The 288,358-nt window shown below is 40.8% G+C and overlaps 1 protein-coding gene across 2 annotated transcripts; it reads right to left on the bottom strand.

The window, feature by feature from the left end:
- Positions 1 to 90,291: 90,291 nt before the first annotated feature.
- On the bottom strand, positions 90,292 to 209,289 carry CDH2 (cadherin 2). Of its 2 annotated transcripts, none has more exons than XM_064442814.1 (16): positions 208,586 to 209,289; positions 197,555 to 197,666; positions 128,461 to 128,687; positions 126,476 to 126,622; positions 125,223 to 125,378; positions 123,305 to 123,449; positions 122,090 to 122,262; positions 117,482 to 117,619; positions 116,936 to 117,121; positions 114,404 to 114,660; positions 112,922 to 113,064; positions 111,461 to 111,694; positions 110,904 to 111,137; positions 108,995 to 109,134; positions 98,927 to 99,091; positions 90,292 to 91,710 (listed from the first exon to the last, which is right to left on the bottom strand). In XM_064442814.1, exons 1-16 carry the CDS (start codon positions 208,658 to 208,660, stop codon positions 91,504 to 91,506), a joined length of 2,739 nt encoding a protein of 912 aa, XP_064298884.1. In that variant the 5' UTR covers positions 208,661 to 209,289; the 3' UTR covers positions 90,292 to 91,503. The 2 variants fall into 2 exon arrangements, with proteins under 2 accessions (XP_064298884.1, XP_064298885.1); XM_064442815.1 differs by lacking the exon at positions 208,586 to 209,289 and adding an exon at positions 207,323 to 207,342.
- Positions 209,290 to 288,358: the final 79,069 nt, after the last annotated feature.

Genomic DNA, 288,358 nt, shown 5'->3' with positions numbered 1-288,358 from the left:
AAACAAGTAAATACAGACAAGTAACTTTCTTTTGTAAGCTTCGATCTCTTCCCTCATTTCAGAGCTTTCTTCTCCATCAAGCCCTGATGTCTTGCTGTCTATTCCTCAAAAGCCAAGAGAGAGTAAATTTAGATTCTCTCAGGGACAGACAGAATGAGAACATGCACAGTACTTCAGAGGAAAAAAGAAAAGAAGCTTTTCCAGCTCACATAAAATCGGACTTTTTAGTTAAATACAAAACCTCTGCAATTATTATTGTCTAGCATTTCAGCTGACTCAGCTATTGCCTATAAGCACAACTGTTACCAAAGGGTAACAGTCTCCAGTCAGTTTAACAAAAAGCTGGAGTCTTGCAAAAGCATGATCAGAAATGTAGCAGCATTTAACAGAACTTAAGAGAGGAAATAAAGCAGTGACTTAGTGCTGAAAGACTTCACAGACAGACTGTAAGCTACCAAGCACCACTCCCTTTACTGAAAGAAGGAAATCTAATGTATATTACACAATTTGAAGAATGGGACAATATGCAGGAGTTCCTCAGCTAACAATGAGCAAGCTCCAAGGTGTCTCTTCAGGGTACAACCCAAGAGGGAAAGGGCATCAATCCATCTAGAGACCCAAAAGGCAGGATGCCCCTCCGCTTTTGCTTAGGCTTCTACTTGTGTCAGTGCTGTTTGATTGCTGTGACACCAGGCTAGAACAAGCAGGAGGAAACTAACAAATCTGTCCACATTCATTGAAGATGAGGTCAGGAGTCTTCCAGGGAAGGGGTACCATTTGGTTCATGCCAAAGCATGAGGTGCACGTGCCAGGAAAAATTAACTATTCCTCTCTTCTCTACCACTGCATGTCACCAGGATCTTTTTCAAGGTCATTTGAGACATGAGTCTGGCTTCTGAGGCACAATTTTTTTTCTCTTCTTCAGCTGTATAACAATATTGGACAGCTCAGTGACGTGACCAATATATTTCAGATGTTCCTTGAACTGGTTTCTTGCCAGTAAAGTTGAATCACCTGACTCATGTAGAAGGGCAGTATATAATGATGCTGTTTTGTGTTACAGCTAGAGCAGACAGGCAAGGATGATACAATGCCTTCAGGAATCTTGACATGATTGATATGTGCCCATATTCCCAAGTGTAATAGTGCAAAATAAAGCTACAAAGAAGTAAGCTCTGATCGGGGTGTACTGTAAGCACAGTAGTAGAACTGGTTGCATCCGTCCTTTGTGAAGGCAGGAAAGATTGGCTAATGCACTAGTGGGCACACTGCTACCTAGCTAGCACAACCAACCCTGCAAATACTGCCATTAAATAAAAGAAAAAAAACAAAACAGAACTAAACAGTCTGTCAAAGTACTGTCAAGAGAGGAGAAATACTGAGGCAATGTCAGTCTGGCTGCCACCAGGCATGGCTTGATGTTTGTGAAGAGTGACATTGTGAAATGCTCCTGAGAAATCTCCCTTTGGCATGGGGGAGAGTTTTCACATTTACCCTAGAACCACTTACTGAGCTATTTGCACTCACTGCCACAAGAGTTTCTGTCAAGAGGACAGCTGGGAGCTCTGGCACGAAAATGTTTCTTAGGGTGCCATTCACTAAGAAATACATGATACAAGCAATCCAACTTTTCTGGGTTGTTTCAACCATAATGTAAACACTACGCAGGTTGAAAACACAAAGATGGTCTGAATGGAAAATAGAATTTTGATGAAACCAAAGGGAAGTCAACACCAGTGAATGTCAGGAGAAACATGAGCTCCTTTTGTCCTGCACGGTAAGGATGAGTTACTGCTTCAAGAAGCTTTCTCCATTCTTCAGTTCTAAATATTAGTAAAAAGGGAGTTAGAAATATTTTGGTGAGGGTGAGGAGGAAAGAAGAGCCTTCGTTGCTTGCTCGCTGTTTTAGAAAAATAAAATAACTTTTCAACTAAAAGCTTGCAAACAAGGTGAAAGGCACATTTGCAGAAACATCAGCTTTTTAGAGACAAACAATCTACTGCTTGGTTTGCATAGATCCTAATACCTGGTCATTTTTCACTAGTGCTCATAATCTGGAACAACTTTATTAATAATAACAAGTAGTCAAGGTAACTACTGGATGGTGCTTGACAAGATGAACTGGTCAACCCTATCACACTGTTGAAAAGTTATCTGTGCCTTGATTTCCTAGACTTTTTAGGTAGCTCTTCTTTCAGAAATACACGCTTTTAAGTATTGTATGTTTAAAACATTGTAGCCCAGCTGATGCGCTTAGATGTTAAACACCTGCTTAAATGTTTCTGTTCCACTAGGTCATGCTGGATTGTTACCTGACTGCACAAAGTTTTATTGTGCAAGACACAAAACTTCCTATGCCTTTGGATGCAGAGTTGGGCTTTCAGATCAAATTGCCTGTCTTCTGCAAAATTATTCTGCAGAAGTGGGAGGAGCGTGGTTGGGCATGTTAGGCCAAGCCTTGCATTTTAATGCTCTCTCTCCTTCACAGTTCTTTTTCTCTAAGCAACAAAATCATCTATAAAACATGTTTTCTATTCATTAAGACAATGATTTTGGCCCTGCTGCCCTCCCTGCTTCATTTACATGATCTATTGAAAGTCGCTCTGCTAATGCTAATCACATACCGCCTTGTTGACAATCCAGCTAATCTGTTTCTGCTCAAGTAATGCACTCGGATTGTAAAAACTCTGCATTTCAGATGTCTAGCACAAAATTCAACACTACCTGCAAGTTATTAACTAACCAGGGTGCTTCATCGACACAAGGTATTAGTTAACTTCTTATTTATTTTCCTAGCAGAAGAGCATCAGGTGATTGCTCTTTTGAGGCACTCATCCCAAACCCTGGCTGCACAATTCACATGTCCACTGCATACACAGTCTGGATTTTAAAAGGTAAAAACAACAGGGTATATCTGCAGCTTTATAACAGCGGGAATTAAAAGCATAAATCCTATCACCGTGTGCAGGAGCTGTGTAACTGAGTCCCTGTTAAGTGTGTGGAAAATTTGAACTAATCAGGCCATCACTGAGAGGTACAATTTGCAGGGGAGCTACTCAGTATAAAATGTGTTAGGACTTTTCAGGTTCATTCTCTCTTCTATGCATTTTAGACTTTTTGCCTTACTTTGACCCTATCCAGCTATTTAAAGGATGTTAAGTGCTTTGTTCATTGCAATTTGCAGTCCATAGCTCCTATCCTTTCTTTCATCTCTGAAGAGAAAGACAAGAAAAAAGAAAAAAGGTGGGGGAAAAAACCTCTCTTTCCTCTTACAGTCATGTGGCCGATGCTAACGCTTTTTACAGAAATGTCTCACCTGGGATGTTTTACTTGTTCCCCTTCAACTGATGTTATTAAAGGTCTTTGGAAATATTTTTGTTTCATCCTTCTGTTCTAGTTTAGCAAGGGTGGTGACATACCAACTGAAATGTCTGGAGGCTTGTTAGCAAAAGCCCTGTCACTGGGAGGGATCAAAGTGTTTTTGTTCTCAGTCCCTAGGGCACTGATCCTGGCTATACAGCTGGACTCAGATGCAGCCTCCACATGGCCTAACATGACAAGCAGCTGGATCCTCAAGCCAACAGACAGAGAATTGTTTTCTCAGGATGAATAGAATTTCCCAAAACCAAGAGGTGAAATGACTATGATTGCCAGAAAACCTTAATTTATTTTGGGACGTTAGGGAAAAAAAATACTACTTCTTTCATTTTCCTGAGAAGAAGGAACTGATTCTTTTCTCTGCAAAAAAACCAGAATGAAGACCTGAGCAAACTCATCACTGCACATCAAATTTTTGAACAACAGGGGAGTTGGGAACAATTCTCTTCTATGAGGCCAGCCCTCTGTGTTGATAAGTAATGGTTTAAAGTTGAAAATCAGCCTGAGACTGACTGTCAAATGTATATGTAATCATTGCAGTCTAGCTAGAGGACGATCCACAAATGCAAGCTGGCTGTACATCAGTAATCAAATAATTGACTGGCTGACAACTGAGACCAGTATTTGGCTTGATGCCCCTGACTAGACGGGAAATGACATTTCCTGCGTCTTGATAAGGCAGATGTCACTTGGTCACTCCAGCAAAATACATGGCACCAGAGGCATCTTTAATAAAGGTTCCTTCCCACACATATAATATCGGTCAGTAAAAAATATCCCCCTCCTCCTGCGGTTTTACTAGGCAGTGGCTTTTAACAGGATAAATATTTAGGGGAAAAATTTATCCAGCAGATATATCTTCATAGCTGAATAAAGCCATTGCAGTGCTGCTTTCGCTAGCTGGTGCTCCTGCTCTCAGTTAGGTTGTGCCCTTCCCTGAGGACACACTCCCTCCTGCACAGGAACACAGCAGTTGCTCAAGAAAACAGGCACATGGCAGAGGCTCATGAGTTTAGAGTGACTTGTGAGTTAACTACATCTTGGGCACTCTGTAGTCCCGAGCAAGTTGTTTTGCTTTCTGTCTCCATTTCCATTAATTTAACCTACAAAGTTTCATTATTTTTTGTGGGTTTTGGGTACAGAAATAGTAACTGTTACTGCAGTTAGTAAATAACATGTGATTGACGGTTTCCAGTTTGACCCTGTGTTTGTGAATAATGTGTGCCTTTCTCTGGCTGTTTACTACTTAGACGTGGATTTAACTTAAATCCCTAAGCTGTCTTGCACATTGTTTACTTCGTTGCCCAGCACTCCTGAAAGTTGCATGGAAGGTAGAGCCAGCTTCTCTGGGGGTAGCCAGAAATGTGGAGGAAGCAACGTGCAATATGTGGAAGCACCAGGCTCTTCTGTTCCTATAATTACTTTTCAGTTGTTTTAATTCTCTGGACCAGCTCACCTTAAAATCACATGAACACCAGCAAGGAAGGAAAGAGCAAAGATGAAGAAGGGATGGGGGTCAACCGCAATCCCAGCTGGCATCTGCCTCTGTGAATGTGAGATCGGGCTCCCAGTAGACCTCTATTTATAGCCTTTCCCAGAGAAGGGGAGGTAGTTTAGTTCTGGCCCTCTGGGAGAAATAACAGTACTGCCATCTTGCCAGAGCTCAGCGCTCACAGTCTGTTTTGCCAAGAAGCATTTGGGACTGCAGAGTAGATGCTCCCTTGATTAAATATGAAGAATTTGCATTACCAGATTACTCCACTAATCCACCCTGCTCCATGTTCTGTCCCTGACAGCAGCCAGCACAGGTTCTTCAGAGACTGAAGTCCTCATTATAGACAATTTTACAGCTAATAAAATTCTAAAAGCCTGTATGCAGACAAATCCCTGCAGTTTTCACATTAGGAGTTTGCGCGAGTTAAAGCTGAAAGCTGACCATAGTATTTGGCCTAGCAGAAAATGTCAAGCCCCCATTACCCTCAGAGCTTATGCTACTAACAAACAATGAAAACACAGAAGCATAACTAGAGTTATCTGCACAGTAACAGAGGACTGTTCTTAAAGAACACAGGCTTTAGAATTACATTTAGAGGGAAGAAGGGTACATCTTCCCGTCGTTTCCTTTTCCTTCCTGCCCCAAAGTGCAGATGTCTGAAAGCATGTCTCCAGGACGAGTGCTGCGTGCAGGATTCCAGATGCAAAATATAACCCCTGTGTAATCCGTCAGGCTGGTTACAGCACTTGGTATGCTGCAAGGATAGCCAAGCTGAACTTAAGGAGGCAAAAATCGATTCATAAACAACGTTTAGATTTGATAACTGTCCAAACATTTACCGCTTGGGTGAAGATAATTGTACTTGCATGCATTTTGGAATCTATGGCCAGGGTGAAAATAGGTATCATTCAATAACTCATCTCTCAACAGTAGCTGTAAATATACTGGCTGATCTATAAATATGGCTAGGGTTATTTCTTTGTATTGCTTCCTCCACTAGTTCTTCGTTGCCTCCTTTTTTCTGTTACTCTTCCCACCTCCCTGGAAGTAGTTTTAGTTTGCACAATCCCTGTGGTACAGGCATGTCATACATTTATACCACAGCCTGTTACCACCTGACATGATGACTACAAAAGGCTCAAAGTTGTTATAAACATTAATGCATGCAAGCAACAATGTACACTGCAAAGCACTCCTTTGGAAGGTGGAGGCAAGTTCTAAGGGGCTTTTCATTCTGGATCAGTGGGAGTGATAAAGATTTCTAGGCATGTCTTTGGTCTAGACAATTGTTTAGGCATAGTCTGTAATCAAGGGCTGTATATATCTCACTTCTGCAGGGCCGGAAAGAACATGAAGCACTCAGAATATTTAATTAAGCCATGTTTCCTTAGCAGGTGAGGTTGATCCAAGTCAGCTGTGCCCCAGCCCAGCATTGCATCCAGTGGCTCTGCCCCCAGCTGTGCTTTTGTCCCCTCCCTTGCATCAGGATTGATACCCAGAAAGCTGCGTGAAGAGCTTGTTTGGGGAGCTGAGACTAACTCTATAAAACAAACAAAAAAACAAACCTTCAGGAGCATTCAGTTGGTTCAGATATCATGCCATGACCTTACAAGAAGCAGCAAAAAAAAAGAAGGGTTGGAAAATAAAACTGAGGTCACAAGGGACGGAGGAATCAGAGCAACCCTCTTTTAGACTAGCTCATCTTAGAATCATAGAATGTCCTGAGTTGGAAGAAATCCAAAAAGATCATTGAGTCCAATTCCTGTCCCTGCACAGGACAACCCCAAAATTCACACCATACCTTTGAGGGCATTGTCCAAGTGTTTCTTGGATATTGTCAGGCTTAGTGCCGTGACTGCCTCCCTGGGGAGCCTGTGCCAGTGCTCCACCACCCTCTGGGGGAGGAACCTTTTCCTAATATCCAACCTAAACCTTCCCTAGTACATCGTCCTGCCATTTCCTCAGGTTCTGTCATCAGCCACCAGAGAAAAGAGATCAGCACCTGCCCCTCCTCCTCCCCTTGTGAGGAAGCTGCAGACCACAGTGAGGTCTCCCCTCAGTCTCCTCTTCTCCAGGCTGAACAAACCAAGTGACTTTAGCCACTCCTTGTACAGTTTCTCCTCTAATCCCTTCATGAACCTCGTGGCCCTTCTCTGGACACTCTCTAGTAGCTTTATATCCTTAATGTCCTGTGGCACCCAACACTGCATACCGTACTCAAGGTGAAGCCGCACTGGCACAGAGTAGAGCGGGACAATCACCTCCATCGACTGGCTGCAATGCAGGGCTTGATGCACCCCAGGGCACGGTTGGCCCTCTTGGCTGTGAGGGCACACTGTTGGCTCATGTTCAATTTGCCATCAACCAGAACCCCCAGGTCCCTCTCTGCGAAGCTGCTCTCCAGCCTCTCGTTACCTAGTCTGTATGTACATCCAGGGTTGCCATGCCCCAGGTGCAAAATCTGGCACTTACCCTTGTTAAACTACATACAGCTGGTGATTGCCCAGCTCTCTAATTTGTCTAGCTCTCTCTGCAGGGCCTCTCTGCCCTGGAGAGTGTCAACAGCTCCTCCCAATTTTGTGTCATCAGCAAACTTAAGCAGTATTCCTTCCAGTCCTGTATCCAAGTCATTTATGAAGACATTAAAGAGTACTGGCCCCAAGATGCAGAACATCATTAGTGACTGGCCACCAGCCCAAAGTAACCCCATTTATTATGACTCTTTGAGCCTGCCCCATCAGCCAGGTGTTCACCCACTGCATTATGTGTTTATCCAGCTGTCTGCTGGACATTTTCTCCAGGAGGATACTGTGAGAGACAGTATCAATAGCTTTTCTGAAATCCAAAAAGATCATATCAACTGGCTTCCCGTGGTCAACTAGGTGGATGACCTTGTCATAGAAGGAAATCAAATTTGTTAGGCAGGACTTTCCCCTTGTGAACGCATGCTGACTGGGACCAATGACTGCATTGTCTTTCAGGTGTTTTTCAATAACTCCCAGAATAATCTCCATAATTTGCCAGGCACAGAAGTGAGACTGACAGGCCTGTAGTTACCAGGGTCATCCCTGCTGCCCTTCTTGAAGATTGGGTCAACATTTTCCAGATTCCAGTCAACTGAGACCTCTCGAGATTCCCAAAAACATTGAAAAATCATTGAAAGATGTCTCACTATGACATCAGCCAGCTCTTTAAGTACCCTAGGGTGAATCTCATCAGGCCCCATTGACTTATAGGGATCCAGCTGGAGCAGCAAGTCCTGCACAAGTTCAGGGTTGATTGGGAGTTTATCATTCCCACAGTCATTGTTCTCTATCCCAAGGCTCTGGGGGTCCCAGAACTCATCATCGGTGTTGAAGGCCGAGGTAAAGAAATCATTAAACATCTCTGCTTTGCCTATGTCCCTTTTGTGAGGTCACCAAGCTTATCGAGTAACGGGCCAATGTTATTTCTGCCTTGCCTTTCACCATCAACATATTTAAAAAAAGCTCTTTTTATTGTCCCTTACAGTATTGGCCAGCTGCAAGCCCAACTGAGCTTTGGCCACATGAATTTCCTCCCTACAGTGGCAAACAGCATCTCTGTAGTCCTCCTACATCATCTGACCTTGCTTCCACTGGCCAAATACTTTCTTTTTTCGCCTTATTTCAAGATCCCTGCTTAGCCAAGCTGGCCTTCTCCCTCACCTGCTTGACTTCCTACACTTTGGGATTGCCTGCTCCTGTGCTCTTAGGAGGCAGTACTTAAAAAGCAGCCAGCACTGATGGACCCCAGTACCTTCAAAAGATTTTCCCCAGGGACCTTACTAAGCAGTTCCGTGACCAACCTGAATTCTGCTCTCCTCACACCCAGAATTGAGGTCTTTCTGGCAGTTTCCTTCCTCTTACCATAGATTTTAAACTTGACTGCTTCATGTTTACTGTGGCCAAGGCAGCCACCAGTCACCTCTTCACCATGAGACCCTCTCTATTAATGAGCAACATATCGAGGAAGGCACCTTCCCTGGGGTCAGTTCCCTTAGTACCTGTACCGAGAATTTATCATCCAGATGGTTTACAAATCTTCTGGACCTGTTTGTCCCAGCTGTGTGGTATTCCCAGCTGACATCTGGCAAGTTGAAGTCTCCCCTAAGGACAAGGGCAGGTGACTTAGACGCATCCCTTAGTTCCTTAAAGAATAACTCCTCAGTGTTGTCATCCTGGCTGGGTGGCTTATAGTAGATTCCCACAACATCCACTTCATTTGTCTGTCCTTAATCCTTACCCAGAGGTTCTCAACTGTGCCATCGCCAACTGTGAGCTCCATGCATTCCAGCCCCTCTACTACATACAGTGCCATCCCTCCACCTTGCCTGCCCTGCCTATCCCTCCTGAAAAGCCTGTAACCATCCATCATGGCACACCAGTCACAGGACTGATCCCACCAGGTTTCACTTATGCCAGTGATGTCATATCTCTGGGACTGGGCCAAGGCTTCTAGCTCCTCTTGCTTGGTCCTCATGCTGCATGCATTTCTGTAGAAACACTTCAAGTGTGGTTCATTATGCCCATTGCCATGAGGAGCAGTCTGAAGAGTTTCACTAGCATGCAGGTCCTTGAACTTTGGCATGACATCCCATTGCTCATCACTGACTAGCCTGGTATTGACCCTTTCCCTCTTCAGATCTAGTTTAAAGCTCTATCAATCAGTCCTGTTAGCTCCTGAGCAGAAACCTTTTTCCCCTTCTGAGAAAGGTGCATCCCATAGGATGTCAGCAGACCTGGTGATGAATAGACCATCCCATGATCGAAACCTGGATGGCTGCACATTCCCTTGAAAGCTCTCTTTGGGTGGCTGCATTAGTTCTTGCAGCGCATGGCATTGCATTCTCATTCCAGGGCCTTCGCTTACACTGCTTTCAGAGGGCAAAGAGACTTCAGCATATATCCCTGAATCTCCAACCTCGTGACATTAGGATCACTCACACTTTAAAATGTAAACAAATGTGCACCCTTGAGGGAAGGGTCTGACTCGGACTGCAGAACCAGGCTTCTGGTAACACTGAAGAGAGTGAAGGATTTTGTGGTGGTGGGTGCCCCCAGTCCTGGAGGACAGATATAGTGGGGGATACAGAAAGGCATCTGCTCTGTTTTTGCCTGTGCACCCTTAGTCCTGCAGTTCTTCTTCCTTGCATATACCTACCACCCTGGGGATACTTAATTACTGTATAAATTTATTTACAGACGATCTCCATTACCTTTACTGACCCATCCATTAAAGCAATTTGCATCCCATGGTCTGAGAAACCTGGTGGTCTTTATCATTTCATGGTAGTCCACAAGGCAATTGTGGCTCTAGGGCTTAAGTCAGCATAAACTTGTCTTGTCACCAGGTAACTACAAGGGCAGCAGATCTGCCCACTTGGGCTTCTCATTCCCATCCCCACGTCGCTTCTTCTTTTGCATGGGGCACAAGATAGGAGGAGGTGCAGGGGCAGGACCAAGTGGCTGGACATGGCGCAGCTTCATCTGGCTGTGGTACTGGTTTTACACTCTCTGAAAGAAAACATGAAACAATAACCTAAGAAACTGGGCATATTGCTGTAGGCTTAAATTTGCTGTCTGAGGATCTGCTGTTCCTCTGAAAACATTGTCTGAGGGTTCACAGAATCGAGGAGGCTGTAACACCAGGGCATTACACTATCCTGTGTTTATCAGAGCTGCTTCAAAGAGGAGGGGAACAACTGCCATCTGACACAATGCAATCAGACCTCTGGCTTCTCCTCCATGCCTTTGGGACTTAAAGTCATCTCCTTTTTTTTAACCTTCAGTCCTGCAAACCTAATCTCTCTCTTATCCTACACAAGCATGTAAAGGTTAGACTTGAGTGACACAAAGTTCATAGAGAGGCAAGCATCTATTATTACTTCTAAGCACCAAAAGTCAACTTGCTTCTCTACTATCCTTGTGTTAGCGTTTCACCTTTGTTTAACACAAAAGAGTTCTACAAAGCAGCACAAAATACATGGTGGGAGCAAGGAGTATATGCTGAAGCAGGTGTATTCACTGCTTGCCTCTTGGACGGTGTGTGAGGTACAAGAAAAATGTTGCCTCTTTTCATGCACTAACCTGATTTGCAATGGTACAAGTGGCTACATGGGAAACAAAAAATTGGGGGGTGGGAGGGAATACAGAGACATGGCCCTTAGCTGCTCCTCTCCAACCTGCAGGCTGATGATCAGTGATTGCACAGTGCTGTATTACTGCCTGGAGATTGCCTAAATCCTGCATTAAACAATCATGGACTGGACTGCTGACTCCACTGCATTCCTGTGCAGCCCAGTGCCACAGATATCCATCCTGTTGTCACTTCTGTTTAACAATAAAAGCCCTTTCTGCTTTGTGTTGTGTTACGTGCAAAATAGGAACAACAGTAAAAGAACATCGTGGGTGCAAAGTCAACTGTTCAAAGGTTAGGAAATGGCAGGTTTAAGATTTTCTGCCCCCCTTCCATTTACAATACAGCCTTTAATTATACCACCACATGCTATTTTTTCTGATGAAATCCTGTGCGTCACTCAGTGCAATAGATGGTGCCAATGCACAGCTGTGCAATATATTGTTTCATTCCCTTCACCTACCATCTAGTTCCAGGCTCTGCTTAACTGTACACCAACTAAATCCCTTCCCTCTGTATAAAATAATTTATCTCTTCATGGACTCTCCTGTGGTGCTCCTCGATATGCCACTTGAATGCTTCAGAAGCAGAAGTTAATTTGTCTTTAAATTAGAGAGGAGTTTATATTCCCTCCATTTTAAAGATGGGAAGCTGATGAAGCGAGGCTGCACTTACAAAGCACAACAATGTGCCCTCACACCCCGTTTCCTCCAGTCGTCCATCCAGGCACCCAGGCTGGAGCACACGTCTGTCTCAAAGTCTGCACACAGGGTTGGGTGTCTACCCCCAGAAATGGGGCTGTGAGAGGGGAGGCAGGCACCTCCACTACGTCTCTCTGACATGGGGCCACGACATAGCACGTGAAACCACTGCTACCGTGCGCTCTTGGCTTATGCATTAACCAGTGAGATGAAATTAAAAAGCCAGCAAGATATTCCTCAAGAGTCACACAAATCGGTCACAGATTTTTAGAGGACTTTTACTTCAGCGCTGTCAAATATGGCCACCCTTGATCTTATGTACAACCATAGCTGCTTGGCATTTTGGCATGGGGCTGTAAAATCTCCGAGGTCTCCAGTCAGGGAACTAAGGATCACAGTCAAAGCCTGTACGACTAGATTTTGTCTGCTGCTATATTTAGTCCAGCATTTTTCCAAATGAAGGGGTATCCACACATAAAATACAGGATCTTTAGGATGGACCAGACACTTCTGTGAGACTTGGAGCTTACAGCACAGCCAGTAAGAGTAATAGGTCCATCATTCCCCGAAGAAGAGGGTTTGCATGCTTGCGCAGAAGGTCCCTGCAGCCATGTGCCATCAAGACGTAAATGCCTGCAAGCAGCTCCCTGGTTGCAGCAGCACAGGTTGTCAGGGCTTTGGAGTCCAGACAACCACCAACAGCACCTCAGTTCACAGCAAACATCTCTCAGTAATGACTTGGCCATTCAACTAGATCAGCCGCAGAAAACACCCACCTCCTCTGGAGGAGGATTTGTACGTTTGCTGGTGTCTGAGGCATGGCAAGGCTAGAACCGTGGGTCTGCTGCCAAGCAAGGCTCCCCTTCCCATGTGCCCTGATAGGCATGACGACTCCTCTTTGCCCTCTCAGGGCTCAGCCCTTTTGAAGCTATCCCCTCCAACCAAGCCTGACTCTGGCTCTTCCCCATGCTGTCTCTTTTTTCTAGCTGTAGCAGAAATAAAAAGCATTTCTTTAGTTACTCAGAGTGGAACTCTTTTTACAAGTTTCCCAGGTCTTTCATTAGTACTCCTGTCTCACAATGTTTATTTTGTTCACCCAAAAAGCCTTCTTCCCTTTCAGATCTTTGAATAACCTTTATTCATTTTTGTTGTGTCTGCATCTCCTCCCTCAAAGCACTGACCAGTCACTTTGTCAGTTTTCCTGGACCTGATGTTCTTCCAGTGCTGGACTTTTTTATTTTACTCTCAGATCTCAGAGCTGATTCTCGTAACTTCACTGACTCCTTTGTACCATCCAAATTTTTCATTTACAGTGAAACTGTCTTCCATGATACTGCAATTATTGTTGCATTTGTAATCTAACCAGCTTTCACCTTTCGAGGTAGCAGTCCAGGCGCTGTATTTGCTGCCCAAGGGGATTCACTCCCAAGGAGTCTGTGTTCATTGGAACATTTTGCTTCAGCCACCATATCACTTCCTTGCCACAGTCAGAGAGAGACTTTAGGGAGGACTCCTTGCGCTGAACAGCAGCCACCTTTCATTTTGAAGCCTCTGAGATTTCAGAGACTCCTGTACAGCCAGGAGGTATTGCTATACTTAAAGCGATCACCTCTTAAATAGCACCGAATTAGAACAGCTTGTGCTTGTTATACCCATAGTTCTCTCCACTCTCAATCAAAAAGCAAAAGGTACTTTTTTAAGCTCTCTTCCTTTTCCTGAGAGCCTGTCAGGTGATGTTTATGCTGGAGTGAGGACTCGCTGTAATAATCTTTCTTTGGCAGCATCTACTGCACAGCTCGACTGGTTCCTACCCCAGCAACGTGTGTGATCTGACAGCTCTTTCCTTTCTACCGTTCCTCTCCCATCTCTAATAAGTTTTGTCCTCTCAGTCGCTGTGAGCTAATCTCAAGCTTTCCACCTGTTTCCACCCACCCTGTTCCAGGTTTCATTGCCTGTTTGCAAGCAGCGGAGGGGCCGCTGCCTGCTCCCTCTCCACCGGGGTGCTCCCAAGGACATTCTGGCCAGCATGTAGTGAATTTGTCATTCAATGTTGCTTTCTTCCTCTTCCTTTTAACTTTCTGTACTCCTAACACAAATGTTTGGGCACCTTTTTGCATTTCTCAGTGTTGAATTTTTTTTCTTTTTCTAATGAAAAAAAAATATACTTAGCATACTGCTGAAGTGAGATGCCCCCCTGTGCTGCATCACTCAAAACCAAATCATGCAGCTATCGAGCTTCCCAAAATAAGCCAGAATGCCCAATGAGGGAATTACCTTCCCTTTACTCAGTTTCTTTTCAACCCATAAACCAGCCCATTCCCTCTCAGTCCCCAGCTGCTCCCAAGCCAGCTGCACCGGCAGCATGGCAAGACCCACGGCTCATTTCTGGGCACGTGGTTTGCCGTGCAGCCAGCAGCTGGGCATGCAGCCCGGCGCAGGTGGGACAACAGGGCTCTGCTTGCTTGTGGCAAAGGGAGAGGAGGACTAAGTTTTGCTGATAAGGGCATAAACAGAGAGGAGAAGAGAGGGAGGAGGCAACCTCTGCAGGGAGGAAGAGAGAGGAAGGATTTACGGGCAAGAGGCAGTTTTGGAAGGAAATAAAAAATAAAGCCCACTCCTAATTTCTAGACTGTGTCATTCCCATCCCCCTCTACCTATCACAGCAACTAATAATTTCATCGGATCACTCAGAAGGGGGAAAGGATGGAAAGCTAGAAAGGCAACAGCTTGAAACCTGAGAAGAAGTCTCTGTTTATAACCTGGTGCTTCTCTCACATCACTGCTGCCTGCTGTTAGTGCTCTAAGATAGTAATAACCTTCCCCACATCTGTTTCACGTGGAAAACGTCTAATCCAGTCACTTAATCATATGGAACAGGCTGTGGCAACCCCATCCGCTCCAGCACGAACCTTTTGCTTTCCTCCTTCACTCGGCAGCAGCAGGATCTCAAAGTATTCACTTAGTCCTCAATTCTCTACTCAGGTCTCAAAAGTCATATTTCACTGTATCAAATACTAAACGTGGGATGACATTTAATTTTCAGCACAGGTTATATATCATTCCAGTGCAGCGATCTATAGATCTAGCACTCTGATATATGCTTTATACCTGTTCAGCATATAACCATGCATTTAGAGAAATACCGTTGACTGGCCATCCCTCTATTTAAAATGAATTAAAAGCAGCCTCAATTTTCACATCTGCTCCCAAATCTCCTTGCGAATTTGCAACCTCAGTTTTCTTTAGACACTTCTTTTTTTCCCCTTCTCACACATATCACCTTTCTTGGAGTACAAGAGATGCAAGATAACAAATTAAAACTGACTATTCAGGGAGAAGCTGTGTGAGTGATTATGCTCACACATACCTCGCGCTGTCTGGCTTCCCTTTTAATGGGACAGAGCCCCCACAATATTGTTTGGGGATCACCTCACTCTGTGTGGTACAATTTAAACTTTCAGACTCCAAAGAGAAACCAAACCTCAACTTAGCTTAAAAAATGTAAGCCCACTCCAGGAGTGCAGTCCATCTACAGCTTCGAGTGTCTTAGTGCATATGCCCCCCCCTCCTTCCCCAAAGACTAATCCTAACTTTTCTGGCCTCAGACTCCTAAACTCTGTTGATTTACACAGAGACTTCTGAGGAACTTATGACAGTCAGTTTGTGCACGTTTTTTTTCTGCTCCTGAGCGGCTGCCCTTACAAAGAGCACCAGAGCAGCTGTACTTGGGTCACATCAAAGGTCCAGCAAGTCCAATACCTCATCTTTAACAGGAGGCAATAGCAGATGCTCATTATAAGCTGGTATCAGTTTACATTAATATGCCAGGCTGCACAAATCACAGCTGAAGCCTCTGACTCATCATCTGTCTCAGAGTTAGCTGCCCTTGTTACAACCCTCACTCCTGTTTCTGGGAGGTAGATGAGGAAAAGGTAATTGGTTTCACTGCAGCTACTACCTGAAAGGAGGTTGTGGTGAGGTGGGTGTCAGTTTCTTCTCCCAAGTAATAAGCGATAGGACAAGAGAAAATGGCCTGAAGTTGTTCCAGGGGAGGCTTAGATTGGATACTCAGAAAATTTTTTTCACCGAAAGGGTCGTCAAGCACTGGAACAGGCTGCCCAGGGAAGTGTTTGAGTCACCATCCCTAGAGGTATTTAAAAGACCTGTAGACATGGGACTTAGGGACATGGTTTAGTGGTGGACTTGGCAGTGCTAGGCTAACAGTTGGACTTGATCTTAAAGGCCTTTTCCAACCTAAATGATTCTATGATTCTATATATAAGGCAAAGTGAACCTCAGCCTATAGATTCTTCCACGTTTTAAGTGTGACCTCTTCCTTTTCAGTCAGAAATTGAGTTGAGCCTCCAAATTGCTAGAGCTATCTGCTTACCCTTATTCTCCTGCCCCTGATCCCAAAAATGAAAATATTTCTTCTAAAGCTTTTATGCATTGTAGATTCACCTGGAAAAAGAAAATGTGTCTGAATGTGTAAAATAAACAGTAGAATTAAAAAACAGGGGGTTTTTTGCCTTTGTCATTCTGAGCATGTAGGTACTACTTGTAGTAATAAAAGGTGGAAAATTTTTAGATCAAGGTGATATTTAAATTGGAAGGTGTCACTTAAAGTTATCCTCTTTTGAATACAGTTTTAGACATTTGAAGGGCTATTAAATCCCATAGAAATCCTCATGGATTGTTGACTGTGGGAAAGGCAGTGGATGTACATCTTCTTGTAGGACTGGGTATTTTTGTTTGGAAATGCAGCTGGACAGACAAAATTTGGATCAATGCTGCTTTGTATTAGATCACCTGGTAAATTTGCTTTGTTTAATGGGCTTGTATATGTTTAAATAATTTACAGACTACACCGTTGCTTGATGAAGCATTGGGAAGTACGGAGGCAATTAACAAGAGTTACTTCTTTCAGAAGGACGGTTATGTCGGAAGAGACAATAGACAAAATATGACCTTCATAATATTGGTATGGTGTAAAAATAGCTTGGTTACTAGCAGATGGCAGGACAGGTTAATATTTTTATTTTAAACAGATGAAATTTATGGAGAAGTAGTATATCTTTAGCACTGGGCCTGAAATCATCACTGCTTTACTCTTACTTAGTTTGGACTTTGGAAGACTATAGGGAAACAACAGTAGCCAAATTTTGAATGCAGTACTAGCTAGAAAAATGAGGTTTCAGTTAAAATTATATTTTCATAGAAAGTACCGAGACTCTTGCAATATTTTTTGTCATTGTCAAGATACCAAATGCTTGGACAGAACCAAAACTCTCTCAACTTATCTCTGTAAATTATTCCTTCCCCTTCCTTCTTCTCCTAGGCAGAAAAGCCCCATATTTTTCCTTGCCTGTAACCTAGTTTCCTAGCCAAGCCCACTAGTAAATCAAAAATTTTTACCACTTTTACATGTGTGTAAATATGCAAAGTAATGAAGATAGGGGCTGTGGGATTTCTGTGCGCTCTGTTTTTTTCAAACCCATTATCCTCCACGGTTACTGCATTTTTATTCTGTATACTCCTTATGCCTTCTTTTTGCTACATTCTAAACATAAAAAAAAATACTTGAAAGCAAAATTCATAACAACAGTGGGCTGGAACTACTGCCAAGTTTTAAAAACCATTGTTTAATTGAAAAGTTATAAAGTAAAAGCAAGTACATGAATTGTTGAAATTGTCTGCATGAAACATTTACAGTGAAAAACTGCATTCCATAAAGACAGATGGAAGGGCATCTTTTATGCAAAAATAAAACAATTTATTTGCCTGCAAACCTGACATCTTGTAAGCGTGCCTCTGGAGAGCAAACTGGAGCACAGAGCTGCAGAAAAATGCAAACCCTACTTGCTGAAGCGTTCCTGCAACCACATGAGTGACCTAAGGGAGGGGATGAGGAGCCAAAGGTGGCACTGAGATGTAATGAATTAACCTGCCTCCTCCCATGTGAAGAAGTGTAAATAAAAATCAAAGGGATCTTTATCCCACTGACAATATGGTATGCAAGGTCACATGGCCTAATATTTTAAGAGGATTAGAGCTAAATCTCTGCAAACTTTGAAATGGCCCAACCAAGCCTGTGAGCTTTTCAGTTTAAATGGGTGCACAGCATGACTTCTACGGTCAGCTGGAATCTGGCAGGAAGAGATGTAGTGAAGTGGACTCTGAAACAATTCAGTCCTGCAGTGACCGGTTTTACAGGGTATCTGTTAATTTGGAGCTGTGCAGGAGGTGGAAACAAAGCGGATCACCAAAAGAGCTCAACGCTTAATTATGAAGAAAGTTTGTGCAGAAAGGAAAAAATCCTTGATATTTATTATTCATCAAATTAGGAACACCATTTCTGTAGTTTTGCTTCATTTCCAGGAGAACTGCAACCACCAGGGTCTAACTGGAGCATCACGAGCCACTTAAACAGCACTTCCATCACTCTCAAAAGCCATAGTTCTCAGAAAACATGGAAGCATACAGGAGAAAGCCCTGCTCTGGACAGTGAAGAACAGCCTTTACCAAAACATCTCTGTTTGAACCTCAGATGTTATCACATGCAAGATGCATGTGGAGTAAATCTATTCACCAGATGGGGAAAATTACTAATTGACCAGCAGAATCTAGCCACCAGCTGGCAGGCAACTGCCATCATGCGAATAAAAAGCAATCCCAATAACCACACATAAAACCAGCATAACAACATGCATTCGAGCTGAACCATCAATTGTTGTTAAGGGCACAGCTGACACACACACACAAAAAAAAAAGCATCTGCTCTGAAAACAAAGTGTGTGAATTCATGTGCTTGTGTTTTAGGAGTATTGCAAAATGTTTCCACATTAAAGCAGCGATAGTAAAGCAGCTGTGGAGATACCTTCCCTCATCTAATTCTGATGGCTGCACTTTGGAGCTCAGACCTCATCGTCCACATATGGAGACATGTGGACATTTGCTTTCCAGAATAGTGTCCCAGAGAAGTACATTTCAAACACCTGTGCCAGCACGGTACCTGCAATTACCTAGGAAATGAAACTGCTGCTGATCTGCCAGAAAGTTTGGAAAGATTCAACAATTTTGGCATGAGTGCAGAACCCTTCTAGATCTTAAGAAATTTTTTATTTTCTGAAAAATGGGAAGAACTTTAATTATTTATAGAAAAGAAGCAGCTGATGAATTCTGGTTAGCTCTGTACCTTTTATCTTTTATGTGGAAGTGTTGATGTGGAGCCACAGCATTTCCTTTCCTTTGCCACAGCCAATGCTTTTTTTACAGCTCTGTCGTGTCCACTTTCTTCCAGCCTTCCTGTTGCTTCTACTAAATGAATTAATGACTTATCCAAGAGACCCTCGGGTGAAATGGAAAACTGCAGGAGAGCCAGTGAATTTTTCAGGAGAAAATGTAAAGGACTTTTTAACCAACCACAAGACGCACTCAGAAGGCAATGTTCAGTGTGTGTGGAATGAGACTCTCTCAGTAACCCTTAAGACAACAACAAAAAAAGGGCTGCTTCAAAATTTTTTTTTCTTTTCAATGTTATTCAGTGCAAGTGTGTTCCCAGAGGCTTCCCTGGCAAAACACATAGGAAGCACCAGGACTGAGAAACTGCCTGGTCGGCTCAGCGTTCTCCAGCTGCAGTTCATTAGGTTAGACTCTCCCCTGTACACCTGTGTGTCCCTGAGAGGTCAAAACAGAAGCAGGGGTGTAAAGTTTAAAAAAAAAAAAAAAGAAGAGAAACCCAAGAAAACAGCATTTTTAGAAGACGCAGTCAAGTAAGCAACATTCTACATAATAACCCAGTTTTAAGCACCTATCTGAAGATCTTAATTAGCCCATTCTGCTGTTAATTTCACATATCCCCTCTTTGCCTTCAGTATCTTTATAGAACAATTTGCAGGCAACTGCATCTATGTTTAAACCCTCATCCATCTAGGCAGGATATGATTATGATTATTTATGATTAGTCCTCCAAGCATTCCCACTTGATCAGTGTAAGAACACTGAGAAATTAACCCCCTGAACTCCTGTCCCTAAGTAACCCCCTGCACACCACTAAAATAATAAATGTTTTTTTCCCAACAAACCTTTCATGGGTTATTTTTCCTTTTCTGGTATACTCTTATTAGTTTTACAGAACATTCTCAACTATGTTTTTACCTGAAAGAAGATTATTAACTTCTTATTCTTGGGACAAAATGCCAGCCTGCAATTTGGGGCCACCAGTTTTATCTGTGCTCGTCTCAGGTAAGGTGCCCCAGGACTGTGCCTGTCAATGTTAGAAGTGGTGGCAGCTGCCAGCACCCTGGAGGCTGGAAAGGGCATGGACACAGTGACACCAGGATGTCCCATCAGTTCACCCAGACAACCCCTTGTGGACCCAGGAGAGCATCCAATCCCCCACCCCAGACCGACAAAACACAGCTTGGACCCCTGTGGTGTGGTCAAAAGAACAGGTTTGGTTTATTCAAGCAGGGCTGACCATCAGGTACCCCCCAGGCAGCATGCTCATAGGATTTGTGCACCTTATTATCCCCGTCCCATTTTTGATCCTCCTTTCTGCCACCCTCACACCTCCCTTTGCCTACAGCAGCCTCTTCCCAAACAAACAGCAGCCCTTTTTTTTCCCATGGGTGCCAGTTTTGCTACATCTATACCCAAATAAAGTATTACTGATATGGTTACCTTGGCACTGGTGGCCTTGCAGGACTATAGCCAAGCAGGTCCCCAGCACTCCCCAGCTCAGTTATCTGTGAAGCATGGCTGTTTCTCACATAACTCCCTCTTAGCCACCTGTGAAATCCAGCTGTCCCTCACGGAGCTATCTCTAACTTCTGTCAGCTCCTCATGCAGTTATCTGTCACATCCAGCAATTTCTCATGTTATGTCCTTTCTTTTTCCACTGAACATCCCACCCGGTTGGCTTAACGGCAGGGCAGGACCCAGCCAGAGGTGCAGGCGTTTGCCTGCAGCCCTAAAAATCAGGTGGGGAGACCCAACATCCGAGTCATTTCTCTCTTCCAAAGTGAAGTGTCCTCTTGTGCACAAAAGATACTGTAAACTCTTTTCCAACATTTCCCGACCAACCCTTCCCCAAAGGCCAATCTGAAGGCAAGCTGCAGTGCAGGGCAGTACATTCAACAGTCTATTTTCAAGCCTATTTTCCTATACCCAGTGTTTGAGTTTTTTCTGGCTTCTGATTCATTGTTCCTTCTTCTGTGCCATAACTGAGGCAGCGATACACTGCACTCTTCAAAAGAGATACTTTCTGCCAACTAGCCTAATAGAAATGTGCTTCTGTGTAATGGGACACATGAAGATAGGAGGCCCTTCAGATCTTGAACAAAACATACCTGTGGAGTGGCCTGGCTGAAGTTTAGCTGCTCAGTGAAATGAATGTATAATGAAGTTTCACGTCACAGATAGTGAAAATTCAATCCTTGGTTTTCCCAGCCATCTTGCAATCTCTCTCCCTTGCATCAGCTTTGGTTGTTGCTCTGACCCCACATCAGGCTGTCACAAGAAGGAAAATCTGTCAGGAAGCTCTTCAATAGTATAGACAGCAAATCACTCTTGCAAACTTAGTTTGCCTGCAGGCTCAATGTTTTCTTGACCTGAATCATAGTCAGAGACACCTCTTCAAAGTAAATGCAATCTGGAAGACTCAGACTTCTGCACCCACACTAACAGCCATGTGCAAAGCCAGTGGAGAAGCCAACTGTCCCAGACATGGAAGACCTCTTTCACCAAAAGGGACATTGGGGCGGCACTTCCATAAACTCCAGTTCTTCATGCATGGTCACTGCTGCTAGATGACTTCCTTTTGTTGAAAACAGCTGTAACATTATGTTTCCTGGCTTATTTTTGCTTTTCCAAGGACAAAAGTTCCAAATTTATAAAAAACCTATCTTCCAGATTTCTCTGGATCGTTACCTCAAAAATGAAAGCATTGGGGGTGGGAAAAACCAGACATTTTTGAAAGGTCCTGAGATATATATTTAGCTTAGAACTATAAATACCTTTGTTAGACAGCACAACAAAATAACATCTGAAGGAAGCCAATATATTTTCAATATTGAAGAGGCAGAATACTTTATACTAAAATTACAATATATTTACTTCTCTGCCATGGGCTCCTTTCATTCATAAGCATTTAAAGCCCTTGACTGTGCTGTGGATGTCCAGACAGTAGCTTTACAGAGCAGAAAATATTGTCTTTTGTAAACTTACATGATATCAACATAATGCCACCTAATAAAATGCAAGGGGAGGAAAATAAAGGCTATGAAATTAGCTTCTCTGGGGTTAGAAGGGCATTATGGGTAGCAATTAGAAAATGCCTGCACTGACCATCAACCAAGTGCACAGATTTAGCACATCACAGAAATTAATGAGTCTGCATGTAAAAGATGATAGCACTTCTTTCCTCAAAACTACCTCCTTGCTTGCAGCACAGCAAATGCAATTTAATTTCTTGAGGCAACAGAGATGGTTCTCAGTGACATGTAGAGAAGTGAATGCAGAGCCATGTTCCTTAATGCAAGGAATGCAAAGGGCCCTCTGCCCTAACTTGCTCTGCCTTCCTTCAGCTTGACCTCCCTGGGCAAGGGGGTCCTCCTGCATGTTTTATATGTTATGTTCCTAGCAAGACAGCTATTTGCTGAAATACTTGATCCTTTCATGATGTGGTTATCCCTCCTCATCCTCCTAGTGGCATTTCTAGGTAAGGTCATTTGTTACTAAAAATGAATGTTGGAGGAGAACTAGCAAAGAGAATGAAAAAAGAAAGCTCAAAAGTAAGACAAAGCACAGCCTGGCTTTGTATCATCGAGACTCCCATGTTGGTTTATTCCCAGCCAATATCAAGGTTCCCCAGGCCACATTCACATGCTAGAGATGGTCCTCCTGGAATAAACGGCTCACCTCCTCACTGAGAAGCCACCATAGGCCTAGAAAATGGCCAACCACAAGAAAGTGAAATAAGATGATGAGAAGAGGGTAGGGATCATAACATTAATAGAAACACTGAACCAAGCCAAAGCACAGGATTCTGGAACATTGTAACCTCTTTAGAGGAACCTGAAGGGAGACAGCTAACAACTTCCAAGGAAACAACCTCTGTTTGGATGCTTAACACAGGCTGGGACTTCAGGTAGGTCCCTGACAGAAAGCAACTGCATCTCAAGATGCATTGTTCTAATCAGGCAGTTGGCCATCTTTCTTGGTAGGAAGAAGCTGAGGAGTGGCAAAAAGGGCTGATACAGAGAAAATTAAAACAGAAAGGAAATAGCTGAAAGACTGTAACTTGCACTCTTGTTTCTACCTCCCATGAAAGAGACAAATGTCCAGGGAACAAAAGAATTTCATTATTTAGTGCACAGGTCTTGACTGAGGAGTTACAAGATCAAGAGTTTGCCTTAAGAGTGATGAGTGGAAAACTGACCTGAATAGTAATATTTAAGTATATTTAAGAATTAAGATTCATTAATGGAAATTCATCCTTTGCTCTCTCATTCTACTTTCTCCAATGTCATTGTACTTCTGTCACCAGAGGACATGTTTTTAAGGGTCTTTTTCCACAGGGACTCTCTTTCTTTCTCAAAGTGGTCTTTTCTCACCAACTACTCCTGCCTCTCCTCTCTGTCCTCTAAATATCTTGCTCCAATCCTTTGCTTTGCCCTTCCTGAACAGTGGCTCCCTCAGCACACTGCATTCACACCTTTCCCCACCTTCTACAGCCTGCACATCTATGCCCTGCCACTCCAATCACTCAAATACTTCACATGCACAGCAGCTGTCTTTCTGCAGAGCAACACCCAACCACGTCATGCAGAACCATGAAATCCAGGAACTAAACGTGATATTCTGCAAGAGAGTGATTAAAAGAGGACTGCATGTTCATCCGATATAGGACTGATCACAGTAACATACCATTCAAACACGGACAGCTGATGGCAGAGCTATGTGCACCAAACATATTGCCATGGGGATTGGAGTCCTAATATTCAGTTTAAGGACTCTGTTAGAGTCTGCTGGTTGTCTGCCAGCTGTCATATTGTTCCTGTCTGAGGGAGCTTTTATACTTGGAGCTCATAAAATATATTTCTGATGAGCTCTCTTTGCCGTTATAATGAGACAGATATTTTCAGATGTGTTCTCAAGGAAAAAATAAATCCTATATTCTAGAGAGAAGCTTCACCTTAAAACTGAAGCTGCATAAATGGTGCATATCTTTTCCCCAGAACTATATAGTACAGTTCTGCAGCAGAATTCATTGAGATCTTTTCCAGTGATTTTGCCTCCATAATTATGAGAGGGGCTGTGTTTCGCTTAAGAGAAGAAAAAAAAGTCAGCCCTTTCCCCCGTCTATAGTACATAAATGCTTTATGCACTACATGTACCCCTAAAGGAGTGGGAAAGGTTTGTGAGTCCTCAGTATACCAGAATCTCATCACCAAAATACACATTCCATGTGTCTTTATAAGCCATGAAACAAGTCATGTATTAAAACTGTGTGATTTTACCAAAACCAGTGGAGGGATGGTGCTATCAAATCATTTGTTACTCAGTAGTTATGGTGGGGCAACTATAGCTATTTTTCAACACCTCCACCCTTGGATGATACTCAAGGGGAAAAAAATCATATTCTAACATAAACAAGGTCTAAAAACTTGCACAAACAATAACACACACTTCAGCTGCATCTCACATAAAGGGGAAACTCATCCAAAAGTTGGTCCCAGGCTTGTAGAGTGCTCCATGCAGATGGCAAGATGCACCTACAGAGCTATTGAGGTCTACAGAGGAAGACTACATCAAATCATGCATCCATACCTTCCTCCAGACAGCTCCACAGGCAAAGCCCAAGTACTGCTGCATTAACTCACTCTCAGGCAAATCATGACAACTACAACCACATATCAGGAGAAGGGGAATACAAGTATCTTCTGCTTCCTCTTCCAACTGTATGGACTGGTCCATGCCAATCAGAGAACAAAAACAGAGCAAGGGGGTCTTCTTAGAAAGCACTCTCCAAACAAGGTTAAAGTTAGAAATGAAGAAAATAGCAAGATTATTATTATGTTGCAATTATTTATGACCATGCTGAGAAGAAAAACAGACTGACAGTGCTATTTGTACTTTTAAATTATTGCCTAAAGCATATCTATTTTATTCTTACAATCAGGAACCCAGTAAGCTCCTTTGCCAGTCATGTGCCTTGTTCTCTGGGTAAAGAGTCACACTTGCCCAAGAAATCTTATTTCTTTGTTCAACAGGAGACATAGAATATTAACCCCAAACAGTTTGTTTGTTGAGGTGTTCTTGCAAGCGGCAGGCATTTGAAGTCACTAACTCTTCAAAAATGCACCACACCCAGGCATCTGATTGCCTGGGTAGATACTTTCATAACACAGAATCACAGAATGACAGAACAGTAGGGGTTGGAAGGGACCTCTCGACATCATCTTGTCCAACCCCCCTGCTTGAACAGGCACACCTAGAGCAGGGGGCACAGGACTGCATCCAGGTGGGTTTTGAATGTCTCCAGGGAAGGAGACTCCACAACCTCTCTGGGCAGCCTGTGCCACTGCTCTGGCACCCTCACAGGAAAGAAGTTCTTTCTCATATTGCGGTGGAACTTCCTGTGTTCCACCTCATGCCCATTGCCCTTTGTCTTGTCATTGGGCACCACTGAAAAGAGCCTAGTCCCACCATCCTGACACCCACCCTTTGGATATTTATAGGTATTGATGAGATCCCTCCTCAGTCTTCTCTTCTCCAGGCTGAACAAACCCAAGTCTCTCAGCCTTTCCTCATAAGGGAGATGTTCCAGCCCCCTGATCATCTTCGTAGCTCTCCACTGGACTTGCTCAAGGGGTTCCACATCCTTCTTAAACTGGGGGGCCCAAAACTGGACACAGCACTCCAGATGTGGTCTCACTAGGGCAGAGTAGAGTGGGAGGATAAACTCTTTTGATCTGCTGGCCACACTCCTTTTAATGCAGCCCAGGATATTGTTGGCCTTCTTGGCCACAAGGGCACATTGCTGGCTCATAGTCAGCTTGTTGTCCACCAGCACTCCCAGGTTCTTCTCAACAGAGCTGCTTTCCAGTAGTTCAGCCCCCAGCCTGTACTGGTGCATGGGGTTGTTCCTCCCCAGGTGCAGGACCTTGCACTTGCTCCTGTTGAATTTGATGAGGTTCCACTCAGCCCAGGTCTCCAGCCTGTCCAGGTCTCTTTGGATGGCAGCACAGCCTTCTGGTGTATCAGGCACTCCTTTCAGTTTTGCATCATCAGCAAACTTACTGAGGTTACGCTCTATCCCATCATCTAGGTCACTGATGTATATATTGAACAGGACTGGACCGAGCACAGACCTGTGGGGAACACCACTAGTGACAGGCCTCCTTCCAGATTCTGCTCCATTGATCACAACCCTCTGAGTTCTGTTGTTGAGCCAGTTCTCTATCCACCTCACTGTCCACTCATCCAACCCACACTTCCTTAGCTTGCCTGTGAGGAGGCTATGGGAGACAGTGTCGAATGCCTTACTGAAGTCAAGATAGACGACATCCACTGCTCTCCCTTCATCTGCCCAGCCAGTCACGCCATCGTAGAAGGCTATCAGGCTTGTCAAGCATGATCTTCCCTTGGTGAATCCCACGCTGATTGTTTCTGATAACCTTCTTGTCCTCTACATGCCTGGAGATGACTTCGAGGATGAACTGCTCCGTCACCTTTCAGGGGGTGGAGGTGAGGCTGGCTGGCCTATAGTTCCCCAGGTCCTCCTTCCTGCCCTTTTTGAAGATTGGAGTGACATTTGCTGTCTTCCAGTCCTCAGGCACCTCTCCTGTCCTCCACAACCTTTCAAAGATGATGAAGAGTGGCTCAGCAAGGACATCCACCAGCTCCCTCAGCACTCATGTGTGCATCCCGTCAGGGCCCATGGATTTGCGAGGATGCAGTTTGCATAGGTGATCTCTGGCCCAGTCTTTCTCAACCAATGGTAAGTCTTCCTTTGTCCCAAATTGTCCTCTCCTCTCTGGGGGCTGAGATGCCTGAGGGCCAGCCTTAGCAGTAAAGACCGAGGCAAAGGTGGCATTCAGTAATTCTGCCTTCTCTGCATCCTGCATTACCAGGGCCCCTTCCTTGTTCAGCAGTGGGCCCACTGTATCCCTAGTCTTCCTCTTGCTGCTGATTTATTTAAAGAAGCCCTTCTTGTTATCTTTGACATGCCCTGCCAGATTTAATTCCAAGTGGGCCTTGGCCTTCCTTGTCGCATCTCTGCACACCCTGAAAACATTCCTATATTCCTCCTACGTGGCTGGTCCCTTTTTCCACATACTGTGAACCTCCTCCTTCCATTTGAGTTTCTCTAGAAACTCTTTGCTCATCCATGCAGGTCTCCTGGCTCCTCTGTCTGACTTCTTCCTCCTGGGGCTGCACCGATCTTGAGCCCGGAGGAAGTGGTCCTTGAATACTGTCCAGCTCTCTTGGATGCCCCTGCCTTCCAGAGCCCTAGCCCATGGGATTCCTTCTAGCAGGTCTTTGAAGAGGCCAAAGATGGCCCTCTTGAAGTCCAAGGTTGTAACCCGACTCACAGCCCTGCTTCTATCTCACAGTATCACTGCAGCCAAGGCTGCCCCTTAGTCTCACATCCTCAACCAGCCCTTCCTGGTTTGTTAGGATAAGGTCAAGCAGCACACCTCGCCTCGTTGGCTTCTCCACCACTTGCTTCAAAAAGTCATCCTCGATGCTCTGCAGGAACCTTCTGGATAATGCATGGCTTGCCATGTTGCTTTTCCAGCAAAAATCAGGGTGGGTGAAGTCCCCCATGAGGACCAGGGCCTGCAATTGTGAGGATACTTCCAGCTGTCTGTAGAAGGCTTCATCAACTTCCTCTTCTTGATCAGGTGGCCTGTAGCAAACGCCCACAACAGTGTCACCCATATTTGGCTGTCCCTTAATTTTTACCCACAAGCTCTCAACTTGTTCTCCTTCACTCCAAGGCAGAGCTCGATGCATTTCAGTTGCTCCCTCACATAAAGAGCAACTCCCCCACCTCGCCTTGCTGGTCTGTCTTTCCTGAAAAGCCTGTAGCCATCAATGACCACATTCCAGTCATACAAGCTATCCCGCCATGTCTCTGTGATTGCAGTGAGATCATGGCCCTGTGACCGCACACAAACCTCTAGTTCCTTCTGTTTGTCCCCCATGTTGCGTGCGTTGGTGTACGGGCATTTCACAAAGGTGCTTGAGCACACAGGTTTCCCCAGAGGGGTGTATGGGGACCCACTACAGCCATACAAGCCCTTGAGGTGGTTGGTCTCCTGGTTTCCATCACATGAGACCACCATGGCACCTTTATCACTGCTGAGGTTGTCCTGTCTTATTCCCCCATTGTGTGCGGTGGCATTAGCATTGCCGGTTTGTCCCCCCCCCGCCCAAGTTCCTCAGTTTAAAGCCGTCCTCACCAAGTTTGCTAGCCTGCTGCCAAAGATTCCCTTGCAATAACTATGCAATTGTGTCAAATTGAGGTGGCATTCAAAACATCAATGCTTTTAGAAAGGTTTGCCAGAGTACCTGTGTTTTACACAGAACACGACACTGCTGGCAAATATGAAGAGCGGGTATGTCAGGAAAGCTGGCCACAACTCTCACATTTTTAGCTCGAGATGAGATTTAGGTGGGAGGTAGCTGCTGAAGTACTTTGAACTGTTGGTATGGCAGAGGCTCTGGGAGTGTGCGGGGCAAGTTTCATCCCTGGAGCTGCATTTGACTTCTCAAATTCCCAGGTCAGGGTATAGGCCCGGAGTGCCTTCCAACCACAGAAACACGCTGGCAAACAGCTGCAAAAAGTGGTTTACCTGGATAATCAGGGATGTATCCTAAGGTCATGATGTTAAATTTGGATGCAGCACTGGGGAACTTTACACGAGAAAACATAATTGACTAAAATTTTTCAGGTGCAGGATAGGACAGGCTTTAAGCAGAACTTTTTTCTAATCTTAGGAGCAAAAGTCCTTCTGGTACTCCGATTCTCATCATTTAGTTATCTATCTGGTCCCATATAAGAGATGGTATGTCTGACATTCCTTCACCACTTCCAGTGCCTAGGAGAGGATCCACAGGCAGATCACACATCACAGATTACCTTGCATTTGCCCATCCAAGCCCTCCTGGAAGCATGATGCAGACAGAAGGACAGCTGGGTCTTTACTTTCTAAAAAGAAGCAGTAGACTTTTAATAGCTGACTAGACATTTGCTGGGGCTCACCTCTTTGCTTTGCTGTACTATTTTGTATTTTGAAGCTTTTTTAAAACCTAAATGAAAAGGAAAGTAAATTAAAATGCTGTAGTCCCACTGTTGTGTGCTGGAAATGGGTAATGTTCAGCAATCCAGTTGAGCAGGAAAAGCTGGCAGAGGGTCCACAGTCCTACCAAATAACAGTTGAAACTCCTGCTTTGATTTTTGTACACTTGATGGGTTGGGCTGAAGCTATCTGAAAAGTGGCCTGTGACACAGACCGATCTTCGGAATGTTGACTGACACCCATGGTTTGGGCTTAGCAAATGTTTAGATGACCTTGAAGGGTTTTGAGGATAATCGTTCCAGGCTGAGATTGGGAATAAGACACTTTGTGGCCCTGAACTTCTTCTTGCCACACCAGTTACTTGCTTTTGCCATAGGGCAGCCAGTGGAGGGTGGTTTTCTGAACCACCAGGGAACCTTACCTCCCTCATGGCTTTCGTTTAACCACTTGCTCTTGAAAGTCTTGTAGGGGACTGCAGGACTCCATAGAGAACCAAAATGAACAGCGCAGTGAGTGAAACAGAGAAGGGGGAGTGGAAATATCAAATAAGATATAGTGCTACTGTATTTTTGACTGAGAGTGAAGGAGCTTGTTACAGCCCATCATGACAGCAATTTCTTCTTTTGGGCCCAGCTGCCACTTTTTTCTTCCTTTCTCCTTTTTCTGTTGAAATTTCTTTTTTAGTTTTTCTCCCCTTAACAGTATATCTGCCTCTATTTCTGTGACTGTGGTTTGTATCTATACTCAAAACACCTTGAACCTGTGAACTTGCAGTAGCTCAAAGTAAAAAGCCAGCTAAGGAGATAGGTAAATATTTGGGCAGCTAGGCAGTTGCCAGTAGCTGGACTAGTTAGTTTAAGGCCCTCTTAGGTCTCCTTGCCCTCCTATCCTGTGCTGTCACTATAATTGCAGCAGCATCTCATGGTAATTGACATCAATGTTCAAGTTTTAGTTAGTTTTCTGTTAGTGTTTCCAAAAGCTTTAGCATGTTGGAGAAAGCCCTGTTCAACTGACAGTGATGATATTTCCTGTGAACCACTGATCTGTAGATGCAAGACAGTCAAATGAATAAGGGAAGTTCAGTCATATATATATATATATATAAATATAAATAAATATATACACACATACAGATATATATGATCCATATATGTATTTGGTTATATCCCAATTCCATGTAAGGTATTACCAGGCTGACACACTTCTTCCCCCTAGACAACCTGGTCTCCATATAAACAAAAAGAACATGCATGGGGCAAACAGGACCCAGGGCTTGCTCCAAGAGGCAATCAAGAAGCAACCATTGCATCTTTTTTTCTCCAAATCAAGTTTTAGAAGACTATTCATAACCGGTTTATTCACATAAGTGTCTATTTCCTCACTCAGATTCCAGTCATCTGTGGGACAATTAGAGAGAAATAAGAGAGTTTTCCCAGGACAATGACAAATTACTGTCCACTGGAAAAGGAAGTTATTTTGAAGAAATTCACGATAAAGGCAAGGCTGTTGATCTACATAGGCAGAAAGACATATCGTGCCAAGTTTTATTTATGTATGCTTTTGTTTTTTCACTGTTTTGTCAAGCACCCTGCAGCACAGTTCAGTGGTAGCGGGTAGTGTTTGAATGAGTGGGTAGAGGATGTCAAACTGAGTGTACAAGACTGAAAGCATTGGTCTTGACTATGGAAGGTCTGGTTGATTTAAAAGCTAATTCAATGATACAAACCTTCACTCAGCTGGTTTGCTGAAAGTACGCAAGCAGACTTTTTCTCTCTTCTTTTTTCTTTCCTGTCTTTTGAATGTGTGTTGCAGGCCTCAGGCATCTCTTCACAGGCTTTCTCTTTCTTACCACAGAGAAAAACCTTCTCACCTGCCTGAAAGATGGAGTTAGGACACCATGCCATTCTAATTAGTTGTGGAAGAGTTTTCTTGCTTCCCTTTCGTTCTGGGCATGCCTTTTTTGTGTTGCTCATGCCTCCTAAACCTCCCTCAGCTACATCGCCTCAGGACACTCACAGCCTGGTACAGCAAGTTGAGAGATGCTCTGCGTTTGCCTCTGATCAGTGCTGGTCCTCTGTGAGCTGGCTGCTGTGCTGTGGGGAGGATGGGGCGCACATGAGGCAGGGATGCTGCTCAGGAATGGAGCCAATCACCTCCTCATTAGCCTTGTTTCCAGCTCACTGGCCTGCAGAATGACAGTCTGGAGGTCACTTGCTGGTCTGGATCTCCAGCTGGGCTCGTCGTGACACCTAGTCAGGAGCTGGGGCTGTCTCATCCTGTTATAATTGGATCAGTCTTCTGGCTTGTCTGGGCAATGGAGGAATTCTGTAACGTTTTCATGTATATTCTGATACCATATGTACTTATCCTGTCACAACTGAAGTGACTTAGTCACATAAGAAGAAAAGAAAAGAATAAATCTTTCAGATCCTGCAGGATAAAAATGGCCTTCTTGAATCAATCTTCATCTGACGGTAGTGTAATTATGGATTATTTACCAAGATCCAGACTCCTACTCAGAGCACAAAAATTGCCAAGGTGCCTGGCGCTAGTAAATTAGATAACACAGAGGGTGATTTGTCATTATTACAGTTCATTAGTTCTTTTCATGTTTAAACTTGCCCTTTCCAAATACAGACTTTTTTTGGGTGTCTGGAAGATACAATATGCTTCAATCACGACTCAACTGGTTTGTTAATCGTTGCACTGAATTGATTCTGCCCTCTCCCAGAAAACAGCATTAAAAGGTTTATAAAGTAAGAGCAAAGAAAGCAAGCCACAAATGGACAAATAAGCTTTTGCCATTAGAGAGACTGCAAGGTCAGAAACCTTATCAGCAGCCACAATGTAAAAGTTACTGCTCATTCACCTATTCTTGTGGACAACTCTGTCCCCATCCTCCATTCCCAAGCATTTAAGATGAGAGATGTCTTGATGGGAGATATGTGAAATTCCTGGAGGTCTGACAGAACTGTCTGAACTGGACCTCTTGGAAGTGATGGCATCCTATAATCCTTTTCCTTGCAGGTGGGAAAGTGTTACTGTGCTGCCCTCTAATGCTCACAGCCTTGCATTCACTCACAAATGGGGAGGTTTAAGGTTAGTTCTGATGAATAGGCGAAACACTAGCTTTTTTTGTCTGCTCTCATCACATAAAATTGGAAAAGAAAAGCTGTATGCTAAATTCAGTGTCGCCTTTCCTATGCAAGCACACTTGTTATTACGCAGAGAAGGAAAGAATTACTGAGTGCTTTGGGGCTGTAATCTAATTTGTGGATATTTCATTTAAAGTGTGCTATGAGTGAATTGTCCCACAGTGATGTATTGATAAGCCCTAGGCTGATACTGTCACTGAGATGTAAAATAAGGCAACTCAGCACAACTGGAAAAAATGGGGAAACTTTTCTTGAACAAATTCATGATAGACATGTTATGTTCTTGTTCCTTTAAATCTTAAAGCATATAAAAATGATGCTTCCTGGTCTATTATATCTTGCAGAACCATTTCACAGGATCACTTAATCTTTTTCAGGAGCTTCGCTACCCTGAGTTTCTTATTGTTCTCCTTCTGCATTACCTAAAACCCTGTCAAAACTTAAAACCACTATCCTAATCCAAGATTGAACCTCTGAGCTTTGTGCTTTCATACACAGATCCCCCTCCTCTTCTTCCTTGCAAAGAGGTGCAGAAAAAGGGGTGTGGGGGTGGGCAAGAGCTCCAGTTTAAGGCTCAGCAGCATTCAGCCCCGTTCCAGCTTCAGAACTTGACCTTGGACTCTCAGAGCTATGGCAGCTGCAGCAGACACATGAATACTACCCGAGTGGGGGCAGGAGGTGGAAGATGATGCAGGCAGGGAAACACGTCCATAGAAACCCAGTGAGGACCAGGATCTAAACTAGCTTATCAAGCTGCATAAATATTAATCATATCGTTTAAGCTGACATTCTGCCCCATCTGCAGAGTTTCACTGTAAGAGGTTTCTCTAATAGGGCATGATGTCTCCAAGCGCCTTTTATTAATAATTAAAATGTTGTATCTCGAATTACCACCCAGTTCATGGAAGATACCGCTGTGTTGGCAGTGTCAGGCAGGGGAGATTCTAGCGCATAATGCTGAGGTGAAGGGGTTAGGTATGCAGCCTTCTGCCTTTCTCTTCATTATTTACATTTCAGTGCTTCCTAAAAGCAGTGAGATCATGCCCTTCTTGTGGTAGGCTCCTGCTCCACACCTCTTTTCCCCATCCGCAAAATGACAATGCTTTCATTTGTCAAGCACGTTGAGACCTACCGATAAAAAGTATCATGTATGAGCTGGCCTGAAAAAGGACTTGTGTGCCCAAGAGCTTGTTTGTTAGAATATACCAGTGGGGTTATTAAATGCTAGTACCAACAAATCTGGCCTTGACTGTGTCCTTAGGCTGTTGCGGGTAAGCTTTCTCCAGGCACATAGTAAGAGGTGGTTCTGGAAAAAGAAAGTACATGTTAAGGAAAGAAAATACAGGTTCAGGAATTCCTTTCTGCTGAGGAAGGGCAGAAGGCAAATGCAGCACAGTGATTCAGCAGCACTTCAGCTAGGCATGCTGAAGGGCACTAACAAGACCCAAGCAGTGAGGGTGGAGGAGTGTCAGTCCATTGAACTGGTCAGAAAGGCAGAAGGGTAAAGCACCAACTCATTGTATGCCTTGCAGCACAGGGGAATGCATGCATGACCAGCAACAACCCTCCTTCAGGGATCTTAGCCATAGGGAACAGGAGAAAAGTAGTTATTGAGGGAGAAGATGTAATCAATCCAGATACAAAAAATTTTAATTGCAAGTTTGGTTTTTTTTTCCTTTGGAGATGAATTTACATCTGGCATGAAAGTCTGTACAAAGACAGGTCAATGGCTGCTGGTGTGCTATGATGATGAAGTGCAGGGAATGAATTAGAAATGGCACAGACAAGACTGAGCCACTCAATGCAAAACAGACCCTGCCACAAAGATGCCTAAGAAAATGATGATCCAAGCATTATGGTTAACGTGGTGTAATCCAAATTGTATCAAGATTATATGTTCAGCTCTGGATGTGGAGAAACTGGACTTTACTGGGGTGTGGCATCAGAGTGCATCCAAGCTCGGAGTGACTTTTCTTTGGCCAGCTGGGATGCCCCTGGATCACCCTCTGCTCTGCTTTTGATCCAAAATGAATGGAGCAACAGAATTTGTGAGCACCTGCAACTGGGTCCGTACTTGGAGGTCTCAGTGCTTACATCAGTGCAAGCAGGTCTTGCATTGAGTTGTGTTTGAAATTCCGTGTGTCAGAAATTTCTTTTTTTGTCAGGAAAGGTGTAAAAGTGTTTCAGAACTGGCCCCACACAATTTTCAAAACAATGTCTTCCACATTTTTAATTACTATACAGATTTACTTTACATGGGGGGCGGGGAGGGGAGGGAGGGAATCACTGATGGAAGCTGAAGTTGAGTGAGCTACCAGATTTTTTCAGACATGGAAATCTACTTGTTCTCATCTGCTGTACCCATAAGATTACATTCATTCTAAAAGGAACCTGGATGCCTGGTTTATTAGTCAACAAATCTGGAAGAAGAAAAAGAAACCCCTAAAAAGTAGATGCTGATAAGATTGTTTAGAAAAAGATTTCTTTGGTATTAAAGAGCAGACTGTGCAACAAGGCACGGCACTCACACGAATGAAGATGAACACTTTTGTTTCCTTTTTGGTAACTATTTTAGCACTCATTACCTCCTTCACTTTCCTTTTGTGTTCCTTTTGTCATTGTTTTCTAATTCCGTGTTGTCAGGATAGCTGGTTCACAGGAGGCTCTTAATCTTTTGGCTAGGTGTTGTAATTGTTTGAAAACAAATTAGATAGCTAAACTGAGGGATGAGAGAATTAAGAGACATGTCTGAGGTCACACGATAGGTTAATGGCTAATCACAGTTTGAATCCAGGAACTTCTAGTTATTAGACTTCTGCTGCAATCGACTGTGTTGTCTCCTGCAACTCTGGAGTGCTATAATATCACTTGAAAATTCATGTAAGGGTTGCATAGGTGAAAATTAAAAATGTGGTCAGGAGGAAAAAAATGAGTTATCAGGAATCACTAACAAGCATCCAACACTGATCGCTTCTTAAGGAAACAGTCTGGACTCTGCTGAGATATATTTGATGCTCCCAGAAAAATTAATCAACGCTCAGAAGTGCGAGTGTCAGTAATAATATCTTACCTGTAGATCACTGAATAGCCACTGAAGATTTTGCTTGTGATAAAATCTTTCTTCCTTTTGTTTCCTTGGTGGAATATGCTGGCACTTACTGCTCTGCTGGGAATGTTATGTGGGACAAATTCTGGAAGAAGGCAGAGTACTGCTTTCTTCACCTGTCTCCTTCCAATTAAACCTCCATGGATTTATGTCTTAATAAAACACCAGTTATACTTTCCTTTTCCAATCCATCTTTGCTGTTAAAAACCACTACTCCAAACATAATAGGTACTGTCGGCAATTGCTTAAATTGGGCATAAACATGTATTACCTCCCTGGCTAACAAACGCAACCTGTTCATAGGAATGAGGAAAATTCTACTCAAGGTCAAGTGACCTGATGTTTTCAGGCAGCCTCATTACGCACATTAGCACAGTAGAAGATGAAGCAGAACATCTGGTAGTGCCATAAAAATGACAGAAATATATGTGTATTTCCTTTAGCTCTTCATGCCAACATTGAGCCCAAGCTCCCATTTCGGGTCGATGTTCTGAAGAACTGCTAGAGTCTCGGTGTTTAAGGTTTAGCTCAAAAGGTTTCTTGGTCTCTGCAATCCCCTATGTCTAAAACAAAATCATGGGGGTACCAAAACTGGCATGTCTTGCCACTTGCCAGCACTATCGGATTTCAGGCAGAGATGGTTTAGCCAATCTGATATGCATTTTGCCTCATGAGTCTGACATCTGGGAGATAGCTGTTTATTGGAGACTTATCAGTATTCTTGTGTCATCAAGTCTATCAGCGAAGTTTGCTCACCACAACAAAAAACTGAGTTACAAAACTGGAAGAAGAGAGGATGCTTGGCAGCATGACAATTTCTGTGCTCTTCTGTTGCTGCCCTCTGATGAGCTTCTGCCCCAGTGGCTTTGCAGTATGCCTTTCAGACTCTTTGGAGGGCACGGAAGGGCAGCAGCATCTCACCAACCCCTGCACTAACGCCTCTAGCTCAATCAAGGTGCACAAGTGGAGTTTACTCAGCTCCTTGGTTTTTTGCCTTATTCCAACCCTGGTAAGAGTAGTTCAGGGTCTATTTTGCATCAGTGTGTTCTGATCACCACACACTTACAGCTGAAAGACATTGCTTTCTGGCTTTGTGTTCCTCCTGAAGTCTGACACATCTGAGGTGTGGAAGGAGGGAAGTGCAAGATCTGGCTCTCTGGTTTCTTGTCATATGGAAATGCTGCTGTTCAGAGTATCGTTAGTACAGAAATTAGAGGAGCTTCCCCTCCCTTTGAGGCAGAGGAGCACTGCAGAAGAGTGGTGCTGGGCTGAAAAGCTGCCCGAAATACCTGTACAGCATGGTCCATCTACAAAGTATGACTGCAGTATATCCCATTAGCCCTCCTGTTCATTTCAGTACAGTGCAAATGTCTCTTTTCAGCATTCAAGAGCTCCTGCTCCAGGTGCTATGATCATCAAAAGCTGGACCTTTTGTGATCAAAAGATCCCAGAAACCCAGTCAGTCCTGGAAGCTCCAGAATTAAGGTAATGAAAACCAAAGGATAACTACCAAAAGGTTGCTGTGGTGTATGCTGTGTTGGTCCAGACCTGTGATGTAGAAGGTAGCCAGGAAAACAGGGAAGAACTTGGTGGGGAGGTGTGAGACTCCTCCACGAAACTGGTCCTCTGCCACTCCTCCCCATTCCTTCCTGACTTGCATGTTTTCAGCTAAGGTGTAGAAGGAATAACAAGAACAAGGTCCAGTGAAAATATTTCAGCCTCAGTCATCATATTGCTGTGGCCAGGGATAATAAACACAAGCTCTACACACTTCTGGTGACAGGCTGGAAACCACTGCAGACAGCAGTGCGTAGGAACAACACAGTGATTAACAGTGGGCAATGCTGCCCTTTCCAAGGTGGCCTTAGTGGAGTTCCATGCAGAGATGTAAAAGGGAGATAATCTAAACCCACCACTTCACTCTGTATGCTGTATTGCCTTAGCACACTTCCTTGCCTGTATTTTAAAGTGCTTGCAATTCAGAGTAATTTAAAACCTCATCACTACTCACTAGAGGGTTGGGGTTTAGAACCTCAGTCAATTAAGTCCATGTAGATGAGTAATAGGAGTAAAACTCACAGTTTTCAGTGCAGAAAAAGAAAGAAAAAAAAGAAGAAAAAAGATTCTATAGCCTAGCTATTCAAAAGCAATTATATTTTTAGTTACACGGAGAGACATTTTCAGACTTCTAATTGCTCCAAATCTATCTGCTAAAGAGTCATTACATTCCATTTTAACCCCTCTCTGACACCAGGAACTAATGCTGTAATTGAACTGTGTCACCAGTGATCTCAGTTCAAAATCATTAGTAGGGTTGTTCTTTTTCATATTTGCTCTAACATTACTGCTCATTGCCTACAGGCATGGGGCCAGATTTGCTGCCAGCATATGTGGGTACAACACCACTGAGATCGGTGCTGTTGTGTCCAATTAGGCCTGTGATGAGGCTGGCCCCATGTGCTTACAAGCCTTCATTAACCAATATATTCCCATTACAGACTGTGTTTTGTTCACCCAACTACATCCTCTTAAACATGTGGCAATGCAGTAGAATAAAACTCAGTAATGTCATGCTTTTGAATTCCCCCCAGTTTTTTTTTGCCATAACCCCCTTTTTGGGGCAATTTCATATCCCCACACATGATTCTGATTTCATGTGCAGATAATGAAGGAACAGTACCTTTAAACAATTTGGGCTGCAGTGTGCTCTCAGAATTGTGACATGTTGCTGGTATTACTGTGTGTAAATGTAAAATCCCATGGGATCATGTCCTCCCTCTCCACAGACCTTATTTGAAGAATGAAAGAAACTGAATCAGAATAATCATAGTAAACATGGTAATAAGGTTACACACAGTTTATGTATCAAATTAAAGTGCAGGTTTTGGTTACTTATAAAAAGAAACATTAAATGTCAGGAATATTACTAAATGCAGACCTAGAAAGTTATATTTAACCATACACAGTATCATAGTTATTGGCAACCAATAATGTGAGGCCTATAGCAATGCTTTAATTAAGATTCTACCCACATTTCTACTTTAAACCCTGTCATAAAAATACGCTCTCTACTATAATTTGGAATACAGATCTTAGCACAGCAGTGATTTTTTGGTTTGGTTTGTTTTTAATTCCAAAAAATCATTCAGCCATTTTATAGCAGAGAAAGATAAAGAGTAAGCTGGAAGTTTCCAAGCCCTCAGTTATGATCTTACACAACTCATCTGAGCCCAAGATTAATGCTCGCAAATGCAGTAACTCAATCTCATTCCCATGGCATTAGACAGCTTAGAGCCGAGCATTTAGTCAGCAGGTACTGGAAGAGTTTTCTTGTGCCAGTGCCTATCAAACCACGTGATTCATAACCTGCTTTACTACTCTGAGCACATGTTGACCATATAGAAGCAATTATTTATGGCCTATGGTCCCTCCTTGGTGGAGCATACACTGTTTAGCTGTGTTAGCACATACTGCAAAGCTTTTGTCAGTACAACTTACTGACTTCAAGTATTCATTGAAGCAGCACAACCATTCAACTCACCTTTGCAGGGCCAGAGCTGGCTCGTATCTCATTAGTTCACAGGGACAGGAGAAGGTGGTTTGTGACCATCGACATATGACTGCGTAGACAGTGCCCAAGGAGAACCGCTTTCTGGGCCAAACTGTGGCCCGTGACCTGTTAGAAGTGCTACATGAAGGCGAGCAACCCCATTTCCATTTTTACCTATGTCATATTGAAACCAGGCTCCCTAGGGACAGAAAACTGAGCTTGTATCTGGGCCAAGATCCTGGTTAACTAGGTCACCACTGTGAATGCACCTCCTGCCGTCAGCTCAGCTCTCAGGGGAAGAGAAAATGCCATGCGGTGGCAGCCGCAGTGTCACACCTGCTTCGAGCACTGCTGCCAAAGCAAACAGTCCTGCTCTCCCCCAGCTCCGGCTGGACAGCTCTCTCCTGTCTGTGGAGAGAGCACCAGTGCTAGTGAAGGCACACTGGGGTGTGGAGTGGGGAAGCGATCCTGGGTGAAACTAACCCAGGGGTAGGGGGGAGAGGGAGAGCAACTGGTTAGTTTTAGGTTGCTTGGGTTCCGAATTCCATTATTCCCCTCCAGCCACATGACAACTTTCAGTATCATCCACAAGCAAAAGCTGGTGCCAGCGCAACGGGAGAGTGACCAAAGCGTGAGGGCTGTGGAGAGCGCAGGGTAACCTGTAACAGCACTGCGGGCTGATGGCACCTTAGGGTGTATGGGGAACTACAGCTTGAAAATTCAGGCACAGCGGTTTGGTGACGACCAGCACCACTCCCTAATCTACTGTGTCTGTTCTGAGAACCCAGTTTTTGACTCAGATCAATACATAACAGCTTTCGTAATTTTGAGGAAGTAGCAGCATTAGAAGTTACTAACACCCTGAATCCTTGGACTAGCTGAATGTGTATACACATGCTTCTTTCTCCGAAGCTTGATAAGAGTTTTTACATCATTATTACACAATTTTATCTAAATTTACATCAGTTTTATTATGACATTACTGCCAAGTCAATAATATGATCTATTCAGAATATTAACTTAGCATAATAAAAACTAAGAAAATAACTAAAACCAAAATGAAACAAAAGATTCCCAAGCACAAATGGAATTAATAAAGACTCCATACTCCCAGCTCTTTTTCCTTTAGGTAGGCATTAACCTGAGCTTTTCTGAAGCACTCAGTACAACTTTAGCTTAGCTCCCAAAGCTCAGAACCCACCTACATAGACATCCCTGACCTTTTGATGGCAACTGGAGGAAGGCTGCATGAAACGCTCCTACCAGAGCTCTCTACAGCATGCCACAGACCTGCTCTTCCCCCACTTTCCTCATTCACCCAAAAGGTAGCTTCACTTCAGCGGTACCAAATGCACCCAGATCATTCATACAGGAGGCAAGACACTAGTATAAATGCCAATTATTCTGTTTATTAGCTGTTGGAGAATAATCATTATCATTACATTTCCAAAATTATGTTCCACATTAATGACTTCCTGTGGTGCCCTTTATATTAAACCATCGAGGTTTAATCTGCAACTACAGTTTTTCTTGCTCTGTGGGATTATTTTATCACCTTAATGTTCCTTTAATAGATGGTGTTTTTGGCATGTGAAATGATGAGTGTGTATTGTAAAGCATTTAGGTTTTATTTAAAAAAAAAATTGCGATAGGCAATGGAAAAGTATCATGAAGCACTGAGAAATGCTTGAATTTCTTGATAGTTCCTGCCTTCAGAAGCTGTGTTGTTTAGCCAATCTGCTAAACCATTAGAACAGTTTTATTTTTAGATTATATGGCTCCTGTGCTAACATTTTTCCTGCTCTGTAGAACTAATTACCATCCCAAACACTACTGTACATACCTTCAGCTTAAATCAAAAGTTAGATTTATTCAGTGATTCTTTCCAAAAGAACAGGAGACAAAGAGATGCATGCCCTCAGACTAATATTATCCTGTGGAAAATTTCATTTTACCTATCTTCATATTTTAAAGAGTTAATTTCCATTTTGACTGTGTTTTATTAATAGGCCACTGGAAGCTTATAAACACTTCAAGGCTTTTAAGACTGTGTTTTTGCAAAAATGATTAATTATGCAGTGTTATGGATTATGATGCCCTCTTTTCCATGGTTTCCGGACTTCTTGCTTGTTGTCATGGAGCTCCAAGAGTGTGATGAACACAAGAATATTTTTTTCCCCATTTGTTCTAAAAGAAAGTGTGATTCTTTATAAAGGACATATTGCAAATTGAAAATCTGCCACTCACACAGTCAGGTTGTCCTGTGATGTGTATCATATACAACTGCTCGACACTTTTTTAAAGACTAGTTTAGTACTTGTGCAAAACCTTCGACTATCAGCTGCAGAGATTGACAAGTTAAAGCCAGCAGGGACAGTGGCAATCATCGAGACTGATTTCCCACACAATACAGACCATATACGTTCCCTCACTAATTTTTCCAAAGGAGAGACTATTTCTTCCTGGAACATGAGAGCTATTTTATCCATGAGACAGCAAAAGGACAGTGTCACTTTCTACCATGTTGCCTCATTTTTTGCTGAAACAGTGTCTGAATAGTTTCTTTACAGAAGTAATTCTTAGGTTCTTTATGAGTCATGTGAACTGGAGCTGAGTAAATCTTGAAACAGGGATCCCTACTGGAAAGTATCAATTTCAATTCTTAATTAATATAGACAGTGCATCCCAGCCCTTCTAAGACATACCTTTTCCATTGTCTTCCTGAGAATATGACAGTGAGTGACTTTATTCCCAGGAATATTAGTGCTTTTCTCAATACACAGACGCTCAGAGAAATTGCACTTTTGACTTAATTGCAAATTCCCACATCGGAAACCTGATCTAACAGGCCTACTTTACTCTGCTTGGAGGACACCCCCACATTGCAATGAGACAGTTTTTCCAAATACAATCAGGGAACACCTGATATGCCAGGATTTGTGCACCGGTGTTGTTTGTCTGTAGGGTGCTCTGATGGCCAAGCGCATTCAGGAGCCCTGGGGCTGCTTTACTGATGAGGTGCCAACAGAAACATGTGCTGATCGTGAAGAATCAGATTCTGACCTGGCCAGTCCATCCACGTAGAGAAGCATGGTGGGGAGGAAGAGAAACATCTTGTTCCTTCTGGGATTTTTCTTATTACAGGAGACCAGCAATCTATATCTTGTGCAGTGAACAAGCAGACATGGGTGCCCATTCCTCTTGTCTGAACGGAGCTTGCAAAGACAAGAAAATAGATGAACCTAGAAGGCAAAAATTACCTATCTCCTCTCTAGTCTGGGTCTGGGGGTGGAAGGGGTTGCTGTGATCTACAGCCTGGCATGCACTTTGCAAGCAGAGCTGGACAGCCACGTGAGGCCTTTCCTCCAGGGACACTGGGGGATGCAATTCTTATCTGCCATGAACAGTTAGCATGGAAACAAACCATTCGCTTAATTTCATGGCTAAAATACGGTAGCTATGTCCACCATCATTCTCTGTTAGGATCTGACATGTCAATTCATAATCATGCTTTGACTTTTCTTTGTACTTTCCACCCTTATTCTTGGAGTAGTTTGTGTACGCTGATGAACTCTACCGTGCATGAAACACAGGGAACAATATCAACCCCGTGTTAGAGAAGGGAGATGCAAAGTGTGCTGATCAAAGGAGTGTGGACATGTGTCATCTTTTACCTACACCTAAGCTGACAGAAGGAGCTACTGCAGCTTACCCAGTGCATGAGGCTAATCACCACTCTCCCAGCAGAAGCTACAACTCCTCCAGGCTACCTCAGCTGCTCATGGCAAAGCTCCCCAACCCATTTCAGCCTAAACAAGTGGGCCTTGCTTAAGAGGGCAGTGAGTAAATCTCTGCTAACCCAGCTGGATTCAAGAACATTCCCGAAGGCAGCTCAGGCTGGATTGCCTCTGGCAAGGATGGGGAGCTAGGAGGCAGGGTCAGGCTGGTAACCTTTTCAGCTGGAGCTGCTGCAGCTGGAAAAAAGATGTGTGCTCACGCAGTGACTTACCCAGGGTCAGACTGTGGCGTAAACAGACTCACAGTTGCTTTAGTTAATAAGCAGAAGATAAGCGTGGGGAAGGCAGGAAAAAGTTCACAGCAGAAATTGTACAGTGCAGTAAAAAGAGAAGATATAAGAAAAGCCAAGGGGAATAAGGGTTTTATTTGTTAGAATAAAGTCCTTTATTCAATATTAGACGAAAGAACCTTTTTTGTGATTCTTCTTCTTTTTGCAACAAGGTCTTCACATAAACAACTCCTAGTTTTATGAGGCAGCAACCAAACAATCCTTCTCCAAATCTGCCAGACAGTGATAATTAAAGCTGCTATTGAGGAGACTGGATTTGAACCACTGCTTGACAGGGAGAGAGCATTATGCAGTACCCTGCACTCCCTCTGCATCATACAGCCTTTCCATTGCAATGAACTCACTAAAAATGAAAGTTAAATCACATCAGACAAACACATAATGAGCTTGTGCTGCAGTGTTTAATAAGTTAATCAAGTATGCTAATGATACATATTTACAAGAAAGGAATTTGACTCAAAATCAAGTCAGGAAACAACAAAGGATAGTAATAAGAACAGCTTTGCATTGACAAAGTCCAGATGAATACGAGATAATTTGGGCATCAAAAAGAGAACAGAGAAACTGGTAATAGATGTAGCTATGAAGAAGAACTGAATTTCACAGCATATCCAATTACAAAAGTCATTACTGATGGGAATGGCAAAACAACTTCTCTATACAGAATATGAGTAGAATTCAGTGAATTAAATTGTCTAAATCGGTACCACATTTCATATTTATTTTTAAAAGTGGCTTGATACTGTGGAATTTTAATCTGAATCCCAATGTCTTAGAACATCTGGAATGTCTCAGGTTTTTGGTTGGTTCATTAGAAATCGAGGCAGTTGTGAGTGTAGGGTTTCAAACTTTATTTCCCCTCTACAGCATAAAGCATGTTTGGAGTTGCTCGGGTTAAGGTTTCTCTTTTTCTCATCAATACTCATGTCTTCAAAAATAAATGACTGAAGCAGAATCATCATACTGTAAAAGCCCCAGTTTTAGATAAGAAATGGCACCCTCTTTTGATCTCCTCAACACTGTGAGGCTCATTTAGATGGCTGAAAATGACGGAAGACCAAAGTGCATCCCAGCTGGGACGTAGTGACATGACTTGCACTGAAAAGATTTTGTAATGAATAGAAAACCCATTTTATTTCTATTTTCTTTCCTTTAGAGAGGAAAATTACTGGTTGTCTCTGTGCTTAGAGTTCCTAATTTCCAAAGGCAGGGGAAAAGACCCACTAAGCCTCATTGCAATACTGCAATGTGTGAAAAAAAATTGTCTTTTTCAGTGACATCAGTGTGCTCGGCAGATGAAGGGTGAACCCAGGCGTGTTGCAAGGCACAGTGGCCTCCCTTGTTATTGTCCTTCTGTGCTGCACTCCTACCCCTTCAACTATTGTTGATTCAAGGTGGCATGTTCACAGGGTGCAGTGTCACGCCGTGTGAGGACACTAGCTGGGATTGGAAAGCTGTAAGGCTCTGTCAGTTCACAGCACCTATTTGTCTGCATTCAGTGACACACTGATGCAGGAATATTGCTTCAAGTTCTGGTGCTAGCTTGAACTAAGCCTGAATAAAATGTCTCTGAGCTCAGACATAGACTGTGTAACCCATTTGTTTGGGCGCATTATGTTCATCCTCCCCCCATGCCCAAATCCTTCGTAGTCCCTCAGCAATGTGTAATGTCTATTACTGTTTAATGTCTATTTGGCTGACTCTGGTTGCAAAGGCACAAAGACATGCTCCCTAGAGCCAGCTGGAACAGGGCTTTAAATGTTTATCTGAAGAATCTGCGCTCTCTTTCTTTAAAATCTTTTGCCTTCCTAAATTTTCTTAGATTGATTCTCAACGGTAGCAGTTCAAACTCAGAATTCAGTAGTTCTCAACCATTTTGAACTTTTGCATCTATGTATATTTTCTTACAGAAATACATGCTTTTCAATTTAATAACCTGGCTTTGTTTTGCAGCATTTGCTGTCCATAAATATCCATTGAGTATCTTGCAGGAGTAATTCCCAGAATGTGGGCTGTTCTCAAGCTCTCAGTTACTTGAGCTTTGTAACTGGTTAACTGAATGGCAGAGCCTGTTTCTGCTCCTTCCTTGGAAGGCAGCAATGTTGCAATCTGAACAGTAAAGAACAAAAAAGGTCTTTTGATACCCAAGATTATTTATGCTTGGTTCCTTAACACTCTGAAGGACTGATCTATTTTTCTAGGTTAACACTTTTTAACAAAGTGTGAGTGCTGCCTAATATATTATTTCTGAAATTCAACTTTACCTGTATTAGGGGCTGCTGCACTAACAGCTACTAACCCTTCATCAGAAGGCTAAACATCTAACTGAAGGACAAAAGACAGTGTGACAGTGCTTGAACGGTTAATAATGCTTTTCTCTAGTAAACTTCATAACCCAGGTGTTAAAACCACTTGGAGCTCTAAATGATGACTCTCTTTAACTCATCATGTCTCATCGTCAGTGGCTTTCAAATGACAGCTTCATAAAATCCCACCTAAGACCAGAAGCCAGCAGGGTAGATCATCTGATGTCTCTGAAAGGTTTTGGTTAGGCTGCTTTTGACGGCCAGAATTCAGTGTGCCTCAGACCCTGGCAGAGAGGGAGGCTGCAGGCGACTGTCTGCATAAAGGAACAGAAGGTTTCCTAGTGCTTCTTCTCTCTTGCTTTGTTTCTTTCCCATTCTCATCTCAAGGGCTACTTTCGCTTGGTCTTTCTGACAGTTTCACTTTCACCTCCCAGTTCCTCTCTCATCAGTTGTTCTGCTTTTTGGAGTAAAACACATAGACTAGGTGGCAAGAAGATGTTTCATGGACTTTGGGGAACATCTTTGTCCTTCGGGGTTAACCTTGTTGCACGCACTGAGGTTTTTGTGTACTGTCCTTGTCTCCTTTTATTTTATTTCCTCTACATTGAAAAACTTAGCCTCAAAGTGCGTTTTTTCTCTCAGCTCTTGCAGCAGGAAAAAAGCAGCTGTGCTATAGCTTTATTTTTTAAATTTCTTCTAATTTTTTGGAGAGCCTACTTCTTTGCCTGGCTGTCTATGTCTAGCTAAGAAATAACTAAAAATAGTAATAAAGCAGTTTTAACACATTAACAATATCTGTGTGAGGCCTGCACTTCATCCAGAGTCTTTTCTCTTCTTAATATGCTCCTGTTTAGTCCCTGTATTGTTCACTCAGCATTTTATGACAGGCGTATAAACATTATAGAACCGTGCAGCTGGAGCATGCCTGAATGCAAATTACCTCACAGAGGAAATTGTGCAATGCACTCAGTACCTGAAAATAAAGATCCAGATAATGAAAATGGAGAGAGTTCTCTGGATGTGAGTGGAATTACGCTAATTTACAGCAGCTAAGGATTTTCCTATGCATATGCCTCAACAAGCAGGTGAAAAACAGCTTGTCCCATTCATAATTGGCATCTTTCTTGGCACCGTTCCTCCCACTCCTCCCAAAATTAGATGTAAATTATCCCCCTTCCCTCAGGACTGAAATACTGGGGCTCAGGGGATTTGAATTGGACACAGTTTAGGTATAAAATGATTTTAAGAGCAGAGATGTGTCAATCCAGCACAAAGGTTAAATTTCTTCAGGGAGGGAAAGCTTTACAGTCCTGTCCCTTGCCTTGAACTGGTATGTCCTCCAGATAAAATGCTAAAGAGTTCAGGAGGTAAGGGACAGACTTAGAAAATTGTAATGAAGGGAAGACAGGCTGTTTGGCAAGCAGTTGATGCGGTGTAGCTACTGGAGGAAGCAAGTCAACTGAGCTACGATGACAGAAATTGAGACCTTCTGAGTAATTCCTTTCTCTGCCCATCCTTTACAAAATTTAAAAGGGATTATTAAGTCCCCTGAACAACTAATAAAAGCAGACCTAAAATGAATTAATTTTACAGTGTCCTTTTGCAGAGCAAATGAGTTTTCCACCAAAGACCCCCAACAGTTTCTCTTTTGGCTGTGGCAAATAGAAGTAACAAACACGATAGAAAGAATAGGTTGGGTTAAAGCTCCTGTATGGAGATTTTGCTTATACTGAGGATGTACTTTGTTTTAATTGCTACTTTATGAAAAAATCCAGTTGCCTCACATACCATACAAGCCTTAAGGAGGCATTTGTAGTAGCTTCTAGTGTTTCTAGACATTAGTTTGTAGTGGTTTTTGCCCTTCAGTTTCCCTCATGAAAAATGTTGATCCATCTGCCTGAAGAGTCATTGAGGTTCTGAATCGGTGTGGGGAAGGAATGGTGAATACCCCATGCTTTACATCTTGAGTGGCTATTTACACCTCAACAGAAGCAGACTAAAGCAAAATGACACTTTTTGATACTTTGCATTATGCAAATTGTTCCACAAGGGGAAACACCAGCACAGAATGAGGTCCAGAGACCCACAGGAAAAGACTTGCACAGTAATTAGATGTGAGCTGAGTGAAAGGCTGCTGGTAATTCATAGGGCAAAGGGCTAAACATCTTCATTTTGCAACATGTGGCGGAACACTCAGGAACAAGGCAGTTACTTAGAGCAAAACACAGCCTTCACATAAACCTTTAACGACATTGCACAGGTACTTGCAATGAAAGACCTATATGATAGCAGAAGATATCATTCTACCATCACACAAAAAAATTCTCATACCTTTAATATCACATATGAGTGGAGGTGTCTCACTCATGGCATGAATTCTTCTGTACCGATTTGCCTGGAGCATTATCACCCTTGGCTCATTGTGACAGCAATAAAAACCATACTGTACACAAACAAATGCACACAGCAAGTTCCACTGCATGTTGGGAAACATAATATCTGTCAGCATACCACCCCCCATGCACGTCCCCATTCTTGCTTTATTTTTATTAGTTCTGTCAAAAAACATTAATTCATCCACAGTGTAAGAAGGAGTTTGCCTGTAAAGAAAACAGAATTCAGTTCAGAAGCTACATGATACTACAGACAACCAGTATCCAAGTAATATTTCATCTATCCCAAAATGCGGTGGAAGACTAATTAGAAAAATACTTAAAATAGTGCACTTCAAAACTTAATCTTCAGCACAGTGTAAATAATATTCAATCACATCCTTCAATCTGACCTGAAAAATAACTGCCTGAAGGTTCAGCTGGATGTGTCTCTTCATTATTCAAGACCATTGCTATTCCTTCCCCAAACAGACCTGAGATAAAAGTGAGCTAGAGGAAAAAAAAGGAAAAAACTATGCAGTTGTGCTCTTGAATGTCTGTCTGGGTTTCTTGGTAACGTAACATCAGTGGTGTGAACATGTTGGCTTTAAATTCCTTCAGTGGTCATCGAGTGAAAAGTGCAGAAAGGTCAAGGTAGCACAAAGCAAATACTAGTTCTATTATTATTTTTGTCCTTATTAGCTCCCTAACAGGAAAAAACTGCTACCTTAGCCTCAATGAAGAGCAAGAGAGGAGCAGGCCATCTTCCTGAGCTTCTGCTCCCTGACACATTCATCATTTTGGTTTATTTCAGAAGGCTTCTTTAGTTATACTACACTAGACACCAAGACACTTCAGCTGGCTTTTGGGGTGAACTTTGTATTATATTATGCTGCATAGTAGTGTATTGAAAAGTGCATCTATTTCAAGTTCTATGGAGGTCAGCAGAGGAAGATGTTATTAAAAAGATTCGAAGACTGTTATGAAAAACATGGCATGTTTAAGAGTTCTGCTGCAGTCCTGAATCCTTTAACATTTATGCACAAATTGGGTAAGATAAGCAAAAGCAATCATATGGCTAAGATGAGGGGGCAATCACTGGGAAAGGCAGCAAGGCTCATTGCTAATGTCCCTCCATCCATGGGGAACTTTGAGGAATGTGAAGTCAGAAATTTGAATATGGGAATTTTCTCCTGGGTGCCATCAAATTCCTGTTTCATTTCACTTGATTGAATGGGATCTGCATCAGGGACTTCCTATATTCCTGCCTAATCAGGTGAAAACACAGTGAAAGATGTGACTAGCCATCTGTAGGGAACAATTTCTGGGCAACAGATCGGAGCACACATTTGCCTTGCTATAAGTTGCTTCAGCCCGGGATTCATCACCCATCCTGAGGTCCTGCTCCAAAATTCACTGTGATGGATTATACATGCCATTACCAGAAATATGTCTCTGTGGGCTACATTTATCAGCACAAATACAAATATCCTTTGTTACAATGGATCTCACACCTGGTCTAGGCTAGAAGTAAGTGTGATTGCAGCAACATCTTGGTTTTTCAGATGTTTTCATCTGAATGAAAGGAGGGGGGATGCAGAGAAGTTCAGGAATGAAAGTTTTACTGGGTTTTTTATTATTTTTTACTTGGTAAAGGAGGCATAGGCCAATGAAAATAGATGTCCCATCAGACCACATATGAAGTGAGCCCAACTCAATCAGTCACAGAATGGTTGTTCCAGTTGGTGGAAAGAACAGGAGGAAAGGATCTACCACCCACTGTGGAGCAATGCAAGAGGAGAAAAGAGAGGAAAGAAGCCCAATAGATGCAAAGAATAGGCTGATTTTGAGGGGAAGGAGGTCTGGCTGTGACTTAGCTGGGTAAAAGAAAAGGTTTTGATTGATTGGAAGATTAAGTGATGTGCAGAAGTTCTCAAGTAGCAGCTTTCCACATAAAGGATAGATTTTGTTTTCTCCTCTTCTTTGTGCTGGGGATACAGGTGACTCCTCTGCCAGCATGTGAAATAACACCGCAAGACAGCACACAATGTGACTGAACAAAACTTTCAAGACATGGGCCCAATAGTAAATAGCTACTTTTTTACCTTTTATTCAAAATAAGTGTCGTCTTTGCCATCAGCAACGGCTTATGATGTGGCACCTGTGAGCAATTTCCACAAAAGAAGACCGTACAGTCATCTCTTTTTGTTTTAAGTTTCTGCAATAGGACTGGGAGATGTAGTGACTTGTAGAATCCCAGCAGTGAGTTTATGAATGATGCATGAAACAAAATCTCTCTCTGCCTGGCGCACAAAGGGAATATCAGACGGGGCCATGAGACCACTGCTGGGCTGGGCTGCTTGATGTAACATTCAGCTCAGACACAGCCAGGAAAGTCCACCAAGCAAACTAGTTTCAAAGTAAATGCATAAAAACACAATGAGAAAAAAAAAAAAAAACAAAGAGACAATGATATTAAGTTATTTGGCACAGTGGTTTTTTCTTCCCTCTTCCTCCCTCTCCCTCCCTCTCCCTTGCTACCATTCCCTTTCCCAAAGCAGCTGCCTTCACAGATTGGGAAAGACTAAAGAGTGTTTTCATCACTCCTTAAATACATTCTTTAGAAACATATCTTAGTGAAATATGCCTACTACATTTCCAAGGGAGGTCCTTCACTTAAAAACAGTGATCTGTGACCTTTTTAAAAATGAAATCTCTTCCCATATTGCTTATACTAGTAGAGGCATCTAAGAAACACTGGAAGTTATTTCTATGGTGTAAAAGAAACCTATGTTTTTCCCAGTCCATTCTGCTTTTTCCAGTGAAAGGCCACAAAGCAGTGGCTATATAAGGACCCAGTTCATATGTGCATATATCTAAAAGGTGGGGGGGTTATTTCTTAAATGACCACCAAATGTTATCCAAAGCCTAGTGAGGTCAAAAGGCGTATTTCAACTTCAAGATATTCCGCATGAAAATTTTATTTACACTATTTTATACATCAATTGGAGTTTTAAATTCTAAGTCACAGAAACCTTATCTATAAAGTATAGCACAGGATGTGGAAACTACACTAGAAAATAATTTCTTTTTTGCTATATATTTCAGCATAGGCAATTATTAGTTACCAAAACCTGTTACTAGTTTACAGGTGTTTGTAATAGCCTTTAACTGAATTGTTTGTCCCAATGGAGATAAGCATATGAGAATCGATACACTTGGCAGTCCCAGCAAAGATGACAGATCAGCAGGCAGAATAAGTCATCTTCCTGCTCTTATGAAAAAGCCAAAGATGGAAATATATTTTCTTGATGCTGATGCACCATCAAAAATTCCACATCAATGTAATCTGAAAAAAACCCTGTTGCTCCTGGCACTTCAAAATGTAAGTGTTAAGATTGACTACCTTCTCCAGCACTGTGTTAAGATGTAGGGCTCCATGAACTTTTATCTTATATCTGATATTAGAGACAAAAAGTCAGTACAGACTTTGGAGTTCTTTTATGAGATCTCGTAAGAAGCATTGCTTCAAAAAGAAAGCTAAAAACAAGTTAAATCTATTTGCTCGTAGCTTAATCTAATTTTGCTAATTGGTTAGATCACTTGAGAGGAAAGCACTAACAGAGATGTGACACACATTAGCAGGGAGAGAGCTGACAGATCTTACGGAACAGGCACAAAAAGGAAACAATTCATGTCCATGCAAATAATGTCGGATGGCAAATTGTAATGGCACATAGTGTAATATCTTCATTATTTGCCTTTTTAGTATCCAGAGGAGTTACAAATTCTAATTCTAGACTTATTATTTGAAGGGATTTGTAGGTCTCCCTTGAGGTTTGTTACTGAGGAGTCAGAAAGGCTTTGTGAAAAATACTAGAGCTGAAGATTTCTACCCTTTATTGATTAAATGCAAAAGTTCTTGTTTCTGCACACTGATGATTCAGTTTCATAATCACGGCGCTGACTGCGTATGATATCAGTTTTCACAACAATGTATGCAAATTCAAAGTATTTTGATGGGTCTATTTATGGGGACATTCTAAACAAATACATTACATCACCCTGGAAGATTTGGGTCCATTTATTAAGTATTAATGTGTGAAATTTTTCATGAGTTTGGTGAGGATGGTATTGTTTGAGAAGCAGAAATTAATTCTGGAAATTGGTATTTACATGCATTATTTCTAACATTTTAATACATAATCTCTTTCAGTCCCTGGAGGTGCAACAAGTACACGGAGACTCTGCGACCCATTTTGCAGAAACTGAGGGAGTACTGCTCAGGCTGTACTTGTGGACACTCTTCCACCAATCTTTTAAGGATACTCTTATGTACTTAAGAAGTGAGACTGAGGAACTCAAGGTGGCAACCCAGATATATAGATCAGTTATATCAGTCAGGAGTGTTTATAGAGAGGAAAAAGTGGAAAAAGCCTGTGCTATCTCAGAAGATTAGAGGAACTTCAAAGCCAACCTAGAAGGGGGGGTAGGGGGGGTGGTGGAGTCAACCGTTCCCCTTAGATCTATCTGTCAGCAAAAAATCTAGTGTCAGTGTTGTTTAGGGAGAGCAACCAAGCCTGACCACTATCTGCAGTCCATTCTCTCCAATCCTACCCCTTAGCTCCAGAATTGTGGAACATGTCGGAGGGTGCATCCCTGTCCTCTTTGCATCCCAGTCCTCTTAGCATCTGCTTATAGACCTGTGGTTCATGAATCAGTCTCATCCCTTTTTAAACCCATTGAAAATACCTGCCGCTACAAACTCTGTGGCGACAAATCCCAGGTCATTAATGCCATATAAAAAGTACTTTCCTTCATCTGTCTTAAGCCCATCTCCTAGTAACATTTCATGAGTGCTCCGTAGTTCAAATATTGCAAGTTTTGTCAGTAACAGTTCTGCATTCATCTTATCCACAGCATCCACAGCATGATTTTGTAAACCTTCGTTTATCCATTCATTATCCCCCATCCCATTTCTGCTGTACAGCGCAGAATAAAATGAGTGTATCTAACAGTGGTCAGGTAGAGCTGTGGCTGGAAATAAATTATATTGGCAGATAAAGATGGTACATTCCTTGCTTTCATATGTCAGCGCACAATTATATTTGAAGGTCGGCCCTTCAGTGGGGGCTGGATACCTATTTGGTTTTTTTAAGTTTTTCCAGGGAACAGCTGCTCATTCCTTTGTCTGTGGAATGCCTATTGTATTTGAAGCACTGAAGCATCACAATTTTAATTCAGAGGTGTGAGTGAAGACTGAAATGCAATCTGAAGGCAAGAAACCTTGGGGCAGCGCCTATATCATAAAGTTCACAAGATGCCCCTCCAAGTCTGTTGTTAGTTGCATGGAGAAGTAAGGAAAAAAGCAAAGCTAGATACTACACAGCACAGAAGTCCAGGGGCCAAAACCAGTCCCCAGGTATTCAACATATTCCCCTGGAGTGACGGGAGCTGCTACCTTCAGCCACCCAGCATTTAACACATCTGACACAAGATAGCAAACTAGCCAGCTTTTTCCAACTGGTGTTGTCGCTGGCCAGGAGAGAAGAAGAAAGGAGATGGTGGTGCATAGGAGCACCTGCTGAGATGAAGACAAAAACGGCAAGAACAATTAACCTCTGACATACAAGATATCATATTATGGTCATCACCGGCTTAATCGACTATAGCCACTGCATCAGGAATATGCTTTTACATGTGCATAAGTCTTGCAAGGTTCATTTGCAAAACGCCATGTATTTGCATTGTATGGGAGTAATTTGCATTTCAGTTCCCCAATCATTTTCAGACAGGTGAATGTTAATGAAGCTCCCCAGGTAACAAAATATTAAGAAGATTTAGAATGAAAAAAAATAAAACAACCCAACCCCCAAAATTAAAGCTTCTTAACCGCATTAAAGTGCAAAGCATCTAAAAGTCTAAAGAAGGATGCAATTCTCATCAGGACTCAGGAAAACTTTACTCATGAGATATTCCAGTGAGCGACTGGCACAGGCCAGCACATAGCATGCTATCTTGGAGCCTGGAGACCCAAATACTGTTTATAGATCCATCAGTTATTTCATCTTCTTGGGCAGATTGTGTTGCCATTTATCCTGGGGATAGGGAGGAGGGCTGTACACAAACTGATTCTGCACCTCAGCACACCGAAGCTCTACAGAGAACCTTGCTGACAGACACAGGACATACTTCAGCCAGCAGGGAAGAATGGGTGGTTTGGTGCAAGTACATAGAAGCTGTCAGAAAATGGGTAGTAGCTGATCAGGCCTATCTTCAGATTCCTCATCCCTAAAATGGAGCCGTTGGCACTTCACCACATTCTAATACAGTTTCAGATCATGGGACTAAAAGCAGGACAAAATGTTTGGGATCACTTGAATTCTCCATATTAACAGAGAGACCTGCCATCTGCTTCTTTGCCCATGCTTATGGGCTGTTGCCCCATACTTAAGTGCCCATTCACATCAGAGGAATGTGCATGTGGCAGGCAGCTAGGAGTCTATTGCCCAGGTCTTCACAAACATTGCCGTGTGTTTCCCCAGGCATTTTTAAATCTGTCTCCAAACACATCAATTTGCCTGTGTGGTTTGGTTTTGTTTTGTTTTTATCAAGGAAAACGAATCTCACATCTTAATGAGACACTAACTTAATATTTTCCAAATGCAGACATAGACACACACACATATTATATTTTTATAAATTTATATACACAAGTATAAAAGTGCAAAGACAGAGAGATGGGATAAATATCAACTTTGGAATTAAATCCTGCTGTGACTCCAGAGAGAGACTTGTGGGGCAATTAAATGTTATTTTTGCTGACAAAACTGCCTTGGGAAGTTTCTCTGTGCTGCCCTGACCCAGCTGCTGCCCCTCCACAGCAGTTTGCTGTCTCCTTGACAGAGGCAATGCAATTGTTTGTGGAACACTCTGTGTCTCAGACCCTTGATACGGTCCAGGGCGAAAAGAAAACCTCCAGAAAAAAAACGGCTTTTGTCCTTGGTTTTGTTTGTTTGTTTGCTTTTCAATGCAGATCTCCCTAATCTGGTCCACAAAACGATCCCACAAGCAGTTGTGCTGGTACATCTGAATGAGTGTGGGAGCAGGCATACAGGGCTGAAGGGTAGTGGAGGAAGGGCAGCTCGTTTCACTACCGAGGAACACATATCATGTAACTAATACTAACATCTCTCTACAGCAATGAACCCAAGCTTCGAGTCTCCTAAACTATTTACTGTACTTGATTCATGTATTTCACTTTCTAAATATTCTAGGTGTGGGTGTATTTTTTAAAAAATGCTTCTCTTTTTTTTTTTTTCACTAAGGCATACTGACAAGAGACTATTCATTTCTTCCGAAATAGAGTGTCAGACAGTGAAATGCGGCTTTAAGCTAAAAGATCTTTTTTTATGTAACGTCTTTCTTGTCAGCGGAATAAACAACCAGCATGTATTTCCAGCTGGTGCTCAATTCTTCCTCATATCTAAGTCAGGCCTTGTACATTATTATATGAGTGCTATTGTTGCTGTTTAAAGTATGCAGATTGTTGGGTATTTGTTTGCTCAGTGAAGCAATTTTTTTCCCCTGGGATAAATAATTGTGGGCATTTTATTTATGGAAAAAAGCTCAATACTGAACATGCTTATACCAGTCCAGCAAAGAATGTAAGTGTGTGCTTAACTTCAGGAGTGTAATTTCTGCTGCACTCATCAGGGACACTATTTACCTGCTGAGAGCAAAGCATGTGTCTTGCTGGATTATAGGCAGCATGTTCAGAACCTCCCAAAACTGAGCTCGTCATAGCTAATTGAAATTACTATGTGCACTTCAGTAGGAGTTAGCCACCTAAATACCATTGGAGATCTGGTCTTAAGTCTTCCTTGGAATCCTATTAATCCCTTTTCTTCCATCATGTTTTACAGCAGTTCATACACAGCTGCATGCTAAATAGCATGCTTCCAAATACGTCCTTTTAACAGTTTTAAATTGGTTTTCTTTTCACCTTATGGTGCCTTTGTATTTTTCTATTACGGAAGCAAACAGGTGGCTCTGCCTGACCTCCTCTGTTCTAGTCAGTATTGGATATGTTTCTGCTATGTCATAATTTATTTGTTTGCCTCTAAAGCATTCACCTTTATAATCGCTATGCACACAGTAGACATCTTGCTATTCCTCTGATATTTTTTTGCTTGCCCTTCTCTGGACCCATTTGCTTTCTAGTATTACCCTTTTTGAAGTGTTGCGCCCAGAATTGTAAACAGCGTTCAAGGTGAAGGTACACTCTTAGTTTACATTATGATACGTTCTTAGTAGAATCCTTTTTCTTTAATACAGACTCTTGTTTATTTAACTTGAATCTCCGTTTCCATCAGCAGGTGGTTTTCATCAAGGAGACTAAGATGAAGGTTTCTTTTTTATTATTTTCCACAGGCACACCAACTTAGAACTGATCAGTCTATAGCCAAGTCAGTATTTTGTTGTCAGTTTGCTTCCCTTCAACTTTGACTACCAGCATTTTTTCTGGGTTCAAGTGTCTCCTTCTCAGGCCTTTCCCAACCCAAAGATTCAAATCTGGAGAAACACTGGTCCACACACCAAACCTTGGCCTAGTTACCATCTAATTTATCCTTCCTTCACCTGTTTCCTGGTACAACTTATGTCATTCTCCACACACACATCTGGCTGAGGTCACAGTGCCATTGAAAATATAGACAGCAACTCCCCTTCCCCTTTCATCCCCTACACAATGCATATGGATAAGCAAGAAAACAAACAAAAGTCCTATAGATACAGATTACACACATCCCCAGGATGCAACTTCTTGTTCCTCCAGCAGCAAGTTCTATTACCTAAGAGTAAGGCGCTCCCTTGACCAGACACGTAGCACAGTCTATATTCCTAAAACAGGTATTTCCTTTTTTTTGCTGTAACAATGCTATTTTGTACTGTTCACACGCTTTGCTGTACCCTCCTTCACTTCTTTACACAAACATTAATGAATATACTGGACTATTCCAGTCAAAGGTTTTTTTTAATTATTTATTTTGCAAGTCAAACCCTCCCCAGGCTGAAAAAAACCTGCTTACTATAGCCAATGCTGCTGACAACCTAGCAGTTTTTAATTAATTATACAACCCTTCTTTCTCATCCCACAACTGCATAGCTGCCTTTATGGTCTCCCAAGGGACATTGTCAGGAAATCTACAGCAGGTGGGAAAGCTCATGTGTCACCTCCTACAAATGAAGGCTGAGAGACTACTTACCCAAGCTCAAGCACAGATGAGTACCCTAAAATTAGCTGGGCATTTGGTGGCAGCAGCTGTATGTAGCAATGCACTGCAAGATGTAGAAACAGATGGCACAGCAGAAAATACGGGTGTTGTGTTTGCTGTCTGACTGGATGCCTCTCCGCTTCCTTCCTCTAACATCTTTGCAGGGTTCATTGTAGATAAAATGGGATTCCCTTTTTGCCCCCTTCTGACCTGCAGTCAGCTTTTTTGGAACTTCCCTCCATTCATAGTTGGTCATTCCTACTGCTTCTTCTCTGGTTTTGACTTCTTTCTACTAGTGCCGCATTCTTTTACCTGTACTCTTATATTTTTCACTCATCACCATGACACTCGCTTTGCATGGTAGCGATAAGCACAAAAGTATGTTTCCTATGGGGTTTTGACATTCATGAGGGAAGCAAATGTACATATTAGCACTTAGATCAAAGCAGTCATTGGAAAAATTTTAAACATTTACACCCAAGGATGTTCATGGATGTATGTTCTGCCACAAAAATGCCAGAACAGGCAGGATAAAGCTCTTTTATTTTTTTACAGAAGAGAACTGGCAGCCCCATGGGAGACAAGGAAAGTTTTGGCAAGGTTCTGGCAAAGTTTCAAATTACTTATTTCAAAATCAGGGAATTTTTTTTTGCATTTTAGTTGAACATTAGGACAATTCAGCTCAAAGACATTTCCCCAGCACGTGTCCCTGAGATCTTTCAGGCACAGATGGCTCTGACCTGGGATACCCAGTGACTTTCTGCAGCAGTAGTGTTATACAGCACTTCTTGGGGAGGCAGGAAGAAAATTAAAAGCAGAAAACTTGGCTAATTAAAACTACGAATTTAAGACCAGATTAAGTGGGAGTATCTAATGTCTCTTAAGATGTAAGGGGGTGTAGTGTACACTGAGGTAAGTGCTCTGTGGCCTGCAGGACACATGGGAACAGATTGCTTTTTCAAATGCCTCAGGATAGCTGAGCCATCCCCACAGGACACACCAGTGCAACCTGTAGGGAGACCAGTGCTATGTAGGCATTTCAGCCAAGGTCTAGCACAGCTCCACAAAAACAGAGTGAGACACCCATCACTTCCAAAGAACTGATTGTCTTCTTTCAGCAGGACTAAGACCAGCCCTCTCCTCAGGAAACACACTGGCGGTGCCACAGCTAAATCTTCCCCCAGGCCTTCTGCATCTCCACCCTACTGCTCTACACCATGCTTTGCTGGTCTTCACAGCTTGTCCTTCCACACGAATCTTCTCCTACCCTCCCAAAAAGTCCCTCTGTGGCATGGTTTTGTGAAGCCCCTCTGGCCTCTTGCCTTCCTTGGCCGGTGCTGATACAGCTCTCCTCATCTGCTGGTCACACTCTACTTCCACAGGAGCTGCTTCACAGCTCCTTTATCTACAGTCTTTCTTTTGAAGTCTTCCACTCTCTGAAGGGCAGAAGTTACTGAGTCCACCCATGGGGGACCCACGCTGTTTCAGAGACACTCAGAAGCAGTCTGGCAGGAAAATCAATGAGCAGCAACGTTCAGCAGAAGAGCATTACTCAAACCTCCCCATGTCCTGCTCTGCCCATCTCCTCACCTGGGGAAAGATAAAGTAAGATGAGACTGGGGATAGGTGTTTTACCTGTGTGTTTGTAAATACTTATTCTTTTTTTTTTTTTTCTCTGTGATCGTAAGTTTTTGTTTATCAGCAATGAATTATGTAAATGGCCTCCACTTGAGACTGCTTTGCCCAGGACACCTTCATGATTCACTCTGCCCATGGGACCTCCAGTTTACAAATGCAAGCATATATAGACAAAGACAGGGGATGGATTCTTATACTCCGTGCCCTAGCTTTCCCTAACTACTTTTAACCTATAATAGCTACAGATGTAAGCCCTGTGCACTTGTAAACTGGATGACAAACTGAACAGTAATTGTGTTCACATACTCCTGACAAACACAAGCCACAAAATCCCCAGGCATTCACCAGCCTGCTGAAAATTGTTATGACCTTCACTCTGACATGGGATAGAGTGTCTGGGGGCAGAAAGTAGTTGCTGATCTATGATTGTTTTTAAGGCAGTGAATCATAGTCATGTTATCCCAGAACAACAGGGTTGCATATCTTCCAAAGCACTGAAAATTTCCATCTCAGTGCATGAGGAAGACCCGGTTTGATAAGAGCTTCCACCTGTCTTTCATCTCTTGGAAATAACTGAGCTGCAATCTTTAGACCCTTTGCAGTCTTCCTTTACATTTGCTAAAATCTTATCTCATTAATTAAAATCTGGAAATGAGATTTATATTGCATTCCAGGATCTTCAGCATACAAACATGTACGAAGCTGTTTGTAATCCAATAGAGACATTAGGGACTGTAGCAGTGAGGTGCTGTTTTCTTGTGAAAAGCAACTCTGGCAAAGTTTAGGACACCAAGTGTTTTCTTTCTGTTTAATTTTGGAGAAAAATTGTGGACTGTTGCTTCACAGGAAGTATTAAGGATGACACTGTTTGCTCATGCTTTGGCATGTATAAAGCAAAAATTTACATATTTCCCAATTTCTGCCAGAGTACGCAATGAACAGCAAAGAAATATACTTAAAATTAGAAGTGTAGGCATACCTTAAGGACTTGGATATCAAGGTATAAATGCTTTCTGTTCCCTAGGAAAAAATATTATTGCAATCACAGGCTGTAGAAACCAACAGTTCTTCTGAAGCTTAAAAGAAACTCGCTTTTTGGCTATAAAATATGAATTATGCATTTTTCCCAGGTTAACTTTATTTTTCTTTTAAAGGAGCTTTGACACTTTAAACTGGCATTTGTGAATTTAGTGTAAATCTTTGCAATATTAACCAGGTGACAAGCTGGCTGCAGAAAATGAGAAATATGATCTGTGGAATAGCTCATTTAAACAGTAGCGTGCGGAGTTGGGGTTCAGCCTACTTGCAAGCACTAAACAAGGTGCTCAGACATCTTTGCACTGCCTGTATCCCACTATCACAGTAGTTCTTGAGTAGGTGTTAAAATATTTTCTGTATAAATTTCTTTCCTGTTTTTCCCCATCTCTTTCCTAACACATTAGATTTAAAATTAGTAGTACTAAGTAAAAATTTCCTGAGGATAGTCATTTAAATATAAATTTGAATTAGGTCTGGTCGTGTTCTAAGCCACTTTGTGTTTGTCTTTCACATGCCTCTAAGCAAGGAAATTTTACTAACATAGTGCTCAAGAAAAGTTTTGAAATTCACAGTAGAGCCAGTGTATTTTAGAACATTTGATATTGTTTATGCAGAAAGTGCCTGACCTTCCAAAATCCTTTCACATATCCTTAGCACAAAGACCAGGCAATGATTCAGGAAATGTTTTGGCCACACCTTCTGATAATTAGGAGTGCAGATGCAGCCATATTACCAGACTGGTAATATGTTCACTACAAACTTAATTTGGGGAATTAGCATCAGGAAGGATGAACAGAAAAAGCAGCCAGGTTGAAAAGCCAGATCACGTCACTGCCTCTATTGGTGATGCACATATATTATTGTTTCTGGATCATATATCATTGTTTCTGCAGAAAGTGGAGCTGCTCCAGCTGATTCCTTCTCCGTGAAATACTGGAGAACCTGTCTGGTTTTTTGGACAAGTTACTAGAATATCTTCCAGTAGTAAATCAGCAGTTTAGTGGTTTAGAGTCGGAACTGTAGATGTTTTCCAGTAAGGGCACTCTAGGTGCACCAACGGTATAGTCACAGGAATGGGAAAATATCACAGACACTGATGAATTAAGTTGTTGCTTTTCCTTTGTAGTAATAAAACCATACTTCTCCCAGTTAAACCACATCTTCCTTTCCAACCATAACATGGATATCTCTGCCTCCCCACAGAAATAGGAAGATGGACACAGAAATCTTATGTGGGTGAGTGTGGCTGGTTTTGAGTTGAGGTATCTGTGAAACAACACAAGAAGAAACATCCAACCACTTCTTTTTTTTTAACAGAAACACTGCCCTGGGAAAAATCAAGAGCTTGAAGCTGAATATTGACAGAAGCCCACTTTGAGCTGTGAGCAAATACATACCCTCCTAGTGTTTAATTCTTTCCACATTAAGGGCTACATGAGTAGAAAGGGATTGCCTCAAAGGTACCTAGCTCCATCATCCATTTTTAGTCCTAACATGGAGCTCTGAGGCCTATGAACTTTGGCAAACAGCAGAGGTCAAAAGGGTCTCTTCATATACCAGTTGCAAAGAGAATGTAAATGAGGATAGGCAAAGGACATCAGATTTCAAATGACAGGTGAGAGTAATAACTGTGAATGGGTGAAATTATCCACCCAAGCAGCTAAGATTTGAAGGACATCTAGGGAAATACTGAACAAGCCAGACAGAATATTTTAGTGTACATCAGCACAAGAGAAAAAAAGACTCCAGTGGAGAAAAGCTGAAAAGCTGAACTCGCACTGCGCAGAAGAATAGGATTAACATAATTCATTCACCTTTGAACTTGCAGGGAGTGAACAAAATGAATGTTCCAATCAAAATATTAGAAGATTGTTGCACCCATATGAAAACTCTGCATTTGGTCACCATGTGTTCCCAACAGTTGGTAAAAGAAGGCAAGGCATCTGATTGCTTTGTAATAGCCTTTCAAATATCTTTCATATCGATGTTGGAACATCCTGTAGAAGGAATAATTTCTAATGGAATTACAGATGGTTTTAAAAGTGAGGTGGATAAGGCAGTGGTAGCACAAACTAGAGCAGCTATAATCTCCATAAAGTGCGTGGAGGCACACCAGGCAAAGAAAAATCTGTGCATGGCAGAAGAACAAATGCAAAGGCTGACATAAGATTGCACAGTAAGCTCTGTTTAAAAAGAAATTGTGTGATAGCAGATCAAGGAAACAAATGCACTCTTGTGCTCAAGAAAGAGAATGAGCTTAGGCAAAAGTCCCCAACAAATCTCAGAGCTGTGAGCAGCTAACAAAATCCTCATAGATGATAGCTTTGAAGAAAAATAGTTTTACGGGAAAGGCACTGGGCTGAGCCTCAGGAGGTTGGTGTCCCTGTTGCTACACTCTGCACATGGTCTCTGGGAATCTGGAGGGGAAAAAAGATTCAGCAAAGCTTTAATTTATAAAACGGAGATAATATTTCCCTTCCCTGACATCCTTTGCCTTATCTATTTATGAAGCAAGAACATCTTTGCATTTACTCTCAGCTGAACCTGCCAGAAGTTACTGTGGAAAACAGCATTCCAGGGACATCTTACAGAAGCAAGTGTGTACCAAGAGAACTGTTTTGAAAACCTGCAGATTCAGAAGGAGAATATGAGGCCATGAATGCCACTTACACAGAGAATGTCTTTCATGGGATGGCTGGGAGGCTGAATCCACTTGCTTCCTTTCATGTCAGGCTAGGTACTTTTATGCTCTACAGATTGTCAGCAGGTAAATCTTACAACCGAAATGGGGTGTCTTGAAGTCCATTGGCACACATTCAACCAAAGGGATCCTTCATGGTCCCTTTGACCCTGCTCTGAGCAGACTGAAAGCCATCCTGAGGTCCATTCCAGCCCAACTGATTCAGTGATTCTATTGCTCTATGAAGTGCTCAGAATAAAGAATAAACAAAAGTAATGTCATGATTTCTGTCAGCGCATGGGCACAATGAGGGTCTGGCCTTATGATACGGCTTGAGACATGCTGAAGGAGCAGGTCCAGCTTGACTCCCGAATATCTCCATCACTCCTGCTCCTAGCCATGATCTCCCACTGCTCACTTTGAGGTAACTCATATTTAAGTCACACAGCAAGCCACACCAGCCCAATCAGGTGGCAAAAAGGGACAAGATGAACCCGTTCCATCTGAGATCAGACAAGCCATTGTAAAGGAGTCAGGAGGGAAAGCTGGTGGCTGAGGACAGAAATGGGGAGGGAAAAGGGGAGAAAGGACAGAGAAAGGACAAGTCTGAAGAAAGGTTACCACAGCTTCTCCTTTTTGTCAGTGGTGAACTTGTACACCAAACTTGGACATACTGTGAAAACATATCCTAAAAACAGGGTTAATTTAAATCTGCAATTGATCTCAAAATTATCCCACTCTACCCGTATCCTGTCAAGACACTGCATGATGTATGAGCACAGCAAGAAGGGGATTTTTGGACCTCAGCAGAGCTCTGAACTCAGGAATTATGTAGTGGTGATAATGCCTTCTGCAGCATAGAAAACGCAGACGCTCTTGTGCTCTGTATGCTGTCATGATGGCACTCTAACATGGTGAAGGAGAGGTTGGGAAAATGACAATGGTAGAGAAAATGTGGTCCGAGGTGCTTGATCCTTTACAACACAGACATAGAGAAACGAGTGAGGATGGAGGAGAACCGGGGCTTTACATTCAAGCAAAGGACAGCTCTGTGCCTGAGGGACAGAGCTGGCTCACAGCTTGTCAGCAGCAGAGGCAAACTTCAACAGCAGGGCAGCGCAGGACAGACGGGTGAGGCCGTATCGAACAGAGAGGTTTTGGCATGGAAAAAGCAAACGCAGTTGCCACCCTTACCTCTTCTCTGCCTTCTCCTATCTTGCCAGGCCCAGCTGGCAAAACCAGCCTGCCTGTCATTGCCTATGTCTTCTCATCAATGGTGCATTTACCTTCACATCCCCTAGCCCAGCCAGTGGTGTTTCTTTCACCCAACAGGGCAATGCTCAGCACCTTCTGAGGCTTGCTTTGCTGCCCTATATGTAGGCAGTTGCCCACTTTATTTTTGCCTGAAGCCAGCCCTGCTACCAAATCAATTCCTACCAAGTAAGAAGAGTATATCTGAAGAGAAGAGTACGCTCCTACTCACACTACAAATTCTGCAAGGCTTTCCAGCATCAATATCTATACACAGTCATCTGAATGTATGCAGGGCTCCTAATTATACGCTTTCCTCTCTGATTTATTCTGAATGGGGCAACATGATGACCGCAATGCAGTGCTCCATAACCTCATAACAGGATGTATCTCTCTTCAATGGCCTGCCTGTTGCAGGCAAACAACTTTGTGTATCTATGTGCCTTTGTTCCCAAGGCTATGCAGCAAAAAAAACCCAATCCCAAAATGCACTATAAGGGTCATAAATGGAAAAGAACAAGCCTTTTACGCAGGAAAATTATACACTCAGGCGAAAGCTCAGGATAATCTAGAGCTGCTGAAATCATGATGAGTGGTACAAAAATATCAGTGGTTATGGACACAGAGCTTGCTAGGCAGAAGAACACGTTATGTAGCAATGGCCTTGTGAGTGAATGGCATTTATGGCCAGTCAGACTAAAGATACAGAGACTGTAAGCCATAAGAAGTGATTGTATTGCAAAAAACCCCCATTGTCCCAGACAGAACAATCCCAGAGCTGTAAGTATACGTTTTGTATTAATGAAAATTTTATCTCAAGGATCTGAAAATTACCCATTACAAAATAAAAGGTATGGCTTTAGGCCACAGTGCTTTCTTCTAAATTTGAACTTCCTCACAACTTTGAAGTGTTTAAGAGCATGTTTTTAAATTGGTTCTCCTCTGCAATAAAATGGTTACGGTTATCACTATGCTAAAGTGGCAGCAGTGGTTGGCTCATCCCAGCTCTTGAATGGAGAAACACATGCAGCTTCTAGGGCTACCTAGAAGTGGAAGAGGCCTGCTGTTCACAAAGTCTGACCAAATGAAGTGTAGTCTGAATGATTTAGGAGCCTTAAAGAGAAAGAAGAGGAGCTTTGAGCATACATTTTGCTTATATCTGGTAGCTGTGGGGCCAATATAACTTAGCACTGGGAAGGGACCACCTTTTGGGGCAGTGAAAGCTGGCCTGGCAAGGGCAAAGAATATTCAAAACAGCCTGAATCACATTAGGGCTGTGCATGGGCTGGCTGCACTGATGACTGTGACATTGAGGGCAAAATTGCCTCCATTCTGGTTACTTCAGTGTTTTGTACTGCTGTAGTCTATTTCCATTATTTACTGATTTGCCTCAATTTCTTTTTCTCCCTACTCTGAACTTGTGGGATAACACTTCATAGGAGTACAAACCTTCTTTTGGTTCAGCAAACCTTATTGGTTCCTTAGCTTCCACAGCCTGATTTCTTTATTTTCTTCAGTTTCTGAATGGCACCAGCTGGTGTTCACACAAAAGAACAACCCCTACAAAAGAACAACTACGGCACCACTGTAGCCTCGCAAAGCTCCAGCAGATGAGCTGGGGCCAGTTTTGCCACAGGGGTGCAACCAGTGCCTCCAGTTGCCCACCCTGCCCTCCAGCTGTCCACCCCACTCCGAGGCCTCAGAGAACATCCTTGGCCTGAGAAGCACCCACTTCACAGTCCTACATGTTCATCTGATCCACCAGAGAGGAAGGGTGGGACTGCTGGAGAGATGTGGAGTGGCAACACATGGCCCTTTCTATTTTGAGGTGAAAGCCTCCAATGATGGGCCACAATAAACAGCTGGGGCAGTAACACCTTCAGTGGCCACAAGTGTTTTCTCACTGAATGAGTGAGCTAGATCTGTATGGGGTAAAAGGACAGGGCGGTTGCTTGAGCAAGTGATCTCTGCAGAACAGATCTGCAATTCATTCTTGCCAAGAAAAAGTACTAATGTGATTTTGCAAAGTTTTTCCTTCCTAAGGTCAACTCAGAGAAGAGTTCAGCAAGCCCAGAGCTGTATTTCTTTTCTCTGGATGAAAGGCTACCCAAAATTGTTAGTGAGGTGCAATTTAAAAGAGCTGGTAACAGATTTGCCAAAGTCTTCTCTGTAGAATCGATATTAGCTTGTACTCATAATAGCATTTCAAACCATCGTGTACTGAAGTCCTGACCATCTGGGCCAGGAAACGGCAATGGGAATTAGCATTTCTCCTCTGCTAGCCCCCAGTATGCTACCCTGTGGCTATTACAGCCATCTATTTTGCATTCTGGTTCCCCTGTGATATCGACAATAAACAGTAAACAGTGCACTTGGTAATAACTTCTCCAAAGGAAAAAAAATATACTCAGCAAAAAAGCATAATGTAGACATACTCTGTAGGAGTTTCCAAGATGGCTTGCAGCAGCTACTCAGGCATCAATGCCAAACGAAATTATCTGAGTGTTAGGAAAAAGTCCCCAAACAGCTGCCACCAGCTGTAGCAGGCCAAGATAGAAATAATGAAAGGAAGATTATTTTTTTCCTGAGCATTAAAAGGAATAGGATCAGAACTACATAGAATGTCTGCACCTTCTAAAGACTTTTTTGTTGCTCATAATCCTTATAGCAATTTACGTGTGTCACCATCTGCTGGTACCCTCCATTACTGCATTGCAATATTATGGTACTCTACAACTTCAACAAGATGATTCATAAAATTCCCATGACTGTGTTTAAAAAAGAGTGGATTGAAGATGTCAGTGTAATGGAAATGGCCAAACTGATGTGAAACCACCAGAGCTTGAGATAAGTTTGCAAGATTCAACCCATATTTTTGCCTGGAGAGCCACACAAGAGGTTTTAGACAGCCATGTCTGGGAATGGAGAAAGGGACTGCCAACCAGGGTAACTTGCTACAGAATGATAGAGAGATTTGTTTGATTGCTTGTTATGGATGAGAGAAAGGAAAAGGTCTACAGGCAGCCGGGGACAAAGTAGCACTTTAATCAGTTTGCTGTCCAGACCTTAGGAACCTAGCTTGTCCCTTCCCATCCTTTTTGCTTTGCATCTGCCTGAGTTCTTGTCCAAACTCCAGGCTGCAGTCACTAATTTAAATGTCTTTTTTTGCCATTTTCTTTACAGCTTTTTTGGGTGATCTTGAAGATGGAGCTGCCAACTCCACCTCATAACTCTTTTGGACTGTGAATCTGCCTAGTAATTCTTTGTCCAGAGATGAGAATGGTCCTTCGCCCAATTCTTCACCATGGATCAGTGGACTGCACACAGGCTAACATTGCATAATGCTGAATCTAGGTAGCTTTACAGATTTTACATAAAATAATCTTCCATAAATTAGTCTCTGTATGAAAATATCATGTAAAAAATATATGTAAAAATGCCTCATGGCAACTCTGTTCTCCTGCATACATAGGTTTGATATGTCCATCTACTTCAGGGTTTCTCTCCACAGCCAAAGAAGTTGCATTTCTAACTGCAGGGAAATAAATACAAACGGGCTACCCTAAGGTAAAAAAATACAGTGAGGACAAGTTGTGTTACATTTCCTCCAGGTAAATTTACTCCAGGCTTAACTTCAAGTGGGGAATGGGGTTGGTCTAGGTCAATTTACCTTGAAGTGAAACTTTGTTATGCTGTTTTCATTATACGTTTTCTTTGGGATAGACAATACTTCTTAGATCAAAGTAAAAACCACTGCTTGTTTCACAATGAAGCCCAGACCTCGGAGAAGCACTGAAAAAAAAATAATAGCAGAAGAGAAATTTCAGAGGACAAAAATGTCAAAAAAAATCACAAATGCTTGGTTTTATCACCTTACTCATCTTTTGCTGTCACCACCTCTTTTTTGTTCACAAAACTGGTAATTTCTTAGCTTCCTGGCAATATTTTCCAGGTTTTAGTTTCTGAAATATAACAGAACTAAGGAGCCACAGCTTCCGTGTTTCTAATAACAACATAAATAAGAATACTTTTTGGTAGTAGTGCCTGGAATGTGAACCTTTTCCCAGGAAAAAATGAATTGTTCTTTGGGGCAAGCCTAGACTATTGACTGCAGGTGCCGCTGTGCCTGGCATTAGCGTAGGCGCTTTCAGCGCTGCTGGGGGCTTACCACCACCTCCAAAATGCACAACAAGGAGCCTCTCAGTAATAAAAAAGGATTTGGGGGATTATTCTTTGGTGAGGGGTTATCTATCTGTGGATTTGGATGGAATACACAGCCTCGCACTCCAGACTTGGACTCAGCTGTTTAAAACTGCAACTTTGAATCATCTGTTTACTTTAATCATCAGTTTATAGACTTTAGATTGTCCTTGTCTAGGCCTTATTGTATGTATTTTAAATGAATAGTGTTACTTCGTCTTTTCGTAGTCTTTTGCATTCAGGAGACATGCTGCAAGGTTCGGGTAAGATCATAAGATAAGAATTAAATGCTGTTCTTTATTTTAAGTCACGTTTGAGAAACAGCTTTATCTAGAAAGGAATTTTTTCTTTTTTTTTTAGCTTATCATGTTTCTATTGTATTCAGGCTAAATGTCACACATTGGCATCTACAGGGGAGCTATTGTCAGTGACTTTACACTGCCTTGAAAAAACAATAGAAACTTCATTTTTTTCCCCCCTTTTGCTTAAAGAAAGAGGAGGGGAAACGACTCTGAACTCCTGAAATCTTCATTTACTATTTAACAATAGTCCTTGCCCAGAGCAGGTAACAAGGATCCCAGTCAATAGAAATAACCTAAATAAATCAAATAAATTCTGAGAAAACTTTAGAGTAAATGCATTGTTCGTGACATTAAAAGATTCATGTATTTGCAAGCTCAAATTTTTTTTTCTTTCACGAGACTATGGCTCTCCACGTAGGGAGACATAAACGTGAGTGCTCCACTGTTCAAAACAAAAATTAAGACCAGTTTGCACAGCGTTGTAGATTAAACAAGAGAAAATGTTAGGTAATTAAATGCTAATGATTCAAGCTGGGTGCTTATGTTTTGGATTACTTGCCTAATAAAGTTAGCATTTAAATGGTCAGCTTTGAAGTTAACAAACAGCCCATTAGGATGCAACCGGGGACTTGCGGGCTCTTTGGGTGCCATTGTTTCAGTCTGGCTGGCTGCAGACTCAACAAAACAGCAGTGATGGGATTTACATAGCGAAGACTATTTTTGCAATTGGAAGGGCTAGAAGTTTTTTTTTCTTTTAGTGAAAGCTCGTATTATTGAGAACACAGCATGTGGGAAAAGCCTAAGTCTACTCATTTCTTCTGAGTCCTAGGATTTCTATTGTCCCTGCTGACTGCTTAAATAAAAATCACTTGGTTCCCAAGCAGCGGCTCTGTACAATGATCATCCTATTGCAGCCATCAAAACTCTACCAGATTGTTGACTCCTAGGCGGTATTGCTGGGTGCTTGCAAGGGTTAATATAAAAATGCACTCCTGTCAGTGAAAGTTAAAGGTGCTTCGGTGATGAAAATTGCATCACATAATGAAAAATCCTCAAAGCAGTGGCTACTTAAAGGATAGAAATAATTAAGAGATAATTGTCAATGGAACAGAATATTCTCCAGGATAATGGGCTCCTGCAGATGCAAGAATAGCACAGGAAAGCCAAAGCATTTAAGGAAAATAAATGGCATGGCGCAGCTCAGGTTCTTTCTTCTTCAAAGCACACAACACTGATCCTGTGACAATGGTCTGTTATTCAAAATCATTGATGTAGACTTAATTATTTTATCTAATGGAGGTTGATGTGGGAGTTACTTACTGTGCCACTGTGGACCTATTGCATTTTGAGTGCCTCTGAAGAGAAAGGCACTGTGGATTTCCATGCCTGGATTTCATCAAATGTTTTGTTATCCCTACTGTGAGTGCTATTCCCTGTACTTACCATGTGGTGATAACCAGGGAGAGCTAGTTTTGCATTATCAAAAGGGGAATGCTGTGACAGTTTGATGTTTCTTGGTGGCAACTGTAAATATTGACATTTTAGTGACTACCACAGTGGGAACTTGATGCAACTCATTAAAGGTAATGGGGTTTTTTTACTGAATTTAAAGTGAATAATTTCAGGCCCTGTTTGGTACATTAGGAGGAGGAGAACTATTCTTAAATTGGCTTTGTTTTCTGATGTCTTCTACAGGATGTAAAAATGCCAGAACAGTCTCCTCGTAAAACTATCCTACTTCTTGGTTTTGATGTTTTGTGGTCTGCTAAAGGATTTGTTTAAAATGCCACAAAATATGTACTGCTAGATCTCAGATCTTAACTGAAGAAATAGGTGATCAGGATGTTTAACAAAGACTTCCTTGTGCCAAAAATGTGAAATAGTTCTTAGCAATATATATCACTTGCACTAAAACAATTTCTTTCTGTTATTCACTTGCTATCTTCATTTTTGTGATGTCATTTCTGTAATTTATTATAATTTTTTTTTTCTCAGAAATGTTAGTTAGAACTTATCTATTTATTTTGGTCTCCTGTTCTCTCCTGTGTTGACTTAGGGAGAATATCCTTTAAGGGATATTTCTACATCTTACCACCCACACATGACATGACCAGCAAAATGATGGCTGTTTTAATACTGCGTGGGCTGTCTGTAGCTGTACAAAAGGGCACAGACTTCGCCCTCTGTATTTCATGCAAAGGCTGAATGTAATAACTTAGCAGGTTTTGCAAAAAAAAAAAAAAACCCACAGAAAAAAGTGGATCCAAAATACAATAATGACATAGATAAAGGGAGATCAATAGTGTGATTAAAGTACTAGGATCACACTGACTTTTTTCCAAGTGTCTACAGCTGTTAGAGTGAACGTCTGATGCTTTTTAACTAGCCCAGTTTTAATTGGATAGGTGGTTGAGAAAGTCATGTGAAGCCTGCCTTTCCGTCTGACTCCATTTTTGTTACAGTTATGTTAACAGCATATGATAAGCTCTATGACCTGATGCATCTCTCTTGCTTTAAACTTAACAAAAGCAAGGACAGTCAGCAAAGTACCCCCCCCTCTGCCAAACCTTTCTAGCTGTCTAGTTCAAACGAATTATCTTCTTCACAGATATTCCCACCCTGACTGTCAGGTAATTAGCTAGGGGATCACTACAAATCATAGGCTATTTTTAAGCTAAAACACTTCTCTCTGTTACAGTTTGATCCTTCTGTTACTGTAATAACAACGCCTATAACATTAGTTAGGAGTCCACAGAAAAGTTCACTATACCTAGCCTATGTGAATTTGGCTATTGGCCTTACTGAAGGTTATGCCATCTGCACCTTGGATTTAGCCTAGCTTGCTCCTAGAGAGGCTGATGACCACTTTTTAGTGCAACATATCTATTTACTTTTTGCCATATATAACGCTTTTGTCTATGTCTGAGAGTTAAGAATATGTGGATGTTAATTCTGAAAAACTTGGCAAAACTGTTATCTTCACTACAATTTCTCTGGCCTTGTTAAGTGGCCATTGTATGGATGACACAAGTAACATGGATTACTGCATTTTTTCTGTGCTTAAGATTTATTATTATGTATTTCAGCATTTTAGAATAGCAGTCACAATCTGGGGTCTCTCTCTGAGTGCCAAGAAAGGCCAGTCAGATCAAAGATCTGTCAGGCCAGTACTCCAGAGATTTGTAGTGGAAATATGAAGGCTGGTATGAATGAAACACGTGTGGAAATGCATGTGTGTGAAGGCATAAAAAGAAACAGCAGAACAGGGTTTGAAAGAATAGTGTGTGTTAATGTGGAAAATCAGAGCACAAGCCTTATGAGGAGCAGCTGAGGGAGCTGGGGTTGTTTAGCCTGGAGAAGAGGAGGCTGAGGGGAGACCTTATCGCTCTCTACAACTACCTGAAAGGAGGTTGTAGTGAGGTGGGTGTTGGTCTCTTCTCCCAAGTAACAAGTGATAGGACGAAAGGAGATTGCCTCAAGTTCTGCCAGGGGAGGTTTAGGTTGGATGTTAGGAAAACTTTCAAACAGGTTGTCAAGCACTGGAACAGTCTGCCCAGGGATGTGGTTGAGTCACCATCCCTGGAGTTATTTAAAAGACATGCAGATGTAGTGCTTAGGGACATGGTTTAGTGCTGGATTTGGCAGTGCTGGGATAATTGTTGGACTTGATGATCTTAAAGGTTTTTCCAACCTAAATGATTCTATGATGCTGTTCTGTTCTAGCTCTGTCTGCCTGTCTGCTAAAACCAATGATGTATTTCATGCTGAGGCTGGAAACAACTTCATTGGCTTCTGTAACATTTTCTCCTGAGCATACTTTGTTCCAAAGTCTGCATCTCAAAGATGCAACTTTGCTTTACAGCACCTTGAGGAGGGAACTGAAGAGCTTTGTGAGGAGCTGCAGACAACCTGAGTAGCTCTAGTTTTTTTTAGGACTCTTCCCAGACAGATAATTTTCAGTGCACTCCACTACTGACACATTTATCCACTGAAAGACTAGTGTGCTCCACACCGCCTCTTCTTCTAGTCCATTCTCCTATGCTGGAACACCAGACTGTAGGATTTACACAGCTGCTGGGAGGAAGCGATAAAACAACACTCCAAAGAGCAGCTTTCAGGTGGGAAGGTATAAGCAGTCTGTAAGAGTGTGGCTGCATGGCATGCAGAAGCTTCTCTTGCTAAATTTGGTGTTGAACACACTCTTAGATGTACTTAGTTGACGATGATGCCACACTATGTCTAGAGAATTTAAAACATTTTTCAAAAAAGAGACCCTATTGTCCTTCCTGTGGCTGAACGTCCTGCTTTGAGCACATCCCACACTCTCTCCAAGGTTAGTCCTTGATTTCTGGCTTTATATGGTATGGAGCTGATTTGCACACAGCATCTGACAGTGCTTCAGATCTCCCTATCAGCTGACAGACTCTCTGTGCCAATATTTCTGCATGCTACACTTACTTGGTCACCTGAGGTTGCCACTCTCCACCACAAGTGACAGTGGTCCCTAACTCCTTCCTAGTGGAATTTTAGCAGTGCTCAAGAAAGGAAGGATCCTGCATTGTAAGGCTGCAATCTATCATCTCCAAGCCAAGAGAGAGTCAATCTAGGATAGTGTGGCTCTGCACCAATCCTATTACCAAGCTGTTAAATATTCAGACGTTGGAGAATGACCAGTACTGCTTACGGTGGATACTGAGAAATTGCTTCCAGGAGAACAGTTAACATTTGTCATATGAGTATAAACTATTTTCTATGGTGACTATTGACCGGCCACCATCACCAGCAATAGATAAAAGCTATATATAGCCATCTCTTCATCTGCCTTACACTACACAAGGAGGTGCAAAGCAATTCATATACAGTCAGAACTTGACAAAAATGTTGCCATCAAACCTGCAGTAGCCATTATTTTTAAATAAAAAAGGCATAGTCTAAAATATTCATTGCTATGTTTTCTGTTTTACTTAAGGCAGAAAAATGATAACAAAATCCTCATGATGTTTTACAGTTAACCTAAAATGCAGGTAATCGTGGATCTCTTATCAGAAAACTAACAGTGCTTCAGACACTTGCAACCCAAAGAGATGTAAAGACAGACTGTTAATCCATGAAATACACTTTTTAAAATAAAAATTAAGTGCTTCAAAATGTTCCTTTCTAGGGTAAGGGTACTTAATATCCACCCAGCTATATTCTCACTGGAGCCAATGGAATGGTTGGCATTGGTGTCAGTGGAAGTGGTTTTGCAAGTCTAACAGTTGCTGCACTGGATATAATAGGTTAAGATCACCTCAGAAAGCACAAGATTAGAATTTCCCATGCCTCTCCCACTGCTCTGCTTCTGCAGATGACTAATTCTGCAGCACTTCCCACCTGGATGCCATTCAGTGCCTTCGCCTCTTTGACCCGGTCTCTCCTGGTTCCACCACCACTCCTTACTTACCTGTACCATTACCATTAGTAGATTTGCACCATCTTTCTTCAAAAGGGCTAGTTCCCAAGGCATTGTTTGTTTGGAATCACCAGTTGCTGGAAGTTAGTCACTAAGTTTAAAAAAGAAACCTTAAGAACAGTTTATTTACCAGCCAAGTAAGACAGAAGTAAAATGGGAGAGGCCATGGGCCCACAGGAAAGCTGCGGCCTTTGGAAGACCTGCACTACTGATGGTAGAGGCACCTGCAGTGGAAGAGACCCCCCTCTGTTGTGTGTGATAGCTGAGTGGGAAACCAGCTGTGCCTGTGACATTAGGGGCCCTCTACAATTGAACAAACATATCAAAGGGCTGCATCAGATTCTGCAAAGTAGAACTACTTGAAGCAAATTCACTCTGCTGCTGCCACTCTGTTTTGATTGATATGAACAAGTCTTATCTTCAAAAATATGTGTAGCTAGCATGAGTATTTCTATAATCACTTCAGATTGCATCTTAGAAAGGAAGACAATTTTGCCTCCTCCCTGCCCCTCCTCCTCCTCTCTTGTTGCCTCCACCTCAAGAGTCTTATGCATGGTTAAAGCATATGCTAAATGTGGGAGGAAAAAAAGTACCTTCCAAATCTTCATGTCTTTGACAGCAAAGCAGCTGTATATATCCCTCTTCTTTAAAGGTAGAACTTGGAACTGAAGAACTACCACTCCAAAATCTCTTACCTTTCGACAGTTCTTTTTTGTGTGTGGTGGCTATGGTTGTCAGCAGCAGTTTGTTAAGAATCTCAGAATATTTGATATTGGAGGGAAATGCCATCTTTTTTCTGTTAAGGAGGGGGAAGTCCAGGAAAAGAATGACTGCTCTGGCCATGCACAGGTATGCCTACATTTTGAGTTTGATTCATGTGATCTTGTGATCCTTATTCAACAGTACAGATCTTGCAGCCTCTAAAAGGCAGAGCTGCGCATTCAAGGATGAAATCCCTTATCTCTATTGATCTTGGTACAGATACTCAACTCTTGGCCCAGATACAGTGGCAGTGCTAGGGGATGACATAGTATAAAAAAAAATTCCTCCCCCAAGATAAGTTGAATGTGACTGTGGCTATACAGGGAGTGAATCCAGGCCTGCATTTTTTAATAGGTATCAGACTGATTTTTAGGAAAGCCAGCAAAGATTTTGGCTTTAAAAGCTTATTCACACAATGAAAAAACCTCTAAATATCAGGAGCTGGCTACAAAAGCTTTGGGGAGAACAAAACAAGAGACCAGTAGCCACAGGAGGATAGAAAAATGCAGTAGATTTTGATGAAAGGGGGGGAAAAAACCTAAAAGGATAACTGTATTTAAAAATAAGGAGGAAGAAAGTAAGCAAAGAAATAAAGAGAACTGACTCTAGGTTAGAGCCAATTCACATAGGTGGACCAACCATAATCAATTGCCCTGTTGGTGGTCTTTAAATAAAGGTCAGACAAAATTGTACCAAAATCCACATGGGGATTATTTAAGTGCTTATTTAAGACAGTGGGTTGCCTGTGGGAGGCAGTGCACAGTGCTAGTTTCACTGTATTTCTAATAGTGCTTAATTAGTTTATTATTGCATTTGGAATTACTGCTTTCTTAGAGACTTTAAAGTCTTTTTGTACTGTTCAAAACTCTCTTCCATCCACATATCTCCCCAGAGCTGCAACAGAAACATAAGTTTTTGAGTTCAAATTCTATATCATTGTCTTTGGATCTTACCAAAGTTCTCAGGCCTCACCAATAGGCTCCTATGCAAACGATCAATCAAAACATCACCCTCTGCTCCATTTGTCAATGCTCATCTTCTGCCCCCATCATTGAAGCAGCATGCCGAGAGCTCCATGCACTTGAGAACCTTGTCATTCCAAGATTGATGATGAAATCATGGCTGTTTACCCTTTGGCAAGCTTAGTTATCACGCACAAGGTGACAAAAATATTTATCTAGAATGGTCTTCTGACCTTCTGTTCCCACAGAAGTTGGATAATTGGAAAACATGCGCAGTAACATAGTCTGTATGGCTGCACAGGCAACAGAAGTGTGTACAGCTTCAGAATGTAACCTGCATAGGTTGAAAAAAACTTTTGGAGCAGAGACAGCATTGCTGTATATTATCCTTGTTTCTGTAACACATGACAATGCTTTAAAGCAGGTATGAAAGCTTGTGGACAGTTTCCCAGTGGTTGAGAATGTATGGTATTTCTTTGCTAAAATACTTCATCTCCTTACCCACCCAAGTAAGAAGCCAAAACCTTCCATAAGATAGCCTTGCGTGTTACTTTAGCAGATCTAAAAGACTTTTTTTTCCCAATCTTGCAACTCAGGCCTGTCCAAGACTTTACAGCTGGGCTATTTGTAGCCTCTACATACAATATGTAAGCGTAATGGTCCCGTGAAAAATTTAGGTTGAAAATGCTGTATTCCTTAGAGCAAGCGGCTTAAGACAAATTGGTTTTGAGACCCAAAAGGGACCTGCGAGAAGCCAACACAGGTCCCTTTCAGAAACTCATTGGTCTCATTTTGTTAGTTAGCCTTCAGCTCAGCGCTCTTACCACCTAAGAGCACCTCATCCCCGGTACCCGGCACGGTCAGCCACCTCTATGCTGCAGGAACCAAGGGGGTTGGAAGGCACTATTGAGCAGCTGTTGTCACCACCAACAGAGGGAAGGAGACTACACGAGAAACATTGAGCTGGCTGCTGCTTGGCTGATGGCGACCCTGCTGACCCATCGTGGTGTCCAGCATCAGGTTTGTACAGGATCTGAGCTCACTGAATGAAGCATGTTGTTCTTGATGAATAATGAAGGTGAAGATGAATGAAGCATCTTTTTCTCTTGGCAGTAAAGTTGTCACTCCCTGATAGGCTTGCAAGCAGCAGGCTGAACTCTTCTTACAAGTGCCAAAGCTAAGCTTGCTGTCAGGAAAATCTGTGGTACTAAGGAGGAGAAGATATTTTTTAGGAGTATGGGTGTGGAAAGTGAGCCTTGGTTTGTGGAGCAGGAAAGCAGATTGACCAGCACTCTATAATGGAGCTGCAAATAGAGAGCACCTTCACCTACTGAAAGAGTTAGATGCTTGGCTTCAGCCAGTGCGTGTAATATAGGGTCTAACTGGAACTTTCAAGACAAAAATTCTCTGGATCTGAACAATTCACTCTCCATTATCATTACTGTGAGTTTAAGCCTAATTTTACACCAGGCCTGAAATGGGAGCACTGTTGGGTCCTTGTACTGCTTACTGCGAGATAAATATATAAGGAACACAGCAACATACAGACCTACTTTAGGATTGAAACTACTCTGAAAAGTGTCCTTTAAGGCAAAATTGATTTCACAATATGCGAGTACCATAGGGAACATTTTCCACTCTTTTTTACAGAGAGTGTGCAAGTTGGTCTCTGTCTTTCACAAAATGGTATTTGATATGAACTATTATTAGCTGAAAAAGATAATCTGTTCAGTGAAACACGTTCATTTTCTGCTTCTAAATTGTTTCTGCTCCCTAAAAGCACCAATCCCGCAGTAATTCAGAACACAGGCTCTGCTAATGTTATGCTTGTCGCACATATTTATCAATCTGATAATTATGCTTAAAATAAGGGAGGGAAACAAAAAAAGGCTGACTGAGCTAGAATTCTGATCAAATGCTGGAGGCAGACACAGTTCATGTCTGCTAGCACAGAGGTATACAACAAAACAGAAAGATAAAATGCAATTTTACATTTTATTCAGTGCTGTTTATTCAGCTCTTTTTCCCTAAGAATCATTATCAATATTCTGTAGTTATTTATGCTTCAATTTCTGATGGAGCTTCGGCTTGGTCAGCAAATCTTTTCTAGAATAAAGCATTCTTTCGTTTTTATATCTGCTCACAGATGTTTTAGGGTGAGATATTGATTATCCTGTAAATGGACAAGAAAGCAGTTGCTTTTGAACTGGAGGCTTGTTTTCCTCATTACAGCTCTAAACCACTGGCTGTTTTTTTAAACCTATTCAGTCCCCTGGTTCTGTTTCATCAGCTTCCCTTCAGTTTGGTTTTTGGTTTGTTGGGTTTTTTTGGGTTTTTTTTTTCTTTGGCCTTTCCTGTCTCAGATCCTTGAGGTTGCAAAATTCCTAGGGTATTTCACTATTCGTGCTGCATAGAGCTGAGAAGACTAAGGGGCGGTGTGTGTGTTTCTATATATGCTTTAAAAACTTAGTGATGCAGTGATATTGCCACTCAAATATTATTGGTTATACACTTTGGTGGTTGGTTGACCTTTGCTGGTCACCAGGTGTCTACCCAGCTGCTCTCTCACTCTCCCTTCTCAACAGATGGAGGAGAAAATAAGACAAAAATCTTGTGGGTCGAGATGCAGAGCGGGATATCACTCACCATTTACTGTCATGGGGAATACAGACTCATGTTTGGGAGAAATGATTTAATTCATTGCCAGTTAAAAACAGAGTAGGACAGTGAGAAACCAAGACAAAATTAAACCATCTTCCCCCACCACCCCTTCTTCCCAGGCTCATCTTCACTCCTTTACTCCTGACTCTTCTACTGAAGGAAGAGGGGAGAAAGGAATGGGGAATGGGAGTTGTGGTCAGTCCATAACACTTTGTCTCTGCTGCTCCTCACTCTGTTCTCTTGCTCCACAGTCCTTCTTATGGGCTGTGGTTCTTCAAGAACTACTCCAGCATGGGTGCCCCACAGGCCAAAAACCCTGCCAGAAAACCTGCTCCTGCGAGGGCTTCTCTCCACAGGCCTCAGCTTCCTTCAGGGCACTTTCACCTGCTCCAGCATGGTCCTCCATGGGCTGCAGGGGGACAATCTGCTTCACCATTGTCTTCTCCAGGGGCTTCAGGGCAATCTCTGCTCTGGCACTTGGAGTATCTCCCCTCCCTCCTTCCTCTCTCACCTTGGTGTCTGCAGTGCTCTTTCTCGTATTTTCTCACTCCTCTCTCACAGCTGCCCCCCAGTGTTTTTTACCTTTTCTTAAATATGTTACCACAGAGGTGCCAACAGCATCGCTGAGGGGCTCAGCTTTAGGCTGTCTGTTGTTTGGAGCCAGCTGGGACTGGCTCTGTCTGACATGGGGGCAGCTCCTGTTCTCTGTTCATGAGGCCACCCCTGCAGCCTGTCTACTACAAAGACCTTGTCATGTAAACCCAATACAAATTTTTTTTCAAACTACAAAAGAGTATTTGGCTTGGAATGTAGCGGCCATCAAGGACACCTTTGAAAGTCTTAGAAATCTGCTTTCTTATCATTGGTATCAAAACATGTGAGCTGAATCTTAAGAGAAAATCAGCAGGCTGAGAACAAAAGCCAATACATGAATGTCTTGTTTTCTTGTTAAACCAAGAAGGATTGGCCTCCTGAACAAGTAATTCACTGTCCTACCTGCTTCCTAAAGACCTGTTTGTACTGGATGCATCAGATAAAGCTGGAAGTTCATGAGTATAAAAACCAAAGAAATCATAGGAGATGGCGAAGTGAGGGCTGAAACATCAGAAGAGTAAATAGGTGTCAGAAGTGAATGTGTTTATTTGTGCATCTTTGGCCTTACAAGAAGATCTGGCTGGCCACACAGCACATATGAGGCAGCAGTAAATTTTTCAAGTTTCTAAACTAGAAAGTTCATCGTAAGCGTACTCTTCCTTGACTTATACAGTCAAACATTTTGTCTCCCGAGTGCTACAAACTTTTGCAATAGACACCCATATTTTTAAGTGAAAATGTGTGAATGAAAAAAATCTTAGTGCCTTCAAGCTGAAGGGCAGTTTGGAGGGTGAGGCAAGCATTGCTTTTAGCAGAAAAAATGCTTGAACTAGGAAGAAACTTACTATCCAGAAGCTAGTGTAATAATGACACACAAGTGCTGTAACACAATATCACATACCATTGAAGTCTCGGGTCACCGTCATTCTCGTACATGGACTGTCACGGGCTCAACTTTTGCCTCACAGTAATGAGCATGAATATCAAGGTCTGTGAAGTTACACCTGTCTAAAAACTGTGTGGCTAGAGGTTGTCATTTAGAAAAGTGATGAATGGAATCACAACGATCTTTAAAAGTATTCTTGAAGGGAGCTTGAGGCATAGCATCTCTAAGAGTCAGCGCTTCCTAAAATGACATTGTTAATGAATGCATGACAAAAGCATTTCATGACACCCACACATCTTCTTGCCTCTTGCTTGAGTTAGACTAATAGTTTTCTATCGCAATATCCTACCACGTACTTCCAGTCGGTGAGACTAAAGCACATTCTAACTCACTTGAAATAAAGCAGCTCACCAGGGTGCAGCATGGAGAGCTGCTTTCTCTCCTGGCAAGTGCTGCCTAAGAGGCAGCACCTTGACTTGCTATAGGCTCATCAGAGTGTATAGCTTTACACCTCTTCTTCCTTTTCTCTGTTTACAGTGGGGCTGTAATTGACCCCTACTATTTCACACCTCCTTTTCCTTCCCGAAAGCAGCTGAACAGCTTCCAGGCTATGGTGGGACCCAGATCCCCTGCCAGGCTGACACTCATGCATCAAATTCTTTGGCAGAACACTTCATACACACAACTGTTGGAAGAATTTGAAGAATTTGACCAGCAACAAATGATTGGTTTGGTTAAGCCAGGATTTATGGTCCACTAATGTGCATCTTGGGAGTTTTGGGGTTATTCCACACCCAGTGCAAGCCAGAAGAAAAAAAAAATATTCACATCCTCTTCCCTTTTGTTTCTTGAGGTATATTCCAGGCTGAGCTGTGAGTCTAAGTCAAAGACCTCTCGGTGAACATAATACAGGGCAGAAGGGATTACTTTGCTCTTTCAGGGAAGGACATCTCAGCTAAAGAAAAAGAGCCATCAGGTGAAAATTCTGTTTTGCCTGGAGTGTTTTGAAGGTCTGGAAAGCACTTTGTGATTTGGGGTGCCCATGAAAGCCTGGAGGGGCTGTCCACCCTGGGAACGCTGACTCCATGTGTACCCATTATTCTGGGGCTGGACTTGGTCATCATGATGTCCCTTCTACGTCCCACATCACTAAAACCACACAGTCAGAACTACTAATTGATTGATACCTGTAAATATGAAGTAAGTGAAATAAATCAAATTGTCAGCTAGTGTAAATTAGCCTAGCCTGGATGGTTTCTGTAGTTATGCAAAACTGAATCAAGAGACAGGGGAATCTGCCCCAATATATGAATTATTAAATAGTAAAATATATTACATATGTGTGTATGTGTTCACATCCATGTAACTAGAATACTGTCACAGCATTCTGTTCTAATCTTTTTTAAACTCAACCTCAAAATGGACCAAGGTGATGATATTTTGAGGATACCAGGTTTTATATTAAAAAAAAAAAATAGGGAAAAGCTTGCAATTAATGCGTGAAGCTGTATCTCAGCAATGCTGTTTCCTAATTACGGCCAGAAGTCCATGGGGCTGCTATTCAGAGCTGAACTGGAGCAGATCTGTGGTTGGGTGACACCAACATGCTCTGACAAGATGAGCCATTCAGAGGTGGTGTCATTACAAAGAATGTTCCATTTTCTGACACAACTGAATACAGTACTTTGCCTACCAAGAGACAGAAAAAATAGTGTTTTACCTAGAACTTTTCTCATTTCTCTCAGTAAGACCAATAAAAACCCCCATGATTTCTTCCAGCTACTGAATTATTCTTGCTTTTAAAACCTTCCTCTTCCCTTTAGCTTCTGATGATTGACTTTCCCAGTAAACTGCTTTGTAATACTCTGTATGGAGGACAGTATATAAAAATAAATTGCATTGAGTTTGATCCAAACATCATTTGACTCAAAATTACACTGAGGTTTTGGGTTGTTTTTTTCCCCCTCCCTATATCTAACTCTGACTGGCAAGCCAAATAATTTCTATTTGCTATCATAAAGGCTAAATAAAAGGGCAAACAACTCATTGCTGTTTCAATAAAATTCATGTTGTTATTTCAAAATGTAGTTCTCCTTTGTCGGTCCCCACCCCCATATACTCATTCGTACATGGTGCCACTTGGATCACTGATGTGTTCGCATATTACACAGTCTGCAGAAATTATGGGATCAGGTTATACCTCTTTTGGTAAACCTGATCACCAGAGAAAGAATGAGTCTGTTGGAAAATTAGCTTTTATTTACAACACTGACAACAGTGAAAAGATGTAGCTTCTTGCTACCATACTGAGGTTATTACCTTCCTTGTAGTAAATCTCAGGACACCCAATAAAAGTTAACGCACAGCCTGGAACAAGCAGCCTGTAAAGTTTGCTGGAAAGAGCTGCCATATTGTCATTCAAAGTACTTTATACTAAACAGTGCAAGACAGTGACAAAACATCTAATTATCTGATTATGCTGCGAGAATAGTTTCTTACATGTACTGAATTTTGCATACCATTGATGAATACAGACTGTGTTCATCACTGACTCACATAAACAAAAATAAAAAAAGAAAATAAGATGGAACAATGGGTTTCAGCTAGTATTGTTCCCAAACAGCAGAGATATTTTTGCTAGTACTTTGAAATAACAAACCTCTTCAGCAAAGTGAGAATTCTGGGGACGTCCAGCTCAGGAACAGAAGTTTTTTGTTTTGGTTCTGACCCTGCATGAGGTGTGTGATGGCCAGAGACTCGCCATCTGCGTGGCCAAAACCAGGGCACCAAAATGAGAGCTGTGCGCCGTCCATTTGGCAGAGGTGGTGCTTCTTGGAGTAAAAAGACTTTCTATGAGACAGGGAGAAAAAAAAAAATGTACTCTTAGGCTTATTATATCACATTTGCCTGCCCCTGGCACTGGGGGGCCAATACACAAATTCATGTGGTGTGAAGAAGGGTGGGGATTAGCAGCTGCTTCTTGAGAAGGGCTTGTGCATTTGCTCTTACCCTGGAGAGATCCCATCGTAACCTAACAGGAGCTGTGGTGGAAGCTCAGACCCAGACAGTTAAAGAAATGGACGCATTTCAGTTCTGTGCCCAGGTTTATCCCACAGTTGCTCATTTGTCTGAGCAATACAACCAGTGACAAAGGCAGAAGAGCCACGAGGCTGCAGTATTTTCCCATAAGCTTTTTTCCACTGATTAGGCTTACCGTGGCTGGCCTGCCAGCCGATTGCACAGACAATACATCTGGTACTCCACATGCAAAACTAAACATGGGTAAGGCGCTCTAATTTCTTTTACAACAGTCTGGGGCAAGATAGAGGGAGAAAAGGGGTTTTTTGATATCTTATGACAATAAAAATTTCCATGGAGGCAGTTTTTTTACTGTGCCGCTACCAGACTCTGAGTATCTTCACATCAGCCTTAACGTAGTCCTGCTTCTTCACAGTCCCAACTGTCACACCATTAAACATAAATCGCGTCCTCAAGGGACCCTCTTTTCCAGAAGGGAGAAGCAATTTAGCCTCCATAACATATCAGTCTCCAGCTTGTCCTGAAAATGCTGTCAATTGTGCTGAATTATGTATAAAATCAATGCGAGGTTCTGTCTGCCAGGTATGGGTTGACATTAGCAATTTCATTTTCACTGAGGGGGGTCCCAAGTCCCAAATCTTCCTGACTGCAGAGTGAGTGCCCATTCCTTCCCTACTTTTCTAGTTCCAATGTTATACCCATTTTGTTGCATTTTTAGAAATAAAAAAAGGTTTCACAACAACATGATGCTGTCATGAAACACCTCTTTAATTGTCTGCATTGAGCAAATTTATAGACCGTTCTCAGTGGGGTACTATTATAATCTGCCTTTTTCCACTCTAATTTCGTTATACTCTTTATTAAATGGACATTTGCAAACCTGTTTTTTTGGGGGGATCCCACACAGTGTTCTTTCAAGTAACAAAAAATAGCACTCTTAAGACTCACAAAGATTTTCAACGGTAGAGAAAAATCTCCCCTGCAATAAGATGTGCAAATATGCGTAAGTACTGCATATTCATGTGAGCTGAGAGGACAAATAAGTTTGTGATGATCTTCAGGGAAGCCTGATGTTTTATTTGACACTGATTATGAATCCTGTCCTTGTAAAATCATCATCACTGTGCATGTGTATTGAATGAACAGGGACTGTGGCCCACAGGCCTACGATAAATACCTATGCAGCATATAATTCATGACCCAGCACTTTACTATATGCTTTTTTACTACTGTATGCATGACTGGAGCAGTATTGAAATCCAATTTCATGAAGTGATCTTTTCATTCTCCTCTAGAATGGCAGCTGCTCTGGTATTCCTGTGGCAGCTACTAAAGGTCTGAGTGTCTAGTGTGTTTGAGACCATCAACCAACAATATCACCATCAAAATTCTCTTCCAAATACTCAGTTCTGAAATAGGTTCTGTAAAAGCTCATTTAAACAGGGTCAGCTGTCATCATAGCATGGTCCAGAGTTCAGCAAACATAGCGCCTTAGTAAACACAGTGAGTTGAAATAAACATAAAGTCATTAAGGGGCATTTTGCAAAAAGAAGTCAACTGACAGTTAATAACAACTTGGAATTGTTATGCCAGTCTCTATTTTCTGAAACAAATGTATTCATGCTTATAGTACTGGAGAGTCAAGGTTGTTTAGCTTCATATACTATAATATATGGCTACAGGAATATTACAGACGTAAATGTTTTCTCTGAGCTGAACGCTGCTTTGACGGTATCTACCACGGGAGCATCTCCATTGACTTGGGAACTTCGTATCTGAACCCATTTTGAAGGGCTGGGTTCTGCCTCTCTGACTTAAGTTCTGTAATTCCTTGCTTCAGCAGACATGTTGACACTACTGAGTTTCAAAGCGGCAAAATATTTCATGAGAATTTGACTTGATGGACTGCTATTGAGCAAAGGATTGCCTTCCAGTCTCTGAAGGACAAGTCTGAAGACTTGTGCTCAAAATGTTTATGGCCCTTGTCCCATAGGAAAACTTCATTGCCATTTGAGTGTTGCCTTCAAAGAGCTGCAGACTGAGTGGGAATGTCCAGAAAACAAATTATTTTGTGAATGCATGCAAAGGATTTGTGACCTGTTTACTTCAGGATAAAATCTAGAAATTTCCAGAGATTTTAATGGCAAAAGTCAAGAGGCTGTTTTCAAAATAATGCTTAGGGCATTCACTCAGCAGGTAAAATACCAAGGCACAATTCCTTTTTCCTGAGCGTGGACTGGGACTTTTTACACCCCAAACAGTAGTTTAGGCTTTAAAGTCTTTTCTCAGGAACACCAAATGTTTAATTAGTCATACCGACAGGGAACAACAGGAAACACAAAAGCAACTAACTCAAAGTTAGAGCTTGGACTTAGACGCTCTGCAGTCAGATTATTCGGGCTCTAGTCAGTGTGAATTCTTGCCACACAAAAAATGGGAAGATCAAAAAACTCAGCAATAGCCCGGAATTCTTCTGTTATGAGACTTGACAGGAGAGCAGGTCTTTGAAGTTGCCTCTCCCAGCCCATGAGGAGTTTTTAAGGGTTGGGTTTACTTTGTTTTTCTTGGTTGCCTTCATTCTGCTCAAATGAGGAAAAATCAGTTCTCAGAAAGATAAGGCACTGAATATTGCTTCCTGACTAGGTCAGGCTGAAAGATTCATTTTTTGTTTATTTCTCAGTTTATCTTAAAATAACCTTGCTGAGCAAAGTGCTTTTTATTAACTTCAAGTCAAAACATACCAGTAATGATTCTGCATTTTTAGAGTAATTCCCTCTAATCATCCTAGCATAAAAACTCTGCTTGTTTTTATATCTGCTTTATACAATGCCACCAGTAATGAATGTTCTAGAATTGGAACATAATTTTGATTATCTGGCCATTACTTTTGATTTATGGAGCACAGAGACAGCTGGGTTTTTATAAGCTTGCCCTGCAGTACTGCAGATAACAAATGTAATGTAATAATCAAACTTCTGTAACATGGAACACAGAAGGGGTGGGCCCACAGATCTGTCTATCTATATATACCCATACCACATCAACAAGTTTTATCTTCAGAAAGAGGAGTATGAAAACAATTTGCACAATGCTACTATTCAATATGTTGCTTTCAGAACCAGTATTTAGGCTCTGCGGGAGGGGGTGAATCACCTGAAGGTGGTTTCACAAAATTACATAAATGCGTACCACCACGAGGTCTACAAACGCTTTAGTGTTTAAAAAAAAAAAAGTCTCTCACAAGAAATATGTTTTAAGAAATAGTAATAAATATATGCCATTGTGAATGATGCAAAATCTATTTTTTTTCTGGGTGTCACACAGGAAATTATGAAGTCAACAAGAATGTTCCCCATTAGCAGGACAAAAAAAATCAGCCACTTCAAGGAGGAAAAGGTTGACCATTTAGTTCAGTTACAGGAGATTGATCAAAGGTCTGAAAACAACAGCAAAAGAGCTGGTTACAGAAACTGAAAACGGGGAAGGGGAAACCAGAAACATTCTTTTGGGCTTGCCAAGAGAACTAGGAAAGTGGAATTTGTTAATGCAAACCAAAGGGGTTTTCAAAAATATACTGGGAGTAGGAAATGCAGCAAGCAACAACAGCAATTCGTAAACCAGACAGCATTCCCTTCGTTAACGGGAGACAAATGGTCCTAAATGCTTTCTAAAAATTAGTCTCTCACAAGGTGGGGGGAGAAGAAGAGAGATGGAAGCAGTGAGAAAATGATGACCATCTCGTCCAGATAGTGGCTGACTGTAAAGGTGACAAGGGAACGCTGGGAAGGAATGAGATGAGATGCGTGGTTGCCCATGAGTTCCAGGTTTTGTGTTCCAGGGGTCACACCAGGGTGGCTTTCATGCCCTCAGGGAAGAGGGGCAAAAGAGCTGTGACTACATTTAACGCCAACAGTTCATTACACATAGATGCATTCTCTACAGGCAGAGCTACATGGAGAGCAGTTCAGAGAGCACATGCCCACCACCTCACCCTGATTGATCTTTCCAAAGAGCTCTACAGGGGTTGTAACTTCACATTGTCACCACATTAGTGTATGCTCTTCTGGGACAGAAAAATCAAAAGAGCATACAAATATGAAATCTGATTATAAGTAGCTACTGTATTAATGGCAACTGCTGCATTTTTAGATGTTCTAGAAATCTACAAAGGTTGCAGGGGAAAATACTGTTTGGGATGCTAAACTCTGGAAAGGAAGAGAAGTCTTCCCAGCTATAGCTGTGTTGAGAATACATCTTCAAGTCTACAGCAAAACAACCAAGCCAAAACAAAACTGAGACCTTGATTCTTGGAGGCTGTAAATTGAAGAATACACAGAGCCTGATATGAGATTCGGCACCGTTCAACTATCTAGGTAAATTGAGGGGGGAAGCTGGGAAAGCTCTGTGGTGGAATATACCCCAGCCGGAAAGGCAGCTGCATTTCACCAGGAGCTCCAGAGAAGAGGCATCTCCAAGCTCTCCATTACACCGAAAAGGCTGTTTGGCCAGTACAGAAGCAACAGGTTGGCTGGAGAGTGCCTTGCATTGATTGATCGAAGGGTCCCTAAAAAATGGGATGCCCTTTCCCTATCCAGACAATGGAAGGCACCTTGAGTCCCTGTGGGAAGCGCTTAGCCTTTTTCCCTTATCCATTCTTCTCCTCTTCCACCTCCCAGCTTGGCTTTGTTCTTAAAGGGAAAATTTTTCATTATTCCTGTAACATACATTATACCCTATGCTTTAGAGAAACTCCTTGGAAAGATCATTGCTTACAGTAAGAGTAAGAAGTAAAGCTTATGTGAAGAAATGTAAAGGAAATGAAAAAAGTAAGGACAGCATGCAAATCTAGATAATCTCTGCCTGAATGAGGAAAACTGGGTACAAAATACACCATTGTAGATTAGGTATTAAGGCATTTGAGTGACTTTTCCTGTATTTTATTTAAATAATTAATAATGACTGAGGTAAAAGCAGTGACTTTGCTTTTACATTGCTGATCCACAAAGGTAAATCTGCCCAACCAAACCACCCTAGTTGTGTTAAAAGGAAGGCTCCTTAGGAAGGCGGGAGCAGTTGTGGAAGGTAATCATCAGCAGCTTGATTGACTACAGACAGGTCTGAGAGACCCTTTTGGGGATGTGCGTCCCATCACCTGTCAGAAGACATTTTCCCTTGTGTGTTAAGGTGAACGGGACTATGGCAGAGTAGACATAAATGTTCTTCAGGGTAAGGAGTTTGGTAGAGTTCCAGAAAATACTATATACCAAGAAACAGAACTCCCAAGAAGCAGGCTTCAAGTGGCTTTCAGCATGAGAGCGACTTTGCTATTTTGGCACTACAAGAAAATAAGTGGCTATTTAAAATATTTTTGTTCACAACTAAGAAATATCTTCTGTCTGCAAACCAGTGCATGACAGACACAAACATCTTCCATTTAAAATTTACACGATTTCATAAACATTTTATAAAGCAGAGTCAAGCAAGACAGACTAACTTGGAGTACAGGGAAGAAGTCAGTGCTCAGTGTCTGCCCTATCAAACTGATTTGTGTGGGGTTTTTGTGTTCAGAAAGATCAGGGTGAGCTTTATAGCCAGCTTGTAACAGTGTTACAGCACAGCCAAGAATGCATCATCACCAGTCAAATCACCAGGCGAGAGCTCAAACGTCACTTGGTTCAGCATAAGGGAGCATAAGTATGCTTTAAACTGTTGTGGTATGAGTATTAACATCCTCCACCAGTACTTTGCAATCCCAGAGCAAACACAGGAAGCTAGATCCATCCACGTATAAGGTCTCAAGTATCCTTTAGGATGTTTATTCCCCCAAAACACTCTTCTCCTCATCTGTTTAGCCCCTGAAGTTCAGAAGGACATAGGCTATGAAGGACCAACACTGAAAGGAAATACAGATTGCAGAAAGCCTGAGATGGGAAAGGTCCTGTGGCCGTTATTTCTTGCCAGTGAATTCCCTTGGATACAGTGTCTGCAAGGCAGAGGTAATATATATCACTGCCAAAACTAATTTCCAAAACCGGCTGCCAGAATTTCCCAAGACAACTGTAGGGTCTAAAGGTCAGCCATCCCCTTCCTCTCAGTGCAGTCCTCTGACGGGGATTTAAGCATCTATCATGGGTACAAAACCTGGTTGCACATTTCTAGAATAAGAACCAACCCGGGGCTTGATGAAAGGATCAGTCCGAACACCTTTTTTTCTTCTAAAAGCATTTGAGATGCATAAAAACTGTTTACCCTTTGTTCTGTTCAGTAGACCCAATGCTGACCTCATAGTAGGTTTGAGAACCGTTGCTGCAATTTCAAAGCAGCTGTAGGCAGAGCTGGAAGACTGTCTGATCAAGATAAAGCTCCTATTGCTGTGCAAAAGAACTGAGCACTCATGAAAGATGAACTCTGCTCCATTCTAACAAAAAAATGCGCTACAGCCAAAACTGCAAGTCTTTCACAAATCTTTCCCCCCCTCCGTATCTTTTAGCATTCAATGTCAAGTAAAGAAAATCCATCTAGCATTTCCAGTATGTTGGTTCGAAATAACAGTAATAGAATTATTAAAATTGTTTTTGCATAAATTACAGAAGACAGAAAATCAATGTGCTAAAAGTGGCCTTTTGCTTATTTAACATGCATTTAGTTTAAATCCTGCCCTTTACAGAAGTTTTCCTTACTTAACTACGCATAGCCAGATTTTCATTTTTATATCCTGCTCTACATCGTTCCCCCCCGCTAGTTAATATGGAAATAGCTTAAAGGTGGTCATTGACAATTTTGATACATTACTGAAAAATCAAGGCTTTGGTACAGCATCAAGCTGTAGTTACGACAGCACAAGATACGTAACAGCCAGGTATGCAGACGCTGAAATGCTATATCCCAGTGTGAGAGGATTGCTACCTCTCAGCTTTCACAGGCATCATCAGGAACAAGAGGAAGAAAGGAGCCGTGCTTATCAAAAGCACAGTGAAGGGGAGATATCTCACACGCAGTGTTTAATGCTCTCCAACTCAAGATTTCAGGATTTACCTCTGGAAGCCACAGTCAAATTATGTAAATTACGGTTTGAGTGCTGACGAAGCACTGAAGTGGCACCACGCTGAACAGCATCACCCACAGACTAATTCCCTACCCACCGAGCCTTCCCAGTGCGGAAGGCTGCTATACCAGTCCCGGCGCCCATATCCCCTCCCCTACTGCTCCAATTCTCTCAACAGACTGCAGAAATGTGGCATTTCTGCCGAGTTTGAGCTTCACACTGTTCACAATTAGGTCCTTAATGAGTGCAAATGTAGACATTAAACCTGAGCAGATTGTTGCAAGTGAAAGAAGGCAGAACTGCTGTACCTACTATGTTTGCTCTGTTTGCAAATAAATCATTGTAACAGGTTAGAAACATGTTTTGTAATGACGAACCTCCTAATGGGACTTCTTGATGAAGCTCCATGACCGTAAGCACCTCCTTGAAGGACACAGTCTGATGTGCCCTGAAGTTAACAGGGGCTTGACTTTACTTCGGCGTAAGAAAGTCTATGCGGCAGATGACTGCAAGGATCTGCAGTTTATTTTATTTATGCAACCCGCAGCATAATCACACAATCATTAAACTGTCAGTCTAGAAATAAGCCAAAAATGATGCAAGCCCTGTTATTTAGATAATGTAGATCGAACTAAAGAGCAAGCCATCGACGTGGAATTGAAAATTTTGAATTACCAGAAACAGCACAGATCACTCTGCTCTCACCTAGGAACTCGCCTTCCAAATTTGTGCCAAATTCTATGTGCAGCTTATTTTCAGTCCAGCAGTATCGAGTGCTAAAGAAGTGCACATAACTTCTCACGGAACTCAAACGCGCTTTGTGTGCTTTTATTTACTATAGCCGGGGCTGCCCAGGTAGGACAAAAAAAAGCCAAACCAAGCACCAGATCCAAAATTAGCATTTTATTCAGAACGTTGGGGTCAGAGGTGTATCATTCATATTCTGGTACACAATACAGAGGCAAAGCTGTTCTCAGAAGTCTCTCCAGTTTGAAAGCTCCTTCCCCCTTCCCTCCCTGCCCCCAAAACATACCGCATATTTACTCGTGCCACCAGTATCAGGCCAACTCCCCTCCCTCCCCCTTTTTTTTTGGTACAAATTATGTAAAACTTTTGTGCTAAGAACTTTTCTCCCTCCCCAAACAAAAAAAAATAATAAAAATAAAAATAAAAAAAATATTGAGTACTCTAACTACAGTTCAACAATTGAATCAATGTCACTTGTTTGCAACCTGTTTTGTAAATACTTTATCCATAACGAAAGATATAAACATGCAAAAACCTGAATCCATAGTCCAAATAATACATACACGTGTTCTGAAGTTTCTGCACTTCTCCACAGACTATGCCAATAAAACATTATGTACACATACCATTTTTTACAGTGAAGTGGGAAAAAAATACTAGAAATTAAAAAAAAGAAAAAAAAAAGAAAAGTGTACATGGATTAAGACCAAAATGTGTCTAACATTCTAGCATAAGAAAAGAAAATCAGTCCTGCTACAAACTGGTGATATGAAAACTCCCTTTATTTGCAACCAGCTGCATAAGTTTTAGAATTTTAGTGAAAAAAATCCCCTAACATCTAAAACTAGAAGTAATGTACACTGTTCCACCTCATGGTCTTCTCTCCCAGATAATAAAATTGGTCCATGAGGGTTTTTTTTGTTTATTTTTAATCTCCTTATTTTAATAAAAGCAATGCGATGTAACAAAAGCATGTTGAAGCATATTGTGTTTCACCTTACTCCTCCCCACCCCAACATATTTTGTCTCTTTAATGCATCATTTCATAAATCAGTACCATTAAAGCCTTAAACATAAAACTAATTCCGATCTGAAAAAGGTACAAAAAGGCACATAAAATCCCAGTGCTTCTGTACTGTAAAATTCAAGTGTAACTGAGCTCAATATTTTTTTCCAAACAGCATTGGATCACTGATATTCCACGGAGCCCAAATTGGTTTGCAGCCTAAGCCAAAGCCTTCAGCAAGCACTTGTGCTAGTAGACTACAAAGTTAAAGCCTAGCTTCTGTATGCTTTTGGGGAATATCAGTTGAAATGTTTGTACTTGTCCAAAAACAAAGTTCACTTTGAAGTTCAGTCATCACCTCCACCGTACATATCAGCAAGTTTCTTGAAACGTGGGCCCCAGTCATTTAGGTAGTCATAGTCTTGCTCACCACCACTACTTGAGGAGTTAAGAGAGCTCAAGGATCCAGCAGTGGAGCCACTTCCTTCATAGTCAAAGACTAAGAGGGAGTCATATGGTGGGGCTGTAGGGTCATTGTCGGCTGCTTTAAGTCCCTGCAAGAAGGAGAGGGAGAAAAAAAAAGATATAGATCTGTATCTGAGAGAGAGGCAAAACATAACTGGAATATCACAGTGCACTTATCTATCAAGCACCACTTGAGAAAACCAAGTTCTTGTTCGTCTGCAATCCAGTTCAAAACAGGAGTCATGGTTTTGTAACTCCAGCAAGAACTTATTTCAACTCCTTTTACAATGACCAGGTTTCCAGCATTACAGCACCGGACATTTCGTATGTAGTTGCAAACACAGCTCTGACAAAACCTTAAAAGACCATCACGGCACTAGGACCGATGACAAATATACAGTTTCAGAGCTACACAGCTCACAACCTGCGGCATGAGCAATATGGGACTGGTTAAACAGACAGATGGGGAAGGAGAAGTAGGCATGTTTGCAAAGATTCACTTTAACAGCCATCTCACATGGCCAATAACATATCCACTGACATCGCTGGCCTGCAGTCCATCTGCGTGTGCCAAAAGCCATATTTAGTTCTGCAAAATTCATGTACCTCTGTAGGCTGTTGTGAGAAAAAGATACAGTATGTTGGCTTAAGCCTTATGTGCTTTGCCACAACCACACATAAGATTCCACCTGCTCTTCAGAAAACACTCACAATGACATAAAAAACTAAATACATGATTATAACCATTTTTGTTTCGTTTCTAAGTATTCAAGTTGTCAACACATGAATATTGAGTCTTCAGTAATTTGAAATTTCTGCTCTCTAGAGCTGAATAACCAAAACTAAAACAGATTGAACAAGAGGAAAGTAGGGAAAGGACCACACTTCTTCCATATAAAAGTCTCTTCCCTCATTTTCTTACACAGGTCCAAACCTAAACTGTAAGTTTAATTTTAGAACATGAGACAATTGCTCTGTGCTCACCATGGGAAGATTTACAAGCTGAATTTAAAAGGCTGAAGCCTGAAGTTAAAAGCCCTCTTGTGTTTTGGATTTTTCAATCTTGCAGTTTCTTCCATGGGATTAAGGAATGCTTTTTCAAGATCTTCCACTTTGAATAGGATCTACTCTGGCAGCCACTGACAAGGGATGATGTATCTTACAGAATTTTATAAGGCTGAGCTAAGATTTTAAATTGCTCACTGTTAATTTAAACTACCACTATTGTGCTATTTTTATTTTTACTTTTTAACATTTATTTAAATAATGGCTTTATTATACTCCCAATTATCTGAAGGCTTGAGTGTGCCTCCTTCCAACTATTTAACATACTCTCTTTCTAGAAAAGCCTGTTTTACTCCCAATTGTGTTTAATGGAAATGGATGTTGATTTTACTTTTAGAAATGCATATATAACTAAACCCATTAATTAAAGCATATGGCACTGATAAGGTAGAAGAGAATCCCGGTTCTTTATTGCCTATCTAAAAATCAGTCAGAAGTGTGCAAAATATACCTAAAATAATTTTGCAAATCAGCGGCAGAAAGGCCCAGCATTTTTATCAAGCTAATGACCTCTAATCAAGAACACATTTTGGACTTAAAAGGATCATTTCATGTACTACAACATCAAGCAGGTTATTAATAGCCTGCATTAGAAGCACAATTTCGAATTATCTGATAAGAATAATTGGTGATGCTTGTTATCTTTCTCTTTGGAGTTTTCCATCCTGATGGCCATAATAAGGACAAAGATTTGAGTTTCTGAAAAGGCAACAGCAAATGTTGGAAGACTTCCCTTATCCAGCTTCAAAGCTGGAAACACTTCTAAGGCTCACTCACTCTCACTTTCTGCTGCTGAAGCAGAAATGCAACTTTACTTCTTAGGCAGTAACTGGCCTTATAGTATTTACGTCTTCCCTTAACGCTGCTTGGGGTGACAGACACCCATGCTTTTCGAACACAGGTGACAAGGAAGGAGAATAAATACCACTTGAGCTTAGAGAGTGCTGAGGTATGAATCCCAGGTATCAGCGTGTAAAGGTCGTTTAGAAAGCCAGCTTGGAGAAGAAACGTTATTTCCCTGCAGTTCCGCCTAGTAACAGGCAGCCAACCATGGGGTACTAATTTATTAAAAATTAGCGATCAAAAGATTTGCCTCCATCACTGCAGAAATCCTGATACCTATCAGCCATCCACAGCAAGGCGCTGGGCAGCCTCTTTCCATCTTTTTTTTCCAAAGGGGAAGTTGGATTTTTTTGCAATTTGCTGCTGGTATATGATAGCACTTAAAAAGAAAACTGGTTTTGAGCTACTGACTTACAAGATAGCATCTAACAAATTCATTGTTTCAAAGGTTGTGCTTGCTGTGTAATCCTTTTCATTCAGAGAACGTAGCTACGGGCCATGCGATGGAGGTATTGACTCAGCTGCACAGCCCAAGTTATACTGACATTCGCACCTATTTTCTGGTTAAAATTTCCTCAGATTCATAGTATAATGACTGAACTTAGTCTCTAACTCCTCAAATGACAACCAAGTTTTCTGCTGTATTTGTATGGCAAGTTACATATTAAAATGACAAAGAAATGCTACCTTTTTTTCCACTTTCCCTCTGCTAAGCATATTCTCTGAACCTACCCAGTGCACTGCTGCACTTTCCTGTTAGGTTCTACAGCCTGTCTCTGAAGCTGGAATTATTGGTTGTCAGTTTGGCAGTGAAATTGGCTTATGAAGCTCCCTTTGGTTTCAGTATTGCCACCTCTTTTGCTTATTATGCCATACCCCTCAGTGGGTGGCACCACAACCTGTGTACTGGCACAACTGAAAAGACAACAAATGGCTGCCAAGAACTGCTTCTACTGATTTTGCTGCCATGGTATTGTCAACGCTCCTGAGGACATGTCAGTTTTTCCCCAGATGTGTTCAAGAACCCCAGAGCTGCAGAGTTATTATAGTTATTTGGTTTACGGTTTCTCAATCTGAAAACCCAAAGTTTTTACTAGATAGAGAAGCTTATTCAACAACAGAATTGCTGGGGCACACGCTTGGGACCAAGTGATCCTGCTGGGAGACAGTGAACGAAGTCACATTTCCCTGCATTTGCTATACCACCAATGCACAACAAGCAGTCACAGAAGAGCCATGGCAATACAAGGGTCAGCTTGAGACCTAGGACAGACTGAGTAGCAACCTCACTTTTTTCCTCTTTTTTGTGCATGTTGTGGCGACTTTCACTAAGGAGTAGATAAGGGACAGAAGAGACAGAAACTCCTGTGCCTTGACTGAGGAACAATGGTAACCTTAAGTTATAATTTCATTAGTATGTGTAACATTCTCAATTTGTCTCAAATCAAGGGAAAGCAAAACCCTCAAAATCTTGAGCTAACATGAAACGTTACAAAATTTAATGATTTTATTTCCATTAATCTTCCTATTTAATCAAATTCAGCACATTTTTGATGAGAAGGAAAGCAAGACCAGAACCCTACAGGGTAATATGAAAGTGTTTAAATCTGGAACTGTTTTTTTCTTATTTTACAAGAGGAAAGAAAAAACATCGAGGGACCCTATTCTGCTTAGAGGTACACTGTATTGATAACCATTTACTAAGAATGAATTGTGTGTCCTCCGTGTCCTCATGGGATGAGACCTTTAGTTTGTAATTGAAATTTAATTTACCTCAGGCTATGTCCCCTATTGATTAGAAAGATATTCTTAGCCACAAACTCTCCACCACAATATAATTTAAGATTTCTAGGGACAGCATAGGTGGTTCTTGAAAACAGGATTAACAAAGCTACTTCAAACAGGCCTAATTTATACTGTCCTGCAAGTCCTGACTATTCTAAGTGTCAATTATGCTCCACACTCTGCAGTTTATGTTTTAAAAGGCTCAAAATGGAAAACAAGGTCTACAGAGGATTCTTAATAACACATGACTTATTTCACTGGCTTGTTTGTACACTGGACTGGAAGAAAAGGAGTTTTTTTCCCTTCCCTCCTTAAATTAGAGATGCATCTATCCATTGAAACAGACAAAACAAGAGAGTCCCCGAGGTCATTTAGCTTATGCCTGCAAAACATATTTTGATTACAAGGCACCTCTGGAATGTTCTTATTTTAGAAAGTTCATAGCTCTGTATGTGTTGACTTTTTAAGTGTTATAAAAATATTTCCAGTTTTTATCATACTTGTAACTTCTTTTTCAACTGAGAAGTCATTAGAACACTACAAAATACTCATACACGTCTCATTGAGTTAAGTGGATGTAATACAACTGATGACAGCTATAAAATAATATACCAGAAGAAACAGAGTACTGCCAAAAGGAAGGAAACACAATGACCCGCTAGGTCTTTTCCACTTTTATTACACAGCCATAGAAACAAAAAGAAAGAATGAAAAACCACCCCACGCTTGCTCAGCGGTGGTAGCTAAATCCTCCAATATCTGAAATCAATGACCTATGGTTCATTTTGTCAAAAGTTGGAGTAATTCAGAGGCTAATCTGAACAATGCTGGCTGCGTGTCTGAAGTGCTAGTAAGCATTCAACAGACTAAATTAATTCCCACACAGAGGCCAGCATCCCAAAGGATCACGGTGATCAGCCTCTCTGGGAATAGGGCCAAGTCCTCCGAAAGACCAGACTGATTTCCAAAAGCGTTGCATTTTTTCAAATCAATGGGGTAATGCAGACTTTGCTACCAAGGTACTGACAACAAAAAGGCAGCCTCTCCCTGCTCAGCTAGCTACTGGGCTAGTTTTGCAAGTTTGGGTTAGGGCTGCCCAAGGGAAAAGTTATGACGTGACTTGTAGTTACAGTGGAACAGAGTTCTTTGCCTAATAATGTCGAAGCCGGACACAAAGAGATATGAACTTTTCCCTTTCTTATCTTGCTATGTTGCTTTCACAGCTCAGTGTATCTTCTGTATGAGCTGCCCTAAGAACCCTCTGGTATGGGTTTTACCCAAGGTATTTCTTCCATTTACCCCAAGTAAAACTGAGAGGAACTTACCAATTTGTCTGGGTATAATCTTGCCAGGACTGCAGGTGGAATTCTCTGAAGAGAGTCTGAAAACCTGTACAGCCTGAATGCTTATGCTCTAGATGCTGGTAATTTGGAAATTTAACTCTGAGTACTAATCTGAGAAATGGATTTTTTTTTTCCCTTCCCAATAGACTTTTTAGAATCAAATGTGGCATGGGAAATTTTAACATAAAACGCAAATTAAGATGAAACAGTTTGGGCAAATATAATCTCCATTTTGCTCAGACTTCTCGCAAAACAGACACAGCATAGACAATCTTTGGGTGGCTGCTGTCTGCTAGAGAGACGGTTAGGTGGACTGCCTTGTAGTAAAATGATATATTGCTGTGACATTCTAAGAAAGGAATACCTTATGAAAAAAAGAAGCTAAATATATGTAACGCTTGAAGCATAGAAACTACCTCATATAATTCCTTTCAATCAGAGGATATAATTAATTCTGAGCTAACTTGCAGACAAGAAAATTGCCATGTTTTCTTTAACATCAGAGTCAATGACATTATTGACATTATTTTACTGAGTAAGAATAGCTGGGAGAGGCTTTCTTTTTAGGTGGATGGCAAGGGGAAGCATAAAGGGAAGTATTGATCTAATACAACAGACGGCAGTAAGAAAATGACTCCACGCTTGTCTGTACTGCAATATAAACATTGGGTTAAATCAAGACAGCATGTACTGTTTCTGCAGCTCCATGTGTACACATTAATGCTCTAATCTTCAAGAGTGATAACCTACTGAAAAATAGTATTGCAAGAACAGCTTGCTAAGTAATTCAAAAATTGTAGAAGGCCGGACAAACTCTGGCCCCTTTCTGGCTTTCCAGGAGAATCACATTCCTTGCCTTGGCTCTATAAGAGAGCTTGATAGCTGCTTTGAGGACAAGAAAATTCAGGGTATTGAGGATCATGAGTTCTTCCCGACTGCCTGCCAGGTAGGTACTGTCTCGTCACAGCTGTGTGGGAATAAGATAGGAAGCTCTGATAGTCTGGAAGAAGATGAGGAAGCACAAGAAAGTTCTTGTGTCCATGCCGCCACGGCCAGCAATGTCGGCCTTTTATTGTCCCATGTGTCCACTAATTTCCAGAATTCAATTATAACTGTAATATTTATAAGTGCAATGCATTTAAAAATCCTCTTTGTAGAGACATCACTTTCTAATACAACTCTTCTGCGAACTTGAGTTTCTTAAAATACAAATATTCTTGTAAGACATTGTATGTTTCCTGCTAGCCATCTCCCTGTAGGGTTTTTTTTTTTAAATTGTGTCACTGTATAACTTAAAAGGAGCAAACTCAATTTTCTGCAGCTTGCTAACACAGAAGACTTTAGTACATTAGCCTGACTCTTCTTTAAAGCAAACAAGAATAAACACGTTTGCAAAAACAGTTCTGCAATACTTGTCCAGCTCTAGTTGCCAAAGATATGAGAAAATAATTAACCTCTACTATTCATCTACAGAACCTAGCTTATTTTTAGGTCATAATTTTTGCATTAGTTTTTATTTTCCTATAACCAGCAAGCACAAGAAATACATTCTATCTTAAGTACCACAAAACCAATCATTTAAGAATGACCAGTGATAGAAATAATGAAACAATTATTTGTAGGAGCATTTCTTTCAGAACTGTTGAGTAATCTGGTATAGTCTGAATCTTACTTACATGTATCTTTATTAGATTGAAGAATCAAAGATAATGCAAAGACTTTTAAAGCTCTATGACAAGACAAGTATTAAAAGCACTTACATAACATTTAATTTAGCTGCCCTGCTCACTAATCGTATTTGATGGAATTCTTTTGGTCTTATTGAAGGTACTGAATTCCCACTATTATCTGGATTCAAAGGGTAATGTATGAGGAAAATTAAAATGAACGTCTTCCATTATTAAATTACTGTGAATTAATAAATGAATTTAGGCTAAACTATAATTTTGTTAGTCTATTTATTACTTGGAACCCATAGAATAATCCTGCTTGGAGATACTGTGGTTGCAGCTGATAACACATTATGAATGTACTTAATACAAATGTAGAGAAGTTAATTGATATATCTTCCCTTTCTGTTTGAATGAGTTAATTAAATTTGTCTGCACTTTAAAAGAACATGTTTACTTCTATCTAGCAAGACAATTTTAATTGTCTAAGTTTTAAAAAGTTATTATGTTCAAACATAACAGCTACTCATGCAGAATACAATAAACAAAACATAAAAGCTTATCAGATCTTAGGAGAAAACTCTTTTTCTCTCTTTTACCTCATTAATGAAGTCCCCAATGTCCCCAGGATGAGGAGCAGCTGATCTGACTGGATACTGAGGTTCTGCATGGATCGGCCTTTCATCAAGACGTCTGATTCCAACAGGTTTGATGGCATCTGGTTCCACAGTGTCAGGCTGCTGGAGCTGGCTCAAGTCATAATCCTGTAAAATATGAAATGACGACAGTATGTTAGGAGAATTTCAAACAATATCTGTCAGGGGGAAACATGAGGATGAAAGAAGGGAAAATGCAAAGTATCATTTCACCAGAAGTCCTATATTCAGGATTGTAATGCTTACTGAGAATAAGTCAGTAACATCGTTATTTGCATACCTACAGGATGTTATTTGATTTATACTCCCTGAATCTACTGTTTTGATTCTATTCCTTCAGATTTGTAGAGATTCTCCTAAGTTTTCCATTGAGAAGGAAGGATTTGAGTAGTACTATTAAGAGACTAAACACTGCCTAGTAATAATGATTTACTGCATAGAGCAAAGATGCCAAATCCAACTCTCTATTTTTCTAAGCAAATAAATGCCAGACATTCTCATTCTGAGAAACAGGCAAGCACACTGCTCTGCAGCATTTTATAATACCTTCAAAGAATGAATTTAAGCCTCCTTGCTGATTTCATGTGGCTTCCATAATATGAAAGCCAAAGGGGGAAAAATGTCATAAGAAGTACAAAGCTCCTCAGATTTGGCCTTAATTCTAAGCACTTTCTAGAGATTACTTGTGGATCTGTTCATTAAGTACTTGAGGCCGCAGTTTCAAACTCTGGCAGACTGATGAAGCTAGCATAGTACTATGAATTCTAATAAGCAGTATGTATGTATATAAAAATTTTAATTAGATGAATGTTTATGCATTTAAGATAGATATGCCTGAACACTATTTGCACAGTGTGATGCATTTCAGCATTGACATTCACCTCACTGTTGTCATGTCTAGAAGGTAGTCATGCTCTAGGATGCCTTTGCACAAAGCACTGGTAAAAATGCAGAAGAAAGAACTGGGCTTAAAGGCTTAAACGAAAGCCATCCACGAACTACCAGTAGACTGGGGCTCACGCCAACTCTACCGTATGCCAGATAACCTGCACCACAAATAATCCAAGCAGTTGGGGTGCATCCTAAATAAGCTCCTGTATCATCAGTCTCTGTTTTTCAACACTAGTGTTCTGGTAAATATCTTATTTATAATCTCAACTTGCTGGAAGTCATCTGTGCAGACATTTACACTTTCATTTGTTCCTTACTGGCTCCTAAAGGAGCATTTACTTCTGCTGTCACCTCACGGGATGTAGGTCCTTTTTGAGAGTACGACCTCCTGTGACCCCAAAACCAGACTTTTCAACAGGAGGAGAGATCTGTTGACAGCAGTGAAGGTAGATTGCTGGGAGAACTGTTAACTGACTATCAAATCCACTACACCTTCTAATTTGTTACTCAGGTCCTCAGCTGACTGCACACAACTACATAGTCAAAAAAGGTGGTACAGCTCCACTGAGATCTGCAGTTTCATATGCTTTAATTAGATTACAAGTTCCTTGGGGCAGAGCTGTAACTTCTACCCTTCGGTTCTTCATGTACCGAACAGAATAATAAGTGATCTCCATGAAGTGGTATGAATTGGAGAAAAGTAAACATAACAGAACTTTTTATCCTTTCCCTTTTTGTTACATAAAATAAATCAAAATAGTTTAGAGACACGCTATCAGAAAATCCTATCAAACAGAGAAGAATGTACTTTTTAGAATTTATAAGTATGTAACACAAGACTGCTTTTCATACCCACCCAAGAGATAAAGGTGGAAAACACCAACAGAGCAAAATGAAAAATACTAGGTTTTTTTTATACTAAGAATTTCATTATGGAGGAATTCAAACAGGTATGGTTAAATAACAATGCATTAAAACCAGGAGAGCCTTTCTGGTCATTTCAGTTTTATAAAGATAAATTGTTTATTCAACCCACTCCCATATGCATACAATTCTTTTTGTGATTGGTGGTCATACAGAAATGCAATATGAATCAAGTCAGTCAGTCTAGTATCTTCATATCTAAGGCCACTCTCCTGTATGTAGGTATAGTTTGAGACATCTCCAGGTTGTATAGCTAAAAAGACAGCAAAAATTGCCATCCTCAAGGCAAGAGTAGTGCAGAATGTGTCCTTTCGTGGACTCCCACTTTGGTAATTCATGACACTTCCATCTAGCCTTGTACCAGAGGAAATTTATTTTGCAGGTCTGTTAGTGTCTGGACAGGAAGAGAATATCCATTGTACTTATTACCACAGACTCTCAAATCTCTCGTATCATTAAAATCAATACTAACTGTACATGAGTCAGGTATGGCAAGTCATCCACCATCTCCCCAAACTGGCTTAGCGCCATACAAGCACAGCATCACGCAATGCCTCCAGCTGTTACAACATTCTGTCCAAAGTCAACTCTACTCAGTTATTGCAAGTAAAAGGAAGAAAAATGTTTTAAAAAGCCAGGGTGTAAGCTGTTTAGGGCTGCTGAGGTTCCACCTCTTCACTCAACACTCCATTCACAGCTAGAAAAATGGGAAAACTTCTCATGTATTACCTAAAGCTCCTGAACAGACTTTAAGGTTAGTCTCAAGCAGAACCTGTTCAGATAGTTAACTGCAGAAGTGACAGCTAAATGGAAAACTGTGGCACATCAGAAAGAGAACATGCCATGCTGGGGTAGGTTGGGAAAGCCAGCTTTGAGCAACATTCTGGGTCATTATTTTTACTCTTAATTTCACGACCACAAGTCAACAATGTTGTGTCTTTGCTCTGGTCTTTTTCCATATAACCTGTTCATAATTACAATCTGCATCTGGACTAATGAGGAACAAGACTACACCCTCCACTGGAAACATACTTCAACAAAGGTTATGGCATCTAATTCATATGGCTGCCAACTTTTGAGAGAGGTATTTAATTGCTTATTTATGCTATTTAGCCCTAACTACAGCAATTTTAGAACAAATACCTCCTTCCCTTCCTTCAGTTTGGATTTAAGTAAATCCTGAGGGTTTATTCAAGTTTTTATCCTCAAACTTCCGTACAAGCTGAGATTGTTGATGGAAAGGAGAATTTAGTATCAGCTTTTCTCTGTTGAAAGGTCGCTAACACATATTAGTTTGCTCCCGTTTTGCATCTAGCAAAAACTCAGGCCTTTAGAAACCAGAAATTTAGGCTGTTACGATTGTCCAAGTCTACAGTCAACAGGGAAACAGAAACGTCCCATTCTATGACAGGGATCTAAGTGAAGCAAGCTGAATGATCCCTTTTCTTTCCCCTGGATTGGATATCCCTGGATGAGACAATACAGCTACCTTTTAGATAACTGGTGTTTAAAGAGATGCTTTATCACTGTAACTCTCTTTGCGTAACGATCAGCATTTCTGTCTCTTTGGTTAGCATCTCCGGCATCACTATTTGCTTTTGCTGAAAAAGCCCTGACATCTGTACTGAAGCAGAAAAAACTTCTGGTTTTGATTTGCTTTTGTTTTAAGAAAGAAAATAAAAATCATGATGTACTAAAAGGGTATCTTAGCAGAAGTTGCATCTTGTGAAATTAAACCATCTCAGAAAACCCCCTGCAAAACGCAACAATGCCCTCCCCTCCAAGCCGATGACAACCACTGACATTATTAGCTATTCACTTACTTCTAGACAGCTTTAAGCAAGGACTTAAACCGTTACTAGCTCCCACCTCACATTCCTGAAATGTGAGATCCCAGTGAGACAGTGCTAAATGTCAAAAACAGCTATCCAAGCCCCACAAATTAACCACCCTACCAGATGTGTAGGCAGAAGGATGCTAAACCCAAAAAAGCACTTCTTTAAGATCAACACAATAGTTCAAAGCACAGTCCAAGTATCTCAACTTGAATAGAAAAAATGTCCAGAATAGAAAAAAAGGCCATTTTACATTCCCCAGTAACCACTGATTTACAGAGAAACAAGATAATGCAGCCTTCAAAATCTCTTCCCTTAAACAACTTCCTCTTGTGTAAGGCAGCTATTCATTTAACAGCACTTGAGTAATAATCCCTCATACAGCAGTCATCTGTTACAGCAGGAGAGATTTTTTAAAAAGTATCTTGCTTTCTGACTCACAGTTACCAGATTCTACAATCCCTGAAAAAAAGAAAGAAAGAAAGAAAGGAAGAAAGAAAAAAAAAAAAAAAAAAAAAAAAAAAAAAGGGTCTATGCCAGGAAATAGAGTTCCTCAGAAGCTTCTAGTTTTATAAAGCTAACTTTTTTTCTCCTGGACTAGCTGTTCTGGCTGTGTTTGTATTTTAGAAGATTTACTTAAGTTCTTGGCAAAAACTTAACAAAGTAAAATTTTTTACAGTAACTGGACCTGCTTTATAGGAATGCATACTGGAACATGATAAAGCAGAACTGCAAACAAAAGAATTAAACCACAGCTTACTAAAACTACAAATTGCTATGCATAGATGGGACTGACTTTTTTCCAGATAGGAAAGCTCTTAAAATATTGGAATATATTACATCTATATTAAACTTCCCACTACTAAGAAGTTTTCTCTAACGCTAAGAGGGATACATCCTAGTACATACAACCTGACATCTTCATTAATGATTTATGAATCTGGCTTCTCTGTTATCTCAGAGTTCTCAGTTTATGTCCTGGCCATTCATTAGACTGCGTTATACACTTCTAAGGCTGACTTGGTTTTTTACCTTGTATAGAGCTGAACCTTTAGCTATGCATGAACACAGGCCTGGACATACAACTAATGCAACCAAAACACTACACCTCTTTGTCATTTTCAAAGGATGCAGCTTTTGAAAAGAATTATGAAAGTTGAGATCTATTCCCATGCAAGAAATAATCAGTTTAATTGTCACCAGATCACTTAGTTTGATAGTGAGAGCTGTAAGCATCATTCACTGAACAAAATCAGCTGCAGTGGTTTAAGTGCAGGTAAAGCAACACTGGCAGAAGTTTGCATTTCACCCACCCCTTTTACAGGATGGTGCCGTAGTGTAAACCCAATTTTATTGTTGGCCTAAGAGAATGCAGCAAACTATGACTTGAAGTACCTACGGATAAAGCATGTGTTCTGCTTTGCGTTTCTGTTCCACAGACAATTACTGTCTACTCCAATAGAGAAATGGGATGGGGAAGCAAAAGGAGGAGTATTTTACGCAGCTGAATATTCCTGTCTGTCAAGGTCTTTTAAAAACTAAGAAAAAGGAAGTGAAAACCAGTCCTGCTATACCTTACCTTTCTACTCCCAAAACTGACCAACCATCACCCTAAAAAATCTGAGAAATTTGCATGTAAAATATTGCCTGGTTTCTGCAAAAAGCTTACATCTGCTGAAATAATGGGACTCCAAAAAAAGCAAAGCACAGAAGACTGACTAGATGTAGGCTGCAGGTGGGAGGCTAGTAGTTAAAATGCCTGTGCTAACAGTTGCTCTTTATTTGCCACTCACTTTCTGATTACTTTCTTCCATATTGCTTTTCCCATTTGTTTTTATTATAGTTTCATCTGGAGTATTACCAGTTAATGATTTTTAAGATAACCACGAAGCTAGCTTATCTTTTTTTTAATAATAAAATAGATGAAAGTTAAACTCCAAGCAGCAAATAAAGCACAGTAACAGGCACAGGTTCTAGATAGGATAAAAAACCCCACAAAACAATTCTGTAATGGAATTATGGAAACATTACTTTTCATATTATGAGATAAAGATTCACCAAGGAATGACAGTAATTCCTCCACAGGAGCACTGCATGAGTCACTCATTCAAAAAAATGAAGTTAATGTCTTAGTAAGCAAACACAATCCCCAAAATAACTACCTTCTAATTATAATATTGTATATTCCTAGAGATGTCTTAGCAACAGTTATTTCATTATCATTAAAATTTCTAAACATAAAACATGTTCCAATCTTAATGCAATGCAAAATAAAGGTTAGAAAGTGAGTAAAAGATCTGTATAACATTCAGATAGGGTGGGGAAAATAATCAGAGGGATTATAAAGCTCATCACGTAGGTAAGGACCATTGTCATGTTTACAACAGAGGTTATGACAAGATCCAAGACAGAAAATTATGACAATAAAAATAGCCCTCAAAATCCAAAGCGTTACTCAATTCGTTTTTATCAATGACACACAAATGCTGGCACAAAGCTATCCTTTTTATAAAGGAGCAATTTACGTTTAGAATTTGGATCCTGCACATATAAAAGTAAACCATTATGTTTGTATTTTTAATGCTATTATCACCTTTAAAATAAAGGCTACTGTTTTCTTTCTCTACATAAACATGTAAGAGAACATGACAAAAAGCAAGCTATTGGCTAATGTCTGAATAGACTTGTAAGAAAAGGCTTCTGCGTGTTCCTTCCTACATCACCTTAGGAAGAAAGCTACTTTGAATAATAGAAAAATCATTGTGTTGGAGACTCTTGTGCCGAAGAGATCTGAGGGCTAGACTACAATACAGGTTCAAACCAGCTGATCTGCAATTATTTCAAAGCGTACCGCTCGCTTGGGCAACTTGCTTCAACAGGACCACCTGCATGAGCAAGTACTACTAAAATTCAGAATAAAAATTAAAAATCTTAGTACGAGTTTGAAAGGAACACGCCAAGGAGTTCCTAAACTCCTCCTAAAGGAGTTTCTGGGTCTGCCGTGATAGCTAAGAAACCCAACTGCATAGCTTCCAACTAACTAAATAAACCCTCTTTAATAAATAAATTACTCCAAGAGCAAAACCACAAGTATAAAAGTAGTTCGGTTCAGGATGCAGAGAGTCCTAAGTTCTATCACTTATCTTCAAGTCCTACCAGCCATATCTTCAAGCCACCTAAACATCTGGGATAAACAAGACAAGTATGAGGCCACACATGGTAAACCTTCAAGCATTCATCCAGAAAAGCAGGTGATTTAAAAAAGGCCTAAGTGATTTGCTTGCCATAAATATAAGTAAGGAATTTTAAAAGGTACAGATTATGAAAATTTCTGAAGCTTTTAAAATATTGCTTTCACTGCGATTCACATGAAGCTTTGAGCATTCTCTCCTATTTTGCTGCATGAGATGCACTCTGGGTTGGATGATTCCATGTTTCTGAGTCACCTTGTGCACTGCCTTCTACTGAAGCTGCTTGTTCAATTGATCCTGATGGTTTTGGGGAGAGTGCACCATAAAAAGTTAATATTGATGTAGAGCATCTTCCTCTGTCATTTGCTGATGACTTGCGGATGCAAGGGTGACGTGAAATAATTTTTCTTTACTTTAATAGAACAGTGGCAGTTTTACCCTGTGAGGCCTCATTCTGAAAATAGATTTTTGATGCCAAAGTGTTCTAAAAAAGCATGAGACTGCCATTTTAACACTTGCTTTATCTTTAACAAAAATGCAAAGATCTTTATGGCCAATGCCTTTTGCCCACAACGTTCTGCGCGCAGCTTTGCTTGTACAGTATTTTACTAAGCCATGGTTTGGAAAAACGAGACTACTACCTGTAGGGAACTTCTTGGGACATTTCAAAAGCTTAGCATTCCAAATTCTTAAATCTCACATAAAATGCATGCAAAACCAAATAAAGCCAAACCAAATACATTCCTCCCTCTTTCCCCTGGGCAGAGAAGGTGAGGGGGCAAGGAGGGAACCAAGAACAAATTCACCTATTATCATCTAGTTAAGCACAGGCAGAAATTAGATTTTACAAAACGTCAAACCAAAATAAAGTAAAATAATCTCCCTGAAAAACAAGACAGAGCTTATTTCCATCATCCATTGTAGATAGAAAATTAAGTGCCTGCATGAAAAGGTTGTGCTCTCCAGTCAGCTATTCTGGACAGGAACAAATTCCTAGCTTTGGAGCTGTGGGAAAACCTACCCACGTTTTGCCTACACAATGGCCTAAAACTCTTGCTACAGAAGTAGTTATAAAAGCTTGCTGTACTTTGTATGAGCTTATGTTTTCTCTTCCTGCAATGTTTGTTACATTTGGAGTATATTAAGTTCTTTTATATGCTCAGACACTATAGTCTGCTGCTCCGTGGATCAGGAAAGGGACCAGGGTACCTGAACAATGAGGCTGACAGCTAAGATAATTAATTTGCAACAGTGGCCTTAAAATTTGTCTTAGGAAAACAAGCAGGAGTTTTGTGGCTAAAAGAATAATTCAATTTTCTATAAAGCCCTTAAACCTCTCTGTGTCCAGGTGCTTCCTCTGCTCACTGTGAGAGGAAAGGATCCTAATTTCACATTTCTTACCATTTTACTGCTACTCCACCCACTGACAGTTTTTCCTTTCGTTGTGTGCTCATTCACTGCTGGCGAAAGGCTCCATTTATGGATGGTTTGCATCCTGCTCACCTCTACAGCATTCACACAACGTTACCTCCTGCCATGCTATCCCGACTACACCTCTCACAAAGACAGCCCTTTCACTGGAGAGGAGCACAGTACAAGACGGACAGAGGAGAGGCTTCAGCTCCATTTCTAAACTATTAAGTATTTTATTCTCATTGTATGCTGTTACAGTGATGCTTGAAGTTTCTGATCTGCAGCGCAACTTCTCCCAGCACTACTCCAGCATCACCTATGACCGCCCACTGAACGGTATACGCTCCGAGAACCTTCCTGACTGTCCTGAGGCTTTTGTGGACAATAATTAAAAATCAAAACCACATGAAAATTGCTGAACAGATCCTCCAGAGAATTGTGGGTGAACACGAGCTGGGGATATGTGAACTGGAAAATTAGTTTTCACAGGGCTGAGTTTTCTTGATGTTTTTCAGGCTTGCAACTCCTGTGCAATAACAGATGCACAAACAGGATGCAATTGTACTCAAACTATCTGTGTACAAACAACTAGAATACATACACAGACTCAAAGGGTTGTCTTCAATTTATTTAGTAACATAAGCAATTTTCCAAAACTGCATAAACTGAAGTTTCCTTTGCAAATTGCTTAAAAAGGAAGTTATGCAGAAAAGCCAGGAAGTAGGAACAGTACTTGGGGAAATGCAGGAAGCATGGAAATTAGTGAGGGGAACACAAATTTCAGACAAACAAACAAATGAGCAGAGGGAAGCTATAAATGTCTGTACCAGTGATGGGAGACATTTTTCAGATAACTCAAGTGCCAGATGACTGTGACTGGGGATGTGTGGAAGAATTGCACTTAATTTTTCAAGGCTTTTTACTGGAAAATTTCTTAGGCTCTATTATATGCACCGTTCCCTTTGTAATTATTACACTTACTTACACCACTAATAATGTGCAGAAATCTACTGTTTGTCATGTTCATAAAGCACTTAATAAACCTCCTCTGAAGGAAGGAAATCGCACTGCTCAGAAATTCACTAACTTGGAGAGAGAGTGAAAGAGAAGCTATTCTTAGCATATACACATCACTCCTAGTCCTCTGACATATCAGCAGTGGTTCAACCAGAGGTGACATGAGAGTAAATGCATATGGCACCTGCCTGGAAAGGTATTTGAATAAACACAGATGTGCCCTGACAGCTTCTTGAAACATAAATACTTTCCAAGCTGAAATCCCAGTAGTGGCCAATCTGCCAATAGCCAACATTACCATATATCTAGAAAGGCATTCACCCACCACTAAAGACAGGTCATATTTGGAACAGACTATATTAGGCACTCTGCAGTGGTGATTCTGTACAACAGGATCTCAGACAATGAGTGAAGAAGGTTTACAGACTGCAATGAGGGTGGGTTTTAATTTTCATTTTAATATAACAGCCTTAGTTGGAATATGGTCAGAATGCTGAGGCTGTAAGTGGACAAGATACTGGTTTTACAACTCATTCCCAGGCAAGCAATTGGTATTTCAGAACTGCAAAAAACAACATGCGAAAGCAATGTTATACTTCAAGCTTTTCAAACTTCACTTATTGCCTTCAGTATTTAATGCGAAAATTAGCTACCTGTCATTATGTGTCAACGGAAACAAAACATATAAAGTGCAGAGCAAAGTGCAAATCTATACCTAAAACCCATTAATCGTTCCTCACCTGATCTTCTTCTCCACCACCTTCTTCATCGTATTTCAAAATGTTGTCCCTCACATCATCTTCTGGGTCAATCAAGAGCTGCTTTGCCTGACGCTCTTTATCACGGCGTTTCATCCATACCACGAACATTAGAACTAAAACTACATTGCGAAAAGGGAAGACATGAAACCACATCTTGATTCTGAAGTACAGTCACAGAAAATTGTACAAATTTAACACCAAGGTTTTAATTAAAAAAAAACAAAACAAAACAAAAAAGTTGGTTTTGACTGTTCTGGATGAGGGGTTTTCAGGGTTTTGTGTTGTTTTTTTTGTGTGTTTGTTTTTTTTTTTAAGTAAAAAATTTCACAGAACTCAGCTTAAGCAAGAGATGGTTAAACTCAGGCTACTACAGGCAATTTGATTTGGAAATCAATCACATATTCAAGGTCGTAAGTCACAAATCCATTTCATATCTGCAAAAAAAACTTTGTCATGAAAAGCAGAAAGACCAGGCTTCATAAACTACTGAATTCAGATGGGAATCTCTCCAGTAGTCGCAAGAATTCTAAACGATTATATTACTTATAATTTTTTCTGCTATGTCCCAGGAACATACAGCAATGTATACACTTTCAGTAATTCTGATGTTTGAACACCACCAAGCTTAGGCCATTTTGGCATACAGCTCTGATGTCCATGAGAACAGACCATATTGTTGCCTAAGTTTAGATTTATGTTTAGAAGCAAGAGGAATCAAGGTTGAGGAAAACGCTGTGGCACATAGAGCTATATATTTCTCATCTTTAACCGCAATAATTTCAAGTTATACTGTTTATTAACAAACTAAAGCTTGTTAAAGAAAACTGAATGAGAAACAAAACAGAATAAATGTGAGTAGAAGAATTTCTAATTCAATAGGCATGTTTCCAATTACAAACATCTTCATGGAAAGAGATTCCAATGTATCTAGAATGTCAATATACGAAGAGTATCTTAAAGGATTTGATAGTTTCAGTAAGGCTCTGTTAATTCAATACCTAACATTTTAAGAGAGTACCTTATATCAGGAAAATAACTGTAATGTGCTTATGTACAGTCATGGGCTTAGCCAGGCTCAAATACTTTATTTTTTTATTTCATTTATTTATTTCTCTTAAAATTACCCCTTTCCCTCATTTTATATGTTCTGGACTAGTGCAGAGTATACTCTGAACAGATTAATCCCTTCCTTGTGTTCCACAACAATCAGATATCAGTTAATCATAATGTGTAGGAGAGCTAGCATTTAATTTACTACACTGGACAGACTTAAGTCATGATGTTTAGTCATTTCCCTTATTGAATGCACTTGCCACAAAAATAAAATACTAGCACAGCTTTATGTAATACTTAAACACACATACACATCTCTGTTCCTGCATGGTTGCCTGCTTGTTGGACCTTATAAGAAGGGCTGTGACATATTACTTTCCAAAATCAAATAGCCTACATACATTAATCTGAAGCACAAGAGCAGTAACACCAGAGCACTCCTTGAAGGCACTGCTACCAGCTGTGGGTGGCATCAAGTCACACAGTACCAGCAGCACAAGAGACTAGATGTCTGGGGGCTAATCACATCCTGAAACATGGTGACTTGCTAACGTAACATATCAAATGTGCACGGGCATAGATGGAAAACCTCTTTCACAAACCCACTGTGGGGCTTGACTGCCATGCCAGTGCTAGTTATGATCTCTCTCACAGAATCCCGATCTTTCACCATCAGAAAGTTTTCATACTTGTCCAAGACATTAAACTAAGGAGCAACAGTTCTTGGGCTTGAGTCTTTAATGACTCCCCTGCCTTTGTCAAGGTACATGGGACTAAAACAAAAGATGGTACTTGCAAAACGTAAGAGTTAACATCAAGAGATCTATCTACTCACTGAGCAAGATGATGATACAAAGCAGAATTGCAATGATGGCACCAGTTCCCAGCCCTGCGCCAACGATCCGGTCAACATCAGTACAGTCTCCATTTATGTCGCATTGGCAAACTTTCACCTTCAGCACAGAGGTGCTAGATGCATGTGGATTTCCAGAATCTGTAATTACTATGGGCACATCGTAGATACCGGCCTCCAGGAACCTGATCCTTAAAGACAGCTGGGCGTGATCACCTGCGTATGAAAATAAGGCACTTGTTGAAGAGTCACGTACTGCTCATGTGGGTTTCAAACAGCATTGGCAAAAATGGCTCATCTTTGAGCTCTGCCTTAACTTATTGTTCAACCTACTGCATGACACTCAGGATAACAAACAACTTCATTACTGCGAACTTCTTTCTTAAAATTTCTTGTTCTTTGGGGAACTTATGCTAAGGTGCTTTCCTATTCATATTAACCACATTCATGTCTGTTGTGAAATAACACCAAAGTAAAACACGGAAAAGCATATGCAATAGTTTCTTTAAAATTATTAACATTTCTCTAATGTTAATTACCACTAATTCGAACAATAGTCCAATTCCTCTTAATACTAGCAGGTGTGTCAGGCAGCTCAAAGGCAAATGGGCCTGCGTTTGGATCTATGTCAGGGTCTACAGCAGTGATGTTAATAGCGTTAGGCTGCAGTGTTTCACACGTCGTGGCTTCTTTCGGATTCACTTGGGGGGCATTATCATTGATGTCCAGCAGGTATATCTGAAGTGTGCCAGTTCCGCTCATCGGGGGGATTCCTTAAAGAGAATAAAATCATATTGAGCCTGTCTCCAATTGGAAAGTTACTTAACTGAAGCTATACCAACACTTTTCAATTACCACGTACATGTGTTTACCTCAGTTCTGGGATTGTGTCTTTACCAAGCCAATCTAACACTGTCACTGCTCCTACTAACACACAAATTCTTATGTAGTTTGTCCTCAGAAATACTGCCCTACTTGGCAAAAATCAGCAAATAACTGCAGATCCACAGATCTTAACTCTAAAACTACTTCACTGACTAGACAGCCAGTTCCCCTCCAGAGACAGACTGCATCAAATGCTTCAGAGAAAAAGATGCAAAACTGGAATAGTTTATCCTCTGGTTAAATTATTTTGTAACTTTAAACACTTAAGATCGCCCTTTACCACAAGTATGCTATTTAAATTCTTTCTAATACTGACTTACAGGATGTTGCTTCTAGACATTCTTGCTATCCATATAGAATATGCGATGCTTCCGTAAACCTTGTTAAAGTCACACATTTATGTGAACATGTGGCACTGAATTTCTCAGTATAATTAGCAATGGTTCTCATTCTACTCCCACCCCCCATAATCTTCCAGTTCCATTTAATTTTGTACTCCAGAACAGAGCCAAAAGGATGGAAATAGTTGATCTAGCTTTGTTATACTGTATCAGTTTGCAAAATTTTACCATTTCTCTTCTGTCCAATGTAAATTGCCCCAGTGTTTTAGTTTTCCCCTCTAATGCAAGAACATACCTAATTGTACCTGTTCATCTTTCTGCTATCAGCTATGAATGCTACAGCACTCCAGCCTAACTCAAAGGATTTGTTTCTGAGCAGAGACTGTTAATTATCATTAACAAACTGACAATCAAAATACACTTTTCCCTCTGCACTGCCTGAATATGGAAAAACACAATACTCCTCCCTCAGCACGTTACTCCCCACAAAGTCCACTCATGCTGTGCATTCACTCAGACCACTGCACTCCTGTGCAGGTTTTTTCAGTTTTCTGTAAACTTGACTAATGTAACTAAGCCAGTGCCTTTCTCATAGAATTATTTTTCAGCCCTTTTCCCAAGTAGCTGTGAAATTTTCAGAGTCTGATGTTAATACAGACTTCTGACTTGGATGTATGTATTCTAAGCATACGTTGTTCTCTGCCCTCGTAAAATTGAATGTCATTCAACCACACAGAAGAAAGCTTTTTGAAAACATACAATGTTGATACATACCATTATCAGAAGCAAGAAATGTTGCATTATACATATTGTTTTGCACATATATTGACTCTCTGTCCAAAACAGCTGTAGTAGTTATTTGTCCATTAACAGGGTCAATTTTCAGCCAGTTTGCAGGATCTGAAAGTTTTGAGTACCTGTATATTTGATCACAAGATGTGTTATTTATATGCCAATTTATTAAGACTTGTCACTAAAACTCTTGAAAACATTTATTAAAAACAGTCCTACACTTAGATTCTTTAAATGTCCTGCCATGTAAGTTATCATCTAACCAGAATAAATAATACCATAAACTATATAACATTCATATTCGGACTCAAAATATTTCATTAAGGGCCCCTCTTCTTGTTCTATACCTACCTGTTCATAGAAACTCTTATATTTTCTCTAACTTTATCTTATTAGAGCGCTGCGAGCAGGAGGTAATGATGGATAAAGAGTGTTAGAGTAGCACTAACTCACATTATTCTAGCACTTCCAGTATCACTTAAAGTTAATTTTTAGAGGCCTTGGTTTTAATGCATGCTTCTCTTCTTAATTTGAAAGAGGAGTGTCTTTCAAAATCATCCTTCTACCTGATAAATTTTCCCTTTGACATTAATCAAGTGCAAGCTATCTTAGGTCATTAAAATGCATATATTCTTAAGTCCTCATGCTATCATGTCTATGATGGTTATGCCCAGAAACGAGCAAACTATCAGCAACAGCTAACAAAAATTAAGAGAAAATAAATTTTTAAGAACCTTGTTTTTGAAAGGAACGACAGAAATTAACTTCTGGAGTTTCCTCCACATAAGCTAGAAAAGCTGTTGGATGAGCCAGGAACCCAAGTCCTGGCCCAAGGCTAGTGGCTGTGCCTTAGCCTTGCAGTCAATGACCATGTTTTAAATGAGGTACGTGAAAGTATGCGTTAAGATTTCCACATTCTATCCTCTTTATTTTTCTCATTTAGCACAGTTTTACACTTTAGATAAATTATGATCAAATTATGATCATAGCTATCAGAACAAGAGTTCACAGATGGACAACAGCAGCACTTCGTATCACTGGAGAATAAATGAGAAGAAAACCCTTAAGATTTGGTCAACAATCTGAGATGGTTTTGCTATTGTGTAAAAATTACTGGTTAATTTAAATTGCAAATTATCTTGGTTCACACAAGCATGTGCCTTCTCTGACTGGATTTGTTGGGATGCCACGTATACTTTAACACAGGTGCATAACTTCATTCTACCTTGATGAAGTGGGACTCAGCATTAGAAGATGACCAAGCCTACAGATCTATGAATGCTTGTCAGGTCACCTTCTCTACAGTCAAAAATCCCTTTGGAGAGCTGCACAAAAAGCTACAGGAGGTGTTGGTGTGTAGCCGTGTGCTATGGTAAATGCAGTCATTTCATATGCAGTCTCTTTGCTCCCCACCCATTCTGCAACATTCCAATTGTTAAACAACTGCAAAATATTTATATAGACCTTAAAGAGGTTTGCTGCATGTAACGATCTGGGTCCTGAGCAGTGAAAGTTGTCAACATGTTACCAGCAAGCAGCCCTTCTTCTTGACGTACAAGCTTAGGGTTTGGCACAAAATATGGGCTCTCATTCACATCAATGACCGTAATGGACACGGTTGCTGTTGACTGAGGAGGATGCTGAATCCCCTTAGCCAAAGGCACTTGATTTTCCGCAGCTACAGTAAGCACGAACATCCTGTTGGTCTCGAAGTCAATAGGCTGGGAAAAGCAAAGAGCAGGAAGTGTTAACATTTACTCACAGTAGTGATGGACAGACAGTATTTTTACTTTAAAGCTCCTTTTTAAACAGTGCTTGTATTGCTTTTCTCAAAAATGAGCACAGAGCCTAAAGAGAACACAATCAATGTAACATTTCAACATGAGACTGGGTTGGGTTTTTGCTTAGCAGCAGCAATTTTGAAGTCAGAGGCTAGAAACCTCGTCATTCTTGGATTTAACTTACTGTGATACTGCCATTAGTGGTAACTGAGGAAACAAGTAGTTTCATCAGAAGATGATGCAGAAACTCCCAGCTTTGTGCCAGGCACTCACACGAGCAGATATGCCTCCTGAGGCGCTATCATGGGGAGAGAAACCTGCCTCTATTAGGAGGACGAAGGTTTCCTTCAAACAAGATCATGACCATATCTAGCGCCATAGATCAGAGATCCTTATGCCCTTAATGTTTCATTAGAAAGACACTGTAATCCCAGATAATACACTGCTGGTATACCTACAGCTCCCATCTCTACAGCCTGGGCAACCTTCAGTTTGGGGACTTCCTCACTGAGCCAGAAGTCCAATTTAAGGAGGAGTAAAAAAAGTTTGAGGTTAGAGTTCCTCTGTCATGCTGCAGAGGGGTGAAGCATTTCCTGAGAACTGATTCACTTTAGTTCTATGCACTGTACTACGCGCACTGATTCTAGACTTGAAGGAACTCTGTACCTTACAGGGGCAGTTGGCACATTACAGTATGAAGTCAGTGATAAGAGAGAATCCAATCTTCATTACATGTTGACAGATCAACTCATTGCACTGCCAATAAAAACTGTAGGCAGGCTTCCAACTCTTCCCATGGCCAGGTGCTTAAAGGAGCGCTGCTGGCCAGATTGCAGAACTGCTATTTACCACCTCAGGCTGATTTTCCTGTGCTGTTTAAAAGCCTCTGATTTCAGACGGTATAGCTGGCCCCCTTCTGAACAGGCCCATCGTTCCCTTGCATTTGTAGGAAAAAAGTTCCTTTTCCAATGAGGCTCCCACATGCTGCTACTCTGTTGTTAAACCAGGTCAGATGTAGCAAAGCACTGAGGTATTCTGGCAGCAGAGGGGATAGAATATTTTAAAAGTAAATTCGTAAGTGAGCAAAGCTATATCAAATGTGTTAGATCTGGAATCTTAGGCTTGCTTTTGTTTCTGATACTTTCATTTAATCTGAGCATTTTCTAAATTCACTTTCCCAGACATTTCTAGTTTGATACCATTCCTAGATCTGAAAAAGATGCCAATGTGCCTAATTACAAAGCCCAGACACACAATTCTTGCTGGAAGACCGCAATAGAACAAGTAGCACCTCTGGGGAAGTGCAGTTATAAAACAGACAGTTCTTAAAAAACATACAACCTAGTGTGAATTACCTCTATAGCGGTACAAAAATTGTATCTTTTTCTCACCTAGATACTGAGAAGATAAAAAAAAAACCCAACAAAATCCAAAAAAGAGTGAAAAAAAAACCCACAAGCCAAAACCCGCAAAAAGGTGAACGTTTCAACTTCCAAATGGGAACAATGGCATCTCACACTTGACTTTGTAAGTGGATCAACCAAAACCAGAACAGGTCAACTCAGAGACGAGACGCTTATCAGAGGGCCATGAGGAAAGGTGGCTACTGCCTGGCAGTTTTAATTATAGAACCACATTGTTTTTATCACTTGAAATAAGTCACCCCTCAACATAGAGCTGTGCTGGCTAGAGAATGAAGATAGACAGATTATTCCATAAAAGGTATTTAAATAAGGTTTTAAAAATAGCCAGTCTTTAAAAGCCTCTTGTAGAAGTAGCCTCCCACCTATCACTTCTTCCTCTCTGATTGTGCCTTGACTACCTATATCTGTTCCTTAACGGGAACATGTTGACACAAAACCCGCAGACAACAAGTGTTGACTGCTAATGGAGGCCAGGAGATAGGAAGTTGTTCATTTACACTAGCAACAAATACTAAGCAGACGCTTTTGCACAGACTAATTCCTATCTCTTGGCAAATAAAGCTTCAAAATCTGACACTTTAAACTTTTAGAACTGATCAGTTGTAAAACTTGATAGTGTAAGGAAGGAAACACTCCAAGAGACGGATGGCTTGCTTCCACAAGACAGACGGTGCCCATCCATTTTACTTTCCAGACCCATGCTGGCCTCAGGAGTTCACAGTTTTCCCCCCTCAATGCTCTCCCACTTCTTCCATCCCTGCTTAGTTCTCTGAAGCAAAAGTATCTCTCACCTTCACAACAGTCACCAGCCCATCATTGCTATTGGGATCGGTCAGGATGGTAAATCGACCTGTCGGGTCTCCTCCGGTCATTCGGTACATCGCATTCCACGCAGGTGTGTGGGGCTGATCTTTATCCGTTACCGTCAGATTCGCCACGATCACATCCACCCTGTTTTCCGGCACTTCCCCATAGAACTGCATAGAACAAGAAGGCATTTTACCTCAGCTGCAAAAGCACACAAGAGCTACACCACTCTGAACATTCATCAATGTTAGGGAGCACGTCTCTCTTGACTGGAGCTCTGACAAGTTATCCAACAAAGTTTACCTGAGGCTACCCAGAAAACTGATGGTTTGATTCCCTTGTCGGCTTTTGCCTTTTGGCCTAAGCAGAATACCGTATCTAAGGGATATATATTCTGCATTTATTTCAATTCTGCCTGCCAGTACACTATTTAATAAGTAATAAATATTTACCGTCTGTGAATATAATGAGAAAAGCAGGGAAGGGTTATAAATATGCACATATTTCAGTTACTCCCACCCTGTACTCACAGTCATGGCGGTGAACTCTGGAGGATTGTCATTGACATCTGTCACAGTGATGACAGCAGTTGCTGTGTTTGAAAGACCGTATGTTGGGTTTCCTTCCATGTCCGTAGCTTGAATTATTAATGTATATTGTTGTACTTTCTAAAACACAAAATGACATCAACATAAGTTTTAGACAAAACTAACATTACCGTAGGACAGCAGGTGTTTCCAAAATTGCACTTCGCTAAGCAGTGGAGCCTATCACACTGTTTATTTTAGTTAGCATCACCTGAAATGACAGGAGTCAAATTTGTGCCACAGGAATACAGCACTGGGTTGCATCTCGCTACATTGAACTACTGCTTGATTTTCTTCAAATATCACTGAGACAAGAGCAGACTGCCTGTTTCCTACTCTCAAAATCAAAAACACTTTACACGGTTAATGCTACTATGACAGATTTAACAACGCTTTTCAAAGGGAGAAAAAAACAAGAGTGCAGTTTATACTAAAACAGGGCAAGTCCTCAGAAGCGTTTAAGAGAACTGAGCCAAGGTAGGTTTGTTGGCCAAACGGCCACAACTGCCAAGGTTTTGTTTCAGCTGAGCCCAAGTATAAAACTGCTGTTGCAACTTCTTGTGATCGCTATGGAAACCAAAGATGTCAAGGCTAACAGAGACTAGTAAGGGCACTGGGAGAAAGGGGGGAGGGAGCAGCCTCATGGGCTATTTCCATAAATGTTAAACAACCCAGCTGAAGATGGCCGCCGCTGCCTCCTCCTCCTCCTCCTCCCCCCCACAAGCCCCGCGCTGCCCTTGCCATCAGTAACGGCCCTCCGAGCCAGGCACTCCGCGCTCCTGCCACAGCTGGAGCGGGGCCAGGGCTCCCTCAAGCACAAGAAATGCCCAACTGAGACATCAAACCAGTTAGAAGTTTAAAACAAAGTTGACATGGTTGTGTTAAAAAAAAAAAATAAAGAAAAATTAGACAGATGTTCATTGTGTAGGGTTGCCGAGAAGTTGACTTTAGCTCCTCAACGGTTTGTGCCGTGAAATGCAAATATTGCATATGCTTTTTCATTTGCCAGTTCATTTTCCTAGTTCGGAGAGAACTAGGTGTTATCATTCAGTTCTTTCCAAAAGAAAGCACACAAACATAAGAAAATGTTATTACTTCGAAACATCACTTTCGTGAATGGTTTACTAACACTGGCAAAAAACCTTCTGGCAAAATAAAAATACTTAAAGAAAAACAGCTTTTTCACTCGGTACCTTATTTTCTCCCACTACTTAAAGACTGGGGTATATGACAGATGACTTTTCATGGAGACTGTTTACAGAAAAGGACTATGGATATGGATACAAAAATAAACAAGGGCAATTCCACTGAAAATGTCTAACTTTCTTGCAAAATTTTGGCCAAATATTATGAGAGACATTAGAGATTTAATGTTTATGCATACTTCCAAGCAGCAAATGTGAGCCATTGAATAAAAAAAAGTTTTTAAAATAAGCTGTATGAATCTATCTCCTACTGAAGATAATTTATGCTCACGTCCTCTTTCACAAAGGAACCCTTACACAACACACCTCAAATGTGTATTACTGCATATGCATTCTACAGTTCTTTAAAAAAAAGCAAGAGTAGTATTATCTAAACAGAAAGGCAATATATACATTTAGTAATGCATAAATATGTATACGAATTCTGGCTTGGAAAATATACTTGCAAAGTGACCTTCAAAAAGCTTAAACAAACATCCTAAAGGTTTCCTTCACGACACCAAGAGAAGCAGTCACAAGGGAATGAAAGAAATACTTTTACCACTCTCATCCAGGAAAAAAAAAACACACTTTACTTATTGTGAAGCAATAAAATCTAGAGCAGTATTGAAGCAGATCTTGCAGCCAGATGATTCTACGTTACTGAAACAGCAGGTGCTTCTGATTCATCTGGGTCTTAACACACTGATCCCAAGGAGCAAATTTCATTAAGGAAACTCCATTATTATTACACGGAGACTCAACTTCCGTACAATCTTCTTATTTAATTCCAACAGAAGCAGCACACTAGAAACTGCCCTCGAAAGCGCCCCAAATGACAGCGTATATGTGTTTTTGTTTGTTTTCCCCCTTCCAGCACTCACATACAGAAGATCAACTGCTGGGAATGAAATTTCAGAAATCGACAAGTGCACAACTTTTCAAGCGTGGGGAAGTTGGGGGAGGTGCCTCTCTGCTTTCAACTGCAGGTTGAGAAAGAGCCAGGAATAAGCCGTGGAGCATGTGTCAGCAGCCTGCATGGAGACTTTGCAGCAACACATCCGAAAATGAACTGGCAGCTTCAAGAAAGAACGCAGACCTCATCAGGTCACATCTTTCCACTTCAACACTGGCCAAATAAAAGAACACTTCACTGAATTAACCTCACGTGAGGCAGGAATGTCAGTGTGTAAATTTAAGTACCCTGCCTGAATTCTTTGGTACCTCCAGCAATAAGGCAGATGTTTTAATGCTGACGTGAATTCCACAGCAGTAGTGGAAGAAATAAGAACAGCTGGATCTCATGAAAGAGCATCTTTTGGGATAGCAAGTGAAAGACTTTCTTCTGCCTTTAGCTGAGTTCCCTACCTCAGCAACATTTCTCCTGTGCGTGTTAGCATAGATAATGCATTGTGCATGTTAACCTAAAATACTAGCAGATGAGGAATGCCATCAGAAGAACCACTCTTTTTTTTTTTTTTTACTTTTGTAATGCCTACAACACTTATGCTCCCATAAATAATGGGTCACGTAATTTAAGAATTTAAAATTGTGTGTAGTATTTAATGAGTCTAATTAGAGCTTTACAAAGACAGTCAAGACTTAAAGGGCAGAATTGCAGAAGTGGGTAGTGAAGCTGAAGTTCCTGGACAACAAGAAACCTTGTGCAACAAGGCACTCCCCCGCCTACCATCCGAAGACCTGCTTGATTCAGATCTGGCTTTCAAGGCTCCTGGTCGTTTTCATTTAATTGGCTTCCACAAAATGACTCAGGAAATGAAGGAAGCAGAGCAATGGCTTGGGAAGGAAACCATTTTATCTCATATTAGCCTAATTTAATATTTGCATGATTTAACATTGATCATTAATATTCAACATGTGCAAGAACTGTTTATAAATACTCATTTGGGTATCAGTACAGCGATCCATCATGAAAACTGATGGCAAATGACATCAGTTAATGCAAGGGCCTAAGCTCCACAGACAGCTGGTTTCTTCCAAGTTAAATCACTCTGGTACAGCTAGTCACTAAGTAATAAAGCTCAGAGTTATCGCTATGTCCTTCTGAAAGTTCACCTGTCAAAGATGACCAGGGGATTTTAGAAACAAGGGCAAAGCTGCCCATCATTCTTTTAATTTAATAGGGCAATACTGTAAAGTTCAGGGTTTTCCCTTCCTCAAATCCACCCTTTTCAAATCCAAGTTCAATAGAATGAATGTTAATAACTTTAAAAATTAATTGCAACATCTAACAGTCTGTTTAGCTTTTCAAATCTTCTGATTGCCCCTTTCAAACTCAGATGCATCAGAATATTAAAAGCCAGTCCAGAGCATCAGAAAGTATTTTCATTCTCCATTTTAATTAAGTATAAGCAAATAGCTAAAAGCCGAACAAGCAAATCCAGTTTAAAAAAAACCCTTCAGATTTAATGAGCTAAAATGAGGTTAGTAAGGCAAAAGTTGAAACAAGATGTGTTGAAATAAGATTTGTTTGGATTGCATAGTTTATTTATAAAATAATTCTTTTCTCTTGTGAAGTTTTCAAGCACTTCAAAAGCACAGTTAGTCCATGTGACAGATTGAGTTAGGAGGGAAAATATTTTTATTCCTATCTCACAGATGGATGAACTAGAGTAGAGGGTCTGGCACCCTCCTTCTCTGGTAGTAGGCACAGTGAAGAACTGTCTAGGCAGAATGGGACTTGCCCATCATGTAGAGCAGAGCATTACTGACAGTCAGATATTTTTATTATTTTTTTTAAAAAGGTTTTGAATGTGTGTCCAAGCTTCGAGACAAGTCTCTGTCTGGGCAGTTTTCAATACCAGCTAGTTCATTTCTTAGAAATGTGCTTTTCAAATTTTAAAAGCGACAACATTTTTCCTGGTTTATTTTAATATGCAAATTACTGCAAATTTAGCAACACAGTATCCAGAAGATTTCAAGTATTTACCACCTCTCTGTGAAGAGCAAGGAAGAGGACAGAAGCTCTCCTGAAGTTTCCAAAATAAATAAAACGTATAGCCGATTCCATTTTCCATCTACTCTTTGCCTGTGGAGCTCAGCAAAAGGAACAGGCTGAAGCTGAGAAACACCTCCCATCTCAGCACCCAGACCGAGCCTCTGAGGTCCTTATCTGCATCGCTCTGCTTAGTGTCTACCTTACAAACAGGCTTTCGAGACAAGATCCTTTCCATGACGTCATGGAACTAAGAGTGACTATATGTACAGAATGCGTGGGTCCAATTTTAATCCCCATCCTAATTCCCTCTTTTCCAGGGAGAAAGTTCAGACCGGGGAGGGAGACCAGTATTTGTAAATGCTTCTTCACAAAGTACAACCCAGCCTATGGGATTATGGCCTGCCATACCTCTCTGTCAAGCCCAGCTGCTACGGTGATAATGTCACCGGTCTCGTTGTTGATTGTAAACATGTTTGGAGAGGGGCTGCTCGGGGCCTGTGACAAGATTCTGTATCTCAGCATCCCATTCTGCGCATTGGGATCATCAGCATCGATGGCAGTAACAGTCATCACGTAGGTTCCTAGCAGCAGGATAAATAATTGATGTTATATAAACAGTTTACTCAGATCACACAAGATCACTTACAAGCAATGGTCAAAGCATGTATTTCTTTTGGTAAACTCTGCACATTCCTTCTCTTACTTAAAACAAACTTGTTAAACCCAAGGCTCACCAACAGGATAATTAAAATACACAGGAGGAGATAAAAATACTTTGTGTTTATAAAATATCAGATTTGCTTAGAACTGAAGAAGCTCCACAAACAATGAAATCCTACAATTGTGCCATAAATAACATTTCTGTAACAACAGAGCTCCTCACGTTTAGATAAAAATGTTATTAATTGGGCCAAAGGAAATATATTTAATTTTCAGAATTGGTGCGCACACTGATGATGATTGAAAATCAGTGTAAATAAAACTCTTTCAAAGGTCTGAGATGCATGTTCTTTTCATCTCAAATGCCAAGTCAACACTGCAAAGTGAGAAAATGCATTTCTTGTGCTAACCTTTCTAAAAAATTCATTTCACACTACTGACAAATTAAGAAAGTGGTTTCAGCCATAGTGCAAACTTCAGCCTGAGCCGATTAGAATTTTAATGAGATGTGAACAACATTTAGGGCTTTCTTGAGAATTCAAATGAAACTGATTTCAAATCCCAGTATTTGCAAAGCCTCTGAGATTCAGAACTAGAACAGGATCTGCTGATATTTCGCAGGTCTCTCATACCCTGAGCTGTCAACTAAATGAACGTCAATGGCTATCATGAACATAACTGCAAGAACTGTGACACTATAGATCGGATTTTCAAGAACAGGCACCTAAAAGTCATATTCTTAAAGACTTCTCTGTTTTAGTTTATGTACATAATACTTTCTTCTTTTGGGAATTAATCCTAGCATGCTAGCATGTGAATTAAAAACAAGGTGAAAAAATTAAGATGCTGAGATTTTGCTCATTACACTAATAAGACACCTGTGAAAACGTTACAAGGTCTGAATGCACCCCCTTCATCACCTTCAAAATGTTACTGCATACACTTTGAAAGCCCATATATTACCTGGCTTTGATCCTTCAGGGACTGTCCCATTCCAAACCTGGTGTAAGAATTCAGGTCTATTGTCATTCATATCAATGACATTAATAACAATGTCAATAGGATTTTCCACCTGGTTTCCGTTTACATCCACTGCGTGTGCTCTCAGCTGCAAACATCATTAACAGTATTAGAATTTGCACAACATACAGGCACAAATAGATACAGTAATGGTGGCAGGAAGTTTCAGGCCAGACATTTTTAACTGAATATATTTTGTTGTCTGCCACTGCTCCCTCATATCAACCATCCGAGTTTCCAAGTTGCTAACAGAACTGCTGTTCAGACTTCCAAACTATTCTAAGCTGCAGATTTACTTCTTTGATTTGCTGAAAATTATTTTGAATCATGTATTTTCGATTAATACCAAAGCCTACTGTCATATATAAATCTGTTTTTAATAATGACTGTTAGAAAACAGATTCTAAAAACATGGAGGTTTATATCAAACAGATAGCAACTTATTAACAATCCATAGGGAATGAACACTGGCACCACTTTCAAAAATTCTTTACTGATATTATGGATATTGAATAGACATGAACGCATAGGAGAAGCATACAGAATAGATTTGTGCTACCTGGAACACCAAGGCAAGGTTTGTAATAAATCACTGTCAGTAAACACACTGAAATTCCAGGCTAAAATTAAGCTAAAAGTTTATGGACTGAGTTTGAAAGATACTGAAACACCTAAATTTAATGCCCCGAATGTGAAAAAGGACTGAGTAACTACCTTTGACAGCCAGGTTTACCTAAATCATCTTAAATTGGACAGCCAAAAAAAAGGAACATGGTACTTTCTGCAAATTTAAACCTATGTATCCAGGCCAGAGCCTGGCAATCGCTACGCAAAACAGCGATTTCTCCTATGGCAGTCCTGCTGAAGGCCATTATATACACACATGCACACACGCACACACACACATATATATATATATGTAGGTGTCTTCTGGCTACAAACCTACTAGAAAGGAGCAAGAGGGCATTATTAACTCACCACTCTAGAAATGACTCATATAAATGTAAATTCCTAAGTCAGTAAAATCTTGAATTGCCAATGCCACATTCTCAGTAAAATTCTTGTGGGTGCCAGAGCTGCTGTAGTCTGGCGAAAGTCATTCCCCCCGCCTCCACCCAGATGCCTCCTGCCGCCTCCCCTGTTCAGGAGCAGCATTCGAAGGGCCTCCCAGAGCACGAGGCAAGGAGTGTTTTAACCCACGACATGCTGGAAACTCTCTCTAGGAGCTGAGCGACTTCTGTAATGATTTCAGTGTGGTCTCTCAAAAGCAGAGACAACTTTAGGTCACAGCCTGGTCTCCCCCCTTCCTTCAAACCTTTCTTTTCCTCTAATACTGGAATCCGTGGTCTACTTTGTCAATTTCTTTAGAGCAAAGAATATCATTTTCATAAGTTGACAGACCTAATTTACAATTCCATTAAAATGCTTAGATTTGCCCCTGAAAGTGAAAATTGGTAGGTTATTCTTCCCATCCATTTCTCAAATCACAGCTGCTGCAGTTCTAATAGCAGTCACATCCTAATTTAAGTTGCTGAATTAAAAGTAAACTTTTGAAAAAATATACAATACAGTGGAGACTGTGATCAGTGGTCTGTATTTGAAATATAAGCTACAGTATCCATATTTCAATCTTTTAAAATTACTTTATCTAAATACATTTAATCACTGTTTATGTATGTTAATGTATTTAAGCTGCTTAAACATAGTACGAGTTAGCCTTAGTAAGTACAATAAATACAAATCTGCTACAAACTCTTCAAATCATATCTCATAGAGAACTAAATGCTGGCTGCTCAAGTCATGTTTGAAGCAGATGTTAATCTTCAATTTGATAATCTGATTTATGGTGAATTAAACTTACATGAAAAGAAGCAATCTGCTCCCGGTCTAAAGGCTTTGTCACAGACAGCTGTCCTGAGATGGGGTTGATGATGAAGATGCCTGTTGGAGGCTGGTCAGCTCCTGGGCCAGTCACACTGTACCGTAGGGAGAGGCTTTTATCACGATCGGACCTAATCTACATGTCAAAAAAGAGAATGTTTGCATTAGCTACAAATCACCAGTGGATGGGACTGCTGATGAGACAAGCAGCAGCTCTTTTTTTTCCATCTTTAAACTAAACTTGTAAAAATAATTATCCTGGAAATGATATAAAGTTAGTATAAAGTTTGAGGTTTTCAAATGTACTGTGGCAGAAGGCTGGTCAATTCATTTTCAGGAACATAAAAATATCCCTGCTTATTTCTCATAACAGGATGGATTGTTCTACACCAACACAAATAAGTACTCTTACCTTATACAGAATTGTTCAGATCCTAGAAAAATCATAAAACTACATTAAAAAATTAAAAGTCGGTTTTGGTTTTTTTTTTCTTCCTCCTGTATCTTCCCAGACCAAAGCTACAGACTGTCTTCACTACTAGCAGCAGCCCTTTAGAAACTTACATTTTTTTGTTTAAAGACTGATTTTTGGTCTCGTCTTCCGAGGAAAAAAATTAAAGGTCAGTGGATCTGTGAGGAGCAGGTGAATCACCAGCATGCACATCAACAAAGCAGAGCAAAACTACAACCTATCAACTTGGGCTAATGCTCTACCAGGTTCCAAAAATCCTTGCAGAAGTTGATCATGACCAACCAGCACCATGGCTGGAAGTCCTCTCCTGTGCTGGGCTCCTGGACAATGGCCATGTCTGTGCCATGTCCTATGGAACAGCTAGTGTCCTAGCACCCTCATCCTGTTTCCTCCCGCCTCCTGGTGCACTCATCCTCCTGCTCACCCCCACACCCTTCCCCAGGTGGAAAAACTCCAGTGCAGAAGGCTGGAGAACTAAACAGGCAGAGATCCTCCCTAACCACTTAAGGAAGTTACCACAGCACTTACCACTCGAACCAAGGTCACCTTCCACCACTACAGGAGCATAGGGACAACTCAAAAAAAAAAACAAACCAAACCTCGTAAATGCAGCCTAGCCCAATATGTACAGAGGCAGCAACCTAAACCAACTCAAAAGACTCTGATAAACATTTAGACTACAAACAAGACATCATTCACACAAAATCTCTTCAAGAGCTCTCTGAGGGACACTGAAACCACATTGCTATTAACTTTCTTACCCTAACTAATTCCTGAGGAAAAGGTCCTCTGGAATTTTCTGGTAGGTTGATTGGAGGAATAACCCAGTCTCTCTTCTGCCTCTTCAGAGGGCTGCTGTGCTTGTATTGTTGCCATGGAAATACGATGTCTTCAATTTTCTTTTGGTCCTTTCCCAGGTACAAGATAAAATTAAGCACATGTTAGAAGAAGAATTACTAGCAGACATTATAAAATAACTCAGATACAATTAGATAATTGACTGAAAGGCTGTCTTTCCTTTGTGTTCATAGAACTGTTTCATTTACATTCACAGTGAGGTATGAAAATAACCAATATTATTTAGAACTACATTGCAAAATTTTAAGAACTCCTTTTTCCCCGTATTCAAGTTGGAGGAGAAATGGAATTATAAACCATTTATAACATGGCACTACTGTGTAAACTATTCTGCACTTCCTGAAAAGTAGTTAAAATTTTGCAGATTTAATATTATGCATTTATGTATTTCTCATTAGCCAGAGCTTCAGTTCAGGTAATGTGCTACTGTACATTAAATTTAGATCTGGGTGTGCTAAAATATAATTTGAGTTCCAAGAGAAGTTTAATACATACTGGTAAGGAACGTCTCAAATATTTATGACCCTATTAAATCCCATAGAATTAATGCTGTAATTATTTTAAACCTATGTCAGCCATGATGGATGCAGTAGATGACCCACTTTACACATTGGGCATTAATCTCTGCTGGGTGTCAACATTCCCTTCCTATTCCTTTCTATATCTGCACTCATTGAAGCCTTTGGATGCCAGCACACATACAGCCATGCTAGCTTGCTTAAGGGTGGAGACAGGGCAACAAAAACTTTTTCCAAATCTTTTAAGATAAAAAACTATGAAAAAAAAAAAAACTAATCAAGTATGCCACAGAGTACAAACAGATGCCCAGCTGAAGGCCGGATTCCACTACTCTACATTCTGCTGATGGCAAGGATGCCTGAACTGGATCTTTGGAAAGAACAGGGCACGCCCTGGCATACCTAAGTATCCGCTCTTTTACTAGATTTTTACAGACAAAAATGACATTTCCTTTGTTAAAAACATGCCTTAGAAGATTTAAAACAATCATCAAGCAAGCAAACAGAAAACTGAGGATTGCACAGCTATGGTCTCCAGTGTGTTCTTGGGTAAAATGTCTCACATAACCACAGTCTATTTTGACATTATGCTTAATCTTTAATGTGTACCTATTACAGGTATGTTAATCTATGAATAAATTTTGTGCTTTATTTCTAAACTAAGCATTTTATAATAGAAAGTAAGAAGCAGCAGGCAGCAAGTAATACAACAGAAAACAGTAGTAGATCTAATACTGTTTTCCTAAAGTAAATGCACTGTTCTTTGTATATTGCTAGGTTAGATTTTTGCTACAGTATGTGTTTTATCCCATGGCAGCTTCCAGCAGAGGGAGACTAGCTTCCTTCCTTACCAAGTAGTGCTGGAATCATGAATAATTTACAATCTCCATTTGATTATGAAGGGACAAGACAAAGCCAATATTCCCTGCCAGAAATGCTTTCCTACTACTGCTGTAAATCTACAGCTCCCATCTAATAAACCTGACTGATGCATTCTAGCACAAATTTGTTTATTTTGTGGTTATATTTAACCGCTTGCATAAATACTGGAATACTTTCAAGCAATTTAAAATAAAGAAATGACCACGTCTGACTTAAATTCAGGTATAAATCTCAAAACTATACAAACAAAAAGCTCGAACATAAACGAATCCTATATACTTAAACAGGCATGCCTTTCCATGCCTTAGCAAAGCTACAGAATAACAGGCTATAAAAACATTCTTCCTGAGGCTCCAGCTTTGCATGCACTAGTTGTCCATTAATAAAATGCCTCATGGAGAGGTACACGACAGACAGAATCAAATCCCTATTTTTAGGCCTGTTTGCAGAGATGCATTTATACAGGCCGCATTTAGTTGTTTTTTCACCTTTTCTGAAGCCCCTGTGAAGGCTGGTTGAGGGGTTAGCTTCACTCTCATTTGCCATTCTTCCTGGGTTTCCTTGTCTTGAGCAGACACAACGAACTCTGTGGGCTCTGCTGAAAGTTGAAAGCTTCGCTCTGCATAGACCACACCATCTTCGCCTACTCTGAAATCTTCTGGCTCACTGCTTCCAAAGTGTATTTTTTTGTTTTCATCACAGCTTCGAAACTTCACTGCAAAACAGACACAAAATGAAGAACAAAAAATGAAAAAGCAATCCACTTGAACTTAGTGTGACATAAAATGCATTAAAAATACTGAAAGGCAGAAAGACTGAACTTGTTGCTGTTATTACCACCACATTCAATTTTGAGTGAAGACTACAGTAGGGGCCAGTCCACATAACAGTGCTATCCTTCTGTTGAGTGCTAGGCAAAATTTTTAACCCTGGATAGAGTGCCTGCCTCCCAAAGACCTGTCCCCCACCACAAGAAAACCCTTTCCCTCCATGTCCTAAGCGATGTTTTGTTTGGTTTTCAGTGGAACGGCTGTAGGGATTTGCACCTCGAGCCTCACAAAGATCCAGTCAATTCATTAAACACACTTAACAAATTATACTGCAACCACAGTCACAAACACAACCGTGCTTCCAGTGCCTTCTCTGCCAACAGCGGCAAGGCAGAAACCCAGAAGTCCATTAAGAGATTAACTCCTGTGCCCAGCTCAGCCTGTGATTCAGCTGTATCATCTCACGTAGGTCATTTATGAGCTCTGGGCCCGAGTTTCCTCATCGCTCATCTACAAGATGAAGTCAGCAGTAAATACTTACCTCACAGAGAAAATCTAAGTTAAAGACTTAACTTCCCCCCACCCTTTAAAAAGCTATTTCACGTACCACACATGTCCATTCATCTACTTTGGAGTTACCCATTCTTGTTTAATTCTCCCCCTCCCTCCTTTTGTCCTGTCTGAAAGATGCACATTGGAACAAGAAGTCACTAAAACTCATTGTACAGATAATGATGGCAAGTGCACAAAACAGAACAGATAACAGGTTGCTGCTTTCTTTACCCAATTGCTTTCACTACCACTTATCTTCTGGGTTACTACAAATAATAGTAGGTAAAAAATGAAAGTCTGCTTTTATAACCAATGATCGTCCTTTAATGTTTCCAAAGCATTATGAAATATTTTGATTGTATGAGCAACAGAAGTGCAAAATATCATTACGAAGGTTGTGCTGAAATGCACATAGTGAAGATGAAGATGAAATGAGACTTTATGCTTCATTTCAGTTATTGGACTTTTTATACTGTGCTAAACCATGCACAAACTACTTAGCTTCAAAACCTAAAGGTCCCTCTCAAGAAGAATCACTACTAAGTGTCATGCATCATATGCTTTCTTCTGTAATGGACTTGTTTCAGGAAGGTACTGAGAACAAGAATCATACCTTTTTGTATTTGAACTTCAGGGGCCAAGCTGGTGTTCAGATGACACATAAAATTTGTTTCCTTACTGCACCCTTTCAGTTATCCAGAATCGCCCCTTTGCCCTCTCCTCACAGAAAAGACTGTACAAAATACTCCTTCGAAAGGGTCCATCGTGTACAAAAATGAGACAAAAGCACAGCACTCCTCAAAATAAATTATAAAACGTCAACCTTCTTAACATCCATCTTGCTGGGCTGGGCAGGGATACTGCTCTTTCCAGGCGGCTCGCAGAGCTTGAAAGTCTCCCTCTGTGTAACGCCAGGCTCACCTTGGGGAGAGGAGCATGCCATGTCCCACAAAGCACTGAACCCAGAAGAAGAGATCTGCCTGGGTAAAAGGCTGAAGGCTCACTGCTAGGGCTCCTCGCAGATGTTGCATCGGTTCTTCCTCATTAGCAGTGAGAGTGCTTCACTGAAATGCTAATACTCAGCCTCTCATACATACTACTCTATAGGCAAGCCCTACTACTCAAGTCTATCCTACCTGCTCCATGAAGTACAACTGACCTATTTTCCTATGGATCTACAGACTACAGGTCTCCAAGATCTGGAGGAGACAGAACCTCTGGTTTGCTGTTCACATGGGAGGAGAAAACAGACAGGCAGAAAGTCCAGCTCGCAGATGTTGACCATCCCAGTGGTCTCCTACTCTTTCCAACACTGAGCCTTGCTGCTCGAGTCAGTATGCTAAAACAAAACAGCCATCTGAGAAAACGCACGATTCTAAACCAAGGATATAAAACTACCAGTTAAAACAACTACACAAGTACCCAGGTATCATTACTACAGTCCTAATTCTGTAATTCTGATTAGCCAGCCTTCAGAGCTGGATATTCTGTATTGTTTAGCACAAAAATAAAAAGGTGTCCAAGAAGAATTTACTCAAAAGTCCCTACATATAATGATTTAAGAACTTAACGACTGGACTACCAAACAGTGCCGCTTGTACTGGCGTTCAGAGGCACAGACCACCCATACCCCAGGCATGAAGAAAGCTGGGCCTCCTCCAAGCGCCATCTCTGTTCACAAACAAAACTCTTGGAAACAGTTCACATTAAGAGACTAAGGAAAAAAACCATCAGCAATATATCCCATAGCTCCGTGCCTCTGCTGACCTCTCATCTCAGCTATAGCTGCTCTCTGAATCGGCTCTTCAAAAGAGAGGCTTGACCAAACGGACAAAGAACGAGCCAGATTCACTTCTGGCTCTTCTCAGACTTACTTCTGAAAAGTAGGGAGAGGGAAAGAAAATTAATATTAATCTAAACTTTGATCACTTTCTTTCAAAAGGTGAAATTTACAATGAGCATTACAGTCATTAAGGTCCAAAAGACTGAGATATCACAACAATATTTTGTAAAAAAATTATTTCTCAACTATTGCACAGTAACATTAATTTTTATATACTTAAATTCATAAAGAAGAGCATTTCTTTCCTCCCATCTTCTTACATATAGACTCCAGTAGCAAAAAAAAAAAAACCAAAAAAACCCCAAACAAAAAACCAACAAAAAACAAAACCAAGAAAGAACCACCCTCCTAGCCACTTCATTGATATTCCTCCTCCAGGCGACTGTGTATTATGAAATAAAATGAAAATCCCTTTCCTTTGACAGTATCCTGGTAAAAATGTATAAAGTTGTCAATGCTTTGTGAGAATTATTCTCCCTTTGCAAGGAGCACACATTAACAAATTATACTCAAGTACAGCCATCCATAATTAAATTACCTTGACAGAGTACAGGTTATGCAGTAGCTACTCTCCCCCCAGCTGCATGGTTATCAGTCTTGTAAATTCGATTTACATCACTTTGCTTCATTTTTCAGTGTTCAACTGGTATGAACAAAGAGTGATTTCTGACTGTAGGTTTTGAGGCAAAGATTTTTGCACAAATGCGACAGGAAATACTTTTTTCACTGAGAATAATGGTTGCTTATACCAACCATGTTCTTTCTAACAACCACATGGAAAGGAGGCATGCTTTCCAAAAGTTATTTTCTGTTGACAGATCAATCATATGGATTCTTTTAATTTTAAAAAGGGTTAACTAGATATAGTATATAGCATCATCACTTTACATGCAATAGAAAAAGTAATCAAGTATCATATTTTACTGCTTTTTAGTAACACTCTTCACATAAATGATCCGATACGAGTGTCTCAATCTGTAAAAACAATGCTGATTTTTAAAGATTTCTCTTTTGAATATCTTCTGCACCTTCTGAAAAGCATCTGTTTTTAAAAAGATTTCTAAGTATATTATTTGAAAGTGCTAGGAAGTATTCAATCATAGTCTGAAATAACTTTTCGTTTTAAAGAGAATACCTTTGGTCCTATCAGAACAATAATATGCACACCAGCTTTGACACATGGGAGGAAATGCAATTAGTTCACATGCTCAAAATAAGGCAAAAATGCACCAGGATTTACAAAAACAGGGTCTTTAAACAGAAGAAAAATTGTGTTTTGTATTAGCATGTGATTATTACTAAACATTGGACCCTAAGACTAAAGACCATTAGTATCCTAATTTAGGAGTCTTTTCTTGTCCTAAAACCAAGACAAGTATAATCTATTAAAAAAGAAAAAGAGAGAACCTCTGTGACGACATTTTAAAATGAAAATCTACAGCTCTGTGGTACTAAAGCAAGCTTTCAAGCTAATACTCTTGCACAGAAGTAATTACAATGTATGCATACATGTGTAGTGTACAAAATATTAAGAACTAAGCATGCAAATTCATTTAAAGTGCACTACAGAGCTACACCACTCATATTGAGGTCTCCCAAGATGAATGTATCTATGAAATACGTGCCTAACCTCATGTACCTTACTAGTAATCTTCAATTACCTAGAACCATTTCTCAGACAATAAAACCCCTTTTTCAGCTACTCATGTTGGTTTGCACTCTCTGACAACTTGCTTCTGCTCTTTTTATCTTAGGCAAATAACACCAGAATTACTTGACCCAAGGACTGAGCACAGAATGATATAATGGGCTATATTAGCAACATCATTTTTTGTGAAAATATTCATGTACAATATAGAATATTAATACAGAATTTTCATTACTTGCTTTGCTCCCAAGATGGTTGTGTTGAGTTTGCCATGTGGATTTCTGCACTTTGAAAATATCCAATTCACTTCTAGATAACATCCACACGCATGCAAACAAACAGAAAAGTGTATTTCCTTCTGTATATTTGCTGGAACAGTATTACTCCTCTTGAATGCCGTTCTCAAAGCCTAAGCATCAACCTCAAGGCTAAGACTCACTTAGAGGACATTATGGAAATTGCAACAAATTCGAAGTGCTAACGACATATCCACTCCAGCAATACCGTTAAGAGTGTGCATCTTACAAGGGAAAACCCAAGTATATTTAATCCACTCTGGATCACTCTGCAGCACATAAAATAAATAGAGTAAGAGAGTGGCTTACATATAACTACCTGCCAGATACCACTTTTACCTTTGACAGAATGAAAAATTATATGGAAACATTCTGCTTGAACTGTCTAGCTATCTGCATAGTTAATATCTGAATGCTACCTTCCTCTAAGAACACTCTGTGTTTAACAAGTCTTCCTACTTTTCAGAGAAAGAAACTGTTGAAAACTACACTAAAACCCATTAAAAAATTAACTACTTTCTAAATGAGTCATTTATTCAGGCTGGTTACTTCTGTAGCTGTAAGGTGACCTGTTAGTCCTACTAACACAAGCGCACATGCTCGTATTTCAGCTCATGGCTTGTTAGAGTGGCATGCAAAATGCCCATGAGACATCTTTTACTACCATTACAGATAACCTTCAAGAGAAGCACGGTTTTGACATCATGGTGGACCATCATAAACACAAAGAACTGAACTACATTCTAACTTGCCTTTTACACTACCAGCAGGACTTTTAAAGCAGGTCTGATTTTATAACTTCCTGAGACCAGCTTAAAAACATTATTTGATTTTTGATACATGGGTGGTCTACAGCGGCCAGAAAAATGTTGTCTTCTCACCTGTAAGCTGAGAAAATTAGCTACAGAAATCGCTGATGCAAAATAAACATGGAATATAATCAGGTTATCTTGGACAATGGCATTTCCCTACCTGTGTAATTCAATTTGTCATTACATCCTTCAGAGATACTTCAGTACACCAGTGCTGTTTCTAATGGGTTCTTCTAGTACTTTTTCTAATCCCCTTTTTCGCTACTTTCATATTCATGTACTGTATTTTATCCTGTACTCCAGAACGTCCAGAAAAATCTCAAAGCACTACTCATTTTGAGCCTTTTTGGAGTAACCAACCTGCAATACTTTAAAAGAAAGCCTGGCTGTCAAAAGGCAGCTGCTTACCACTTTCTGAAAAGCAAGCCTGCTAATTCAGTAATTGCTTTTCAAAACCTCCACCTCTGTGCTGAGCACTGCGTTCCACCACCCCAGCCCATGCCAAGTAAAAGGCTACTTCAATGGGTCACACGAAACCAACTGGAGTTTTGCCACTTACTAAGGGCCAAATATGTCCACTTGCTTCTAATTCCTATTTTCACTTGACCTCACAAGCTTTACAGCCTGGTGCCAAGTGAAAAACAGGCTATGACGCTCATGAGAGGGGGGAAAAAAAGAGTCACACCAAAAAGTGTCAACTGAGAGAAAACTGGGGATACACTCAAGCTATTTACCAACTTTGTGTTCTGTGATCTGACTCATAACAGCTTAACTGTCCACATTTCCACGCTGTCCTATTTGCTTAATCATTCATCTATTCAGTTAGGAAAACAATAATTAAAAGGAAAAGTGATTTGCAGGAGTTATGGGTTAATTCATACTGTACACTTATTTTATTAACTGAAAGCAGTTCCAGAGTGATCTGCAGCAGGCATTAGGTAAAACCTAGTACTTATATATATGTATGACTTTACCCTGTGGAATTAAGATGCTAAGTGAGTAGACTGCTGCAGAAAAACTATAAAAAGTTGTATGAAAAGTTGTATGACATGCTGGTAAAAATAATTTGTGCTAGTTACTGCAGCAAACGCTCATTCAATGCAATTCTCCTTCCTGCCTTACACCCCAGACTGCTAGTTCTAGACAGACAAATATGCACGTTTCTTAAAACAACGTACTTTCAGAGCAATCTGGTAGCCTACACAACAGCAGGTCAGTGGACACAGAGCCCCTTCTTCCCAGTTTCTGCAGCATAAATTTTTCACTCTTAATTTGTACAATTGCATTTTGAGATTTTTTTTTTTTTCAAGTATTTTGTTGCAGGTGCAAATGGGAAGTAGTAAAGCCCAGGACATACTCTGTCCTGCATTAGAGGACTCTGTCCTGCCTCCTCATAAACCCTACTAATTCAAACACTAAGGTCTGTTTTTAATGTCTTTTCTTTCACAGGTAGCTATCACCAGACTGTCCGATTCTTGCATTCACAGTGAAAGACTAGCACAGTTCTTTAATAAAATGCCATCTAGTTTCCAGTTCCCATAATCCTCTTTGTTTACAGAACAAAGTCGTAACAGGCATGCCAGAATGAAAATGGGGATAATGTTCTTTCTATTCGACAGAAATGCCTCTGCAGCTTTTCAGAACGGGAATACCAGCCATCAGCAAAACACAGGACTGGTATCTCAAACAGAGTCCAAATTATATCTGATTCACTGATCCTTTTCAGTCCTTGCCTCTACCACTCACTGACACAAAGATCTTCTCCGCTTTGACACCCCTTTTGTCTTTATTTTAGAAAAAATAAAATGCAGAAAAAGAGAACAAGCATCTTCGAGAGGGGGAAGTACTTATATTTCAACAACTGCTTTTGTTTTAAAAACACAAAAAGGTTTCTTTCCCTCTGCTCTGTATTGTTTAGGGCAGTTTCACTACAGATGAGCCTATAGGCCCCTGCAGAGTTCTGCGCCAGCTTTTTTTCTAAATGATGCTAGCTGAAAGAAAACTCCATAATAAACGTCATTTCTGTACTCTGGACTACGCAGTGCACCTTTAATACTTTCCCAAGTATTCCAATCTACACAGTAATAAAAAGAAGGATTAAACACTAATCTCTCATACCCATAATGCATCAACTGACTACACCTGCTAAAATCCAATTTGGTAATTAAAAAAATATATCTACTGAACAGTCAAACCAGGAGACTAAAGGGAAAGTACTGTCTCTGCAGATAGCTAGCAGAAAACAGTTTCAAAATTCAGGCACTTAAAACAAACCTATTTTTACCTCTATTCATTTTTATGTGACCTTAAGCTGTGTAAGAAACAAATACCTACAATTATGGTGCAGCAATTAAAGGGCAGTTTTATTGCTACAGTAATGACTTAAATATCTAGCAAAAACTAGATAAGCAGCTTTGCCTTTTAGTCTATCTCTAGAAAATGCAAGAAAAAAGTTAGCTTCTTCTCTCCCCCCCACCCCCAATCCCTCCCCTCCAGTTCCCCCCGCCCCCATTGGCAATAAGGTGAGAACAGAAAATGGATGCTTTTATATGTTGTTTGCTAACGGCTCCTGGCCCAAAGTCCTAGGCTTCAGGTTTCATGTTTTTTATCTTGCTCTTCTTTCTTTCTTCTTTATTCCTCCTCCACCGTCTGTCTCTAGGTGTTCTGTTCTGGTTTTTATATTTTTTTAAACTTGCTTTATTCCCTGATGTTGCCATTTTTCCTGCCCCCTCTTGCAACCCTGCTCCTGACAGAGGGGCAGAGGTGCTGAAGCGTTACTAATCTCAGGCTGACAACCCAGACTGAAGCTTAGGCTTCAAGCACACCTAGGGAGAAAGAGCCTGTCACTGGAGGGCTGTCTTTAAAAAAAAATAAACCAATTAACTAAATAAATAAAAATGCAGGCTCCTGAAGTTTCTGTAAAGAGATGGGACTTGCTGAAATACCAAATGGGTGCGTGCTTCCAAATGAGCTGATGATCTCTCTCACCAATTCAACTGGTCAGCAGTTTTCCATGGTGGCTTAAGCCCCCCCACTGAGAAGGGTTTAGGAACAACAACAGAACACAGGGGAGAAGCATGCACATATCACATTTAGGCTACATGTCACTCTTTACTATGAAAAGAAATAAAATAAAATTAGGGATTTTTCTCAAATTACAGGAGTGCTCAGGCAGAAGCAAGTGTTCTGTTTGCATTGCATTGCAACAATCAAAAATTCCCAGCTGTCACAAAATGGCAGTGATCCTACCAACACTCCTGCTTCCCATTTAGAAAAAAAGTGTCTTGAAACAGATGCAGGACCACTCAATATTCTGTATCCTGCTGCATACCCGTCACTTGGGAGCACATTTTGCAGTCCCTCCCGGGTGACTATGGATGCAACAAGGGGAAAGAGGACAGAGTTTCCCTAAAGTTGCTCCTCAACTTCACAAACCAGCACACATTTGAGTGTGATGACCCTCCACAAATATCAGCGCTGCTTTTCCTCTCTCCTCTCCTCCCTTCCTCTCTCTGGTCAGTCCAACACTGGTGGCTTTTGTCACTCCCTCAGGTCATTCCTCTGGGCACACTACCATCTAATTTTCCAAAGATGCAAATATTTTTTATGATTTTTTAAAAGGTCTTTAGTCATCCTCAAGTTAACATGGCATCTCTGCATGCCACTTCCTTCCGAAAACATGACTTCTGATATCTCCAGGGGGAACCTGGAAAACCTCGCAGCCAGCAGAGCTGGACACAGATACTTCGACACAACTGCAGCAGCATCCCCGTGGCAAACCGCGGGCACAGCCAATCTCAAAGCAGAACCACCATGTAATACAGGGGTGCTCATTACCTTCGCAAATGGATAATGGTGAAAAAAATATCCAATTTGCTTGAACACTGTGCTTTTGTATCAAAAAAGGACAAGAAACCTACCAGCTGCCAAACAAGGTGGAAGAAGAGCAGAGACAGCCTAGCAGTATTCACGCTGATGTGTTAGATAGCAATAAGGATCATAAATCCCAGGGATTATACTATCACTGGATCATGCCCAGTAGGCTTCAGGCAGAAAACTAGTTGCCATGGCAGCTTAATGTTATCTAGTCAGACCTCAGGTTTTTATTATTATTAAACACAGATATCTGACCTTAAAAATCAAAAAACCACTTGGTGACTGGTGCAGGATACGGTGTATGTCACAGCCAGGCCACAGTAGCACTTCCCATAACAAAGCAGAGGACTCAAAAAGCTAGGGCAATATGTCTACCTCATTATAAGGGAGCATCTGTGGGTGAAAGTAACCTCTAAATGGGTATATTCTTTCCCTCTGTGCATTGCTTTCACCATTTAAAATGGCAAAGGTGATGTGCTAATTAATCATTACTTAAGTAATCATAAAAGGGGGAAAATACCAAGAGAACTGGCAGGAAAATGCCTAATTTCATATATTGGAAGGTACCTTTATCACCTGGATTGTTCATTCAGTAGCTTGTTATAGCATCTCTGCAAACATTCCTCCTAGATGCAATAAATGTGTGTAGATACCTTAAAAATGAATGAAAGGCCACTAGTATTAGCCATCCTGCTTAAATGAATTAGAAATGTATAGGCAGTCATCTGACACTGGTGACCATGGAAGTTCATGTGAAACACTGCAACACCATAGTGAAACCTTAAAGTTGTATTCAGTCCTACACAGAGCAGCAGAGGGTAATTAGTACATATTTTATGTGTTTTTCCTCTTGAGCTAAAATACATTCAATGATCAGAAAAACAAAATGCAGTGCTGGAATACTTTTTAGTGACTGACACTCAGTGAATGCTCCCAGATGATTATTAATTACTTTTGTCTTCTTGGTTGATTGCGTAAACCACATTGTCAATGAGATGAAAACCGCCCATTGTTGCAATGTTGCCAAATCTCAACAGCACAAAAGGAAAAACAAAAGAGGAAGAGAAATTTGGCTTCTGTACGTCTAAGCTACAGACTCAGGACCTCAGACTTGAGTCTCTTCAAATTATTATTTTATTTCATGTAAGGTCCACGGGGCTCTAGGTAAATTAAGAGAAACACTAGCTGCAAGCAGAAGTAGTGTTGTTGCTTCATGTCTGACTGCACCATATAGCGCACTCTTTAAAATGACCCACATAAGGTCACTTGTGTACAGCTGACACGGTTTAAGTCAAAATTCAAGCGATGCTACTTTCCTTCAAGAAAACTTGCCATTCGTTGCATATCTTGTCTAGGGATTACAAAATTATGAGGCTGAAATAATCCACTTAAATTCAAATTGACAGTAATAAAATTGACAGGAGTAAAAAAGGTGTTATGCTAGGAAAAAACACTGATAAAAACTGTTTTCTTCACAAAACGCAGACAAGCGTGACAGCAGCACAACATGGTACCTGGGTTAACACAGGAAGGGGAAAAAAAAAGTAGTCCTCGGATACAACATGCAGACAAATGAGAGTGATACAGACAGATTTCATTCAAGAGGCAACTTTCAGTACAGCCACTGCAAAATTAAGACATACTTTAGGATCCTATGCCAAGACAATGCTATGCAAATTTATGCTACTTATTCCAGGTGGGAACAGACAGACCTGGCTGAACTGCCTCTCTTTTAACAATCGTGATTCAGTCCAGCCACAGAAGAACAGAAGAGCAAAAGAACAGACCTTCTGATATATTTGAAGATATGCTTCCTATGATAACAGCAACTTTTTTTGTCTAGACTTTCCTGTGGGCCTTGTGAGCGCAAAACACAAGACACTTGACATTCAAAATATGTTAGATTGGAATAATGCCCGAAAATGGCAGGGGCTTGACTGATTGAACTAGAAATTCTACTTTTAGCAAAGCCTAAGGACAGGAGCAGGATATTACCTTTCTGAACCCTTTTGCTGGGTCGAACAGTTACATGAGCTTTGAGACCAAAGATTACAGTTATAAATATCGCAAGGAAAACCCCACATGTGGTAATGGCTCCTAAAGGGAATTATTAAGAGTCATTTCTGGATGTGGCAATTAACCTATTACTGTCTAAGTCAAGACTAGTTTGCTGAGAAGCAGTGAGGTATTGTACTCTATGCAGTCTTGATTTTTCAATTATTAGTCACGACATCCTAAGTTTCTTAGTAAAGATTATACAGCATCACCCTCCAAATGCCTAGACTGCCAAGTGTCTGAGGATTATCCGTACAGCGATAAGTATAATGGGACTGATCCTTGACTGAGCACCTTAGATACTAGATGAAAATAGTAATAACTTCTAACATTTACATGAATCAAACACAGTCCAAGCGCCTGGACAATGGAAGCATTCAGTGGTAACTTGCAGAATCAATACATCACAAAAACAGAACTAAATTTGCCTTTAGAAACCCAGGTAATGTCTTATTCCAATAGGCATTCCTCACTTCGCTTACCAGAATTCTAAATACTCGTTTCCAAAAGGAATCTGAGTGGAAATGCCCCATTGTAATAAACATTTCAATGCCTATTTCAACTGCCATCTGTATTCCTCTTGGTTTTCCTCAAATGTCTGAATTCCCTAAAGACAACTGTGTTCACTCATGAGAGCAAACATCTTCACTTCCTCTCCCCAAAAACAATGCCAGTTTGCAAAGGGAATAAAGAAAGCCACGCTACACCTGCTCTGCACTTCAGAAAATACTATCCAGTGTGTCCTACAGTAATGACCACTGATGCAGAGATATTTTTCCTTAGGATAAGCATTATCTTGAACATCTTGTACAAAGATCACCAAAACGCTGCACTTTGATAGCTAATATAAGCAGATTCATGATCTATCTAAATGATTGTTAAAGTTACTCATGGCAAAATTTTTTCCTTTCCTGGTGCATGATGCGCGGTTCCTCTCCAATAAATCTCAGACATTTACTATAACCGAGACATGTCTTTGTATGCATATGAAAATGCTTTTGGTCCATAAATGCAATAGTTTCACATATTGGGAAAAGACAAATTCATTCAGCGAGACAACATACTGAATTTCTGTTGAAACAAAACTGTAGAGCGTGAAATAGCAACCTGTCATCAGATGCTGGGAGTCTACTGTTCACCAGCAGCTTCCACCTATGTCTGAGGGAACTGATAGCCATCTGCAACCAGGTCTGGCCCGTTTACAGCATGCAGGCAAGGACTGGAGTTAAACTCTGCAATGGTGTTTAGGATCTATTTCAATAGGGTTTAGGGCTGTGTTCTACACAGGTTTTTTTTCTAAAAAAATCCAAAACACCCCCCACAACAAACCAACCACTCAAAAAACCAAGCCAAGCAAAACCCCAGCCCCCCCAGCCCAAAACCCAAACCAGACAAAAAACCCACCCAAAGCCAAACCAACCCAACACAAAAAAAAAAAGAGCCACAAAAAAAAAACCCTCCTCCACACGCTCACACCCTGCAAATCAAACCAGAAGAAAACCAAGGTTCAGTGTTTTCTATTCATTGCAAGTAACTTCCGTGCAGGTGTTCTCTCCTACTGTCTACATTCTATTAAATTGTGCATACTGTAATTGGAGAATGGACCCCTATCAACATTGCCCTACCTTATTTTACATTTAAGGTGAGGAATTCAGTTACCCTCAGGAGGAGGCTCCCAATGAATACAGTCTGAGAGCCGGCTAACACAGGCTTGGTAGTTGTCAGAAAGGCACAATCCAGAACATGTGGCACCAGCGGTCTCCAGCTTTGTCTGGACAGGCTGTGCACAGGGCCAGAACTGCAGACCTTCCTGCCCATTGGGGAGAGTCCACATGGCTGGTGCATAACACTTTGACAAGGTAATTAGACAGGTTAGCAAGCAATATAACCAATTTCAGCAGCCGTCTCAAATGAGCGCTCCGAGTCCGGAAAAACTCTTTTAAGTTGGGCAATGCCTATGATAAATGAGTGATGCGTTATTTTGATTTGCCTCTCAGGGCTCAGATTGTGGTATCTAAAACTCACCTTCCCATGAGAAAGGGATTTCTACAAACTAAAAGCAGCCTCCCTGGCAGCAGGAGGAAGCAGCAAGTGAAATGGAACAGATCTGACCCTACACTAAACATCTCAGCTACATTTTAAAACGTTGGCACCGAGACGTTATTACTTTGCTTTGATATGCTGCCAAGGGAAAGCAAAGAGCCATTGAAAACTGAACTCCATCTAGGAGTCGTGTCCATTTTTCAATAATCCTTGTAATACTGTGTACATAACTTATGGATGTTACAAAAGACAACAGACTATGATGTAATAAAATAATACTACTCATGAAGGTCTTAACAGATTCATGCTTAGTAGTGTCATAAATCAGAAAAATTACCAAGGAACATGTAAGTGATACCACAAATGAATTACCTACAGTAACCGGGGTATGGAGAAAGGCATTTGGGTAAAATTAACAAAAAGACTTTTGGCTCACAAGCACACAACATGGCTGCTGTTCTTCATTAGAGGTTAGCATTTTGATAAGTTCCCTACAGTGCTTTTCTCTTTAAAAGGCAGAGATGCCATTTTTAATGTGCATTTTGCCCATTACAGACAACTTATCGATTTCCAAAAAACTTTTATCACCAATCTACATGCTTTTTCCTTAACTCCTTTGTTGCTGGATGTCTCCAATACTACCACTCAACTGTTTCTTTGAGGACCAAGGACACAGAATAACTTGAGATACTGATATTTTAGCCATGCAACATGGGATACTCAAAAAGCCCTCAGGATAAATATCAGTAACTACATTCAATCTGTTTACAAATCACATTTAACTGCCTCATGTATAGCTGCATAGCTTTGTTTTTATTTTCACTTACCTTTGTATCTGACAGATTTCTGCTCTTTTGCCCAGTATTGCAATATTAACTTGGTTTAGTATTAATTATCTCCCTTTCCTTAACACACCTTGTCTCCACCATGCCTTTTCTTAACCTGCCTTCTATATATGACACAACCTCATTCTCTGCCTTCACATTTTTCAACTAGATGACTCCAAGAGTTGTTTGCCATGTTGTTCAGGGCAATACTATTGCTACATGGGTCCTTGCCTCTTAGGTGCCAGTGAGATCTCTTTTGTTATTCTCCCAAATGGGAAAGATGGGGAAAGAATAAAGAACCCTCAGCTCCAAAGGTGGCAGACACAATGGTCTTCCCAAAATCTTGATGCTGGGTGAGAGAGCCAAGACAAACAGCAATGCCTTTGGAAATGGATCTCCCTCGCCTGGGACTGCTTACTGCATGGTATTTTAGGAGATAACAACATGGGACACATCAGTTCTTTCCACTGTTCATCAAACATGTTCTCCCTATCACAACTAGAGATGCTCTTATCTAATGATGGATGAAGAGCTAACGTTTGAAGAGGATGGTATCTTTACAAAAGATTCAGAAACAATTCCTAAAGCCATTCTAACAAACAGGCAAGACCTAAATTCAGACAACTTCCACAAAGAAATCGGAAATCAGCAAACGTCTGTAAAGAAAACCTGGGAAATAATACAGCGTAATCAAAAAACAAAACACCAATCAAAATACTGTCCTGAAAACCTGTCACCACTTAAAATACGTATAGAAATCGTTGCCTTATTTAAAAGAAATAAATTAGTATGATTTATGCAAATGTTTCCTCTCTTGTCAAATAGGACCATTCTCTCTTTGTAACCTCATCAGGTCAAAAGCATAGTCACAGAAATACAGAATGGCAGGGGTTGGAAGGGACCTCTCGAGATCATCTTGTCCAACCCCCCTGCTTGAGCAGGGACACCTAGAGCAGGGGGCACAGGAACACATCCAGGTGGGTTTTGAATGTCTCCAGGGAAAGGAGACTCCTGAAACTCCCCAGGCAGCCTGTGCCACTGCTCTGGCACCCTCACAGGAAAGAAGTTTTTTCTCATATTTAAGTGAAAATTCCTGTGTTCCAACTTGTGCCCATTGCCCCTTGTCCTGTCTTTGGGCACCACTGAAAAGGCCTAGTCCCATCATCCTGACACCCACCCTTTGGATATTTATAGGTATTGATGAGAACTCCCCTCAGTCGTCTTTTCTCCAGGCTGAACAAACCCAAGTCTCTCAGCCTTTCCTCATAAAGGAGATGCTCCAGTCCCCTGATCATCTTAGTAACTCTTTGCTGGACTTGCTCAAGCAGTTCCCTGTCCTTCTTAAACTGGGGGGCCCAAAACTGGACACAGTACTCCAGATGTGGTCTCACTAGGGCAGAGTAGAGTGGGAGGATAAACTATTTTGATGTGCTGGCTACGCTCCTTTTAATGAAACTCAGGATATTGTTCACCTTCTTGGCCACGAGGACACATCACTGGCTCAAAGTCAACTTGCTGCCCACCAGTACTCCCAGGTCCTTCTCAACAAGGCTGCTTTCCAGTAGTTAAGCTTCCAGCCTGTACCAGTGCATGGGATTGTTCCTCCCCAGGTGCAGGACCTATACTCACTCTTGTTGAACTTTATTTCAGGTCAAGCCTGTGGTACACATTGAGCTGATGGAAAAACTGAATGCTAAAGAGCAAAAATGCTACATTTCTTTTTATGAAAATGGCAAGGATTCATCTTTCTCTAAATGTCTTTCCAGTCAGGTAGCAGCTTTTATTTAAAAAAATATTTATTAATAGTATTTGATACTTTTCTTTGTTGTGGTCATCAACTGCAGAAGGCTGAGATGTGGGTCTTTTTTATTAAGAAAGGCTGCTTTGTCCTTTACTTCTTCCAACAAGCCTGAGATACACTTAGAATGGCCTACTCAACAAGTGTATATAACTTTGGATTAGGGGACTGGCTCATCAAAACTGAACGCAGTTTTGATGCTGTTTAATGCTGTGCTGTAAATATTGCTGCTTTCCAGTTAAATTTACCAAGTTTTTAAAAGGTGGATTTATGTTTCCTGACAGAGTACTTTATTACATTTACTGGACTAATAGCCATCTCATCTGCTCATAAACATCACTCACACGTAGTAATGATTTGACTATTTCCTTTCCTTACCATGGATGACAAATTCAAAGAAAAACAAACTTCTTGGGGACTTCAAATGCACCTACTACAGAACATGATCTAAGGTAAATAAAAACTTCCAGTAAAGGAGGCAGGGAACAGGGCATAATGTCTACCCCTGCCCCTGTTAAGGCTGCTTTACTGGGTGATCCCAAGGAACGTCCCTCCGTGGTCAAACAGGAGGAGGTTCCCTGCAGAAGCAAAACGGAGGTCGAGAGATGAGAGGTGAGGAGGATCCTCTACTACCGCTGCCAGGGCTGAGCTGGGCAATTTCACTCAGTGCAGAGCAAGCACCATCTGAGCCTGACCACAAGCAGTTTCTACTCCTCCTATAACCGCTACAGACCTCTGTCCTTTCAGACAAGAGAAGCCATCTCAGAGCACAAATTCGTCGTCCGAGGAGAGGCTGACGCACAGACACGCAGCTCGAGAATGCAACATCAAACGACACAGAAATGCTGTAGCCCTGAGTTTTCCAGCGACGCCGCTGCAGGGGCAGCTCTGCCGCGCAGGCAGGACAAGGGGTCACGCAGGTCAGCAAAATATCAAGGGCAGCAAATTGTTTAGTGACTATTTTGTTTACTGTGCAAGTGGCTTTTGACTAGGAGGGGCGGTAATTCTTTCCAGCTTGCCTTGGGCAGCGAAAGCTATAAAAGCATTTGTACTTGACTGGTGTCTGGGGAAATCAGACCAAGTCCTAGGTCTGTTCCTTTATAAAGTTTGCCAAGTGGTACGCTACATATAGCACACACTTCTGTATTTTTTTTCCTCTCTCCCTCCACCCCAATTATTCCACATAACATGTCCAGAAAGAGTATTAAGCATGCCAGTCCAAAAGCAAACAAAAAGCAGACAAATAAATCCCTCCAATACTGAGTATTTAGCAGGCTGCTTTTGCAAAGGTTTACAATTCAAGCAAGAATTTGCCCTCATTTTCATAGGAAAACACAATGCCATGCAGATTCCCGGCAAGAAAAATCTCTCACAGGCTAAAGATTTGTATGGCAAGTTGAAGGAAGCAATAAATGACAGAAAAAGAGTTTTATTTACAGTGTGGCAGAAGTTAAAGTGACAGTGCCCACTAGCAGGCATTACCAACGATAAAAACAGACATATGGATTTTTAAACTTTATTTACGGGCCATTATGTAGTTTATACTGCACCACTCTCACATGTTAAATGAGAAATTACAACACAGCTGGTGACAACAGGGAATTGCAGTAATAACCTTGAACAACCGTTTTATCTTCCCCACCCAACCTGTAACTAGGTGAAAGTGCAGTTTTTGTCAAAACTCCTAAAATGGAAGTCAACTGTAAAATATTACATTCTTTGAAGAGTAACAAGGTTATTTTGGTTAATACTGATCTATTTACAGAAGGGAACAATCCACCTTTCAAAACAAATGTGTTCATTTAACATGAAACACTGAAATGATTCAAAAACTTAACAGATTATAAATTGTGATTATTAAGTGCAACTACCAACAGTAACTCTGAGAAAAGTGCTTTGTGTTTTAAGTTATTTTGATAGCACAGAGCAGATTAAAACTAATGGTTTCAAGGTCTTCATCATTATGTAATTCATTGCCCACATCAGCCAATTTACTAAAAACGTTACATACAGATGAAACAAATGATTTATGGTGCAACTGAACAACTAAAGCAGGGCAGCCACAACATAAAGGTGAATTTAAGGAACAATTGAAAAGCCTGAACAAACCAGCCATAGCCTGTAAATGTAGTATATCTAATCAAATCAACCTTAAGTTCTTACAAGTCCATACAAAACTCTAATGCCTAAAAGAAAAAGACCCCTCCCACTTCGAGGCATTATTTATCACACTGCTCTGTTGAAAGTGTTGAATGGCATCTACTAGAAATTTTGAGTCCATGTTGTTTAAAAAAAAAAACCCCAAAGATTGAAAGTGTTGAAGTAATCTTGCTATTATTTATACTTGCTTTAAATGAGAGAAGAGAGGAGAAAATGAAGAGACTGCTACAGAAATGAGAAACATATGAGTTCTCACTTGTGATTTCATTTGAAAGTTAAACAAAAACCTTCCTGGACAGGCACCTCAAATTGAAAATAAATAAATACATAAATAATCAACAACCAAAGACCAGCTTTACCAGAGTAAAGCCACCAAGTTTGCAAAGAAAGCACTAAAGGGAACCACGTAGATACCAGAAGCCTCTCTGTACTACACGCTAGTATTGATTTGGAAGAGTTTAGTATGCTTAAGGACTGCAAGACTGCATCCTAGGGAAATGAAAAGGAACTGCAACACATTTTCTGCTTCCTGGAATCTTTCCACCGAGTGGAGGATTTGCTCCTGTGGCTTCTCCAAATATTTCTCATGGCTAAAAGAAAAAAAGAGGGGAAAAAATCAAGCCTGACAAAGCATGTAGCATGTCCCAGTCTCCTCCCTCCTTGATAGTGTATCCCCTTGCCCCTCAATTAGGCTGCTCTGCACAGACTCCGGTACAGTCAGCAGAAAACAAGAGGAAATGTTTCTGAACAGACAGTGCTAAGGGAATACATGACTGGTCTCAACAACCACATGCAGGCAAGGGGGAAATGCTTCTGCCAAGTTAGTTATGGCACTGATCATACCCAACATGGGTTGCTGTCCTTCATCCCACTGCAGACTACAGCTCCACTAATGCTGTCTTGTTCCCAGTCCTTTCTTACTGTCTACAGGCAAGTCCTTACTTGTCCTTTTGACTATACCAACATAATGCTTGCAGAAATCAATTTATCTTTAAGATGCTGGATTCTGACCTACAAATAAATTAATAGTCTACAACATACACTAAATGGATGCAGCATCTTCAGGATCTGAGATAGATTTGAAGGCATATATAATACGAGCAGAACTGACAAATGATCTTTATTAAGATTTCCCAACATACATAAATATGTTGTCAATCTATGTTTATCTAGATATTGTTGCAGTACATTGGGGTTACCAACAGAACAAAGTTGTAACCATTCAGGTTGGAATTTACCATGAGATAACTTTATTTCTTTTTCTTTTGCCTCAGCATATGGGTCTTGCCCATTTCTGAAAGCAACAGCAGAAAAAAGTTGCTTTACTCCTACAGATGCCCATGCTAACTATCTTGGCAAGGCCTATCACAGGGGTGTGGTGCTGTTCTTGACTGTTGCAGCTATAAAACACAAATAATTACATATCTTTAACTTCTCTTCACTTAGTTGGATCTTTATCCAGCTTCTCCTGAACAACCGTAAGGAAGCAGAACAACTGTAATTCGCAAAGTCCCTGATCTCATAGGAGACAACATGTGCTGCCCTTGAAACCAGTTTTTATCACCTCTTTTCTCTAAGCAAATGGCAGAGAAATAGCTTACAGAGAAGAGGCCACAGTTCTGGGGCGGATGAGCACTGGAAAAGCCTTGTGACGTTGCTGCTCAGGGAACACATACCATGAATGATTTTCCCCTGCCTCCAAATTCTTCAGATTTGCAAATCTGCAAACTGATAAGACAACTATACAGAAATCCCAGAACTATGTAAGTATTTTGACTACCAAAACTTAGATTTGAAACCAGCAATCATTCAAGAAGGCGGTACACATGGGCAACAAAGAGCATGCAGAACATAAGATTCAGTACATATCTATTCAGTGGCAGGAAGGCATCTATTATCAGATGCAGAATGGGCCTGAAATGCAAAGAAAGCCAGCATTGTTGCTGGCGTTCAGGGAACAACATTCTAACTGCTCATTACAGTTATTCAAAGAAAGATGAGCTGGGACAACCCCAAAATAATATCTTTAAAACTGATAAACCAAAGCTGAATTCTTGTAATAAAACTGAAACTGAAGCAAGCACGTAAAGTACTTAGGTATTACCCAGAAAACTCTGGATAAAAAACGGCTAGAGGTTGGCCTTCACAGCCCATCTCGGCAAGCTCACTATAGAGCAGCAGTGAAAGATGCAGTCAGCTTTTTAGACATGGTTGTCTTGGAGACACTAGAACACACTGTATTGATGACAAAGGAAACAAAAAGCTGGATGCACTTTCTAAGGCTTTTTAGTCTGCTCTCTTTCATGTGGAGTTTACGGAGGAGGGCCTCCCTGGGATGGGTATGCGGAGAATGCTGGCAGCAGGACCAGCTCATTGAGGTACAAATCCGCACTTGCTGCACTCGCTTTAGACAGCGTTTCATACAGCCCCACAGCACCCTTTATCCCAGAGAACGTGCCCCATGGCAGCTCCAGCAAACGAAACTCACATTTGCTCACTTTGAAGGTTTAACTCTGCACAAGCGTTAAACCCTTCCACCTAAGGGTCTTTAAGAGAAATAAAGTAAGCAGTGTCTCCTGGTTTGTGCAAGGGCCCTGGAGCTGCTCTGGTGACTCACTTCATTTATCCAAGCGGTCTTCTGCTAGGCTCCTTCCAAACTATAGGCAGAGATCTGGCAACATACTTTGAGGTAACAGAGCCACAGAGTTTCCAGCTGCCAGCAGAGGAATGGCACTTAGGCTGTAGCTATGAAAACAGCGACTTCTATCTCACTGCAATTTGAGACACGCACGGAAAAGAATTTCAATGGAAGTTTATTTTTCAAAGAGGCCATGAACAGTGAATCCTTCCTATTGCAATTACTAACTCTTGTAACTCTACAATGTGTAACTTCCATTCCAAACCCTGTCAGATCCTAGCTTTGTGAGGAGATAGGCCAAGGGTGCAATTTTTGTCCCCCTTTAAGCTGCTTGGAGAGGCAGGCTATTACCATGAAGCAGCATTCAGTTTGAACAGACCTCTTCTATCCTGCACTGTAATATGCGCATCGTGTACAAGGACCTTTCATTTTGCAGTACTTTTCATTGATAATGTAATCCAGGCCCACATCAGAGGGTGCCATGACAACAATAGTAACTACTGGCTTTAGACACACGCTGTGACATGCACCTATCGGTCCTTAAATTAAGTGCTAACACTTAGGTCTAGCTGGATAGCATGACAACACAGGACTAAATATATACATGCTGCAAGGGTTCTGGCTCCCTGTCTCCAGATCTAAACCTCTTGCAGGACAGGTGTGATACCAATTGGTACGTGCAAAGAGAGCACAAGGGTTGTAGCTATGCCTCACAGGAAAAAAAAGATGGAAGGTCTCACCCTGCCACAGGTTGTCTGCTTGCATGAATGTTTATAAATTTCCTGATTTCACAGGCTGCTGATTTTTATATGCCCACTTTCAAATTCTGCGAGTACGCCAGAAATTGTGCAGGATATATCAACATTTAGTTCTGACAGTAGGATGGGTGAAGAAGAGATGAACAGGGAAAAATTTATAATTTTTCCACATCATAACCTCCTCTTCCTTCATGCTGTTCCTTTCTTTCTTCCTATACAGTCAATTGAAAAGGAGGGAATGAGTGAGGCTACGCAAAGATAGGCGTTAACTCCTTGCCTTCCCAGTCTTTCTGAAAGGTTATAAAATGGAAGATAATAGGTACCTGACAGGGGGATATTGGAATAATCAGTACCACCATCATCACGCCTTCGAAGACCTCTCAACATCTTTACGTAAAAGTACGCATCTGTAGTAGATGATTGCTACCCTCTCAGAACTATGACTGGCAATAGCAGAAAAGCTGGGTCAAATGCTGCAAAAGACACTCAACCTGATGGGATGAACTGCTGCTGGTGTCTTTTCTGAATCAAATCCACCTACGCAATAAAGCAGCATTAAGATCACCATGTCTCTTAGTTTTGGCCCATTTGTCTTGCCACTAAATGCAAAACAGTATATTGTATTAACCGAATTGCTGACAGCAGCTGTGTTTTTTGGTACCGCTAAAAATCAAACTATTTATAGATACCACAATATGGATTTTGGAATCTTATTTCAGGCATGACATAGCTTAGGCATATCTAGACCAGGCCAAATGTCATCAAGGCAGATACTTCTCAGCTGGAGAGCCTGTGATTTCAGCAAGGTTAAAAAAATAATCCAGAAATCCTGTCATTCCCCACCCCCCTGTAAAATGTACCTCAAATAGTACCCAGGACCCCAGTTGACTGTACCCTTTCCAGGGCTCAGTCTGTGGTGCTTGTTTTTCTGCTAAGGCTTCGGTATCCTGCAGCAATGTCCTTTTGCAGAGGCATGCCACAAATAGGGCATTCTGCCGTCCATATTTGCTATATGACTTTACACTCACAGTGCAAAACTTGCTTAACTGGTTGATGCTGAAAAGTCCCTTTTTTGTGTAATGTTATGGGTCTGTACTTGAAACAAACAAGATCTACCCAGCATCCCAGGTTTTTCTTGGGTACAAGCCAAAATGCCAAGGCATTTGGATTGACTACTTATGGCTGCAGCATCCTAATGACCAGTTTCTTGGTCGGTCTTCCTGATGTGCAGTCTTTGACTTGTCAAACATCCAGAAGTCAAAGGGGTGCATACCGTATACACCTATTATGTATCATGCAAACGTGCCACTATTGCCTTAAAAAAAATTCAGCAGTGCAAGTACAAATCTGAAAATTGTGTTAGTTTTCCAGACTCTGCCAATCTGGCAGAATAACAATGCCTCTTTGACGCATCATTTAGAGTTTCTTTGGTGATGAATAAAACGATACACTCTGTGCACAGATGACCTATTCCTTAGTGGTAGCTACCTCATGTACCTGAAGCATCTGTGACAGTAAAATTCAGCAGGTTTTGTAAGGAAAAAATATTCTATTCCCTCAGTAAAATTAAAACCCAAACTATCCCGTATGATTAGGGAACACCAGTAGTACAGTGAAAGATCCTGCCTTCCACAAAGGGGTCCTCTAAGATGGATACAGGTGAATTCCACACTCGTGGTATCTTGATTCCTGCTGTGAAGCTTACAAGAATCAAGCTGTGCTCACCGTTTCTTCGTACATTGATCCCAACAGTAAAGACCAGGGTGAGAAACACAGGAGTATGTTTTGATGATGATGCATAAGGCAGAACACACTATACAACATTCTTTCTCGATGCACTTCAATTTTGTAAATAAATGAAAGAAATAGATTCATATAGACAGCAATTGAATCTATTTCACGATGTTGCACTAGAGACCCATTCTAACAGGCAGACAGAGCAACAGGAGGATAAACAAGCTAGACACCTGCATACACTTCTGCATCAAAGTGACTTTTCAGGTTTGATGCCCATCCACAGCCTACCTCATTCCTTCAGAGCATGCTCTCAAAAGACAGCTCATAATTGGGGCATCAGATGTTTTTGCACATCGAATCCATGGACATTTGGTAAAACAATTACATGACAAATTACATAAGGAAGCTTTTAGCAAGCCCTTTAATCTTTCCCTACATCCAATTCAAAAACAAAAAACCACACGCAAAAGTCTCCTTTTGACTCCCAGAAAAAAAAAAAAAAAACCTGAAAGCTCTAATCCTACTTTTAAGACAAACTATAATTAAGATCTTCTACCACATCTATTTATAGCCAGGTGCAGTTGAAAAGATAACATACTTTTACTGATAGCTGAATTGTTCCATTGTGCCCTTGGCATATCGGATGTCTATTAAAATTATTTCACCATAGGAAAGCTGGGAAACAGCAAATTAGAGGTTAGCTCCTTAGAGAGCATTCTGCTCTGCCCCAGCTCAAAATCTAGAGTATCATTGCAGATAGGCTTCCCAGACCTTTTGTAAGAGTCTGTGCTCCATGGGGCTGATGTACACAGGCTGCCAAATTTCAAAGTTACCACTGACCCACCTACTAGGTTGTGGAACAATAAAACCTAAAACCAACAAAAAGAGACATAACCGTAAAAATTAGAACCTGAATATTTTCTTCCTTCCTTTTCTCATAGGAGAGAGTGAAAAATCTGCACACCTATTACCACCTGGGTAATAAACCTGTATGTTTTCTGTATCATCAATAATCAGCCAATGGACTAAATTCTCACAAGATTGATGCCCAAAATAAATATTTGCAAACTAACATATTGAAACTTTTATCACTAAGTAGAACAGGTCTTCTCATTCTTTGCAGCAGGAGCCACTTGCTTTCGTTACTCAGTTTTACGGGAATTCTGTTCCTTATTTAGATTTCAGCATTAAGGGCTTGCATGGCTTATGGATACAGTTCTAAACCCAGATCTGTTTCCAATTTTCCAAAGCCAAACCCTCATCTTAACAGACACAGTCAGAATCATGGGAACAAAGGGTGATCGTGAAGGAATGACATGTTTGTAATGTAAACATACACAGTATTATACCACATAATCAAAAAAGCATATTTTGCAGCCCTAGCTAACACATAACACCATGAGGTCGTTTGTAGGATTTGCCTGATTGACTGGAAAGCAAAGCCTGAATCAGCAAAATAAATTTGTATCACTATAAATACTCTCAGTCAACTGGACTACTTACATGCTTCAAACTAGACATATGTAAATTCCTTGTGGAGATGCAGTCCTGGACTGTTAACACAACCCTGTGTTCATACAGGTCCTGAAGTATTGAAGTTTTACACTCCTGCTGCTAAGATCACTTTAACAGCTCCAGCTGGTGTTTACATCCATGCTGTTCCTGTGGTAGAAACTAGCAGGATAAAAAATTTGGTAGGACATGCAAATAAGAAAGTATCTATGACTGATTGCTTTGTTTAGTTACCTGCTTCCAAAATAGCAAAAAACCACTTCAAACCCATCAGAGCAGGGTCTTAATACTGTATTTTAACATTTTTTTTCCTCTAGCTCATTTTCCCCTTACTTTTTTAAATCTGGGCATTATATCCCTTCCCCATTTTCTCCAGCTAAATCCCTTGTCTATTTGCAGATGCCAACAAAAAAAAAAAAAAAACAAAAACCAGGGCAAAATGAGCTTCTATGCCTGCTGTGGGATTGTGGCACGGAAGCAGAGGGAAGTTCATTAGAATTATATACTGTCAGCTCTGCTCTACTCCCACCAACACTCAGAGAGTCTTACTGTACAGGAGGGAACGGAGATGCAAAGCTCTTAGCATACAGAAGATATGTATGGGGGGAGAAAAGCAAAATGGGAATCCTGGTGTACAATAAATATTAGACACCGACTGTGTGCATAACAGTGTGCTAAGCAGAAGCAACAGGAATTCTAGTTCTATAATTAATGGTCTTCCAATTTGCTTCCAAATTATAGGTGTGTGTAACTCATGGAGTTGGGGTAAATCATTGCTTAAACTCAGCAATGTCAAATGAACTATACATTAACAATTAAATGGTTTTCCCCTCTAATGCAATATTCATAACATCAAGTCTGACAAGTTCCTTTTCAGCTAAAGACACAACTAAATACACTTCACAGAAGAGATCTGGTTGCCTGTGAAGTTATATAGGCTCAGAACCACTTCAGTTCTCATAGGAGAGTCATTCAAGTTTCTTTCTCATAGCCGGAAATCTTAGTCTCAAAATCATTTCAACATTGACGACTTCAAAGTATATACGTTATTACTACACCTATTCCAAAGTGGTCACATTCCTCCACTAGAAATTCTCTGGTAAAGAGTCAAAGTTTGCTAATAACACTGCTGAAAAACTTTGATTTTTTTGAAGACTGTATCTATAATTGATATTACAAGCTCAATTTCCATTTTGAGAGTAGAACAAAAGAATGAAAGACCAACAGTGAGTTTAAACTTTTTGTATTAACTTGTTTCCATTTAAAAATACTTTATTTGGCCTTTATCCAAAGACAAATACTAGTTATGTAAGAGAACCTCACATACATTCAAAAAGGACCATCAACACACATATTATCAGAATTTCAGCTTATCCCTAACAAGACTGGTATTGTCAGTAGCTGGGGATACAGAAAAATGCAGAATGTACTCAGAATATAAAACAACAGGTTTTCTGTATCTTAGGACATTTACATTGTCTGTATATACACACATGCTGTAAGCACACATACTAATATGTGGGTGCATATCAATGCCCTAGGACACCAAGTGCTATTTATCTCAGCCCTAAGTGAACTACATATTTAAATCCTTGATATGTGGATGCTGTTGATGTTGTAGTATTCATGTAAAGGCTTGTGTCTTCAGCTGATCCTCCAAAGAACCAGATTTCCAGAAACTATCTGGCATATCTTTTACACCATTTTCTACTAAGTTTATCAAATAAATATAAATATTTCAAAGATGGCAATGACTGGCTGAAGATGGTGGAATTCATTTCAACCAACTGTAGTGAGTCCAAACATCTCATCATCTGGAAGCTTTCTGTACTCAACAGAAAGACAGATTGCTTTCCTAAAGGGTTAAGACAGACTGGGCAAACTGCCATCTAAAAACTTTCCACTGGAGAAGCCAGAAGCCCAGACAACATAAACTAGATGCTTAACAACGAAGGACGAGTTTTATATGAAGAAGTATCTTTCATTAGGCCGACTGGCACAGTTCAGAAAAAATGACACAAAATTTGGGGCGCACAAACCCTTTTTTGTTTTAAAGTCCTCTCAGTCTTATTCTCAGCTGGGCAAGTGTTCTTATTTTGGAGCTAAGGAAAGGCAAACGTGCAAAGTCAGAAGATTTGCCCAGGGCTACTGCACAAACCACCAGCAAGCTAAGATCAACGATCAAGTGGTTCTGGATGTACATTTAGGGGGGAGGCTCCTTCCCCAGCTACCATCTACTTCTCTGATACTTCTGAAGTGTTTGCACTGAACAGAGACTTGTGAAAATGCCTTAAGTTTTTGCAGGTCACATTCAAATCATGAAGGTACTTTGGTGTCATCCACCAAATGAATATATTGGCTACTGATACCTAAAGAAACCATTTCAAGTCACAGGAAAACCCTATGCCCCACTAATACAGTGTATGTTTTTAAAGTGGTCTCATCCACGTATGCAAGTATTTCCACAAAGTCAAAGAACAGGCATCTGCAAGGAGGATCAAGGAGGGTTTTTTGGTTTTGTGGTTTGGGGTTGGTTCGGGTTTTTTGTGCCTTTTTTTTTTTTTCTTGTAAATAACCACCTTACACTGAAACAGATTTGTTAATAAGATTAACTGGACTGAAACAAGAGCCTGTTTTTATGCAGTTTTCTGAAAAGGAGAGAGTGAGTCAGTACAGATCAGAAGTGGTTTATACATACAGATATCCAGAGGGAAAAATTCCTGAGAAATTTATTTACAGTTCTGAGGTTTAGATTGCCTACAGGTAAATAGTCTAAACGAAAATTACTGTCTGAGGGTGACTGGTCTTTCAAAAATCTCTGATCTGATATAACCCTTCCAGTGAGCTATAGTTAGCTGTCTGGGTACTCACCCCTCAGGGACTCGTACAGAGTCCTGACCTTGAATGGATACCAGCTGGCCTGGCAAAGGCTCCTACCACCGGATCTGAAATAGCCTTGATGATATAGCCACTGTGGGTTGCAATTAGTGCTGCCACTTGACAAGGAGTAATGACTTCTCCAGTTCACGTTGCAGCTGATGGGCACAAACAAAAAGCTTCCCATAAATTGTTGAGCAGTACCCATGTGAGCAGGAAGAATCCAGAGGGAAGCTTTAATAGGCTACTGAAGAAAACTGTGATGAGCTAAGTATGAAACAGCAATAGAAATAATAGTGGAAGGTTGCAAAACCAGGGCATAAGGCCTAATATATGAGAAGATGTGCCAGTTGGAAGCAGGAAGGAGCTAACGCTGGTGAGATCACAGCACAATTCTTAGAGCAATGAGTCAGATGAAAATACCAGGTTCCCATTGTGTTCAGCAGGCATTACATTTAGCTTCGTTGCTTATCTAGGGATGCTGCCCCACTGTGCTCCTTGCCTTGTTCTCAGCAGATGGCAACATGCTGCGCCACCAGCTCCCGCTCCCCTCCCAATGAAGGGGCTCCACAAACCCGTGCTCCAACTTGCAGAGGGTCACACAGAAACAGACTGCTCACTGCTTTACCTCTTCCCCTCCTCTTTCCTTAATATGTAAGATATACCTCTAAAATGTTTAAGTCTTAATTTTAAGGACTGGACATCATGCCACTAAGCACTGTGGACAGGCTGGGAAGTAACATCTCCCCAAAGAGCACTGACTTCACTTCATAGAGCCTCTGCTTCACTCTTGATACAACCTTGCAGTGCTATGGTGGCAGGGGAGTTATTAAGACTAAAGGGCATTGAACAAAGCTCAGTTAGAAGACAGTGCAAACTTTCAGATTCATACATTTACCATTTATAGAAAAAAGTGACTTGTGATTACAAAGGGAAATTGAGTACAATGTGGAAGAGATGCCATAAACTTTCTAGTTGTTTGAACCTTTGGATATATTTCTTCCCCGTGTTGTTAAGACCTTACATAACCATTGAAGCTACTTGAAAACACACAGTTTCTCTCAAAATGCTCAAGCAGCCAACCAAAACGTGAATTTGGACAACTGTGACAAGGCACTCCCCAATCAGGACCCATCCAGGTTTTAAAGAGTACCAGCTGCTGAACACTGGCTGATGAAGATGCACTGTCTGGCACTCCTAGTCTCAGAGAAGGCAGTCTTAGAGAAAGATATTTCCTTCTTTAGGGAAGGTGCCTTTATTCTCTCTGAAAAGTTCTGAGATTTGAGGTAAGAAATGCACACAGACAGAAGGGAACAAAATTAGCAGCTGGAAGCTGAGCCCTTCAGACAAGCTGGCAGAAGAGATCTCATACTTATTCTTAACAAATATCTAACTGCAGAAGATCCACTGCATGGAAGGAGGTCTGTGCAAGTTATGTATGAGAGGCGTCCCTGCTACTTGTGCTTTGAGATTAAGAAAGAAATCGTGTATGTTTGAATACTTCCTCATTTATTCTATGTATATTTTTAATTACTTTGACTCAACCTCTTCAAAAGTCATTCTTCTACTGACTAATAGGAGGGAGAGAAACACATGCCAAGACAGAGAAATAAGTACCAGGCTCGTCCTTCCACAGACACAACCCCGATAACTAGAGACTTAACTAGGCTCATGTTTTTTGTACTTCAGTGTATTAGATTAGCGCCAGATGATGCAGAAGGTGGGGCATGAGGGACATAGGCTGTTACAGCAAGGCCCCTAGGTCTGCTCCAGGATTTGCTTCTCAAATGATTTATATAGTCCGTAAGGGTTCTTATTTAATAAGCATTTCACTAAACGGCCTACATGGTAAATTGATTGACCAGAAAGAATATGCAGAATTCTGTACTGCATAAAACAAGAAACACATCAATAACATCTATAAGGCTATTCTCAGCTGGCAGCATTGCCATGCGAAAAAGACTGCACTTTGAATCTGTAGAAAACATTCTCACAATCTGGATACATGGAACATTTAACACTGTTCATGCAAAAATTATTTTAAAAATGCACTATTCCTTCTGCATTCAGAAACTACCTTTAGTGGTAACTGTTATGCCCTTCCAGCTCCTGTACAAACATGGTATCTTCCAACCCGTTGCTAACAGATGATCACTATGATGATGATTTAGAGTGACCACACTTAATTAATAAGATCACACAGTGAAGAATACAATGTTTCCCTACCAACTTGCTGAAGTAACTGATAAGGCTAGAATGAGATTTACAAGCCAAACAGTTTGAGATAAGAACAAAAGAATTCATTTTGTTCAAAGAAATCACTTTGCTTTTTCTAGGACACCTCAGAACAAAGTTATGGTTTTAAAGTGCTACAACAGCATAGATGGAAGACAGCTGCTTTCAGAGTCACCCCTAGCACTTCCAGTAGCAAATATGCCTGCAGATAAGTATGTGCCTGAGGGTTTGATTTGCCTCTCGAGTATGAAAGTTTGTGAAACTGTTTCTATCCTTTTTAGCTTGTTACTTCAAAGGTAGTTTAAGGGTTAGAAAATGAGTATCAATTAAAAATAAACCCAAAAGTAATTCTTATGAGCAGAGCAGATGACACTTTTGCTTCAACAACAGCCTTCAGAGACATGTAACATTTGTGTTTTCTGCGTTTCAAACAGTGGTATTCCAACCGGTAAACTCTTTTTATGTAATACATCAGGTGCCAGTTGTCCAAACTGACTATTTCATTACGGGTTTTAGACTCTGTCCCACTTTTTTCAAGGAAGCCTGAACTTTACATTTCTTTAATAATCATGTACAAGTCCTTCCGTGTCCTCCCCTTGCCTCCCCCCCCCCACTATCAGTATACTTCTGAATGGCACTGGGTAACCTGCTGTTTTGTTTCTTTGTTAATACTTCAGTGACTTTTTGCTGAACAGAGAAAGTCTAAAAATCAGGAGGCAAGACCACAAAAATCCGAGTCTCTCTGTGTATACCCAGGCTAGTCACTTACCTGTTGTTATCCTAAAAACAGACAACTATTCTTAAGAGAAACAGCATAAAAATTACAAAAAGATTTAGTGTTTGGCCCTAAAAAGTATTCGTTGATCAGTCGCACAGATAAAAACACAGGAACAGAAAAAATTCACCATGACCATCTCCTAGTGATAAACCTGCCCCATGATTTTGTATTACCTCTCTACAACTAGCTTCTCCTCATTACATATCAACCTTCCAAAACAAATCAAATGCTGCTTTAAGTAGTCCTATTTCTTCTAGTCTCTCAAAACTGACTAATTCATTGTCTTGCCTCTGATCATTTAAATGTTACACTAATATGTTACTTCTGAACTCAAAAGAGGGGGACAAAAACAACGAAGACTGCTTAGGGCACAAGGCAGAGGCTTTTCAGTGCTACCACTGGACAAAATCCTAGGAAGAAGGAAGATCGTGCCTATTGTTATTCATTATTAAGGTGGACAAGGAACATTGCCATGTTCACACTATGGAAAACAATTCTTTCAGCTCTGAATTTGAAGCAACCAACAAGCAAAACTGCAAAATTTTAGAAATCCTTTTTAGCGGGTTAAAGCATCTTTTAAGTCATACATTTTAGAGATGGTTAATTTTGCAAGCAATGGGAAAAAGACAGCATTTAATAAAGGTTTGTTAGTGTCAACTCAAGTTATTACCTCTTATTGAATAGAGATACAGGTATATTAATTTATTTCCTCAATGCTTTTACATTTCTGCTTCTAAAACAGAATGTTCAGGACAAGGTATGCTAGAGAATATGTAATAGCCATATTATATTTTTAGCCTATTCATGATAAAGACATGCTAAATAAATACTATGAGAAGCCCAGGCCTATCCCAGGACCATGAGAAGTCAGGAAATATTCTGGTTCTCTCTGTAAACTTTTAAGAATTAAAGGCTAATCTTGCTTAAAGCTTTCCCCGTAATAGATAAAATCTTTACTAGATGAACTACAGCTGTTCATCCCATCATTTAGAGTCAGCCACACCAATCATCTTGGAATAAAACATAACAAATCTGGGTGGAGGTTAAAACGTGATTATTCCGACTTCAGTCCTTGCACACGCACACTTCAGTGTGAGCTCCCCGAGTTCAATGGGGGCTTGTGCTCAGCCACCCTTTCCCAGCCCATGCCCTCATCTAATTACAGTTCCTGCATCCTCTGGTGCTGCACAAGACCCCTTACCTTCCTTTGTGTTAAGGCAGTAAGGACAGTAATTTACGTCTAATTAACGGAACTGAGTCATAACGAGCTTCTTTCTTCTACGTGACTTGAATGTTAAATGCCCAAAATAACCAGTGAAACCCGGCTTTCAGTCCTGCCCCATGTGTAAAGTTTCTGCAGCACAAAGCTGTTATTCAGGCCTCCTTGCTTTGCATACAGTCGGGGGGTCGGGGGTTAGTCACACTGACAAGTTCCTAAGATGGCATGTACAGAGGGGTTGTGCCGTCCGCCACCAGCTTTAATTTAGCTAAGCAGCCATGTTGAGTCAGGCTCATCCTTCGGGACCCCTCGATTTTCTCCTCCAGCTTTGAGATGGCATCCTTTTACAACTGGCTGAATTTGACGGTGCTCTTTATGAGAGATCAATTTCCATGCCAAAGAGACAAAAGGCAGGATGAAAGTTAGAAGTCAGGCGCACAAAGGGCTGCACATCTGCCCAAAGAAAAGCGAGATAAAGCAGTTCTGCTCCTTTTCTGAGATGAACCACCAAGGCATCAGGAGGTAAATCAAAGCTATCAAAGAAACCAACTAAAGCAGGAACAAAAGCATGTACAAAAACATAACAAGCAAAGAAACTGAGCTGCTCGCTCCAGGAAAGAGGAAACTGTTGCCAATTCAGTGAATCAAACCACAATAATATGAAACAAATAAACAAAATGTTTAAAGATACTGACCAATCATCCCAAAAGACAGGCCAAATTCTTCTTCTGAACTACCCTATTCCTATAATTGTATTTTAAGTTACATAAATGACAATGATGCTGCATATATTACACAAATACTAGTATGTTACTATAAGCATGAAGATGAAAACCAGCCTAAGCAGGACCAGGTAGACCACCAATCCACAACCTTGGACAACTTACTACTTCTATGTCTATGTAAGTTACCAGAACTTTTGGAAGAGAAGCCAAACAGGCCCTTCCACCTGCACAGCGCGGGTGCCCCCGCACATCCACTCAACTATGAATGGATGCATGAAGGAAGAGATCCCTATGCTACTTTGTAGGCTGGGCCCTCCCTGCTTAATTTGTAAAAATTGTAAAAATTTAAAAATTGTAAATACAGACTTTTGTGGGCTACTAAATGCAGTAGACTGAGAATCAGCTTTTTAATCATTCTGTATTATTCTATGTGTTGGTTGTAACACTAGATTTAAAAACTACTTTTCCCAAACTAACTGTAAGAACAGTATCTTCTTTCATGTTAAACTATCATGCCTGATGTCAAGTGACATGTAAATAGTTATACATCCACCTACTCATTTTCATCTGTAGTTCACTGAAAGTGCAAGGTTGTGACAGCAAAATAAAACCTCAGACTAAAATTATTAATATTGAAATAAAGTTGGTATGGAAACATTCAGATATTAGACTTTGTGTCAGTATGGTCACTCTACCTGCAGCAACCTGCATTTCCATAGGTATTGTTGCCGCTAACTTTGCAGCCGTCCTCTCCAAAAATGTCATGGAGAAAAGAACAGCTTAAACAGGCATGGTGTTTAGTTTTCAGCTGTTATGACTTACCTCCCCACTCCTTCAACATCATTCTTTTTATGCCAACTGTGCTAGTAAGACAAAATGATAGTTTCTATACCATGAAATTAATGCAATATGATTTACTGCATAAACGTTCAGGGGGTTTTGGTTACAACAGATTGAACATATTAAGTAAGAACTACACAGCTTTTTTTCTCCTCCATGTTGGTCAAAATAACTGATGCATATTAAGCTAATAATCTAGCTGCTTGGTGAAAATATTTAAATTGCTTAATAGAAAGAAAAAGTTATTATTTTTCAATTGGTTAAAAGCACCATTTGTTGAAACTGAATTACACTAAGAGCACTTTCAATTTTACAATCATATTAAAGAAAAAAAACAGTGTACGTTTAAAAAAACCCATGCTTGTCAAACATTCGTTTTGTTAATGTGCTATTCTAGCCTTCCATGTTAATGGCTTATTAAATGTAGTTTTCAAAGACATTTACCATATAAAGAAAACAATTTAAGTACATCACACTATATTAAAACTAATCCTCATTTGAAGAAATACTGGTAATGAAGTAAGTTAATAAGTGGAATTGCTTTCAGAAGCAATATGAGGTCTCAACTAATTAAAGAATTGGTTAATCAAATATTAATATTCTTAGTAAAATTACTCTAGTCTCTTTAAACCCAAGCACAGAAAGCAAGATATGTAGTTTTCCCTTTTCCCCCACATATTATTTTTCTTTATATGAAAAGACAGAAAAAAAAGATGCCATATCAAGAACTGCATATCACAAGTTTATCAAGGATCCTCTTTCTCTTTCTTCAATCAATCCAGTTCTGCTCCTTTAAAACCGAGTCAAACGGATTTGCAAAGGTTAATTAACATCATTCGCATGTAAAATGCATTTTTACTGGAGTAGTACACAGGGCAGATAAAAAGACAAGGACAACTGCTAATAAAAACATACTCCAAACATGAAAAACTATTTCCATAGTCACCTCCCCCCAATAATCCAGATGAGCACCCAACTAAAGCACAGAACTGGTGATCTGCTGCTGAGACCGCTTTGTTTGCTTAGAGCATAAGGTTCAGGCTGATGTGTACCATGTTTTCTCAGAAGTTCCCAGAAGTTGCCCGGAAAAGGTATTTTTGAAATAGTATACACAGTGTTTCTTTCTACCCACAGAGTACAATCCAAGGTGCATCACAGATTACATGCATCATTCCCTGATTTTTTTAACACCATTTATGCAGGTGAAGGTAATTATGAAGAAAACCTTGGTTAACTGATAGTATTATCAATGGATGACATTGTTGTGCTAAACTTGGATCACTTCAACATGTGCTGTATTAGATCTGAGAGCATCTTACCTTCTCCTCCACTATGAAAACTGAATGTAAAAGCCTAGGTTCCTCATGTGGATAAAAGTTTAAGTGGGTATAATAAGAATTTATTCCTAAAATTTAGCAGTGGTGGTCAATGAATTTTTAATGCTAGACAAAGACACCAGACAGGATTAATTTCTGCAATTTCAGTCTCAAATTTGTTTAATTTACGGGCAATGTAGTCATCCATTTAACAGCCTGCCAAAGCAAAACTTGCATATCTATAGGAAATTCAATTTCAAGACAGGGATAAAGATGGCTGGAACACTGCTAATAAACTTGTGTGCATCTGTGTCCATGCCTGTATTTTTATTTGTTTATAGATGTCTTCCCAAAGGGAAGCCCCCCCCTTCTTCTGGGGGCTTTTACAGAGCCAGGTTCTTAATTCTCAGTTATTGGTTCTACCTTGTTAGAAACTCTATTCTTTACTCAGATATAAAAGCCCCTTTGTTTCTATTCTTAGAGAATGACCAATAAGAACAATAACAGCACCATTCAGGCTGGAGAGAACTAGTTTTGGGCTTCGTCTCTATGGAGGGTCTTTTTAATTGCTCGGCCAGGTTTTTGTTTTCTTGTGTGTTCGTGCACCGATACAGCTGCGTCGATGCCAAGCTCACACAACGTAATGGATGCAACATTTTACAGCAGTGCAAACATGTGCATCAGTATTACCACAACATTGCAGGAAGACAGGATTTGCAATGAAAGTGGTGTTTCCCACACCCTGACGTTTTTGCCTTTTATGAGGCTTCTGTTTAGGAAATACAAATCATTTCTAGTAGATTAAATTAAGTGTCTGACAAAGGCTACCTGTTTGGTTTTTTTTTTTTAATGTTATTAGGAGTTTATTTTTGCATAATACGGTTTCAGCAGAAAATGTACAAGTGCTTTCAAGAGCAAAGCTGTGGCCGATGCCATTTTTCCATTTCAGGGAACAAGGAAATACACACTTTTCCTACATACAGCAAGATAATACCTTGCAGCTGTTTACAAAGTCATAATAAAGAGCCAAAATCCAAGAGCTGGATATTAGATACAACTTTAAAACATTACCTCTCAGTTCAAGGATAGTTAAACAGTAATAAATTTTGGTCAAAAGAAGCTCACCATCACAGTTACATTTTTAAAAAAATTAAATAAATATGGACTTTTGCCAATGTCAACTCCAAATATTGCTTTAAAGGCACTCATCTCGGGCTTTTGTTAAGGTCATAATGATGACCACTGAGCCATCCAATCTTCTCTACTTTGGAAGGGGCTCCAACTTAGAGTTGGAAAAGGTCTGAAACATAACACTAAAGGCATTTAAGAATACATTACTTCAACACCTTGGGATATGGTGAATCAAAGGGATGCCTTTTTGTTCTTTTTCGTATATCTGAATAATTATACGAACAGAGACAAGCAAAACCTCTTTTCAGAAAGGCAATGCATTGTTCATTTCAGAGCACATCCCAGCACACATTTCTCTGTGAGCATAGAACTCCACTGAATAATGTTTTCACAGTATTGCAGTCCACAGTATAAATTCTGGGTTGCAACTAAAGTGTCCCCTAGCTCCACTGCAACAGCTAAAATTCCTCATGTGACCTAGCACAGTACAGTGTTGGTATGTGCTGAAGGGACAGCTAGGGCAGAAACACTGTGTATGTGACGGAGGTGGAGAAATACACTGCATAATATATGGTTCTCTCCGGTGCTCATTTCAGAAGCAAAAATACAGACACAATAAGGAAGTATTTCATTTTGGCCGAAATTAAGCATGACTTCCACCAGCATGCAAAGAAGAACAGAATACAATAAACTACTTCTAAAACTGCACTGCTATTTTATAGAAGAAAAATGAGGATCCCAGGAAGATTCTTCTCTAGCTTACATTATTAATTGGTGGGGGTTTTTTGGGTTTGTTTTGGTGTGGGTTTTTTTTTAAAAAAAAACCACAAACAAAGCATCTCAGAGTGCTGATTTCATTAGGTAAGCGAGTTTGTCTTTCTGTTAGGTAGACCAGTTATGTGTACTACAATCTGGTCTTTGCAAGGCAGAGAACAGAAATCCCCAGCAGAAGTTTAGGCTATCTTTGTATTTCTTCAGTTTCCTATGTATGATACCACCTCTGTGCTGTTAGAGCACAGCAACAGTGATGCGCCCATGATTGTTATAAAAAGAGTAAAGAAAAACTGTTGTCTTGAAAATACTGAACTTAAAATACAGACTTTCAGAGAAACTGCACTGATTTATGTGGTCTGCCAGTTGCCCAGTTTTCCCCCCCTGAGTTAGGAATAACTGCTTTAGGGAAAAAATATTTCCCTAAATATTGAGTCTTTCAGGTGTGAACATATACACTCATACAGAAGCAAAGGTTTATGGCTGAAATAATTTTAAATCTAACCAGTCAGCTTCTTACTATAAGAGATCGTTTCACTCTATGTCTGGTAGTCAATAAAACATTGATGACTTCCAAAAGGAAATACTTAAGCTGGAGAAAGCCAAAACATGGCAAATAAGTTGTATACAAAAAATATTTCCCATGTAAAGAAAATGGGTATGCTTGCAAATAAGTCTTTGCTATCCTGAATACCCTTTGTTAAACAATATCTATAAGGATTATTTGAGTAATAAATAAATATCCAGCATCTACCAGCCAGGCAATTTGTTCCAAGCACAAGGGAAAATACTTCAGATAAAACTGTGGTATCTGGTGATTAAAAAAATCCCAACAATTCTTTAATGATGAACACAACACTTAAAACTGTACTACCAACACAGGACTGTAAAATATTACACAACCCACTGAAGACTACCCGTCAATGATTATACATTCTGAAATACCTCTTTTAAGTCACAAGAAGGGAAACACAGGATTTGGAAAGGGGCACTAATTTCAGGAAGGAAGTTAAAAATTCATAACAAATACCCAGAATGATGACTTTTTTTCCTTCTTCCCCCCCCCTCTCCCCAATCCAAGAGCAAGTTTCCACTGGGGGGGGGGGAGGGTGTGGCATGGGGGAGGGGATGGGCAGAGTCATCATATCTCTTTCCTCAGGACATCCAAAAAGATCTAGGAACACATGGAAACAAGCAGTTGTTGGGAATTTTTTCCCTTTTGTGAAAGCCTTTTGTGGTGTCCATTTTCCACTGGACATGTACATCTCCATCCAAAAAACTTAAGCCTACTGATTGCAAAACTCTTTAATAGAGCGCTACAAGGTCTACAAACAACAGACAGAAAACAGAGTGATTAAATAGCTATCTTCATTACAAGTGAGATCTACAGCTGACACAAGGCAGCTGGCTGTAGAGACAAGGAAGTAATGGTTGCTCAGTGCATTTCAGATCCTATGATATTTGTTGTTTCACCCTGCCATAAGAGGCTTCTGAAAAAAAAACCAACCCAAAAAACACCCCCAAAAAACCCTGCTATGCTGGAAAAAAATCTGAGAGATTTTACCTCTTAGATAACACTTCTGGAAGGCAATAATCCCTTTATTTGCTTCAGTTTGGAGATCTGTCTTTCCTCACTGGTGCTTACTTGCACCCAGTGGGGGCAATGAAACTCAAAACACGTATTTCTTAAAAGGCTGCTGTTAAATTTGGAAAAGCATATATTATTTGGGGGAAAGAAAAGATCATTCTTGCTTGCAGTGATCTCCTGCAGACAGCTGCCAGATGGGACAATTCCCCAGACTGATCTGCTTTCCGATTCTGTTTCGGATACCCAGCTTTCCTAAATAATTTTAATTGTCTGACATAAAATGTCTGGCAGTAAGTCATACATATTTCTTCTGTAACTGGCTGTAAAAATTCTACTAGTTCTCACTAGAATACAAGTTGTCATCATTTACACGTTTGTAACAACCCCCTCCTGTCAACTGCTCCTTGATCTTTGTTTTAAAAACACCATTCAAACATACAAAGTGACTAAGGGTTACCAGGGTCAAGAAAATATACCTATAAAAGGACTACAAATCTACAGCCTCTCTCATAAACAGAGTATGGCTGAATTGCTATACTTTAAATCATTTTCCCCTCCACCAAGAAAACCTTATCATTGCATCTACTCGATGCTGATGCGCCCTTTTAAGTCAATGCAATAATACTAGAAATTAGTTTGCTCTTCTAATGACGTACAGGAGGAAAAGAACATGCCATACGCTGTTTGTGGCTACATCATCCGGGAAGCCTAGAGGCAGGATAATTAGTGATAAAGGCTCAGTCTACTCTATTATCTTCTCTTACTAGTCCTCCAAATCCTTTCGTTGTCCAAATCTTCGAACGAGAAGAATAAAGACAAACCAAAGGAAGTTAAGCAACAAACCGAAGAAGGAGCCTGGCAAGAGCAATTCATATTGGAAGTGAACATATTGTGCATCTTGCCTAAGCGACAAAGGAGGGAATCATAATAATTATCTGCAAAGTACAGGAAGGACACAGAACAGGGAGGAGGAGGGGGAAGAGGTGAAGGAATTCTGTAAGGTTGCATAAGCCATGAGGGTACCACAAGAGCACCAGCCTCATAGGTAAGGACAGTGGAAGCAGAGAATCAGAAAAAGTCTTGAACAAGAATCACGTACCATGCAGTTGCATTTGAAGAAGTAACACTTCCCCTGACTCTCTTAACTTCCAAAACCCTGCACTGTCTCTGGAGATAAACAGCCTTTTGGGTGGGAACAGCTCTTATCCCTTTCCAAGCTACGTGACAGCAGCCGGTCTGTGTTGTTCACCTGCAGAATTTGTTTCCTTCTCTGCAATTTTGGTGTTTTCCCACGTGGGCCTTGCTGGTACAGCAGGAATTACAAAACATGGAACTAGAAGGCACTATCACTGGCCAGACGAATATATATATATTTTTTAAAATAAAAACCACAAATACAAATAGCAAAATAAGAAAGCCCTTTGAGAAGGGTTCTCTAACATGAAAAAAACCCACCAAACCCACAAAACAACACCACCACCCCCACCTACTTCCCCAGAAGAATGTGGAAGTAATACTCCGACATGCCCCAGGGATGAACACCTTACCACAGACAAAGGGGTGACAGAAGTAAGGAGCACGTCCCTTTTCACTTTTTCAGGTGTTGAGTAAGATTTAGTAAATCTTAGCCCATTTCTTCTTCAGTTACATCAACATCTGAAAGGCATCCATAAAACCTTTTTATGAACCACCTTCCAGGCACAGCACTGAACAGGGCAGAGGCAGAACAGTAGGGTTGCTGAACCTGCATATTTATGCATGTGTCAAACCAGTGTAAGATGGAGCAGATGACAGAAAGGTCTAAATCCCAGCCGTTCATGTACTACTTCTATGTAGGAATTTCCTCACATCCTCTTTCTAACTGGCATTGGTTTAGAAAAACTACCATGGGAAAATAAAGGGACAATGGTTTTGGCTATATGACTGTATACAACTCCACAAGATCAAGGAGGAGATGTCTGCTAAAGGTTCAAGCTTAGCAAGACCAACACTCCAGGACAGCAAATCTACATCTAGTCTTTGAAAGGGTCTGTGGTTCTCAGATTTACTAAACTAGAGGGGGAGATGCAAAAATAAATAGATCAAAAATATCTGGCAATAAGAAAAATTACCAAATTCTCCAGGAACAAAAACCCAACCCCAGACAACTAAACAAACAAATGCATCACTGGATACACACTTCATAGGGATGAAGGAGACACTTATAGATACACAAAAGGAAAGGCAAAGAATGGCATTATAGCATCCTTTCTAGAAAGATCTTTTCCTGAACAAAGAAACGTATTGATTATAAACTGTGAGCCAAATGCAAAAAGCTGATACACCTAGGCGAGCTCAAATAAAATTATTTTTGGAGGGTGATGGGGTGCTTTGACTAAGTACCAGAAGAAAGCAGTTTCTTTTATTTGTAAGTATACAAACAATATGGCTGCACCAGTTATCACTGGGCAGACTTGCCAGAACTAAAGCTATAAAAATAAAGGCTTAGCTGAACCCACATTTTTTTTAATATTGAAGATGATAAAGAAAAATGCACTTTAAACTTAGGTTCCAGACTGAAAATGCAAGGCTAGCAATTAGAGGGAACATAATTAAACTTGTACAGTAAGCATATTTGATGTAAATCTCACTGATGAACAACACACTGGGAAGTACAATGCCATTTTTACAGACACGCTTTCCAGAACACACACATTTTAGGGTGAGAAGAGAATACGGCATCCACTGGTGACTTTTTGTTAGTTTGCTGTCTGAATCCTGTACATACCACAGCTTTCTATTCAACTTCTAGAATGAGTCCCATTCTATGAAATGTTACTATGCTTGTGAGAGCCTCCAATTTTAGATGAAAGGCCATTACAATATGTTTTATAAGGTTTTCTTCCACCCTAAGGTGCTGTATTTAAAAACCCGCCCCTTAGGTATGGGATATAGCCTCCTAATTGGTAATAGCTTGTTCAAATACCCTAAAGAGTTCTCTGGCAACACTGACCTTTGATGTTTGCTGCTTACACTAATTATCTTTTAGGAGAAAAGCATTATTACTTTCCTCTAAATGTGATAGCTATCTGTTAATGCTGTAAATACAAATAGGGGGCCCAAATAACATCCTATTTATACGATGCTTTTTCCTCCAAAAGAAAAAAAAATTATTTATAAGGTCAATTTAATTTTCACAACATAATGTAATCATTTTGCCTACTGCTTTTATGACAGGGTGCTGTCCCAAAGGGCACCCCCGCAGCCCTGCTGTCAGCCTGCCCAGATTCTTTGTTCCCTCTGAATTTTGCCCATAACTTAGGCACAGTTCACAGAATTTACATTTCCTTTCTTGGAGTCTAATCTTAAATCTTTATGCAATATAGTGTCCCTTGGCTCCACACACCGGATAGCAATTAGATTTTACCCTGTTTGAGGGATGGTACTCAGACTACAATATGACTACTCCTTAATTTGACTGCTGCCCCCTTTGATAACCAAGTTCTAAGCAAAAACATTATTTTACTTTTCTTTCTGCTACTCAAGTAATGTTTGTTTGCGGTCTCCAAAACAAACACAAAACTAAGAGAAAGAACTGCACCAAACTTACCTGATTCCCAGATCCTGGACAGGCTGTCAAGTAAGATGCTTGCTTACAGCTTGTCCTTTTTGATGGTGCCAGGATTACATTTCATCCATTACTTGCCTCCCTCCTCTCGCAAAAGTACCTTTGGCAAAGGTTGTCAAGTAGAAGTGTCTTAAATGGGCTGTCTGCATGGAGTGAATTTCATCCACAAACCCCATTTACTGCTGCTCAGTATTTGTATATTTTGTGCATTAATCTTCTACTATATAATTTATGCAGTCAGTTCAAAAGTACACGGAAGTCATTAGATGAAGCTGAACATTTAGTCTACTCAGAATTATGTTACGGAACTCTAAGCAGCATCAGAAATTAGATTATCTGAGTTGCAACGGAAAAGGGAAGAAGGCATAGAGGGTCCTTGCTCAAATAGACCCATGTTTTCCTTAGCTAACATTATGCATTTCAAGTTTTCCCTTTGAAAAACAAATTTTAAAAAATATTAATTGTTGAAACCACATAGCACAGCATTTTGGCCACTTCCTTTTTGGTTTACTAAGATGCTGCCTCAAAATGATCAATATCTCAGAACTTTGTGGAAAGCCCTATGCCCAAATAGTTGATGTAGATGTTGGGAAAAATCATGGTTTGCTGTCAAAACAGTCATCACAGAATCAAAACAAACTTCAGATCAAAACACCTCTTGAACAGTTTTGTAAATACAAGCCATTAAAGAAATTATAACCTTTTACCTTTTTTCAAGTTAACAGACCTGTTAAAAATAATTTATAAATGAAACCCAACAAGAATGCTTATTTTAGGTAATTTTGTTTACAAGTGAGTATAAAGAATTAAGTTTTAAGAAAATAATCTTTTACTGCATTAGAAGTCATACTTCTTTGTAAATTTCTAGTTCTTGTATGCATATAAAAATGCCACAGACAACTATGTATGTACATTGGTTATTTTATTTTCCTAAAACTGCACACAACCTACAACTTTTTTCTTTAGCTCACCTGCACAAAGAAAAAAATTGTGTCTGCAAATGCCTCATTCTGAGGCAACACCTTCTTGAAAATGATAAGCAAAAACTTTCTTCATACATTTTGGTTAGCTAGCCTGCAAACCAGAAAGGAGATGAAGACAAACCATTAACATCTTTTGTAGCTCACCCTTTGCTGTCTACCAGAGGCAAACCCTCCCACATTGGGCCTTAGAAGGGTGGTTTTACGTTAGTAACATTCCTGTAGCTACTGACAAGCTTTATCCTGAAAGAACTCCTTTTTACAACACAGATATTATTCTTCCAGAATTAAATCCCACCACCCCACCCTTTTTTTTTTTTTTTTTTTTTTTTGTAAATTGAAACAGTTTAAAAATCCACTGGCACAGTTTTGGTCAACAAACAAAACAATAACCCACAACCGGTGGGGAGGGGAATGAGAAATGTGGGGCGAGAAGGGGCTTGCAAGGGAGTTAATTTAAAAAAAAAAAATAATCTAGATGTTCAGTGAGCATGACGAATGGTGAAGAGATAAACAGACTCATTTTCTAACACTTTAGTCTTGGCATTTGACCAAGAGGTCCCTTCCCAGCAAGGAAATAAAGCCCTGCAAGCTACCAACCACTCAAAACATCTCAAAGTATAAACTTCTTCTGGACATTTATTTATTCTTAACATATGCCCTCGTTAACTTTTTCTTCTAATTGCAATCTACGTCAGTGATTTCCCCCCCACCCCAGCCAGTGCTGAAGGACAGAGGGGAAGTACCCAGCTACACAGGCCCACCTGCTGCGATAGCGAGCAGCCGAAATCCAGTTGCCTGTACCTGGGGCTCTGCTGGTGCCAGCGCATCCCGAAGGGCTGCTGCTCGGGGTTTCATCACGTGGCTGCTGCCCGACTCTTTCCAGCCCACTAGGAGAGACCTCAGCAGGAAAACCAAACGCAGAGCTACTAAAGATTTGGTTTGGTCCGAGCAGAAAGGTGGTCGGACTTCTGCTCTTCATTTGTACTCTAAAAATGCGTGATGTTTATCTAAAAACACCTTTGTAGTAAAATCAACAAGTCACACTTTCCTCCCTCAGCAAATCACTAACTTAAAATGCAGGCTAACTTCCAAGTCTAGTTAGCCTTATCATTGCTACAAAGGAAGTTTAAAAGGAGAGTGAATTTCCTCCCTATTTTTAAGCTGACACCACCTCTCCCCACCCTGTAATCTGGCTTGGAGAACGAACACAGCCCTCCGAGTACGGCATCTTGTGGAAAGGCTTCCTACAAAGCAAAACCACAAACGTTTAAGTAGCTTGACAGATTATGGGTTTTATGACAAAGTAAGTTAACTTTGGTCTTGCACCACATCCCAAGAGAGCAGCAGACAACTGCAGCATAACTTCTCCCCATTCCTGCACAACTATTTATGCCTCCTTGTTGTGTAACCCCTGAACTTCTAGTCTCTCATTATACTCTCAACAATGCACATCATCTCTTAAGAATAAATCTACTATTTGGCATAGTATTTACATACTACTACTGAGAAAGAGCAAAAACCAATCCCTGCTCCACTGTGAGCCTTATGAGTTGATCAGTTCTTAGCACACAAACCTCATGTGGGCCTGATGTCTTAACTCCCAACAGCACAGACATCTCGCAGGGCTGCCTCATACAAGAGATGAGGAGGCTGTACAAGAGAGGAGAGGTACATTTGCAGCGTAAGCTAGTTAGAACCAATAGCATTAGAAATATCTACCTTATGCCTACAAAGTTTCTGGCATACACTAGAAATGGATGGTAGCTTTTGCTTTCCACCATCTGGATGCACCCCAACTTAAGCATATGCACGAGGAGGTTGCCAACTGCTGGGTGACAACCGTACAGGTGACGACGGTAACCTGTTTTGGTAGGAGACTACCACTCCTATAATGCTGAAGCAATGGTGATTTTGGCTCGAGGTACACACTGAAAAGCGAGGCCTTTCTGGTTTGGCAGGTTGAGATATGGAGGAGGAGGACGACAACAGCAGAAACAGTAGCAAGAGCAATGCTGGGGTCTGCATTTAGGAAAGCAGGATGAAAATGCGGAGGGGGAGGATTGTGTCCTGCTTTCAGGGAGGTAGGAATAAAGTGGGAGTATAGGGAAGACAGATTTGGTAGTCCTTCAAGTAACTCCAGAGCCTCTTGCAGCATGGCACAAACTCCAGTCAGAGAGGTCAATTTAGCCTATGTGCAACTACTCCGAAAACAAATGAAGAGTGGAGCAAGATGACTCAAAGAAGTCTGGGGCTATTTTTGTAACACTGTCATTAGTTCTTACATAAAGAAAACCCTAGAAATGTCTTCCAAGGTTTGCCACGAAGCAAAACCAGCTTTTTGAAGATAATTTAGCTAACTAGTAAAAAGGATGGAATGAACTTTACGTGGCATTTCAACAGTCCTGTCCTGCAAGAAGATTATAGACATCACAAAATATGCATACTGTGCAATGGTTAGACCACGGATAGCAATAATGACGGCCTGTGCTACACAGGGCTTTTCATTGTCAGTGAGCTTTGCAAACAAAAAAAAAAAAGCGTCACCAGAAGGGTCCTTCCTAACAAAATTTTGCCTGGAAAAATATGAAAGCTCTTTAAAACCCCTGATATCTTCCTCCAAACTTTCCTTCTTGACCACATTCCTCTTTAGACTTCAGCTGGCAAGTAAGTATGCCAACTGGAGTCTCTTTACTCTTAGGGAGTGTAAAAGATGACAGAAAACCATCTTTACTTAATGCAATGGCATATTAAGTCTCTCATATTAATTCTGTATCAAACCTCTGAACCACACTTGGCAGAGGTTCACAAGTCTAACACAGGGAAATGGAGGGTTTGAGCCTTCTTTTAGGGCAAGGAACATCAAGGCAGGTTCTACAGAATTAGCAGTGTACAGCTGATATAAGAAGCAACTTGATAAAGCCCATCCCCACCAAGTCAATATATTTCAGCAGTAACCTGGACCTGTAAAAACAATAAAGCAAAAAACCCTGCACCCACAAGAACTTCAGTTGTCACCAACTGCTAAAAAGTTCAATCCCCCTAACAGAACTGTCATAATTTCTATTTCACATTCTTTCCACATCAAAAATAACTTCCAGGGTGCTGTACCTCAGTGTAGCACTCTCCTCTGCTTCAATGTTTTATTTGGGCATTCTAAAAGCTGGGTTAATTTACTAGGCAAGGAGTACAGGTGGCTGGGTTGTATGACAGGTCTAACCACCTAAGGACCAAAGATTCCCCGTATTACTGTCTAGTAACTTTAAATTGCTAGATCTACTTGATTTTACATAGCCAGACAGACAAACAAATGGGAAACACAAGACTTTTGCTCATATTGTTATGAGGTTTTTTTCCCACCTTGAGGTTATTTCTTGTAACAGTATTTTTTGTCTCACCTTTGCATGTTTGATTGTCATACCTTACAGACTGTGCCAGCGGAGAAACAAATTACTTCTCCATCCAGCATGGCAGGATTTGACCCCAATTATTCCTCTTTTAGCTGTAAAAGATGCCCACAGAAAAATGCTTGGCTACTCACTGTGCTATTAAAAGCACTGAGCATTTAAACCTGCACTGCTTGTTTCCCTTGATGTCTTAACTTTTGCTTCACTTTTGACTGAAAATTTAACTTTTACATTTTAACTTTTCCTAATCCATGAAACAATAATAACTACCAACTAATAACAGATCTAGCAGAAAGGACAGCCAACATTCATACGCTGAAGTTTATGGAAAACCTTGCCACCTGCAGATAACTTCCTAAATCACACCCACTACAGGCTCCTGGAAGTGTGCAGTCCTTTTTATTTCATATATCAGCTCTGTGGCCATCAACTCACTGCCACACCTCTTAAGTCATTTGCTTTAAATAGCCTTGGTATCTGTAACGTTCAAAGAGAAGTTTGATGCATGTGCACTTTCTGGTCTCACTCTGAACTCACTCACTCGATACTTTTTTGTCTTTATTTTCTGTGACTTAAAAAAAACAGTGAGTACTGTATTAAAGAACAGACCCTACCTGGTAGCAATAAAAAACCTTCTCCAATACATAACACTAGACTGACAGAGGCTAAAAAACTAGAGGGGGGAAAAAAAGGAAAAAGTTTAACCCATCATCCTCAGCTTTTCCCATGCTAAAAATACTGACAGCAAAAGGTCAACAGTTATTGAAATCTGTCTTCTATGAGAAGTTCAACTCTGAGCCTCCGTTGAAGCAAGGGAGGTTCCCCCATTTTTCTAACTTTTCTTTACAAAAGACTATTTCAGCCAAACATGTAAAAAGACTTTATGTTAGGGTTTCTTACATTGTCTCTTATACTGCAACAAGTGAAACAGAGAGTTGCTCTTTGAGAAGACTTATTTTTCTCTCTAAAGGCTATTCTACTCAATACAGCCTCTGGGAGCTTATTCTATACCTAGACCCTTCTAAATAGGAAGATTATCTTCTTTGAGACTTTGCCTTTTTCTCTGTTTTTAAATGCACTTTTAAGAAATGCACCTCGGGTCACCCAAGATTGAAGACTGTGACTGAGCCTTCATTCCCAGTGCAAGGGTGGAGCACAGGTCTGATCTCCTTAGAGATTAGCCTTGCTTGGTAGAACTGGTGGCATGCTGTGCCTCAGTGAACACAGCTGCCCACTGCCCTCCCTCCCATGGCACACAAATACCACCATGCCTGGGGGCTGCTTGTGCCTCTCCCTCTAGTATCACACCTCTCAGTGGGCAGCAAGACCTCACTAGTACGCATGGCTCCGTTCAGAGAGATCTAATCCCAGAGCTTTCCTTCCCAGGTGCACAATACAAAAGGTTTCTAAATCAGCCCATCAGACTCAGAGTAAACTCAGAGCACCGCTGAAATAAATCTTGCTATAAGCTACAGTAGTGCAGTGCTGATAGAAAACCAGTATGGTACAGAAGCAGAGATAGGACACAAGCTACCTTGACCAATAATACACACAAAGCCAAGCAGTATGACAGACTGTGACAAGTTACAACATTTAAGGAGACAATGTTTTGTTTCAGTAGAGGCAACCAAATGACTTCCAACTACCCTGACACCTACCTTGAGCTAGGTCCTTTTCATCCACGTGGTAGTCCTCTCTATGCATGAGAGGACCTTTTAAGAGCAAAGAGGATCTTTTAAGAGAGAGCCTTTTAAGAGCAAAGGCTGCAGTATGGAAGACGGCAAACTGGATAGGTGTCAAAAATTGGTATGACATACTGTGCTGTCCCATGAGGAACAGCATACATCAAAAGACAATGGCTGCACAGCAGATTATATAAAACCGGGGGGGGTGGGTTTTTTTTCTTTTTTTTTTTTTCTTTTTTTTAAATCAAAGTCTTTAGTACACAGCACATTTACCGCATTATTGAAAAGTCCATTCGTGTCTCAACATTTTTAATAGGAAGTTTTCAGGCATAACTGCTCTGAACTGTGAACGCTGCTCTGCGTTTTTGAAACCACTCTTAGTATTTTGTGCTAGAAACCCTCTTCCTCAGACTTTTCCAAAGTTGTGCTTATCTTCTAAGTCAAAGTCATACAGCTATAAAGGTGCTCCCAAATACCAAACACCATTGTTTTTGAAATTTAGGTAATGATCAATTTAAGCCCACACCCAAGAATAAAGAGACAGCACTAAAATCTGTGCTGAATTTGTGACAGGGAAAAAAATTTTGAATACTTGCAGTAGTTTATCTTTTTTTGTCACACAATTATGAATGGCGTACATCTTGACAGTCAACTGAACTCTGAAAAGGAAAGCGTCAGTAGCAGCACTGCATACGTGCTCTGCAAAACCCACAGACCATTTGTAAACTCGGTGAGATGGTTAAATTGTCAGGGCCTGGCCTTCCAGTGCTGCTCGCTCCTACAAGGCTTTACCGGGCTAAGCAGGAAGCAATAGGGGGGGAGGAGGAAGGGAAGGCTGGTTTTGGCCCTTCTCTTTGGGGAGATGGAGAAAACAGGCAGGAAATACTCCCAAGAGAGCAGGGTGCTGAACAAAGGAGGAGACCTTTTTGGCAGCTGGCACCCCCCAGCCAGCCTCTCCTACAGCAAGCACTCCAGCTCCAACCCTCTGACATTCCCTCTAACACACCAAAGGACATGGGCCCCAGTTCCCCAACAGCGACTGTGTTTTTCTGGAAAGCGAAGGGATTCCCAAAAAGTAACTTAATGTTCCCTGTAGAGTTCCCTGCAGCTCCTACGCTAGATAAGCTCACATGATCTTCTGCTCTTCAGCACTGTGTGGCAAGATTAATCTTCAGTGTTAACCATGAACTTCTACAAACTAAAACTCATTTTAAGCTTTGAATGCAACTTCTATGCTGACTGTAAATGATGAAATTTTACTATTTTCTTTTGCTTTGACAACGTAAATGAGAAAAAACAATACCGTTCATTTAATGAAAGCTGAGCATATATGACTTAATTGTCATTGACATACTGCATTTATTGAGAAAAACAGACCTCCCTGGTTTTCAGATCTATCGCAGTTCAACAGAAATATGAGAAAAAATTACAAAATTAAAGTGTAGCTATCAGTCTTAAATTGTAATGGCAAGTACACATGAAGCTACGTATTTCCATATTTTGTCTCACTGTGAATTTCCCAACTTCTGACTTGGAATAGAGAAAAACCTATGGTAAAGTTAAATCATTGAGACTTGTCTCCCTACTCTTTTTCTCCCTCGTGCTTTCCTCCTTCATCTCCCAGAATACTTGCAATAAGACTGAGATACACATTAACTATCATGAGTTATTCAGCAGAGATCGATAAATAGGTGCACAGATCCAAGTATATCAAAATTCCTTCTTTTAAAATGTAAGCTTTGATTTTTGTCATCTTGGAATATTCACATTCAGTGTTGTACAGGATTCCAGAAAACCTGAACATTATCAAGTTTCTAGTAGCCCCTGAAATTGCTCTACTTTTTTTCCAGTATTACAGTCTACTTCTGAAGTTTTGGACCATGACAAGTATTCAGCCATGCAAGGCAGGCAGTCACTGAATTCAGATGAGGAAATCATTCTCTAATGCTTCTGTCTAAATAGTGAAGATTTATTTTCACAATGTTCTCATAAAAGCACAAAATATTTCAAATGAAAAGGAAAAATAATAAAAAAGAACTGTCTCATTAATTTTTTAACTAAACAATGAAAGAACACACACACATATCCCCGTTTAAAGTCTGCTTAGGAAATTAAAATTATTGGCAAAGCCACACTGTATCGCATTGAAAAGCCCCCTCTGGCCACAGCTGTCAGCTTTTACTTTTAGAATCAGGATCTGCCCATAGGCACAGAGATAGCTTGTAGCTAACAGGCTCATTACAAGTCAAGGGCAAATTAAAAAAAAATAATAATCCATGTAAACCAGCATGAAATGCTAATGTAACTTCGGATATTTAGATTATGCAGTTGCACATCAATATTCTAATTAAAAAGAAAAGGTACTATCAAACATCCAACTTCAAGTGAATACCCATACTAGGAAAACACTTAAGTAATAAGAAAAAGCAAATGACAAAACTCCTGACTACTGGTTCAGATGAAAATAAAATCAGATATCAAAAACCCTGTATCCGAAGAAACACACCTATGCCATCAGATACATTCTGTTCTTTATCATACACAAAAGTGCACTATTAGTCTCTGGAGACATCCTTATTCCCACTCATCCCTGAACAGGAAACCAGCATCACTGTCATTCCCTGTAACATTCACATATTGTACATAAAAGTAACTTTCAAATCTTTTCCAAAATATAAGATCTATAGAAGATTCTACAGAATCTCCCTTTTCCATTTGAGATACTCCAAAAGAGGCAAAAATCTAATACTAGAAACTTACTAAGTTTGTGGTTGGTTTTAGACTAGCCAGATGTGCCTTGAATTCCAAGTATTCCCAGAAATTCTGGAACTAATTTTCCTCTTTCTTATACCACATTTATACTTATGTAAATCCACCAGTTTTGATGAATTGCTTTTATGTTGACCTCTAATTTAAGAGCAGATTGTGCTATATAAAGATCTTTGGAGTAGATAGTTTAAAAAGCTGCTTCTTGGGGTGGTTTTTTTGTTTGTTTGTTTGGGGGTTTCCCCCCTTAAAGGGAAGCTTTAAAAATGCTGTTCAAAACAAATCAGTGTCTTCAGTTTAAAAGGAAGCATTCCTGTTGTTCCAAACTTAATCAAACTGATTATTACAAGTCATGGGGAATTCTTCTTTTTTTTAACCCCAACTGCCACAGTAGAAATACCTGGAACAAGACTTCAGCCTTAGCTTTTGCTGTTTTGTGCCTGAAGAGCAGCAAGCCCTGCCACCACAGGAACTTACTGCAGGAAAGACCTGTAGACCACTTCTGAAGGCTGCTTTCAAAAGTCCCTGTGACCAAATGGAAAGCCCTGGGGTTCTTCTGCCTTCCCCCACAAAATGCTACCAACCCCAGTCACCTATCTTGCCTGTCTGCTGAGGACAGTGACTAGTGAGACCCAACAGAAAGGCACATGCATCCCCGTCTTGCTGCTCTAGTTCTTCTGCTGATGCTAAGGCAGCACCACATCTTTACTGATAATTTAGAGGAGGTTTTTACCCTCAGAGGCAAAGCCCAGGCAGGCAGCCTGCATAATTAGCCTTGCTGCCGGCTGGTAGCCCCCAGCTGAGAGCCAGCATGGATACATGGAAGCAGTGAGAGGCAGCAGCATCTTCAGCTACCGCAGGAGGCTCCCAGCACTGCTGTCCCTCAAAGCTCTTCATGCAGAACAGTTTGAGGAATGAGCAGGCCAGTGAAGCTCTGGGAGCAGCCTGGGTAGACTACCATGCTTTACATGAACACAGTTGACTAAAGAAACAGTTCAAGAGGGGGTGCATGCAAAAATGGCTTCCAACTATGGTAGTCAGCTTTGCTTACTTCGCTTTGTCTTGCTGACCTGCAGTAAAGACATACGACTTGCCTTGCCTGAACAGACTCCCGCTTGTTTCATTCAGGGTTTACTGCTGTGTTGTCACAGTGGAGGGAGAGAGACTGGGCGGACTGGGGAAGACATTAGCATGCTGCACATCATTCTCGTGTTTCAAAGAAGCGTTTGAGTTAATGGTGAAATATCCATGATTTATACATTCATTTTAAAAATGTAATCAAGGCAAAAAGGTCACCTCAGTTGCATACTATATGTTCCAATCAAACACTCTCATTCTGCAGATCTAAAATGACGATAAAGCAATACTGTTGGCCAGTGAGAGACAGATGATGAAGACCTCGGTAGAGGATGAGCGATATTAATAGACACAGCTAGGATGCACTTCTGGTATGACAATTAAAGTGATTGAGGCAGAAGATGCTGCCAAAGGAGGTGGTCTTGCAGTCCACAGTCCTGTTTCCCTCTTCTCCCAGAAGCTGCTGCAGCGCAGCCATGGGACAAGTTGATTCGTCTGACTGATCCAAGGGATATCATTCCTCTTTCACTCCAGGGTAAGCTTGCCATCTGATCATCCCGATGCATTGCTTCACACTGAGGCTGCACAACTGCTATATCCAATGCACAAGAAGCATTTGGACCTCCAGGTAGGACTAGGAAGAGATGTGGGACTGCCCTCTCCAATGGTAATTTACCCTTAGATCACTTCAGTTGTAATATAGAACTTCAGCCTTAGACATGACAAGGTAAATCTGCCCAAGATCCTCTATGACCAGTGAAGATGCACCGGGGTTGTTGTCTTCTCGCATCAGGAAAGTACTACTATTCAGTCCCTCATCAAAACAGCTCTTCCCCCTGCCCCTCAGTCCATGACCCTTTGCTCCTGCTACCTTCTACAGTACCAAAAAAGCTTTAATTTAGCGACCTCATCTACAGCAATGAGAGTGCCTCTGCACCAAACCTCCCAATGCATTTGGGTCTGGGAGAGTGAGGCACAAGTAGGAACAGTATCAGCGAACCTTATTTTACTGCACATCTGTTTTATGTTTGTCTCTCACTGGAAAGATATGCTTCTCTATTTGGGAGCTGCTGCTGCTCTGCAATTCTTACATGCTCTAAATTGGGGGAACTGTACTCTTACTGTGAGGGAGCTTGGGGCAATCAATCTCTTAAATTGGCCTCGTAATCTTCCCAGCCGTTGACATGCCCCACATGACAGCATCTTTTAAGTCTTTCAATCACAAACAAGTTAACTGCCTTTTTTTAAAAGCGCTGATACTGCTTGGAACCTGCAACATCCATCTCGGAGGGCTTTGGACACCTGATGATTCAAGTCATGGAACAGCTAAAAATTCTGCGGCCTGTGGTAAAAACATTTTACAAGCTAACCTTTAATTTTCATATTCACTATAGTGAAGATAATTTATTTTGAACATTTTATAGGAGCATAAGTTCAAAGATGGGAAATACCACATTCGTCTGCATGCACATCAGTTCGGAAAGGCAGTAGAGAGACTGTGTATAAATTAGTATTAACACCCTAATCATTTCAGCAGAATTAAGTGGTTACTTTCTGAAACAACCCAAAACCACTTGCCTGTCCCTTACGGAGTATGACGGACCTGACTGTCCTCTTGGCATCTCTAGCTCTTCCTAAAGACTCATCTAATATTACCATTTGTTAATAAAACATTTTCCCTTTTTGTTACTGGCAAAACTAACAAAGTTAACAAAAAGTATGTGATATGAAATGAGTAGCAGTATCAACACAGTTTGCATTTATTGCACAAAGGTGACCTTTTTCCCTCAGTTTATGGCACAGTACAGTCAGAATTCAATTTATCCTGTGGCAGATCAGTGCACGGCTAGCAAAACTTTTAGAATGAAAGAGATAAGGATTCTTACTAAAGCAATAATACAAACAAAGACTTGAGAAGTCTAGCCCAAAATAAAAACAAAGACCTCTAAGCAAACAAACCATGTTTTGACCTTCAGTGACATTTGACACTATGTATGGCCTGGAAAATTATCTGCATCATAAATACATGTGGCTGACAGAACTATTAAAACACTTGTGTAACAGCTTATCAAACCGTTTATCTACCTCTACACCTTCTACAAAACTATGCCTTACAAGAAGGTATCGCAATCAAAAAATACGTACGGGAAACTACATAAAACCCGTATGAGACTGCTCATCTGCTAGGCTAACATTCACAGTATTTTAATTGTTTGCCACTCTGACCCAGATGAATAAACACAGACCACCTCCAACAACAACAATCAAGAAACAAATCAACAACAAAGTATTCCAAAACTCTTAGATTTCTTTCTAACTAAAGCAGTTATGGGTTTATTTCATGGTATTTTAAAAAAAAGAATTCATCACGAAAAACACATAGCATCGAGTCACCAATAACCTAGGAGCTTGTATTACAGCATTTTCAGAGTTTGTGGAAGAAACTAAGAAAGGTTATTCACTCCCTACCTCAGAGGAAAAAAAAAAATCTTCAAACAAAATTTTCATTTTGATTCATTCCAGAAAAACAGGCACCTTCCTATCCCCCCAGTGATCCTTACCAGGGAACTGGAGCACCGAGTTCATTACAGCATATTGATCTACCAAACAAAGGGGCCTGCATCCATCGATCGGCTCCAGCTAAGCCCTGCGCTGCTTGCACGGCCACGCGTGGCACGCAGCTGCAGATCGCTCAACAGGATAAGCAACACAACACGTTTTCCTCCCCAAGTGGACCCAGGCAGACCGTTCTTCTATGGAATGCAACAGAAGTCACCCAGCCACCTTCGAGCAGACAGCAGGCAGCCTTCAAAAACAGCTTTTTCTAAGATCTTATTTGGTTGCCCTACAAAAAGTTTCAGAGTCACAAAGTTGATAACCACTTAGATGAACAAACATTCAGAGGTTACTTCTTCAGTCTATTATTAATGTCCTGCGTGATAAAAGGGACTTCAAAAATTATGACGCAAAGGGATACTTTTATTGTTGCTTGAGAGGAACACTCAACTCAATACTGTTATGACTCAATAACTTTCATTTTCATTTGAAATCAGCTGGAATACAAAACCCATACACTCAGAAATGGTCGTCACTTTAAGCCAGGCTTAATCGCTGCACTATGACCTGCCCAACAGACCAGAGCAGCCACACGAAGCTTCGCTGGTGTCACAACACACATTTTTCCCTTGCAAAATTAAGTCCCAAAGCAAGGTGCACCTGTGGTTTTGCAGGCTTTGCTTCCTTTAAATAACAAACCCACTGGAGGCTAACAAAATCTTTCATTTTAGTGACTACTTTGGCTTTTTGGGTTTTTTTTGTTGTTGTTGTTGTTCAGCATCTGTAAATTACAGAGCCTTTGTTGCAAAAAACAGGAGGAGGAAATAACAAACAGATCATTTGCAGTTCTAACAACTGATAAAATCACCTCCTCCGAGGATAAAATGATCCATTTTTAGAAATAATGACATATCATTCTCAAATATTTAACTTGCACAGAAGCATGACGACAAGATTTTAATTAAATAAGACTTGACACAGTCAGAAGCACAGATAGTGACATGCAGGGTAAGAATGAGAGGGGTTTCTTTTGTTGTTTGTTTTTTAAATTTCAGTGCAATATGGACTTCATTTCAGTTCTGGGAAACACGCTGAATCAGTTACGGGTAGGCAAAACCACCTCCCACACCTGAAATGCTAGGTGTGCTTTCTGCTCCAAGCTGTTAAAACTCCGACCCTAATATATCTCAGCTCTGCATAAATGCACTCCAAGTGGTTAAAATTTTACTCCATTTCACTGCTTCTCTCTTGCAGACAGTCTGAAAAGCAGTGTGATATTGACCTTCTCCAGCTACCTTCATACACACAAACGCTCCCTGCTCGCATGAGCTGCCCCAGTTTCCACTAATTTCAGCAGCATTTCTGCTCTTATTACATAAGTACCTTTTCAACATAAACGCCTTCAGAAGAAACCAAACCAACCGAGGCTCTTTTTGCATAACCTACCAAGCAGCTATCAGTTAATGGCTACTGGATGCAGGTGACAGGCTGGATCTGAACCTGTGACCTCCAAGGGGCCTACATTCCCCCCATCAGCCATCCCCCGATACCGAATTAATCAATTTTTTATAAAAGCAGAAACATGCACTAAAGCACTGTAAAGGGAAAACTGAGGTTATTTTAACAGAAAAGCACATCCTGAAACAGAATGCCAAAGACTTGCACTGACATATTATCTCTATGGTGTAAAAAACATACTAGCTACTTTATAGAAAACTCTTAACACAAGTTTTTTGTTTGGGTTTTTTCCCTTGAAGAACTCAGACGATAACCAGCACTGAAAGCTAAATCTATGCAAACAATAACCGGATTTAATGAATGCACAGTGGTAAGAATTTGATTTAGGGAAGTATGTTCCAAAGAACTTTTAGCATGAAAGATGATGCCGAACAAGGAACACCATGTACAGTTGATGGAAGGAGTATGTGGGGACGATAAAACCTCATAGCTGACCCATTGATATAGTCGCACTTCCATCTGTCTGTCAACAAACTATGCACTTAAAGGGTAGTTAGCAAGTTATCAGGGTGTCAATGACCGAGAAATGTTTTGTAGATTAGAGAATAAAGAGTTTAAAAATACCCTGAAATCCAGATTTTTAAATGGATGGTCTTTTATTTACCTTCTCCCACAACAGCTCTTAGCAACAGCTTTGCTGTATGGTTCTCCTTTGCAGAAAAATAAGTTTACAAACTACTTTAAAATCCAGGCATTAAGTTAAATTCAAGTTTGAGAATCTGCACTCCACACAGCAGAAAGTCCTACAGCACAAACACCAGTAACATTGTATGCATCCAGTTTCTGGCACAAGGCTTGAAAGTTAAATGGCTATACCATACAGCAGTAACTTTAATAATGAACATAAATATGAATCAAATCCAGGAAAGGCAACAAAATAATTTCCACGGCTCAACTACGCATCTATCCTGCCCATTCTGTGTGCACAATTAGTTGACAAAACCTGAAAGAAACGAAGACAGGAAAAACCTCATCCACACTCAGTATTATGTTACTGATGTTTAAAAGCCACTCACTTGTAGAAGAAAATGGATTTCCCCCCCCTTTTCATGTGCTTGAACCAAAATATTTATCTAATGTAACCAGTGAGCCACCATTAATAAAAGCTCTATGGTGAAAAACAACTAAGAGTTTACCCTCCACCCACACATAATTTTGATACAGGTATGCTAAATGCAGAAACCAAAGCCTATTTACATAGATGTTTTCCTTGTATTTGATTGCCAGTTTACTTGTATTTGAATATCAATTTGCAAGCTAATTAGAGAACATTGCTGAGCCCATTACAGAAAAATAGTGCTCCACCATTAACTGCAGTGCCATCTCACTAATTCCTTTAAAGACTGGCTTCAAACACCATCTTCATCTCCATTCAAAACAATTAGTGTACATTTATTTCACATTTTAAACAGCAGAGAATCAAATTTTTAAATACTTTAACAGATTGCACTGCTATTTTGATAGCTTTTGTGTTACAAATTATGCTTTTAGGGATTCGTAACTTTCCTATTTAAGAGAATGTTAAACTGGAACTCACAGAGGGTCATAAATTTAATTCCTCTCCTATACAACCTGAGAGGCATGTGCCATTAACTTTCAAAACCAAACACAAGCTACTTCTTAAAAGGCAGCACAGCGCACAAGAAAGAGCTTGCTCCTGCAGGTGTGCAGACAAGATCATAATATTTGCCGCTGCTCACAGGTCTGCCAAACTGCAGCAGACAGTCAAAGGGAAGAGGAAAAAATCAAAATGGGCCAGTTTCTGAAGCTCTGCAGGCAGCTCGCAGAAGGAGGAGATGCACCCAAGCCGTGCTGTGCTGCTCCCCTGCCCGGAGCATCGGTGCCCACCGGCAGGCAGGGGCTGCAGCGGGGCGAGGGACGGCAGCCACGGGCAGCGTGGGTGCCCTGCTTCTCCGGGATTATCTGCAGCTGGGCTGGCGGGTTAATGGGATTGCTCGCTGTCATCTGCAACCCAGCTCAGAACCGCTGGCGCAATTTGCCACTACGCCTGGACAGGGCTGGGATGCGGCAGGCAGCAAGGGATGGGCAGGAGGCTGATCCTCAGCCGCCCAACCCAGGAAAAATGAAGACAGCAGGAAGAAAGCTCCCGGTTGCACTGCAGGGGAAAAAAGGGGGGGAAAAAACCCCACCAAAACAAAAAAAGCCTAACAGTCTAACACAGTGGAGTCTCATTCAGCTATAACCTCCTTTTCTCTCATCACCCCTAATAGACCCCTTTTCTCATTAACTTACCTCCTTTTCCACAGCAGGTCCCAGTAAAACAAAGCAAGCTGACCCTGGGGAGAACTAACCCACCACAAAAATCAGGGGTAGTTTTGTGTCAGATCAGTTTGCTTATCCTAACTCACTCATCCTGCAACCACGTCACTGCGATGTATTTATAACTCAAGGAAAGAAAGCTGCATTTTTGGTATAGCCTCTCCTAGCTTTTTACTTCAGGCTTGTATTTTCACATGCACTTAAACTGCACATCTATAATCAAGGTGAAAAACAAGGAAAAAAAGCCCATTACTGATATCAACTCACTTGTAGCAAGAAGCAGCAGTGGGTTTCGAGACCGTTGCGTAGACAATGCTGCCTCCAGAACACACGATGTGCAAGCTATAGGTACTTCTTTAGTGAACCTCATATCGTGGCTGTAAGATCAGTTTATCTTCAAAAGGCTCTTCCTTGTGCATGTTCTGATCTTGGCTGAATTCTCAGATAATTAAGTCTCTTGGCATTAGTATAAATTGCAAAAAAAAAAAAAAAGGGAGATGTGGGCATCGTGTCATCATTCTGATGTCAAAAAGGCCCAGCAGCTTCTCCTAGAAAAGCTTCTCAGCATGGTGTGCTCACTTAATTCACTTTGGTGAGCTCCACTGGGTCCTTGGCATCTCCCTTTGGATGGATATCAGATGCCTATGACTAGCTGAAGCTGGGTATCACGAGGAAATCTGAAAGTACTCCAAGATACTTTCCTTCCTACCTTTGGTTGAAAGAAGAGGGCAGAAACAACCTATGCCAAGTTTCTCTGTTCCTTCTAGAGTTGTGGAGAACCTGTGCTTTTCTTTCCGGCTAAACCTACACCAGGGTCCCCATTCATTCCTCCACCCATTCCAGCACCCTTCATCACCCAGATTCTTCTGCTTCCATCCTTTCGCCACTCTCAGCCCCATTCTCCACTCCAGAGTTTCACCCCACTCATCCCCCAACATTATTCTTCTCTTTGTCCTCTGGAGGACAAATCACCCTCCTTGGGTATATGGAGGGCAGCGGAAAACCATCTGTGTTGTGTTAAATTGGAAAGATTTAAAGGGTACCAAAGGCCAGTTACTCCTTCTACAGCCTAATTAGAAGATAACAGCAACTCTGGTCATTTCCCTTGCATCCAAAATCTAACACTGTTCCCTTGCACCTTCCTTCTGCTCCTCCTATCTTCTCAGTTCAGCATGGCTGACTCTGATGCCTAGGACATGCCCTGAAAGTTTGGAACTGAACTCTTCCAAAAGTTATCATTTCCAGATTAAAAAATACCCTCATGTTGAGTGTCACAAGTTCAAGGAAAAGCAATGAATCTACCTCACTGCATTCAACCAAAATCAGAGCAGTTCAAATGGTACTTGGATTTGTTGATCAACACCCAAGTCTTCAACGCAACAGTATTTGATTTAATGTAGTCCATAAGTGTTAAAATACTACTGGAATTTATCTCTATTTAGTATGGTAATATGTTCTGTAATAAAGGACATTGTCCTATAATATCAGTTCAGCAGGATGCTCTAGTAAATTTGTGTTCCAGATTGTTAGAAAGATGACAAGTCAACAAAAGATGCATTGTAGTCTGAAGCGAGAATTTGAATGCATAATTATACATACCATGTGTCTCACGTTATGCTAACAGATGGCTTCACCTGAGATTTTGCTCCATGTATTCCATATACTGACCTACCCACATAAAGAAATATACATATTTTTTAATGCAGCTGTTTTAAGCAACAACAACTTTTCTGCTATCACTAAATAAATCTCCCATACCTAAGGGCACCTTTGCCTGCTGGGGAGGCTTTCTGCACAGCTTTGCAACCACTATTCTGCCCAGCCTCCCCTAGAGCACGGGTCAGCCTTGGAGAAGGCTCTAACTACAGCAATTCCATGAGAAATAATGGCCCCTTGGGAATCAAGGCCAGATGGCATAGTTTAAAACTGAGCTAAGGCTACACTAAATGGTGTTATAAACAGTATAAAGCTAGACCCAGCCTCTGAGGCAGAAACAAACACCTCCTTTGCCATCCTCCGTCAAGCCATGCCCAGAGCTTACTGGGGCAGCTGACAACTCCACTCTCACAATTCATATTTCTGCACACAGGAAAGATGTGTGCAGAAAGTACACTACATTTGAGATCCTCATAAATAACCAGCTGAATATAGGAAAACGGAATAAGTACTAATTAATTCAGTGCATTCCGAGTAAATGCACCATAAACAGAAATGGCTATCGGAGCTGGACTAATTAACTAAGATAGTAATTTACACATCCCAGTACATTGCAACCATTCAGGATTTCTATAATTTCTCTGTAAGTATATTTTTCTCTTTATCAGGATGTAGTTATAAGGGTCGACACTGGAAACAGAAGCAGCGTTCCTTTTGCAGGAAATAAAGGTGAGCCAAGTTTCTTCTCTGCAAAAAGTGGACAGCCCAGCTCAAGTGCCTCTACACTAATGCATGTAGCATGGGCAATGAACAGGAGGGGTTGGAAGCCACCGTACTGCTAGAAAGCTACGACCTGATTGCTGTTACTGAAACTTGGTGGGACAAATCCCATGACTGGAGTGCAGCTACCGATGGCTACAGGCTGTTCAGAAGGGACAGGCAAGGAAGGAGGAGTCAAGGGGTTGCTTTCTACATCAAGAAATAGAGAGTGAAGAGCTGTCTCTTAAGAATAGCTATGAGCAGACTGAAAGCTTATGAGTAAAAATTAGAGACTGAGGCAACAAAGGCAGCCATGTGGAGAGATGAGGAGAAGGCTGAGGTATTCAACAACTTCTTTGCCTCAGTCTTCACTGGCAACCTCTCTTCCCACACCTCTCCAGTGGACAAACTGCAGGACAGGAACTGGGGGAGCAAAGTCCCTCCCACTGTAAGAGAAGTTCAGGTTTGTGACCACCTGAGGAACCTGAACATACACAAGTCTATGGGACCTGATGAGATGCACCCCAGAGTCCTGAGGAAACTGACTGATGTACTTGCCAAGCCACTCTCCTTGATATTCAAAAAGTCATGGCAGTCAGGTGAAGTCCCTGGAGACTAGAAGAAGTGAAACACTGCACCCATTTTTGAAAAGGCTAGAAGGAAGGACCCTGGAAACTACTGACCTGTCAGCCTCCTCTCTGTGCCTGGAAATATCATGGAACAGATCCTCTTAGAAGCTATCCTAAGGCATATGGAGGACAGGGAGGTGATTTGAGGCAGCCATCATGGCTTCACCAAGGGCAAGTCCTGCCTGACCAACCTAGTGGCCTTCTATGATAGAGTGGCTACACCAGTAGACAAGGGAAGAGCTACGGATGTCATCTGTTTGAACTTCTGTAAGGCTTTTGACACAGTCCCCCAAAGCATCCTTCTCTCTGAATTGGAGAAGTACGGATTTGATGGGTGGACCCTTCAGTGGATGAGGAACTGGCTGGATGTTCGCATCCAGAGGCTAGTGATCAATGGCTCAATGTCTAGATGGAGACTGGTGACAAGTGGTGTCCCTCAGGGGTCTGTACTGGGACCAGTACTGTTTAATATCTATGAGAGACCTAGACAAAATTGAGAAGTGGGCCCAGGTTCAACAAGGCCTGTACCTGGGTCAGGGCACCCCCGGTATTAATACAGGCTGGGGGATGAAGGGACTGAAGGGATGAAGCTGCACATGAGCCAGCAATGTGCACTCACAGCCCAGAAGGCCAACTGTATCCTGGGCTGCACCAAAAGCAGCGTGGACAGCAGGTTGAGGGAGGTGATTCTGCCCCTCTACTCCACTTTGGTGAGACACCACCTGGAGGGCTGCGTCCAGCTCTGGAGCCCTCAGCACAGGAAAGACATGGACCTGTTGGAGCGGGTCCAGAGCAGGCCCACAAAAATTATGCAAGGGCTGGAGCACCTCTCCTGTAAGGACAGGCTGAGAGAGTTGGGGTTGTTCAGTCTGGAGAAGAAAAGGTTCCAGGGAAACCTTATTGCAGCCTTTCACTACTTAAAAGGGGCCTGTAAGAAAGATGGGGACAAACTTTTTAGCACGGCCTGTCACAAAAGGACAAGCAGCAATGGTTTTAAACTAAATGAGCATAGATTTAGACTGGATTTCAGAAAGAAGTTTTTTAAAATGAGGGTGGTAAACCACTGGAGCAGGTTGCCCAGAATGGTGGTAGATGCCCCATCCCTGGAAACATTCAAGGTCAAGTTGGATGGAGCTCTGAGCAACCTGATCTAGTTGAAGATGTCCCTGCTTGCTGCAGGGGAGGTTTGACTAGACCTTTAATGGTCCCTTCCAACCTAAACTATTTTATGATTCTCTGATGATAGTGCATTTAGGATTTTTTTTAACTACAAAAATATATTTCCATCTCTAATCCAAATATTCCATACAAGTAAAACATTTCATTTAGTACGTCTGTTGTTTCTTTCAGAATTACTTCTTATCTAGAACTCAAGTGATAAATTCTTTGATACTAGATATACAAATTCATCCAAATACATTCCATAACAGCTTTAGGACCCACTGAGGGATAATGGAGTTATGTTTCTGGAATGTTTGTCCTTTGCACACATCCAAAACATTGCTGAATTTCACAATTTACATTTATTCTCTGTTTATATATGCGATGTGCTACATAAAAGCTTGCAATGAGAAAACAACAATATTAATCAGTAGACTAATACTAAAGAGTGAAATTGGGTATCACATACAAATCAGACAGAACTTTACAGAAATCAAAATGAGAAAAAAGGATTCACCATTGAAATAGATATTTTACAACACCACCTTCAGTAAGGTGAAGATACATTATGTATACTCTACAATATGCCCTATGTTTAACTAAGGAGGGGGGAAAGGGGACTAAGGAAGCCATATCTCAAGAAAAGCTATCTCTTGTTTCAGTAAAAGAAAGCTCTGATTTTCAGGGGACAAGTATCTGAGAATACATTAAGGACTTGGTACATGAATAGACAACAGGCGTCATAAAACAGGTGCTGTGCTAGTGTAGTTAAAACAAACAGAAGAAGCTCTTCCACTCCAGAATAGTAAGCTCAGTACCAACACAGGAGAATTTAGGATGCTGTGTGGTACAGAAAGGGCAAATAGGAAAGCTGTTTGAGAAAAGAGGAGGAAAAGTATTAGAAAGGCAAGTGACTGAGAACTGGAATGCAACTCTGATAAATCAACAAGGCATGGCATCACCAAGTAACAGCATTAAAATTTACTCTGCTTCACATGGAAGAGGGCAAAATTAAACCTACTAAATGTTATGCAGGACTGGGGGGGGGGGGGGGGTCGGGGGGAGAAAATATGTTTCCTACATAAGCCTCTGAAACAAAAATTTCTCGCTCGCACTAAGGCTTAAAAGAATAACTAGAAGGATGGTGGTTTAGTTTTTTGGTTTGGGTTGGTTTGGGGTTTTGGGGGGGGGGGTAGGGGGGCTGGTTGTTGGGGTTCTTTGTTTGGTTGGTTCGGTTTTTTGGGGGGGTACAGGAAGAGAATTTCAGGGAAAAAATATATTTGGGAAGAACTGAAACATTTTTTCACAGCTTGCCAGCAGCTCATAGAGAGACCCCATCCATTTGAGATTCTTTGGCTGTCTGCCTGGAAGGAACTTGTCAACTTGTCTTTTTGCTTAAGGCAAGGAGACTTCAAACAAAGTGGTTACCATTTTCTTTTTTTTTTAATGGAAAAAAAGTTCCTTTTTTTTTTTATGGGGAAAGACTAATTTCCCTCTTGGAAAATATGATTCTGCTAAAAATACCTTCCCTAGCTCTACTTTTAATGTGCACTGGTATATCAAAACCACCAGTGCATCCTACCATATTAAGAATACAATTGTACAAAAGTTGTTTATAGAAAGGAACGAGACATAAGCTTTAAAAGATATGCTACTGACTTCAGTCTTAAGAATGATGATTTTTTTTAAAAAAGGAATTGTATTCTTAGCTGATGATAAGCATTTTTATATGTAGAATGATAAAACACCACTAGCAGCAAAAAAAGCTGAATGGCTTTACCTGGGGCAGACAGCACCCATGTAACCTCCTACGCCATGAAAAAACATTAGTTACTTTTAAATGCCAGGCAATTCCTGAGTACCACGTTCCCAGCAACATGTTTCTGGATTGCTTCAGACTAAACGGTATGTTCAGTGGTAAACTACAAAAATAAGTCAGTGGGAATGCCAAAATCAAGTTTTGTCCCTCAGTTTGAAAGCATCAAAACAAATATTATTTTCTGAGCATTTCAGTGCTAGAAGAGAAAAGGCAGCAGGGACACCATGGCTCTGTTTAAGCATACAAAATCTTTCAGCAAAAACCTAAGGAGTAGGAGTGTGAGTTTTCCCCCAGATAAATTGGTTAATCCTGTTCATTTTATGGTTTCACAAGCGCTTGGTACCAGGCTCAAAGAGGAGGGAAGGCGTACGTGTGCCTCTTTTGGCAACGCTGTCAGCTTGCGGGCTTAAATGGCTCATGAAACTGTGCTGTTACTCATCCGTAATCACCGCTTATCTCAGCGATCAACACCAAAACATTTTTTCTTTATCACTGTACAACTCAGAGCTTCAAAATATTTTATAGCTACACAAGGCTCAAAAGGATACATTTAAGAATCTTGTCTAGACAACGCATTTGCTTAGCAGAGAACAAAAATAATGCATTTAGCAACAGGATAATGTTAAAGTCTTCGAAAGGTAAGAGAGCACTAAAATAAATTAGAGATTCTTACTCTGATAAGATATGATTCTGCAAATAACCGTTCGAGTACCATTCCTAGATGAATCATTTTAATAGAAATGCATTATTTGTTTCCTAAAATTTGGAGGATATGGAAGAAAGATTAGATAAACAGGCTGGACTTACATATCAAACTGCCACCAAGTACTTTTTCCTGGACAAACTACGAAACTGTGATAAAACCAGCACAAGCAAGGGCACTTTAATACATTAAACATTACTCCCTCTAACTTAAGATGTACTACTTGGAGAAAAACAGGTTATGTATAGTCCTCCAGACAGTAATCACATTTTATTTACAGAAACAATTCAGAAGTACTGTGCCTGTAAATCTGGGTTAGATAGCTACTTCTACTAGATGATGGTTGGTAAGTTGTTATATGCATATGATTTGTTTTCTTTTTTTAAAATGTTGAAACATTTAGCCCTAAAATACTTCAAAGAATATTAAATTCTAAAAGATCTGGAGGCCCAAATAACTCCATGGTTTTATCAGTAAGACACTGTTTAAAGATGCATGAACTTTCTTTTAATTTTGTTTCAGAGATTATAACTTTCTTTTTCCTCGCTTTACAGAAATTAAGGTACTAGTTCTGAGCTCACCTTGTTCCTTGGTAAAAATCACCATAATTTCACAGAAGTGGCGAAGTGGAACAACATGTAAAACATTATAAATAAATTCAAAATTAGACCTATAGTACTTCGCTTACATGCATCTAATGACCTGAGCATATTGCATCTTGAAGTCAGACTTGCCACACTTGTGCAACACATCAGCTTTGAAGAATCTCCAAGGCTATAACTGGTGAAGTCTGTACTAGGGAGCACGGGACACCGGTGACACTATGTCAGAAGGAGGCAACAGGATGCAGCCTATGCTGCAGGCTACCTCCTACACAGCTCAGTCAAGACCTACTAAAGGAGTAGTTTCCAACTTCCTTTGCTGTGCCTTCCCAACTAACTGCATCTCTTCCCTATTAGGCAGTCCCTTTTTCCTCATCCTGAAGCCAAGGGCAGCTATCTTTCTCTTTCCTTCCCTCCACCCACTATAATAAAAGTGAGGGTTTTTTCCTTTTTCCAATTTATGTTATTCTGAATGTATTGCTCACCGATTTTTCACATATTGTGCCAACTGAACATGTAGTGGCCTCTTGTGCCCTCATGCACAGGAGAAATTAGCAGAGGCTGACATACTATGCTAGCCATATGAATGAAAAGACAAAGCCATAACCAATTATAAATCCTTTTTTTTTTTTAATGTAATAGGAACAAGTCTGACACTCCCTCAAAAACAAGCTCCACCTGAACACATAAATAGAAAGAGAAACCTCTCCAGGAAACAGAGTATCCTGTAGTACACAGGGTTCCAACCCTGCCCCATACTGTAAGGTAAATATTTCTTATAATACTTTTTTTAAAAAAACAGATATCCTATATGTTACTGTAACAACTGAAAGGCACAGATCAAGTCATATGATAACTCTAATTTTATTTAAGTTTTGGTAAGACAGAAACTGAAGACCTTAAGAGAGGCTCGTCCCTCACTGTGCAAGATAAAAGCAAAGGAACATGACAGATAACAAACATATGGTCATTTTCTTGGGCAGTGTTTTAAGAAGTAACTTGGTCAGGTTCAAATTATTCTGCAGCTGGCTGCGAAGACCATAAAGCCTCTGTGCTTGTGCCATCAATGCACAAAATCAAAGAAAATTAAAACTTTCACTTCTAAACCATACAGAAAACCTACAGTTATACGCCTCACTTCTGAATTCATACTACTATAAGCACGCGCTTACAGACGAGGCAACTGAGATCAGAATCAGGCCCATGGTTATCCCTAAGAAGCTAATGTCACACAACTATACTTAACTTGCAGCGTCATCTGAATCTAGTTTAATAACCAGAAAACAGGCTTTTGACAACAACAGTATTTCAAAATGACAGCGTAATTAAATTTAAGTCAAAGCTATGCAATGACGGACCGTATGTTTATGTGTAACCAGCAAATTATATGCTTTTAAGCATGTCAGAATTTTCAAAAGAATTAACCATTGCAGGAATTCAACTGAGGAAACAGTGGTAGGAAACAAACTCCCCCAGGTCATTTTTCAACCAGCTGATATGATGTGATACATACTGGATGCATCATACAGTTTTTCCAATTCCTACTTCCCTAAAATGCTATGCATTTTAATACCATTAAAGGACAAACCAACAGTCACGCGTCACTCCTGAGAGGCAAGGGAAGGGACTCTGTGAATGCGATGAGTAATGAGAAAGGAAGTCAGTCTGCCATCCTGTGTTACTAGTTCAAACTCAGTTAAGGCTGGTCAGCCATTATCACCAGATTTGCATGAGCAATGCCAACACAGAATTAGTGGGCAGTCCCCTGTAGTTCCTAGCTGATAGCACAAAAAAAACCAAAAACCCAAAGGGGGCAGGGAGAGAAATTGCAGAAAGGGTCTTGATTCCGCAAAGAGTGAAGAGAACTTTCACAGGACAGGGTAGATCTCAAAACTTGTGGGATCTCCATTTTAAGATGAACTCATGGCACGATAATTAACCTGTAACAAACATTTGGTGGTTTCAAGGTGGCACCTTTGGAAGTCCCTGGCCCACTGTGTTCTCTGTCCCTGTTTCTGCCCCTCTCTCCGCGTGTGTGCATCATCTCAGCAGCTCTCAGTGCCAATGGCTATTGCAGGAGTCTGCAGCAGAGTCATCTATTAACTCCCATTTGGTGGGAAAGTGAGGAAAATTCTCTTTCCTCTTTATTATTTTCTCAATTGGCAGAACATTTACTTTAATACATGAATTTCTAAGCTATTCTTTAATAAAAGTCCGTGGTGGTAGAATACACTTCCTTGAAACTGAACAGAAAAAGCTTTAGTAACTCAAGTTTAAATACACTAAAGCTAATCAATTCATCCTGCATTCAAGTTCCCATTATACTTCTAAAAAAAGCACAAAACAGGTCTGTAAAAATATAATTAAGGAGACTGCTATGTACAGCATGTAAAAATCAAGACTACAGCTTTCACTTCATTTGTTTTGCAGACTAATTGGAATTTTTTTTCATTTAAATGTCTTGATCTGTGTAACCATATTTATATGTGAAACAACAAATTAAATTAGTTCTTATTCGAGATGTATTTGAAACCATCTAAAACTGATGTTCTTAGTCAGTTCCACAATTTCCAAATTAGATGCAAAAGAATATATTATGTTAGCAGTTTAGAAAACAGCCAAATTAATGAATATTTTTTAAAATGTTCTACTTCTACAAACTTGTATACTGAACCTTAACTGGTTGGGAAATCTAGGAAAGATTCAGAGCATGCGCCTCTGTGTCCTACAGATGACTACTCCATCCCTGAAAAATATAGACACAAAAAGAGCACCGAAGCAAATTCCCAACCTGGACAACCCGCGGGCAGATGTACTGACTGCAGCGCATCCCCGGTGGAGGCAAGGGCTTGCACTTGCCAAGCGTGCCGTGAGCAGGTCATCCTTGGCTGGGCACTGTGCCACTCAGACGCAGGTGGGGGCCAGGGTGAGAGAGCAGCACGCTGTCCAACAGCGCCGGCACTGTCCAGCCTCTCCTGGCACAGCTCCTCGCGGAGCCCACAGCGCTGCAGTCGCTGACCGAGGGCTCGCAGGCAACCACTGTCTTGTGTTGCTGCCTGTCCTGTGTCTTGCTTTCCATAGGTGTCTCTCCTCAGGTTGCCAGGAAAAAGCAGTAAGGGACCCACCTCTGCATTAATGTGAGTCCTAGGACTGGGTGTTAAGTGCAGTACTTCTATGGGAGATGTAAAGCAGAAGAGAAATTTTCTTTACCTCCTCATCATTCTTACATGGGCTCTAAGTACAGACTGATGGCACACATATCATCAGTGGTAGTAAGAAACGTCAACATGAATGCTGTGCTGAGAAAGAAAATTAGTGGATGATCACGGCAAGGTTTGCAACACTCAGTATTTTCAAATTACAGTCAACAGAGGTGCATGTGCTACCACTAATGCCAACAGATTTTCCAAGTCCTATGACAGTAATCAAAAAATAATCACAGAGCAGCTGACATTCTTTCCTGGAAGACACTGTGCCCTGTTTAAGCATGAAAATGCTCCAGAGTGATTTATGGTTACAGGAAATAAATTAAAAAAAAAAAATTAAAATCAAAACATCTTTTCTAACCGTACCATTGAGAAGAGGCTGTCCTCCATGCACACTCCTTGACACCACTGCACTGTGAACATCTTCAGGAAATCCAGTCTTGCATGACATATCTTCACAGGTTGCTTTTATCGGTGCCTGAAATGCAAGACAAAATTTATGCAATACTCGCAATCCTCATTCACTGGAGAAACATTCCAGTTGGCACACACTCCATTTTGCCGCTGTCTTGTACAAGCAGCGTCTTTGTTTCTGAACGACTGCAATTAGGACCGCGAGGGCAAAGGGTTAATCTTTCTGATAACTGGAATGGAAGGAACAAATCCCACTTGTCTGGTAAGATCTAAATAATACACAATCTTGATTCTTCTGACAACTGAACATTTCCACTAAACCAGCCATCAAGACTGAAGGCGAATCATAGGGGGAACAAAAACATTCCTTCCTCTGGAAATAAATGTTGCACAAAACCCATTGGCAACTTTTTCATAGCCAGATTACTTGAGAGGAACAACTTCAACGCTGATTTAAAATCCTTTATTTAAAGTATGTCTATGTGAGGTTGCACCAGTACAAGTAAACTAAGATAAAATGTTACATTTGCAGTAACTTAGCAGAACTTGTATTTGCATTAGCATTCAAACAGACACCATATAAAGCCAAAATGTTTCCAATGCAATATCCTCCTATTTCAAAGGGACATTAAGTTAAAAGGAGAGCAGCTCATTATTAAATTTGCACAAGAGCCCAGCCACTGAAACTGTTTGTTCTCTCACTTGTTAAGAAAGTTTCTCCTCAAACCATGTTCTTCAAGAGTTTCATAAATGCATTTTTCTTACTAAGAAATATAATACAGCATTTGGAAACTTGTTTGTTCTGTAGTGTTCCATGTCCTGATGGCTAAGCTGGTTTCCAGGACAGTGTATTGCCTAGTTGGCGGGGGGGGGGGGAAATTTTAAAAAAAATCAAATTTTCTGTGGCAAAAGACTAAGATTTCTTTTCAGAGGCTTCTTTTTGTCTCATTTTAGTGCTGCATAAAACAACAGCCCACCTTACATGTGGCTAAGTGACCGTACACAGCAAAACCCCTTTCATGCGGCACAAGGCAGAGGCCAGCTCCCACGCCAGCTTGGGCTGAGACACATCCTACAAATCGTGTGAGTCCTCACAATCTCAAACCAACCTACATGCTAACTAAAGGCCTACCCATGTGTACGCCCAGATGTAGTATATGGTCTTTGACAACACGAGCAACTGTGCTGCTGTATCATGCCTAAATCTGATCAAGCCTTAAATTAGATTTTCCTTTTTACTTTCCCAGATGGGCTTCCATCAAGTAGACCTTCTCAAGGCCGTGTAAGCACATCTGCACACACTTGGCAAAGCAAGCCCTACTGGAAAAAGAAAAAAAGGGATGCTGAAAGAGGAGATTATGATGTTATAACTGTTTACCATAGCAATCTCATGGAAAGAGAGCATTAGAGCGGAGGTGGGACAAGAGCATCTCAAACCACAAGGTTTTTCTCAGGGAAGCAGTGTCATCTCTCCACTGACAGTCATGGCCAAGCTTAGTATGGCAACCCCTATTAGAATAACTTTATCACCAATACAAGGAGGAATTTATAATACATTACGTTGCACTTATGCCAACACAGTCCTAGCTAAACCACTCAACACTGACACTAGCAAGAAAAAAATAAAATTAAAATAAAAATTTACTATCTAACCCTAAGTTAATGAACTATTTAGGTAAGCATCCAGTAAGAGAACTTGTAATTATCAAGCGTCCAGTTAACTTAAACTGTGGCGTGGGTTTAACTGTGACATGTACTACACAGGTATCTCATCTACAATTGATTATGTACTTTAAAATGTTTACATGGGGACTCTAAAGAGAAAGCCAACACAAAGCAACAGTTTAAGCTGCCAGGGGACCATGTTACCTGCAAAGCTAGAACTTGGATCTGTAGCTAAGCTCCAACAGTCCATTCACGTTGAGTTTTTAAAATGAAAAGATGGTAAATCAAAAAATAATTACAATCCCAACTGCTAGTTTCCTCAGCTTTAGAGCTCAGAACACAAGTTTGATAAGGTTTCTGTAATTTGAAAGAAAAATAGTAAGGCTTGTTTAAACTACTGTACAAAAGCTGACCCCAAAGCAAATGTGATCGAGAAGGGAGGGGAAAAAAAAAAAAAAAAAAAAAAGGAAAAAATAGCCTTTCATGGTCTCCTTGAAACAAAAGGGTCCTGGGTGGGCAGCTGAGGAGATAGCAGGACTTTTAACAAGTCCACACTAACACGCCTGGGAATCTTGCAGCCTTTCCAGTAATCTATATGTACTAAACAGCTCTTATAAACTGAAACAATGCCCACTGAAACAAAGGCTGGGGGACATGAATAGAGAGCCTTCTTTATTCTTTCATTTGCAGCCATCAATTTTATCCGGAAACAAAAGACTGTACTCTGCTCTCCAAAAACAGCCCTTTGTAAAGATTGTTTGAGAACAAAAACACAAGGGAAGGAAGAATTCAAATTTTCAGCAATTCTTAATCGCCCTACGTTAAGCATTTTGAATTAAGTAGAAGTTGTAGCTTCAGACACACTGGGTCATATCAAGTTCAGCCTAAGTCTTGCAGTACTCTTAAACCATTCTAACTCTAGGCAAAGGACGATGCTGAAATATTTTTATCCCCTTATCTGGGGCAAAAGGCAAAAGCTACAAAGATTATGGGGCACATTATTGTAATTTACAGGATTTTGTGTGATTAGTACAATTCCCAAGACTATTTCAAACGTAAGATAATATTACTTGTACATTCATCTACAGAAGGACACTACTTAAGAAAAATATCTTTTACGATGGAAAGCAATTACCTTAGCTTGTACCCACAGAATTACAAATCTTTGAACAAGCTCAGCACTTGGAAAATTCTCCTCTCAAGTACTAACAGACTTTGCTAAAGCAAAATAGTCTTCTAGTGGTAAAACTATTTTGCTTTCCTGATCCCTTATGGTTTATTTAGTCATTTTCTAACTGCAAAATGAGTAACAAGCATTACTATCTCCAGATGCTAAAGATCTAACACCTAGTCAAACACTGTGTCAGATCATGCATGAACTCAGTACCATAGATCTCAGATTAAACGCAATAGACAAACTGCAATTATGAAGCAATGTGATGTAAATTATAAGTCCCCTGTCAAAGTTATTATTCAATCAATTAAAAGAATTGGCTGTTTCAATACACTTATGGCAGTGATGCCTGCAGTTTTCATACCCTGCTTCTCAGTTACTTTAGTTTCATACCTAGATATCTGAGTATCTAGAAACCTGTGGTTTAATTTCGAGGTTGTATTCCAGCCCAGTTTATAAAAAAAAAACACAAAACAAAACAGAACACCACAACCAACGGAACAATAACCCGTTGACAATCTCATCTTCACAATTCTAAAGAATTCACGTTTACATCTTTTTCAAAACACCACCAGTATGTGTCTTCCAACAATACAGGCTTCACATTTGTGAAGAGATTACAAATTAAAACAAGAATAAAACCAGACCAGATTGCTTCACTAGTGTTAACAGTTCTGGACTAATACCTCCTTCCAATTTCCATACTTTCTAAAAAGTAGCCACATTTAGAATGCAACTCTGTAAAGAAACATCTGTTTAAAAATGCAAGCTCACCACACAACTGTGGAAGCAATTTCGTATCACAAAACGTATCCTAAATTTGTGGAATTGGGCTCCTAAACTCAGCTTTCAAACAGAGATGATCTTGTTCTCTCTGCATACACACCAGTGGAGTTCACTAGGAGCTATTAATCTGAAATATCAAAGTCTCTTTTTCCATTGTTTGCATCTGCCATGTACTACAACATCAGATTTCTTAATATTGATTGTACCAAAATGCAAGGGAAGTTGTTTTTAAAAGACTGCTTTCCTTTATGCTGAATGTAGCTTATTCCTGTAGGAAAATAAGCCTAGGTAGTAAAGTGAGAAACGGAGGGGCATGCATCAGAGAGAATATCATACTATACAGTTATAATTGGACATAGTACAGCTGCTAGTTTCCAAATCCAGCCAATTCACAGGGCATTATTGTGTAGCGCTCAAAACAATGTCTGACATAATTATACGTATGACAGAGCAGGAATGGGGTATTTCAGCTCTCCCTCCTTAATAACCAACATTAATTTGCGACTGTGACAGTAATATTCAACTTAAGCACAGATCACAGAAACATTTGTGACTGTGTTTAAAAACTGGGTGTTTCCTCACTAATTTAAAGGCCAAGATGGTACCCAATACTCAGCTCACAACTTTCGTAATTCTAGGGATCATTCTATCCATTTTTAGTTTTGCATACATACATCATCTGACACAGTGAGATATGCCATACAAGGTGGGTCTTATTTTATGATGAGCTTCTACATACTACCATAAGACACACAAAAGATACTCTGCAGGACAACAGACATCTCTGAAACGCTAAACTTGAAAATACTCAGCGATTCGTTCTTAATCCCTGACTTGCTGCAAAGAAGAGCTGCAACAGTTTGCACACTCACAGTACTCAGTAGTCCAGCAAATGTAGTCAAGTACAATTTGTTTTCAACCGTAGATCGCAACTGGAGAAAAAGAAAGTGTCTTCCACCCAAATTGCTCTGGAAGCCAAAAGCTTCCACAGTGGGTGCCAGGCTACATCCTCCCAGAGGTCATTCAGTAACACCAGGAAGGGCTTTCGTTATGCCATCTTCACTACTAATTAGTCCTCTACTTCATGAACCGGAAGATTTTAGATCAGAAAAATCCGACTTCTTAAACCGACACTTAAAGCTCTCAAACACTTCCCCAAAACAACAGGATCTGCAACTTTTATGCTACCAGCTGGTTTAAAATGAGTTGCCTTAAACCACCACTGGTTACCACAGGTTACCGTAGCTTCACGAATTAGAGAGTATCAACAAACTATGTTCATAACCTATCCTGTTAGCCCCAACTGAGAAACAATATTCACTTTATTAAACACAGAGACATTTATTTGGTATATCCCACATAGCACAAACCTGTAACCCAATTTGGACTTTCCCCTTCTCCCAGCTAGGATAACATGGAGCGCTACATGCTACAAGACATGTGCTTCTCCAAACAAGCCACGGCTCCTATCAGAGAAGAAAGTCTTAAAATTTCAACTGCAATAAAAAAACCAAATGGAATTTCTGTAAGTCACATTTTTAAATACCAAAAAAAACCCCACCACTGACCAAAAAACCCAAAATAATCCCCTACCAAATCAGCCTTGTGTTTGACTTTATATCCTCATTTCTTTGAGAGAGGAAACCTCCTCTCTCTGATTTGATAATAGCCATTGCATTGCTCATGTTGAGCATCTCCACTCATGAAAACTGCTGGCAATGCTTACAGGAGAATGCTGCGTTTTCCCGACCTTCGGGGGAGGCCTTGCGAGGCCTATCTGGAAGAATTCTTTTGGGGGATCACAAAATTTTAACTATGTCTTCAGCTGCTGGGTGATAATTATATGCTAATTATAAGGAATGGAGGAGTTCCTAGAGGAGTCTGTTGGTAAAAATATATTTTTTAAATATGTCAAGGAGTGCCTAGAGGAGAGGATAAACGCGCCTTTTGGAAACATGATATTTAATTAAGTACACGAATACTGACTAAAACCAAATAGTTTAAGTGAAACATTGGAAAAAATTTGGCAGCGATATACCTTCCATCTTGGAAGCTGCTGATCCTGTATCTGTTTTCATAAGCCATTCAAAAATAGAAAGCCTAATTTACCCTCTTTATTCAGACGGAACTCCCATGACCTTTCAGTGAGAACTGCAGGATCAAATCAAATGATGAATCACGCAGATTTGGTTATGCACCTCTCAAGGTGAGCTACAGCATGGCCTGACACCCAGGTGAAAACGGTCCCTCTCAGATCACTCACAAACTAGAAACGCACCTTGGCAAAATACAAATCCTCCCGAACTCATCCTGCAATAACGTACAACACCTTTTGTGCTCTCAAGGCTTACCTGAACGTATGCCAGTATTAACTCAGCCAACCAGTGAGCCTCGGTTCAGTGGTAGGTGAGGAGAAGTGCTATCATAATTGCTGTTGCTATCGCAAAAGACCTTTAGCACTCCTCCTGCTTTCATCACTCTCCACCCCTGATATGTCCCATTGCACCTTATGCACAACTAGTGTCACTGGGTTACTGGAGATACACAGGCTATTCAGTAAGGACACTACAGGTTCCACCTATGCTTTATAACCAAAAAGGAATTTAAAATAAAAACGCCAGGGAACATTAGAGGTTGTACAGCATTTGGGGACAAGACTCACTTTTGTATGCGTACGTCGCTTGAAATAAATTAAATTCTCGTCCTAATCGGAGTGCTGGTGAACTACTGAAACTACTGCAAGTTCCCTAAACTCTTCTTTTTTTGTTAACCTAAAAAAGCATTTACAAAAACAGGCAGAGACAGAAAGAGAGTTTAACTGGTAAATGATCCTCTTACTCAGGCAAGAAAAGCCATTCAACAATTCCTGCTCCCTACCACATGACAAAAAGTCCCTTACACAAGACTGTCTCTATCGAGTAAAAATAACTTTACTCACAACTTCCCCAACCTATTTTTAAATACACACATGCACTTCTGTCACAACTAAGCTGTCTTATGTGTTACAGTGTTCAGTTATCAAAAAAAACATAAATGAAATTATTGACATAAAAGCATCATTGAAACTAATTAAGATGGGACATGGCAGGGCTGTTCCAGTGATGTTTCTGGGAGTTCCTCCAACTTCTGGGAACAGAAAGAAAAAACAAGAAATGGGAAGTTTTTGAATTACACACTCTTGACTAGATGTAGTTCAAAAATACGGTTATTTTGGGCAATATTTTTAAAATTGGTGTCAAAAACTATACATTAATCTTTCTAGCACATTAAGCTGCATGTCTAGGTAGCGATATTACCCACAGAGAGAGAGAGCAGCAGAAGGCTTTCTAGAAGACACGTAACATTTATTAAAAATATATAAATTGACAATACAAGAGAACATATACCTTCTGTTACATCAGCAGCATATGTATTTCTGAGCTTGCTACAATATCTGCTCAGATAATCTGAACTTGTTTAACCCACAACATTATCTCCTGTTTTGCCAACCAAGGATTTAAATGCCAAAAATTCATTGTCGATTTATGCAACCTTATCTGTCCTATAATAGATATAAAAAGTAGTTTTAAAAAGAAGCCTTTCCACAAAATAAGCATTTAAATAATTATTCAGTTTAATATCCAGAGAGGTATTTCTGATTTTTTTTCCTTCATTTCTGCTATTATCTCAATTCTGAGGATGTGTCAGTAGTATCACTATCACCTAGACCAGACAGACAAGGATTAGAGAACTCTTCTCTGCAATATCCTGCCACATTTAACTCTTCGGATAGATTCTTTGAAGACAAAGCAAAACCAGAACAGAAAGATCTACATCCAAAAAGGCTGAGCCACTCACTCAACTATCCTGTTCTGGGGCTTATGAAACGTGTTATAAAATGCATTCAGTTCACTTTGAAAGGAACTAATGATGCTAGAGTCCGATTTGTTAAAAAGAAACACCCTGAAACCCATTTTTGTGCTATCCTACATAAAATAGACTGATTTAAAAAAAAAAACAAACAACTCTAAGACACAGGCACATTACAAGAGACGGAAGATGCACCCACAAATGGAGATCTCACTGCCACTTCTGCACAAAACCGCGTTAATACGCCTCACCCCAGTTCTGCCAGCGACTACTGCTGGGGGCGATTAAGAGAGGTGTGCAGTTGGCAAGGAATGCCATCGCCCGATTCTCAGCAGAGGCAGCTTAACAGGAGTGTCATTTAGGGTAGTAGCTTTATCACCTGGATACGTTCGCTAAGACCTGGAATAATACCAAAACTGCCTGCAGAGAGTATTAACTTACATCCTCTGTCATCGTAATTTTAATTCAAACCAGTCACCTAGGCACGAAAGGCTTTGAAACTGCATTATTGTTTACTTGTTTCTGATTTTGTGGATATTATTCATTTCTGAGTGATCCAATCACCTTATACGTGAAAAAAAAAATTACAATCCCTTTTTTGAGCACTTAATTTCTACTCCCCTTTCCAGTTCATTTCTAACAGTAGTAGTTTTATTCCTGTAAATATAACTCTCATGCTAGCTTTCCTATTGCTTCTTCAATCCTGTTGTTATCCCAGTTCCAAAAACTGGAACTGTTGTTTTGGCCAGAAAAGCGAGCCTCGCTCCTTTTGTCCTCTCTTCTGTCAGGTTTTCCACATAATACTTCCAGACTCACACTGATCTGTTAACCAGCAAAGTAAAGTGCAGTTTTCCTTCTCTTACGTCTCATGCAGGTTACACAGTGCCAAAAATCTAAAGCCCTATTTCCTGAACATAAACAGCATCCACAGATCTGTCTTAGAATGTGCTTCCAGTTATGATCTTTCAAGTAATTCCATAATGATGGCTTTTCTACATCACTGGCGAATGACGAAGTGATCAATAACTCCAGAAAATAAAGGTAGATCGGTCTTGTGTTGCAGAGAGAAAAAGTAAGTCGAAAGGTTCAACATTTTAAAAGACCCTGAGATACAGACAACCTTCTACAAACTAAAAGTAGTAGGTATGATGATGGGGCGGGGTGGAGGGGGAAGTTAGCGCTGCATCTAGCTTGCGAGTGTTCTTTGCAGTATGCATGAAAGAAGAAGGGTGGGGGAAAAAGGCTTTTAAAATGAAAGTGTTATACAGACACAAGTCTATAAATCTGATTTCATACCCAAGTTCCAATTTTGTTACACACTATTAAAAATCAACCCTAACCTGATTTAATGGATACCCAAACAAGGGGGAAATTGGATTCCCCAACCGTAACGTGCCACTGACACTGAGTGATACATAAAAGCAATACAGCTAGTTCCTGTCTTTAATTCACAGCTTGTGCTTTAATTTCAAACCTGCCCTGGGTAGGGAAAAAAAAAAAAAAAAAAAGAGATGGAATAAAAGCTTACTGCAGAATTCGTGCTTTAAAGATTTATTGAGATAGGAAGACTAAACAGAACCAACAGCACATACGGACTTGCAAAAGAAAAGAAATTTAAAAGACCCGCATGTACAGATCTGGCGAGGTACAACGATGGGGGGGGGGGGGGAAGAGGAAAAACCAAACCTACCCGGAAAAAAAAAAATCGACCAGTACAAAACAACAACAAAAACCCACCCAAAAGCCAACTCAAGACAACAACAGTCTGCAAGTGGCATATCACAAGTTTCTGAGCAGGGTGGCTGCTTCCACATGGAAGACGCTCCAGCCCAGCCGGCCAGCCCTGTGCCACGCCAGCCGGCCCCGCGTCCTCCTACGGCTCCAGGGAAAATCCCAGCTGCCGCGGAGCAGCGCTTCAGCACCTCGCTCGCCTGGTGCGAGTCATCGGCCCCCGAGAGCGGCTCGGAAACCGCGGGGAAGGGCTGGGCCGCCCGCGGACGCCGTGAGGGGAGCGGGGTGCCGGGGAGAGGGGGACGAGGGGAGGAGCGGGCTCCCCCCGGCCCGCGCTGGGGGCGGGCGGGGGCAGCGGGAGCGCTGCACCATGGACAGTGGCCGCCGCCGCCGCCCCCGGCCCTGCACCAGCCGCTGCGGGAGGGCGCCGCGGCCGCGCTGGCACCCCGTCCCCGCCGCCGGCCTCGCCTCGACCCGCTCCCCCGGCCCGCGAGAAATGCCCCAACCGTAAATACCATTAAGAGGCGATGATCTGCGCCATCTGTCCCTCAGAGACTTACGGCCCTCTCCACCCCCGGCGCCGCGCCGGATACGAGCTCAGCGAGTACAAAGCGAAGGGGGGAACCCACCGCCACCCTCCCCGCCACCCCCGGCCTCCACTCGGGGTCCCCCCGCCCCGGACGCCCCGCTCCGCCGAAGGGGAGCCCGGCTGAACCCCCGCCCCGCAGGCACTGCCCTCGCTGCCCCAAGCGGGATCCATTTTGTCGTCCCCGTCCTCTCCCCCCCCCCCCCACGCAGCGTCCCGTTAGTCCCACCTCGCCCCACACGCCCCCTCGCCGGGGCGCCGGCCTGAAGACCCACACTTTCTGCACGGAGAGACCCCCAACACTCCCCCGCGCCCCCCCGGGGCGCTCCGGCCGAAGGTGCCCGGCGCTGCCCCGCGTCCCCAGACCGCCCGCCCGGGACCCCGCCGCTCGGGGCAGGCGGGCAGCCCGCCCGGGCCGCCCCGGCGAGAGGCCGCCGGGGGGAGGCAGCAGCAGGACTTTGATAATAATAAATTAAACACTTCGGAGCCCGAGTCCGTCCCAGTGGAAATTCCCGTTAACGGCAGGGGGTGGGGAAGCCCGGCGCCCAGGCGAAGGCTGATTAAATTCTTCCCGGGAAGGGATTAGCGGGCACGGGAGCCGGGGGTTGCAGAAGCGCGGCCCGCAGGGGCTGCCCCCCGCCCGGCGCCCCCGCTGCCCCACTCGGGGCGGAGCGGGTGGGCGATGCCCGCACCGTCCCTCCCGCCGGTACTTTGTACCCCCGCATTCACCGCGGGGCCGGGGTCCCGTCCTCCTGCCGGCCCAGCGCACACCGGACAGCCCCCCGCCATCCCCCGGCACCTGCTCTCCCGGGGGGGTGGCGGTGTGTGTGGAACGGACCCGCGTCTCCTCGGCGGCGGCGGCGGAACCCCCCCCCCCCACGTCCCGGGGACTCCCCACTCCCTCTCCGCCGGCCCCGGGCACACGCTCCCCTCTCCCCGCAGCGCAGCGGCGGGGCTGCCCCCGAGCAGGTGGCTCTGCCAGAGCGGTCACAAGCCACCCCGGAGCAGCCCGGCCGCGGGGGGCAGCGGCGGCTGCCGCCTCCCCCCTACCCCCTCCCCGAGACCCCCACCTCGGCGGCGGAGCCCCCCCACCCCCACCCCGTCCCCGGCTCTCCCGCCTTCCCCCGGCACCGCCGCCCGCAGGAGAACAAAGAGACGCAGCCCGGCCCGGCTCCCCGCCGGCGGCGCTTACCTGCTGCAGGGCCGCCAGCAGCATCAGCGCCAGCGGCGGCAGGATCCGCGGCGGCGCTCCCGCTACCCGGCACATGGAGGCGAGGAGGGGCGGCGGCAGGGCGGCCCCCAGCAGTCCCGGAGCGCGGCTGGAGCCCGCCGAGCGGGGCGAGGGGAGCGGCGGGGAGGGTCGGGCAGCGGTAGCTGCCGGGGGCTGCAGACGGCGTCTGCCCCCGCCTGCCGGAGCCGGCTGCCGCGGCACTGGCTGCCGGCTGCCGCTCTAGCTCATGGGCAGCGATGCAGCGGGGGAAGAGAGAGACGGGGAGAGAGAGAAGAGAGAGGGGCGGAGGATGGGTGAAACTCAGCTCTGGGTCAGGCTGCTTTTCTCTCTGCCGAGCCCCCTCCGCGGTGCAGAGGGTGGGCAGGGAAGAGGAGGAGGAGGATGGGCGAACAAAAGGCTGGGAGATAAGAAAGAAGTAGTCGCTGCTGCTGCTGCTGCTGCTGCGAGGCCGGTGCGGCGGCGGCTCCCGTGGGCTGGCTGCCTTCCCCACGCGTGGATCGTGCCCGCCTGGCTCCTCCCGCCGATGCCCCCCAGCGAGCTCGGGCAGGCGGCTCCTCTCAGCGCCTCAGCCCGGGCGCGCCAGCACCGCCGCTGCTCCGGCCCCAGCCCTGCTGCATGCTCGCCCCGCACTTTCCCTCTCCCTCTTTCTTCTCCTCCCTCCACCCCTCCCCCTGCACGCAAAACCCTCCGCTGAAGCACAATGATAACAATGCCCCAGCAGCCTCTGCCTGCCGTGCGTGTGCGTGTGTGTGTATGCGCTCGCCCGGTGCCTGCCAGCTCCCCCTCCGCCTCCCGTCGCTCCCCGTCGGCCGCCGCACGGCCAATGGGCACGGCACGGCCGGCGCCGGGCACGGCCGCTGCCTGCGAACAGCGCTGCCCCTCCTCGGTGGTCCCCCGAGAGCCGGCGCTGGGGGCAGCGGGGCAGGCGGCAACGCCGATTCCCCCTGCAGCCCAACCGCTAAGGGGGTGCGAGGGGGGGACGGGGGGATAAATCCCAACCCACCAACTTGGTGCGCTGCAATTGTTTGGGGGGCGAGGAGAGAACTTGCTGCGGGAGGAAAGACCCGTCCCCGCCGTGCTAGGTAGGGGACGGTCGATGCAGCGAGGAACTGAGGGGGCGCCGGCGGTTCCCGGCCCGGGGGTCCTGGGGCGCCCCTGCCCGCCCCCCCGGCTGCTGCTGGCGCGGCGGCAAGTTTCGCTCAACTGTTATTCCCCTTTTTTTTTTTTTTTTTTTTTTCCCTCATTTCTTTTCTCCCTTCGGCTTTTAACCCCTCCCTTCCTCTCACTCCGCTTTTCTCTCCAAACTACCTGCTGAATTTAATCAGCAAAGGTTTTCAAAGGCTTGGCCGAGGCTGCAGTCCGCGGGTCCAAACATGTCAGCGCACATAACGGAACCGGGGAGTGTTGCTGAGTGAACAGTTACAGAAGCAAGTATCAGTGCTGGGTCATTTACAGAGCTGGCAAGGATTTTCTCTCGCCCACAGGTCACTGAGCAAAGTTGTTTTGCGTCCATGCATCAAAGCTCCCATCCTGGGACATAATAAGGGGAGGATTTGTAGGCATTGGCCCCTAGACAATCTCATGAAGCATACATTCAAAATGGTGCATTATTTATTTTAAAGCACATTATTTTACACTTGAACTTGCAAGAAAAATACCGTTTGTCTTTTTTTTTTCCTCTCACTCCCCACCTTCCCTCCCCCCCCCCCCCTTAAGAGAATAACGCAAAACGCCATGCTCGTGTTTTGAAATGAAGCAGCGGCTTTGCTTTTATATTTTACCGGGGAAAGGCGGGGTAAGTACATGTTTGTACAATACTGATTTCATTATCTTCGAAATTGAAAATACCGGTCACTTGCGAGCCGCGATGCAGCTGTTTACCCAAATCAGGGAAAGGGAGAAAACGCCCGAAGCGGCGGGGGAAGATGCGCTCCCGCCGGAGCCGGTACCGGAGCCGCCGCCGCGGGCAGGGCCAGGGCCGGGCAGCGGGCACGCCGGGAGCCACCTGCAAGCGCTAAAAGCCAGACGAGACTCAGCTGCGGAGGGACAGCCCCAACTAGAAAAACAGCCCCGCGCCCCCTTTAAAATGGTCCTTGGAATTGTACGAAGCCAGCAGTTGTGAAAAAAAACAATAGATGAGGGAAACAACGCATGGTAATGAGTTTCTGCATTAAAATTTAGCCCGGGACTGAAGGAAAGTAAGCAAGAAGATCACAGCTGATGCTTATATCCTGTTACAAGGAAGAGGTTTCCTGGGTTTGCACCTGATGCAGCATGTGTTCGATCTCTTTAGTGATTGTAACATCTTTGCTTGGATTTGCTCATGAAATGGTGTCTTTCCCCGAGTAACAGGCTTCTATTTGTATTTTCTGGTAGGTAGACATAATATTAACATATGCTAATGACTGTATTTGAGCATTTACTCACTATTACAAGTGCTCCACAAAATGCAAAGCATACAATATAAACAACTTCATAAACCAACTGTCCAATGAGAGTAATTACCTATCATCTAAATGAGCCTGGCCCCTCGTATCCCTCAGCCCATCCATTCGTAAAGGCCTGAAAAAATAAAAAGCTCTGCAGCATATCTGGAAGGTTACCAGATCTGAGCTCTGCCTGACGCTTCTTACGGTTCTGCTGCTGCCTTTAAATTTACTTAGCAGAAATAGTAACACTGGCAGAAAAATCACTCTTGCCAACACCATTTTACTGAATCCTTTAGCCTTGAACAAGTTTCTGTCAAGCAATTGGCTTCCCTCATTTACACGGTCGTAACCAAAAGTTTCCTCTGGCTCATAAGTTTCCTACTTCTTGGTACTGTGATAAAGCGAAACTAAGAGAGCAGGGGCAGGTTGTACCTCCTGAGGTATATCTGCGCACTGCATTTCTTTATGGGTGTTTGGGAGAGCAGAGCAGAGACCTGTGCTTTGCTTCCAGACCTGGATGACTCCTCAGGGCTTATGCTATTTATCTGTAGCCCAAAGGAACACCTTTTCCCCCTGCCCCCCCCCCCCCCCCCCCGCCAATAATCCAACAATAACTAGGCATAGCTGGAGAGTCAGAGTTAGAACTGATACTAGATGGAGATTATCAACCTTTTTCACATATATCATGCAAAAGCCAACAAATGGTGGCAGTTTCTGGCCAAGATTCAAACAAGTGATTTAGAAGTCGAAGGGTTTATCTCATAACTCAGCCACTGATTGCATTTATGAGGGTGTTTTAAGTAGTATAAAAATAAGGGACATAAGTTAGTGTTCAACCTAGGAGATCTCAAGGGCTTCCAGAAAAACCTTGTTAAAATTCCATGATTAAGTTGAAGAGAGGATTAGGGTAATTCCCATGTTAGTCATGGAGTTGAGTCTCTCTTTCAACTTGTCCAAATTAATTTTCATTCCTAGCGTTCATAAAAATTCTGTAAAAAGTGAATGTTTTCAATTTGGAACATACTAGATTGCTCATGGCTTCAGATATTTTGGAAAAAAAAAAGAAAAATACCTTTCCCCTTGTGGGTCTGTCCTCACATTTAGTCTGCCAGGTACTGCCACTATGACTCTCCTCAATTCAAATGATGCATATTAAGCACTTTACTGACAGTTTAGGCCTTGATCTGGCAAACATTCTTACTTGTGATCTCAGCAAAATGAGTCACACTGCACACAGGCGTACCGCTGTCCGTATGCCTAAGTATTTACAAGATAGAAAGGTAAAGGTACCAAGCAAAAGTACTAAGGACGTATTAGTTTACCCCGTCTCCTTGTATTCTTCATTACATATGAGGAAATAATTTTATTTATTTGTTAAAAAACACCACCACCTAATTAATGGGTCTGAGGGCATTCAATGCTTATTACTGAGCTTTATCACAATAGCAGAGAAAACAGTGGTTGTTTCTTACTGTGAGATGAAGGCTGCACACACTATCAGCTAACCGAGCTTTCTCGGTATGTTCTTTTAACAGAAGAGAAAGAAGCTCTAACAAAACCAAAAATTCAACTTTTTAGGGCAGTGGTTTTCAACTTGGGATCTGTGGACGCCTTGAGACCCCAGACTTATTCTGAGTAGTCTGTGACAGGCAACAGGGACAAAGCAAATTTGTATATTCTGTATAGCAACTTCACACATGTAAAATTCCGAAGGGCGGGTGCGGGGGAGAGATTTTTCTGAATTGTAAGATTGTTAGACATTGGCAACACTTGAAAATTATTGTTTTAGGAAGCAGATAATCATGCATGGCCAGGGAAAATGCAGTTTTATGTAGATAACATCAAGTAGGAAAGAAAAACTGAGCAGCACAGATGCCAAAGCAGCTATAATAGTTTAAAAAATTGGGTTATCTGAAACTTTGTTGTTGGCACTGCTGTCTTTCTCTTACTTCAGTAAAATAAGTATGACCCTTTGAATTACCCAGTCTGAGTGGTTTTTTTATAAACATGCTTTTTTGTGTTGATCACCTGTGTGAACTAAAAAACCTGTAAGTTCTAATTGTCCATTTATCTAGGGAAACAGTCTCAGAAAGAGAAAAGACAAAAAGCACTCCTAGCATCCTAGCAGAAAGTAATATTTACTTGACTACGTCTTGTAATTTGTTACAGAATTTAATCAAGTTATCCTCATGAGCTTTTCTGGCACTGTCATTACCTAATGTGCATAGCCCTGCATGTTCTTCCAGCCTGTTTCTTACATCAAGACAGTGCAAGACGTGGAAGGCGGCTCTGCTCAAATTTGAAGATCAGCTGGGTTAGGATGGAAGAATGTTGTATACAGCAGTTCTTTTCCTGCTTTAGCAATCCTCAGCAACAACAATCACTTTCAATAGCTACCTATGTAGAATATATATCAACCTCTTTCAATCGCTATGTATATAGAATATATATATATATGTGTGCTTTGGTGGAAGAGGATCTTTTTTCCCTTTTTCTGATAGCAAAATTGCATCTGTCACCATAGTTATATTTCTGTTAATTGCTAGTAACTTTTGCAAAGGATTTCTCTTTGGGGAACAAGCTGAGCATATGTAATCCAGAAGTGATACAATATATTTGCATATTGTGTAATTGGCTTTATGTCTATACCCTCGTGATGATTTGGGAATCAACATAGCCAAGCTTAGTGTTTGAAATTCAATCTTCCAGGGCTCTCATTCAGCATCACTGCCCAGTGCCTGCAAGCTGTTTGGCCTGGAGAGTTTCTATTGAAAATCAAGATAGAGAAAAAGATCTTCTGATCAGCATAGCATCTCTATTCAGTCAGATGTCTTCAACCAAAAAATTGTTATCCAGAACAAGGCCTTAATCATATGGTGTGATAAAGGCCTGAAAGGATGACGACTTGTAACAAGGGCCCATGATAATTTCTAATCACCGCAAAAGAAAGTTTTACAGTTTCACAGAACTGCTTCATATCAAATAGGCCAGTAGATAGAGGGGGACTTGCCTCTTAAAAAGCTAGCTTCAGTAAATAAATATTTTTCTTTTTATTTTTTTTGTTTTTGCTGATAATTCACTTATTTGAAGTGAAGTATCTCCTTTTTCTTGACTGGTTTTCCAATTAAATCAAGTAATCATTTTGTTGTTTTGGGATCAGAAGTCTCACTTTTTTCTGACTCACGTAGTCTGCAGCATCCCAGACTCCCGCTTTAGCCATAGCCGGAATTCACTGGCGTGAATGATCCTGTTGGCTTCTCTGAAAATGTATGTATGTACATTTCTATAGTATGTATATGTATTTCTATAAAAAAGAAACATTGGAAATTTGCAGAAGACCAACCTAATTACTCATGACTTCTAGGTAATAAAAATTAAGAAACTGGAACCCCAATTGTTTATAGTAAACCAGTATAGATAATAATTTGCTTTAATGAAATGGTAAGAGCTGTCATGTGGATCGCCACTTTCATTACTAAACAGAATTTTTAACACCCATAGTTATAGTTGCCTAATGTTTTCTATCCCAAAATCTTATTTTCACTTACTATAATATTTCTTTTGTTTTGGATTTTTTTTAGGTAGTAAGATTGAATTCTCTGGGCTGTTGGCTGTTTCAAGCCAAGTGCTTTTTGAAAACTTCAGAAAAATCCCTTGTCCTTTTTGAAGAATGAGAGCAAGGAAAAAATGTAATTTTATTTTTGTTATTAAATTCCTACTGCCATCTCATTGAGGGATTTTACTCCGGGCTCTAGAGCATAGGCCTTAACTTTGGGAGGTGCATCATTCTTACATCGAGGTTGTGCCTTTTGCAGTCACTGTTGACCAAAATCTGGCATTGTTAGAGATCTGAAAATCGTATTGTTAGAGTTCAGAAGAGTTTCACAGCTGTATCCTCTGATGGATCTGTCTGCATCTAATATACCTCTTATTCCCCCAACAACTGCTGTGTTTCAAGAATTCTGCAAACAAGCCATCTTCATAGAACAAGTCAGTGTCCCCTATTTGGAGACTGGAGGAGCTGCTCTGGAGTTCCCAGTGCCTTCGGTTGCATTAAGCACTGGAGAGGTGGTAGAGACTGTCTGTGTGTTTGTTGCTACCCCTGAAAGGCCTCAGCAGCACAGAGGGGGAGCTGGGTCTGACTGATGTATCGAAGCATATGCTGAAGGAAAAGGTTGAGACAATACTTCCCTTGGATGCAATACTGGGAAAAAAATGTAGTGCTTTAAGATATCCTTGGTCACAAAACAACAGAAACATACGGCTTCTACCAGTGAAGAAACTGTCATCAATATAAGCTTTAGTTACACCTCATAGATACCTTCCTTTGTCGTAAATTATAATAGTGATAATTATGTTTTCCATAAGAAACACGAAGGTAGAATATAAAATGGCCCAGCATGATAATATAATTGATATGCTGTTAATCCCCCTTTCTGCTTCAAGAAGAGAAATGCAATTACAAAAACTGATTTTCAGATAACAGTCAATTTTCCCAAAAATTGCAGATTAAAATAAACATATTACATAGTCTGTTCCAAGGATTTGAGGAGTTTAGAGCACTTAGAACGTTAGGAAATTGTGGATTCAAGCATCTGAAAAATTGTTTTTATTGACAAGTAGATTAATAATAGTAGTGCTCTCATTAAAAGAGTTTACAATTTCTCTGCAGAAATTCGGTCCAAGTTAAAATTTGACACATGGTGCAGTAGCCATGCAGAAATATTTTACATACTTTCACAGAAATCTCATTATTAAAAAAATCTTCCTGGTTTTTGAATGTTTTTTCACATTAGTAGGACTTCAAAATAGCTTTCTTCTCTGAAATGACATTTTGGAGATCTTCTTTCTGGTTTGCAGTAATGCAAGTCTAAAATATCCCTAAATTCTATCTGAATTTATATGACTGGATCATTAACCTGAACTTTAGGAAGTCTCTAAACATTTATTCCTGGGGGAAGAATATTTTCCCTTGGTTGCATTAGACCCTTGGCAGCCTGGAGGCTTGGAGTTTTGTCCTCACAGTGCCAGGAACAGCCTGTGGAAAGGCTGATCTCTGTGGGCACGGATGTTCTGAAACTAAGCTCTTCAAACAAAAAATGCTTTTTCTTGTGACGCTGTGGTTTGCTACTGTTAACAGCTGCCCACCTTGTCTCTTCTCAAGAGGTCCCCACCCACAGAGCTCAAGGGAACACATGCTTGAACCCCTCTTCACCAGTTAGTTCAAACTCATCAACAGTGTGAGCTAAACAGCTAAGCAGTGCCCCAGGTAGCTACTGGGCAGTGGATTAAAAAAAAGCATGTTGACTCTGAGGCCAAGGGGCAGGAGGGTTGTTTGGATTAAGGTGTTAACAACTGTCATGGCAAGATGAGCCAGGGCTCCTTTGTCAAAGCCCTAAATCTACGTCATTCCTCCTTATAAACCCTGCTCTGCTGCTTCTGACCTTAGGGATCAATGGGAGTTGCTGAGTGCTTGTCACGTTCGAAAGTTTGACCATTTTTTTCCCAGAGTCTTAACAGAAGTGTTTAGGAATTGTAATTAAAGATTTTTTCTCTTTTTTTTCAATCATAGCCCCAAATTTGTTTCTGTGTTAAGGAGCACGATTCAGTACATGTGCAGATTCTGAAACTAACTAAAGTAGGACTTGAGTTCTTTGGCTTTAAAATAAAATCTCTTACTTTTTCTCTGCTGCTAATGGATCACATCCACTGTTCTTTATGTTTCCTGAAATCAGGAGGGACTGTTTTAATCATTTATTTTGACCTCATCAAAACACAGGCTTAAGAATATTCCCTAGTAATTTTCCTGACAACGCCAAGAACTTGTGCAGAGCAAGGGGATGTTTTTGAGGCAGGCATGGAAGCTTGATTTAGAGTGACAGAATCCACCACAAGTCTTGTTACAGTTAAATTTTCCCAATGAATACCTTTCTTCTGTGGAAACTCTTACTTCACAAGTCAGGGACAGACACTTTTTCCACCTAAGCCTTTCTCTGAACCACTTTCGCGAGGGTGCAACATCAGCTGCTGTTATAACCTTGCCAGTTCGCAGTTCCTGAGCTGCAGGCAACAGCAGAGAGCTCAGCATGGGCTAAACACCCAAGTATTCACTTTGATTCGCAGAAGGTTTCTGTGTCCAGCGGTGAACTTTGAGCTGCTGCTACCTGGTCTGATGGTACTGCAGTGGTGTCTACATTGTACCGCAGTTATTGCACAGCCAAGAAGAAGTTTTGGAGAAAAATAAATATTGAAAATGCTTATATGCCTCACAGGGTTTGTAGTCAGACATTCTTTATGCATGCTTGTGATTTACCTTAAAATTGTTAGATTGGAAATGTTATATATCCTAGATTAAATGAACAAAAGTCTATAGGCTGACCTTTGATGTAATATTGGTTATAAACCATTGCTGAAGTAGTTGCTGCTTGAACTAGATTAAAAAAAAATAATCCAATTTTCATTTAAAAGTTACTGGTGATGGAGAGTCTAATGTCACCTGTACTAAGTCGTTCCAGTGGATGGTTACCCTTCTCTTTAAAAATGTCTATGTCATGAGTAGGCTGCATTTATCTAACTTGTCTAATTTCCAGGCATTCACTCTTGTTACTTCTGTCAGCACTAAGCTGAACAGTTGCTTTTTCATATGTCTGTTTCCTGTGTTGGAACTACAGACCAGTTACCTTTAGTAAGTCAAAGCTTTTCCTTATTAAGCTAACTAAATCAAAGTCCTTGAGTATTTCATTAAAACACATAGTTCCCAATCATTTATTAACGTTCCAGTCCTTCCCTGACCCTCTAATTTTTAACACGCTGCTTGAAATATTGGTGCTAGAGCTGCATGCTGTTTTTCACCAGCAGCTGTGGTCATTTGAAAAACAGAAGTGATATCACATACCAGATTCCTACTCAATGCTCCCATGTTAACAGTGATCACATTAACCCTTTTGTCACACAGATGCTTTGGTTATTAGTCAACTCCCCAGTCAGAACCACAGTTTCCTGAAATAGTATTCCTTTCTCAAACACACCCTTCAGTATTTGTTCCCAGGCATCTGACTTTTACAGGAAGAACCCTCATTTTCTTTCGTGTTGAAGCTTTTGTAAATACATTCTTTGCAGCTCCACTTCTGGCAGTCTTCCACTTCCATCCCACGCTCATCACTTTACATCTCTCCGTATTCTCTTCTCATACTGGTTTGCAGTCAACACGACCAGATTGTCTCTACAAATAAATGCTCTTGGGGAGCCAGGAGCACCCAACTCCATGGCTAAGTAACAGCAAGTTTCCATATCCATTAAAGCAACTATGTCCCCCTTGATTCTGCCTGAACATGTCTGAGGCTTCTGAAGAGAAGCATGTGTAATCCCACCTGGAGATGAGTCAGTAAGTTGTAAACACATACAAGATTTTAAAAACTAGTGAAGAAATCCTTCCAAATCTGGGCCTTGTGTTAATGGCTGAGAAGTGGCAACAGAGAAACTGAAGGATGAGGGGACCAGAAGAGGACTGATGATATTGGATGTACCATAGCTCCAAGGAGCTGGATCATGGTAGCATCAAACCAAAGAATTACGTGGTGTTTAGTTATCCGCAAAACCCACAACTGATATGATCCATGGCTGTACCTTTGCACTGTATGCTCTAAATGCCAGGCCTTGGATTGGTTTGGAATTTTCTCCATGCATATTATTCTGCCTCACATCTATTCCTTCCTGGTGCTGTTACCTCCTGAGAGTTCTGTGTAAGCTCCATAAACTTCAGTTTATGGGTGAGTCTGGGTGAGTCTGCTGAGCAACATTTAAGTTTTGGAAAGAGTTTATTCTTTCAGTGACTTCCACACATTTTGCATACACATCCATATCATGACTCAACCCCCTCGAATCACGTTACTGGCTCTTCTTGATGGATGGTAGGGAAATAAAAATCTGGCAATTATTGCTGCTGAAGACAGTATTTTGCTGGGTGCTGGCCAAAAGCAAATTCCTGACCATTGCTTACAAATACAGAGCTGAGCCTTTCTCCCTCCCATGTTTCTAAAGAGTTTAAACATTTTTGGGATTTTAACTGCTGTATTTTCCTTTGACAGCACCCTTCTGATGTACGTAAACAGCCAATCCTACTCTTCTCCCTTTCAACTCCAGTGAACAAGTTGTATGAATGAATACAGGGCTGTAAAAGGTGTTGTATCCATTCACAATACCTCCCTCAAAATATCTTAACAACCCTGCTGAAGAAAGTGATGTATCGTTATGAGGTTGATAATTTAAAAATAAATTCTAAATTTGTTTTCTTCCTGATCTCACATGTCCAATAAAGCCAAAGAATCTTGTAAAAGCTAATTTCAATGTGTATCTCCTTCCTATGTGGTAAATATTTCTTCACATGAGGCTTATTATGGAATAGCAATTTGCTTCAATTAATTCCTGTGAGAACCTTTTAAAGGTTGCATGCTTCTGAGACCCGGTCTCCTGGACATCATTTCTCCTGCGGAGAACAGGCAAATGGCATTTATATGTGCTCAGGTGTCACTTCAGTATGGAGATGGGATGTGGCTACACCTCACACTTGGGGAATTTAAAGTGTTTATGAGTTCTCCACTTTTCCTAGGACCAAGGGACCAAACTGGAGCAAAAGGCTCTGGAAGGGGTCAAAATGAAGAAAATTAAAGGAACAGTGATGCCAAAGGGCATCTTCAGCAAAAGCCTGAACAGCATGACCCCAAGCTCTGCTGCTGTCACTGTGGGGAGCACCTTTCAAGCAATGGCTATAGGACCTTCCCACAGCAATCACTCACTCCTTCTTCCTCCCTGCAGAATAAAACAATCCTTTCCACACATCCTTGGGAGAAAGTCAGCATTTAACCATAAGTGGTCCAAAAGCTTTTTCCGTTTTCAGACTAAGCAAAATGAAGCCAAACTATTTTCTTCTGCCTGAGGAACCCAGAGAAAGCACCATATGCTGGGGAACTGAAAATAAACCAGATATTCCCTACTGAGGTGTGAAATCTTAACACCATTAATATCCAGATTCTCCAGAGAGCAGATTTTCCTTTGGGCACTGCTGGGAATGAACCCCAGTTCTTGGCAACATTGATGTTTCCACATTAATATTAGTGAACCTTCCTTAATAATTGATGAGGCCTTGCAGCAACATGAAAAGGAGGCCAATAAATAGTGGTGTTCCCCAGGGGTCTGTATCGGGTCCAGTCCTGTTCAATATATTCATCAATGATCTGGACGATGGGATAGAGTGTAACCTCAGCAAGTCTGCTGATGATACCAAGCTGGGAGGAGTGCCTGATACACCAGAAGGCTGTGCTGCCATCCAGCGAGACCTGGACAGGCTGGAGACCTGGGCCAAGGGGAACCTCATCAAATTCAACAAGAGCAAGTGCAAGGTCCTGCACCTGGGGAGGAACAACCCCATGCACCAGGACAGGCTGGGGGCTGAACTACTGGAAAGCAGCTCTGTTGAGAAGAACCTGGGAGTGCTGGTGGACAACAAGCTGACCCTGAGCCAGCACTGTGCCCTTGTGGCCAAGAAGGCCAACAATATCCTGGGCTGCATTAAAAGGAGTGTGGCCAGCAGATTGACAGAGGTTATCCTCCCCCTCTACACTGTCCTGGTGAGGCCACATCTGGAGTGCTGTGTCCAGTTTTGGGCCCCCCAGTTTAAGAAGGACAGGGAACTGCTTGAGCAAGTCCAGCGGAGAGCTACCAAGACGATCAGGGGACTGGAGCATCTCCCTTATGAGGAAAGGCTGAGAGACTTGGGTTTGTTCAGGCTGGAGAGGACAAGACTGAGGGGGGATCTCATCAATACCTATAAATATCCAAAGGGTGGGTGTCAGGATGATGGGACTAGGCTCTTTTCAGTGGTGCCCAATGACAGGACAAGGGGCAATGGGCACAAGTTGGAACACAGGAATTTTCACTTAAATATGAGAAAAAACTTCTTTCCTGTGAGGGTGCCAGAGCAGTGGAACAGGCTGCCCAGGGAGGCTGTGGAGTCTCTTTCCCTGGAGACATTCAAAACCCACCTGGACGCGTTCCTGTGCCCCCTGCTCTGGGTGTCCCTGCTCAAGAAGGGGGGCTGGACAAGATGATCTCCAGAGATCCCTTTCAACCCCTGCCATGCTATGATTCTGTGAAAAATAACTTGCCCTGTAGATGAAGATTTTGGCTTGAAACCTCATTGAAGGTTAATCATGTATATCGCTCTGTGAGTCCAAATGGAATCAGGAATGCAACCATACAGTGTAATTCATAGGTCTCTCTGAACACCCAAAGTTACTGATATGACACAAGAGCCGTGTTCCTTACAGTACTTTAAATCTTCCCTATGATTGATCCACGGAGATCTGCTCACAGAGTTAGCTAAAGACAGGCAAGCAGCAGGTAAGTGAGCTTTCTGATGACAGTGAAATGTGGAAACACCCATGCAGATACATAGAAAAGCAGCCTTTGTCATCTTGAAATCCTGCTGCTGCTGTTGGCAGCATCATTGCGGTGGTCCTTGTCACTGCAGTTGCCTTATCTCAGTAGCAGAAGGCAGCTAGGAAAAGCTGCACCATGTTCTGTGGAATTATATTTTCAGCCTGTTACTCCTCTTCCATGAGATGAATGACTGTGACATCTGAAGGTACACAATACTGCACAGTGATATCCATCTACTATAAAATTCCAGTTGCATAAGCATGGGCTATTTTTATTAATAAGATTTATATTCACAGCATTACTCAAGATTCCTTCAAGTATCCCGACAGCAGTTCAAAAACAGAAATGGCAAAAGTAAAGGATGTAAAAAAAAAGCAATGATGAGTGTTAGTCAAGTCAGAGTTTGAAATTCCTATCTTCAGGGATTGTCCTGCACTGTGAAAAAAAAACCCAACCTAAACATGGAGAATAGAGGTGTGTGATGGAACATCACGACATACGGCATCTTCCCAGACTACAGAGTGGCACACTTGAAAAAAATGAATTAACAATGAGAATACTGTAAGCTGGTGTTGTAAATTGACACAGACCCACTTGGGTTTGATATTGTAAAATTGATGTGCTTAGAGTGAACTGGTTCATCTTATGTACAGTAAATTACAGGTGCAGCCTCGGAAAGGTGTATGTGAAGCATTTCTTCAATTGATCTTACTTGCCATTCTTTGTTCAAACCTGTGCCAAAAAGTATTTTAAAAGTACTGAGAAAGCCTGTTTTATTGACTGCCACGGCTCTCCCCTAGTACATTCTTGTCTAAAAACTGGTCAAAGCCCTGTAAACGCACAAAAGTACAGGATTAAGATTGAAATTAACCTCAATGCAACTCAGTGAGAACACTTAAGCAGTCAGAGCGGTTTTACACCAATAAAGTATTGTTACAAGGCAAAATTCCATTGAATAGAATTGTATCAGTGTTCAGTACAAAGTAATGTACATTATCCTAGCTATATGAAGTCATGATAGAGTACAATTCCAATACGTGTTAAGAACTCTTTGCACAATCTTAGCAAAAAGTTAAACACTGCCAGTGTCAACTGAAGGACAGCAGGAATTTTGTTCATGTCATGCTGGGTCTGGAAAACACTCCTAACACAAAATATTGAATATATCAGTGGAAGATTTTTTGTTTGCTTGTTTCAAATGAAAAGGAAATGAAAAAATAATAATCCTGTTACCACAATGCTCTCTATTCAGGTAAGGATTCATCTAAATTCAAACTAAAAAAAAAAAAAAGATTAAAGAAAACTCAATTTAAAAATAAAATAAAACAAACCCACTTACTCTGTGTTGTGGTTTAACCTGTTTGTGTTACATGGAATGTAACACAATGTTACATGTTAACACTGTTTGTGTGACATGCTTGATGGAAGAATCAGAAATGTCATTCTGACCAGCCAATGCATTCATCAGCCTACACAAGCATCATAGTTTTATAGGTCTCCAACCATCTAACAATCAGTTCTGTTGTTCTTTATTTGTGGAGAAGTGTACAAAAAAGACATGGGGATATCTCCTTAGTTCTTACAGAGCACTTATGTCTTAAAAATAAGTTCCCAAACAAGGAAAAACACTCTTCAAGTGTCCTGCCAACAGTTCAAAAATGTACTGTCCAAGCTACTCCTGTAATCACCTTAAAGATAAATAACCTTAAAGCTGGGAAGGCCTCAGAGGCTTGGATAAAGGAGTCTGTACCTGCTTTACATTGCTGACTTTATGGCCAAGTTTTTCGACTAATAATTCAGCATTATAAAAGCTTTAACTTTCCGTAAGTGTTAAATCAAGCACTGTATAGACAACTAAAAAAAACATTTTAGAAATTTTAGACCCCCTAAAAATTAGGCACTGGATAGCTGTTTGCTTTGACTTGCTGAAGAAGCCTGCTGTTATGATGAACTGGCTAATAAAATCCACATGTCACTGGAAAAAAAGACGTGGTGGATATTTTGATGTTATAATAAATGGTCACATTTGAACATCGCTTCACCCCGCTGAAGCCCAAGCAACATTTGTGGCTAGGAGTGAGTCCCTTGACTTCAACTGTCTTTAAACTTGTCCCAGTCTGAGAATCTGCCACTCCTCTGGCTCCTCCTGTGGGGAGTGAACAGTGTGCCCTCCTGTGTTGTGTTCTACCTACCCATCTGCTCCTTCCCTTGCCTTGATCCTATATATCTGAGATTTATCCTAATTCCTTGAATTCAGCTTCAGGTTAATTTCCACTGAGCTCCACTGATGTTATATCTTAGATTCTGAGCAAATGTTGCATGAGGAACTGGCTACTACATTATTAAACAAATGCAGCCAAGGTGATTAGACCGTGACAACTGGCTGGTGTTAAAATTCGTGTTTGAAAGATTCCTCTAGGTTTTTTGAAATCAATCTAGAAGTGAAGTATTGCTAGGCGATAGGATGCATAGGCAATCAATTTGTTTACAGAGCAAGATACAGAAATTTTAATATTTATTACACAGTGCTCCAGCCACGTGTGTGTGTGAATTACGTACTGTACTCCTGAAAAAAAAAAAAGGCACAATGTAAGGCAATTTTCAAAGACTAACAATGCTGACAGTATGTGTCTTTTTAACTGAAGACTCTTTTTTTCTTCAGGTCTCTTCAGTAAGAGGATAACTTCTTTAAAATAACAAAGTTAATTGTAGCTAGCACTGAAATGATAAATAAAAGATTTGACTCTCTACAGGAGGCTTTTTTTTCCAGCTGATAAAAGGGAAGAGATGTCTGATGGAATAATGTGATTAATTTTAAAAACATGCTCAGCTTTGGACATCATGTCCAAAGGCAGTGACATGATTACTGTTGCCTTTAAAGAAAATACAAAAGTTTAATTTTAGGGAAAGCACTGGAAGCACCAAGACAGTAGGCATCTGATTGGCTTTGAGGACTTAACAGACAGTTTAGCTACCTTTCAAATTGATGGCTGACATGCCAAAGGGTACATTTTAAATAAGTTGTCTGGATATCTTGATCTCAGCTACTACAGGTTTTATTGGAAATCATACTGATAATGTCTTTGGTAACAAGTCTAAGTTTTCTTGAGCCAATTATTTTGGGTACCACCAACTTTGCCTGTCAGACAACAGGGCAGGAAACACTCAGACAGCTTTACTGTGCTGATTAAAAAGGAAAAGTTAGTCATGTTTCTGAGGATTTTCTTTGAAAGTGAGATCCTGATCACCTTGAAATTAGTTTATTTTTAGACAATGTAAAAGTATTTTGTCACTTGAACACACAGGTGTCTGCAAAGAAGCATTTACATGTTCGCACACTGAAACAGGGTAAAGATATTATAAGAAGCTATTCTGAATTTCCTGACCTTCACAGAATTGAAGTTTCAACTTTAATCAGTGTTAACACGGTTTCTTTTTTTCCCCTTTTCTTTCTTTCTTTTCACAGTACAATAAGATTTTATTTGAATATTGTAGTGTGGGTTGTAAAGTCCCAGAGAATTGAAGTGGCAAATCTCCAGGATCTAACTGTGCTAAGGGAAGAGATGAATTATCTTTCTTGAAGTAGTGAGCAATTGCTTCATGTTTAAAACGTTTCTGCTATTAGGAATGAAAAACAAACATTTGGATTTTGCACTGTGACCTCCCTACAATGTCCATGAAGAGAATCACATAAATGTCAAGTAAAGCAGGCCTGCACATAGGATGGGCTTTGAAATTATTTCCAAAAGAGACTGGGGCTTTGCTAGCTCAAAAAAATTTTTTTTGAAAGACGTTTTGAGGACAGGTGTATTATTATGCATTATAGCAACTGAACTCTTCCAACTTTTGTTGTTTTAAGCAAAAGAAATGTTAGAAACATTTTAGATTAATATTAATATAACTTCTAGCTCTGAAACAGAGGGCATTTATAACATTTTAAAAATGAATAAAGTATGCTTTGAGAAGCATTCTTGTTATACCAGAAACACAGTTTTATCCCAGATATATTGTTACTCTACTGGATTTATCTGTCTCTCTATATGTAATAACATAATTCTGACATTAATAAACAGAAACCTAAGTAATATAAGCACCTCTGCTTAGAACATTAACTACAATACTGACAGTCCTTGTCATTGTTAAATTTTAAATCTTCATTGCCAAATACACATGAGACAAAATAAATAATTTTGTGTAACTGCAGAAACCTTTCTCCCCCAGGTTCCTTTCTTTTCCCCTCCAAGACTTTTTCATGCTATTTTAGGGTAGCATAACATGTTAACTTCTTTATGCTGCAGTTTGCTGATATGAAATTTTATTGTACATGTTAATATAGGAAAGCTACAAGAAAGTTGCTTGATCTTCTTCCAAGTTTTAAATACCAATTTTAAGCAGCAATAGCCTCATTCGCTAATTGCTGTTTATTTCTTACATGCTACTGTATTTTTTCTTTTCTTATTTTCTCTCTCTACCACAGCTGAGTCTCTTTAATTGCAGCAGAATTTTTCATTCTGCTCGGGTCAGTTTTATTTCCCTGCTTCTCCCCACTTCAATAATATTTTCACAGATAAATACTGAGTGCTGTGTTATTTTTGGCTTTTGATAAAAGTAGACAATCTATTCTAGCTTTATGTTAAAACTCATGTTAAGTAGCTTTATAAGGAAGGTGTGGACCAAAACTGCAAAAACTGCTTAGCTAAAATGTTTATTTCAAGAGTTCTTCTCATTTGAGCAATAATTCTCAGTAATACAAAGCTGGGATCTCATTGGTAAAGAAAAAAATTTAATTATCTCTTCTGTTAACAGGTTAAAAAAAAGCAACAGAAGGGCAAAATCTCTGTTCGTTTTTTTCTTTTCTACTTCCAAAGATGGTGTCTTCTTCTAGATGCTTTCAAAATGAAACAGCCATAGTGCCCTACTCCCACGTATTCTTCTCATGCCTTCTCTCCTCTAGAAGTTGCTCCTCTGCTTTGAGCCTCCAGTCTTTCCCTCAACTTTGCCTCTTAGGTCAAGAAATGGAAATGGAAACATTAATGAAATGTTTACTTCTCTTGCCAATACTCATGCTTTCTTCAAGCATCCTGGAGGCATTTCTAGAACTGCTTAGTGCTTCAAGGGAAAAGAATAAGCTTTCTTGTAATTCTAGTGTTACCAAACTGAACTTTAATTAGTCCGTGTGTTCTTCAAGGAAAGAAGCCCCCTCTCACTCTATGCTTCTCTCTGTGTGTCTATGTTTTCATATGTCATCTAGAGAAATGGGTCTTCTGATCCAAATCTAAAAATTGGTCACAAGATAATCAAAAGAAGCTCATATTCATTAAATGTTATGTGTTCATTCCCTCGCATCACTTACTCTCTTCTCTGCGTAGTTTTTATCCATCTTTCCCTATTTCTAACACTGTATTCATAATGCAGTGAAATGTCAAGGTATTTAAACCAAAATAACTCAGTATTAGATAAATGAAGTACTAAAATTGTAGGCTGTTTTTCCCCCTCCCACTCTTCTTTATATCCAAAAGATATTAATGATGGTAATAAGAGGCTGTTCAAAATTTCCATGGAAGGTGGAACATAAGTGTAACTTAATAATGAACTACTTAGAAAAACCTCTTTTGATGTGCCTGTGTTATTGACACTGCTTACCAGGCCCTTGCTGAGTTTAGGGCTCTTTTGTTCAGAGCACTATGTAAACAAAGAAGAAAAATAATTCCTGAGCTAATGAGGGTAGTTTTAGACTTGGCAGAGGGAGTGAAAGTAGGAAGTTATTCTTCATCTTCAGGAAGGATGGTGAAGAGGGATAAGGAATTATGTACACTCTATCATTGAGAGTATCTCTAGCCCGGTAAGACTTGACTTATGAGAACGATACTACAGAAGATGTTATAGCTGAATGAACCTGTTAAAATAAACAAGAAAAGGATGCTCTGTAAATTGAGTAGATGCTGTCCTGATTATACTTAAATTTTAAAAATCCCAAATTTCAGAAAAGTTAGAGAAAAAACAAGACTTAAGATAAAACAGGGCTTTTCCACAAACCGTTGTTACATAGTACTTGAAACTTAATAAACATTGACTTATGCTGTTAGAGTTCTGATAAGTACTTATATTACAGTTGTTGTTGGAACACTCTGCTGAGGTTTTAATAAAAATAGACAACTTGGAACTGCCAAAGAAAATTTTATTTAAAAAAAACCTTGCACATAAATCCATATAAAAAGCTTTTGGTAGCTAACTGAATAAATACAGAAGAACACCCATAAAGAACCTCGAAAACCTCTGCTACAATTTTGTATTACTTTGTTGTAGCATTTACGTTAAATAAGCCATTTTATTCTCAACTATTTAAGATACACGCAGGCCTGTTAGATCTTCAGCTCCTCTTCCATCTTTACTCCATATGCTTGCTACTTACCACAGGTATAGATTTTAAAATTCCTACTTCCCTCTGTTCACAAGGCTGGAGCAGAGGACAGGTTTGCATCATAGGGAAGAAAGAACTTGTATAATGACCAAAAATCAAGTTCAGTCTCATAATCTGACTGAAATGTACCTTTTTCTAATTGAGAACAGTAAATATAAGCACCTTCCAAGCACTACAGTCTGTCTTTGAATTATTCTTCCCATACCATCACCTGACTTGTCAGGGATTTTTGTTGGCAGCAATCATAAGAAATGTTTAAGCTGGAGCTATGGTATGGAGAGCATGGTCTGAAGGAGATAGACGTAGAGCCTAGAAATTTTTGTCAATTTTTGTTACTTTGTAAAGCTATAATGCAATTAAGTCACAGGCTTTGTCTTGAAAAAGTAAACCAATATTGCCTCTGTACAAACACGCATTCTCAAATCTCTTCTACATAGGTAGTTTTCTGTTATTCAATATAGCTTTACAAAAAAATTACGAGTAAACAGCAAACTGCCCTGGTTTCAGCTGGGATAGAGTTAATTTTCTTCATAGAAGCTAGTATGGGACTATGTTTTGGATTTGTGTTAAAAACAGTGTTGCTAATGCAGACATGTTTTAGTTGTTGCTAAGTAGCGCGTACACTACTCAAGGACTTGTCCAGCTCGCATGCTCTGCCGGGTGCACAAGAAGCTGGGAGGGGACACAGCCAAGGCAGCTGACCCAAACTGATGAAAGAGGTATTCTGCACTGTATGACATCCTGCTCAGTATATAAAGCTGGGGGAAGAAGAAGGAGGGCTGGAGACATTTGAAGTGATGGCGTTTGTCTTCCCAAGTCACCGTTACGCATGATGGAGCCCTGCTTTCCTGGAGACGGCTGAATACCTGCCTGCCCATGGGAAGCAGTAAAAAAGTTCTTTGTTTTGCTTTAGTTGTGCACACGGCTTTTGCTTTACCTATTAAACTGTCTTCATCTCAGCCCACAAGTTTTCTCACTTTTACTCTTCTGATTCTCTCCCCCATCCCGGCGGAGGCGGGGGAGTGAGCGTGCAGCCGTGTGGTGCTTAGTTGCTGACGGGGGCTAAACCACAACACAAACCCTGGATTAAAACCAGACATTCTTTCCTTCTAAGGTTGAGGCAGGATGAACAGCAAAATTTTTCTCCTTTTCACTTCTAGTATCATTTCACACAGTCCATAGAGTGATCAGAACTCCTTTCTCTTCAAGTTTCACAACTCTGATGTTTTTCAATTAAGAAATTAATTTCTAAATTCAGCAACAATAAGATTTCTTTCCAAATATATTAAATCCAGACAGTTTCCTTGACTTGTGGATTCTTTAATGTTTGAACTGAATAATAATTTGATTCTTGGTGATTTATTTGCTTACAGAGTTTTTTATCATGAATACTTCAATGGCTATTTTGATATTCTGGCTGATGCAGATGTGTCATAGACTTCTCTGTACTGTCTATCAGTCACATGCTGTTCAGCCATTGCCAAAACTGTCTTCACATTTTCCACTAGTAAAACCACAGTGTAGAGAAACTGTCAGAATTATAGTGTTACTAGAAATAATTCCTTAGGATTTAATATATTAGAAGGGCAGATAAAACAATGGCCCTCAGGATGGCTGAGGCTAACGAAACTCAGCTTTAAAGATTACCTTTTCTTTCATTGCTGTTGCTCTCAGATTTTGCCATCACTTCATCTTGTACTGAAGAACACATAAATTGCTCAACAACAAAGTAAAATTAAGGAGAATTTCTAACTCCTAAAAGAGATTAAAGTATACTCAATTTCAAGAACATTTGTTAGGAAGCCTGCTTTACTCACATCTTTTGCATCCTTCCACCCACAGAAGCAACTGTAAAAACTGAATTTTGTATTAGTCTGAGAAAAGAAAACCACAAAACCAAAACTGTTAATGTTTGGAGATCAGGTAGATGTGCATAATAACTTTTTCTATCTCTTTTTTTTTACAGTGCATTTATATGGTGATGTCCCCTGAAAAGTACTTATATTACATAAAGGAAAGAGACTTGAGGAGGTCTGTAATTTGTTCTCAGTGGGAAACATAAGATGTATGATCTCTAGGGAGGACTTGCTGAGGGGATGAAAGACCTCTGTTTCTTCCATTATACAGCCCCAGCTGCATGTGTCAACCAAAGAGGGGAACATGGCTTCTCTACTAAATAATCTGTTTCTGTGGACTACCCAGTGATGCTGCATGCTGCATACAGCTCTGAATCAGCGCTGACACTGCTATTACATCACACCATTATCTCTCCACTATGAAGGCCTTTGCATCTGCATTCTGATGCACCCACCTGTATTGTTTGTATTATTTCAAAACACAACAGCAAGTAGCTCTCAGAAAAATGTTTATGCAATACCCACAAAGCATAAAAAAGAATGGGTTTGAAATTTATGGATTGGGTACTAAGTAGCCCAGGTTTCTTTTAAGTGTCTCGTACAGAAAATCCAAGCATATTGTTATCACAGAATCACAGAATCACAGCATGGCAGGGGTTGGAAGGGATCCCTGGAGATCATCTTGTCCAGCCTCCTGCTTGAGCAGGGACACCCAGAGCAGGGGGCACAGGAACGTGTCCAGGTGGGTTTTGAACGTCTCCAGGAAAGGAGACTCCACAACCTCCCTGGGCAGCCTGTGCCACTGCTCTGGCACCCTCACAGGAAAGAAGTTTTTTCTCATATTTAAGTGAAAATTCCTGTGTTCCAACTTGTGCCCATTGCCCCTTGTCCTGTCATTGGGCACCACTGAAAAGAGCCTAGTCCCATCATCCTGACACCCACCCTTTGGATATTTATAGGTATTGATGAGATCCCCCCTCAGTCTTGTCTTCTCCAGGCTGAACAAACCCAAGTCTCTCAGCCTTTCCTCATAAGGGAGATGTTCCAGCCCCCTGATCGTCTTGGTAGCTCTCCGCTGGACTTGCTCAAGGGGTTCCACATCCTTCTTAAACTGGGGGGCCCAAAACTGGACACAGCACTCCAGATGTGGTCTCACTAGGGCAGAGTAGAGTGGGAGGATAAACTCTTTTGATCTGCTGGCCACACTCCTTTTAATGCAGCCCAGGATATTGTTGGCCTTCTTGGCCACAAGGGCACAGTGCTGGCTCAGGGTCAGCTTGCTGTCCACCAGCATTCCCAGGTCCTTCTCAACAGAGCTGCTTTCCAGTAGTTCAGCCCCCAGCCTGTACCAGTGCATGGGGTTGTTCCTCCCCAGGTGCAGGACCTTGCACTTGCTCTTGTTGAATTTGATGAGGTTCCCCTCAGCCCAGGTCTCCAGCCTGTCCAGGTCTCGCTGGATGGCAGCACAGCCTTCTGGTGTATCAGGCACTCCTCCCAGCTTGGTATCATCAGCAAACTTGCTGAGGTTACACTCTATCCCATCGTCCAGATCATTGATGAATATATTGAACAGGACTGGACCCAGCACAGACCCCTTGGGAACACCGCTACTGAACACAAGTAGTGGTTGCATGACAAACTGTGCTTTATATTCTTCTAGGATATTAATCAAGTGACCTGCTTAGTTTCCTTTACTTCTAACAAAAGATGAAGCCTTAGAGGCCCATAGCTCCATATTCTCCATATTATGGACCCAGTCATATCTGGCTAAAGCAAAATTCTTCCTGCCAAAGAGTCTGTGATCAGCACGCTGGGGAAAGTGACTTAAATTGAGGTATTGATTCATTCATTCAAAGAACGCAGAAAATCAGGAAAAATATAAAAGGTTAGGTGTATACCCATATTTCCTCTTAGCTACATCTTAATCTTTACTTTCAGTACTTGGTTAATCAACTTTCACCCAGTTCTGGTCTGGAAAAAATAAACTAACTTTCTGCAGTGTGCTTTTTTGAGCTAGTGGCAACTTCACAGTCATACAATCTCAGCTTTAGGTCAAGAGGATTAAACTGAGCAACACTTATAGCTGTTTGTCATACTGTTTCATCCAGGTAGTGAAGATGCATTTGGCTGCTTCTAAATCTTAGGCAAAGTAGGAAGTAGGTTAAGCTTCTCAGCTAGCGATAACACAGGAGGACACCTGAAGCTGTTCCTAGAGATCCCAAGCCTGAGTTTCAAATCAGTGAGAGCTGTCATTGGAGTTGCACTGCACAGAATTAGTCCTGTGCAGTCTTTTTCTCATTTAAATACCATGAAATCTAAATATATTATGCAAAGGGAAAAAAAAATTGAAATCTTAGTGTATGTATTTGGTGTGCAGGAAAAATGCAGTGTTTTAAATGAAACTAGGGTATTAGATGGTGGACTGAGTGCAGTTCTGGGTGTTAAATTTCAAGAATGATGTGGACTAGCTAAAAGTAGAAGAAAAAATAGAATGCAGAATTGGAAAACCTGACTTTCCAAGGAAGACTGCAAAATCATGAGATGTTTTCCATAAAGAAAAGAGACGGGGGAAGGACATGATTATGAACTTCAAATATGTAAAGAGTAGCTTGTTGTTCTCTATGTCCATGCAGAATAATGTAGCATAGGAAAAGAGAATGTGCAAGGCATAGGCGAGGAATGAAGTGCTCTCAGGCCTCCCTGATCTCCATGTCTCATAGCAAGGACTGGGAGAGGAAAGGAGGATCAATTTAAGGGCTGCCTAGATAAACCAGCTGTATGGGATTGTGTGGGATAACTCGGAGGGTATTAAGAGAGCTGCTGTTTGTGTGAGGCTGCTGTTTGTCATCTTTGAACTTGTGTCCTACCAGCGTTCCTACCTGCAGGTGCAATGAGATCTTCACTATCTTACAACTTGACAATGAAAGCTGGGGCACAATTATTGCTATCCATTAAGTTGTCTAAGACTTAGCATATTAAAACTCTAAGAATTTCACCACTTAGATTCCTTTAATTACTTTAAGTTGACATGATGCTGTTTATGAATATTAACATGATACTACTTATGAATGTTAACATGCTGCTATTTATGAATATTTGCATTACAGTAAAATTTGCAGTAAATTTATTACCAGATTAGTGTGTTGGTTTTTTTTTATTCTAGAACTGATTTATTGACTCCTTTAGGTTCATAGATGAGGGTCAACAGTAGCCAGATTTTCCTGTTCTCTCATCTTTCTTTCTGAGCTTCCCAAACATGAGTCAGCCTGGTCTAGAGTTGTACCTGAAGCAATAGGCTGAAAGGCAGAGTATATTAGCACTCTGCTAATTTGCCTCTCCAGCTGCCGAGCCAAAGCACACTCACAACTTCCTAGCTTGGAGTACAGCCAAAATAAATCTGTGACTACACTTATCCGAGCAGATACACACTTCAACATTTAATTCCTTTTTACAAACATCATTCTAAAAACCCTTTCCTCTTTCAGCGTAGGAAGCCAGTGTCTTTATACATGGCTTAGCATCAACGTTGCCGAAGGCAGTGGGAAACAGCAGCCATTTTGAAAGAACAATTCTTTGTGTTTTGCTGGGAAAAAAAAATTTGCACCAGCTTCTAATGAAAGTAAGTTTTGGCTCTGTGTTTTTATTGTTAGTTCAAAGGCTACCCATGTGCCTACTGTACTGCATCTATTCTGAGCAGAGGTGAGGAGGTCAGGATAGGAGGGGTGAGTGTGCGAGTGTGCATTTAAATAGAATACGACAGCGGAGAGCACATGTTGGGGGTATAGTCCTGCAGGGGAGGGCAGGGAGTTGTGAAGAAGCCCAGCGTGGACACCTCAGCCAGCAGAAAGAGGAAGAAAAAGGTACTTTCATGTGTCTGTGAGAAGCATTCCTTTTAATAAACATTCCACTGAAGGTAAGGATCCAGACGAATGCTTGAGTCGTAACCTGGGGTTATTGCATGATTTTCATTGGGCATCAGAGGTCAGGGATGAGGTTGATTGTGTTCCTCCAGTGTCCATAGCCAGTGAATTAACTTTTAACATTTTTTATTTATACAGATTTTGTACTTTTAAGGTATACTTTGATTATGTTTTGTGTTATGTTTTTGGACAGAAAAATACAGTGGAGTTGGTCAAACAAATTTTGAGCAGGATTTTCGACCAGAACCACTTCTTGTGGAAGATTCCTTTTTGACAAGAATTTGTCAGTTTCAAAAATTGCAAATCAAGGCTGTTTGTCTAGACAGAATAAATAATTTTATGGGTCAAAATAATTTTTCAATTGCAAGTTTAAGTTAATTAAATAAAAACCTTTTCAATAAGGTGACTGGTTGTAATTGATTACATTGTTGACTGAATTATTTAAATTGAGCTGGATTGTACTGAATATCCTTGAGATTTCAATTTTTTCTTGACTTGGGGTGGGAAGAGGTTACAAAATCTTGACCTTTTTCGTGGTGATTTAACTGTTTCCCATATGGTTTTAATTTCTAACAGTATAAGAATATGTTTTAGTATAGATTTCAGATACATGCTGTCAACCTTAACTCAGTTTTATTGTAGGTTTCTGTAGCAAATTTATTAACTGACACAAATACATTAAGACTTAAAAGGAGACCATATTGTAAGCCATCCACCACTGATACAGACAAATTGAGGCTTAAATTCTATCTCAGCTCCTGGTGTCCCCTTTACCTTCCAGCACTTCATTAAATGAAATGATTATCATTGAACACATGCAGTTGTAGCAGAAAGTGGCAAGATTTGTAAAGGCCGTTATTTCATGTGGTATCCTACTTTGTAGTCTCAGAGACACCCCTGAAATATTCTGTCACCTGCGTAGGCAAGCTTTACCTCTATCATAAAATCACCCTCGTGCCTGAAGAACAGAACTACCACACATTAGTCATTGCTGGAGAGCTTTAGGTGATTTTTCAGTTACTGTGGTTCCCTGCCAAGAGTTTTCTGGAAGGTAAAGACTGTGGCCCAGCACAAGGTTAGATGTGCCCATGGTAGGTTGCAATACTGAGGATGTGTGCTTCAGCATTTTTTATGTAATTAGCCTTCCTAAGCCTGATAATTTCCTGGCCAGATAACTTCCTGCGATAAAGTTGTGATGGGACAAGAGGATGGTTGAAAATGTTATTTTCCTCTGGGATGTGATGGGGGGAGGAATCACCACCAGATTTACATTACAAAATAGTTTTCATAGAAAAGACACTTCACAAATAAAGTTGTGGAGGAACATGATACAAGCAAATGCACCAAAACCATAAGTCAGGTTGACCAACCGCTGACATGTACTTTCAACCAAAGTGCACTCAGTCATGGCAAAGTACACTCCACAACGTATATTCTATATACCTGCACCACCTTTGCCTTGCTCAGATTCACCTCCATTTGGCTATAGCTTATTCACGAGATGATTGGGTTGCCATCCTAGTCATTAATGCTGAAGATGAAGTAGAGCTAAATGTTAACTTAAAATACCAGCTTTTTCTCTGCATTTCTCAATGTCTCCATATCCTGATATTTTAAATACAGCATTTGTTTATAGTAGTTTTTGTTTGAAATTGTATTACTTTGCCATTGGAAAAATACCTGCTAACTAGACGTGTCCATTCTGTGGACGTAACACTCTGTATAACATCCTTATTCTTATGCTATGAACAAATACCAAGAACTAGGTAACTATTACTATTATAAGTTGAAAAGATTCACATTTTGACACAGTTCAGCCATGTCAAAAGGGAGAGTTAATGAACTATAGGTGAGCAAGTAGGAGATAGAGGAAAGGGTTAGGAAATTATGCAAGTAATCCTAAAGCTTTTCAACACAGATGAAACAGTGTGGGGCTGCAGTCATTTGGTGCTAATAAAGTCTAGTAGTGTCCTTTTCCCAATTTCTCCTATACGTGGAAGGACATTTCAGAGAGATATCAGCAAAAGTGTTTAAGGGATATATAACGTTGGCACCCTTTGATTAGGACTATGCTTCAGAGCCTATCCAATCATACATGTGTAGCAATATACAGGTGCGTATTATACATATGTACATACATACACACACATATATATATGTGTGTGTATATATGTGTGTATATATAGATAGATACGTAACATGTAGTTAGCTATATATTTAGCATGGAATATTGTTCAGTTTGCCATAGTAAAAATGACCAGTTTCATCACTCCATGCCATCTATATATGTTTGTAGCTTACTGGGGAGAAAACACACGTTTTACTTTGATCTGAAAGGTAAGATATGGCTTGTTCTGATTCCTTCCGTGTCAGTACAAATACAACCTGTATTTTAGCTGGAGAATTTTTATTCTGAGTGGATGGAAAATGATGTATGGAACAGAAAGAACATAGCTTAATTTTTTTTTTTTAGGCAGAGGCTGAACAGGGAATATAGACTGTTGGATAAAAAAGCAGTTAAAAAGAGTCTCTTTTGATTTGTAAACTGAGCAGATTTAATCGGGAAATCACCAGGGGAAAATAAATACAGTACATGATAGATGTCATTTTTATAGTGTCGGGTTTTTTTGACCAGAGTTACACTTTAGCAGTTCTGCTGACATGATAGATGTTCCAGAGGAGCCTTGTGCCTCGCAGAATTTTAACTGCAAACTATTATACTTAACACATATCTCCTAAGGCAATAAGACACACTGCAATCAACACTAACATCATTTAAACCTGCATCAGCCAGAAACTACAGGTCTGTGTCAGTTATGATTGCTGCCCATTAATTCAATCCTTTGTTATTATACCACCTATTATTTTACCACTTGTTATTATACCACCTATCTCTAGGTGGTACGAATGCAGTTTACATTATGCAGTAGATGTAAAATTAACTTATATGCTCATAGAAGTGTTGTTATCCACACTGTTGTTTCAAAATCATGCCAACTTGAGTGATTAGTCCCGTATGGGAAACGAGAACTGGCAATGGTACCTAGAGATTTGGAGGACATGCGTTTGCTGCGGTAAGTCCACTAGAATAAGGGGATAGCCTTAGAGGTGATAATTTTTAGAGGAAGAGTATAGCATGAGAAACGATGGTAGGAAAGCAAAAGAACTGAAAAAGGCGAAAAGAAAAAGTGCAAAATGAATACTGGCACTAAATCCAGCAAAAAGTGGTAAAGGAAAAAAGCAGATATCCAGGGGAGTGAATAAGCCTTTAGTTATCCATAAGTGGTCCCATTACCAATTTAGAATTCATTACAAGCATTAGCATGGCAGCCATCAGCATCGTTTCTGGAACCTCCCTAAATGCTTTCTTTCATCCTTGTGAAAACCTCCAAAGCATAGCAATACAGCGTGCCTGGCGCAGCGCCAATTTAGAGCTTCTCAGCTGCATAGCAAAAACAGAGTCATACTACCAGAAGGCTGAAAAAGTGGGGCCAGGCCAATGTCCTCTCCTGTCACTGGAACGGGCAGAGATGGGATGAAAGGGAGCCATGGGGAGGGAGGCTCGTTCCTGCACTGGGTGAGGGGACAGGCTATGTTCTTCTGGGGGGACCTTCACCCCAGACCTCCCACTGGCACCTTGGCAGCACGAGCAGCATCCGTGGTCAGGAGCATCTCCAGGGCTTTGGCACAGCAGCCTACTTTGCTGAAAAGCTATTGTTATCTCAACTGCGCTATGGCTGGATTCCCTCTATTGCCAGCTGAAGAGCAAGAGAGACAGACCGAATCTCTTGATATTTTGGGCATCTCTGGTTTCATAATATCTGATAATGTGTGAATTGGTGTTCTCAGTGATGATAGCTAAGGAAGCAACAATGGAGCTATGCTGAGTTGAGACTGTTGTCAAATGGTGTTTGCTGAAAAATGCATTTCTGAGTACAGCTAAACCTTTGCAGGAAGTTGTGCTGCATTTGATGTACAATTTTAGTTGATAAAGGTTGCAATATTTTAATGTTTGGTAAATATGTTTATTCAGTTTTACATTGAATATTTCAATGTAAAATTTAATTAAAAATAGCAATGTAAAATGTGTTAATAAGTAAGAACATCCAAACCAAAAAGAAACACATCTTTTTAAGCTGGACAAAATGTTTATTTTACAAGAAATAACCTTTTTTTCTAATGCCAGCAGTAAATTTGGGAGAAATTAAAAAAAACATAGATCTGAAAAGGAAAACTATGCCTCTAGCTTCTCTGAGGACTGCTGCTCTTTGCTGTGTCCTTGGAAGGCATTTATGCAGTCCTCCAGTAATTGAGACAACATTGTTCTGGCATTTTGTTTTTCTGAGGCAGTGGGTCCACGTTGCAGATAACTGAGTATCTGTTTTTTAATCAAATATTGAATTTGCCTGGGACACTCAGAGACTCAAACACATTTATAAAGACAGCCATACCAATACAGCCTCCTTCATGGTGACCCTCCGAGTGTCTTCAGGGGAACAACATTCTAACAACATAGTGTTTTCTGAGCAGTATATTGTTTCCCTTGTAAAAAGGAGCAGCTGAGTTTGAAGTTAGCTGGGATAAGCTGGTATTGGTCTGATGGTCTATCAGGAAGAATTCTGTGCTGTGTTTTGCAAACGACATTAATCTCTCAGGCAATTTTGGTGTAAGAACATGTAGCATTCTAGCACCAAAGCCAAGTTCCAGGCCTTTTATAACGGTGCTCTCTCTCTGAGCATGCTTGTTGGAAGCCACCTGGGAGCTAGCAGTGATGTGAAAGGACAACTCAGTAGATTGGCTATTAAAGGTATAAACAGCTGTTTATGTGTAGATATCTAATCAACACTCCGCCCTTTTCTCCCTTTGCTTTTTCATAAGTCTGTATTTCTGTAAAAATAATTTGTTATGAGAAAGATTAAATCAGGCTCCTAAACTTCCATAATTGGTTCAGTTTTGTTCTCGATATGACTTCAGATTTCTTGAAAGAGAACAGAAAATTGTATCCTCTCTGACATCCCCATTGCTCATGATGAGAAAAGAATCAAATTTTGTCTGAATTCTGAATCTAAACTTTTGCATTTCAAGAAGTGTAGTAATGTTACAGCTGAACATTTTACATTGCCTCACAGAAAGAGTGGTCTAATTTCCCTCCTGAGCTCCTGCTTTCGCATCCCTGGGTCAGATTTACATAACTAGATTCCTTGATACTGTGAATACTGAAATGTCCTATGTCCTGCACATGATTTCTTCGCTTTCACCTCTATCTCCAGATGAATGTGAAGAAATGTTTATGGCATGGCATTCACTGCCCCTGGAAGACATGCCTAATTTCGAGACTCCTTATGCCTTTTGAGCAAAGTTTTCTGGACATTTAATGTGAGTAGTCTAACTGATCATCTTCAACTTTTATAATGACATCTGATGTTCAAAATGCAGCTTAAAATGCAGACTTCTTCCAGCTCGCCACTTCTGTACCTGTCAGGCACCATTCTGTGACAGTGCTGGTTGAATGAGAAATAATACATACTTGGCCTTTGTTGGACTTTCCATGAAGACATTTCAACTTTGAAAGCGTGAAAGAAATTAGCAGCTTACGTGGGTGAGCTTTACCTGCTGGAAGGGAGCAGTTGGTGCAGGTAAAAACATTGGTTTTCCCTTTCTTTTTGCTTTTCATTTCATCTTGTTGAAGCAGAACAGCAATTTTCCAGAACAGCAACATTTCAGTCCAGAGAAGTCTTGTTGCTAATTATAATTTATTATGCTGAGTGACTGTTGGTAATGTGCTGCATGCAACGCAGTACACACAGAAGGAAGATTCCTCAGAAACCTTACAAAAATGTCACGTGCAGTGTGGTTCCTGAGTAGGAACAAAAGAGGAGAAAGGGGAGAAAGTCCATAAAACTGGCGCATGGCATGGTGAGCTTGTGGCACTCTGTAGCTTACATTGTATTTATCATGTGTAGATACCTTCATTGCCTAAGTCTGTGTCTCAACAGAAAAGGACCATTAGGAGAGGTCTCCAGGAGAGCCCTGCATGGACTTGTCGCATTGGAGCATTATGGCGAGCACGGTGAAAATAATGGGAGGTCTGAGGTACTGAAGCCGATGTTACGTACTGAGAGTAGGTGGTGGCCAAATGCCGAAATCAGATAAAAAGGTGGGAAGCAGACCTGGAGATCAGTGTAGCAAAGAAATGGGAGGCAAATACATTCAAACAGGGATGTTTAGACCACTGAACAGCAAATAAGATCTCAGCATTAACATTGTCTTAAGCAAATAGAAGCAACATGGACTTCAGTGAGATTAGAAAAGATTATGCCCAGCAAGTAAGCCTGGAAATGAGACCCCTACTTGAGGCTATTGTTATTGTTGCAAGCATTACTATTATTTTTAATACTGGCCTGAACAGACAGAACTGACCAGGTACTGTGTATGCAGAGAACGGAGTGGCAGGATTTGGATATGACAGATGGGAGGCAAAGCAGCAAAGTATAATGCCTATGTACATTTTTAAATACCCCAATAGTCCTTTTCTCTGATGCATTAGTATGTTACTGTATACCAAAAGAGTCTCAGAGGTGCCACATACTTGTGAGCTCACCATCATATCATATTTCCAGCTTGTCCCCTCAGACCCACATGTGTTTGACATCTGTTGTAGAAACTGAAAATTCTGTTTCAAGCCTGGCCTTACTCTTTTTAGCTATTAAACTGCCCCAGTTCAGTGTAGGGAGGGTTATGTTTTTCATTATTTATTTGCAATAGAGCAATTTTACAGGAGAAAAAAAACACATGAAAATTGTGTTCCTGTTTGGAAAAGCTTATCATCTAAGATATACAAGTATCCTAAGCTACTATATGATCCAAGTGGTGGATCATATAAGATATGTAAACCATATAGAGGTGTTTGCCGCCACCAGTCCTGGACTTTGGCAGGTCTGCCCTGTGCAGGAGAGCAAGGGGCAATAATTTTGGAGAGAACAAGAGTTCTCAGGGTCATTGAAAGACTGGGAGGAGAGGCTTGTCTGAGAAAGGGAACGTAGGAAAGAGGAAAAAGAAAGTTTTTCTTGAGGGATTATTCTTTTAGCTAGCAGACATCCTGCTAGGTCAGCAGGCCTCCCTTCAAATGATGCAGGAAAGAACAAAAAGCTGGAGAGCCCCTCGCTATGTCCCACTACTGGTAAGGTGAGGATGTCCTGTGCCCTCAGGCAGGGCTGCTGAGTAGGGTTGGCAAAAAACCAACAGATTTGCTTTGTGAAACATCTCAAGGTGGTTGGGATTGATGCAAGATATGAGCACACACAAGATTGAGACTGTCTGATAGTTAACATGGAAAGAATATGATGAATCTCTGAGCCAGTGAAATAAGCCTTTTATAGGGGAATGACTCGTACAACAGAGGGAGGGCATGGGTCTAACTGTATGTGAGTGCATTGTGGGTATGTGTGTGTGAGCCCTCGGACAGGGATTTAGAAGCACTAAAATTCTTGCAATGGGCAACCTCCATCCCTGCTCAGCTCTGCCTCTTGTCCAGCTAATCACATCAGTACAACAAGCCCAGCATTGCTGACTGCCCTCATCAACATTGCCGTTACTTGCTGTCACTGAGGTTACTCAGTGAGGAATTTGTGCCTTTCACAAATGGAATGGAGAAAAGGTAGAGCAATACAGTAGGGGAGGAGAGAAACTGGTTGTCTGTTCCTTTTTTGCACTGCTTTTCACCCCAAATCTCTGTGACCGAACCCAGCTCCTTCCCCTGCAGGAATCCCATTATTTCACTTAGAAAATCTGGTCAGTCTGCTCATCGTTAGGTTAAATCAGGATTCCCTGTGCTGTGCCTAATGTGTTATGTGGGGAATTTAGTAATGACACTTACAATCCCTTCCGATTTAAGTTTAAATCCTTCTCTACAATTGAATCTTACTTCCCTGACAAAATTATTCTAGATTATTTTTAAACAATCAAATTTGCTGTGGACACATTTCCCTTGATAGGCTGAGCTTCACCCTCCTCTCCCCACTCTGGAGTGACTTGGAGCCTGTGTGTACTCCTTGCCCCTTGAGAGAATATCTCAAGGACAAAAAAGCTGCCAAGTGACAGGAACAAACCACAGGAAAGTGCTGCTCATCCTCACTCTCCCACCCAGTCCCTAATAAAGAAAACTAATAATGCCCATTTTAGGTAGCTTGCTTCTACAACTCTAGTCTCATTATTTCAGCAAAGCAGTGTAAGCTGCCAGCTGTATCTTTTATACCTCCAGTCACACTTTGCAGAGGAGCTCTTTGCTGCTATTTTGAAAGCGAGTCCCCCCCTCCCTCTGCCTTTTCTTCATGTTGCTTTCCTAGATCCTGACTGAAAGGAGGGTAGGGAGAGCTCTGCATGCAAGGCCGAGGAGGACAGGCAGGGTGGGGGGGGTGGGTGGTGGTGTGAGCAGCAGCAATCCCCTCTATTACCTGTGTCATTTTCTCACTTCCTTACTAATACCCTGATAATTAGAAGGGTTCTCATTAAGCTTATCCCAGTTCCCTGGTTTAAATGCAAACTATTTGTTATATCCAACAGTATCCTGCCAACTACTATGCTGATTAAGAGCATTTCTGATAGCATCCCCAAAGCTTTTCAGCTGCGGAGCCCTTTGGGCAGCCATCTCCCGCTTCCCAGCATGGCTGTGAGAGAGGGTGGATTCTGGGGCGGCACAGAGTGCCTCTGTAGGGCTGCAGCACGAGTGCTGCATCCTATCTCCTTTAGTGCTGTCCCTACTGGCCTCAAGCCAAGTTTAGCCCTTGCTGAACACAAGAAAAATCCAAGTGTTTTTTGGCAGAAATACAAACCACTTGGAGCACTTCGGCGTATGGATGTGAAGTGTTTTACAAGCATCCTTAGAAGCCCGGCACAGCTCTTTGTATCATAAATTTCCGTAGTGTGGACAAGCCTTGAGAAAATACCTAAGAGAGGAATGGGAGGCAACTGACAACATAATTACTGACTTGGGGAAAAAGGGGGTCAGAAATGGAGGGGAGAAGAGAGACTTGTTGATTGGGCAAAATTTTAATAGTGCGGTTTGATCAAGAACTGGAAACTAGGGGGGAACTGAACACATTTTTGTTTTGAGGTTTGTTTTTTCCCTACTGATAACAAAAACTAAAAATAGCTAAAATCAGAATAATTTCGTTTCATCAATACAACATTTAAATTTACTAGAAACCAAGTTTTCCCAAATTTCATTTTGGAATTAGAATTATTTTACTACTCTTTTTTAACTGTTACTTTCATACCAAACACTCCTCCAATCCCCCTTTAATTTGCATGGGGACAATAAGAGGTTGTTGCAGAGACTATACTGTATTTCTGTCTGTACAAAGTCTCCGCATCATTGCATTCTTCAGCATGCTAATGTTGATACTAGTACTTTCTGCATGAATTTCCACGTTTTTCTCAACTGATGCCTTAGATGCAGACCACAATTTAATTCCATTTCATCAGAAGTGATGACAAATATTCTTTGGTGAAACTGAAAGATGATATCAGAATATACTTTGTGTGCAGCACTCTCATAAGTGTATCAACAACCTATTTTTCTTAGCCATTTAACTGATGAAGAGGAAGAAAAAAATCCTGCGTTAGAAAAATCTAAAAAGAAAGTGACTCCACTGACTTAAATTCCTGCTTCAGTTTCACTGTAAGGAATTTGGAGAGGAAAAACCTGAAGTCATATCATCTTTTTTTTTGTCTCTCCCATCTTTATCACTTGAAGACTCACTGGATAGTTAAGTTTCAATAGCTATGGAGCGGGACACATTTGTGAAGCTGCTTGAAGATTAGTAGGTACTCAAAACAATAAAGCAGTGATAGAATGACCCCAGTTAATAGGTTTTATCTTGGCAAGGAACTTATTCCCATCTGCCTTAACGAGCTTGAAAATAAAATAAGCAGAAGCTGTCAAGGTCTCAGGAGGTGTGAGCATCACTCCTTACTGTTAGTAGTACAGCTGCACAGAGCTGAGGAGGCTCAAGAAAAACTCTCTAAGGTCTCTGCTTAGCCCTGGTTCCTCTGTTGCATTCAGACCACACCAAACATGTCCCACCAGTAACTGACACAGCCTGGTGAGCAGCATCACATCCACTGCTTGCCATACAAGATGTACCCTCAGACATGGGGCAGAGAGCGCTCAGAGGTGTTCTGCCTCCAGGAAACCTCTAGAGAGTATATACGCCATCACATCTCTTCAGAGAGTGAAACTTGCTCTCCCTGTATGCTGCTCTTTCATTAGTGCATGTGGATACAGGTTTTGTGGTGGGGAAGCTAAATGATACTCCCCACTTACTCTTGATATCCCCTTTGGGGAGTGGACAGACTGCTGTCCTGTGTCTTGCAAAGCAAATCTCCTTATCCCCTGTAATAAACCGTGTGCCTACAGTTAGGAAACGATCCTATGATGTTACTGGTTTATTGGAGGAAACTATGGGAAAGGAGAGAATCTGGATGAGAAACAAAAATTCAGGAAGGGTGGGCATTACATGCCTTTTCCTAGCATGGCAGTGCTAGGGAAGGCTTTGCAGAAGGTATGGGTATTTCTTCTCTGAACAAAAGAGACATTGTCTTTCAGTTCTGCATCTGGGTAACTGCCAGTGGAATCTTCTGAAAAAGAGGAGAAAAAGCATCGGACTTCTGAAACTTAGAACAACCTCCTAGAGGCTGGGAAGAAATCTGAATGAATGACCCCAGCATGGGGAGACGCAGCACAGCGCAGTCTGTGGAGAGAGATGTACTGGCCGAGCCACCCATCCCCTGCTCCTCTCTCTGGTGGCTACTCATATGAACCAGGTTACTCTGGGGGCTGCTTCTCCCAGGGCCACCAACCAAGCTGCTCCTGGGTGCACTGGTTACCCTCTGCAGCCAGGAAGAGCTGGGCTATCTTGCTCATTTTACCAACATTTACCAGCATGGCAGCTAATTAAGGAGGACCCACACAAGAATTTATCCACTGGATCTGAAGGATTGTCAGTCTTCAAGGGGACAGTGGGAGCCCTTGAGGAGGGAAATGTCATCAGCTGGCACTCCTAGCTTTGGAAGATGAACATGCATACATGCATATACTTAATTGTAGCTACTGTTTAAAAATACACTGCTAGAAACTTTAGCAAGGCACAAGAAAATTTGTAAGGCAGTAAAGACAAACCTCTAGGCTGTTCTCTTCAGTTATTCCCAACCCGTGCATGTGTGTGGGGAATTCATTGATATATAAACTTAGGAGCACTGAAGTTGAGGTTACAGGCTGCAGGTGGTAATGAAATAAACAGTGATTTTTATTGTTTCACCTTCAACAAGTAGGACAGAAAACAAGGCAAATTGGGACATCCCTCCACGTGATGAACAGCCAAATATCAAACATAAACTAAAGATTAAAAGTAATTGTCATATATACTCAGTCTTTGTGCTTTGATATAGGCTGAGAAGAAGGCAATTTAATCAATTTGTTACACTCTATGTGATATGCATGCCTCAGAAGTTTGTTGTTTTGAAGTTGTTTTTGAAAAAAAAAAAGAAGATAAAAAAGGCAAAGAGATTTCATCTACAGATAATTTGCTAAAAGTGGTTATCAGAGAGGCCTAGAAAAATATATTAGTATGTAGAGGGTAACAGAGTTTAAAGTAATAGGACTGGAGGTTAACATGATAATAAAGTTTGGCCAGACAAGTATGAAGACTCCTTTCATTACACGGCATGAATATGTACCACTCCTGCCTCTTCCAAAAAGCTTTCTATACACGCTTTGAATTTTTGTGTGAGAACATCTGGACTAATAGTAGTTTGTCCTTATTCTTTTTTGACATGTTGGTAAACTGTCCTTTATTACTAATACTCTATTTTTTAATCATGCTTTATTTAAAAAAAATTTATCATTAATGTATAGCAGGCCAAGCCTTGTATAAAATCCCTGTTAGAGTAATATGTTAGACTATGGAATCTGCCACACAAAATAAGATAAAGACCTTAGTTTGCTATTATAAAAATGTGGCCAGCTACAATTCACAGCCCCAGCAAAAGAAAAACTGATGCTGAAAATGGGCACAGTGAGATATTTGCACTGTTCAAGCCCAATTATCTCCTTGGTAACAAGTTCCTTCATTCATTACATATTGTATTGTCAGAATAAACCATGTAATAGTGCTGTATGTGGGTCTGTTCTGCTCCTGCAAATATGGAATATGGAAGCATAAATATGCAACCTGCTAACCAGTTTCTTTTGCTTGCTGGAAAATTAAAATATCTCTGTGAGTCCAGATCTGCCAGACAACTGCACTCTTCACTTTTCATATGTAACTTTCCTTTTAGATACTAGTCACCAGAAGGTAATGGGCTTTAAGTTATTTACCGTCTGGTGAAAGAAGAAACTCCACCTGGCCACGTTTTAAAATCCACCTCTCACAAACAGATTGCTATTTCACCACGCCTATAACCTCATTTAAATGAACATGTTTTACACATTTCATGCCGTTACCAAAGTTGAGTGGACTTTACCCGAAGCTCAGGTGAAATGCTGAGGTGATTTACATAACAACTCAGACTCAACGTATGTGGTTGCAGGTTTATGTGCTGAAGGTATAACTTGCTGTTGTTGATTTTTGTGGGATTTTTGTGACTGATTCCAGCTTAACTGTAATTAAGATAATGGTTGCTGGAGGCTGAAAGTGGAAGAGGCCATTCGTTCAATAATCATCAGATCTAGTGTCAAGGAAACTGCTACGCGTGAAAAAGAACAAGGTGGAGCTAGGTTATTACAGCCTTGTGTACACTGCTGTCTGTTTCGGGCCAAGATCCAAAAGTGTTTCATGGTCTAAAACAGCATCCAGAGATTTCAGCTGGGAAAGGAGCCCATTTCTCTTTATTGCACAAGCACATAAGAAGAGATGTTCTGCCACCAAAGACTTTGCAGTCTTGCTAAAACAACAGACAGAAAGGGGATGGGATGGAAAGATGAAGGCAACTGTGGCTGGAACACGGCTGGTATATGGCTTTGTTATGGCTTCTCTTGTGAAGCTGTGGAAGCAGTGAAAGAGAATACCAGAACATTCACCTCCTGGCTGGTTCCTTCTGGACATACAGGGGATCTGAAATATCATTTCTTGGGCCAAGGAATAATATCCTATAATGCCAGCACAGAGAGAAACCAAGAAAGACGTCGTGTAAGAATGAGGGCTGCAGCTCCCTTGTGTAGGAGAATTACCATTCATAGCAGGAGCTGTGTACCTTTTAGGTTAGAGCCTGCCAGCCTGTTTACGTCCTGCTGCTAAGTTATTGGTATTAACTTGGCATGTTCTGTCAGTCGTTACCCTCAATGTCAATCCTAAACTTTTCTTGGTAGTAGCAAAAGTAGGAGCATTAGGACAGACAGCACTGCTGTGCCTGAAATAAGAAGTCTGCCCTCCTCTGATAAAAGCCAGTCTCCGTTAAAGTAACGTCTGCTGCTGCCAATGGCACTCCTTGCAGGGGCGGGTCATTTGAAGGAAACAATATCTAGTGTAGGCACATAGTTATCACAAAGTTATCAATTTTTAGGTTGGTTAGGGAGATAGTAAATTGGGAAATGAGCCAAGGATGAGATATTAATATTATTAGGATTCACATGATGTCCCAAGAACCAAATATCTGAGTATCCCACAGAAAGCTGTGTCCTCCAAAGTCAGATGAAAAGTCAAAACCGGTGCGTTATGTGGTTCAAAATGCTGATGGGATCTAACTGTATCAGCACAGTTACATGCATGTGATGATTTCATACAAAGCAGAGGTTTCAGTGGGGCTCCTTTCATCTGTATTACATCACACAGGTGATGCTTGCTTGAGCCCCACTGTGTACAGTGCAGCTGAGCTGACCAACATCTTGATTTACACTGGCAAGGACAGTTGTGTAGTTTTACTCATAAGCACTCAAAAATATTGTTAGCCTGTAAGCTCTTCAGCCACACATTATATGTATATGTTGGCTGACAAATGCACACTCTGGAGTGTGTTAATGGTTACTTAGGAAGAGTTGAACTTTCCTTAGCCAGCTTCAGCTGGCATTTTGCCTAAAGACAGAGATCTTCCCAACTGCAAGTAGTGCCATGATTATGGGACAGTAGGTTCATGAAAAAGAGACATTATTTTTATATTGGACTCTTCAGGGGAAACTGCCACAGTCACCAATCTGATCTTGGACTCTCCGCCATTTTGGGTATCTCTGGTTTATCATCTGGCAAAAGGGAAAAAATACAGTAGCAGTGCTGCTTTTCTGCTAACCCTTTCCAAGTTTATCATCAATGGGATCTGCTGCATTTTTTTCATAATGACATGAAGAGAGAATAGTTTCTCACTTAAACATAGTGGGAAAGCATTTTCTGTTATCACAAAGCAAAAAGCTGGAGCCTAGGAATAGATCTAAAAAGGTCTGGGAAAAGTCTTTTCAACTGGACACTGAAACAATTTCTCATGGAAAAAAAAAAGTATCAGTTCTGTAACATCTTGTTTTCTTCTCATAGGTTCTGATTCCTGAAGTTCTCTGTTTCAGTATTACACGTGTTGTCGCATGGAGAAGCATGAAATCAGTATTTATGAAAGTGACTTGAATGATCATTCAAATACCCTTCCCCATGTAATGTTAAGCTTTCAAAGGATGCCAGAAGATGACCCCACACTACCCGCTGGGCCCTCAGGGAGACAAGAAATGGCTGATTCTGAAAAGAGGTGTTTTCATTCCCCAAGGTAATGATAATGCCACTTAAAATACCACTATATTTCTGAGCTTTGAGCTAGCTTCTGTTCTCTGTAACTTCGGATGTATTTTAGGATTACTAGTGTTGAATTTGGAAAGAACTTGAGGGTGTTAATACAAATATTAACGTCAAAAGAGAATTACAGATATGCATATTACAGGGTGCTTTCACAAGATTTTGATACTGGAAGCTAAACAGAAATTAAAGTACTTCCAAAAGGAATTTGAATAGGGAGTAGGGATTTTCCCAGCCCTATCACAAGTTTATGAAATCTGTTTGATGTGTGTTTTTGAGGAGGACAGAGAGCCCTGTGTCTAAGTTTGGAAATAATTTAGAGACATAAGTAGGGCACTATTAACTTTTCACGTTCACTTTCTTAACTGGTGTTGGATCTCAGTGACTTTTAACTATGGCTGAACCCTGCCTCCCCTCATTCAACCATGGCAAAATTCTGATTCATAAAAATACTGCATATTCACAGTGGGATTTACTACTAGGGCAGGTGGAAATTTATATCGGCTCAATAAAATTTATACTGGTGTCTTTTTCATTGGCCTAGCTAAACACTGATGGTTCCTACTAAATTAAAGGCATTAATGGAGTTGGTCCTGATGGGACTGAGGTTATGAGGCTGACAGGAATGGAGTGTTTTCCCTTTGCTAGTGAAGCTGCTTCATTCCATGTGGTCTTGCCCTCCTAAATCAGCATTTTTCCTGTACATTATTGCCATTGCTCTGGCATTCCTTTAGTTTCACCAGCAATGTAGCTGCAGTATAGGTCTTAGTAGCTGACGGGGTCTTAGGTACAGCAGTGCTTGAACAGAGCAGATCTAGACTTTATAAACCTGCCTTTATTTCTCACTCATTTTTTTCCTAGGCAGGGTTTTTCTGCTGATACAATATATCCTGGTGGGGAATGACAGGATTAACCCCAATATGGGGTCCATGACTCCAGGCTTTTCTTTCTTTTGGAACCTTTTTCTACGTGTTATGCATGTCTGGGTGTTTATTTATGAATGTAGAAAACTTATTTGATTGACCTTAGTTCCAAAGTGACAGTAGCATGTATCATCTTTTGCAAATTAGAGATATCATAAAAGACAGAGACTGCCTGGGGGCACCTGTAGTGAGATGGACATGAGGGTAAAAGAACAAAGACTCATAGGAAATATGGCTTCGTGAGTTCTGCTGCTCATGGAACAATTATTATTATTAGTAGTAGTAGTAGTATTATTAGTATTAGTATTAGTATTAGTATTAGTATTAGTATTAGTATTAGTATTAGTATTGTTTTTGTTGTTGTTATTATTATTAAATGTAGTCTCCTAAGGGCTGGAAATTCAGTGCTCTTTAAGTTACAGTCTTTGGTATGACGAATGTGTTTAAAAAAAATATATGGTGAGAGATTACATCCCCTGAAGCTGGGGATATTTCTTACAGCATTTCGTCTTCCCGGCTCATTATCTGTATGGCTCATTGTCCCAGTGCTGTGTCTCCCATAGAGAGTTTAAAAAGCAATAAACAAATAGATCTCAGTTTAGCAGCAGATCCTTCTGGGAGAATATTTGTAAAGCTGGAATTTTTCTGTCTTCCAAATTTCCTGGTGATTTTGTATCTGAATGTTTTTCAGATATGAAAGTCTTTTCATATCAGCTTGACAGGAAGCAGTGCATACCACACTACTGTAATGTACCTAGAGCTTAAGACGAGAGATGAACAACCTGGCTTAGCAGGGGATGCAGGAAGAATTGGTTCAGCCCTCAAGCCAAATCTCAAACCGACCCCAAACTAATTTGTGTCTGGCTGAATGTTGTCTTTGAATCTTATTTGTTCCAGGGTTCCCTGGAGAAAGAAGATAGCAGTGAATTTTGAGCTGCCTCTTATGTAGGGAAGCCCCATAACTCATGAGATTTGAAAAGAGCATCTGGTGAAAGCCCAGCAAGGGGTTGAAAAGGATGCATAAAAGACAGAAACAGGGCCCAAGTTCCTCAGAAGTTGTTTATCCTGTCTGCTGAAATGTTTCTTTGGCTGTTTCTCTGAGTCATGCCATGATAATAACAATAGTCTGCACTATTACAAGAGCGGTGGGTGAGAAAAGAGAAAAAGTAAGGTAGTTCCCTTTGCTCTAAGGCACACTCAATGAGTAATACATACGAGTCTTCACATTCAATTCCAGCTATCTTCAATAAAAGGATTGTTTATTTGCCACAGGGTAGAAAAACAAAGGTAAACCAAAGAAAAAATAATCAGAAAATAAAAGTTAAGCAGACTGTAAGCACAATAGACCAGATTACTTCAGTTTGACCCAGCTAAATATATTATCGCAAAAAAAGCATTCAAGCTGGGCATGAAAGCTGACATCATAAAACTTGTTTAGCGTCTAAAGTTAGGCACCTAAATCTAGATTGTGAGTGCTTAAAAAAAGTATGAATCTTTCCTAAGGTGGTCACATTTCTGCAGTTCTTGCAGATGTGAGCAGTACCTGAGGGGAACCGTGTTTTGCACCTTTACAATTCAAGTGCTCCACTTGAGACAACCCAGCACAGAGCTGTAGTGAAACTTCAGGGCATAATGTCACTTTGGCATCTCTCTTCCCTGCCTTCCTGCCCCTGGAGATGCAATGAAAATTCAGTGAAGACACAAGCAAGCAGCTTTGTATCTAGATCACAGCTTTGCTATAGGAAATGGGTATTTATAAGCACTTAACTCCTATTCTCACAGTGTTTGTTCCTAATTTGCAGTATTTTGCCTTTACATTGGAATCTCTCCCATCTCTTCTAACTCCTGCCATCTTGCTTGTCTAAACGTCCTGGTTTCTCTGTGGGAGCATGGGAATGGGCCGCATCCAAACAAGGATTGTTAAATATAAGCTGTCCTCTCCACTTATGGTATACTCTTTCTTTCCATTTCTGGAGAAAAAGCTTCCAACTCAAGACCTCTTGTGGAGGGGATTCAATTGCCATAGTTCAGATCCCAAAAAACTGTAGAGTATTCATACTTCCAGTTGATTTCAATGGGAAATTAGTGAGGTAAACAAGAGTTACCTCCCTACTTTCATGGACATAGAGACCATGCTCAGTAATGCAATATACCTCTCCCAGTCAATCCGATGAAAGTTGGTTTTGCTATAACAAAAAACCCCATTTCTACTGTAAAATTGCCTTAACAGATAGCATGGAAGCTTCATGCTCTGACCTGTGCATTTCAAATACTGTAAAGCCTATTCTTCTCTCATTATTTTGCATTCAGTTTTGTTTTACTCTCCATTTGTATTGTTTACAACATTAATGATTTGCATTTAATCAAATAATTCCGGTCCATTTCCATTGTACAAATTGGTCCTCCAGGTGTTCACATAAAATCCCATTAGTGTGTTTTCTCCCAGCACATCTTGGGATACAATATCCCGTTACTATGAAAATGGAAATAACTGTTTTCCCAGGCAGGTGAAGTGTTGTGTAGCATAACTGCTGTGCTACTAAATTTTAACACTCAAATTTTCTTATACAATGTAATTCATATCAGAAATGCAGGACAGTGACTGTCACGCATGGCATGCACTGTGTTTTTTTTAAGTTTTAGCAAAAAACAATCTAGCTGCATGAGCTGTGTGAGCAGGACCTCCCTCCCCCACCTCTTCCCTGTGTTCTGAATTAACCATTGCATTCACATGAGCAAAACAGAGCTGGAAATAGGAACTGGAGCCCAGATCCTCCTTTGGCATAAACAAGTACAGTTACACTGAAGATAAGGGGCATGGGCTGATGTAAACAAGTGAGGATATGGCCCTTAAAAATTCATTTTTGTCACTGTCTTAGCCACTAAAAGAAGAGCATCCCTGCTTTGCAGAATACAGGCCCACTGTTCTAAAAGATGGAAAGGATGGTGCCCCCTTTGCAGTCCTGGTAGTCAGTTAAACGTGCCTGCGGTGTGTCCTTATGGGGAAGAAAACTAACCACATCCTGGGCTGCATTAGCAAGAATATATCCAGCAAGTTAAACAAAGTGATTTTCCCCTCTGCTTAGTACTCACAGGCCACACTTGTATTGCTGTGTCTGGTTTAGGGGCACCTAAAAAGAGTTGTTGACAAACTAGAGAGTCCGGGGGACAGCTGCTAAGACACTGAGGAGGCTGGAGGATGTGACATACAAGGGAAGTCTAAGGGTTTTTTTGTGTGTGTGTCTAATTGCAGTCTTCCATTACCTGAGGAAGGGTTACAGGGAGCACAGATCCTGACTCTTCTCTGATGTTCACAAAAAGAGGATGAGAGACAGCAGTGACAAGTTGCAAAAGAGAAATTCGTACTAAAAAATCCTCAACACAAAGGGGGTTGAGGCAGGTTCATATGTGTGAAGGTGTATTAGCAAGGTCCATCCATAGCTGAGGTGTACATCAGTTCTGATGATGAAAACTTCTTTTAGGCAAAAATATAAGGGTAAAGAAGGAGACACAGACAGACAGGAAGACAGTACACGGGAAACTGCTCACTGACCAGCTGGGAAGGGAAGTGATGAGGGTTCCCAGAGGAGCATCCTCCCTTCATGTTCTGTCCTACACAGCAGGGTTCCCCCATAGTAATTTTCCCACAGTAACTCTATAGTTTCCACCAGCCCCTGCTCAAACCCTCGTTGGTCGTTCCCACTGAGGAGTGTTAGAGCTGGTTGGAGCACACTTTGATGAGCAGCAAGTACTGTGTGCTGCTTGGTAGCTGAGCTACACACATGCACATTTTTGGTCCCTTATGTGACCCAAAAGCTACAGCTGAAGGGAAAGGAGAGAAAGGGAGAAAGAAGGGGTAGTTGTCACACCAGCAGAAGTCACTTCCCATTGACAGTCCCCACAACAACGCTATTGGTGTTTGCAGGTGCATGAGAGAAACAGCATGAAGAAACAGCATGAGTGCAACAAAGGAAAGATACCATGGCAGAAGCTCTGGAAAACACTGCCCTGGCAGCCTGGGTGAAAGAGTGCAAAGCTGGGCATGAAAAGGTGGTCTCCAACATTGCAGGCAGAAGGCCCTTTGCAAGCCAACTGGCTAAGGCATCTAAGGCACTGTGCAGTGAGGCTTAGCGGAAGAATCCTTCACTGAAAGAGTGGTTTGGCACTGGAACAGGAGCCAAAGAGGCTGTGAAAACTCCCTCCTCAGAAACACCCAGAGCTTGACTGGACAAGGTCCTGTCCTTGTCCTGACCAACCCTTGAAAGTAGCCTTGCTCTGATTGCAGGGTTGGACTAGGTCATGCCCAGAGCTCTCTTCCAACTTAAAGTTCCCTATAATTCTCTGTAAATAGTGTTGGGCACCATCAGCACTGTAAATGTATTTCAAATGTGGTGACTGAAGGCTAAAAATTCCTGTAAGGGGAGAAGACAGAGCTCGTGCTCACATTGGATATATTTTGATCTGCCTAGGAAGATGATTAAAAAAAGATTATTTTAATTGGCATAATTTTTATAGGGGCTTCATCTTTTTCACTCTCTTTGGATTGTGACTTATGAAAAATTTAAAAGATGATTCAAGCATAAGTACCAAACACACTGAAGGTTTTGCAGCTATATTTGACTCAATAGTGACTTCAAGGAAAGCTATAATAATGAAGCTTTCTTAATGTCATGAAATCTCCTTAATAGTACTATTCATAAAAATAGAAGTGTTTACTGCTTGGGCGAAATGCCTCCCCAACATTAAAAAATCATCCACACATATCAGTTCTTCTATTTTCTTCCCCAGGCTTTCCAGTAGATATTCTTGGAGACATTGTCTTTGCCTATGTTTATAAAAAGGAACAGGAACAGGTAAGTAAATTTATGTATAATATCCGTCTTCAGGGAGTTACATAAATGAAATCTGAATTCTTTCTATTTACTGCAAATCAGAGTTCAGATAAATGAGGCCCTGTCCATATTCTGGGTGAATTCAGTCAATCCATGTTAAGATCAAATTTAAAAACAACTTCCAGCACAGTGACCAGCCACTGTGCAACCTAGCCAGCTACATTACAAAACAGTTTCATTAGAGTTACAGTTCCTAACTAGCTTTTGAGAACTGCGGGGATTCTTTTTATATGTCCTAGAAGGGAAAGTGAGAGGGTTATGGGACTGATGTTGTTCCTGTATGGGTGAGTGGACTAAAAGACTTGGGTGAACTGGAGAGTTGGGTTGGTGTAACAGTTCTAGTCTGTATCAGATGCTGGAGAAATTCCTATGCAACACTAGATCCAGCTGTTGAGAAAATTAAATGCATATTTTGCCTATTTAGAGCAAATTTTTCATCTTGACAGTGCAGCCTTAAAGAAAAATAGGTCTTTTTTTCTCTCTTTTTTTTTTTTTTTTTTCTTTAGCTGATTAGCTCCATGGACAGTTAAATGGGTACAGACCACTCCAAAAATTAACAGAACCATACTGCTTGCTAATGGAGGGAATCATTCTATACAATTATTTATTTACAAGATACAGGGTGGCAGTGGTGGTCCCTGCAAATAAATGCAAGAAATCCAAAGCAGGCCATGGGAGATCATTTATGCTTTTTCCATGTTTAGAAGTTAGCCAAAGGGACAGTGCCATCTACTCTAATGGAAATCCAGCTGTGTACCTTCGCCTGGAAGAGTGGAGAAGGAAGTCTTTTAAAGTAGTATTGGAGATGAGTAGGTTGATCCTTAGGGCTAGATATACAAGAGTTAGCCTTATCTACTTCTGAGGTAACTGAGAAGTATTTTTTTTCCCTTATGCTTTGGTTATACTTATTCTATTTATTGAACCAATAAAGCTTTATGGAAAGGAAAACCAAAACAAGAACATGTGAATGTCTAGTCCTAGAATCAGAGATGGAAAAAGGGTAGTAAAGCCATCTAAGCTGTTTTTCTTTGCCATTGTGTCTCCTGGTCTGCTGTATATTGAACTAGAATGAATGGTATTATTTCACTGGGCAGCAGTTCACAAAATGCAACCCTTAGGCCACCTGCAATATTCCTGGACACACTGGAAGAGCACTGTGGTGTTTGTTGCATCTGCTTTGTACCACTTGGGAACAGCACGGAAACTCCTGGACATCAGGGTGCTGTTGACAGAGCAGGTTTCCAGCAGCCAGTTGAGTGAGGGTCTGCAGCTGTGAAATAAGGACATTGTACAACGTGAAGGTATATTCATCAAGTATTGGCAGAAGGCTATGGAGAACAAGTCTTATGAGGAGAGGTTGAGGGAACTGGGGTTGTTTAGCCTGGAGAAGAGGAGGCTCAGGGGAGACCTTAGCGCTCTCTACAACTACCTGAAAGAAGGTTGTAGCGAGGTGGGAGTTGGTCTCTTCTCCCAAGTAACAAGTGATAGAACAAAAGGATATGGCCTCAAGCTGTGCCAGGGGAGGTTTGGATTGGATGTTAGGAAAACTTTCTTCACTGAACTGGTTGTCAAGCACTGGAACAGGCTGCCGAGGGACGTGGTTGAGTCACCATCCCTGGAGGTATTCAGAAAACATGTAGACGTGGCACTTCAGGGCATGGTTTAGAAGACATGGTAGTGTTGCGCTGACAGTTGGACTTGATGACCTTAGGGGTCTTTTGCAACCTTAATGATTCTATGATACTCAAGTTGAATTAACCCTGTAAATAAATATGAAATGCTGTGAATGATATGCTTGAGTTTCATGCAAACTAAACAACAATAGGTAAAAAAGTCAGAAAAGGAACGGTGTCTGCAGCATTTTATCTTTGCACATTGCTTTCTTGATTATTCCCTTGTTCCTTTGCTGCTTAGATTCAGAAGCAGTAAGGGCACATAAGGGACTCTGGAAAGCTAGATCATTGCTCACCAGAGGAGGTATGTGTAGCTCAGGTGCTGGCAGTGGAAAGCATGACAGTGCTGGTCACATCCTTCCGGTGTGTTTTGAGGGTGCTCTGCAGCCACCCTCAAGATCAGGCTGAACAGCAAGTCTGCAAGTGAGGTCTCCTGTTCAAGAGGTTTCCTTCACAAAATTCAGTCAGCCTGAATATGCTGGTGTCCCGGTGATTTAGCGTGCACACCACCAGGCACATTCAGCCAGCAGGTCTGTTAGGCCACTGCTTGCTCAGACAGTGGAAGAGAAGATTGCAGGGAATCTGAAAAGATAATCTAGTTTTAGCCTATCTCATTGATCTAACATTGGATTAACCATCCTTACACTAAATACTAGAAATCTGTCCTGACTATCCAATTTTTTACTGTCAAATAATGCAAATTGTGGATGCTATACTTACCACTGGGTGGTCCATTGCTTATTGCTCAGTGTCCATCAACCATGCACTGCTATGTCTGCTGCAGTTAAGTTTGATGGAGGAACCAAAAATGCAGGAACAGCCCAGCACATACAGTCATGTTTTCCCCTGTTTTCTTCTTCATTGCAGAGATCAAGAGAGGAGTAGCTGATATATTCTATTGTTAATTTGCTTTTGTAAACTATTGCTCCCTGAGCCTTGAGACAGAAGGGTATATCTTCTGCTAATCCAACCCTCTAGAGGCATTTTAGCAGCTAATCTGGTTGAATCAAATAATTCCTGCTGCATATGATTAATTTTGGGCCAATTTAATTTTTATTAGTCATGGATTTCAGTCACCTACAGTTGCATGACTGTAATTGCCCTTGAGCACATGGAATTTCTTTGTAGATTTGATTTGAAAATATATTGGGGTAGCCCCAGCTCCTCTTCACCTATTTGTGCATTGTTAATCTTATCATGCCTAGATTTGCACCCTCTTGAATGTAGGTTGGTAAAATAAAACCTTTACAGATGAAATTGGTGAGTCAATTTGCCTTCCTAATTGTGGGATTTCTCAAGTGAATTTAGTGCTTTAGAATGTGGTGCCTATGGCACCCATGAAAGGATTAGTTTATGAAGGCCAGCTCTTAGAAACAGCCCAACAATAGTGCCTTATCCTCAGGATCACTTATCAGTCAATGGGAGTTTGTTCTCAGGAGGGCCCGAGCCAATGGGTAAACTCCTGTTTACACTAGCCGAGGAACTCTGTCTCAATGTTTGGATAAATTATCACTTTGTATCCTGTTGGAGGTAGAGTAGTATGGGGAGCTTAGAGGAGTCTTCAGCTTTTGCTCATGCAGCTTTGAGTCGGCGCGCTCCTGCCTGTGCAACGGAATAAATTTATTTTCATGCAGAGATGCGTTGCCTCATCTTGTGCTTCCCCTTTCCCACCCATAAATCCCCCCCAGTTGCACCAATGAAACTAGGGCATTCATGAGAAGTGCGTGGGTCTTATAGGACCTGGGCAACCTGGGACTTCACAACGAGGAGGGCAATAATGGCTCTAATGAGTGCCAGCATGGATAATGGGTTTTCTGCTGTGGACAGTGGAGAGAAAGTGCCAACTCACTTAACAGAGGCAGCAGTGCTGGTTTTGGCCAGCGCCACCAGTGCTGGTTTGGAACTAATGACCTGGAAATGTTCCCAGCACCATTACACCGCCCCTAGGCACCCAGCTGGCTTTTTAGGTACTGGATTTCTGCATCTCACAGTGAACATTAGGTCCTAGATAGCTGTGCTTGATTGGCATGACTTGAAGAACTGCTTCTGTTTAATGAGTATAGTGTAAGAACAAATGAAGGGAAAGCCACACTATCTCTTCTAATAACATTCGCTCTTTTCTAAAATCCCATAGAGATGTAACAGACATCGGTGGTATTAATATTATGTGACTTAGCTGATGCTAAGAAGCATTTGGGAAAACTTTGACTGACTGGCTCAGGCAGTTGCTAATGAGGATATCTCACTTACAGGGATATGGCAGAGTAAAGAGGTTTATTTCTCGGTACGCTATTGCCCCGTCTGAGAGATCAGAGAAATATTAACGTAAACGGGAGATGTGAATTGTTGTAAACCTCTGTCCTGCCGCAGCCCTGAAGTCATGGGGCAGCTAATGATGGTGTCCTCTGTCTAATCATGGCATAGAGACACAGTGATGCTGTGAGCTGCAGGGTGGACCTTTTTGCAGGAGCAACACCCAAGACAGAATACACCCAAGAGCCACCTTCCTAGTCAGGGCTCAATAAGAGACAGATTGCCTCATGGCTTGAGGCACCCAGGGATGCTCCCTGTGCAAAACACTGCCCCCATATGAAAGCTTAGAAGAATCACTGATTTTAGAGGCACCAAAAGCTTCAGGATATAGCTCTGTTTGCCTCTGAGGAAGTGACTCGTCACTCTTGTTACCCTTGAGACTCCTGGCTGACATACGCTTCTTCCATTAGCCACCTACTTCTCTGTGGCTTCTCTGGGAGGAAATAGTTCTGCTTTTGTCAAAGCACAGGAAAAGGGATTTATTTATTTGTTTATATGTTTTTCTGGGCTGTGCTTTTTCCCTCTGACAATGGAGGTGGTTGGAATGTGTGAATAGAGATAACGCGGACAGATTGATCTGCACTAAATGAATCTCGTGACAGCTTCTGTGAGAAACATGTTTGAAATACCTTTATTATTTTACAACAAAACTGAAGCCACAAGATTTTACCAAGGATACTATGATTTATTATGTTATGCACTCCAATAAACTTTGGATTCCAAAATAGATGCAATCGCTATGAAATCACATGCATGAATTTTTCAGATTTATTCCCAACCTTGGAGTGTATTTGCAAGTGTACATTTCTTAATAGTATGTTCCACTTAATACAAATAAATTCTCATATTATCATTGTGGGAAGAAACGTGACACCAGGTTTAGCCCTGTTGAACTTAATGAAGCTCCCTGTGGACTACTCAACATAATCAAAATTGTTTTCACCCTGGTGAATAGAAATCATTGTTCAGAATGTACGCTTTCCATTGTACACTTTTCAATGTACACTTTTCGCGTACAACTCTCTCAACTGTTTTGAAAAACAGTGGTAAATACTGTCTTTAGGAATCTACTTTCTTCCATCCGAAGAAAAAAAGCAACAGAAACCCAGCTGTAAACTTCAGGGTTAAAACATTTCTGCATTTCTGGTCATGCCCTTTGTGGTATCTTTCAGAAGGAGGGTAAGCATAACTGGAAAGCTGTAAGTACAGTTTATATGCATTTTAAATGGGCTGAGCTAACATTCAGTTTAATTGGAAAGAGTCCTGAATGCAAAGCAAAGCCTTCCCACACTGTAGAAATCCATATGTTAAAATACTTCCTTTTTTAGAATTTCACAGTGCTATAGCCAAGAGTTGCTCGAACAAGGTCCCTGTGCTGTCCTGTTTTGAAAATAAACAAATTGACAAATCTGTTCTTCGTGCTGCAGCCACTAGTTCTTTGGTATATTTGTAAATGCAGAAACATAAAGCCCAATAATCCGCTTCTCTCAAGACTGCACATTAGGCAATTAAAGGGGTATGTTTGCAGGAAGGCATACTGGGCATTAGGCACACAACTATTAACAATAATAAGAATCGGGCATTTAATTCCCTTCATAGGGATGAAAATGTATCTCTGCTGTTTAATGCAAGCTGGTGTAGTATTATGTGATAAACACGGATCAATAGAAAAGGATTTTTAAATTTAGAATGCCATTCCTCTACCACAGAATGGGCAATAGAGAGAGTTTCCCAGTAATAGAACCAGTCTACCTCTGCTGAGACAGGAGCAAAGTTATCTGAGGAAGTAGCAACAATGTCATTTATTTTAATGAGGCTTGTTCTCCAACAAATGCTGTTTCCGCACTCTCGGGAATGTTCCAGTAATGCTATAAAAAATGAAAAGGAGCCCTATCAAATGCTCAAGCGCGCCTGTGTTTATATAAGCCCAGATCATGGCTCATAGCAGGGCTCTACGTTCAGGCAGTAGCAGAGTTACCTACCCAGGTATGTCAGAGCTTATTAGAATGTCTACCCTTGCTGGGTATTCAGCTTTTTAGTCCAGCTGATAAACTGACTGTCGCGTATCCTTAGCTGATTCATCTGCTTGTTGAACACTAAAAACTCTAGACGCAAGCTTCTCCAGACAGATAATAAAAAACCTGTTGCTTTTAGGAAATAATGGTTTCATTATCCTTGTCCCTTTTCATGGTATTATGCCATACACCCTTTTGGTTAGCCAGTCCCATTCCTGGTCGGGGTGGGGGTGGAACCCCAACAAATTGGCTTTAATGTGGGGTTTGCCAGTGTTAGTCTAGGGAGGATATTTTCATACCAAAATTATTAGACTTTACTAGGAAAAAATACATTACTGGCTAGAAACATATTAGCACTACTTGTGTTAAATGGAATAATTCTATTTTAATGAGATTTTACCTAATTCTGAAGACCCAGTGTCTACTTCTGACATTTTGAAAAACCCATGAAGTTTGTATCTGGATATTTTACAAGTAATTTTTTGTCAGTTAATCACTCAGTCTGGGTTAGACAGATACTTCTGTTGGGAATACTCTTGTCCATTTTCTCCCCTGTCTGACTGCTCTTTTCTTTGTGGTAGTGCAAGAGTTATGGTGAAGGAGAGCTTGTTTGAGAAACTGATCTGGGAAAAATACCATGCAGAAAAAGGTGGGGGAAGTTTAGAGAATTCAGACATTTGGAAGCAGAAGAAACAATATGCACTGGTATGGAACCAGTATAAGCATGTGGTGAAAATATGATGTTCTTTTATCAGGCATGTGTTTTTGAGCATGCTAGTTGGAGTTTCGTTTACAGCAATGAGTTATCATGCCTTGTCAGATACAAAGCTGTGGGTTTATTATAGATTAACTCATGACATTTTTAACTTTCCTGAAGCAATTTTGAAATTTAAGTTGGAATAAAAGCACAGACAATGTTTGTTCCATAAAGCTGTAATTGATGAAAAAGGGTTTGATGAATAAAATAAGTTATGGACCTTTCATTGAGGATTAAACCCTATTCATAAAGAAACTTCATGCTAGGTAATTTGGGTTGTCATATTTTATGATTCAGAAAGAGTGGGCAATGCTTGTAGCACTGTGAAGTGGAACTTGAGCTCAGCAACAAAATCTTTTCTTCCTGTACACCAACAACAACTCATTCCTGATGCCTCTAAGGAAGGAGGTACTTAAACTGGAAAAAAATCAGAAAGGCACAGATTTTTCATGCAAGGTGTAACAAATGACACCTGTAAACACTTGAATTTAACATAGCAGTCAGTTTGCTGTAGTCCAGAGTAAGGTTTATTATCTGCATGATATTTTTCTGGACTTCTCTTTTAGAAGAAACCATCTAAGATAAAGCATCATTGAAGAATTCTGTGGTAAGGATGGCTATCAGTTGCTCTTTCACCTTGTCACTTCTCTATTCTGAGCTTCAGAAGAAGGTAATAAAATATCTTGCTTCCCAAAATACTACATTATGTGTGCTTTTTCATGGTTAAACTCTATTTTATAAATGAAAGCCTTGCTAAATATTACGTCCCAATTCCACGTGCTGCCATGTGATGAATCTTTTAGATTCTGTTGTGGTATAGGCTTGTAAAAGGTCAAGCTAAAGCGTTCTGAGTCTAGTCTCAATGTATAGTCTGTGGGCAAAAAGGGGAAGAAACTTATATAATAACATTTTTAAATTAAAAGTATATCTTCATGTTGCATTCTCAGCCTGTAAAATTCTCTGAGATAGAATATCGTCCAAAGTTAAGCTAAGGTTATCCATGTAGCATTGGCAGTTTATGCTGTGTCACCCTTTCCTGCTGTTAGCTAAATGCAGTGAGTGCACTGTACATAATTTTAAAAATGTAGAACAAAATACCAATGCCTTTGAAGTCAGTGGAAGGTTCCTCAGAGAAACTACCAAGGCAATAAAGATACTACAAGGAATATGCAAAACCCACTTAATTGTTTAGACATCTATTAAGGGTCAATGGCTTAACACAGAAGCTACTCCTATTTCCCATAGCAGCATAAGAGTGTTTTTTTCTATTTCAGAGGCAGTGCTACTAAGGTGAGGTGTCTGGCCAGGTGTATCAGGGGCTAGACAGTGTAAAACATGGATCCTGTTGAAAACAGATGTCTGTGGTTCACTACTTGCAATGCATCTACTGCTGTGGCATTACCCAGAGGAATTAAGGAGTCCAAGCTGTTGTCCTGAGCGGATGCTTATCTTTGACACTTGGGAACTGGTTCGTCTAAGCTAGTTAATGCAACAAAACAAAGGGTATTACCCTTCAAAATAAAGAACCGATCAGATTCTTCAAATGCTGTGAGTCTAAAAAGGAACCTCTTACCCAATCCTGCAAATCGTCCTGCCTAATTTTATAATTCCTCTAAATTAGACTAGCCACATGCTTACTGCTAAGCTCAAATCTGTCTGCAGGATCTAACATATGTTAAATCATGTGTCTGATTCCCTGCAACCTATTCTGTAACTCAAAAAACGCACCAAAATCTGCCCTGTAGTTTCTACTTATCTACCAACAATTGAAAACAAATCGTGACTGTGGTGCTGAAATTTTCATGACCTAGGAACGTTTTGCAAGAAATGTGTTCGTACAAAAAACCACCAAACCCAAAAAGGAGGGGAAATCTGTGTTTTCAGTGAATATTTTGCTCTTCTGCAAAAAGCAAAAGCTATAATGGAAATCACTTTGCTCACCATAGAAATACAGTCACCTCAGAATAATTATTTTTGGAAGTTCCTCGTTATAGCTGTAATTGACAGACTGTGAAGAGTTGCTTCTTTTGAACATGTTGAACCTTAGTAATTCCTTTTTTTGTTTTTGTGAAAATACAAAATTAAGTGTGATTATTTAAGTATGTACTCCATTTGGAAGGGAAGTGGTTTACGGCATATTGAGGCTAAGAAATAAAATTCAGGTCACACTTGTGAAGGACTGTCCTGATTTCCTTACAGATAACTGATTTCAGCATGTAAAATTAATCAGTCCTTTAATTTGCAGCTTGAGTTTTTACTCATGGCTTCTTGACTCAAGCAGCTTTGTTTTTCCTGGGTAGAGTCGCACGATACTTGGTTTCTATAAAAGTGAGTGGGGAAAGCTCTGTTCTGATGTTGGTGCAGAACCCAAGTGAAATTCCTTGTAAACTATATAGTGTAGGCAGGCTTACCAGCTACTTCTTTTCTAACAGTTACTGTCTATATCAGGCTAAAACGATTGGTAACTCAGAAAAACCTCAGACCTCCATTAGTTCCAAAGTTAGCCATTGTGCAGCCCTTGAGTTGGTGAGTGTTAACTTCCCATGCTGGCCTTTAATTGACCTCAACATTGGACTTCTGGAGCAAGCGCTGATAAGGGGTGAATGACAGTTCAGCTGCATGCAAGCTCTGAGCTAGGTGACTGAGTCGCCTGGACCTTGCGTATCACCTTCTCTACTTGGGTGGTGCTGCGGGCTGTGACCTTTATGCTGAAGGTGCTGAGCTAAAAGCACTGACCTTGTCTCTTTCAGTGCCTGGGTTTGCTTCTAAATATCAATGCTTTGGTAAGGATGGGTAGTAGAATCACTCTTTTGACAAGTCCAACAGGAAAAAGAGTGAAAACAAAACCAAACACCTAGGAAAAAACCCTGCTGCGGTTTAAAATAGAGTGAAGTTCCACCGAGTGTACTCCTCTGCAGAGTCACAGGGTGCCAACGCTTACCCTCCCATAATCAGTTGTTAGCTATCATCTCCCTGCTTTGCCAGTTACTTCTCACCTTCTTAATCAAATTGTCATAAATAGGTCAGGAATTCTTGCTACCAGTTTTATTCAACAACACCTCTTTATCTCTTACTTGTCCTAAGTCCTGTACAATTCTCTCTTACTTTTCCATGTGCTCTGTCCTCATCACAATCACTTCTGTTTGATTACTGCTACAAGGCCCTGATTGCAATTCTTCACTGATGAGAGAGCTCCGGGACTCTGGGGATTAGGGTTGTATTCCAAATTCTGCCAAAAGCATTCTGACCTCAGAGACTGTATTCTGGAGACATGTCCTGATGCCTTTAGTCACACAGAATATTCATTCACTCCAGCAGGAAATAGTAAACAGAAATCAGGAAAATGAATCCCGGAATGATTTTCTGTATTACCTGGCAGAATTCATAGTTCATAGCCTGCAATCATTTTTTACTCATTTTTACCTCTGATAAGATGGTGCCTTCTCTTGTGGAGGGCTGGAGGTGCTGGAGGTATATCTCTGTTAATGATTGTGAGATGATCTGTGACAAGCTGTGACTGCTCTCTGACACAGGTCTGATACGTGTGAATAGACTGTTAACAGTCTTAGTTTGTTAACAATGGACCACATTGTTTTGATTTCGTTATTTCATCATGGCTCGATTTTCACAGATTGTGTGTATTACACTAGGATTTATTTTACACCCTTAGTAAAACCAGTGGTTTATAATTGTAGGATTATATAGAATAATTGTGGGATTCCCTGTCCCCATGGGAATTCTGCTGTCTTTTCCCACTGACTAAAAGGAGATGAGTTTTCTAGTGGTTAACATATGAGCCTGGGAAATGGGAGTCCAGCTTTTATTCCTAGCTGTGTCAGTGATTTACTTAGGGTTTTCTTAGTGCCTCAGTTTTACTAGAATAATGGCGTTAACTTGCCTTTTGGTAGGAGTGCTAGGAAAATCCCAGGACTGTTTGCTGCTTCAGTGAAAGATGAGCTTCGTCCACAATTATCAAAGGCAGATTAGTAATTCAACTAATTCAGCAAGCAGTAGCTGGAGATATCATGCTTATACAGAAAGTTATAGCTTGTGTCTTGGTGTTCAGCATTTTGCATAAACTGAGTATCATTATTGTCCCAGCCCTACTGGGTTCTCCCTTCATGGGTTAACTGGGAGTACTGGGGGCAGCTGTGGCAATCCCAACATCTGAGTCTATGGGGCTGTGTGCAGCATCTGATCTTCTTTGAATCTTTCTCAATTAAATTTCCAAGCTGTTTAAACTCTTCCCATTCTTTATATCCCTCCCCATACATGCATACATATACAAACACACTCACACACTCTCTTAAGATTGAAAACTTCTCTGTTGTCTGTGTCCAGACTAGCAAAAATCTTCAACAATTAAAACAAAAAAAAAATGCCCAACAACTGAGGATCAAGAAAAGTTTTTAAAAAGCTATTCCTTTCATAGATAATTTTTTCTAAGGGTTTAGAAATGACAAGGCACATTTGGTTTTATTCAGGAGTGATACGGTAAACTAATTAGTCGTTAAGGTTTTTTCTTCAACACCCTCTACGTATATTATCATTATGACAAGAGTAGGTGTATAAAGCTTCCTCCTCTATAGTAAGACTTCTTAGGTATAGGATCATATTAAGATGACTGAGGAGATAATACAGCTCCCGAAAGTGTTTGGAAAATGCTTTTAGGTTTCAGGAGCATTTTGTCCTAGATATATGAATATAGATACGTGATGTGCATACGTACATAAATATATGCACACATGCATGTATGTACACATGCATATAACTATAGCCCCTTTACCCCTCCCCTCATACACCAAAAAGACACCGCAGAGTGTCCCTTTCACAAGCTATTTTATCTCACAATGCATTCACATCTCCAAATGACCAGTTTTAGTGAACGCAACCTAGTCCTCTCACAAGGTACAATGAAATAAGTATCAGAGACCAATTAATCGATCAAGCTAGTAGCGGGTTATACCTGCACTGCTCCGCTGTGTATATTCACAGCACCAAGCATTGCTTCTGCTGTTCCATCTTTGGGTTTCTCTTTTTGTTTTTTGGTGTTTTTTTTTTTTTTTTTTCTTTTTACCCTACAGCAGCAGCAGCAACTCTGATTGCAACAACCAATAGACATGGCTGGCAGTGTGAAATGTAAAATAACAAAACCTACAGTCTGGCTGGCTTTGTGGATAATATGCTGCAACAACCAGCCATTTCCTGCCCGTGGCTGTGTCAGCTGAGCCATCCACAGTCCATTTTTTCATTGGTGTTGTTTTTTTCACTGAAATCAGGAATGGGACACAGCATGCTTGGAATTTGGCCAGTATCCTGTTGAGTTAGTAGAATAGAAAGAAAATAAAAAGTACACTGACCCAATTTCTTTGACTAAATATACTGGGCCATAACAGCAAAAGCTATAAATGTGTTTATTCTTTGAATGATTTTTCAGATGAAGTGGCTTAGGACAATACATTACAAATGAAGCTGGACATCAGGGAGTGAAGCTTTCTCATCAGGCTCTCTATTAACTTCAAGTGACTCTTTACATCCCAGATCTCAAAGTTTTAAAAGCAGGTTTCATTTTTTATTTCTGCTGTTTTTCTACTTCATTTCATTTCACTGAAAGTTTCTGTCCACTTTTTTGTACCTGTTTTAATTAAAGGAGGTGTTTGTTTTTTTTTTTTTAAAAAAAACAGTCAGTGTGTTTTTCCTTTATGTGACAGGTACCTATGTTTAGGATTTGGGGACACTGTGCCCCTCGCTGTCTGGCGTGAGCAGAAATGCATCTGGCTACACCTGGAAGTGAGGAGAAACATAATAGCACAATCAGTTAGTTTTTCAAATGCAAAGTGGAGGATACACTTAAAACCCGGTAATCATCTAAATCAAACAGCTTGTGCGTACCTTTGGCTCCCCCACACCTGTGCCATTCATCTGTGCCATCCCACTCAATGTGCTGTTCCAGTGAGGATGGTGCCAAAGGGTCAGTTGCTCTGTTCTTGGATCTTTGTTCCAAGAAGGGCCAAACAAACCCTGTGATGTCTGTCTCAGTTTCCTCATTCATAAAATGGGGACAATGATCTGCCTCTGTCTTTGCAGAGCACCTGGGTATTTCTAAATGCAAAGTGGTAGGACACAATGGAAGCCAAGTGGAACTGTTCTCGAGTGCCATATGGCCAGACAGGTTGCCAGCATTCAGAGCTAAAGAAGCCAGAGTAAATTATAGCTCCTCCCTCAAAAAAAAAAAAAAAAAAAAAAAAAAAAAAAAAAAAAAAGATGCCCCAAGTCCCAGCAACAAATAAAGAGTTAATTTTGCACTAATAAACAAAATGCATTTTGGAAATGCCTGGCCAAATAAATGTTCCCTTGCAGCTTCCCACCTGCTGGTACTGGCAGAATAATAATAGTACCTGCAGTATGGTGCACAGTTCCTCCTCCAATACATCTCTGCTTTTGTTGTCTTCTTCAGACCTACAACATAAGGTCCCTATCTTATCACCCTCCTGCTTTTCAGCTTTCCTTTCCAGACATCCACCCAAAATGCTTAAAAACTGTAGAAAGAATTGAGCGCTAGGAGGGAATGAGAGAAAAATACAGTTATGCCTGCAAATTTGTATTTGACTTAAGCCTGAGGTTTTGCCTAATTCACAGCAAAATCATCAAAGTTGAATCCTCAGCTTGTTTTTGGCAGCCTCTGTCCTCAGCATTGAAACCCTTTGTCATGGGGAGCAGAGGTCCCAGGGCCTGAAGAGATGGGGAGTGGTCGAACACCTGAGTGAGGAAAAGAAGGGCGTTTTGATCAAACTTGTAGATTTATCTGCCAGGGGAGTTTTCCCTTCCCATTTGGTGGCAGGTGAATGTGAGCCAAGGTGCTTTAAGGTACCCTGCTTGTTTTGGCAGAGGGGTAAGGAAGAGTGGTCTCTCCAGGATGATAGCTTGGGAAATTCTGTGGACAAAAGCCCAGGCTAAGTTGTGTGTTGGTATTATTCCAAGGAGCCTGAATGGATGAAAGCAGGAATCCCAGGATCCCAACTATTTATGGGTTGGACCGTAGCTGTCCTTCAGGGCAAGGCCCCTCCACACAATGGTTTCACAGGCAACATCTATTTTATAGTATGCTCCTGTTAGCAGGGGCTGGGTGAGCAGGGCTAGCAGTATGACAGTACAAGGTCTGGGAACCAGTTTCAGACAAACACAGTTATTTGGTACATTTTTATTTTAGATGAGAGGTTTCATTGTACGTGAACCCCCAGCTAAAGTCTATTCATTGTAAGAACTGACAGAAGTAAAACTAGGTGAAGGAAAGCAGATGGCTGAAACATGTTGTTGAAAAAAAATCAATAGTCCCACTTCTGATGCATCGATATTTGGGTGTGGACACATTCAGAATTGATGTTTAAATGTCAGCTGGGCCCAATTTGCAGCATTTCAAAGCCGCCTTTGCGTTTCAAATTCAGCAGGATTGAAGGTCAGGAGTTTTATTAAGTATTCGACTCCAATGATACACTTTACAAACATTATTTTTATTTTAAAAGATCTTCTTTTATCTTCTTCCACTGGTAGTAGCCAAGGCGGAAGAACATAGAGCAGGCATAAGTTCAAAGCTTGGTCAAAGGACAATGGTTGCTTATGTTATCTTGACCCTAAAGCACCCATCATTGCTCCTGAAAAACTAGATAGCTGCAAGTCTGAATTTTTCCAGTGTAGAATTATATTATATCAATAAGTTCTTTTTTGTCCAATTCTGTAAAGATACTGTGGCCAATAAAACTCTTCACTGAGTTAGTTGTTTTTGATGTGAGCATCTTTTGTAGTAGAAAGAAGACTGTGGGGTGATTTAATAGAAAGTGTTGATAGCGCAGAAAAGAACATAAAAGACATGTATTTCCTTTTTAATGCTATATATTCAAATTACCAGAACTTCAGTTAGTACTGAATGTGGCAAAACCTCTTTAAAACTAACAGAAATGTGCATTTAAACCATCTGAAGAGTTAGTTATGAACCTTAAAATGCAGTTAAACAAGAGCTACTTGAAATTGTAAACAAACCCCATCAGTGTTTCAACACTGATACTAATAGAATAGTTTACTTTTTAAATTAATTTAAAAATGTTGTTTCACTACTTTTACATGGTTAGAAAACAATATTTTGGACATGCAGAAATAATATTTTAGTTGTCAGTTTCACAAACCTGAGCAAAGTACTCTCTTTTTTACACATAGACTTCAGGGAGTAGCAATTTAAGTTTAAGCAAAAAGGACTTTAGAAACAGGATTTTGCTAGATAAATGCAAAGGGAGAGTTTTAAACCCATTTACTTTAACTGAACCAGATGTCAGTCAGCGTATTGCGGGAAAATTTTGCCAGGCACCAGTGGTGGCATTTGTTATGTGCTTTGCAAAGGAGCAAAAGACTGCATGAACAAGACTAGTCAGGATGGGGAAGTCAGACTTCAGAGCTGTTAATAGGCCACAGTTCCCTTGAAATTAGTGGGACTGGAGGGTGTTCAGAGTTTTTCAAGAGAGTTGCATTTATTTTCATCTTGGCTACATTACATATTATGAGTGACAGGTATGTGGCAAAATAGAGTGCTGAAATTTTACTTTAAGTTCTGAACTGCAAAGATAGAACAATGCTTGTCACATTTCAGAAAGGCTACAAAGGAAAATCCTAAACAGTTAACGGAGACACCAGAAGGAAACAAAATAGCTGAGCTTCATTAAAAAAAAACCAAACCAACAAAAAAGCCACCTATATTTATAGCTGTTAAACAAGAAATCTTCAGAACTTTCTGAGTAATAGAGGACAAGAATTATCTCAAAATCCCAGGCAGAAAAATGAATTTGAAAGTGTTCTTTTTTTTGAAGAAAATCTTGGACAGGCGGTGCTGAACAGAAGATTCTGTCTGTGAGGAAGGGGTTAGGAGACACACTCAAGGAAAACATTCTCAGCTTGCATGGCACAGCCAGGATGGAATGTCCAGAGGATCAGAATAGGACACAGTTATGAAATCATCCAGACTAGAAGGTCAGCTTGTCCAGAAATCATGTCAACAGGATTGTGATTAGGAACCACACAGGCAGGCAGATTCAGAAAAACAGCTTCAAACCCCCTCTTAACATAAAAAAGAAAAAGGCAGAATTTAAAAGCCATTGTAAGGTTTGGTAGCCTGATACAGGAATACTAGAGTAAAAGCTGGATATCCAGCATGCTCAAATATCTGTTTAAATCAAAGATGCAGGGATGAAAACATATCATGAAATACCCTCTCTGAAAGAAAGCTGGGTCCTTCAAAGATTCTTCAGTGTTAACTGTGAATCCTTCATGGGGGAAGATGTACTTTATTTAGGAGCCTTCGACAGCTGAAAGAAATTATGTGCCAGGTTTTTGCTTGTCTATTTTACAATTACTTAGAAAATACAGAAAGCTTTCTATGTAGAGCTCAAAAAAGCTGTCCTCATTTGTTGTGGGTAAGAGGAAAGAATAATTATGTAGAGCCCTGAAGAACCAAAACAAAAGAAAACAGGATCAACTTCATGGCCATGTGCCCCATTCATACCAGACCTTAGAGACATGTTATGTCTTTAAGACTGTAAAAGAAAACTTAATTCACAAAGACCATTTTGACTTTCTTGGAATAACGTTTTACTTTGCAGAGATTATTAGTGGTTGGTTGGTTGGCTTTTTTGTTTGTTTGATTAGAGGAGTCTGCTAAAGCATATTGACTTAAAACAAAAGTCACCTTGATATCAGCTGCAATAACCCCACAAACAGTGCTTGGATTTGCAGCCCTGTCATTGTGTTCTGCTGTTTTTTGAAGGCATTTGAAGGTTAAAGTTGAACCTATCCTTAACACCACTAACCATGGCCCTGCTTCTTGAGCCTAGCTATTTGAAAGATAACATTCTCTATGATTTCTGCCCCAGTGTTTAAAATCCAATCTCTTTCCCTACCCCCATATTCCTGTTATATTTTGTGATTACCAGTCCACAGCTTCAAGTTTATGGCTGTAGAGGCCCTCCATAGCACAGGAGTTTCATTAATGCCGCTTACTCCATGTGCGCTCTCTGTACTGTGGCTAAAGGGGAGACTTCAGCCCCCAGTGTTATCTCAGCAGTATCTTCCACAAACACTTCCCTTCTTTAAAAGAAGAAAGAACCTACCTTTTCAGCTAGCTTAACTTCACCTAGACAGCAAATGCAGCCACGTTTTATGTAGCTGATTTAGCTACCCCACCTGACTAAATTAAAATGAACATGATTCACAAAGATTTTCTCTATCCTGTGTTTGTCTTCCTAATTTCTCTGGTTGCTTATCTGTGCTTGTACCTGTGAAACCTGGGAAACTCTAAGCAGCTATCCCACACTGCAAGCTGCATGACAATCACCTCAGCAGGGATATACTAGTGGTAAAATGAGACTTCGGAGAGTCTAATGAGTAACGTGCAGTGCAGATGATGAATTTTTCTTCATTTTCCATTTCAGATGTTCCTATTGTTTCTGCATGGGATGCAGTTTTATCTGCTGGTTGTAGCATATACAACAAAAAGTGTTTTTACAGCTCGGGATAGGTGTTTTTCTGCCTTCTTATTAATTTGAAGAAATAAATATCTTGATGAGAGTGACCTTCATTATACCTCAGACCTGATCATTGCTCCCTGTGGGCTCCATTACCTCAGTGAAAACCAGAGACAAAGTTCACTCAATAATTAGAGGGACTGGAGTTGTTCTGGTCTGGGAACCTGACACCCCTGCTGTGCTGAATGGCAGTGTACAGATGAGGGATTCGAGATCTGAGAGAGCAAACTAAATTAAGGCTGCCTAAGGTCTGCCTTGTGGATTAACTTGCAAATAAGGGGGGACACAACAAAAGATGAGCGATCCTTTTCCGAAGCAGAAGTACATCATTCCCAGTTAGGATATGTTCAAACAGGTAGATGTCAGCTCTCGTGTGTGATTCAAGCCTACAGTAAAATGAGATGAATACTCTATGTAATAAAAAATATTGTTTTGTGTCTACTGATAGTTCTAGTACTTATCCAACAAAACTTCCTATATTTTCCTATGCAACCATCTATTTAGAAAAGAGATTATACATAAGAAATTAACATAATATAAAATATTTATAAATATATATTTGCATACACACATGCACATAAATATGTAAGTATGCACATATCTGAGCTAATCAGTGCATAGCAAGAGTATTTAATACAAGGAGAAAATCTTCCACTGTTAAATTCATGGACAAAATTAATGTGTTCAGCAGAATTGCCCTTCTACGTTACCGCCTATGCTTGCCCTGAAGGATGATCTGGAAGCATGACCAACAAACAGCCTGTCCTCAGCCATAAACCAGGTGAACTTCCACGGAATTTGTCTGAGTACCTCTCAGAAAGACTGCATTAAGCTTGGATTTTCTAAGAAACTTAAAGCCATATATAGATATAAATGAGAGCTGGAGGCAAGATATGAATGAAGATGCATAAAATGGGACTTTGGTGGACTTTGTGCAACACTGACCTACTAGTGGGTAATGTAGCCCACCCCTAGCTGTCATGTGCCCTGAGCAGTAGTGGTGGGCTTTGTGGCTTCTGTGGTCCTTCACAAGATGGTACTTCTCTGGAAAAACTCTGCTTACCTTTCAGCTTTCTGCATCTGGTTATGTTAGCATCCAGGTAGGGCATCTGGCCCATCTGCAATCGCAAAACCAGGAAGAGTTGCTGCATGTGGAGGTTATCTCACTGCACACCAATCTGCATCAGCTGTACAGGACACTTCCCAAAACGTGACTGAGGCCCTTTCATCTTTAAAAAGTATTTTTAAGCATCCCACTTTCCCAGAGAATATGTTAACAACCAAACCTTTGGTTAGGTGGTCTTGGGGAGGGGGTAGGAAGGTATGAAGGCTGCCTTTCATCTCCCTTTTTGAAGCAGCGCCACTGTGCAGAGGGAAATGTCAGACTACTCTACCGACCTTTCTAGCTTGTCCTTTCTAAACAGATTTCTGACTGAGGGGAAGCAACCATCAGAGCCACTTTCAAATGCCCGAGTGGTGGGTCCCTGTCTCCCTGGGCTCCCTGAGGACCCCAGCCTGCCCTCATCTGATGGACTGGGGCCCTGGGCAGGCAGGAGGGGTGAGTCGTTTGATTGCATCTACCTATTTCATCTTTGCAAGGGATTAGAGCAGAATGCAGCACTATAGGAGAAGGGTGTTAGTGTGAAGGTGCACAGGACAGAACGGCAAAGTTCACTTTCTAATAACGTCATCTTCAGCAATCCTCACCCCTTCATCTATTTTCTTCCACAACAGCCCTTCTTCTGATTTTTATTTATTGTATGTTATTTTTCAAGTGGGAGCGATTCTTCTATGCAGGTTGCAAGAAGTGACAGCTCCAGGAGAAATGACGGTGTGGTGGGAAAAAATTAACAGTAGGAAAAGAAGGCATGTGAGGACTCCCAAAACCGTCCTAAACCCCACTGCTGCTGAGTGAACGGCTATTGCTGGACAGTGCCATTAATTGTTTCCCTCATGACAGCAAATGCCTTCTCAATATTCCATCTAGCTCTTTCCATCTTTCCTTTTTTGGATACTGCTCCCTGGCTTTTCTTCCCTTCTCTGCCGTTTTACCAGCCTCTTTTTGGATCCTGTGCTCACAGATCTGTTTTAGGCTATGGTCCCCAAGCACATGGGATTATTCTTGCTGTTCTGTGACTCCTTAGTTTATTATATCAGCTGAAGGAGTCCTCTCATGCCTTTATTTCTTCCTGGTGGAGACTACTCCTTCGTTTTGGGCTGTCTAGATGTGGTCTCTGACACACTCAATGTTGTTGGGTGTTTAAGGGCCACCTGTTGGTCCTGTCTGGTCACCAGGCTGTCACCAGCCTCCACCTCCTCCTGTCTGTGGGGCTGGGGGTGAGGCAAGATAAGCAGAATGTACAATGTGTTAAGAGGAAATTTATACCATATTTGACAGCATTACTCTGTTGATGTTGCCAAGAATATGACTGGCATAATTTTCTTGGGTCTTTCTCTGATCTCAGATGTAAATTTGATGTGTGTTCAGGCAAGCACATGTTTCAGAAAAAATTTAAAGAAGAATTTATTCCACATATAGCTGTATTACAAGTATTTACTCCGCTGAATTGCATTCCAGCCATCTTCACAATTTCTCTTTGTTTAAGGTGAGTAATCATGGTGTCATCTTTAATAGTGCAACTATTTATGGGAACTGGAAATTAAAAATCCCAGCTGTGAACATTTAAGATATTTACTCCCATGTTCCTGTTTAGGAAATGAAAGAGAAACCTGATAAGTCACCTCTATATTTGTGGGTGAAAATAACCCACCTATGTTACAATCTGTAGTTAGTAATAGGAACAGTAGAATAACTTACTTTTTTTTTTTTGTTCTAACACATGGTACTGAGATCCTACTGCAATGACCCATTTTGAACTGAATATCTCCCCCTCCCTCGCCACCCTCTTTTTATAAAGAACATCTCTACATTGTGACTTAGTGTCCTTACTCTAACATATTGTGGCATCAAATGTGCAAACATTCTGTATCTGCAATTTTCCATACTTGATATATGCTTTGTCTAGGCAAATTTCTGTGCTCCCTCTTGATGGAAGACAGGCTATTTACTACGTTTAAGTAAATATATAATATATTATTGTCCATCATTGCTCATATAATGGAAGAAGTTATAAACTGCCTCACCCTTATGTGTTCTCAAGGCAACAGGAAAAAATGAAAAAAAACCACACAGAGAACAGAGAATGAAAACTATAAAAATATTAACTTTGGATTAAAAAAATTTTTTTTAGAAGTTTTCTTCTATGCAGAGCATGCGTGGCAATAAAAAAAGAGAGCAAAGAAGCAGTGCCAAGGGGAATTGGTGTCCTGAGCCCCTTTGCTACCATGTGTCCGGGTAAAAGATGGCTTTATTTCCTGGGATGAGGTCAGCTCTATTATTTGCTTTCTCCGAGTCAGAGATCGGCTGTAGAAATATCAGTGTGCTTGACAGAAAGGAGTCAAAGGAACACAAAGCAGCAGGGTGACAAAAAGTGGCATACTGGCTCCTGGACTGCGTTTACATGTCACACAGGGCCGCATGACAGCGTATAAAAAGGAAATGCAAGAACTACGGGGAGAAGGGGACTTTTCACAAGACTAAGGGTCCAGTGCCTCTGGGCTTTTGTTAAAAAAATAATAAAATGATGAATAAAAAGATACAGTAGCAGATAGTACTGAAAGTTCAAGGATTGCTTAACTCCAAAGCTATCTCATCAGAAAAAAAGACGAGGGGGGGGCAACATCAAGGGCTGGAAAGGGAAGGGTGGAGAAGGGGGGAGAGGGAAGACAGACAAATGTGGATGACATCTTGCAGCCTGAGAAGAAACAAAAAAATTATTGGTTCTTCCCTGTCAGTCACCAAGACAACAGCAGATTGGATTTGGAGCTGCCTGTAATAATTTATGACTACTTTGTCTTGGTTGGATTAGTATGTTGCTTTGCCTGCTTCTGTTGGATTCATTAGCTTGGCAAGAGCTTCAGCCGGAAAGACAAAGTAGAGGGAGAAGAAAGGGGGAATTTGGGGAAATTTGGATCTACAGAAGGGTGATATAAAAGTACTGGTGAACTTCAAAAAGGTTATCGCTCTTGTTGTTTTGAACATCTTTTGTGCTATGATTTCTTCCCAGTACCACAGAGAGAGAGGCACACAAAGAGCAGTGAACAATAAAATCCCTTGTCGCTATAAAAGGACCTTCTGGTCCCTGTATCTACTGCTGAACTCAGGCTCCCAAAAAGAGAAGTCAAAAGTGTGCCGGGACCTAGCGGGACCCTTTGGCCCTGCCAGCCAGCTGAAAGGAGAATCGTGGTGTTTGCACCCGTGGAGGGCAGGGTGGCAGGCCCAGAGCTCGGAGAGGTGGGAGGCCTTAAAGAAGATGAAGCCATGGTCCTGCGGGAGCTGCATCTCAGTAGCATAGTATGTTTTGAACACAAGAATGACAGCGATAATGGGGAAGCTGAAAACAGCTGCCTGAAAACACCAGGTCAAAAAGTAACCTGACAGTGGCATAGCAGAGATGGACAAGGACCAGGCAACACGCTGCACTTAGCACTTCAGTTGGCTGGAGGGTGGAGAGGTGGAGACTGGCAGTGCCCTGGAGGGTGCCCTTTCACAGCAGGCAAACAACTGAGTGACAAAAACCCTGTTAGTCCATTCCTGCTGGGATACCCACACCTGTTGGAGGCAAAGATGGTAAATTGCACACACAGGCAAATTGCTTGCCATATGGTCTAATTTCCTTTGGAAGCGGTGTGTGGCAAAATGCAGAAGAAACCATCCTACAGCATGTAAATCCAATGCAGTGTTATGGCACTGGACCTGCCAGGTTTGCTTTTTCAAAAGCCAAAGGTTTTACTGGGGATTTGCTGTCCGTTTCTGGGACACCTCAGAGGAATACTAAAACCTCCAAGCAACAATAATAAAAAAGCATTAATGATGTCAGGGAAAACTCTTTTGCACCTCTGAAATGGATGCTAGAATTCAACTCCTGAGCACCCAAAAAGGGTGGAGGATCTGTCTGTTCTGCTCCACCTATAAACCTACCCAGCTCCATCACCAAAATAACCACACCTCCACCCAACTATTGAAAAAACCCAAACACCACTGATTCCCCTGGCTGCATGCCCAAGTTTTATGGCTTCAGTAAAGTGACAAATGGGAGGAAAGAGCAGTTTGGTATGTGCCATACTTTGCACATTGCACTGGTTTTATTACCTGTAACATTTTAAGCTGACAAGGTGGAAAACTTCATGTCCCTATACATACAAACGACCAGTTCAACGTGGGGGTGTCTGAACAGTTGAAGTTTGTGCACATCCCACAGAAATGTATTTATGGAAATAATTTAGTATTGTAGCCTAACCATTTGGATTGACCTATCCATTTTTATGTCTACATTTTTCGTGACTTGTAGCTTTCCCTTTCAAAGATATTTCGGCAGACCTCTCTTTCCCCCTGAGGTTGAGGCCAGCTTAGAATGCTACCTTAGGATTACAATAAATAAACTTACAAAAACCATAAACAAGAAAAAGAAATGGCAACTCTGAGCCATTAATCATTTTTCCTTCACTTCTTTTTATTCCCTGCAGCTATTGCAGTAGCCCTTTATGAACCCCAAATGTATTTGCTCTTCTGTGGCAAGCACTTTGCGAATTGTTTATTAGCTTGGAAAACTGTTTCTGTCTTTCAGGACAGGCATCAGTAGAAGGTATCTGGGACAAGTACCCCATGAAGAAAGTACCTTTATGCCTTAAGAACCGTCGAACTATTCCAAATGATCCAGCTCTATGAACCATGCTGAACTGAAGATCAGCAAATGTTACCTTTCATCTCTTCTAGTGACTTTAGTGTTGTCTTCATTATCATCTTCTGTTCTCCCTTGCCAATTCACTCAGCAGTTTGCCTCCTGTGTTACATACCAGCTGGCAGATGTATCCTTTTCATTTCACATACTCTTAAAGCCTTGGGCACTGCTTTCTGGAGATATTTATACAGCTCTGGGACCCAGCTGCTAGAAAAGTAGTTTGTACTGAATATTTGCTACATGTTCTACAAGATCCCACACACTCTTACTTTGCATAGAGTAAAACAGAGAAAAAGGTGCTAACGCTTTGTATGTATTTTGTATGAAACATATACAGTAGACCTTGCCATATTCTGACAGTCTTTCAAAGGTTTTCTCCATAACAGTATTAATTACATGAGAAACTATTTTCATATATGCCATAGGGACTTCAAAACCTATCTACCACCAAGTTTCTTCATTTCCTACAAGCAAAGACAGTCAGAGAATGTCTTCCTCTTGCACATCACAAGACATGTCTGTGTACTCATCTGGAAGAGGAAGGACATTTGCAACAAAACACACTGCTGAGTCTGTTCCCCTGCAGTAGTCACTAAAAGCAGTAAGTCATGTGCTAATTCTGCTGGTGTAATTTCTTTCTCTTATTTTAATTGATATGGAGCAAAGTGCAGACCTGGTATAAAGATCACTTATTTTTATGTTGAAATCCTCTTTTCCTAGGTGTGTATTTCACTTTCAGGATACCTTACAGGTGTGTTGGCTACCTACTGAATAATCAGCTCTTGGCTTTGCTGGAGGAAGGTGGCAGAATCTGGAGGCTCTTTTGCCGAGTGTTTTACTGCTGTTCTCTCATTTAGCTGATCCATGCAGAAAAAGTGATAAACACATAATATTTGAAAAATACCACTGCAGAACCCTTAAGGTAAAACAGCTGGCCTTTGCTTCAGTTTCTAGGGCAACATTTTAATAAATATCAGTCATGATAATTATGGAACATTTTATCAAAGATGCATCATTCCCAGCATTATTCTGTTTTTGAGTCTGTATTAGGATAATAACTTGCATTATTAGTATAATTTGAGATGCTTTAAGGACATGGCTGGAGAATAAGAAGCTCAGGCTGGAAAGTGTCTGATTGCCAGTTGCTTGTCTTGCTTGCCAGGGCCAATTAACATATTACTTCCATTTTTGCCTTTGTTTGACTTATCGAAATACAAATGTGTTGCAGACTTTCAGAATCACTTAGGCTACTTGTTCAGACTTCAGAGGCACATAGCAACACGAAGCACATTCATGCAGATTAAGTGCTCTTTGGAGTATTAGAAACCACTTAATCTGTATAAATATGCTTCAGGTTGCTCAGTTTTTACACCACCTTGAGAAGGAACTGCAGTGGTTCAGTAAAGTATGCGATGCATTATTTAGAAGGAGATATATAACCCATGATAAGTTTATCTTCGAGGTGACTATTGTCAGAATCAGTTTATTTTTTTATATTTTTGTACTTCATTGCACTGTGTTAATGCAAGTGACAAAAGGTGTTTTGTATTATATACTCTATTACATTCAAAATTCTGTTTTTTTCGCTGTTGATTTAGAAGATAAGCATGAGAGATGTATAAGTACTGAACAATTTTAATTTACAAATTCATACAGCAGGAAGGATTTACACTTTTAAAATGAAAAAGTTAAAGAGTATTTATTTTCTCATCTAACTAAATATGTTAGCCCATGCATATAAAAGCACAACTTTTAAGTTTCCATTGACTAATTTTCATTTGCAGTAGAGCTGAAAAGAATGAGCTATGAGACAGGACTAAGAACAGCATATTGGGATGTTAGCTTTTTTGCTTTCAGGGTTTACAGTGTCATTTAGTCTAATAACTCTTCGTAGTATAGTTTAATTATTGCCAAAAATAGAAAGCACGGTTGCATTGTGCAGCTTTCCCAGAGGATGTCTTGCATATCCTGAGATAAATTTAAGCTCTATATTTAATATATTTGCAACTGTAACTGTGTTGCATTCTGAAATCCCTTGTTATTCAAATGCTTGCAGCAACTGTTTGTAAGCAGATGGTTACATGGACAAGGCAGCGTTCATCATAAAATGTTGATTCCAAAGAATTAAATAAGACATTCGGTGGTCACAGCAACGGACATTTGAATAACTGAATTTGATATATTGAATTCTAATTTTAGTGACAGCTTTTGAGTTTTAGTATCAATAAATGCCTATTATGGGAGAAAAACCTACACTCTGTGGTCCATCTCAAAGGATGATTTAGTAAATGCCAGCCTTTCCCACTTGTATTTCTTGGACTATTAACCCCCTGAGTTGAAGTGCAGCATTAATTCCAGGTGTGGTGGGTCAGCGTTAGCTGCTGGAGGTGAGTGCCACGTCCCCTACCCTTCACCAGTGAGGTCCTCCATTTGCTGAGGACAAGCTGCTGCAAGCAAACACATCGAGGCTCATCACTCTCTGAGATTCTCCTGTGTGGGAAATAATGGCGAAAGTGGTTTATATTCATGCCCCAAAGCAGGACTTCCCCTGCCACTGCGATCATAACCTCACTGCGGTTTCAACAGGGGCTGGCAGAGCTGGTGGGTTTCCTGCCCCGATACGTATGATGGAGGCAGTTGGAGCAGGGGAATACTTATTTGCCTGTTAGGGTAGGCTCAAGGCTCCTTTGAAAGGCATTAAATAACACAAATGGGACTTACAAAGGGCAGAATGCCACCTGCTTGCTGGGTGCAGAGATGAATTTTAGCCTTCCTTTGCTCCTTTCACATAAAATAACTGAGGATGTGACCTTAGTTGTGAAGGGGACAGCTGGGTGTCTGCTCTGGGTCATTTAATTATCCCTGTAACAAAGTTCTTTGTTTTATAGAGATTTGTAAATCAACAATTGTTTTCGGTAAGAATTCTAAATGTTCTCTTTTGTAAAACTAAATTTCAAAAAATTACAAAGAAGCTTTGGTAACTCTGGTCTTCTGCTGTGATAAGCAGTACCCAACTGCAGTAAACTGGGTGAATGAGGCTTCTCAAATGGTTTCAAAATGGATTTTAAAAAAAGATGAGGTAATTAAGGTAGTTTTCCTAATTTTCATCCAACTTAAGGTGAATGGTGCATTGTTTATAAATTGCAGAAAAAATAGTAATATTCTTTCCACTGTAGCCTCAGATTTAGTTCCCTGGGCTATATCCAGTGCAAACACTGAAATGTTATATGACCTCTATTGCACAGAAGTTCTTTGCTGGAAGCTCATTGCAGGAATGAGCTTAGATAATTTTTTGCATTGGATTTTACTCTACCGTTGGTTTTATCATTCTTGATCTCTGCAAATGTGCTTTATTGTCTGGATCATTTAATTTTGTTAGGCAAACGTGCTTCATTTTTTAATGATAAAATGTTAGCATGCTCTTCAATAATAACTGTTTTTCCTTTCAGAACAACTGATGCATAAAGTATAATCTTTTGTAGTTGAAGGAAGATGTTCTTTAAGAATTGATTTAGGGTCTGCCTTTGTCTTACTAATTTTTGATTACATGCAGTCAGACCTGATTAATCTGAATTAGTATGCAAAGCCCTGTTTTAGAACTAAATAAAATCAGATTAACAAGTAAAGAATACATAGGAGGATGTGTTATAAGGTTGGTTAAAAGTGAAATCGTTATTCTTAAATATACAGACATTTCTGCCTGAAGAGTTTATGTCTTCTAATTGGCTACATAGCTTTGCTGTCTTAGGGAGCTTTAATTCCTTTTGACTTTTGAGTGAAGCATCTAGGCATTGTAATAATATTATGCAATAAAATGCCTTTGTAGGATTTTATACTGAAACTGGACTTAAGATAATTCAGCCAATTCCTTTAAGAACAAAAGCATGTTTAAAGAGGTGGCACTATGTTGCAATTTTGTAAGTCACTTTGCTTTTAAAGAGTGGCTAATGCAACCTGATATGAATTAAGAGCAACAGCAATAAGGGTGAAGCCCCACTCCCCCTTCCCTCTAACCTCTCCTCCCCTCTTGCTCCTGGATGCCCACTTATTTTGTACTGGCTTTGGTGCTTGATGGAAGACAACAGAGCACCTCAGCTAACTAAAATATCAGCAAATAACCTGGAAGAAGAGGGAATATGGATTTTTTTTTTTTGCTGGTAGAGCAAATGGAGTGAGTTTATCTAGAGGTCAGCTGAGCACTGAAGTTGGTGAAATGGAAGAGAGAGGGTAAATGTGTAGTGAGGGGGCAGGAAGGGGAGTGGAAGGAATAAAAGGTAAAAGGGGGCAAAATCTCAATTTTTCAGACACTGTGGACTATTTGTTCAACTCAGTCATAGTGTGGGACTGTGCCCTAGGGAGGCCAAAGTCAAGTCTGCAGCTCAGTGATGTGCTTGAGCACCTGTTAAGTTCATGGGAGCAGCCTCACTAAAGTCAGCTGGATTTAAGTATGTGCTTTAAGTAGAGGTAGATTCAACACTCCACCATGGGGATCTGATTAAAATGTCTCCCCACTCTGAGCCATCATTGCCTCTCCACACACATGCCCCTGCCTTGCTGGGAGCATGCAACTCTCCTGGGTTTTGACTAATCGGAGTGAACATGCTCTTCTCTGGGCAGGGGCCACAGGTATGCAGAAACCTCTTCAACTACAACTGCCTTTTTAAAATTGATTGCAGCCTATTGTATTACTGCTACACAATTATTTCTATTTGTTAGAACTGCACAGTACCATAACTCTGCATCTCATGTTTATCACATCTGTGTTTCTAAAACAAAATGTGGCAAGTTACACTGTTAGCATTATGTTGGGGAAAAAAATGTTAAAAGCTTCTCAAATACAATGGAAAAGGCTACTTTAGCAGGACATTGGTTATTTTAATTTCAAATGATAAAAACACATCTAGTAGAGGACAATAAAGGCTTTATACTTGACTAACCCATGCCCTATTTATACTACATTTTGCTGTGATGTATTTCCGTACTGTGTACAATAAAATACAAATTACCCAAATTCATCAGGAAGGGATTAATTGGCATGTAATAGGGGGATCTGGCAACTATACTGGCAAGCTGCCAAATGAAAGAAGAAAGAAGCTTGTGGAGAAGGGGACATAAAAATACATGTCAGTGTCAAAAGCTAGGAACTATGGGAATAAGTCTATGTGCAAGCTAAGTCCAACTATGTGACTTGGCCTATATCAAAGAACAGTAGCAACATTATGAGGTTCCCAACATGGTATGACTTCTATGGGTCATTCATATATTTAATTTTATTTAGGCTTAAAATTAATTTCTTGAGCAGACAGGTGGAGATTTGATATGGTTGTTTGGAAACTGTAGGAACCCAAATGAGCAGAAACCACAACCACGCTGGCATGCGGATCACATCTCTTCAAGCTGAAAGGTCTAACACTGCAAATCCTTGACTCTCTGATTAGGCATTTTGTTTAGCTGAGACCTAAGTCAGGAAAACTCATTCCTCTTTTCTTCTTTTTTTTTTTTTTTTTTTTTTCCTATTTCTTATGACTATATTCCCCATTCATTTCTTGTACTGCTGTAGATTTTCAACAATGATCACATTATTGGCCAAACCCAGACTCTCTTTCCCATCCCCCATCAAAAAAGAACAAACAGAAAAGCTGTACAGTTTCTTCAAAATCTGCCATTGCACTTATGAACTTTAGCTGTCAGGCACTTAGATGCAATGTTTTTCAGGAGGGAATACAAATCTGTCCATTTCAGTGCTATTCTGCTTGCCCTTAATTCTCTTCCTTCATTCTGGATAAATAAAAAGATTAAGTCCCACACATTCCTGAAGCTCTGCTTGGCTCTAAATTAGATCAAGTTGGGAGTTTTGCTCATTACAGCTCTTCTTCCCTGCTGGCAGAGAGACTCTTGTCTTTGTCACTTGTCTTCTGCCTGTCCGCCTGTTCTTGCAATTCAATTGTAAATCCCGGATGACCATCATTCAACCAAAGAACAGACTATTGGGGCTTTTTAGCATGTTTCTTACTGTAAAATATGTACAAATAAGTGCACATTACTTCCAGACAAACCCTTATGCTGCTAATAAAGTTTTAAATGCAATGAAAATAATGCAGTTGAAAATATGGTGGAGCACAAATTTTAAATGGCTTCTCATCTCACTAGAATGGCATTTCAGGTTTTCAGTGTGCCAGTGTCACTTCAGTTTTGTGGGTCCTCCCTTTCAGGAAGAATTACTGTCTCTCGTTATGCAGGCATATTCTGCGACAACACTTCCCACCATGTTTTTAATACATATGTATATATATTTTAGATGCATAAAAAGCTATACATAGTATGAATCGTCTGTTTCATAAACTTGACTATGCTGTTGTCAGAACCTATAAAAATAATGTGACAGGCAGACCTTAGCAAAGTGTCTATCCATGAGCTACTGTGAAGACAATCAGCCACGTTCAGTCTTCATCACCTTGGCTGGAAATCTGCCCCAAGAAGCCAGAGGGAATACAGACAGGCAGGAAGCCAAAAGCTTGACAGACCTGATTTTTCAATAACCTGGAATATGTGTTTCATAGCAGAGGTCTTTGAAAATACCTTGTCAGTCCCACCTTCCTGTTTATACTGAAGGAGCTCCAGGCTGAGCAATTTTGCTGATTACATCACCAGCAAGACTGACCAATATGATACCATCTAGAAGCCTTTCTGCTTTATAAACTTTGCAACCTTTCTACCAGCTTCCGGGAAGTTAGTGCAAACTCCTGAGGTATTGCATGCTCCTATACAAAACTCTCACCAGGTATGGTTAAAAATTATACTCCTAGCCTTTCCCTTCCTCTGCAGGAGGCACACCTGTACGTGAACATGGGCGTGCACACAGGTGTGCCTCCTTCCTGATTTTCATTCTAGATGGCCATGGACAATCATCACTGAAAAGATTTTTAAATAGCTGAATATGTTCATATTATATTCAGTGAAGTCAGGTTGATGTTGCTAATGTTTTTGTTGTAAAACCCAAGGACAAAGCTGAGTGGCAAGTGATGGCAGAAAGTTCCAGTCTTCTTTCACCAGAAAAAACCCCTATTTTAAGCACCTTTTAGGTGCATGCTGCTTTTAGAAAGGTGCTAAAATACCAAGACTGGTCAACACAAAGTGGCCAAGCCACACTACAAATTGGCTTACAAAACTAAGCAGTTAGTCCTGTGAACAAGGAGCCAAGGAAATTGTCTTAGCACTTTTATATCTCTCTTATCCCCCTGTAAAAACGCTAAGATTATTTGAGTGGCCAGTGTGGACACAGGGATTTTGCTTATCTGTAGATCAATCAGGTCACATTCATTTTATCATCCACAAGAAGTGTAAGAACAATAATAGAATAACCCCAAAAGCACCTTTGGAAATTCATACAAAGGCTTATTTAAGATGATGAAAAGGTAAAAATAATGTTGAGTTCAGCTTCAAGAAAGTAAAATTTGTGTGGACTATGAAATTCTGTGAAATTCTGTGTGATTTTGAGTAATAATGTTAATGACCATGTGGTTGCTGATAAGTCCTTCTATATTTGCACAGCTGAGATGAATTTCACCTAAGAATTTTCGATTTAGGTAAAATTAACAGGTTTTTATACTGAAAAACGTTTATGAATGAGAACAAGAAAGTGTACTTGTCTTGGTATTTTTCTTGAACTAGCAAGCTCATTAAAGACATTTAAAAACAGTTTAATACATGCTTGACCTCAAACCCTTATTTGGGCTTGACTTTAATGATATGCAAGTTCTCATTTGATTTAGAGCATAGGTTGAAGCCTTTTCAAAAGTGGAGATAAATTTCCATAATGAGGATTGGTCTGAAATTCAGATAAGACACAGACAGGTGAAATGTTACATCATGTGCATATATAGTACATGGCTTTTTCTTCAAAGTTGTCACCTGTCAGCCCCTACATCCTGGTTATCATATTCAGGGACATGAGGAAGTTCAGGGAAGAATAGTTTTAATTTCCTAAATTTCAATAACCTCGGTTCTGCCTAAATATGAGACACAAAAGTAGTCTGAAACTGAAGAAATCATTCATTTAAATTAAGACGCAACTGTAATAAACATCTGGCTAGTATAGAGGCATTTCTGAAAGTGAAAAATGTCTGTTTAATGTAACACTTGTAAGGGTATACAGGGTATCAGGGGAAAACTTCTGGTGAAACCTACTCAGCCATGCTTCTGTTTCCCTAGTTCAGCACTGGAAGTCCCCTTGCTCCTATTCAAAAGTAGCTTTAACAAAACACTAATGAATATACATAGATGCAACAAATCCTGTACTGGCAGAGGAACGGATTTTATGACCTAATAGGTCTTTTCTCTCTCCAAAGGCTATAATTCTTTGCAAAATGAATCGCTTTCCATGGAAATGTTTGTATCTACTGCCCAAAATAATATTATTTTTCAGAGTGATGTGAGTTCCTTATACTATGTAGAGCTCACCTACTGTTTGATAAAAGTAGAAAATAAACAGATAACCAAGCTATTAACAAAAAAGGCCAGAGGAGCACAAATGATTATTTTTTTAAAACTACATTAGACAATTACCCCATTTCTAGGCAACCCAGCCTGCTGCCTGAATAGTTTTGTGTTTTCCATAATCCCACTAAAGTCTTACACAGCCTTGCTGAATTTAATTTCTTCAGTTTCCTATTTGTATCCCTGTACTTTCTCAAATTAGCCATTATTCTAGTGATGTTGAATTATACAGAACCTTTTCATTAAAGTGCTACCAAACACAAGGAACCTTTAGTATAGCTGAGGTTTCCACAGGGATCAAACCAGCCTCATCTGCTTCTTTATGCTGAATTACAGAAACCATGTAACATGGCACACATTCCTCCCTGCTTTGGCAATCCAAAACATTGTTTAAACAAGAAGGTACTTTGGCACTCCATATAATTCCCAGAAGTACAAAGAAGAAAATTTCAGAGGGGTATGACTCAACAAACAGCCCTTAAAAAAAGATCCACTTTCATTTCCTGTTGGAATCAGTAACAAAATGCATTCCACTTTCTTTTTGACCAGCATCAAATTAGCTTTTTCCAAGGTGAGCCAAACTCAGCTGCTGTTCATTTGGTACTGCTTTCCTTTGCGCTTCGGGCTAGGCTATGCAATTAATTTTTACTAAGGTCTGTTGAGTAGTTTTACTGAAGCCCACTAATTTTTACCAAAACCCTCTGGATAATTTTATTCAGGTCTGCTCAGCAGGAAGCTGTTCTGGCTCCAGCTCTGATGGTCTAGCCAAATGCTGGATGCTGCCCTCATACCTGGGAACAGTAGCAGTGCACTGCAAGGGCTTCGAAGAGATCAGGGCATCTTACGGATACGGTGGCAGGAATGTGCCTGCCATCCGGGTGAGGTCTGCTCAAAACTGCTTTTACTCCTAATCCATCTGGAATCTCTTGTTTGAGCTGACGCAGTGTGCATTTTATTAATCTGATTTTTTTTTATCCCATGTTAGTGTAATTCCATGAAATGTACAGAATTATTTTTATTTATAGTATTGCTAAGGAGGGAAGAAACAGCTCCTGTTTACTCAGGAGTTTTTCTTAAGCTTTGCGCTCACTATCTGCTATCTGTGACAGTTTATCTGACAATCTTTTTTGGATGTGATGATTATATTATTTGTGAATGCATTTTGCCCTCCTTTTCCCTAACAGGTTAAACCGTAGATATTTCAGTGGCTTGACTTAATGAGGTCTTTCCTAACCTAGGAAGCACAGTTTGCTAATTCCTATGTATGAAACAAGATGAACACAGAAAATAAGAGATTATTTCTTCCTTTCCATATGAATAATTATTTAATAAAATTGTTGAGAAGTTATGTATAGCTGTAGAGAATAAAGGCAACTGAGTCATCCTTTTTATAGCCATGTATCTAAAAGCCATTGTGAAATCCATGGGAGCTGGAGGTAGTTCAGGAACAGAAGATCAATCCTTTCTTAAGTATGAAAACCTCAGAAAATATTTCAATTGTCCAGAACATCTACTTTTGCCTCTAACCATTGCTTGACATATTGATGTGTGTATTTTCTACACGCTCCCTTAAACAGACTGAGGAATCAGATGATGCAGACTTTGCTACAGAAAACACACTTCTTTTTGAATATCAGGATAAATTGTTTCAAAATACCCCGTACATTACTTAGGAGATATTATACCCCTAGTGCTGTGGATACCAGAAATCTCTGGCTGGGAATGTTTTCTCTTGCCCCCTGGATATTTTAAAGATGCTGCAATCGATGTTGTCCGCCACCTGTAAATAAAGAGTCCAGAAGAGGTAGGGACTTCTGTCATTTACATACCAGCTGGATCCACAAAGCCATTTAAACACTTATCTCCCATTGATTTTTACAGAGCGCTGGCTCCTAAATGCTTTTGTGGATCTAGCAAGTCATGTTTTCTTCTCTTTATTGAGATGAAGGCAATTATATGGCCAAATTCCTTCAAAATTCAAGAATAGGGTTGTCACTCTGATGTATGCTTTTTGATCAGTACTTGAAAACTTGTCAGTGAATTTTACTGCTGTGCTCAGAAACATAATTACATGCTTTATAAAGTATAATCAATATGAGCACACTAAGGTAGAGAACAATCTAGATCTCTTAATTTGCTTGCTTTCCATATTAATACATTCTTCAATATGTTTGGAAACATTAGCAATACCACCATGACTTAGAGAGGGAAGTGGAAACAGCATGGGTCAGGTGTGCCAGCTTGTCTTGTGCTTCCTTAGAAATATAAAGCAACCTCAAATGGTGTTTATCTAGATCATCAGATTAGTTTTACATCTCCTTTCTATAACTGGGGCAGTGCAGAACAGCTAGATCATATTGGTGTCTCAGGCCCATTAATTTTAACTAGACACTAGGCCTGAAGGTTGCTTAATACCCCTGGGCTACAGCTTTCTCTGCCTCTTCAGAGGCATGATTAACGCAGTTGGC

Source organism: Phalacrocorax carbo, chromosome 2 (genome assembly GCF_963921805.1).
Source record: "Phalacrocorax carbo chromosome 2, bPhaCar2.1, whole genome shotgun sequence".
Taxonomy (NCBI): Eukaryota; Metazoa; Chordata; class Aves; order Suliformes; family Phalacrocoracidae; genus Phalacrocorax; species Phalacrocorax carbo.
This window is presented reverse-complemented; position numbering and strand designations above follow the sequence as displayed.

Coding starts and splice junctions, on each gene's coding strand:
- CDH2 (XM_064442814.1), bottom strand. CDS start 208,660: ATGTGCCGGGTAGCGGGAGCGCCGCCGCGGATCCTGCCGCCGCTGGCG. Junction 128,688..197,554: donor AGGACAGCCTCTTCTCAATG/GTACGGTTAGAA, acceptor TCTGTTTTGCAG/TGAAGTTTCGAAGCTGTGAT. Junction 122,263..123,304: donor CCCTGAAGGATCAAAGCCAG/GTAATATATGGG, acceptor TCCTGCTGCTAG/GAACCTACGTGATGACTGTT.